Source organism: Pangasianodon hypophthalmus, chromosome 26 (assembly GCF_027358585.1).
Source record: "Pangasianodon hypophthalmus isolate fPanHyp1 chromosome 26, fPanHyp1.pri, whole genome shotgun sequence".
NCBI classification, from domain to species: domain Eukaryota; kingdom Metazoa; phylum Chordata; class Actinopteri; order Siluriformes; family Pangasiidae; genus Pangasianodon; species Pangasianodon hypophthalmus.
This window is the reverse complement of record NC_069735.1, coordinates 8,087,808-8,376,165: the sequence shown is the minus strand read 5'-3', so window position 1 is coordinate 8,376,165 and position 288,358 is coordinate 8,087,808. Positions and strand designations below refer to the sequence as shown.

Sequence of the window (288,358 nt, the reverse complement as noted above, 5' to 3'; positions counted from 1 at the left end):
ACTAAGCTCGTAACTGATTTTGACTCCTAAATAACTAAAACCATTCCGTAGTTGTCATGAATGGGGTGTTTATAATAGGTTTATGTCTTTCATCTTTATTAAGAAATAGTAATACTGACTTGGAATTATTTATTTTATATCCAGAAAATTCTCCGAAGTTTTCAATTAGTCTGATCACATTAGGAATACTGTCTTTTAAACTAGTTAGAAAAAATATAATATCATCCGCAAATAAAGAGATACGATGATCCCTCCCCCCTATTGTAACACCTGATATTCCTGTATGGGCTCTTACTGCCATAGCTAAGGGTTCGACTGCCAACACAAACAACAATGGGGACAGAGGACACCCTTGACGGGTTGATCGTTGAAGATTAAAAGGTTTTGAGATGGTGTTATTAGTTAATATCTCAACAGCTGGGTTTGTATGTAGAAGCTGGATCCACTTGAGAAATGTTTTACCTAATCCAAACCTAGGAAGCAGTTCAAAAAGATAGTCCCATTCTATCCTGTCGAATGCTTGACATGCATCTACAGATAGCATTGCTGTGTCTTTTTCATTGTATCTCTCGTATAGTATATTCAAGACCCTTCTAATATTATGATATCCTTGTCGTTTTTGTATAAAGCCTTGTTGATCGTCAACAATTAATTGGGACAGACTTGTTGGGTTAATAATTTTCTAATCTGATCTATATATCTTCACAGAAGGACAAAGATCACTTTGGGAATACTTCCCAGCAGTGACAGCTGGTTGTGATATTAAAAAAGGGCTAAAATCTAATATCTATCAGTACAATGACAATGACTCTATTAGGGTTGAACACTGCATCATAACAATACATAGCAACAACAAAAATGGTTAAGCAACCATGGACCAAAAGTTACAAAATTCTTAGGCTTATTTTACCACAATATAATTTAAATACTGCATACATTAACTAGTATGTTAATTAGTCATTTGTGAGATCAAGCACACCAAGAAGTACACTGCCTGACATCCATATGACTGGTGTATTTAATTTTAATTAGTTATGACTTCTGAATGAATGTCACAATTTTTGTCCCGTTTTGTTCTTTGTTTTAGTTAGCAAAGCCACACACATACATATACACACACCCAAGGGACCCATAAAGACTTTTTGTGCCATAAAAATGCAATTTAACATCAGATTTTATCACACAGAAGTCTCTGTCTCTTCTGATCTATGAAACACATGATAGAGTACACTTGTAATAGATGCAGAAATTTCATATATAGGCATTAATATACACATAAGCTTATTTTCAAGAAGTCAGCCAAACAAGAAGCCAGCCCACAAAAAGACACACAAGATGGAAGGCAGGCCAAACATGGGTCAGTTCACCACCTAGTGGATAAAATGCTATCTTACACAGCTTGTCCTGGGAACCCTGGTTCAGTAACCACCTGGTGTTCTGGTGGCTAGCAGGGAAATCAGTCGAGCATCTACACTAAGTGTTGTTGGACTTGAAGAATGAGAGCACCATCCAATGGACTTGTAGATCTTGGACACATGTGTTTGCTGCAAAACACAGAAAAGTGATGAGATGAAGTGCAGCAACACTAACCTTAAGTTTTAAATATCCTCTTACACAGAAGTCTGTGAAGTTCATCTGCATGACACAGGTGACGGACGACTCAGTATGGATGTGGATCTTTCAACCTGCTGAAAGAGCAGAGGGAGTGTTTATCACAATTACGCAAATCTTTTAGAAATGAGCAACGTAAGTGAATAAAGTACAATATTGAACTTGGTGTTGGCTTTACCTTGATGCAATCTTGACCAAGGCAAAAGGCTGAGAAGGAACAGATAATGCAGCAAATGAAACGTAAATGACAAGCTGCACTGGATAGAAAGCCAAATCTCTCAAAGATGTGCTTCTGTATTTGGTTCAGAATTCATCACTGAATAACATGGGTAGGATGAAATTTACACTCCCAGGCATAGAACAGCTGCCCAATCCCATTTGGTCACTTAAATTAAAAAAAAGAGGGGGGCACATATAAAAAGTACTGTAGTTTCCACACCGTTCACCCAGTTTAGAATAATGCTTTGGAATAAAGTCTGCACTTTAAGCTCATATTCATTATTTAATTTTAACGCAAATATACTGTGGACTTTGTCTTCTAGTCATATTTATGGACCTGACTGCTTATTCATGCAGTTATTCAATCAGCCAGTCTTGTAACAACAGTGCAACACAAAAAAATCATGCAGATACAGGTTAAAAACTTCTGCTAATGTTCACATCAAACAGCAGAATTAGGGGGAAATGTGATCCCGGTGACTCAGACTGCAAGGTGAGCTGGCTCAAGCACCCCAGAAACCGCTGATCTCCTGAGCCCCCCAAGCATACAGTCTGCCACCAGAGTCCAACCAGAGCAGTGTGAAAAAACTGAAAAAACATCCAGTGAAGCTCCATGGGCAGAAATACCCCATCAATGAGAGAGGGGAAAAGAACACTGCCAGGCTGGCCTGAGCCAACAGGGAGGTCACTGTAACTCAAACAACTACTCTTCAGAACCATGGTGAGCAGAAAAGCATCTCTGAGTGCACAAACCCGTCAGACCCTGAGGTACACGCCACAACAGCAGAGGATCACTAGACTCCACTCTCATCAATCCAGAACATGAATCCAAGGTCCAGTGCAATGTTTGACTTGTAGTCTCGTAAGTTTATGGATGCATGCATTTAGTCCAACTTTTTGTCTAAATTATTCTTAGTTTCAATAATTGCATGGGATATTTCATTTTCATTTACACACTGCCAGACAAATGTTTGTTTGTTTGCTTATTAATTAAACATTTTTGGCCTAATTTTATATTTAAATTTTAAAAAATATAAAAATTTTTGTACCAACTTGTTGGAACAAACCCTTTTCTTTTCACCTTACTTAATTCAGACCTTCATATTTTCTGTAATTTGTCTAAGGTTAGCCGTTTCAGGTGCCATCAAACTGCTAAATAATATTTTTATTGGTGTAGATGCGAGTCAGAATAACTTCCCATTCTGCCTCTGAGGAATTCCTTTTCTCGGCCTCATTTTGTACTTTCAGCTTTCAACCTTAACTTTTATGGAGTTTTGTGGGTGTCACTAAATGCAAATGAGTTGTTGCATGTATGTGCTTTTCACGTTACACCTGATTCATCAGCATACGTTTGTTAGTACGAAATCAATCAGCGTTAACGAAACTTTGGTATATCTGAGAGAAATGATTAGTTCAGTTTGGCCTACGACAACAATTACATGCAACTTGACAAATGAGCCCCAATGCATGCTGTTTAAAGCGCTATATATAAAATATATATGTAAACATAAATTGAATATAAGACAAGAGGGAGGAACTATACCCAACATTAGTTTAAAATACACTGAGAAAAAAAATACTTTCTGCTCTCTATTGTGCCTGAAAAACAGTTTGCATCACAAATTTGGTATAGTTTTGGTAAACCAGCCAAACATTTCTGATGCAGTTTCTGGTTGTTTGCTGGTTTAATAAAAAAGTATGCCTTATGCTGGTCTCAGCTGTTTTAACATGCTAAGGTTGTTTGCTTCTTGGAAGACTCCATGCTGGGAGGACAGACCATTTTTTTCAGCATTTCCTACATGGCAAAATTAGCATGCATACACCCCCAAGATGTATCATAAAGAGCTGAATGTAGGAAATACATCATCATATTTGTCCCTTTTGGTAGTATGGACATTTCAGAGCGTGCTCTCTTTGAGCGCAGACTTATTCTTCTGTCAGTCGAATTGAAATTCTGCCAACAACCGATGACCAACTAAAACAAGGAGTCTAGCCAACCTACCGGGGGTGGAGCTTTTTCCCCAAAATATAGACGACAACGAAAATGCTAACAGACAAAAAGACAAAATGTAAAAAGATACTTGAGTATTTTTAATCATGTTATACACACAAACATGTACTGTAAATACTGTTATCAACATGTATAAAAGATGATAAATAGGTTCAGACAGTGTACATGTGTTCATGAAGCTGAAAAGAGAGCTCCGTTCTTTAAACTGGTCCAACCCATTTTTCATATCTTTTCCCTGCAGTTCTTGGTTCAAATGATTTTCATAGAGGGGTCTGACTTTTCCAGTCAGTTCTCCACTATGAGTGACTCAGTCATCATATCCTCCTCTTCATCCTCTGAACCCATGACCTCTGAAGAAGCCTCCTCTTCCTCGCAAAGGGAATCTGTCGCACTCCTCTTCATCCCTCTCTGCTTGGACAGAGCCATGGCGTAGCGAATAGTGTACATGTTCCAGTCACAGCTGGGGAAAAATGCCATTGGTTTAACAGGTTAATTACTGGAATTCTTTTGTGAAGTAATGTGTTTAATGTTAATAAACTACTACAAACTACTAAAAAAAGTAGTTGCGACTGCATGTACTATCACTTGCATTTACTATACTTTAGGCCTTAATGAAATTAAAGGCTTGGAGCCTGGATTCTCTTTAGTTTTAGAGAGCTAGAGCATAATTTCTGTGTCAGTGGAGTTTCCGGACTCACAGTTTGGAGAGGTCATCATGGTGTTTCTGGCTGCTCTTCATCAGCTGCTGTACAGTCGGGAGTATTGCTGATGACCTGTCAATCAAATATGCTGGTTAAATTTGCAAGTATTTATGCTAATGACACCAACATAAGGCATCATTTCACATTTTTTAATTATTTAAGCAAAACAGCTACATTTAATTTCTTGTGGCATTAATTTATGATCCAGTCAAGCACACTGTAAGTATAATAAGTAGAAGAGCTATTGTACAATGTATGAAGTGTAATATGCTTTTTGCATTCATCACTTATGCAGTCACACTATGGCACTTTAATTTTGCTGTCTGTTAGATTGCACTGTTTTGTAGAGTCCTAGGTTATATGTACATGATTTCATGGATGTGTATACACACTATATTGATAGGAATTTGGGCCACTCTGCATATATACATCAATTCTTTATGCATTCTGTTGCATCTGAATTTTAATTTTAGCATGACAATCTGTCAATTTTAAACATGAAAAAGGCTTGGACAAATTTTACTACTCCACTGTTATTCGAATTTTCATAATACTATTCAAGGGCAAAAAAAAAAAAAAAAAAAAAAACAGTTATGTTTTTTATCTTGTGTTGTACTCACAGGAGCCTAATGCAAGTCTACTGAAACACATTTCTTAAACATTTTGGGTCGCTTGATGTACAAAAAGATGATGGTGATTACTAAATATAGGGCCTAAGTCCTAATAATAAAATTAAAAAGCATAACTCTGTAGAAAAGTTAACAGATTCTGTAGTTATTTTTGTAAGCTATTTTGTGTAAATCTGTAGATATTAACATTTGAACTTAGACAGATAGATATATGAACATTTTTTTGGCTGGTGCACCAAAAGGTTAATTAAATAAAAGAAAGAGCTACGACATATAAGTAGGTCATTTTAGGCATTTATTTATGCACGTAGTGTGCACATATAGTGAAGCCATTTGAGATTCAGCCTAAATAAAAGTCAGATTATGATGTTTTTCCACATCAAAGCGGAATCGTGATGCATTTAAGAGTTAATAATTCATCAATTTCCTGGTAGGTTGGACTCTGGTTACTTGATACGACAACTCAAGTTATTGTATAACCTGTACATTTGGAACAGAAATTTTCCAAATTCTGATTCTGCTAACTAGAAAATAAGTAAATTTTAACAATTAAAATCAACTGTGAACTGCACAGAAATATATACTGTGGGTCCTCCTTACTTGTTCTTGAGTTTCTGCCCGTGTAAGGTGAGGAGGTTCTGCACCCAGGTAAGGTAGAAATGCAGGTGCCGGGACTTCTCCAGAGACGAGGCCACAAAGTCCAGCAGCTTTTCCACGTACACATCTGGCAGGGAGCTGGACACCACTTCAACTTAATGAGCAAAAGAGAAGCCCACAATTAAGAGATGCAATACGTTTTCTGTAATCAATCCAAGAGGAAAAAAAATACAAGGCTAGTGTAAACGTCACTATAAACTGGTAAAGATATGACATTCTTTAATTAATACAATGAATATAATCATTGGTAAATTGCTGTGGCATAGGAAGAATAAAACACCTTGGGATGTGCTGTTATTGGGAGGAAAAGTACACCTTCGGGGTGGTAAACGTAACTCTTCTCCTGTCATTGATTTTTATTGCGTTTATTTTTATGCTGTTTTTTTCTGGCATAAGTAGATGTTTGACATCCAACAGGGAAAGACTAGAGATCCATGCCTATCAGTTTAATGCACCATTCTTCTGTGAAAACTTTCTTACAATCTCACCACTGTTCTACTACAAATGTTCAGACAATATATGAAATATATGAAGATAATCATTTGTACTTACTTTGGCCATAAGGCACAGTTTCCAGCACTTCTCTAATGAGAGGGGTCTCATTCAGGCGGAAAGCGAGCACAATTGCTGATGTCCATTCCTTCTTCCTCAGCTGACGTCGGATGCTGGTTGGTGTGACGTCCATGTCCAGGTCATAGGGGTCAAAAACCAGTGAGGCGTCTAGGGAGTAAATAAGCAGACCTTCCGTGGAGGCTGCCGCCCAGTTTCGTCCTGATTGAAGGACAGACATGGACAATACGATATGATTTTGTGTTCATATAACAAAGATGTGCTCTGATTGGAGAACAGAAAAAGCCAATACAATCATTCTGATGTTGACTAACTTAGTTGTGTCCTGATTGCTGGAGATTGGAAATACAGCCCTACGCTGTTACTGTTTCTTTAAGTCCTGAGGTGATCAGACTAAACAAAATTGCTAATCAGACTAAACAAAATTGATGGTTTTAGGAGGTGAACTCTGACCATGAATTTTTTTTTTTCAACAGCCTTCCATTCCAGGGTAAATTTCATATTCATTTCATATTTCTCCACTCGTGAGAAAATTCTGTAATTAAGGGTTTTACGCATTGAATCAAACAAACCAGCTACAATATAAATCATGGCCTTGTAACAATTATTTCTAAAGGGGGAAAAGTAACAAGACTATATTTATTGTCTTTTACAAGGGAATGTACCACTGATCACTTAAAGCACTGCGAATAAAAATCAGAGTCGTATTTCCTCCAAAGTTAGTGTTTTTGCGTGTATTTTTAGCAATTTCTTAATATGGTGTTTTATATATATTTTTTTCTAGTTTTGTTGGAACTAGATTGACCATTGGCTTCTACCACTGTTTAACAATCTTGTAGCTGATGGTGACTGCGAAGTAACATGCAAACCTGTTAATACTAATAATCAGATTCATTAATGTACAGCATTATAACTTCTGGAACCTGACTCAGTTCTCTTAAGTAGTTATAAACAAATATAAATCTGTTATATAGCTTAAATGTTGAACTGTTTATTTCAAATCTGAAAATAGATGTATATACAAGAATATAACGTTTACTTACCAGTGGGGGAGAATCGGAGAGAGGTGACGCGAATCTCTGGCTTGAAGTGTCGTGAGCTCATGTCGCCTGGAGGGGTTTAACATGTTAGGGTTAATATAGGATGGTTCACTTTACTGATAGAACATAAACTTGTATTACATTACACTACTGGACCTCACTCTTTAGCAAATCACTCAGCAAATAGAAGATAAGGAGACCTATTCCAGATTTACTAACATTACAATTCCAAACAGGGTAATTCGGTTTAACTGTATTTGCAGACTTGAGCAGAATACCATGACTGAGTTGTCTGAGATCACTGTGTGCTTCCATGTTGAGCACTAAGTCCTCTGTCCTGAAGACTCTTCCATGGCAGAACCCTTACTGACCTGTACAAAGCGCTAATACTAATACACTCCTTCCATAAATTTTAAATAATTCCCTCATTTTAGAAAGCTTCACCACATCAACGATTATACATTTTTCTTTGTTAAATTACAAAATGCTTTCATTTGTTTATTATTCTTAAATTATGTGGCACATCCACCACCCAAGTCCTTGTTTATTGGCTGTTACAATAGAAACAATAACGTACTTGAACGAATTCATCAATAGATACCTATGATATGCCTTGAAGACAGCATTTTTGTAAGAGCTGCTGCTATAGAAAAAAAATCAACACTTTCTGACCAATCAGATTTGAAAATTTGAGAACACCACTGTGGTTAAAAAATATATAACACTTACAGTATAAATCAAGATGTAATCTTATTTATGTTGAATAAGCAGATTTGAGCTTACAAACTTGTCTACCTAATATACATTAGTAACTAAACACATCAAAAAATTCATCATCAAGCTGAATGACTCTTTACTGAGTTCAAAATGATGGCAGCAGAAATCCTCTCACCTCTTCTGACCCCAGGCAGGCTGAGTTTAACTCCATCCCCATCCCCTGTGCCTTCATCCACTAGTGCCAAGCTACCAAACTCCGTCATCTTACGCCTGTCCAGGAACTCCTAACAGTGCACAGTGACATGTGAGGGTTAAAATTACAAAATGAGCTGAGATTACTGGCCTTTAAAATAGTCAGAATTACAGGAAGTCTCACACACAAGAGAGCATGTCTAATTTAGGATTCATTATGAGCAGATGAGACTGTACCTCCATGGCATCTAGAGACATATTACAGGAGATTTCAAACTTCTTCATGAGGATCTGTTCCTTGATGTTGTAAATGCAAACAAATTTGGAGTGGCCACCAGCCAACATGGACTCGCCATCAGCAGAGTAACACAGCGAAGTGAAGGCCCTAAAGAAATTAAAGGAGAATATGTTTTTTCATATATGCTCTCATGCTAACAGATCTCGTAAACCTTTAATCATTATATGCACAGATGTGTTGTTCCTTCACAACAGATACTTTATGAATCATTTTTAAAATTAATACAGCCTTTCTGAGGCTCTCTGGGTAAAAACATTGTTAAAAAAACAGATTTCAGCAATAATTAATTTAACCTTACAGGTCGACCTTACAGGTTTCTGATAATCACTACGGCTTTTTTTTTTTTTTCTGGAATGGTGGAATTTGTATTGAACATGTGACAGGGAAATGCCATTAATTCACAAAACATGAGAGCCAATAGTGTTCCAGTATTCTCATGCAAAATAATTTGCTTATATTGCATATATTGGCATGTATCTGTGTCTTTCTGCTCTTATGACTTTTATGTAGAACTGCAACTTTATGCCACTACTGCTATGTGTGAAATATTTGCAAAATGGGAGATAATACATACTTAAATTCTTGTTATTCTTATAACATTTATTAAATGTTTTCTGTATATATTATTGCTTTACTTTTGCTCAACAATAGCCATAGGTGCTTTGAAACTGCTTTGCTTTTATGGATTTTTTTTAAAGCTAATGTTTATTACTGTCACATTATTTATAATGTCACGTTACTTAATGGCCACCCCAGAAGCAAGATCAAACCCCATACCACTGTTGATATATGGACTCAGATATCAGTTCCCTGGGCTGCAAAACAGCATTCAAAACAGCATTCATACTTCACCAAATATACTGAGCTATTGGTTTAAGCGCACTGAATCCAGGAAAAAAGTGCAAGTGTGCCAACTCTTAACAACAAAGTTTATAATATGATATCCATGAATTAGATGAAAAATAAAGATTAAGGCTACATCTATAGACTGTGGTCTACAGCCTGCCATCTAGAGCGACAAATCAATAATAGTCCTGAAGAGTGCAGCACAGTTGGTGAATTTCCCACACAGAGACACCAAAGGACCTGTTTGTGATCAGTGTAATCACTAAAATGTTCTGGTCTCTACTCCACTGAGCTGAAATTATTCACCCCTGAGCTACAGTATGGCTGTTCAGCCCTGCTTCTGCATTTCAGACTTTGGGTCTGGCAGTGATCCATTTAATGAAAGCCTTTAGTGTGTTGAAACTCTGAAAGGTAATAGATGACCAGGAGTTGGGCTCTGCCCTGCAGCTCATTTTAGCCCCAGAAATACTCACTTGCCCTTGGCTGACTGCTTTGCTGTGATCTTGTCGGTTTCTTTGCGGCCCATCTGCAGGTCATGGCGGCCGGCGATGGAGCCAGTCTGAGTGGCTGCCTGAGGATTCCAGAATGTGATCTCACCATCCAGAGAGGCCACGGCCAACTCCCGACCGTCCGGACGATACGTCACTACCAGACCTGGGCAGAAGGGAAAAGTCTGATACATATATCCAAGAAGTGTTCTCTTACAATCTTTACTTAAGATTCTCCCACTCTCTATTTATTATTATGCTCTACTAAACCTTTCACAACTTCTCAGTGTTTTTTTCCTGAAAGCTTTATTAAATAAACTTCAGCAAAATCTTACAAATGGTTAAGTTAAATCTTTGACAATAGAATTACATATTGCATCTTTATAATACAATGAGCTTCTACTTTTAAAGGCTGTGATATATTTTAAGTATTGAAAACAATACAACTAATAATTAAGCATATCTATAACCCCAAATTTGAATCACTGCTTCTGGCTAGTAAGTACACAAAACACTGTTGCATTACATGAAGAACACTGTTGCAGTGGGGCGGGGTCGAGCGTCAGCTGCAGACAGAGAGGAGGCGGGTTGAACCGGCAGGTAATGTGTGATGATTCTCACCTGTGTCTTATTACCGCCAGTCTACTTATTTGTGTCTCTTTGTGCTTTCAGTGACTCCCATAACCGGCGAGAGAGAGAGAGAGAGAGAGAGAGAGAGAGAGAGAGAGTGATATAGCGATATAGCTGGTGGAGCTTGCAAGACCCCCACACACACGCCGAGGAGTGTAAGCTTGAACTTGACGGAGCGAAAGTAGCGTGTTCATGATGGACAATTTTCTGCCGAATTGTCCTTTTTTGTTGAGTTTTTGAAAGTGCCCTGAAAAGTGCGGAGTGAATAAATGCGAGCCCAGACCTCTGCTAAAATTCCACCTGCCTCCTGAGTCTTCCTCCGCACTCTCACACACCGGGTTCGACAGACATGGTTTTAAATAAAGTAACATGCCCCATTACTATCGTTTACCATCAGATGTGAGCCGCAGGATTTCTCTGGTTTGCCAGCTGTCCCTCATGTCCCACAATCGGACCGTTTTGTCCCAGGATACGCTGGCCAACACAGACTGTATGGGACTAAAGCACAGGCTGCTCACTGGCCCCTCATGACCACTCAGCACCTATCACACAGACAACACACACTCATTTCACTCCCCTATACTTAACATGCCCCACTACAATCCCACTTGCATACAAATATATGTTACCATTCTACATTTTACAGTTTTACATTAATATTTCATTAAGTGCTAACTGCCTGCCACAAGCTATTAGCCATTATCAGGCAGTTCATAAACGGGTTCAGGCTGACCTCCAGAAGTCGTCCAGTCTGCATGGACCACAGGAAGATTTCAAACGAGTCCTGAGCTCCAGCACACACAAGTTCCCCACTCACATCGACCGCCAGTGACGAGAACTGCTTCGGCCGTGGAGAAGTTAGTGTTCTGAAGTTACGGTACCTAAAAAGAGACAAAAAGTTGGACTGTCTGACTGGTATACCCTAGTGAAGTTCACACTAGACCTTCACACTAAAATGGTCACAGTAAAAATATTTAAAAAAAAGGTATAGTAATGTGTAATGTAAGACCTTTGACTAATTTGTGCTTTGGGTTGCCTATGCAAAATTCTTAACAGAAAAGTGGCCCTGAATTAACCACTAGTCCCAGGAGGTGGTGTGGTAATATGAATATTCCACATTGCTGACATGGTCTTTGGATCTTGCAATGGGCATGAAAATTAATTTTTTGTATCCTCCATTACCTGTGCAGATCGAAAGCTCGGACAGTGCCATCCAGAGAGGCGCTAACCACCACGAAGCCACTGCTTGTAAAGATGACGTTAGTTACGCTGCTCGTGTGCTCTGTGAATGTGACGAAACACAGGCCGCTCGTGGTGTTCCACACTTTCACCTGAAAATGATTAAAAATTAGACTGAACACACGATTCGCTCATTTTACATCTACAATTTTGGAAAATAAACTTGCCTTGCCATCATCTCCTCCGGTGACCAGATACTGTCCATCAGGAGAGTACGCCAGAGACGCCATGTTATTGAAGTGGCCTTGCTGCTTAAACACATAGGATTCACTCTGCCACTCCCACACCAGCAGCTGTCCAAGACCTTTAAAACCAACAGGCATCTTGGTAAAGATTTCCACACACAGGAAACCATTTCACTCCCACATTCCTAATGTGACAATAACATTATTCTAGCTGGATTAGCTTTACCAGAGGACGTGCAGTAATGTAATTTGGAAGGGACTTGACTGACTACTTCTCTGTAAACCTACTCTGAATGACACATCTCTGCCCAGATATACAATAACACAGCACACTGAAAACTTAAGTTATAACATTAAATGCTGCTACATTAAATGCTATGTCACCTTAAATGCCATTCGGACAGGATAAAATTTCCGGATGCTGCTAGATGGAGGTATGTAGCAATTACTTTCTCTTGATCTCTGCATCAATCACAGAGATAGGAGTGTATTCATGATGTACGGTATGTGTGGTGGTTACAGTAAAAATTCCAAGCATACCACATACATCTCATTTTAATAAAAACTGACTGCTCTAAGCATTTTTCATAGGGTTTGTGGCCAAGCAAGTTTGATCATTATTGCGCCACATGCCCATAACATGCAGGTAGGCTATACTTGAGCTAGGTACCCCAATAACTTGCCTAAAAACCCCAGGAAGGGTCACTTCTCTCAAAGTCCTTTTAAAGGTTGTCTATATTTTATGGGCCTGTGCTTTAAATCTGGCCAACTTTTCACTTCGGTTTCAGCAGGACACAATAGAAAGGACAGCTTACAGTGACTTTAACACCGCTGCACATTCATGCAGCTGTCCAATCATTTGGCAGCAGCACAATGCATAAACTCATGCAGATACAGGTCAAGAGCTTTAGTTTGTCAAGGGGACTTTGACTGTGGCATGGTTCTTGTCAGACGGGCCAGGTTTCAGTATTTCTGAAACTGCTGATCTTCTGGGATATTCACACACACAACAGTTTCTAAAGTTAACATAGAATGGTGCGAAAAACAAAAAACATCCAGTGAGCGACATATCTTTGGGTGGAAACGCCTTACTGTTGAGTCGGGTCAGAGGAGAATGGCCAGAGTGGTATGAGTGTACAGTAACTCAAATAAGCACTCTTTACAACCATGGTGAGCAGAACAGCATCTCAGAATGCAACAAACATCGAACCTTGAGGCGAATGGGCTACAACAGCAGAAGACCACATTGAGTTTCACTCCTGTCAGCCCAGAACAAGAATCTGAGGCTACACTGAGCACAGGCTCATCCAAACTGGACAGATGAAGATCGGAAAAATATCACCACTATGATCATGCTCTATATGTCGAGTCTGTACCTGAACAGCCAAAGCCAATCCAGTCTCCAGTGGGGTTCATGGCTATAGCTGAAATCCTCTGATCTGAAATACTGGTGGTTTACACCAAAAGAAAAGTTAACAACCAGTAAATATACAAATATCCACCATTATTACACTAGCACTGTAATTCCAAGGATATAACGTAAGTTATAAGTCATAAGTCTTGATATGGCAGGGAAAACACACACATGCACACACATACACACACACATTAATATGGGTTGCAGAGGTTAAGAATTCTGGCATCATGGTGTATTTGGTCAAACCTGAGTGAGTGAATGAGGTCAAAGTCAGGCAGCTCATGGAGGTGGAAAGCTCCCGAGGCAAAACCCGTCACCAGAATGTGTGTCTCCTTGTGGAAAGCTGCTGCTGTCAGGTTGTTGTAGTCTCCCTCTTTATTGAAAAAGTGTCTGCGGTTTAAAAAAAAAAAGGATGATTCGTGGTTAAGAAAATACACATTTACCACAAAGACAACTGTCCAGACAAATCCTCAACACTTTAGTTTAACATTTTACAATTCAGTCCAAAATAAACTGTGATTAAATAATATAATGAAGCTCACATTCCCTGAAATATTCTAATAAGCAAAAAAGGGCACAAACTCTAAAATGTAGCACATACTTGCTTTTCTGCTTGTAACGGACGTTTTTGATGCCGTCCACTTCTTTTGGCGCATCCACACTCCCTTTTATCACCTCCCCCCTCGGCTGCCCGTCTTCTCCCATCAGCTCCTCAATCTCATTCTCCTCATCCTCTTTAGATTCGTCCTCCTCCTGTTTCTTTCTTTCCTCCTCCATCTTCTTCCGTTCAGAGTATTTGGGTCCTTTGCGTAAGCCATCGAGCTCAGTGTCGCTCTCCCACACACACAGAGTGCCATCCTGACTCACAGTGTACAACTGCATAACAAGAAATATGTTAGCATTATAATAACAACACTATACAGTAATTTATCATCAAATGATTAAATAACATACAACATCATGACAAAATTACAGTTTCTCTTTTCAGAACAGTCTATTTTTATTTTTTGTCTTTGTTTTTTATGGTCTTTGACCCACATCCACTAAAACATCAATAAATGCAGCTGAAAGTTTGTTCAGTTTGACTACAACACACTATTAGTTCTTAACAATATATATGAAATGAAACAATTGTACTTAGGAAAATATCTCAATATGTTCACCAAAATCATGTCAGCAGACAGGAGACACTAAAAACTTACGTCCAGACTGTCCTTCTCGAAGAAGCATCCCACAATGATATCCTTATGTCCTCCGATAGAGTAATAGATCAGATTCGCCCATCGTTCTGCTCCAAATATCCACGTGGTCATGTCTTTACTCCCCACTGCAAAGCACCTGAGACAACAAACACCAGATAAAAGTGAAATGTGTGCTTGCTTTGAATAGAGTTAATGTGATCAAGTGGTGACAGGAAACGCAGTAAAATTAATAAACAAACAGTGGGGTTTTCACTGTGTCCAGGACCTATGACACCATTTATATTAGCTCGGCTTTTCTCTTTCTCCAGTCACAAAGATAACGGCGTTCGTCTACCACGCTTTCATCAAAACTACACACTCGGGATTTGAAAATATTTTCGTGCCATTGTACAAGATTGTAGTTAACATGACATCTCAAGAACGAGTTGTTGAATGTTTGTAGGATTTATATGGAATTCTCATCGTAACCAGCACAGGAACAGAATTAGATACCAAGGGCAAAAGTGTCTCCAGTTTTTCTTCAATACCTTCCTTCCTGTTTGAGGCATATTATAAGTATAGAGCCAATATATCGTTGCAAATTCCCACCCACCAGCCAGCTCTCTCCTATCATATGACAGCCATCAACTCTGAAGGGTCAGGACTAACGTGTGCTTCCTGGCGGAGACGTGAAGAGAGCCCACCTTATCTTTTTGACCTGGATCACAGGGCAGCGTAACACAAGTGGAGGAATATGCTATATGCCCACTTCCGTGTACAAGCTCACTGATGCCCACGATTGGCTAGTGAGAGGGAGAGAGTACGCCAGACAGAATGCCCTCCCACCCAGACAGCATGGCCTCAGCATGGATGGCTGTAGCATCATCAAGATTCAGACTGCAATCTTCAGATAAACAGCAGACACTTTTCTGTTCCACCCAGGAGCCAGTATGAAGTATATTTTAAGGGCATTTAAGGAATATAAATTAGTTACAAGACCAGCTAGACTTTTTGGTGGAAGAGGCATCCCCATCGACTTGTTAAATCTTTAACATCATGCTCCTTATGGTTTTTAAAGGACAAAACCATATGCTGGTGAAGTTATTATGTTAACTAGATTAACAATTTATGTTTTGTAAACATTTTCTTGTGATTCTCAATACATTTTCATGACCTGAACCATAAACAGAAAAATTCTTCGTTTTTATGAAACGTCAACATGTGATTAAAAATCTATTAAAAAAACAATCTAGCCCTAGCGTAAAGACAATATGTGCTAGCAGGAGGAGTGAGGTGGTTAGTTGCAGTGCTATACTTGGAGTCATCAGTCCAGTCTATGCAGGTCGTCTCGTCGAAGGGTCCATAATAACTCTTATCCAGAACAAACGCATTAAAAGCCCGGTTCTTTCCAGGGGCATGGTACATCAGAGCGACGTTTTCTTTAGTAACCACAAACTTCCTACAGAAAGTAGACACAACACCACATAATTAATGCGTTTTTAGTGAAATAAATAAGCTGTGGACTTAATCCAGTTATACGTGCCTACCAAGTGTGTGTTTGTGTGTGTTTCGAGTGACTTACTTGCCATCGGGAGAGAAGCGGATGCTGTTGACTGGCTTGTGAAAGTGATGATGGTGAAGTACAGCTCGAGTCAACAAGCTGACCAATATGGCTGCTCCATCTACAACACATGATTTAACACTAGTGACCAATTCACCACTTCATTCATCACGGAAAGCAGAAAAAATGACAAATAAGAAAACACACATACCTTCATCAACAAGTATGGCTGTATTTCCATCAGGTGAGAGCCCCACACAGGTAATATTCTTATTGGTGCTCACTGGTAATGTCTCAGACTTATTACTAAAACAATACAGACAGCATTATCGTTAATGGTTTTAATGTTTATGCTAATCAAACATGTAGGACAAACAAGCAACGTGAATGAGTGCATAGGGCGTGTAGGGCGGGGATTTAACCTAAAGTCAAGTTTTTGTGTTTCGCAACACAATTTTCATAAATCGCATGGTATTCTTAGACCATGGTCTAGTTACGCTAGTGTAAGGATATGTTTTAAGGCACTTCTGTAAGACGCTCTGGATAAAAACATCTGCTAAATCCCATGAATGTAAATTAACCAACACACGCAATCATTCATTAAAGTACTGACTGACCATTAAGGAATAAAACTCTTAGGCACTTGCTGTTATAGGATAATAATTAATGATGGGATTGTGTAACATCTCCCAGTGGAAAGTACCAGCACATCCCAAAGTGTTTTATTCTTTTTATTCTACAGCGATTACAATTTTTATTAGCCTTAGATTACTGTGGAATGTTTGCCAAATAAGTCCATATGAATGAACGGTTACTACAGAAACAATATCATAACAGAACAAGCGCATTAATATAAACCTGTGATTCGATTTACAGCCAGAACTACTGTCACAGCTGCTGTTATGTGAGGAATCACACACAGCTAACACAACCTGTTTACGTTCCACAACTTTAACTGTAGCTCAACAACATCAATTGCTCAGTAATAAATTACAAATCGTAATCATTGACAAATTGCTGTGGTATTAAAGTCGGGCTTCGGACTGATGTGAAGTAGATTATTGTCCTATACCAGCCAGTCCCAAGGATTTGCCAAAAAAGTTTTTTTATTTATTAATGAATGACATATGATGCTTTTTATAACCATTTATCTGCATTTGTAAAACATCTATGAGACAAGTTAGTTCCTGTCATCACTTCCATTATAGCAGCTATAAACGGTTATTCTCTCTCATCGTCTCGTTTTCTCTTTTTGAAGTTATCAGAAAAACAGAAAAGGCAAAGTCTCCTGTCCTGAAGACTCTTCCATGAAGGAAAACTAGTCAGTACTTACTGATTGTTACAGAGCACTGACACAGGAGACTCCTTCCATAAATGCTAAATAAACATCACCATATCAATAATTTGACTTTTTTCTTTGTGTAATATAAAAACGCATTATTTAAATTTGTTCATTATCATAGATTATGCGGCGTACAAGTTTCAGCATACAAGTCCCTGTGAATGAGTTACTACTATAGAACTAATGACGTACCAGAATATATCTGATCGAGCATTAATATAAACCTGTGATTTGTCTCGCAGCCGTAACTACTATCAGAGCTGCTGTAATCAAAAACTAATCAACACTTCCTGACCAATCAGATTTGAGAATTCAGTGGCACTGTGGTATAAACTGTATTTCATCCTTCTTTTTCTCCTTTTTGGACACGTTTTGATGGTTGGCTGAGAAAGCCGACTGTGTTGAACTGGAATGTTAAACAGTGTGAACGTTAGAAATGATCAAATGTGTGTCTTACTTCTTCAGGTCGAACACAGAGACACGGTTTCCAACTGGACTGACGACTGAATTGCCATCTTTAGAGAACGTCAGATTCCCGTGGCGATAAACAGATCCCAATAAGTTGGAAAACTGCAAACAAACGGGACATTCTGTGTCAATTTATCCAAATTCCAAAAGTTCATTCATCAAGCTGGACACGAATGGATTTTTTGTAAATTGTTTGTACGAGCTTTTACACAAAAAATATTTAGTATTCATGAAAATCCTGTAAATTCAGAAAAACCTTTGTATCCTACTCACACTCATTGCAACTGAGAATTACCAAGTACTGCTGATTAGATATTGATACTTCACAATATAGCTGGTTTTATGTCGGAGGAGTGTCAGATTTCTTGTACAAATTAAGCTTTCTTCACTTTTTGTTGGCTTTTATTTCAGTGATCCAACATAGCTCTGCTCTCATGCTCTCTTCTGATCAGAGCTGAGATACTTCTCAGAGATAATATCCAAGCTGTCAGTCTTATTCTCTGAAATATGGGGCTTTAATTTTTTTTATCTGCATTTCTGAGGCACTTTTCAGGTGCTCCCTGGAAGGTCAGTACTGTAGATACAGACTTCAGACATGCTGGAGATTGACAGTAGTTGGCTGTATAAAAACTGTCTACAATAGTGATGTTTCTGTAAGTATCTGAAAAGCTTTCAGAATTATTACTATTATTATTATTATTTTTAACATTGCATTTACAGCCTTACCATGAGCTGGACTATGCTAGAAGTAAACTAACTATTTATAAGGGCACAGCTTTGGAAGATCATTAAAACTGAAGACACCAAAAAGTGAAGGTTAATTTGTTCAAAAAAAGATTGTTAACATTATTTTCTATGTAACCCAGGGTCAGATTATTACAATATTTGAAATTTGTACCAAACATTATGTACTAAATGTTTCATCAGGTTCTGAGATCATGATTCAGCCTCCTCAGGGTGAGCTGATATGGAGGATATGACCCACACACATTGCTTATTTCTAAATATCTGTGCCTTTTGTGTTTATTGTAGAGATTATGAAGTTTACCTGTAATTTATCTGCAACTAACCAACTAATGTTAGCTAGCTAGCTTAATTAGCTCTCTCTTCTCTCGGACAGTGACAGGTTCACTGTAACCATGTTCAAAGCGTTATGTGTCTAAACGTACCTTATATGCAAACTTCATCTTCGTCTCAAAAGGCGTTTAAATCTTTACATTATTCAGCTGTAGATTTAAGCAGAAACCCGGTACACACAGGCGCCTGCTTCTCTCACCAGAAGCACGTGTGTATCTGTATGGGGATGTTGACGGCTAGTACTTCCGGGTCAGACTTTACAAAATTTTACAAAATAAAATCACAAAATAATATTTTACAAAATAACAAGACAAAATTATCCAAAATAAGTGTTGGAGATTAAAATTAATGATAAGGAGTGCCAGTGTAAATGTCTCAGCTCAGTAATCTTAGAATAGAATATGTACATAAAATATGTAGAAGTCATAAAATGGCTACTTTATATCCAGGGAGGGGAAATAAGGGTTTTATTTTTGGTATTTAATATATTTAATGTGCATATATAAACTTCAAATTTCCACACATATTATCTTTTTTCTTTCTACTTATAAATACGAACAAAAAAGTATGCATTCGTAAGCATTAACAAAGATATATATATATATATAGGCCAAGTAAACACCTTGAACTCTTCGGCTGTCCTTGGTCTTGTGGGATGATCCCGGTATGCAGTGTTTAGTACCGAAAGTGGTCCAAGGAAGGACAAGGAAGGTAAACCGGCGACAGGGTCATAGGCGTCATAGGCGCCCAAGGCTTATTGATGCACGTGGGGAGTGAAGGCTAGCCCGTCTGGTCTAATCCCACAGAAGAGCTACTGTAGCACAAATTGCTGAAAAAGTTCATGCTGGCTATGAAAGGTGTCAGAACACAGTGCATTGCAGCTTGCTGTGTATGGGGCTATGTAGCCACAGACTGGTCAGAGTGCCCATGCTGACCCTGTCCACCATCAAAAGCACCTACAGTGGGCACCTGAGCATCAGAACTGCACCATGGAGCAATGGAAGGTGGCCTGGTCTGATGAATCGCATTTTCTTTTACATCATGTGGAAGGACGGGTGCGTGTGCGTCACTTACCTGGGGAAGAGATGGCATGAGGAAGCACTATGGGAAGAAGGCAAGCCGGCGGAGGCAGTGTGATGCTCTGGGCAATGTTCTGCTGGGAAACCTTGGGTCCTGGTATCATGTAGATGTTACTTTGACATGTACCACCTACCTGAACATTGTTGCAGACCAAGTACACCCCTTCATGGTAACAGTATTCCCTAATGGCAGTGGCCTCTTTCAGCGGGATAATGTGCCCTGCCAGACTGCAAAAATTGTTCAGGAATGGTTTGAGGTACATGACAAAGAGTTCAAGGTGTTGACGTGGCCTCCAAATTCCCCAGATCTCAATCCGATCGAGAATTTGTGGGATGTGCTGGACAAACAAGTCTGATCCATGGAGGCCACAGCACACCTTCAGAGGTCTTGTGGAGTCCATGACTTGATGGGTCAGAGCAGTTTTGGCAGCACAAGGGGGACCTACACAATATTAGGCAGGTAGTTTTAATGTTACGGCTGATCGGGGTGTGTGTGTGTGTTTGTGTGTGTGTGAATACACAAGTCTGTTATCAACTCTTTCACAAGTCAGTAAGTCAGTGACTCATACCAGTGTCACACACTCACATGGCACTGCCTTGTCAGTATCATTGTTGTGGGCCACTGTGCAAATACGATTTTTTTCTTTAGAGGTCAGTGCAGTAAGCAACACAAAGCAGAGAGAGAGAGAGAGAGAGAGAGAGAGAGAGAGAGAGCATTGTGTGTGTGTGCTTTGAGTGAAAAAATAATTAGTCACTTTTGCACTTCTTCATCTATGTCTGACAAACTCTTGATGAGGTCACCAGTGGTGGTCCTGTGGTGGACATTTTCCACTAATGGATGATGTAGAAAGGTAAAGGAAGACTGACATATTGTGCATAGCAAGAGATGAGTTAGATTCAGCATGGTGGAGCAGGTAGCGATTCCACCACACAGCTCCAGGGTCCCCTGATCCAGGGGGGTAACTCTCTGTGTGTCCGAGTGGGTTTTCCCTGGGAAACCCCACCGGTTTCTTCCCATGAGGTGTTTGGCTATACTAAATTGCCTGTAGGTGTGAATAAGTGTGAATACGTGTGGTGTACGGTGCCCTGTGATAGACAGACTGGCGATGGACAGGCATCCCATCCTCACACTCAGTGAACTCTAGACAGGATCCAGATCCATCGTGACCCTGATCAGGATAAACCAGCTACTGAAGAAGATGATGATGATGACTTTTGCACTTTTCCAGAAACCAATCCTCAGCTGTCATGTCTGACAAACTGATGAGGTCACCAGTGACGGACATTAGGGCTGACTAAGTTCTAAATTGTGCATAGCAACAAATGGGATAGAGTCAATAATTGTACAAGTACAAAGTGACTTATAGTGTATAATAATGGGTGAACATAATGAAAGGACCATTAGGTGTAGATACAGTGTACCTAAGAAAACAGGAACTGAGTGTGTAGAAAGTGATAAGTGAAAAAAAAGTGGGAAATGATTGTTAGTAGTACCCCTAAATGACCACCAGGTGGCATAAAGACACATTTCTCAGCCTGGTTAAAATCAAGACCCCAAACTACAGACAGATATTTTGTAATATCCATGCACAAACTGTGCGTTTGTCATATACACTTGCTTCAGTGTATATATGTTGATAAATAAAGAGATTCGTGCTGTTTAACGCTCATCACATGAAGTCAGTTGATCCTGTTACAAGGCGGGGCTTCGGGGTGACGTCACGCGCTCATTTGCATATCCCTGGGCATATATTGGGCTCTGCGCAGTAGCGCGCCACATTGCTGCAACCCAGAGTTATCCGAGGTCTCAAACGCTAACTGGTCTATATAGGTATGCATTCTGATTTTTTTTTCTACTTGTCGTATTCATGATTGCTGATGGTGCTACAGATTGATAGTTTGTTCAAAGATGTGATTATGCTATTTGATGCATCATGCTATTTGATGCATGTTATGCAAAGGAGTACAAGAATGAATCAGTGAAGAATGATGGATTTTTTAAAAAAAAATGTATTTTGTTATAGCCTGTTTCATTGTGTGTGTAAATGAGGAAATCAGGTCCACTGACACATTTCCTTTGTTGCATGTGCGCCTTTGTGCTGCAGGCTGTTAATGCATGCTGATTAGTCACTCTGGTGCCTCATACCTATAAATGCATGAATAAGATAACGGATATGTGCATGGGACAGCAGGCTTGGGGTGTGACTAAAACGTTAGAGTCCTCTATTTTAGAGATTAAGCCAGGATGGGCGGTGGTTCCTACCAGACTGTGTGCGCACGAGCGTTGAATTCGCAAATCTTTGTGCGCGCACGTGGGGGTGCGCAAAAATGTCTGATCATAAAAAAAAATCATAATGCTAATAATAAGTTATTCCCCAATCGTCATATTTGCATGCATTTCCTTTGGTGCTCTTACAGTGCGAGGATGCATTGATGTGGAAATGTTCTGGGGGTTTTTTTCGGGGTTATTTTTTCAGACGCCATTCAGAAAGGGTGCGGTTTTGTTCTCTCTTGTGTGGTCAGTGCAGTCACTGTGGCTGGACAAAAGCTCACAATGTGAACTACACAAGGTGCTTTAATGAAAAGAACACTGTAGGTGGTTTAAATGATTTTCTCCAAAGAAAAAAAAAGACTAAAATCAATTTTGCACTTTTTTTTTTTGTCTCCTGACAGACACTCAGCAACCATGTCTGACAAACCCAATCTCGATGAGGTCACCAGCTTCGACAAGAGCAAGCTGAAGAAGACTGAGACTCAGGAGAAGAACCCGCTCCCATCTAAAGAAAGTAAGGAAGTCCTTTTTTTTAAAAAAAAAAACGGTCAAAATGGCATTGCAGAAGGCCTTGTATAATAGCTCTGAAAGAGAGGAAGTGATTTCCAGCATTATTGTGCAATAAAACTGAGTTGCGTGTAGCACAGAGAACCTGTTATGAAAAAAATGGGTGTGGGCCAAAGCCATGATGGCATCTAATTGTCCTTTTTCTCCTGCTTGTGCAGCCATCGAACAGGAGAAGCAGGCGACATCGTGAAGACCCCAAGCTGCCATCATGCACTGTGCACACCCCCTTTCCCACACATTGCCTTCTTTTTGTTCACTTCTTTTAGCTGTATAACTCTGTAACCAAAATGTCAAAAAAAAACAAAAGGAAAAAAAATGCTAAAAAGAAAACCCTAAAGCTGCCATCAACGTTGGGTGGACCTGAAATCATCCTCCACCAACAGCCAGAAGACGAAAACCATCCACCCACCCCCCTTTTCCAAACCAGCAATGAAAAAGTGCGCTTCTAACGCTTTGGCGCACGCAGCTTGGATCCATCTGGCTTCCATGGCCTCGGCTATTGGCGTAGAGACAGAAGAGGGGCAAAGGACAAAGGGGGCGTGGCTTCGGAATGTGGACATTCCCAAAAATTTTCATTGACCAATCGGGGTATGGCTTTATGTCAACGTGTGACCAGCTCACCATTTTGTGGCGTTGCATTTCTTTTCTTTCTTTTTTTTTTATTAAGAAATTGAGTTTTACAGTAAAATGCACAATATTTGGTTTTTGTATGTCATCAATGATTAATACCTTCTTGTTAGCGCTGCTTCAAGCAAATGTTTTTTGATTGACACAAAAGAGGAAGAGGAAACAGTGGAAGCCACCTAGATGGGGAAACATTCCTAAGGCACAAGAGGGTTTTTTAAAACTGATTGTACCCTTTTTTTGTACGTGTGGGTTTTTTTGGGGTTGCTTTTTGTGTTGCGCCCAATCTCAATTGTCCTGTTGTATGGAAGCTGTCAATTCTGGAAATGAAAATTTCCATGTGGTCGCTTTCAAGCGTTGATGAAATTGGTTTTTTTTTTTGTTTGTTTTGTTTTTTTCCTTGGGTTTCTGTAATACTCAGCAAACCATGTTATTTTGCCACAAACCCATTCTCAAAAATGGAAAAAGGAACGTGTTGTAATAAAGCCTTTGTTATCAAAATGCGTTTCTGCCCCATTGTTTACTTTCACTTACACTTTATAAGGCTATTTTCTAGGAATTCATAGCATGAGAGGTTTTTAACAATACATCAGAAGTAGGTAGTGTTGAATCTATTCAGAGTCAACATTTTCCTTTAGTGTTAATGTTTGTGCACATAAAGGAGAGCTGCTAATTGAATAGAATATCCAACAATGTCGTTCTTCATGACGTACTAAATAAGTCAAAAGATTCAAATCAGTTTACGTCAATTTGGTGGAAATATATGGAGTGTCTCTCCAGTGTCTGTGAGCATAAATCCGAGTAGCTGGCAGCGAGGCTTCCTGACTCGCAGGTGGTGGTTTGGCATTCAGACCATCCAATTAGTGTGCGACTCTGTGCTGTGCATGCTGCGTTTCAAAGCCTGCTTCCTTTACCTAAGATTAGTGTTTACCTGCAAAGCTTTTTAGCATTACCTGAGTTAGTGTTCTCTAATTATATTCCAAAAAAATGGCCTACATGAAGGTTCATACCATTCCAGTTCTATGAAATCACTGACTTAAGTGAAGCGTCAGCCCTAAAGTCAATATAGCTGATTCATGACTTGTACACATAAGTGAGTTTTAATATTTAGGGTATGACCGCCGGCCTACACTAGTGTGACCGTCTAGCCTGATAACGAATTCTGTTGCTTGACGCTATACCAGTGTTGATGACATCATACAAAAATATTTCTAGATTTTTTTTTTTTCAATTTATGAATTGTTTTGATTAAGTACTAAATGAGAGTGATCCTCCTAACACTTTTCCTAACTAAATGATTTAATGTTTCTACTGCTACTACAGTGTTACGTATGTAATGCCATCTCCTTTAAATGAGACTGCAACAAATTGGATGTATTCCATAACAAGATATGAAAATATCTGTAGCATTTAAATTCACCAATCTCAATCTGCCAATTTCTTCATACTTTCCAAACAGCAGCTTAGCAGTCTCTGTCTGTATATTAGCTCTGTCACTACATGACCTAACAACTAATTACCTCATTTGTAAGTGAACAATAACCTTCCACAAACCACGTTTAGCTAGTTTAGCCAGATCATGATGCTATCAAACCCACGGGCCTACTACCTAGGGCTAGCTAACAAATAAAAAGAAATTATTATACTAAATTATACTAATTATAATAAAAAATTATTTTACTTTGTAACAAGAAATGTTAATAGAAATCCAACATTATACAAAAATATTAACTAACCAGCTAGCTGCTAATGTTTATCCCTAACAAGTTTAGCTACTTAAAGTTAGCAAGTTTCCCAAAATGAAGCTAGCTAATGCTGGGATGATGTGTCATGTTTTGATGTGAGCTAGCCATTGAATTATCTATCTATCTTTGACTGTAAATCAGTATATTTATGATTCAGCTAAGCTATACCTGAGCTTACATATGTACAGTGTAATTTTTTCATGCACTTTACTTGGTTGTCTGTTCTTCTTACTTGACCATGACGTAATAAGCTTTTTCTGCTCTGTAACACAATCTGACACACTTAGCACACAGATAATCTCATATGCCTGTGTAAGTGGATTGGTCTTAAGTCAGTTGGTCTTAATACTGTATTAATCTGTTGCACAAGTGGAGTTGTGCTGGATGGGTGGAGGCTGGAATGTTCTTGAGTGTGTATTTACAGCAACTTCACAAGCAGAAGGCTTGAAAAACACCTTCTGCATTGTTCTGTTTTCTCTCTTGCTTTCTTACACACCTTCTTTCCACACCTCCTCCTTCCAGAAAAGATGTTAATTAAAGATTCCCTGCCTGCGGGGAGCTTCATGCATGTACAAATCAACTATAATAGCACATTACACACCCTTTGCTGATGTGCTGCAGCGATAAAGACAAGAAGTAGTAGAGATGCTTCTACCCCGAAGGTAAACAGATCCAGACATGCCTTAGGAATTTAGGAAAAGCTATAGAGACGATCCTGAGGAAAGCATAGTATCCCCCTGAACTTACATATAACTTTACTACCTCATAAATTCGGTGGTATCCCGATACACAAAAGTGATTTTGTTTAAATTGATTTTAAAAAAGCTACAGTTATTAACCCCGCCCCTCACACTAAACCTAGCTCGTTGTAACTTTTCTTAATTGGATTATCTAAATTCCTACAAATTTGCAATCATTACACCATGTTGAAATAGTGTTATAACGGTCAAATAAGTAAGGAATAAAATACACGACAGGGCATGCTGTTATAGGAAACTAATCAACACTGGGGTAGTGTGAGACGGCCTGATGCAAAATAAATTGTTTTCCTATAACTGCAAATCCCGAAGTGTTTTATTCCTCTTCTACCATAGTGATTTATTAACGAACAACACTTCACACTTTTTAACCATTTATAATTACTGTTATAATTTAATGTTATGTCATCCATGAGACAAAGTAGTTCTAGATTTCATTTACATTATAGCAGCTATAAATAGTCACTCCTTCATCAGACTCTCTTTTTTCTTTCTCTTGAAGATCATAAAAATAATTTTTAAAAAATTATTTTAATGCAGCTTTTCATGTTACAGAGAAACCAGAAAACGCAAACTCCTCTGTCTAGAAAACTTTCCTGTGGTGGAAAATGTAATGTTACACTGGAGCACTGACACTGGAGACTCCTTCCATTAATGTTCAGTGAGTGTCTCCTTACAGAAATCCTCACCACATCAATGATTAGATGTTTTTCTTTGGTAAATAACACATTTTTTTTAAACCACTTATTTATTAGACTTAGCTTATGTGGAGTATGCACCATAAAAGTCCCTGTGAATGAGTAGTAATGATTAACGTATTAGAACGGGTGCATTAGTATTAAACTATTGCTTATATTACAGCTGGAACTATTGTCAGAGCTGCTGTTATAGAAAATAAATCCACACTACACTTTCAGATTTAAGAATCCAACAGTGCTGTGGTAAAATTGTTTTATAATGGCCCAATGAAGAGTATTACAACCGGCAAAAGAAAATAAATTTCTTAGTTATAAATTAAAGGTTTGGTTACCACAGATTGATTGAGCAACAATCAATTCACATTTAGACTGATCATAGAAAATGGCTATAAAATGGATATAAAACAGTGTCTTGTGTAAGTCTTGTATTTATAATGCACATGAACTATGAAAGACCGCAGGTGCTAGCTGACCTCCAGCTCAACCTCAAACACTGGGAGTTTTATTTAAGATCAAAACCTCTACAGATTACCAATCTGTTCATGAGGACTGAGATGGGGATACTAGATAAAATCTAGTTCTACTGTTATTTGTCCACTGATCTTTCTGCCTCATCTCAACCAAAACCAGTGGGGGGCATTTAGCTTTTCACAAGCTGTTGCACATAGGATTGTGGCTCAGTGCCATTTCATGACTAATGTTTTGGTGCAAACTGCCAAGAATATCCATGTCTTTGATATGCTTTCTAGCTTAGGTTCCATGGCGTAGTGATGGCAGTCATTTACTTTTGTCAATGTTACTACAGTGTGATTGTATATACTGCAAACTAATCATTGGAATTATTCCACTTAAGCTCTAGTAATATTATGTATAGACAATATCTTCCACTAAGAGATGAGATGATTCTACATTGTTAATTTGATGAACAATAAAGCATCTTTGAAGCATTCGAAGCAATGCAGTACAAATCTAACAAATATTGGAAAAAAATCAATTCCGATATGGACCCACTCTCATTATCATTCCCATAGCTGCTGACTCGCTGCGACTAAAATATTAATCCCGTCATCCTCTGCTGAACATCATTCCGTCTGTTGATCATGATGGCACACTGAATTAGCCAAAGTAAACAGAGAGCCGAGCTCTTGTTTCCATGGCGACTCGGGGCAGAAAGCATCGTTGTTGAAGTCACTTTCAGCGTGGATCAGAGCAGCCACTCCTGCGTCTGCACATGCCATAGCTCTAGCTATAACAGGAAGCTCTCCTGATGGAAAACCGTGTACCAGAAAGATCTTTGGCTCTGATTACACAGGTGATATTTTTGGTTTCTCAAAGAATAAATTACATGGCTATAGTTCCTCATTGGATTAGGATGCATTTGTTTTGGTATTAGAGTAGTATCATATGCACTCTCATCAACATACTGCTTTTATTCAGATAAAAATAGATGGAGGTAGAGATCCTGACAAGTACATTGTAACTTAACCAACCCAAATCAGCCAAAGTTCTGAAGGTTTTCATGGCTTCCTTCCATAACTTTCCTGATTTACATTCCAGCGGCTGGTTTTTGAGGTTTCATCTTGGGCTTGTTACAAGCTCGTTACATAACAGACACCGCTTGAGCTATTTGCAATGATCACAACCACAGCAACCTTGTTTTGTTCCTCATCGTCATGAACGTTGCTAACATCAAAGTGAGATGACCTTTTACAGCTCAGCAGGAGACCTCATGTAAGATAATAAAGTAAAATAAAACCTTGAAAGAAAATGGTATAAGAACAATAAAAGATTAAATATATGAACAAGAAATGAACATCATTACAGGATAAAATATTTTCCAAAAGGCCATTAATCAAAAAATTTTCCAAGACAGATTTGCTTTATAGTAAATTTTATTGAGATTTTGGGCTATGTTGAAAAAAATACTAAGCCTACACCCTTAAAAATTCAGTAGAATTTGTCAGTGGAATAAACATTTTGGGTTCCTCAAAGAGCCTATTAATGGATAACCATTTTTTGTTGGTTTCACATTGAACAGACGAATCATTTAATACCATTTAAACCATGTAGAAAGTTTTTTTTATGGTGGGAAATGTTTACTCATTTCATCGTGGCACCAACCCCATGCAGTAAAAGGCTCTTTTTGGACAATAAAAGATGTTTTTCTATGGTGTTGCACTAAAGAACGTTTTCTGGGACCTTTATATTTTAAGAATGTTCAATACACTATGTTCAATTTCCATGTGCTGTGATTAATGGGTTGACAGGTTTTTTTGACAAAGGTTTGAATCTTGTTTATAAAAGGCCCCAAGATTAAGATAAGGAATTTGGAAAAACGTAACCGCTGAGGCTTCATTGCGGATCACTGTGTTTATTCTGTCGTCTCTCCAGGCCTCATCATGCTCTTGAGCCTACATTGTCCCTGTCTTGGGGCGTTGGTGGGTCTGTAACTGCATTATAGAAGAGAAAAAGCTGCTGATGGTTCATGGGAAGTACTCTGCATGCCGTTTCTTTCCCATTAGTCCTGACCGAGCTGAACAGTGGCGCGGTTGTGGGATGGACAGATTTCCGCTGAGTTAATGCATCGCTGGCAGGAAATAGCGATCAATATTGTTGATTTGGACTTTCAGATCAAGAGCTGTAATGCTCTGTATTCCTATAGTCAGGATATTGTAGATGAAAAACATTGTTGGTCATGTATGAGTGTGTGTCCACTTTTCCACTGGACAGTTCTCAACACGGTACTGTTACTAATGTGAATCCTGAACTAGTCGTACCCTGGTCAAGCATCTGTAGACCTATTAATTTTTGCAAAACATATCCCTGAAAGTAACTGGAGGTTGTGGGGGTGGTGACACTACTTCCCTTGTTTCCTATAAGCGAAACCAAAGATTGGTATCATCTCTAACGGATTGTTCAACTAAACAATGCTAATAATGACACAAAGTTAAAATGGCCAGGTTGCTAGCTTACGCTAGCAGCTTCCATATAGTATATTATTGAGCCATCTCTAGATAAACTATTTTTTTATTCTTGCAGTCAGCTCTCAGTTTCCTAGAGTCTACAGTTGTTGATTTGTGTGTACGTGTTTCTGAAAACTAGGTTCATGTCAGTCCACATTCACTCATCCACTCCAGTTTCCTCTTCACAGCAACACACATCCTTTGTTTGTGGCTTTCAAAATGAGGGTGTCAAATTGTCTCACTTCCTTTATTGTGTCTTGATCCCTCATTATAGAATTTTTTTGCCTCTAAAAATGTCCTCCCTTTACCTAGACTATACTGTATTAACCCTAGCTGGGATTAAGTGGTAAGTAGGCTAGATGTAAATGGGCTAGAATGCATAATGCCAGCATTAATCATTTTGAAACTTGAAGATGTTAAACATTCTGAAACTAGACACAAAAGAGGCAGAGGCATCTCTGGCGAGTGCCACATCGGAGTTAATCACATCGAAATCCTGTGCCTGAGATAGAGAGAGAAACCGTGGGCTTAATTACCCGCAAGCTGTTTAATAGCAGTGCTAGAATCAGGCCTTAGGCTTTAATTAGAGCAGTGCATAAGGCAGCAAGTGCACTTTGTGTCATCTGATGCATAGCCTTTGATCAGCACTTTCAGGAAGGAGGATGTGTTTTGGAGCGTAGCAACTACAGCCACACCTAGGCCTAATGAATCTGTTTAGTAACAAGATACAGTATTTCATAGCTTTTCATAAATGTAAAAAAAGAAAAAAATAGAGTGCGGATTTATTGCACCCAGGTAAGAAATATCATGGCTACTCAATACGGCTATTTGCAAATAGTACATTTTGTACACTTTTCTGGCCACATGCTTCAGAATGCTAAAGGTTGCGATCCAATCGGCTCTTACTGATGAAAAATAGCACTAATTATGGTGTAGTAGCCATGGTCTCTAGCCATGTAGTAAGGCTAGCTATTATGTTAGGTCATTAAATCATGTAGCCAAATTCATTAGGTAACCTAATGTCTTGTCAATGACTAATACATTTTTATTTTCACATGGCTGCAAATAGCATCTGACTTAAAAACAATTAATCTGCCTATATTTATTCTTTTTCTATTTTTATTTTTTATGATTGTATGATTTTTTGTGATTGTAACTTAAACAAGGTTCTTTAGCTTTTTGGTTCTGTGGTTCAACAAGCCATTGGACTTATAATACTATGCTAACATACAAATAATAGGATACCATGCATTATTATTGGTTATTATAGGTTCAAATCAGGGACACTGAACATGCGTAGCTCAATACACTTTAACACAGTGTCTAAGGTCATTTATTTCACAACTCCAGGACACAAATGTGTTTGTCATAACCCTGGCTGGTTTGGCTAGGACTTAGTAATTTGTTATTTATCACTTGGCATTTCCTCTTCAGTATGTGTGTTCTTAGTTACCGACACCAAATACCCAAAAAGCAATAATAATATGCTTTGCTTTGCTGTGCTTACATCCTGTAGCCTTTTTATGTGAGTAGGATTCTTATGAGTTTCTGATTGTATCCCCAGATCTGCAACACACATTATATCTAATTCCAGGAATAAAGATGCTGTGTAATGGTGCAAGTAAGGCTAAACTGGCTTAGTTATGGTTTCACTTAATATGTAGACAAAAGCTTTTCAATATGATATACAGCCTCTGTGTGAATCAACAGTAAATGATTCAGCTTTGCCGCTAAGCTTGAAGGACTTTGCAGTGCAATTACAAAAGGACTATTTTGTTTGCTTAGTGTATTTAAGCTGAATGTAATATTGCAACTGTTACATAATATGAGTTTACTGTCTCCCTTCTTAGAAAAGGTATTGGGCCTCATAAGGGATCGATCTTTCAATGGCCTGCAGAACAAAGCTGACCTGGAAAGGAAATGAAAAAAAGGTAAAATAAATAAATAAATAAATAAATAAATAAATAAATAAATAAAGGTAAGGTTATATGGTAGGAAACCCCTTATAGGCATGGCTTTTTATTCAGTTATTCATCTTAAAGCAAATTATTCGGTAACACTTTACAATAACAGTACATGAATAATCATGCACTAATATTTGAATTAATACTCACTTAAATATTAACTATTGATGAGTTAATGGATAGATGCACTATCCATTCATTTTCTGTACCTCTTATCCTACACAGGGTTGCGGGGAGCCTGGAGCCTATCCCAGGGGACTCAGGGCACAAGACAGGGTGCCAAACCATTGCAGGGCACAATCACACACACACACACACACACACACACATAATTTAGAGATACCAATCAGCCTACAATGCATGTCTTTGGACTGGGGGAGGAAACCAGAGTACCCAGAGGAAACCCCTGAAGCACAGGTAGAACATGAAAACTCTGTGCACACAGAATGGAGGCAGGAATCAAACCCCCAACCCCGGTGCGAGGTAAATGTGCTAACCACCAAGCCACCGTGTGCCCCAAGGCATGTACCAATTACAAACTAATGAAGCGCTAACCTTAACTACAACATGAGTCTTATGAATTCATTCATGCGTGAATAACAACCACCTTAAATACATGTTAGTACATGTTTGTCAGTTAATGTATTAATTAACTAGGGGTAACTAAATCAAACATGCTCTATAAGCAAGAATATTAATTAAACATGCATTATTTCAAAATGTTTATATAATTTGCCATGAAACATCATTGGATGACGCTGGATTACTTTCATAATTTACATTGATTCTCCCTATTGAACGTAGAAAGAAGCACTAATAATAAACACCAATAATTTCATCTCAACCCACAAAAATTGTGGGTTAAAATGACAGAATTGCCAGAAGGCCACTATTAAGCTTTCAGCCACTGCATTTGGTGGTACTTGCTAGGTTAGTTAGGATGCTATGAATAGAGGCTTGTACCAAATTAACAACTATACATTACAGCAAATTTGCTAAATTGCCAGTATATCAATTTCAGGGAGTTGAAGAAACACAAAACAAAACAAAATAATATGCTATAAGACTTGAATACTTGAGCTAGTCATAAGCTAGCATATGAACTAATAGGATTGACTAGCTGTTGGACACTTGTTTTTTTTGAGCCTGTTACCTCTTTTTGTATGTGCTTCGGTTATGGAGCTTATCTGGCTGGCATCTAGCAGTCAAGGTTAACTGTGCTAGCACTGCCAACACCAACCACATTCCACTGGCACAACCTATATTCGCTAGTCGTAAATTAAACAGTGCTGGAACTAAACACAGCTCCACTAAAAGTGAAAAAGGAACTTTTTGCCTATTATGTGGCCCAGTTTCAATTTGTATCAAAGATTCGAGAAACAGGAACATCTTGAGACACTAAAGAAATAAAGCATTATTGCTATTACCATAATTGCTGAGGAATTAGACGGTCTCAGAGCACCACAGGAAAACGCAAAGGCTATTTTTAACATGTTACTCATTCAGTAGAATCACACTGCTTAACATTAACATATCTTTCAAAAGCTATGAGCTTTTTCTGTTAAGGCAGCAAAATAGACCACCATGCTGCTTTATTCTTTCGCTATTTAGCATTTTTCTTTTTTTGATGGTGGCACAAACACAGGAAGTGGCACTGTTCCAGATCTGGCAGATTGTATTCATTACCTTACCGCATGTGTTACAGGCATTTTTTTGGGTGCAGTGCTGTATATGAAGCTAAAACTAGAAATGCTTCAAAACCAGACTAAATTATGTCAGGAATTTTCTTAAACATTGAAGACCTTATTACAAGAACCAGTAGCCTATGAAGTATTGTAGTATATTTAGAAATGCTTGGTACAGTATACCATAATGTATAATATATTCCTAGAATCTTATAGAATATAGAGATCTATATGGACTGTATATTAGAAAACAAAAGCTAAATCCCACATATTACAACATATTCGAAGGCAAACATGTTCAATATTATAGGCTTCCTTTACACTAGCATTCTTAAGCCAATGCTCAGCTGAATCTCATGTAACACATATAATCCTTTAAATTTGTTAACGCGACAACAAGAACTATTTGTTTTTCTATGTATCGGTGCATGTGCAGACATGCTCACACACTCTCTGCCTTGTATTTGGAAGTGCCAAGGCATGCAAGGAATTGCAAAACAGATTTTATTTTGTCTGAGCTAAGAGTGGATCTTCTTATTGATACCAGGTTGCATCTGACTGAGTGCAAGAAAGTTTTACCTAAACTTGTCTTTGAGTCGTATTACAGCATCGAATTACTTTCTAATACAGTGTTTTGTTTTTTTTTTGCTCAGTATGACCTTCGTGACGTAATTTGAATTGTCAGGAGAACAAACAAAGCTTAAAAAGAGTGTAAAACAACGTCTTTTTTTTAACACAGACAGGGCAGGGCACTAAAACAGTACAACACAAGTACACTACATACAGTATAATCCTATACACACACACACACACACACACTATGTATATATAAAACACACTATAGTGTTAGCCTAAATATACACCATATACTGTATATTGGAAAACAGAAGGCAAATCCCATGTTATAACAGAATTGTGGAAAAAACATGGTTGATAACGTAGGTATTTCATTAGCTCAATGACTCTAATTGTTATGTGTAAACAAAACCTGCATTGAGGTTAAAGTACCATGTATTGTGGCTCTTTTTTTCCCATGCTTGAATAAGGCTCTCTACAATAGGTATATAATACCAAAGCAGAAGTCATGCTTTCATTTCCCCCATTGTCACAGTGTGCAGTATAACTGGAACGTTGTCTTGTATTATACAATCACACAGCACCCCCTCCAGTGACACCAGCTGCTAGTGTGGGTATGTGAGTGCAAAATGGTGGTAAGGATGTCACCCAATCAAAGCACATTCTGTCATATGAGGCCAAAGAGAAACAGGAAGTTTGGGGGTGTAGAGGCAGCATCGTTCTGTGTTGTTTCTCTGTCTCTCTGACTTCCTCAACCGACCAGGGATCAGCAAGTGGCTTGGTCCAGCCTTGGTGCTGTTACCATGACCCTGTTACTTCCACTAGACTGGCAACTGATCTGAAGGACTCGCAAGCTGTGATGTGGCTAAATGTTAACCTCAGTTTCTGATCTCAGGCTGAGTTTTGAAGCCTGCAGCAAAGAGTCTGAAGCATAAATAATTCTAGTCTGGCAAAGAACTACTACCCATAATAGTTGAACACTTGGTAGCTTCTACTATCAAACTACAAATTATCGCTGGTGTAGATGAGAAAATCTCAGCTCATGCATATTAAAGGTATAGTCAATGAAATTGAAATAGAAATTCAAAATTTAAACAAATACAACCCCACCTTTCAGTGTTTCCCCTAAAACCATGACTCCAAACAAAAACCAATATAAAGAATATAGCCTAAAACCCCTGTATTGCAGTGCAAAATTGACAGGCAAGAGGAGACGCCTTCTTGTTCAGCTTGGTTGGATGTTGGTGGTTAACATCCAATTTTTTTCCTCACATTTACAGAGACTATAATTAGAATAGGATTTTGCTGAGCAACTGTACTTGCATCAAAGCAATTTAATGCCTTCAGAGAACAGTGAAAAGTACCTGTGACTCATGAAACTAAGTCACACCTAACGACACACTAAAAGAACTTTGAACCAAATCTTTACTCATGTTTGTCTCAGAGAAAAATCTAGGTTAATTCGACAATACACTACCAGACTAAACTTGATGACATAGCAAATACAATACAGCAATTAATTTAACTGCTCAAACACTGAAGGCCATGAGATTAATAACAGATAAAGTTAACCAAAATTGCACTTAAGGCCAGGCAACTTATTATAGGTGTCCCATTTAATATGTTATGTATTGATCATTAAAATGCTCCACAAACAACAAGAATTCAGACTCTGTCTCTAAACATAATTCAAGCTTATTTTTTTTGGTAAACAGCATAACTACTATACATTACAATTTCATGAAAAACTTTAATAACATATTTCTTGCAAAGTCTATTACTGTTAGTTACTCTTGGGTACAAATGACAGTTTTACATTCTGATCTAGAGAAGAAGTACTGGTTTCATCAGGCTCTTACCCTGTCAGGGTGAAAGTTAATATGTTCTCCCTACTTCCTCTTAACTCTCAGTAAATGTAATACAAGTACAAACATGCTCATACAATCAATGAATGTAGATAACAGGTTTGAGAAGTGGAAAGTTACTGAATGATACACCACTTAAGGGCTTAAACCTTGAAGGTACCAAAAGAACCCCCTCTTAAAAACCCCTTTTTTAAAAAAAGTTGACTTGACTCACTCTGCTGGAAGTGTGTATGGAGGGGACTGATTGCACTTCCTGTTTTGGTGTTGCATTCTTTGGCAGCGGAACAGAGACGAGTGTTCTTCAGCACTCCCCCCTTTATTTCCTCTCTGCAGAGCTGTGTATCAAACACAAAGTGCACATGAAAGAGTAGCTCTGTGTGCTGTAAAACGAATGAAAGGTTTTAATTAAAACATCGCACCTGGATTTTTACTACATACATTAACAGTACAAATTCAAGTAAGATGGGATGTACTGTATATTTCGTGGCTAAAATTGCATCCATATAGTTTGAACTGACATAAAAAGGGGTCTTTAACGGCCATTTTGCAGCTGGGCCTTCAATGGGAGTCAAAACAATGCTAATCCAACGGCCATCAGCAGCTGCTACGCTCATGAAAGCGAGCTGGCCATTTCTCAGTGAGCTTTTGAGGTGGAGGAGAGGCTCACAGCCTTCGCCTTGTGCATGCCTTATGTCCTGCATGCCCACAACCTACGCCTCCTTAGCTGAATGTGTGCCTTCTGTCTTACCTCACACACACACACACACACACACGCACTGCAAAAAACAAAAGTCTGGCTGGCCCTCGGCCCAGTCTGGTTCCCCCTAAACTTTACATCATGAAAGTCTCTGGGGCTGGCAAACTATCCTACTTACTGCAGGGTGCCCCCTATTCTCGCCATTTAAAGCAACATTACCCCAAAATTAGGCACTGCATGTCAATCATACATTTTCAATCACAATTCATTAACAACCATAGACAATACATGTTTCAGGTCAATAAAGGCTTTATCTATAATGACCTATAATGATATGATACATTAATAACATGTTATAATACATTCATAACACATTATGCCTTTTGTTATATATAAAAATGCATTAAACTTTTTATTACACATAAACATAATCCATTATAATCCAATTGGCAAATAGGCAAAGATTAGACAAGACTAAATCTGTAAATATGAAGCAGGCTATGCTCAAAACACTAATAAAGATAGGCAAATAACAAAGACCTAAAATTGTCACAGACAATGTTGGAGCAACACTTTGCAAATTAATACTGAGAGTTCGGGTTATTTAAAGGGAGTAATGTGATTGCAAACAGGTGAGTGTCATTAGTAATCAGGAGTTAAGAGAGATAGGAGATTCTCTTGAGGTCATGTAAGATTGTGGGCTAAATATCATGGGAGTTGTAATCTGCAACTTTGATAAATGCAAACACAGGCGTGGCAGTAACCAACCCCCCCACAAACACACACATACACACAAACACACACACACATACACACAGAGTTCACTCCAGGAATCTTTTTCTGGTTTGACCCTTGGATCATGACCGTAGCACTCCCAGTCAAAGGCATACTGAATTTGCCCTTAGTGATGATGAGAGTCAAGAATAGACACTGGAGAATACTTCTTCAGTGTCTAGCAGTGGAGAAGGGTTTCACTGGACATCATCTAGTGGACTAGAAATGACAGGCTTGAGAAGGTCTATGTGAAAACTTTGAGGGAGTTGTAGCAGGTTAGGTTACTTTGTTGATTATGTTAATTACCCTTAACATGTCCCTGTATTGTTGCATGAGTTTTCTCCCAGCCCTGATTGATCTCAAGCCCTTGGCTGACAGCCATTCCCAATCACCTGGTTTATAGGTAGAGTCGCAGAATGGTGTCCGTCCATGTCATTGAAATGCTTGATTTTTTAAACTAATTGTCAACAACTGGTGCATCTGTGGGTGTGGCATTCCAGGGAAAGAGGAGCGGTTAGTAGTACAGTACTCACTGGAAAGTCATGAGCTGGGTGGCTGAGTGGTGCAGGAAGTTTTGTGAATATTCTGACCAGGGAAGGAAACATAAGCATTTCTCCAGGTGATCATTACAGAAAGTATGAAGGAGGTGATCCAATTTTTTCTCTGTTAGTGCAAAGAGTATAACCAGAGGTCAAAATAACAGATACGCCTAGTTTCTCCATAAATGTCTTCCATACTTGCAAAGTGAATTGTGGTCCCTGGTCTCACACAGTGTGCGCTGGAATAACGATGTATCTGAAAGCATGTTGAAATTGTATTGCTGTATTTAAGGTAAGAAGGAGAATGAGCTCAGTGAACAGTGCACAGTTATCTCTCACCACTAAGATGGTTTTTTTGGCCTTGAGAAGAAGGCAGGACTGGTAAGGGCAGGAGTTTGCAAGCTGGGAGAATGCATGTGCAACCTTGATCTGGGCATGCACAGAGCATGACTTAACAAACCTCTGGATGTCTGTAGCATGGTTTCCCACCAATACGCTGTATGACCCTGGGTTATCAGAGCATCACAAAGATTGGAAGGAACATTGGAATGGTTTTGCGTACCTCTGTGCATATGACAATGAACTCTTAAATCTTGAATCTTGCTTGGAGGGCATTTTGGCAGGGACTGGGTGGTCTTGGATGGCCCTGGTGATTTGATGATCAGTATCCCAGCTTATTGCAATGATGAAGCAAAAATAAGATGGTGTTGTTGGTGGTGGGTTTTGGATCTGCTGGGTACATCTGTGAAAGAGCATCTGATTTGACATGTTTGAAACCTGGACAGTATGAGATTGTCTTGGGGTGAGTCATTTGAGTGTTTAAGGTATTCAAGGTTGATTGGTCATGGGAATCTACAAAGGGGAATTTATCTCCCTCCCCATTCTTGGAAGTGTTTACCGCTACTATGAACAGCAAACTTGGATCATAATGTTGTAGAATTGGAGCCAAAAGCTTATTTTTTGAGGTTAGGCTTGAATTGCTTGATTGTTGCAGAGTAGTTTCTTTAATTCAGCTCTAAGGAGTGATTTGTGAGGGGCTGTAATGATACTGAATGAATCATCTGTAGAAATTTGCAAACTCTAGACATCTTTGTAGGTCCTTTATAGTTTGGGGTGTGGGCCATTATGCTACTGCTTGGAACTTGGCTGCATTTATGACAACACCTTCCAAACTCATTATGTAGTTTGGAAAGGTTAGTTGAGACTTGTGAAATTCACACTTGTTGGATGTGCTGGGATAGTGAGTTAGAGTAGATTAACATATCTCTATAGGCAATCACCGATTTTCTGGGCATGTCTCTGAGGACATTGTTTATGAAGGTCTGGAAGACAGAGGGGGCACTGATCAGTCTATATGGCATCACCAAATATTCAAATATAGTGATCCATGGTCATACTGAAGGCTGTCTTCCATTTGCGACCTTCTCTGATTTAAACTAAGTTGTAGACGTAAGGTTGAGCTTGGTGAAGAGTGTGGCTGTTTTGAGCTTTTCTAGAGTTGATAGTATCCATCTTATCTGCATCATTAAAAGCACTAGCTAAAGTTTTTTCACTAGCAAAAACTGTTTGACTGCATTTAACTGGATCAAACATTCAATAAAGCCTCTAATGGTTTTTGGCAGCACAACCCAAATACTTCACTATTTGTACAGTAGCCTGTTGTATACAGTTGCTGTTAACTCATGATTGAATTTAAACTCAAAAATGAGTTCAGAAAATCCTGTCTGATTTTTTTGAAGTGGTATGTGCCTTACAGGCTGAGACTGTATTTAGTAGTCTGAGACAGCATGATAAGGAGATATATGAATAGTACAAAATAATAGTATTCATAGGACACCCTTGAGGCATCAGCTGAATCACTGCAAGATTTTGACATTTCACAGACAACATGCCCTAACAAGGGAGGACATACTTGCCTTTAGTGCACAGTTTAACCTGAACTCCAGATTTTCTGCACCATAACTTTTGATAACAGGCCTCTATGCAGTATTGAAGGCTTTTTATAGCTGAATCACAGCTAGTCTTTTACAGTTGAAAAATGACTCACTGTGATATTTAAAACAGGGCCAACATTAGAAAATGACAAACAATTTAAAAAACTGTTTTTTGTGTTAAAAAAACCTCATGTGGTTATGATTTAGGCAAGAAGATAGATTTATTTAAACTCAAGAGCAAGAGCAAATTAGTAACATTAGCAAAAAATATGAAACCATCCCTCCTATTTGTTCTTTTCTTTTATCTACTAAGAGAAATAGATGTTTTGGGACAGGCCGTATTGAAAACTGTGAGTGGAATATTACGAAAGTGGCTTCACTCCCACAGGAACTCAAGCAGGAAATACCAACGGATTAAGAAAGAATGAAAGTAAACGGAGCCAGTAGGGGGGGGGGGAGGGGGGGGGGGGGGGGGCGTTTCACAAGAAAAAGTAGATCATCTCCAAAACCATCATTTAAAGGGCCTCTAAGGTCCCTTCATTCCAAGGTCAAATTTAAGGCTACTTTTCACACCGACACTTTCACACTCCCAAAACAAAACTCTGACAGCACAGTGCTACATGGAGTACACAGTGCTTCTGGACACTGATGGATCCACAGCAACGTGATAGCTGTTTTGACGTTGGTCTCTACAGCTCTTTTCCACTCAGAAACCTGCTGGGGCAAAGTATCAAAATATCATTATTTAGGTCAGTGGAGATAAAAACAAAACTTATACTGATTGCTGTATCATAACAGTGACTGAGTGAGTGATTGTGTATTGTAAACCAACCCTACCAGTCAAGCCAGAGGCCCTTAGTAAACACAGTAATAAAATGAAAGTGATTCTAAGATAGTTAACAGAAAGTACCTAAATTTACATTAGCTTAAAATTCCAACACATACAGTTGAGTGCAAAAAATTTGGGGGAAAAAAAAGAAGATGTACCACAAATGGAGTGCAAAATGTAATATTGAGCAAAATGTCAGAATGCAAAGAGGTTGGATAAAGGCAAAGGGTGGACAAGCAAGATATTAAAGAACATTTATATCACATTTAAAAAGGAAAAGGCAACAGTTAGAACTGATATAATTTTGATTCTTCTATTATTAACATCTTAGCATATACTATATGGCCATTTAGGTTATGTAAGAAAAATAAGGATATGCCTCTATCTGTTGTTGGTATGAAATAGATTTCTATTTTCATCATGGAATTTGCCTTAAGAGGACAACAGTCTCCAAACTTTCCTCCCTATTTTGATTTTGATGTTGGCTGTTTTTTAAGTTAAATTTTATGCTCAAGTATAAATTACTCAAATACTGAGGGCGGAGTTTTAAAGGTTACAGTAAAACTCGTGTGTGTGTATTCTAGCTTCAGAAAGTGTACCTATGAGGCCTGATTAACTAAAGGGTGTGGTGACCTTTCAGTTCTGTCTTAAATGACTTATCCAGTGTAATGATTAACCTCTGACTGTTCCTAGGGCTATGTCATTCTCAGCATAGAGCCTACATAACCTTAAACATGACAACAGGCCAAGAAAGAGCTTTTAAGTGAAATCTCAGTATGAATATATCAAACACTGCTGCACAGTCACTATGTCAGTGTCTGATTTGACATTGTTATGTCATTGGAAATGTGGCATGTAGTAAAATGCCTGCAAGGCTCACTTAAACATTCAAGCAGATTATTGGTGAGTGTCAGGCATGATAATGTTCAAGCTATATGTCAAAATACAAGTACAAGTGCTTCATAGTTATACAGAGATTTGGATAAAATAACTAGAACCCTACAATAATTATTTACCTGCACATGAGCTGGATATGATTCTGCAGTAATTGTGCAAGAGTACTACACTCTCAGAGATGTGATTTCAGGTCAGAATTGTGTTGGCAAGGATGAAGGGTATCATCTTGTGCCACGCATGGCCACACCTGTACTCAAAGGCCCAAAAGTAACTCCCTGGCTGTCCTGGCATTTAAACTCACAACTTTCTAGTCACAAACACAGAAATTTAACCACAGAGGTAACATCACACATGATACATAATTGACAGTTTAATCATACTCTTGATGAAACTGCTAAAAATCCACACTTCTGTAAAATGCCTAGAGAGTCTCTCTCTAAGGTAATAAAGTCACAGAATATAGGTCAGTATGAACAGCATTAATAGATATGCAGTGTTTAGTTTTATTGCTCTATTCAAGTCTCTCAACAACGATCAGTTTCCTGTTGTGATAACGAGACGGGGCCTTTTTCTGTCCAGCCCTATCATTTAGAGTACTTCAGTTTCAAAGCAAGGCAGCTGGTTGTGTGCCAGTAGATGTGCTATTATTCCTTTAACTTTGTACTGAATGTATACGCATTTACACAACAGTGTGTAACTGGTCTGGAAAAACAAAACAAAACAAAACTGGGTGGCTACACTGCTGTACAAAACACATCTGAATGTTTGGCACATGACCAAGATACACTTATGGAAGGCCAGCTAATACAGCTTTACAAAACAGTTATTACAGCACTGCCAAAAGACCTTTAATAGCTCTTATGAAAATCATAACAACGTGATACAAATCTGATAAGGGTTATTAGCTGTGATTGGCTGCACGCTAACTCAGATACACCATTCCCTATTCATCAGAATAGATTTAATTTACAATAAGGTGCAAATGAGGTTCTTTAAGGTGGGAAATTCCAAAAGAACCAAACAAACTAACATGCAACAGCGAAACACAACGTATCCATGTATCTGTGGTTGTTCACTGACTTTTTATGTCCAAATGATATATAATAAAATTAGTCTTTACTTGAGGGAATGTTTTATATAACAAATTTAGGGAAATGAAGTATATTAAATCATACTTTCTCCTTCCAGGCATTATAATTAATCTAAAAATCATTTAATGTCATTTTATGAATTCAATGTCATTACAGTTCTGCAATATTAAACTATATTTAAGGATGCAGTGAGTGATTTTTAAGTCTTTATTTTTAATATTTTGTAATATTTTTACCACATTTTTCATGTTTGGTTTAACATATTCAATTATACAGTATTCTCATCATCTTATGTCTGCTGCCAATAAAATATATGTTTAGAGGAAAAACCCAGGCTTGTAAACAAGACAAAACAACAAATGACGTGAACCACCAACGTCCAACCAATACACAGCTGATTCAACACAGCTGATTCAACTTGCCTGTCAAACATGTTGCGTGTCAAATCAGAACTCTTCCTTCTAGCATTTTAGCCTAGATGAATCCTGAAGAAAGCTGCATTTACTGAGAATTTCAAAATACTGAGTTTCAGCAGCTTTCTACCATAAAACCTTACTACACCTTGAAGTCAGTGCAGTCAGTCCACCACTTCCCAATCACACCTCAGTAAAAATAATAGCCTTTCACTAGTTCTTCTAGTTGTTTTGACAGCCCTGTTTGTCTGATTGCATGTGTCTTGGGTATGCATGTGTATGCATGTGTGTTTGTAAGTTTACAGTAACATGTAGAGACAGCTCAGCCTGCAGGGCTCTCATTCCAGTTCAGTAGATTCTGACTGAGGTCGAAGTTATCTGATTATGCAATAGCCAAAAAAGATCAGAGGCTTGCATGGCAAGTGTATGCACACACACACACGCACACACACAGGTTCAGCAGATTCAGCAACTGGTAATTTTCCCGAAACTTGTTTGGAAGGCTCAAGATATACCTCTGGGAAAAGGCCTAAGAAGAACCAGGCTGATTTTTGATTCAATCTAAATCATAAAACTTCTTCTTCTTGCTCTTATTAAAAAAAGTTAATGCAAGTAAACTACAATTTTTTTCCTGGTGCATTACATGGAATACTACAGCATACTTAAGTATACTTACAGTTTACTGTTAACATATTTACATGGAATGCTTTCCATGAATGTTCGCTTAACTGACGTTATTTAACACATTAGTTAACATGAACACTATCCTTAATAATAATTAAAATAAGTGAAGTGAAGCGACGTGTGGCCAAGCATGGTGACCCATACTCGGAATTTGTGCTCTGCATTTAACCCATCCAAGTGCACACACACAGTAGTGAACACAAACACACAGTGAACACACACCCGGAGCAGTGGGCAGCCTTTTTTGCTGCGGCGCCTGGGGAGCAGTTGGGGGTTCGGTACCTTGCTCAAGGGTCTCACCTCAGTCGTGGTATTGAGGTACTGAGGGTGGAAGAGAGCGCTGGTCATTCACTCCCACCACCTACAATCCCTACAATCCCTGCCGGACCTGAGACTCAAAACCGCAACCTTCGGGTTACAAGTCCGACTTGCTAACCATTAGGCCACGACTGCCCCCAGATTATAAGGTAAATAATCAACACCTGCATTAACCAATATTCATACCATCAATGAGTAAAATTACAAAAACACTACTTTTTGTTAATTTATGTGGATTTACTTTTAGTTATGGATTGAATCAAGATTAGTCAATACTGGTATATTTTATTAAACTTTTTAAACAAATGTCAATGAATGCAATGTTCATGGTTTGTTAATGTTAACTAATGTAGTACACATTTAAGAAAATGTTAATGTACAGCCTTATGCATTTAGATACTTATAAAGTATATTCATTTGCCTGAGGTTTTTTTTTTTATCCAAAGCGACTTACATCTGAGACACTATATAATCAAACAGTTGAGGGTTGAGGTCCTTGTTCAAGGAGACAACAGTGGAGCTTGGCGGTACAGGGTTCTCAGAACTTTCTGATCATAGCCCAAAGTCTTAACCACTGAGCCAGCCAAGCATCCAACCAAGCTTCAGCTCTTTTAGACAAGAAGCAGCTGTGCAGCACTATGCTGACCAAACTCAGTAACAAACTACTTGGTCCAATCACCAAACCAGGAATCGATTATCTAATGCCATTCTAATGCAATTCCAGGCGCACATGCGCAGCTGACGATTCATGCAGGTATCTAATCAGCCAATCATGTGGCAGCAGCACAATGCAAAAAATCGTGTGGATACAGGTCAACAGCTTCAGTTAAAATTCACATCAAACATCAGAATGAAATAAAATTGTGATCTCTGTGACTTTGATCATAGCATAGATATTGGTATGACAAGAGCTAGTTTGAGCATTTCATAAACTGCTGATCTCCTGGGAACTCTAGAGACACACAACAGTCTATAGAGTTTACAGAGAAATGTGTGAAAAACAAAAAAACATTGGGTGAGCGACAATTCTGTAGGTGGAAACGCCTTGTTAATGAGAGAGATCAGAGGCGATAGACCAGACTGGTCTGAGCTGACAGGAAGTCTATAGTAGCTCAAATAAGCACTCTTTACAACTGGGGTGAGTAGAAAAGCATCTCAGAATGCACAACACATCAAACATGGGCTACAACAGCAGAAGACCACATCAGGTTCCACTCCTGTCAGCCAAGAACAGAAATCTGAGGCTATTTTACAGGTATTTGACCTGTAAAAATATTCACTTAAAGAACATACAAATTTCAAAGTAAATAAAGTGCATATCATTTTTATAGAAACTAAATATGTTTTTCAATAATGCATGTCTCTTTAGATGAATATACATGATATGCTGAAGAATTTAAAAAATTCCTGTTTAAATATAGCTGTTTAAGCACACTGCCACTGGGGGTTTAACATTACCTGCTGCTAGCCTCTAATTAATTTAGCCACTGCTGTGGAATGCTGTGGTTGTGTTAAAAAAAAAACAACAAAACAGGAATTTGAGAATCTGCATTGTGAGGTAACGTTTGGGCGCTTCTTTAAATACATTTCAGTCAAAGATAAATAAAATGTTCTTTCTTAAATCCAAAAGTCGAGTCAATATGTAGTTTACTTTAAACTGTGCTTCATTATTAACTATATTTAAAATAAAATTTATTAATGATTATTTAGTAATATTTCTTCCTATTTTATGAAGTTCAGCAGTTGTCAATAAATGAGTTAAAACTCTATTCTGGCGGTGCTTTGATGATAAATGAGAGATAAATCAAATGATCGCCCACCAGTATCCAACCAATCAGAGGAAGGAGGCGTTATCTGTCAATCATATTACCTGCCAATTCAGAAATCTTATCCTCTCGCAATAGCATTCAGGCGTTCTAGCCTAAGCATGTGTTTTGGGGATGTGGTCTGGTAGGGAGCTTCTGCCAAAATCAATGACTACACCTTTGAAAAGTGCCAGTACTGGAAAAACACAGCGAGATTGTATTGTGAAATACAGAGTAAGGTTTCTGTGACCGATGCAGGAGATGACATGAGATTCTTATTTATTTGTACATGAAAGCAAGTCTTGGTGAAGCAAGCTGTGAAATATTAACCAAACTTCCTTTGGTTTCTTCAGTAACACACAGAAGTCGTTCTGCATCATGCAAGTCAGTGAACTTAGTTATTTAAGCTTGTGGTTGGTGAAATACCTGATATCATTTGCAGCTGTAGAACCCACCTAAAGACTTATCTATTTGCAGCTGAGTCAATTTGTCCATGTCTCAGAGGCATGTTTATTGCACATTTGTCTGTGTCACATGCCTTAAAGTTCCATATCAGTGAGATCATATGTATGCATTCCTTATCTTCATGTCTGTAGGGGACATTCATGTCTGTAAACTGACAGATTAATGTATAACCTGATCCTGCCCACTGTTCCATCTTTCTAATTGTGTAGAATGTTTGATGGGATGTGTAAAGGTATGACTTTAATGAAGAGGTCCACACATTTTTTTTTTTTTTACATGTTAGCAGAATCTGTAAGCAGTGTGAGGCAGTGGTGGAAAGAATACAAAACACACTGACTTTAATAAAAGTAATGCTACTGTAGTAATAATTCCCTTGAGTAAAAGTAAAAGTAGTGATCAAGAAAATTATTCAGGTAAGAGGAAATAAGTCATTTGGTTAAAAACTACTTGAGTAAATACTTGAGTAATACATTGAGTAAATCATCATTTGGAAATCACTCGTTGTTGCTGAGGATGGTACCGCTTAAAAACCATAAAGATGACTTTGGGCTACAAGTGCTATGATAGCTTTAGGACTGCAATTGCCATGAACTGGTTTGCATTCAAGTCTCCATCAGTGAGCAGTTGATAACTTCAACAAAATAGACTTCTTGTGAAAACTATAATGTATTTCCTGTTTACACAACTGCATTGTTGACCATGTAGCAGACAGTTATAGAAGGAAATGATTTATAATTGCACTATTCATTGTCACCCAGATGAGGATGGGTTCTCTTTTGAGTCTGGTTCCTCTGAAGGTTTCTTCCTCATGTGGTCACAGGGAGTTTTTCCTTACCACTTCCACCTCTAGCTTGTTCATTATGGATACAATTATAAACTTTTACTTTATATCCTGAATTTCTATATTTCTGTAAAGCTGCTTTGTGACAATGCCCATTGTTAAAAGTGCTATACAATAAAATTGAATTGAATTTTCTATTCTGTTCTTACCTTATCCAACCAAGTGAGCTTTTCTGAAGTGAACATCACCTTGATTATCAACAGCATATAAAAGGAAATGTTAGGTGGCTAGCTAACTTTGCCAAATGCTTTTGAGGTTTCAGTAGCTTGCTAGGTTTGTTAGCTAGCTAACGCGTGTTAATTCATATATGTTTCTAGCAACATCATTAGCTATCTAGCAAATACACCCCTTACACATTTTCCTGAGCATTACCAATAGGCTGTAGCAGCACTTAGATATATATAACACAACCGGCAATTGCTAACAAACATCTTAAGTTTAATACAGAGCTTTTATACTGTAAAACACCAAAACATCTGCCTAGCTATTTATTCACTCACCTAGCTAAAGGCTTAGCTGTATATGTTTCTGGAGGTTGGATGATAAGCTGTGAAATGCTGAAATCTCCATGTGTTTTGGCTCACATAATTTGCAGATCATTATCACATTGTTTCCTTTGAAACATTTTAAAATGGAGATAGCTGATAAACTGGGCCAGTGATGCTCACCTGTCTCCAGTGTCTCAGACACTGCTGCTGCTCACTAAGCATTTGATGCCTGAAGTGTCGACTTCTGGGAGACTTTGTCTTGCTCAGGCCTTGAAATTGAATTGTTTAAAATTTGCAAATACTGTCTTTTAAATGTCTTTTAGGCTTAAATACTTTATTGCACTGTAACAATAGTACACATAGTTCATTCGTTTCCACCCCTGGGAGGAAGTGTATCTGATCCAGAGTACATCACCCTGGCTTATTTCTTTTATCACTGAAGTGAATGGTACCTATATAAATGAATCATTGGTATAATGTGCTTAATATATACTTTTATTTAAAAAATGTGCTTTGTTGGGAGCTGTTCTGCCAGGTTAAAATCCATACTTTATTTTCAGACAGCTTAAAAGACACAGAGTATGAAACTCGCTGACAGGGTTGCCAGGTTTCAGCCAAACCTGCTTCTTTTGCTGTCTTTGTATGGAAAACAAGTTAACAATGATGTATAGACATTTCTGAATTATCTATAATTATTTATATCACTCCATATAGCCCAGAATAGCATGTCTGCTGGGTGTTCAAACATAATCATTAAATTAATTTTTAAAACATTAACTTGTATGTTCATTGCACATGCTTTTTTGCCATTCTTAAATGATCGTCCACCATTGTTATTAAAACAAAATATTTCCAGAAAATCATATGGGCATTATGATGAAATACTGCTTAAAGGACCCCAGCAGCAGTAAATTCTGAAAGCATGTCCAGCAAACATTTCTTATCTTTCTGGAATGTAACAAACCCAAAAACTAAAGTCAATCTGATAAAAATATTATTAGATGGCTATTTCTGTGAACTATTCAGTACAATAGTTCCCTGATGTGGGAGAGACAATGGGCCTCATTTATCTTTTAGTAAAGTTGTGTGTAAATATTTGCATAAACTAAACCGAACAAAAATTTTCTGCCAGATTTACAAAAGTTTTGGAAATGCTGATTTTCTTCGTACTTGTGTGTGTTGATCACCAATAAAGTTCAAAGCACATTCCCAACACAGCTCATTTGTATATAGTGACACCCACAAAACTTCATAAAAGTTCAAGTGCACACAGCTGGGAGCATGAAATGAACGATCGAGGTAAAGGTGAAGAAAGGTGTTAGATTGGTGCAAACATGTGGTAAAATGTGCACACATAATTCAAATCTCATATCCATGCCTATATATGAATCAGTTCCACTAAAAAGGAACGGTATAAATATTAGACATGCTTATTAGTTGTCACAAAATCTGGGGAAAAAAGTGTTTAGTGTAGATTTTCTTATCTGGACTACAGGTGAGCACACGCTTGTCATTTGGAAACACCACACCAAGTCCCAACATGCTCACCATTTGAATAATGCACTACTCAAGTACACCCACATACAGTATGTGCAAAAGTGCAAGTGTTCAATAGTTATCTGGAAGAATAGATGATGAATAGGTGATGTGATCACTGATGATCAGATGTTATTGATGGATTATCATTTGCAAATGAATAAACCTTTCCAGAATTATACTGTATATAATTCCTTTAAGAAGTGACTCATATTTTAAGTGAACACAGGAGGTGTTTCATGCTTTAGGATATAAAGTCCTGGAATTCTGGAATATTTGTAGTCAATGTTTTTTTTTTTAATATTACTACCTGGATGTTATATAAAGGCAACAACAAGCAAAAGAAGGTTTTCTCTGTTTTGCCTGCCAGACTCCCAAAACCACTCCTCTATATAGTGTGGGGATAAGTAACATAATACAAGCTCCTTCTCATGTCGTTAGTAAATGGCCAGTTCCTTTTTACATGGCCCTTAAGAAATCCATGACTTGTTTTAAGCAAGTGTTAATGATGTAATGATGAAAGTGTTGATGGGGCAATAAAAAGGTTTACACGTATCCCACTGTGTGGTTCTGAAAATGCATTTATTTTCAGTACCAAACCACAATAGGAAAAATCTGTACAACCCCCTAGAAAACACCGCATTCTTGGAGCAGCGCCATTTTGGCTAAATGTGAACTTTTTGACATGTAATACAGGCACGGTGCTGCGAAAAACCAGACGTCAAAGTGCTGGTTACATAATAAAGGCCTGCAGAAAAACAGGCAGTAAAATCCTAAAATCAGACATGAGGTCGGGGGCTGTAGCGGGCTCTAATTGTAAGCATTCCTCAAATTGGAGCATTCCATTGACATTAGTCTTTTCCTCCCCCTCTCCCTCGCTCTCTCTCCACCTATAGGGTTTTTTACTGGCCTCTGTACAGCAATGTCATCCTGTCCAATCTCTATCTGCTGGCATCACGTGTGGAATCATGACGCAATAATCCCTTATTGCCATAAAAAGTAAGGAAGGCCTAAGGCTTCTCTGAACAGCTGCTTAGCTGATTTTGGGGTTGTTGTATGCTAGTTAGATAAATGGCCAGGATAAGTGTTTGTCTTATTGGGTTGTAAGTTATGATGATCTGTGTTCATATGACTGATTCTTAAAAGAACAAGCTATTTGTAAATGTTAATTAATATTTCTCGCTTTAAGAGATGTGGCAAAAAAAAAATACCACAAGAATAAAAAGAAAGAATAAAAGAAATAGAAAAGAAGGAAGATGAAAGAAGGATAGAAGAATGGAAAACGAATGTAAAAAGAAAGAAAGAAGGGGGAAAGAAAAAAGCAAAGAAAGAAAGAAAGAAAGAGAAAAAGGAAGATGAGAAAGAAAAAAGAAAGCAACGACAGGAAAGAGAAAGAAAAAGAAAGGAAGGAAGGAAGGAAGGAAGGTAGGAAGGAAGTGTTGCAGCATTACTTTTAGAAAAGTGTTAGGAGTGTAATGGCAAGCACTGTAATAAATGAATAGCTTTAATTAGATAGTGTGACATCGCAAATCAATTTAATTGCTGTAAAACTTTTTAAATCATGTATTTGATCATTGTTACAACAGAGCTTTTTGACAGATGTTATTGATAACGTATTGTAATACAGTATAACCCACCCCTCCACCCCTCGCTCTTACTGTTTTCTGCTGCTTCACATTAAAATACCAGTAGCAGGAAATCTGATCCTGTTCCCTGATTGGACGTTACAAAAGCCACAGATTCTGAGCAACCAATAACCTGCCACAACACCAATCCTGCCCTGACTAATCTCTCACTGAGAGCAAGCGAGAGCAATGGAGAGACATAGTGAGAGCAGGAGGGAAGGAAAAGAGCAGATGTCTGTGAATATTGTGGTGAAAAAATTGGTAAGCTCCTTTTCGCTGCCACCCAGGCAGAAACAAAGGAGCAGAGAGTGCAACAGATGGGCCGTACGTTCATACAGCACGCTGAGCATCACACTGCTCTTTCAGCGTTTTCACAACCTTCAACAAAGAGGTGTGTTCGAGGCCACTTACTCGGCTACAGCTTTGCTAGATTGGGGGAGGTGAATGAGAGAAAAGTTACAAATGAGAAGGACTGTACAGTTCAGAAGCACACATTCAGACTCACAATCTCCACCGTAGCTGTTACAAAAAAGTGCCATATTAGGGCACGAAGCAACACATGCTTTCATCCACTGTAGGAATTTTCCCAATTCAGCTCACTCACTCTGCTGATAACATGATCCTACTGCTTATGCTCAAAAAGCAGACCTGAATACCACAAGTGATCTGTATGTGAGTCTTTGTGCATCTAATGGTATGAACATGAGAGGAACCTCTCAATGACACATCAGCCACATCACTCCAACTAGCTCTTGAACGATAAATGACACCTGCCTCAAATAGGTGTCAGCAGGAGTCCTGCTGTATTTTTTCAGCTGTATGAGGCTTTACAGGCCACTGTAGCCAAAGAGGAAGCTTCCTTGACACACAGCACCTCTTAGTAACTGATCAAAACCGTCCATTGTTTTAGACTTCCTTGTCATTGTCCTGAACTATACTCAGGTTTCAGAGTTTGAATTCAAGCAAATTAATTCTAAATAAGCTATAAATAGTCAACATGATGTTCTTTATATGATTGAACTGGTAAATTAATAACACTAACACTATTTGAGTCATAGGACCAGAAGCTTAACCAGACCTTAGGGTACATTGGGGTGGCCAGGTTAGACCCAATGACATTTCATGACATGGTTATGTTAGCCTTATAATGCAAGGATCAAGTAAAGTGTTATTTCCTATAGAGTTTCACAGGCACCTGTTGACACAAACATTGAGCAAGGTCTATATATAGCTTATAGGTCACATATGCATTTTTTATACTTAATGTTTAATAAAACTCAAGTAATGAAGCAAATTTTGACCTAACATTTGAAGTATTTAACTTGGTTTCATCTCCAACAACGAGATCCATGCTAAACTCCAAGAATTAACTGACATGTACACTGTTCATTTTGCATGCTTAAATGCTCAATTTTGAATTACTGCTTAAATCCATTGTTTTTGTCAGGTTGCTTACATTATCCTTTTAATGTGGAGTGTAACTGACACTAGCCTGAACGAGTCACAGTCCTACGCTAACCCACATGCACAAATAATGAATATAGTTTCTTATTTTGTGGTAACTAGTTGGTTTAACTAGCTAGCTAGGCAGCTAGTCTTTATAGGACACCTGTTTGAAAAGGCTTGTACCAGCAGTTGCTCTGCTTTATTAACCATATGTTAGCATGTATTACATGTATTTTTGAATATCTCTGAATGATTTTATACAACTAGCTGCATAATATTTTTACATAGTTGGCCATTACCATAGTAAAGGTAGTCCGAGTTCCTTTCTGTGCTAAGGATCAGTGATCCAGATATACAAACAGCCGTATGAACAACTCTCCACCAACAGAGATGAATTAATGGAAAAGTCATTCAGATCTGAATCTTACATCCGTTTGAACAATTTGAACACTAAGCTATGATAAACGCGTTTGAGGAGGAGAGGGTGTAATACGTAATTGCTGTTTCCGTTAGTTCCTGTGCCCCCACATTGATTCACACATCAGTCAACCACACTAGAGATAGACAAGAAGTTTTGCACTCTGACACCAGTGTCTGATCAGTCGGACCAAGATGTAACTTTCTGACATGCTTAAGATGTCTGAAGCATGTTTAATTGGAAGAATAAATCAGGCTCCAGGACGAAAAATGGATGTGGGCCACTTTTACGTGCAGTGTGAATGTAGCTATAGTGTGAATGTAGGGTTTTTGTGGCCACATGAAGTTCACAAACATAGCAAGTTTCTCAGTTTTGCAAAGAAAGCTTTCTTAATCAGTGCACATGCATGTAAGATTACCATTACAAATTGAATCCAGTGTTTTATGTCTTGAAACACTGGATACAATTTGTGAAAGACAATTACGCTACACTTAAGGAAAGATACAGCTGGTTCATTTCTCCTGAGAGGGGCTCTTGAGTGTCAAACGCAATCAAACTGTTAAACCATGACTTTGGCCACAAAGAATGCAAACTCTGAAACAAATGAGTCTAATAATAGAAGCAGGCCACAAGCATATTTTCGTCATGTCTTTGGATAACTTGCATAAAGAACAACAGCCTTGTTTTCTCTGGCCCAAGGGCACTGCAAAGGCTGTTTGACCTGTGACAGCTTTGGCTCTTACTTGATCTATCAACAAAAAAAGTTTGGTTTTAAACAATGAGACATATATTTATCTGATTTGCAGATTCATGCAGAGACAAGTGACTAGTAGAATCATTCTGAGAACTGTCACTATGAGAGATAATAGGAAAATGGAACTGCAGTTCTCGAAATGACTATTTCAAGCAACAGGTCTTGCTCAAGGTAGGAAGTGAACATCTACATTTAGGTCTGGTTTCCTGTCCACTGACTCTGTTTGGTTCAACCATAAAAACATTTCTAAATATTAATCCAGTGCATCCAGTTACAATGCAGTTTACTCTACAACTAAGTTTGTTTCTGCATTTTCAACCACTGCCAAAGGTATTTTTATGCACACAGACCTCGGCTTGCATACACTGATGGTGGCTGTTAGCTAAGCGAGAGGTCTGATGCAAAAGAAGAACAAGAATATGAAGAACCTGTGTAACCACTGATGTTCTCTCTGGTCACAAGACTCAATGTGAGAGACAGAAAAGAACACTTCTGCATTTGCTGCAGTGAAGGGGAAGTGGGAGGCATGGTTTCCTGTCTCTGCTGAAGCTCATTTTGTGCTGTTAGTAAGTGTTTTGATATGAATCTGAGATCAGTTTGGTATCTTCTGATGGAAGTTAAGGTGAGGTTGAGTAAGAGCAGCTGATTCTAGATCAGCGTACAGGGAATTTGTTCAACAGCACCTACTGTATGTGCTGCACACAGGCTTGATGTAGTACAGCACTAAAATAGTGCACTGTGATTATGCTCCTGTATGTCATTTTTGCACATAGTGTAAGAGGATTGTAATGGGCCCAGTGCATGTATAGTCAATGGTTCTGAACGCGGGCTCTATGATATACGGCCGGGGTCTATTATTTATTTATTTAATGATTAAATAAATGTGATAGACTGTGATAGAGATAACTGTCAATTACTATCTTAGTGTACTAGCTTATTTACCTATTATAGTTGCAGTCCAAATAGACTGGTCACTTGAGCTGAATAGATGTAAAATTATTCAAGACAAAATAATGTGTTTCCTAATCTAATTAGCTAATTTAAATAATGCCATCCTGAATTTACCTGCAATTGTAATAAACCTAGGAAAAGTGCCATTTCGATGATCCAAAATGTTGCAACTTGTACTTTCTGGGTGGGAGGGATGGTGTACGCTCTCTCCCCTGTTAATCACAGCGACGCTAGTCAATCACGGGCGTCTGTGAGCTCACATATGCGGAAGAGGGTAGATAGCGCTATCCTCAAAGTGTGTTGCGCTGCCTGTGAGACAGCATGAGCAGCGATTCACAACGATGCATTTGGTTGGGTTCATGTATCTCAGAGGAAGCCTTCATCCTCCCCTGTTGATAGCTGTTGAATGATAAAGTAGAGTTAGGTTGTGGGTGGGAATTGACAGTTGACGAAATTGGCATAAAAATGGGGAAAAATCAAACGCTTTCCCCACCCACCCCTCCCGAAAAAAAAAAAAAAAAAGTTGAGGCTTTTTTGTGGTTTTGCCGTGTCATTTTGTTGAACCTTCTACCACAATTACAATCTTCAGACCCAGAGTAAGATTCTTCCCTAATATAACTACATAACTTTGCTATTAATTTCACTGTAGTTACTGAATAATAAGCTGCAGCAAAATGACCTTACTTTTAGCAATCAGAATTCTGTAAACTCTGTAAACAATCACTGACTATTGCCAGGTAAGAGACTGCCATATGGAGGCTATACCATACCAGTCCCTGTGAATGAATTGTTGGCAACTATTGTCAGAACTGCTGTTATATAATGTTAATCAACACCTCCTGACCAATGAGAATCGAGAATTCAGCAGCGCTTTGGATTAAGCATTGTTGTCCTCTACATCATCTTTATTATCTGGCTCATATTTCCATTTCTATTAATTCAAAGTTCATCAGACAAGATCTGACCTTTCCTGCTCTTTTAGTTTGCCCTCCTCTCACTATATTCAGCCACACACACACACACACACACACACACAGAGAGACTAGATTGGAGGTCAAGGCTGGTGTTCTCATGTAGCCCACAGCCTCGGCCTGATAAAAACATGCTGTGGAATTTTGGCCACTTACTGCTCATTCCTCCTCCCTCCTCTCCACCACACTGCCAAATATGGGCGCGCTCTCATCACATCAGCTGAAACAAGACGCTTTTTGGTGAGGCCTATCGTAGGACTGTGTGTTTGCATTTGCAAACTCAGCTGACTTTGGGGGGGGTTGCATCAAAACTGATGACATCACATTTTCCCCTCTTTATGTTTCTGACTGTTTTCTTTCTGTGTCTGTCTCTCTTTCTTTCTCTCTGGGTTTGTCTTTGCTAGCCAGGTCAGAGTGATAGTGAATCATTCACCACCCTTGAGGAAGAAAAACCGCCCTGCCCCCTTCCTTCTTTCTACAGCCTGCTGATACGCTCTGCCCTAATCTCTAGTCTACTTTTACAGTTTAACTAAGAACATTTTTTTTAAAGTTAAATGCACTTATATTGTTTTTCAATTCTTATCAACCCAAAACAGCTTTTGTGGGCTGTCATCTGTTGCTGTGTTTCATTACAGGATGAAATTGTGTTCTTGCTCTCAGTGGGATCGCATTCAGCAAACCTGGTTAAAGAACTCTGTATGGGTGTGAGTGTGTGTATGCGACCTTAGGGTCAAATGCATGTTAGCACAGTTAACCGCAGCTATGATGAAGGATGAACCATAACAACAGCACAATTTAATTCAGTAGCTTTGATCTACGCTGCTATTTGCTCTGTTTTTCTTAGCTCAGTCATCCATCTGATCTGAGTTTTGTGTTTTTGTGGCTTCGTAGGACTGGACAGAGATGTTCATTTCACTCCCAATGGGGCTGTCAGAACAAATTTCACAGTTCAAATAATTTTCTACAATAATTACCTACATGAAAGCAAATATGTTTTACTTTTATTAATGTAAAACTATTGAAACCTGAATGTCTTAAACTTTTTGGCCAACTAGTGCTTGTGTTGCTCTAAATAAATGCATATAATTTATGATTTTGTCTGAAACGTGATAAAAACTTAACAGAGGCACTGGAATTACACTTTTCTCTGCTTGAATGTGAAATGGCATTTTACTGGACATATTAGACACTATGTATGTTCTTCAATGCCATTACATTAGACTTCCTGACATCCTCAGGAGGTCTCATCTCAATAGTTAGAAGGATGGATTTTTTCCTCCTCTTTGGAGGACAATAAGGCCTTTATTAGCAATATATAAAGTTACATTTTTGGGAACTGTTAAAGCCACTCCTAACAGAGTGAGAAAGAAAAAGGGAAGGAAAGAACAGAAAGAGAGAGTATGAATGAAGAGAGACAATGAATGATTGAATGAGTGAAAAGAAGAAAATAATTTTATGCATATACGTGCTTATCGACAAAGCAAAAACACAATTTGAGAGCAAAACAGGAGCAAATACATGGAAGCAAGAACAAAAGAGGAAAAAAAGAGAGAAGAACAATACAATAGGGAGGAACTGTCTATACAGTGAAACATACTGAGTAACAAAAATTGCAGAGAGAGATGGAGAGATAAGTTGGATGAATAAGGATGTTATTCTAGAGTCCAGTGGATGTTACAACGGGCATCCTTTCTGACATCTTTAAAACATCCCAAGATTTCTTGCTCTTATTATAGAAACATTTGCAATATGCCAGACCTACACTGGACCAAATACTATGTATGTTGGTGACTGTCCTCTCAATACTGCAACAAAGGACCTGTCTGTACCAGACATGTTTAATAATCAACACCAACAAAATATTACTCCGCGTAATGAAAACACATGAAATGGGCGTGGCCATTTGGTGGCAGAACAAAAATCACATTTCTGGACTCAATTATGAAATTTTGACATAATTAAAATTAGAATGAAAATGTTTCAATGTTGACAACCCTAACCTAACACACACACACTTATTCCCTCCTCACTGTGCAAGCTATCATGTTAACACTCATTGCACGTTCCCAGTTGAGAATGTGATCCCGTGCCTCCAGGAACAAAGGGCCTTCGCTACTTGCTGTGAGTCTTTTGTCAGAGGACAGCTGAAGAAAGAAAATTTCAGAAACCCATCCCCCCCCTTTCTCTCTCTCTCACTCTCTCCTTAAGACTTGCTGCTTCATGCCTTCCTCCTGTTCTCTCTTCTCATCTCATTCATTCCATTTCACCCCCTTGGCACTCACTCGCTCTCTCTCTCTCTTTCTCCCCCAGCCTCTGATAAAGTGCCCGAATGCAGCAGTGTGTGTTCTTGCTTGCCCATCAGGCGTAAGGAGGGGCCAAAGAGACAGAAAGAGAGAGAGTGTGAGAGAGAGAGAGAAACAGAGAGAGAATAGAAAGAGGAGATGAAGAAAAGGAATGTGCAGACTGTTGTGAAATCTGATGGAGGTGGGGGAGGACACTGCAACTTGTACACTCAAGAAGCGTCACCGTGGGACTTGTGCTGCATCCTCGTTCCCTCGGTCAACGGATATTATAAAAAAAATTATGAGCCCCAAATGTTTGATGCTGGCTTTACTTTGCTACATATATTTTTTTTTATTACAAAAATTGAATATACTTCAAATGATTACAATTAAAACCCATTAAAAAATTCCTGATGCATATCCATCCATATTTTTTCACACTATCGTAAGCTCACTATATATCAATTCATCACTTCTTATCTGAGCTTGTGCACCTGTTCATGCTGTCTTGTAATTAAAGACAACCAAAGCCAATTCCAGACAGTTCCTCCTTTGTCCCTCTCTTTGCCCACAGCATATTCATGACTGTCTGCTGCGTGAGATTCCGTGTAGGAGGGGCTGTTATGGTACGAGGTGCACTTACTAGGTCATTTACACAGCGATCGTCTCTTTTATATGATGTCATATACGAATAAAATACCACTCCAGTCATTCTGTGTGAATAAACTATGCTTTGAATATGATCTCATTCAGTGCAACATGAAGTCACGTCATTCTGGCTTATTAATCTAAGTTAAACATGTCCTAATGATGGATTTATAACTATGATGTTATAATAATGGCATTGCTGTTATCTTAAGGGCCTCGACTAGCTATACTCCTGGGCAAAAAAAAAAGGGGCCAAGCCCTAAATGGCAAAATATTAAGCTTTTAATGGTCTTAACAACAAATCATTAGTCAGAAAATGAGCAAGAATTAAACAAATGCACTCCTGAGAGCTCCTGCGCCACCATTTGCTGGTTTACTTTTGCTGCAGTGAACTGTTTGGGGAAAAGCTAGACACAGGGAAATTCACTTGTAAAGTCTTCTTGTATGCAAAGATAAAATCATGATAATGATTAAAACGTTTGATGTAAAATTGAAACTAACACATGTCTGGGTGTACAAAATTTTCCAAAAATATCTTCTGGGATGTTTTTTTCCATACAAGATTAGTCATTATTTGGTTCTCTGCCACACCTGCTAACAAGCTCATGAATGGAACGATGACTGAACCATGAGGGAGAGATCTACAGTATTTGTTTAATTCGTGCTAATTTCCTGACCGATGATTTGTTCTTAAGACCATTAAAAGCTTAATATTTTGCCATTTTCAGCTTGGCTCTTTTTTTTTTTTTTTTTTTTTTTTTGCCCAGGAGTGTATATTGGTATGGACAGGACTGTTAAATGTGTTGTGATAATAATAATAATAATAATAATAATAATAATAGGTGTTTATGACTTTTTATGCCATTTTATGTTTTGTTTTACAATATGCAACATAACAAACAGACGAATTTCTTTTTTTAATAGAGTCATAACAGTGGACAAACACATAAAGGACAGAAACATCAACACGAAAACTCATTTTAAGCATGAGAAATATTCATTCATATAGCATGTGTTAGGAGCTAGCTAGGAGTTAGCTAAGATTGCTAGCATGCTAGCTAATATTAGGTTAATTATTATCTAATTAACTGTGATGTAACAATTATGTAATGCAATTTAGCCAGGTGTTGCTAGCAACTTGGCTACATTAGGCTAACTTTATATTGTGTAAACCAGTAGCCTAATTCGCCAACAAATGTTAGCCCGCACATTCCCTCACATGATGGCTATCATATGAGCAGCTTTTTGACTTTAGTAGCCACTCAGGTTTGCTAACAAGCTAGTTAATGTTAGGCTAAGTGTTAAATCATGTAATTAAAACAAGCACTATCAGCCTATTACACTGTGTAAACAAGTATCCAATAAACAAGTATCCAAGTATCCATGTTAACATGCTAATATTATGTATTTAAGTATTATGTAATGTAATTAATGAAGTCACTAGCAACTTAGCTGCATTAAGCTAACTATTATATTGTGTATATAGTAGCGTACCAGCTAGCTAACAATAGGTGAACTATTGTGTAATTTAACCATTGCGTCATGTAATTTAGCAAAGTGTCACTAGCAACTTAGCTACATTAGGCTAACTATTATATTGTGTAAATATAGTAGCCTACCTGCTAGCTAACATTAGGTGAACTATTGTGTAATTCAACTATTTTGTCAGGTAATTTAGCAAGGTGTCACTAGCAACTTAGCTACATTAGGCTAACGGGTAATTTGTGTAAAACAGTAGCATAGATGGTTCTCAAATTCTCAGTTCAGTGGCTTTCATGTGATACTCGTGGTAATTATCAAGGAATAAATTGGGTGCAAATAGAACGATAAACATGTCTGTTTTTACCTAGGAGCAAATAGCTTCTGCCTGAAAAAAAAAAAAAAACTCAAAAAGATATAAACAGGCATGATTAGAGTTTTAGCACGAATTACAAATCTAAAAACACAAGCAAAGAGAGCAAACCAAACAATGTTATAATCAAAAGCAATAGTATTCTTAAATTTCTAACTGAAATGTTTGGTTTTGGATTTTTTTTTTTTTAACTACTGTTAATCAGGAAAGCTTGATGAATATCAAACAAAATTATGTTTCAGATTAAAAACAACAACAACAACAAAACGCTGCTTCCTCACTTTGCTGCACAATAAAAATTAATGGAAGGTTAAACACTATGATGATATTATTGCCCGGCCCTCGCAGGCTGTAAGGGGCGGCCGCTTCTCTGCCTCTTCTGTGCGTTCCCAGAAAAGAAGAAAGATTCATGGAGAGAAAAAGACCTGTGAGTCACTTGATTATAAACACAGCCGGTTTCTCTCACTCTCAGACTCTCTCTCTCTCTCTCTCTCACTCTCACACACACAAACATACAAAACTGCATGGACCAAGAGAACTCCTTCCCACCCTGCGGTTCGCAATCAACACAGTCAAGAAGGTCAAAGATACATAAACACAAAACTCCAGAGAGAAAGTAGGAAAAGGAATTCCAAAGTGCATGGCGTCTTCATCCAAAACATCACAGACAGACGAACAGCACTGATCCTGCAGCTCAACAGCGCACATGAAAGCACAGCACAGCTTCCAGAAAGGCAATGAAAGCTAATCATACGACAGTTCAGAACAATAACACAACACATAATATTATCAACTGTTTTAAAGTCATAGCACAATTAACAATGTCTTATCGATCCAAAGCCCAAACAAGACTGCCTAGTCAAATCTATTTCAGACACCAACTGGAAACGAGTGTTTACAGTTTTGGATGATGTTTCATATAAACATTACAGAGAATAGCAAAGAGTGCATAAAGAAAAATAAGACTGTAGAGCCAATGGCTAAGGAACTGAGAGCTGTCACGTTCCTTTAAAAGTATTCAAATATTATGCTGGTCTTAAAGTTGTCATAATTATGGAGTGTTTGTATTCAAGTGCACAGCTAACATTATCTTGATAGCTGGCCTGATATTTACCTTGATTGTAAAATTTATTTTTTACAGACCTGAACCTGTGTCCATGGCCTGAGAAGAACAGTGCTTCGAATCTAGAGTCTATTCTGGGAACGAGCTGGGAATACACCATGGATGCCAGTCACACACACACACACGCACACACATTCACATACAATTCACAAGAAAGACCAATTTAGAGTAGCTAATTCGCATACCAGCATGTTTTTTGGGATGTTGGAGATAACCAGAAAACCAAGAGGAAACCCATGTAGAATGGAGAGAACGTGCAAAATTTCAGATAAACAGTAACCTGAGCTCAGGATTGAAGCAGCGACCCTCAAGCCGTAAAGCTGGAATGATGAGGCAGCAATGCTACCCGCTGCACCACCATGATGCCCATTATACAACGTGTCCCAAAAGTCTCCATACATTGGGGGAAATTAACACTTTTTAGCAAAATGTCTTCCAAAATTTTTCATACTTAGTTTATATTAGATTTTTTTTTTCAGAAAGCCTTTAAGAATGCCTTTGACAAAAGAAGAATGTATCGAATTCATGCTCATGGCTGGATCGGGAAGCTGTCGTAAGGTTGTGATGGACGAGTTCATCATATTCTGTGTCATCTCTGTGTGTTTACAAAGAAATGGCATACAGGATTTCCCCTATGTATGGAGACACCCTGTATATTAATATGTATATAAGTATTCAAATGCATTAAATAGTAATTGAATTTGCGCTGTGCCAGAAAATCAGCAGGAACTTTAAAAATATAAATGTACAAATAAAATATACATAAATGCTTTATTCACAGCTTTATCCTACATCACAATCTGTCAAAAAGCTTAGGATAGTTTGTGACATTTCAAAGGACATATGTTAGCCAACTAAATGTAGAATGTGAATGTGAACTTTTTTTTGTTTTGAATGAGTAAATGCTATGAAAATTCACATAGTACTCTTGCAGTGAAATTTGTTCAGAGCAGCTGTAGGTTTAGATTTCTCACTTTCTCTCTCTGAGCACAAGGTCAGCTTCACAAGGTCTGTCTCATGTCGCCTTACCTTATCTTACCCTTTCTTCACACTTTGGTTTGTAGAACAAGTTTGGCCCTGTCTCATTCTCTCTCTCTCTCTCTCTCTCTCTCTCTCTCTCTCTCTCTCTCTCTCTTTCTCTTTTCCTTGCATCAGTTTTGCACATGCAACATGCAACCTCTCCACCTTCCACCACTGAAATAGTACTGTATCTGCATACAATTTAACTCAATACAGTAGCTATAAAAGTTCATGTTGTCCTTTCTCTATGCTCTGTGTTGCCTTGGCTAACCTTCAACTGAACCTGTAATCCTAAAAACAAGATCATAATCATCATCATCAATCATGTTTTATACTTGTCCAACGAGTGGAAACCACTAGGTAATAAGTTAATACTCTACTTGCTTTCAGGTGCTGTCTTAAAAGAAACAACACTCTGTCTCGTCATCGCTTGAGATGATTTATTTGTGCATAGGACCAGCCGACCCTCATGCAGAGTTCTGTTTCCCTGACGTTTCAGCATCCTAGTTTGCCAAACTAAAGTGAAGTGAATGGAGGAAATAGATAAGGGTACTGAAAATTGCTGCGCACTTGAGCTAGACGAGCAAACATGTCAGTTCTTCATCGCCTGCTTGCTTTAAACAGCATCAGTGTGTGATGAAAGAGGCACGCAAGGAAACCACAAGGGAGCAGAAACAATCAAGCATTATGCTAACATGGCTTTTCAAAAAACGCAGCTACAATATTGCTTTCGTCAAAGCTTATACTGTGTGTTTTTGTTGATCTGGGATCAGTGTTGATGTGTCTTGTACAATAGCTTGGTTACAAATCTGAATAGCGGAAGATGGTCAGAGATCTTATGACAATAGGCTTTACATCTTCCTAGGTAATGGGCCTGGAACAAACAGTCGACTAGAAAAGTGGCATGTCAAGATGTCAATCGAGACAAGGAGTGGCAGTGATTAATTATCTAAAGGGCAATGTTTCATTTTCAGAATAACTATTTTTAGATTTGTTTCTTGGTGCAAAATTAATTGCAATGATGTCTTTACATTACTGGCTTCACAGTGACTACATAACTTTGAATTCATAGACATAGTGTAATTTGATTTGAGTTAGAGTGGCAAGGCTGGTTTCAAGGCTGACAGCTAACCTCCAGCACCTCCCTCCCAAATCGCCCCTTCCTCCCACCACCACTACAACCACCACCATAAAATGCATCTGAAGAAAGGTTGCTAGAAAAGTGATAGCAGACTTTGCACTGCTATAACCTATATAGTAGCTGGATGAGAAACTAATCGGCTTATTACCAGGTAGTGAGAAATGATCCCTACCTATATATTGCAGCTAACTACGCTTTATTATCTTTACACAATCAGTTGAATGTTACAGTTGTAACCCAACCCCAGTGCTCACGGTCATTTCTCAGCATTACAGTGAATTACTCACTCACAGTGAATTATGGGAAAACACATGGTCTCCTGAGCACCAAGTCTCTTACTGCATGAACCTCTAATACAACATCTATCAAGAAGTTGTAACTCTACATGTTCTCTTAAAATGGCTGACGTCCTAGTAAAAAAAAAAAAAAACACTAACTAGACACAAAGTATAACATGTAGGACAGAACCCACAAGCACAGTGAAGCAGGAAATGACTCTGCTTCTTGCATCCTCATGGCGCGGAAGAGAAAACCATGAGCTCTGATTGCCCTCTTGTGGAGTGAAGTGAGCTTAAAGTCAGTAAAATTCCACTTGCTTGCAGAAGTCACACCCGGCCGAGCTCAGATTAGACTGCAGACACATTAGTCAGAGCCGTCAGTAGGCCTTGAGCTTTGGGTAGTGATTGTGCCTCTTGCCAAAAGGCTCCAGAGCTGATAAGAGATCAGACACTCGATTTATAAAGCTCTGATTTATGAACAAATTCATAAGGCTCCACCCATATACACTAAGTAGAACAGTAAGAGGTGGGAGCTGAAGATAACTGTATGTGTGTGTGTGTGTGTGTGTGTGTGTGTAACTCAGTGCCTGTCACTGTGTGTGTAATTGTGTGTCAACAAGACTGGGTTTGTGTGTTTTAAAGAGAGTGTGTCTGTGTGTGTGTGTGTGTGTGTGTGCATGCATGTTTGCTTGTGCTTGTGTTTATACCCTTATCTATATGTTTGTGTGTCTGTGTTTGTGTGTTTAGAAGTCTATGTCTCTGTTTATGTGCATTATGAGCCCGTGTTTAGGTATTTATAAGCCTGTATCTGTGTTTATGTGTGTGTATGAGCCTGTGTCTGTTTTTATGTGCATTATGAATCTGTGTTTGTGTTTATGTGTGTTTATAAGCCTGTGTCTGTGGTTGTGTGTTTTATATGCTTGTATTTGTGTGGTTTATACCTTTGTGTTTGTCTGCTTGAGTGTGTTTTAAATAAACATTTTGTGTGTTTATTTGCATGTTTTTAAGCCAGTGTTTGTGTTATACTTCTCAGTCTGTATCTTTTCGTGTGTTTATAAGCTTGTGTCTGTGTGTTTCTAATCTTGTTAGTATGCATTTGTAAGCTTGTGTGTGTGGATGCATGGTTGTTGTTTGTAAGCCTGTCTATGTGTATGTGCATGTCTGTGCTCTTATGTCTGTGCGTGTGTGTATGTGCATTCCTAAGTCTGTGTTTGTAATTGTGCATGTGTGCGTTTGTATGAGATCTCAGGTTTCTTTAATTATAGAGAAAACCACATATTGTCTGTTTCTGTTTGGAATGAAGGTGTGTAAGAAGCTTGCGTTCTCCTTTTTTTCAATGTTCTTGTGTGTGTGTTACCGGATATTACCAACTCCCTGCCTGAATACTGTAAGGGTTCACTTCATATTAGCAGGAAATCCCACTAGACCTCCACACCAGGTCCCTCAGCTCTGGCTGGTGATGAATGTTCAGCTCTCTCACCATTCAGCGTGAGAATGAACCTCAAAACTGCTCTCTGTGTCTCGGGTACAAGTGCCCTTCTATGCCCTGTACACTCATTTCTGTTCAAACGGTTGAAACTGTCATTACTTGTATAACTGTTTTTCCCCCTTCTTTTAGGATCCTTCCTCACTTGCAAGTCATTTTTGATAAAAAAAAGTCTACAGAATAAACAACATAAATATAATATATAACTATATATATAAAATAATATATATATAAAATAATATAATTTAAATATAGGTTAATGCTGTATTGCTTGAAACATACACTGGAACACTATGAACTTATTATTATTATTGCAATAGCTATCATAGTCTGCAATATTTTTGGATTGGATTTTATATCCCATTAGCCTAAATATTATAGTTGAGTATATTCTGAGTATATAATGGTTCTAGGCTTTAAAGTGGGATAAATCTCCTATGATCTATTTAAGATCTGGTGTATTTCCAAAAACATCCCAGTTTGTAGGATTATATTTAATCAGTAGTGTCTTACTGTAATCATGCCTTAACTGTAAGTAGATCTCTATGTCAACATATGTTTAATTTCAGTCTTATTTCTCCTAAGTGTTAGTTATTACGTCAAACCCGCATACGTACTAACGTACTAAGTAGTACACGTAGTACGTCCTTAAACTGTACGTGTATCAGGTTACGTGAACTATGATGAAAAAAGACAGCAATGTTTCTGTTTTGTGAAAAGAAGCTGCATAAAAAGCTTACACTCTTCTTGTCTACTTGTTTTTATATGCACGTAGGTACCAAAGGTACCTAAGTTTGCGTACTAATTTGATATACTATTTAGCACAGTAGTATGCATATTGCTAATGTATCCTTTGCGCCCTCTAGCGGTGACAGTGCGAATTGTTCGCGGGGAACCACAACAAACATGGCGGCTTGGATTTGATATAAATAGGTAAGGATTTTGTAGTTGTAGTAGTAGTAGTTTATGGTATGTCGCAAAAACATAACGAGGAATAATAAAACATTTGTTAAGATTTTTTATATGGTCGGTAATGTTGTTTGGACATAGATAATATGTGGTTGAAACACTAGCAACTTTAGCCCAAACAGCTCGCACAAAAGGCCTAAGCTCTGTGGCTGAATTACAAATAGCTTCACGCGTTCTACTTAAGTGCCCTTTATAAGGAATGGCAGAGTGGCTTGTGCGCCCTATGTAGTGCACTACATGTTCAATAGCGATCCTTTTGGGTTCAGCCTTATTTAGTGCCTCGCCTATTGCAAATGAAATGAACTAAAATGTTGTAACAGATTTTTGTTCTAGTAATGACCATTTAAAAAATAGTGTTTCTCTTTTTATTTAGATGTGACAATGGAGATAAAGGAAATTACACGTATGGTGATACAAATAGAGAAACTACACAAGGACGGAAATTATGAAGACATTTCATATCTACTAACAGACATTTACAACACCAATGTGACATTAGAGCAGCTTCAGACCACTGACATTGCCAAGAGCATTTATCAGCTTGTCAAGTCATGTCCTGTAGCCAGTGTTCGGAAAAGAGGAAAGGATGTGCTCTCAAAATGGAAGCGTTTGTATGGTTCAGTACATGAACCCAAAAATATCAAAGATACAAGTCAGTCGAAAGAATGTGAAGCAGCTGAACAAGATAAAGCAGAAGCAGCCAGACAGGACCTAGATCGAAAAGTGAATGACAGCGAAACAATTCTGTGCTTCAAAGTCGAGGAGAGTTCAACGAGTAATGTGGACCAAGAGTCAAGTGACTCGTCTTCTGTGAGAGATGCTTCATCCAAAGCCAAGACTGTACAAGAAGAAGATTCTTTAAGACTTCCTACAGAAGATTCGAGAACCACCTTAACGGTTCCATCTCTGATTAGCGGCTCCACAAACTCCCCAGTCTTGAGAAACAAGTGTGTGGAACTCCTTATCCAGGCTCTAAACCCAGATCAAACAGATCCTGAGCTGACAAAGCATTTAGCTCACACCATTGAAACACACATAGACTACCTTCATGGCCGCAATCCATGCAAATACAAGTCTTGCATAAGAAGCAAGGTGGCCAACTTGAAGAACCCAAAGAACCCTCACCTGCGCCAGGGTCTTCTGAATGGCACGTTGGCTCCGGAGTTGTTTGCCCGGATGTCTGCTCAGGAGATGGCTGGTGATGAGTTGCGCCAGCTCAGGCAGGGCTACACGTCAGCGGGCATCAGCGAGCACCAGCTGCCACAGGGACCGGTGGGGACGGCCACGACAAAGGTGCGATGCCAGCGCTGTGAGGGGATGGACTGCAGGGTGACGCAGATCTCCCGTGGCACACTTTTCCTGCCCTCCTGGGTGAAGAGAGGCAGTGTCGATGAAGAAGCCATGACCTTCATTACTTGTGCGAACTGTGGGGCGCAGTGGTACCATAACCGATGGGTGTGCCTTTGAATTGATTCTGAAGAGATTGGTAATATATATAGGGTCATTAAGACTATGGAATGGTGGCATGGTGGTGCAGCGGGTAGTGTAGCCACCTCACAGCACCAGGGACCCTAGTTTGATTACTGTCTGTGTAGAGTATTGTGCATGTTTTCCCTGGGTTCTACAGTTTCCTGCCAGCTCCGGTAAGTGGATTGGCTATTCTAAATTGCAACTGAATGTGTGTGTGCATGGTTCCCTGTGATGGACAGGCGTCCAATCCAGGGCGTATTCCTGCCTCAAGCCCAGTGTTCCAAGGACAGGCTCCGGATCTACTGCCACCCTGACTCAGTTATGACCCTGATTAGGTCATATTAATTTATCATATTTATGCTTGTATGAATTTCTACTTGGCCAGTTAATGGGCTATTATTTCATTACTAAATAAGCTGTTGTAGCATAAAGTTAATGTTCTATACTTTTTGTGATATAATATTTATATGAACACGTTAAATATTATATTCTTTTACAAACACTTCTGTTAACCACTAACAATTATGATAAAGCCAAGATTTAAAATATGGCTGGACTTTATGTCTTTCAAGCTGTGAATTTTAAATTGTCAACCAGAATAAAGCTGTTACTGAAGATGAATGAATGAAAGAAAATCACTAATGCAAATTATAGCAGATAGATTTTTTTGCCCTTTACATCTCAAGTGCAATAAAATATTTAGTTTAAACAGGAAGGCCACTCTTTTAATTGCAATGTTAATTATGTATAACATCCATCCATGCATAATAAAATGAGAATGCTTCCTGCATTGCTATAGTTACTACTCCTGAAACACAGATTTCCTGTTGAACAGCTGTGAACAGCTGCTTAGAATGTCACTGTCGGTTTTTAGTGCTTATTATAATCAGTTATTCTGGCCGAGTAAGATCCACTGATGAGGAATATAACTTGGCAATTGCTTACCTTTACATATTGTAACAAAAAAATGTTGAAAATGAATAGGAAGTTTAAATGAAACGGGAGAATCCACACGCTGGGTTTGACAGTATGTTCAACAAAGTTCAATATGCACAGATTGAACATAACTGAAATGTGTGCATATTTCACAAAAACAGAGACATTTACTGTCTGAAAGTAATTCCATGTGATGTGAATATTAACAGATTCTGTGCCTGTGATATGTAGTGCTGTATTCTTCTACAGATCTTTCTCATTAGGAGACACTCAGATCAGCACAAGAGTGGACCAGGGCTCATGGAGGAATGATCAGGCCTAAACTCCATCGCCTTCCTGCAGACATGTGACACGAAGTGTGCCACATGTGCAGCGAGCATGTGACTCGGTAATCTGCAGTCTGGGGGCAGTTTTCCCATGATTCTTTGCTGCAGGGAGCTTCATGCTTCAATGCACAGCCATTGTACACTGCAGGCTTGTAGCTTTCCATTTATCTGATATGATGAGTGTCGTTTGTGAGCACTGTGACCCAAATCATTTGTTGTACTGATTGTGGAGAGATAAAGCATTTTATTAAGAGGGCAAAACTTGTGATTGTAGTGAATATAAAATTATGGTATACTTATAGTAATAAAGTGGCACTATTTGCACTTTATTTAGGCCTGTGTTAAGCTTTAATATTTTGTCCTACAGTTTGGGTGGGATGAAAATATGCTAAATAGTGTGGCATATTTTCTATAACCTCTAATTTTGAGGGGGAAGATTTTTTTTTTTCCATGGTGTTCTCATGGTGTTCGATGACGCTGAGTCGATTCATTACAAATTTCTTGACACCAAAAAATTAAAATAGAGGACAGGAAATGTACTAAATAAGTTTAAAACACAGTCTTACGACTAACAGTATGCAAGAATAGGGATTTTGACACTATTACACATTCATGATGCCATTTTAGGTCAGGTAAATTGGACAGTTAAAGCTAGATAAATTATCTTAGCCTCAGTTAAGATTTTTTGTTTAGTTTAGTGACATTGTTTTATTAGAGGACTTTTGTCGTTGATTTCACATTTTGCATTTTGTTTTCCAAAGTAAAATACTGACAGCTTTGGAGTCAACTCATAATTCCCAATGCTACAGTTTGGAGAATCGACTCATAATTCCCAATGCCACAGTTTAGAGAATCGACTCATAATTCCCAATGCTACAGTTTGGAGAATCGACTCATAATTCCCAATGCCACAGTTTAGAGAATTGACTCATAATTCCCAATGCCACAGTTTAGAGAATCGACTCATAATTCCCAATGCCACAGTTTAGAGAACCGACTCATAATTCCCAATGACACAGTTTAGAGAATCGACTCTTTGGAATCGACTCATAATTCCCAATGCAACAGTTTGGAAAATCGACTCTTTGGAGTCAACTCATAATCCCAGTGCAACAGTTTGGTGAATCGACTCATAATTCCCAATGCCACAGTTTAGAGAATCGACTCATAATTCCCAATGCCACAGTTTAGAGAATCGACTCTTTGGAGTCGACTCTCAGCTCTAACTAAAGTTACTTTGCTCCCCTAAATGTGATTACTTGTATTTAAAAACAATGCGAGGTTAACATTTCATCTTACAGTTGATATTCACCTCACCATTAAGTGAAACAGTGTGGAAATGATGAGGCAAGGCTTTTTCTTTGCGTTAGCAGTGTCGCCATTGCACGTCAATGAGACTTGATTAATGATAAGGCGCTGTATGTTTGCTGACCATCTGAAAAAAAAAACTGATAAAGACTTGTTGCCTCACACACTCGGCACCTGACTGGCTGTTTTAAGCTGTGTAACCGATTTTTACAGTATTTTAACAGATTAAGTAGGTTAGAAGTCCCCCAGTAAAGAAGAAGTGTGCCTTCAGAGGTGCCCTGCTCTGGGTGTCTGTCTGGTCATATGAACATGAGGGAAGAAGCCCGGGGCGCCATGACGCGCAAAAATCCCTACAAGACCGGAGGAATGGCGCCGCATACACAGCTCTTCGATAAACGTCGCTAAACTATAAAGGTAACGAAATCCTTTCTTGAAAAATATCTGTCTAATTTCTTTGTATTATTGTGAATATGTGCTCGCTGTGCAGTTTCGAGAGCATGACAAGTTGTATAAAAGTTGTTCAGACAGTTTGCTTTGTAGCTAGCATGGATGCTAACCAATCCAGGAAGCTTGGTCAAAGCATATTCGGATTTCAAGCTAGCTTGTAGTCAGCTGTTAATTTAGATATAATTTATATTCCTTCTTTACTCCTTAAACATTAGGATAAAGGTGTCATATCGCTATTTTGTTTTAGCTTAGCGTGAATTTTAGTAGCTAGTCAGTAAACATATAGTTAGCTACACTAGCTTTCCTAGATAACGTCTCCTCAGTGTTGTCTGTCATGAAAGTGAATAAAACAAACCTGTTTGTTTGTTTGTTTGTCCAGTTTGTTTTCGGTAAACACAGATATCGTCGAGAAAGAAACCATTTTTTCAATATGGTGTTTGTTTCTTCCTCCTTGTGTTATCAGTTATGACTTTTAACTCCTTTCTGCAATGCTAAATCTTTAAGATGACTGAAATTTGTCTCTGATATGACCATTTTAAAATAAATGCTTTCTCATGCAAGAGAATAATTATTGCTGAGGTTTTCCCTCACATGATCCCAGGCTAACTTTCGAGCTGAATGAACCTCTGTTCATGTCTACAAATTCATTCAGCAGCTGAAATCTCACACATTGTCTCATTCAAGTTCTTCAGTAGATTATATCATTTGTCTCTGTGTATTCTGTCTCCATGTAATATGACTTGAATTGGTTTATATATTCAATGATCACCTTATAATGTGCACCTGCACCTACCGTATAGGTCAGTTTGTAGGTGTACAGATATTGACTGTGGTTCATGTGTCTCTATGCACAGTTTTTCAGCCCTCCTCTACTCCATCCATCAGTGCAATGGGCCAGTCACTGACTGGTTATTGTTTGAGTGGTGGACGACGATTCTCAGCACAACAATGAGACCCACATGGTAGTGTATGTGGAACTGGTACGAGTGTACAGCAGAACAAGTACAGCGGAGTTGTCAGATTTTTAAGCGCTGTGTACACTTATGCGTGATTTTAAGCTTCATCAGAATTGCTTTAAGAGCTTTCCTCCAGAGCAAACTTTAGATACCATTCTGCTGTTTGTTCAAATAAACGGGTGGAGCTTCGACTTGATAAGAACGTTTCGGTTTTCACTTTGGCCTCATGTGAGGAAAAGAATATACAGTGTGTCCCAAAAGTCTCCATGCATAACGGGAAATTAACACTTTTAAGCAAAATGTAACTTTATTTACAAAACATCCTCTACATGATTGCCGTTTCTTTGTAAACACACGCATGGAGTTGTCTCTCGCAACTTTGGCTCCCAGTTTGGCAACAATGTCGTGTGTGATGTGCTTGCCATGTTTCTTGTTAAAGTCCATTGCAACCTTGTGACAGCTTCCCATGAGATCCAGCCATGAGAATGATTTCAATACCTTCTTCTTTTGTCAAAGGCATTCTTAAAGGCTATCTGGAAAAAAAAATACAATATAAACTAAGTATGAAAAATTTTGGAAGACATTTTGCCAAAAAGTGTTAATTTCCCCTAGGTATGGAGACTTTTGGGACACCATGTAGAGTTTAATTGGAAATTATGGGCTACTCTTCAACTGGAATGAGTGAGCCAACTTATATTCTCATGTTACATTTTAAATCAAACTGGCAAAATGCTTCAAAAATATAGTTCCCTATAAGGCTGTCTACAGAAGGTTCTTAAAGATTCCATAAGGACAAGAGAAAACATCTTTGCACACTTCTTCAGTGTCAGTTTCTGACCATTGGGCCACTGTTAGCTGGATATTTATTGATGGTGGACTGTTACTCAACCCAGAAGTGATATTAAGTTATTTAAAAACTCGGCGGTGCTTTATACACTTGGACTAACAGCACACACACTACCGTGTCAATGAAAAATGCTATGCTGAGAATGATCCATGTAAATAATAGCTTGTTATTCATGGCCTCTTGTCATGATGAACAGGTTAGAAGGGGGCAACAGTCAGTAACTGTACACCTACAATGTGACGTATATGGCAAGTTTACCTGATTAAAACTGGTAACACAATTGTTCACAGGTTAAAGCGGTCGCCCTATCATAAGGAGATGCAAGTTTGAATCCTGCTACAGCTATCCGTGGCCAGGAACGAGGAGAGCAAAATTAGGCGTGCTCTCTGGGTGGGAGGGATGGCATACTCTCTCTTGCCTGTCAGTCACAGTGACACTAGCCAATCACAGGTGCCTGTGAGCTTATGTATGCAGAAGAGGGCAGATAGCACTTCCAATGTTACACTGCCCTGTGACACGGCATGAGCACCAATTTGAAAAGATGCAATTTATTGGCTTGGCAGGCTTCATATGTCTCAGAAAAAGCATGTGTTAGGCTTCACGTGTCTCAGAAAAAGCATGTGGTAGCTTTCACCGTTCCCGGCTTGTAGCTGTTGTAGAGAGCTGGCTAGTGGGTGGGAATTGGCAAGTGACCAAAATGTTGGGGGGAAAAAAGATAAATATATATAATAAATAAATAAAATAATAATAATAATTGTTCACAGGCTGCTGTGTTGTATCACTACATCAGCAGGAGCATTCCCAATTTTAACCCAGTTAACTTCTTGCTAACAGTTGGTTCCCTAAATGTCTTTTCTTGTCTCAGGTTTCACATTTATCTCCTCACCATGGCAGCCAAGTCGTCTCTATTAAAGGTGATCCTGCTCGGGGACGGTGGCGTGGGAAAGTCATCCCTCATGAACCGCTACGTGTCGGACAAGTTTGACGCACACCTCTTCCACACCATCGGCGTCGAATTCCTCAACAAAGAGCTGGAGGTGGACGGGCGGCGGGTGACCCTGCAGATTTGGGACACTGCCGGTCAGGAGCGCTTCCGCAGCCTGCGGACGCCATTCTACCGCGGCTCTGACTGCTGCCTTCTCACGTTCGGTGTGGACGACGCACAAAGCTTCCTCAACCTCAGCCACTGGAGGAAGGAGTTTGCCTACTACGCTGATGTAAAAGAGCCCGACAGCTTTCCTTTCATCATTCTTGGCAATAAAGTCGATGTGGCGGAGCGGCAGGTTTCCATCGAAGAGGCGCAGAGGTGGTGTTATGAGAACGGCGGCCACCCGTATTTCGAAACTAGTGCCAAGGACGCAACAAACGTCGCTGAGGCTTTTGAAGAGGCTGCAAGACGTGTGTTGGCACTGGAGGATCGTCAAACACACATCATGCCCTCAGACGTTGTGGATTTACGCAGGAAGCCACGCTCTGGCAGTCGCTGTTGTTTGTAACAGCTGGATGTTATGGCGAAGTCAGTCCATGGACTATTTAAAGCTGCCTAATGGACTTTTTATGGACTTACTGGAGCTGTGCAGAAGCTCTATTAGTCTATCAAGGTTTTTAGTCATCCAGGACATACTGAGTGTCTAGTAGTCATAAGTCAAAGCAACTGGACTTTAGTTATAATCATTAAAAATATCGGACCACATGTTGGTTCTGGTCTGTGAAATGTGAATCATTGAGTTAAATTCTGTTGAAGGCTTTTGCATGAGTGTCGAAACATGTTCAACATTATTACACAAATGGCTTTGACTCACTGTTATTACACATTCAGAATGACCCAGACTGGCAAAAGGCTTCACAGACTATTGAAGCTTCTGCATAGCAGGTGGCGCTAGTGTGCAAGAATCTGTAGCTCCAAACCATTAAGTCCTGCAGTTTTTGCATTAGAGGCTTTTTCAGGCCAGTGAAAAGTTGAGCACTCATGGGGAATAGAGTTTAATGTACACCATATCAGTCAAAGTTTTGAGTACACTGAATTGAAACTAAGTTTTGAAACTATTAAATGTGTCCATAACCACTTACTATCTCATTATGTTATGTGTTTTTATTTAATCGGTTACTTACACATGATTCGCATTTGAAAATTTTAAATGACTTTGCAAATGTCGTAAGTAAATGCATTGAGATGGGTTTTTATGTTTAAGTACATGTTGATTAATAGTCTTGGGAAAACACACTGGCCAAGTGGATGGCCATTTTAGAATGTTTTCAGGTTTGAGAAATATGATATAGACATGTTCATGGGGGAAAAGGTTTCCAGGAAGTGTACTAAAAACATTTTGACTGAACATATAATTTGAGTGCCATATTTTTTCTCCACAGTGCCTTTTCTCTTCTGATGGACAAATATTCAGGTGGGCAGCTTTAAGAGACACTTGAAAGAACACTAGTGGAAAATGAAACACTCCTGTGTGCTGATTTTAGCATTATCCACCTAGCGTGGTTACATTACCCAAATAAACACTCTGACAACTCTAACACATGACAACACAATAATAACTGCCCAACTGCAGTCAAGTGTCAGACCTACACTTAAGAACTTATAATGTGTACGTGCAGGACTTTTCTTCCACTCGGGTTGATCAGGATGTAGCTCTTACATTGTATCGCATAAACCCACGAGAAGCATTTTGATGAACGTGAAAAAATCCTGCTTTAGCACCTTTTGTATGTTTTTTTCCCCCCCCAAACTCTCAGTCCTTTATGCATATATCTGTGCTGTTTTATAATAAAAGGGCAACAATTTCATTTTAACTACATATTAGGAAAGCCTTACCTATTTACATCTAGAATGTTATACTGTTTTTACTATTACGATCTTACTAAGTAAGTATGTTGGTCCTAATGAAACAGTAATCACTTTTAATTTAACAGGTGGATGTTGCCATTTTAGAGCTTAATTTATTACAGATTTGGTGTGATTTGTTTTTCTCTTAGCTGCACAACTGAGACATTTTGTACATTTTTCTGAATTAATATCTGATGTGTTTTCTCTGTAATCTGTTTCTAGTCTTTGTCAGTTTGTTGCTAATAAATAAGGGGCTGGAAAATGTATACTTCCACAAACAAGCTATTCATAAATGCACACTCATCTCCTACAAGTCATTTGTACAGTCATCAGCTTAACCTTCAAAAGCTCATTTCAAGTATTGAAGCCCAAATTTGAACCCTAATGAGTGGTGGTCCTTTAATTGTTGTGCAAATCTAATTAAAATATAAGTAAACTCTCTTGTTGTGAATTTGTGATACCACTTTATTTTTTGCTTTCACCATGTGGATGATCACATATAAATTCCTCTCTCTGTATTACTAATATGTGAAATATGTATATAGAGTAAGTTACAAGCTTATAGCATATAATGATAGAGTAAGTAATAATACACTAAAAAAAAAAAAAAAATGACTTTTTTTTATCAGTTTTTGGTTACATTTAAGTTATGGAACATCAGTGAAACAAGTTAAATCCTGTTATTGCTTATGTTACAGCAGCTATAATTAGCCATTCCTTAATTTTCATTTGAAGTTAATAAGAACTTGATAAAAAGAAACCCCAAGGCACAACGTCTTCCATCCTGAAGGCTTTCCTATGGCGCAGTTTCAGCTATTGCAAAGCACTGACACTGGAGACTCCTTCCAAAAATGTTAAATAATCATCTCCTTACAGAAAGCTTTGTATTGACAATTAGATGTTTTCTTTGTTAAATAATGTGATTTTTAACCTTTTCCTTCAAAACTAGTCCACAAAGAATCAGGTAATGGAAAAAGGACACACATTTTTCTTCTTTTTTCCCCAAATCTTTTCATGGGAAACAAGGAAACTGTGGTGTACACATTTCTGATGAACGGGCATTATCCACTCCATTCTCCTCCTTTTCCTCTCTCAATCAGTTTTGTAGTATTTTTCAGTTTCATATATCTTACTATCAAAATGGTTCTGTACATAATAGACACACTGTCTGCACTTTATTAGATTTAATTCTAATTATTTGCTATAAAAAAAGATATTAGTGGCTTCATAGAATTTTTAAACTTAGTCCATCGTGGCAATCCCATTATCCGTTAAGTTTGCAGCTCTTCCCCCTGAACATGGGGCAGCGTGATTTGTGCCCTTATGGATCTGTTAGTGCTTGCTGCAATGCCCATTTTTGACCACGAGGTGAAATAATAACTCTCTGGAGTAAAATGGGGCTGTGATTGTGCAACATCTAGAAAGCAGAGCGATTCAATGGAAAATTGGCTTACCTATGTCAAAAAGCAACGTTTTTAAAAACTTTGGTTACTCAGAAGAGGTCATTAGTATTTCAACAGAATTTAAAATGCATTAAGATAACAATGGAAACCTTAAGGCAATAAAAAAAAAAATAGTTTCAGAAGAACCAAAAGCAAGAAGATTTGCCATGATGTCCTCAATCTCTAGCCCTTAAATAATGGCAATATATGAAATCTGGCAGAATTATAACAGGGTGTCAGTTACAATGAGCAAAGATTGACCAAGCAATCTGGCAGATTTAGAGCTGAAATGGCAGAAAGAGTGTGTGGGTTGGTCACAGGCCACAGGGGCTCCCCAGGGGCTCCCCAGACCCCACTTTGAACCATGGGAATATTTATCCATTTTTGAAACTTGTCATTATAAACATCTGTGAAGCCTGACATGCTAAATGACCTACTGGAATAATATGCTTTTTTTGTTTTCTTCATTTTTAACAGTAAACTCCTAATTTGACACAATGAACTGTTTTATAATCTATTTTTGTCAGCCAGGGACTCTGGCTTAGTCAGAACAAATGACATTTCCAAAATGGTGTCATATATTAATAATTTCCCCACAAGATGGCATCAAAAGTCCACATGCTTAACATCATCAGTCAGTGGTGTGTGTGCAGCCTGGAGGTTGTAGTATTTACATGATCTCTTTTGTAGTGTTTTTCAGTTTTGTAGAACATGTTTTTGTCTTATTGTTAATTTATATCCAGCCATCTATTACTGATTCATCCCTTTTAGGTGTATGTATTTTAAATTTATGGAAATATGGTTATGAAAGCTGTTTTGGTAAGGCATCATCATACTGAACTTTCTTTATTGTTATACATGTAGTTTGTAGAGGATAAAACACTCCAGGATGTGCAGTTATTGGATCCCTAAAGGTTTTATTCCTCTTATACCACAACAATTTGCCAACGATTACATTTTTTCATTTATTAAAGAACTACACATCATACTTTTCATCTGCTTATAGTTACATTTAATAACATGGAACAAGCTAGTTCCTGTTGTCACTTAAGTTATAGCAACTATAAACAGTTGTTCATTCAATTTGTGTTGATGTTCATAAACAACAACAACAAAAAAAAAAAAACCCACAATCCTTGCTTACCAGGAAACCATAAAACACAATGTCTGCCTTTCCCATTGTGGAAAACCTAAATGAACAAAAAACCTAAAGGAACAAAAACGCTGACACCCAAAACCCCTTCAGAAAATATTAAATAAACGTCTCCACAGAAAGCTTCACCATATCAACAGTTAGATGTTTTTCTTTGTTAACTAAGAACTCACTGTTACTATATAAATGGTATCATATTTAAACGCATTAATATAAACCTGTGATTTGTCCTGAAGCTAACACTATTGTCAGAGCTGCTGTTATAGAAAACTAACCAACACCTTCTGACCAATCAGATTTGAGAAGTCAACAGCGCTGTTGCATAAATGTCTATATTGTGGTAGCTTAAGAGTTGAAGGAATAGTTTGGCCAAAACCAGAATTCATCTAATTTTCCCTGTACTCCAAGCTCAACCGATGAGCTAAGACGTTCGTATTCCTTAAGATCCGACTTCAACTACTCAACTTTGTACTTGGAATGGATTCTTCCAAATCTGTAAGCCATTTTGGATGAAACTGTCAGAGAAAAGAATAAATCTAAGACTCTGTTTACACATGATTGTTTTACACCTCTTGTGTCTAGACTAAGTCCTGACAAGATTTCAAGCTTACGCATTTACACTTGTAGTCAGATGTGTCTTAAGGAGAGCCAGCACAACAGGGGGTACAAGGGGTGCTACTGCACCTGGGGCCATAAAGGGGCCCATTGCTGACAGGAATAAAATAATATTTTTATGTAGGCAATTTTTGAAATACATATGAAAGCTTATGTGATTTAAATTAAAAAAAAAAAAAAAAAAGTAATGTAAATATTTATGTCAGGGGAGGGCTTGCCCTCTATCTTCCAGAAGCAATAACATTTACTTTCAAAATGATCTGACCATTGTAATTGTCTGATTGTGCCCTTGTTTTAGCTGCTATTGTGTAACAAAATATCATGTGCCACCCTGTAGACCTAAACCGATTAGTTCACCAAGGTATGCAAAAATGATGCACAAATATAAATTGTGCCATGAAAAAATGGAAAAAACAGAAACAGAATACTAGGAAATATTATTATTATTATTATTATTACTATTATTATTATTATTATTATTATTATTATTATTATTATTATTATTAATTATTATTATTATTAATAATAACTTGTTTTTGGTAACCTTATGCCTAAGGTTATATCCACCCATGCGGCTCATCATGGTGACAACACTGACCCGTGCGGCTCTATGGATCCTGCCCATACTGACTACAACACTGACCAGGACACCACGACATCTGCTGATGTGCTTCAAGGAATAACAATGACCCAAGACAGGTGGACTTCAGATATATATAATCACAAGATTTGCATGAGAAAAAACAAGTTCAGCTTTATCGTAGACCTATGTTTTTTGTCTTTAAAGAACGAATTGTCTTTACTAAAGAAGATATATGTTAGAGTTTGATTTTGCTTTTAGTTTATGTATGTGCACTGGTGGTGGTATTGGGCAGGGTTGGGGCCCTTATGTGTTCACCTGCACCCATGAACGAATTGCATCAGCACTGGTCTTAACTGCAGTTGAAATCTGATTGCTCTAATCTACTCTAGAATATGCAAATCAGTTCATAACAATTGGCCACCAACTTGAAATGTTCTTTGTTTTTAGTTTTTTTTAATGCAAAATAATTCAGTTTCATGTGGTGTTATTATATTATTGTTCAAAATCATGGACCATGTTAGGTTTGGCAGAATGAAGTTTGTATTGTCAGTAGAGGTGTAAAGTTTGAATGAATTAGATCGAAACATCGATTTGAAAGGCAGCGATCATAAATAAGTTATTATAACTGATTATAAATTGATTATTAATGAAAATGAACAGACAGCTGGTGTGTAAGAATTCCCATGTTTAACCTGCTGTGTAAATAAGCTAGCAAGGTGATTTGCTTAGAACTCTGTTGTATTAATTGTATTAAGTCCTAGCAGACTCAGTGGAATCGCCAAATACCGAATTGTTGCGTTAGGAATCTAAATCGTATTGTATCGTGTAGGAGCCTGATGTTTACACCACTAGTTGTCAGATGGACTGGAGAGACGGACGCTTTTACACATAACATGGAGCTAAAATGGTTCATCATTCAATCTGCTTCAAATGTAAGGGCGAGTCAAATAAAAACTTTAAAAATACAACATCAGAATTGAATCAGGTTTTTTTCTAGAGTAATCTGGACACTTGTTAAGGCACTGGAACACATACATTGGACAAAATGGAGATTTGGTGACACCTATTAGCAATAAACAGACTGCAATTAATGACATCTTCAAGCGAAACTATCTTGATTATAGTTACATTTATCTAGTGTTTCCTATTATATGATGACAATAAACCAAATATAAGATTATTAAACCTATTTCTAGACATATGTTCTAATTTTAAGCTTTAGATTTTCTTATTCTATGGCAATAATTTTGCTATTTTCTAGAAATAAATGCTTAAAATGGGCAGAATTATCTGACAATAGAACATTTCAAGCTTGAAATTAACTAAAATATGTAAGAAATATATATTTTAGTTTTATATTTGGTTTATTGTTTGTTGGTTTATTTCATATAATTAGAAAAGATTCACTTGATAAGATTATTTTCACTTGATAAGATGCAATGCAATGCAAAATAAATTTTAAAAAATTATAGTTTTCATTTGACTCACCCTCATAGCTCATACTTGGAGATGATCCTGATAATCAATAAGCATGAAATGAGGTCTAAGGAGCTAAAAGCTCTCAAAGTGTAATGTAATTCATGCATTTGAGCCTTATGAAGAAAGGATTAAACACCATTTCCAAAGTGGGTTTGCTGAATAAAGACCAAAGGCAGCATGTGTTGATCATAGAAAATATCATTTTTTACTAGAGAAGGTTACAAAAATCACTTTACAGGATTCATAAAACTTTTCAAATCAAATGGACTATGAAACATCTAGGACTACAATCCCATCAACGTACAATGGCTAATTATTTTTAGGGGACGACGGGGAGAAGGGGGAAAACACCGCCTATCATAATTCATCAGAACAGTGGACTACACATCACCTACAGAGTGAAAGCAAAAAAGAGGACTATCATCTTTTCATCATGCAATAACGAGGGAACGATAAAACATCCAGGCACACATTTTTTTATACAAAAAAAAAAGTACTTGTGGGCACATCCCTGCAGTCACGTCCCCTTTAACAGAACAGAACATAGAGCAAGAAACTTTAATATTCAGCACTGTATGAGTGGACAACACTAACATGCTTTCAAAAACGATGTCTGAAAGAAGAGTCGTGTTGTAAGAGAGAAAATTGAAACCAGCGATAAAAAGATTTACACTACTATATATATAAATGCTGTGAAAGCAAGGCTCAATTATAAAATACCATAAAATCATGGAAAATTCTGTACTTGTACATGGCAGTTTTTGGGATGATGTTTATATGCACATAATAAAAGGAATCACTGATTGAATCACAAAACTTGGTAAATATCAAGCCATGAAAATTTCCACAAGAAGAGAGCAAAAAACCACCAAAAGCATATTTATAAAAGTGAAATATTCTCATGGGAAACGGCGGGAGGTCCAGCAAGTGAAATTCTTTTTGTTTTTGTTTTTTTTCACTATCACTATGAGACATTTTACACATGTTGGTCTCACTCTCTACCAGAAATGTCACATGATGTCACATGATTTTAATATTTAATCATTTCTGTGCTGGTCGTTGCAGGGGAATGTGAGCTTCACTCCTGGATGAACATTTACAGCTGTGGAGAATGTGAGGAAAAAGCAACCACCTGGAGTTCTTTTTTATTTTCACATGCAGTGATTTATCTAATCTGTTTGATTACATTAGTATTTTTCATTCTACTTATTTCTAATTAATTAATTTATTTATTTATTTATTATTTTTTATTGATTTTAATAAGAATATTTTCCTCTTATTGATGATTTTCTTGATTTTTTATCTAATTTTTTAAATATTCATATTTCGATTCATACATTTCCTTCATCGTTAATCTTAGGTTAAATTTAGTATTCATAACTCATTATGATTCCAATATTTAAACCCAATTGTCTGTCTGTTATTTTCAGCATCACTGTTGCTGCTTTTGTTTGTTACTGAAAACTGATACTAAGGTTACAATTAATAATAATCTCATTTTCCAGGAATCACACTTTTCCCTTGAAGGAGAGAAATTCTTAAAGAGTGAATAAATATTTGAGTATTTTATTTCAGAATAGTGCAACATATCAAGCATAGATATAAAAATGCTAAATGCTGAGCTAGACATAAAAGCAGTGCTACTATTTTTAAGCTTTTCAGGTTTAGTTCATTGATTTGACTTTAGTTTTGGGCATCACATGATCATTTTTTTTTTTTTTTGATATGTTGATATGTTGTACAATTCAGAGAAAGAGGCTGTTTAAGAGGCAGTCGTTTTGTGTTTTGTGGAAATTAAAAAATAAAATAAAAGACACTGTCATCATTTGCACCAGTAATTAGTTTCCCTACTCTTATCGTATCTAAGAAAATGTGAATTTTTCTATCATATACATATATCAAATACATTAGAGTTGATGTGGACCAAAAAAGACATATATTTAGAGACCAGATCAAGGTTGAAATATTTCTGATTTAAAAATTATTAAAATCCAACCAGACTAACAATCTGACCAGTCTGTGTTCAGTATCAGAAGTTTATGAAAATTGATGTTTTTTGATGAAGAAAATCATATTGTTGTACGTGTTTTTTTTTTCATTATTGTACATGAAATATGTATTTCTAATTTACATTAATTTAAAATATCTTATCACGGGTATTTTCTGTCATCAATTAACTAATACATTACTTGAAATCTTGATTTATAATTATTATTAGGTCATTATTACTGTCCATTTTAATAATTGTGGTTATTTATTTAAATATTTGCTCAAGACAGGCAGGGCTTATTTTTGTTTATGACAACTTCTGTCCAACCTACAACAACCTGTACCACTACAGGTTACACTGCATGCAAGTAGACCTGGACCTTTCAACAACCTTTCCTCTATGTCTAGCAGAAATGGCTAATGCGGCATCTACCATTTTTATATCCATGGTATCAAGTACCAGTATAAAAAAGAAAAAGAACAAAAAAAAATGTTAGTAGTAAAAAAAAGCTGTTTAGGAAACCATTAACCAAGAGCGAGAGAGAAAGAGATCAGAGAAGTTTCATATTAAACCAGGCATACGTTATTAAGTATTAAAAAAACAACAACATTCATACACGTTCACTCAAGTTCCTGCAAAATGTCTGTAGCATGTTAGTGCAGACAGTAAGTGCTGTGAGGTTGTGTGTTACGTCAACAGTGTCAACAGTCGTTACCTGGAATTTTCACTTTCAGTTTTAGCCATTAGTCATTAACAAAAAGCACAGAAATAATTACAATTCTGAATATCATGCATGCATTTCCATACCATCTTACCAACATGGAGTAAAACACGTCTTATGACTGTTATGTAAAACCAATAACTGATGTCATATCATGGTGTAACTGCTCTATAACACACTGTTGCTGTAGCACACTACTAGGCCATGTTAGTTAGCTCTGTGTTGAGTGTGTGTGTGTGTGTGTGTGTGTGTGTGTTTAGTTGCGGAATTAAGTTGACGTCTGCCTCGTTTACGAGTATGAGTTGAGGCCCTCCTTGGAGCGTGACTGCACGTCCTGCAGCTCGCCATCGTCCTTGGTCTTGATGTCTTGGTAGGCGTGAGTCTGCTGGCACGCGCCCTTCAGATACGCCCAGTTTGCTGACAAGATCATCAGGTAGTGCACCTGCAAAAAAGAGGAACGAGGACGAGGAAGAAAGGGAGGAACAAAAAGGGAGGAAGAGAAAGGGAAGGGGGAATAGGGTATTAGCAGTGAGTGGGTTAGTCAGTTAAAGCTAGCTATAAGAGTTACAATTCGGTTAGCGTCTATAGGACAATTTTAATGACAACTTAATAAAATGTATACAACGTTTTAGTAGATGTAAGCGTGCAGTAACATGAAGCATGGCTATGATGTTAATCTAGGATAAGATGTATGTTAGTGAACAGGTCAAGCTAAGCTATGATGCTGCTTAGAGATAAACCAGCTAACAATTTTAGGTTAGCAGAACATTTTCTGAACTGTTCCAAGAACTTTTGGTTCAAAAAACAATGTGCAGAGAACATTTTTATATAAAGTTTGTAAACTGCAACATTTTTTCTTGTAGAGATATTAACACTGACACATCAGTAATGTTAGCTTTTTGTCTAACTGGAAACACTGGGTGAGCAATGTTCTAATAACAATGAGAAGCAAACTAGTATTACAGCAGATGTTTCTAGAACATTGCAAGATTGTTATTTCTGGAATATTACAGTCTAACCTACTTAGAACCTGGCGAATACTTACTGAACTTTGTAACAACGTTCTCTGTTAGCTAGCAGCAGTCACCTACACCTAAAGCTGTTTCACTAAATAAAAAGACAGAGAGTTCTTGTTCTGCATATTAAATGTTTATTTCCAATTAAGACTTAGAAAAGAGCCTCTACTGGTCTTGAAGCAATTCTATATCTGAACTTGACAGTGAATAAAAAGCCCAAACAAGTCAGTAAAATCCACAAGAAATATTATATAGCGCAAAGCCTAAAACTCTCAGGATCTGTAAAAGTACAATTCATGCCCTTCACAGGTACAATTGATGAGATGTGAATGTCAAAGTTGAATTGGGACCAAACACTGTACCAAATGTTTCTATTGACCTTTCATTCACTGCACTAATCCACTAAATAAACTCCCTCAGGCTGTAGTACTTGAACTAGCTTGGCTTTGACTGATGGTGCCTCAGGGCATTTACGGTACAAAGTAATGGACAGAACAAGTCCCTTAATACTGATCCTGGGCCTGAGATTACTTCCTCATTAGATTCTATAGCACAAACGTATTGGAGATGCTTCTAGTGAACATGGGTTAATGTTAATATGACAGGTCTTATGGCCGTCACTGGTTTTAAGACCAACTTGTCATTGACGTGGATGAATTCAGTGAACATTCTCTAGAAACCAAACCAAATCTTTTGATTACAACAAGACACAATTTACTGCACTACATGTTGTGATGATCAATATAATCCTCAGTAAGCTACAGCATGGTCCATGGTGTCAGTAGTACACTTTCTTTGCTCTATCTCCCTTTCTACATCCCTCAACCCACTTCTACCTCTTCTTTTTGCAAAACATTGTCTACACTTCGTGCTTGCCCTGTCAAAAGCGCAAGTTTTAGAACTTAGTGGTGTGGCTGTGGTCGTGGCTCTTAAACTTCAGCACGGCATAGTTATACGTGGTGGCCATCATGTAGATGAGCTAGGAGGAAGAGAGCAGAGGAGAATAGAGCAAGTGGGTGATGTGGACCTCAATCCTCCATAAAAGGGAGTCACATTTGCACAAGCACACTGAGCATTAGACAATGAACCTTTTGCATTGCATCATTAACCCTCATGTTGTGTTTGGCTAAAACTGACTGAGCATGAAATAAAAGTGTTAACTCTGAGTATCTGTAGGAGCGGTGGGAGTGGCGGGAGTATCTGTAGAAGAGGATGGGAGTGGTCAGAGTATATGTAGAAGAGGATGGGAGTGGTCGGAGTATATGTAGGAGTGGTGTGGGAGAGGTCGGAGTATCTGTAGAAGTGGGTGGGAATGGTCAGAGTATCTGTGGGACTGGGTGGGAATGGTCAGGGTATCTGTGGGAGAGGGTGGGAATGGTCAGAGTATCTGTGGGAGTGGGTGGGAATGGTCAGGGTATCTGTGGGAGAGGGTGAGAATGGTCAGAGTATCTGTGGGAGTGGGTGGGAATGGTCAGGGTATCTGTGGGAGTTGGTGGGAATGGTCAGGGTATTTGTAGTAGTGGGTGGGAGTGGTCGAAGTATCTGTGGGAGTGGGTGGGAATGGTCAGGGTATTTGTAGTAGTGGGTGGGAGTGGGTGGGGTGGTCTGAGTATCTGTAGGAGTGGGTGGAGTGGTCAGAGTATCTGTGGGAGTGGGTGGGAGTGGTGGGAGTATCTGTAGAAGAGGATGGGAGTGGTCGGAGTATATGTAGGAGTGGTGTGGGAGAGGTCGGAGTATCTGTAGAAGTGGGTGGGAATGGTCAGAGTATCTGTGGGACTGGGTGGGAATGGTCAGGGTATCTGTGGGAGAGGGTGGGAATGGTCAGAGTATCTGTGGGAGTGGGTGGGAATGGTCAGGGTATCTGTGGGAGAGGGTGAGAATGGTCAGAGTATCTGTGGGAGTGGGTGGGAATGGTCAGGGTATCTGTGGGAGTTGGTGGGAATGGTCAGGGTATTTGTAGTAGTGGGTGGGAGTGGTCGAAGTATCTGTGGGAGTGGGTGGGAATGGTCAGGGTATTTGTAGTAGTGGGTGGGAGTGGGTGGGGTGGTCTGAGTATCTGTAGGAGTGGGTAGGAGTGGTCAGAGTATCTGTGGGAGTGGGTGGGAGTGGTGGGAGTATCTGTGGGAGTGGGTGGGAATGGCCAGAATATTTGTAGTAGTGGGTGGGAGTGGTCTGAGTTTGTGTAGGAGTGGGAGGGAATGGTGAGGGTATCTGTGGGAGTGGGTGGGAATGGTGGGAATATCTGTGGGAGTGGGTGGGAATGGCCAGAGTATTTGTAGTAGTGGGTGGGAGTGGTCAGAGTATCTGTAGGGGTGGGTGGGAGTGGTCTGAGTATCTGTGGAAGTGGGTGGGAGTGGTCAGAGTATCTGTGGGAGTAGGAGAGCACACGCATCTCTGCACGAGGGCCTTCACAAATCCTGTCATTTTAAATGGTAAAGCTCTAAAGATATTACTAGTCTCCATGGGTAAGTGGCAAACAAAACATGAGGGTTTAGATGTCCATAGATACAATGAACAAAATCATGAATCACCATGACAACAGTATTAACTTATTTCTCTGAAGGACCAAGTTCATGCAGGCACAGTAATGTTACGGTAAGATTTAAATGCATGTTGTTTGTTGAACATGTGGAAAAATAATATGATTTGAAATGAATTTTTTTTTTATCTTACCAGTGCAATCACAGTGGCTCCAGCTCCGGCACATGCAACAATGTAGAGATGGTAGGACAAATAGAACTGTAACAGAAGGGAAGGAAAGACACGTCAAAGCCATATCACTCCGAACAATTCACTCACAGAATTTGTTTGTTCACAGAAGAATAATTATGTTTAAAACATTCGTTCAACTTATTTTGATTAATGCTTTAGATATGACATTTTTCAGCAGTAAAATTGTAAAACAACTTTTAACACAGAATTTCTATTAATTACTTAGTAATGGAAGTCCCATTGACCAAGGGAATCTCTTTTGAGAGAATTTATAAAATATTTAAATTTTATATCCATTATTCCCCTCATATTTCCCTCTTCTCACATATGTACAACAAGCTAAACACTTTTACTTTCCCTTAATAATCTCAAGATCTTAACATACTGTTATTTCTGTAATATAAACATGGTCATTAGAGAATATAAGCCAAACACATGAAGGTTCATTTTGGTATAATGCAATTCTGTAAGTCACTTTAGATAATGCTGTAAATGTAACTCTATTGTTCCACTTTCAAAATTTAAAATAGGTGCTTCTCACATGAACATTTGGAATAATGGGTTGAACTTTACCTCGCTGGTGTTGCAAATGTCAGCCAAGGTTTGTCCACATGCTTTCCCAGGATCTGCATTCCAGGGAATGACTCCTGGCGATACAACAGAACAACACATGTTAGGTTAGATGAAATGCAACTTCCAACCCTGTCTTGTTAGAAAATATACTTCAGCATTGCATTTAGATCATCATATATCAAGATATACAGATAAACAGACAAGCAACAACAATAATCTGAAGTGTATATGATAATAGTTTAATGTGTGGTCATTATCACAAACGTTGTCTAACAGATTATCTGTATATGACTACTACCGAAGAATTTAAGCTAATACTTTTAAATTGAATTTTAAATCTAAAACTTTAAGAAGTTGAATCATTTATGAATAAAATTGTGCAACTCCACAACACAGATTACATGGAAGTATCAAGTAGAAGTGAAAAGGGCTTAACATTTCCAAATTGGTTTGAGATATATTGGATTTGAGAGATTGTATCAGGGAAAAGTATTTTTGCAAAAGATAAATGTCATCCTCTATTTGGAGAAATATAATTTTGAGAAAAGAAATCTCAAGCCAAGCTGTCAGAAAAATATGCAAATTGTACTTTTAAAGATTTGGTCACAGGTTAGTACACTGGTACAGCTACAAATCTTGGCTCTTCAGGCATACACTGACTAAAAGCTCACTGAATTTAATTAATTGAAATGCGTACATCGGTTCCATGTGATTGAATTGAGTTACGTTAACACAGTTTGTTTTCGTACATCCATGATTTGATTATGTATTTTAATAACCCTGAAGAAAATCAAACTCCACATGCTCACACAAAACTGAGAATTAAACCCAGGTCACTCATATTCTGCAACAGCAACATTACCACTGCACTATTCTACCATGCATGCTTTATTCACCGTAATTAATACTATAGTTATTTATTCCCGTCAGTGCAACGTCCCTGCAAGATTTCTTAATGTAATTGGTTACTATACGTAATATTTTTTCTTAAATCTGATCGGCCATTTTTTTCAGTGTAGGTACTTTACATTAAAGCATGCGCAATACTATTTATCATCACATTTTGAATTCCTGAGGGCACATTTATGCCCAACTGTCCCTTAGGGAACAGAGATAAACCCGTATTGTACCTGTTTTTTTCTCTCTCTAACAGGCAACAAGCCAAGGTCTTTATAACTGATCAATGCAAATTAGATTGTACAAAGCACTAAGGCTGTATTCTGTTTCACTCCCTTATTACTCACCATACTGCCTCACGTCCACACAGATGTTGTCAATAGAGGTGAGGTTGGCAATGGGAGACTTCATGGCGGCACATGTGGTCCACATGTTGTAGAAGAGGAAGACTGGCACAGCAGAGAAACCGAAGATGCCCAGCCAAGCCAAGCCCAAGATGTAGGTCAGGAACACAAACTGTGGGTAAATGAGAAAAACAGTGCATTTGTAATTCCAATATATACAATAAAACCATATATTAGTGCGAGTATACTATGTGTGTAACACAATGACACTATCTGTATGATTTTCATTTAATAACAGTGAAGAAGGGCAAAAAAATTTCATAATGAATGTACAAGCTAATATTTTTTAAATGAATTAAATTTATATGTGGTATACAGTGTATGGGCCGCTCTGCTACATCCCTAGATCATACCGATAAAGCATCTCTAAACTAGTTTGTTAAATTACCAGGAGTAAACACTGTTTTTTTTTGTTTTTTTTTTTACAGAAAACAAGCCTAAAGTCCATAAATTCTATCTATGTTTGAACATGTGAACTTACAGGGCAAATTCTTGAGAATATATACAGAACCACTTATACACTTTTACTGCTAGAGTCATGATAATTGAGCATCCTATCTTCCTGTCTTAACGCTCATGTTCTGTTCACATCTATTTCCATTTATAGCAATGAAATTGTAAAGGTGATCTTTAAATTGCCTGTACATAATCTCTTTACCTCAAATATTAGTGATGATCAACAGTTATTGAAATAGACATATCCCCCCATATAATTTGTTTGATGTTCACTGGTGTTGAGAAGCTGAGGCAAGTATACAAGCTTCAAAATAATTTTTCGTAGTGCAATCCTTTATTAAAACATGAACTAGGTCATTATGCTCTGACATAACCAGGACATAGGGGTTAATGCTCAATCACACAGTAATATGGTGACCTAGTTAAGCCTTATCCATGGGGATTAGAGCTACTGCACATGCAAACTCACAAACACACACACACACACACACACACACACAAACAAACAAACGCCTTCAAGGCTTTAAATATCGATGTTAGACTATTAGACTATAGGAGAATTAGACTATATGGCACAAATAGTCCTCCATATATGAGTCATTCAGGGTTGGCCCTGGCCTGCATATGCACAGGATGAGTTTGTGTTTGTGTGTATGTGTGTGTGCGTGAGCATTTGTTTGCCCGACTCTCACCATGGCACTGATGCAACGGCCACACACAGTGGTCTTGAACTCGCTGTGCATCTCTTTGACCGCGCTGGTCGTGTAAAAGCCCTCAGCCAGCAGGATTATGCCGTACAGGAAGAAGAAAGAGGCGATGCCATAGATGATGTACTGCAGAATCTGAACACTGTATAGAAAACACATAAAAAGAAATATGCCTTTACCTTAAAAGAAAAAAAGTCGCATTATTGGTAATGCGGAAATAATACAGATTTGTCCTGAATTTTATATACTATTACTAGTATGTAGTACTATACTGTTATCTATGTCCAAATAGTGCATCCACTTAAAACAATTTTTATTTCATTATTTTGCTCTAATTTTACTTTACTTAAATTCATAACTTACTATTCAGCAATGTATTTTTAAAAAACAGTCAAATATATTACTGCAGCTTGTTTAGGAATCCCAGTATGAAATTAAAATACAGTATGAAATTAAAATCTTATTCACACACCATTTGTTCATTTTTTTAAACCACTGAGACGCTATATTATTCATTCAAATATTAACACTAATGTGCTCCTAATATGTTAATTATTGTCTCCTAATGGCTCGTAACTGCAACTGATTCAAACAGTGCTATTTTTTATGTATTACTGTCACTTAAGGATGGGCAATATGGCAATATATATATATATATATATATATATATATATATATATTTAGCACATACAAAAAAAATTATCAAGGAGCAAAATACAATAGGTACAAAAGTAGGTTTTAACATACAATCTGTGAATTGATTAATCTGTGTTATATAGTCAACTCCAGAATTATTGGCACCCTTGGCAAACATGGGTGAAAAAAAAAAAGTTTAATTATCCGATTTATTTATTTATGTTTTAAGTCCACCCCAGTGTTTAGGAACTCTTAAGCAGTCATCCTTGACTTCCTGTTTCACTGTGGTATAAATATGAGGTGACACAGAGGTCTTAGTCATTTATCAACATGGGGAAGATTCGAGAACACACAACAACTGGGTCATGGTTGGACTATGATCCAAAACATACATCGAAATCCACACAAAAATGGTTCAATGATCACAGAATCAAGCTTTTGTCATGGCCATCCCAGTCTGAAACCTAAAGCCCACTGAAAACTAGTGGGGTGAGCTGAAGAGATGAGTCCACAAGAGACAACATAGGATCTATCCTGCAGGATTTGGTTAGATTCTGTACTGGGGAGTAATCTCAGATTTATTGTTCTGTATTCTCCAATCTCATCAAGCATGATAAACGACTTAGTGCTGTTATGTTGGTTATGCAAAGGAAGGCTGCACAAACTATTAAATGCAGGGGTGCCAATAATTGTGACACACACAAAAAAAATCATGATTAGGACTTTAGGATTTAGGATATTTTGTGTCACCACCTGGGTGACAGCCCATCATAAGTTACTCCTTATGAATCTTCATATATCCTCATAATTAAAAAAAAAAAAAAAAACTTCTTATTTGTCATGAATGATAACCTTTGTAATGGACTTAGACTTTTGGAGTCTAGTGCAGTCTGAACCCTATGTCTTTAGCCTGAAGTTCAAAACCAATACTCTATTAATTCTGTTCACAATTGAAAAATCAGCCCTGCACAGATCTAGTGGTTATACAGTGATGTTCACAGGCATTTTGGTCACACATATTCAGACAGTATATACAAGGCTGCAGCAGATGGTGATACATAATGTTACCTAAAATACATTCCTATTTCCTGTGCCTCTCTTCGTCTACATGTGTCTCCTTTCCCCTCCTACTCCCTTTCTTTGTTTGTCATACATATTTATGCAAGCCACAGAACCACCAATCCAAATGCACACAGCTCATAAAATGTGAAATGTAAAACATTGTAAACGTAACTGTAAACAGATCCACAGTTGTCATTTTCTGTCACATTTTTGGTACCATCTGGTGTGTATGTATACATATATTTAAATGCGCATTTATCCCTATCCCCCCACCCCCATACACACTCACACGTCACCGAGGGTGGCATGGTCGGCTGTGATGTGGGAGAAGTGGTTCTCCAGCATTGTCATGGTGCTCGTCAGTGCCACATGCCCGCAGCCGCAGAACAGAGCCACGCCTGAGAAGCACAGGATGGTGGCCACCAGTGAGGCGTACGGCACGCCACCCAGACATTTAATGCAGCAGTCCAAGCAACCTGCAGTCAGACGGAAAGACGAGAAAGTGATTAGACTGCAATATTAGATTAGTGAGACACAACAGCAGTCAGCATGGCTGTACTCACCACACATTAGCCAAGTGATTTTCTGGCTCTGAGGCTAATGTGTGGGGATAAATGACTTTAATTATTATCATTCATAGTATCAACTGCATGCCAAAAGCATCACACACTTCACACAAAGCTCTAATGCAAGTCTGAAGGAGTAAAGCATGGGCATCAAATATGTCTTCTTTGGTTAACTTTGTTAAAGTGGAAAATATGTGCAATTTTGATTTTTTTAATGTGAGTTTCCATTAAAGCTGATATTTTACAGTTAGACATCTTAATTATTGTTTCCTTTAAGAGTCAGAGAAACAAAAATGTGTCTTTGTCCAGTTAGTTATAGTCATCTGGCAGGTGGTCTTATTCAGCTTAACAGCTGAGTATGCAACAATAAAACGTACTTGGAAAATATGAACCCTGAAAGACAAGAGACTAATACTGGTCCCTAAAAGTGCTAGAGTGTTCTAAGTGGTAACTCAAAAGAACAATTTCAACCTAAGAATGCTTTAACAATAGATGCCAGTGCAGAGAAATATACAGAAGCATTATACTAGATAATGTCTGAAGAAACAAGCCTTTATCTCTTTGCATAAGGAATGGAGACATTGATGTTCATTCCAGCACTGTGGAATGCTACAGTTACTGTACAGCTACAGTTACAGTTACACTCTTGGTCTGGTAGCTGTATTGCTTCAAAGGCAAAAGCCCAAGACATGTGGTATTGTGCAACTCATTCAACTAATCCTCATCATGACAAATTCATATTAGTTATTTTCAACCCATCATCTACAAAGAGCATGAGATAACAGAGAACATTATGACAACATTCAGTAATGTGTTCGACAGGCTCGGTACGGTTAGGCTGGAACACTGCAAAACTAACATTCTGGCGATATTCTAAAAATATGATATTATAATGGATTGCTTCACAATGTCCCCAGATATACAGTATAATAGTTGCATGCATTAAGCATTTCTGTTAACTTTCATACAAAAAAAAAACTTTGTAGGAATGCTATGTAAAAACAATCAATAAACATTCTGTTATCCTAAAAATTGTTATCTGGGTCATACCAGTCAATCCATATAAAACAACATCCCTATTGGTGTGAATTAGATTTTTTACACTGACAAAGCAATAATATTGAAATTGGATTAAATTTCTTCCTTTTTAAACTTTGAGCAAGGCTTTGAAATGCATAAGCAAATGTTTCAGTTTTTTAAGACCCTGTGGCTTTGGCCCTTATTCAGAAAGGAAATTATGCAGGAACTGAAGGCACAATGATACAGAAACCAATGAACATCACAAATTCCCCTACTATTTCCAAGACTTTTTCCAATGTCTTTCTAAGAAATAGTACTGAAGGAAAATATACTCCAGAACTTTTAAATACTTGTCATTTTCATACTGTAGCCATGGGAAACGTTAAATATCACGTGAGTGGTAAACTGAGGGCATCAGATTTTTAAAAAATCCCAGGCCCATTTAATCATATGTATGTTTAACACATATTGAAGTATAATACTAGTGGTATTATCCTCTGTAGTGTCCAATTTCAGTCTTATATACTACCTGTTCAGAGGGAAAGCTGGTGGTTCAATGGCTGTGTCCCATACCACATACTAGCATACTCAATAGTATGGTAAAATAGTACACAGTTTATGGTAACAGGTAATCTACAGCAGTGTACAATTTTTTTGCCATACTTTTTGTTGTGCTGGTATGCAGTTTGGGACAGATAGTTATTGATATACCATATATCATCATATATGATATATGGTATATGAATAATGAATATCATATAATGAATATTATATCATATAGCTTCTATACCAGCTCAGCATGCTGCTCTGGTGCTGAAACAGAACGTCAGTGTACATGTTTGTCACATATAGACAGCAGAGATTTGCTCATTCTGACAGACAATAATGCATTTTATGGATGCCATTTATATAAAAGCATTAACCATCAGGATTTTGCATGTAATCTGAAGCCCTCTATGTAGTTTATGAAATTGTATCAAGTTACGAATTTGTTATGAGCACCCCTGAAAAATTTGATGTCTATGATTGTGGGAATATTTTAGGTATACTTGGTATATTCACAGGATGCACAGCACGCTGAATTTGAGTCATTTCTGCAGCAGCAGAAATTGAAGCAACTGTTTAAATTTATTGTTGAGAAAAGCACGAGCCAAAATCCCTTTTTTTGGTGCATACAAAGAACCATCATGTTTCTTGTGTCACAACTCATTAACAATGCGTGAAGACATGCAAAGAAAGTAATTTTCAAAATTGTTTCACAGCACAGAAGAAATCTCACACAAATTCTGGAAACAGCATTTCTTTTTTTTACAGATAAGTGAGACAGAGGTAAATCTTTGGCATGACAAATAAACCAAACAAAGCCAAGAACTATAATCCAGGACAAAACACAGATCTAAAGTTAAGTCCTTGAAAGCTCCGAGTCCTTTGACCCACTCATCAAGTTACTGATGCAAATTTATTTCCAAGCCATATAGTCACCCTGAATATACAAAACCATCTGTTCCACAGCGCTGCCCTTTAATGCATCCTACAGCACTGCTGTAATCAGCAGGAGCCATAAAGTCTGACACATTAACCTGTGATCAATGTAATCGTTGACAGATGATTTATACATGTACATTGTGATGATTTCATAAAAAAAACATAGATTCCATAAAAGGACAAAATGGAGGAAAATAGAGGGAAGCATTATAGGAAAAGTGATGGAAGAGAGAGTTGCTTTGTTGGGTGAGATTCAGGAATGGTGTTATGGACAAGATGGAGAGGGGAGATACCATGTTCTATGATCATTTAAATCATAATAGCTGTTAAAAATAGCTATGCTAAACACACATACACACATGCGTACACACATACACACAGAGGCATACACACACACACAGAGGCATACACACACAGAGCATACACACATATTGAGAATAAAAGAGGGTGTTACAATCACATGCTCTTGCACATTCCACTTTAGTGTTTCCATGGAAACCCTTTTCCATCGGCATCCTGAACACTTTCCAATCACCGTGAAGCGAACGGCATGTGGAAACGCTTCCTCTTTGTCAAAAAAATCTTTACTGTACAGTCATATGAAGAAAAATGCTTAGAAAATTGCAATTAGAAAAGGTCATTGTATTTGATTCAAGTCCTATATTTCACAATATCATCACATCAAGCGCTATATTGCTATATCTTAATTTATCACACAGGAATATCTGTACAGATGTTATGCTCTCTTTATATGCTCTTACACTCTCATATGCAGCCACATATGAATGAAATTTGCAGTCAGTCTGCTCAGTTCTGCACAGTTAATCCCTCATATTTATCCTGATGCTGCTGCTGTTCTGTGTGGTTAATGTGTGTACGCTCTAGTTACCCATAACCTCCTTTATACTTATTGTACTCTGCAGCACATGCTGTTTTACTGAAACTATAATTTTGTACACTGATGCTGTGTTTCAGTTGTATAGCTACTGGCACTTTATGTCATCCGGTGTACAGAGCTCCCTGTTCTGTCTTGTATGTTGCCCTGCAATGTTAAATACACACTACATCTTAAAGGTACAGTCGGTAATTTTGGTGAATACATTTATGTTTGGAAAACCAAAACCAAACAAGTACAGCCTTTCCCTTCAGTGTTCCCTCTCAAACCACACCCACCAAAACATGCATGGCCAATCTGTTGCTAGAATGCCTGAACGTTCCTATTAATTTTGTTGATGAAAACTTAGACAGAAAATGGCTGAGCCTTTTACCATAACAAAAACAATATGAAAATTAAACTAACTAATAACTAATTAAAAATGACTCAAAATCTATGACTAAATACAATGATATTGTCCTCAACGAATAGAAACGAGATAAAAATATCAGAAATGGATTTTATTTGTGTATTCTTTTTGCAATTACAGAATGAGAGTTATTTATTAGCATAAATATTTCAGTGCGGCTTTTAAAACATGGGTGAATGCAGACCACTGGATAAAATATGATGCAAACTACTGGAGTTTTTATCACTTCTATGTTAATCAAATTAGCCTTTTAGTTAGCTAACACTAAGAACAATGGCAATGTGCATTTGCAAAGCATTCTGGTATTCCATTTAAGAGAACATTAAAACATAGAACATGTTTAGTTGAGGAAAATTGCTGTAGCTTTTTAGCAACTAAACCTGAGCTAAGATAAATCACAAAAATAGCACTAAAACTATTATGTATTTATGACAAAAGACTAAGGCTAAATCCAAACTAGCTGTCAGTAATACAGGTCAGTGCAAGAGGACAATATTTCTTTATTGATATGGTTTACAGCAGGAGCCATAAAAGTCTGACACATTAACCTGTGATCAAAGTAATCGTTGACAGATGATTTATATGTGTACATTGTGATAATTTTATAAAATCTTAGATGCCATAAAAGGACAAAATGGAGGAAAATGGAGGGAAGCATTTTAGGAAAGTAATGCCTTGTTGAGTGAGATTCAGGAATGGTGATATGAGCAAGATGGAGATGTAAGATGGACAGGGGAGATACTATGTTCTATGATCATTTGAATCTTATATAATAGCTGGTAAAAATAGGTTAGTGCAGAGGTTATGCTGTCTTTATACATGGCCACGTATGAATGAAATTTGCAATCAGTCTGCTCAGCTCTGCACAGTTAAGCCCTAAAGTTTCCAGTGCCTGTGCCACTACAGAGATATCTGAGCAGATATCTGACAGCTCACGAACTTTGACAAATATTTAAAAAGTGTTCTAACTACAGACCTCACCTTTAAGCTATTAAAATCTTTCTAGATGGATCCCAAAATAGATGCCAGAGTAACTATGCAATTCAAAACCATGAATGTTAAAATATTTAATGGCCGTAAAAATCTCCTGCTTTGATGCTTTAATGCTCTAGAAACAGCACAAAGGACAGTAAGGGATGACGGAGTTGCCATTCACTGCACTGATCAGGCTCTAGTTCTGGAACGAGTCATAATATCTACTGTTTGAAGAAAGAGTTAAGTCTAAGAAGCAGTGGGTGCTAAGTGAGGAGCTGAAGTTCTGATGAGTGATTGCATAAGAGCATGAAGGAACATTACATAATTGATTTATCCAATTAAGTCTCATGGCGTAATGAGGAAAACTGAGATATGGTGGCCACACTAGCTGCCTCAATACAGAGTCAAACTCCAGTACTAGACCTAACTATGGTTTTAGAGGTAAACTCATTTTAACAGAGTTCTGAGAACAGAGTTCTGAGTGTTCTTTCACTGAAACAGCTGACTGTGATTTGGGTAGATGGGACCAGTCCAACATTCAATGTAATTTCCACCATTCAACATCCAATGTAATATACAATAATATCATTTGTATGGACACAAGTAATCAGAGTCTACAGGTCCACTGAACTGTGTCAGACAACACAGTTTTACTATACATGCACAAGAAGTATTGGTATGGTATAGTAATATTGATTATTTATTTTAGTTTTGTTAGTTATTTTATATCAAAAGATGATTCTGAGGCTAAAATTTCGTAAGTCCTGTAGCTATGCTGGAACAACATCAGTTGCATTTAGTCTTCCAATTTCAGATTTAAAGTCCATTAAGTAATTTTTAAGTCTGTAACTTTGTAATTTTTGTTGAAGTCATTAAAATTAATTTAAAATAAATGCTCAGGGAAGAATCTCTGGTCTCTGTGGCACCCCAGGTTCTGTAAGAAACAAAGATTTATGTGGACCATCAACATCCAACCAATCAGGACAAATAGGCTACTTGCCTGTCAATCATGTTGCCTGTCAATTCAGAGAGCTCCCCCTCAGGTGTTCTAGCCTAAGCTTTGGAGTGGTCACTGAAGAAAAGGCTGTATTCGTTTGAATGTAATATTTCAAAAGTCCTAGCCTCCATCCCATTCACGGACTACACCTTTAATGCATAATAATGCCTGTAAATGTGTAATTTTGATACAGCTAGCTTCAACTAACCTCTGTCAGAATTACTGAATAAACTTTTAAATAATAAAAAGAACCTCTAATGTGCCTTCCAATGGACTGTATTGACTGTAAAAGCATAAGTCCTATGACTTTTGCAGTGGTTCAGTGGTCACCTATGGAAATGTTTATGCTCCTTCTCATCTCTCTCATCTGCAAAGAAAGTTAGAAAGTGCATTAGTTGGATAGAGCTGTTTCCAGATGTATAGGAAATCAATGACCTACTCATTACAGCAAATGTTATGGGCCAATGAGTCTCTGAATCATCTCTTTAATAAAAAAGGACATCATTATTTAGTCTACATAACCTCTCTCATATTTACATTCTGCCATGCATTTATCTTCTCACTCAATAAAAAAAATTACAACCTTGTAACTGATTTTTCCTGCCTCCTGCTGCAAACATGTGTGATGTAAATTGGTGGTACCTGAGGGCTCTGTGCTGGGAAACTAACGACATAGTCCATATTAAAACAGCAGGCACACCAGCCTTTAAAACGTTATTGCTTCTTCTGATGTACCTAAGATTAACACCATCAATAAAGCAAACTTACCATAGGAACATTCTCCAAAGGCAAGACAGCAAATAAAACGAACTACGGCCCTGCCTGATTAAGGCCAAAAAGGAAGGAGTCGATTAGAGTAAGAGTCTGAGATGGCACTGTTCCTGGTTAAGAGATCAGTTCAGCTTTCATTTTATTTAGCATTTAGCTTCAGGGTACGTTGGGTGAGTCAGGTCAGATCAGGCTATACCGACTAACATTACCACAAAATGAGCAAGCATGAGGACAACAGATCTCAATATCTAGAGCAGAAATGATTCAGAAGACCGTTATCACTCCATGTTAGCCTCTGTTTTAATCAGACACAGTCTGAGTGCATGCGACCGTGATTGCATGGGATCCCACAAAAAGGTTGCATGAGCAGGTGGTCTTTATTTTCATGTGGGTGGGAGCGGGCGGTCAGATATGAAGCTCATGGGACAAAGAAAGGCCACGTTCATTAAATGGGAATGTGTTGGACGCAGAGAGTTGCTCGCATGACGCTGTACGAAGGATTTACTGTGCTCGGAAATAATAGTTTCAGTAAATACTTTATTCTGCTTATGGTCACTGTGGTTTAAATGACTAATTTGTTTATATCTTGGGAAATAAATCCAGCTAAGTTTGTCAGAAAACAAAAGCACACCAAAATAACTGCAGGAGCGGGTGGGAGTGGGACTAAAAAAACAGTCCTGTGTGAATGTGCATATGAAGGTTGCAATCTGACTGGCACTCTGCGCTGCCATGTATACACACTTCTGTATGTCATTTTTTTTTATGGAAAAACAAAGATATATAAAACAAGATGTAGTCAGTGGTCTGACAAAAGTTCACAAAATCTTCAATAAAGGCTATTAAGAGTTTTGTGTGAAGCACTTAGAGCTGTGTAAACAAGATAATCTTGAAGGGATGTGGGAAAGTCAGTCAAAATGCCTCTTTTTCTTTTGGCCATGTTTATCGACAAAACATACCTATAATGTTACTGCAACATTTTTAGTTATAAAAATATTTCAGTTAATTATGCTAAAGGGGTATTCTGTCCGTTTACATCAGATAACTATATTTATTAGAGATGCCACCTTAAATTTTCTATCAAAAAATGCTGAAACACAGGACTTTTGTTGGCTGGGGCCAAAAATGTATTTCTTTTTTGTTAATTTTGCTACATTACATTGTCTTAGCACCTGTCATATACATTACTGAACATTCTGATAACATTTTCTTGTCCAAACCAAGACCAATTCCAGTTTTGATCAACTACTGGTTTAATGAAACGGTCCTATAATTAAAAAATGATTTGCGTGGAAAAATCACCATGCTGTATCCAAAACGCTTTGAAGAGGCCTGGCAACAATCTGAAAACAATACAAAAGACTTCCTCTCTACACAGCTGAACACTAGGCTCAGTGTGCGTCTACTGCAATTTTTTTGAAGGCTTTCAGCATGGTCTGCTGTTTATCTCTGAAGTTCCCCATAAAGCTGAAAAATTTGTTCCCTTGGAGAGCAGTACAGTAGAGTCAATGCCAGACAGTTCGGACCAAGAATTAGTGAAATGAAAAAGCAAGCATGTGAGGGAAACAAACAAACGAAGAGAGAGACAGAGAGCGAGTGAGAGAGAAGGGAGAGTGAGCAAAAAGCATTTTTCGGCCCAGGGGCCGGTGAAAAGCGGTTGTCATGGAAGCATGTTACCCATGACCCAATTGAGCGCAGTTGACTGTCTCAGCGTTGCCACAGTTTCCACACACTTCCCACACACATGTACCCCCAGGGTGTGTGTGAGAGAACGAGCGTGTCAGTGTGAGAGAGATAGAAACAGCACAAGAGTGAGAAAGAGCAAGGAAAAATGTATATGTTTGAGCTTGACCGTGGATATAGTAATAAACAGCAGAGGGTAACAAGCCATTGGGTGTGTCTAAAGCGTGAATGATGCCTGCGTAGACTATAACCCGAATCAGGAAGCTAGCATACATACGTATATTCTTTTGTTCCTTATCCCATAATCTTGTTCATCATTTCTGTCAACAGAATGTAAACCACCATCAGAGCAGTTTTTGCAGACAAACAATATATCCATGTCATTTTATATCAAACCAAGAACAACAGCACTACCAATGGTATGAAGTACAAAGTTGCGATGAAATTACTACCACCACCAGTGAGGAATGGAAGCCATTAAAAGGTTTAAACCAATTCAGTTGTACAACCTGCCCTAATGGCTGGCATGTATAAGGAATAAAACACGACCAGGCATTGTGATGTGGCCTAATGTGAGGAACATTACCACCCTGAAATTGATTATTTTCCAATAACAGCATGTCCCAACGTTTTTCCCTTATTTTTACACACAGATGGCGTGGATGTGTGGGTAGGGTGGGGGATGGCAAGATGGGGCTCTTTTTGCTTTTCAGCCCATGCTCCCCCAGATATTTTGCGAACAGGTCTGCAAATGTCGTTTGCTGTTTCACCAGAAGCGTGGCACTGTGTCGCTCTGCTAGTGTGAAGGCAGGGTAAGCATTGCCCAATTGTTGTACAATCACATAGCCAGCCATGATCAGGAGTCCAAGAGAGCTTTAATGCTGTCTGGGGAGAAAGTATGGCATTCCTTAGAGTAGCTCTGCAAATTCTAGGCTTGTGTTAGCTCATTTATATAGAAGAGGGCCATTAGTACAGTTGGCACCTCCAGGTGTGTTTAGATACCCTGTTACACTGCAGGAGCAGCAGTTTGAAAAGATGTGGATGGGAAGGGAAGACGTCGCTGGGTTCTCATATCTCTGTTATGCTAGTGGGTGGGAACTATCAATGACCACACAAAAAATGACAATGACTTTATTGAAAAATGTTTAATTAAGCCAAACAAATCAATTTAAATGAGGCCTTTTTGACAAGGACAGAATTTAAAGCTTCATCCAGCTAAGAAAATGCAGCTGAAGCACTGGCTGACTTTAATGCTAATTTAATTGACTTTCCACTGTGTGGTTAACAACGTAGCATAAAAATAAACATCTTTATTCAAGCGGCAGTGAATATTTAAAGGACAAACCTATATCTGCCAAAGGCCATTCCTTTTTAGGAGTCGTGCATATTAATTTGCAGGCCAGTTTTCTTCCTGGGAAAGAATTCTCTCTCAAGCGAGAGAAACACTGAAGTACTGTCAAATACATCTGTTCAAGCTGTTGGAACGTGGCCATGGCTCTTTGTCCTGATGGATCATGGTCTGTGCTTCTGTGTAATTTGCAATCAGCAAAAGAATGTGCCCTATCTAGAACATACTATTAACCACAGATTGAACAGATCACACACATTAGGCCGTACTAGTGGTGAAAGAGTATAACAATAGTGTTGAGCAGTGTACAAGTAGAAATGAGACTGTGGCAGAAATTTTTAAACTGGCTGAAATTGTAATACAATTTTGGCCACAATAGAGCAAAACTGCATAAGAGACTCAGAAAGGCAGTAGTTAGTCTGAAAAAGAGAAAGGCATCAGCAACAAAATGGTGTTTTGTAGCTTGAATCTAACTAGCTGATGCTATAGATGTTACTGAAAGCTAAATTATGTAACTAGCCACCATTTTTATGAATCTGTCTGAAGAAAACAGCAATAACCCCATTTTTTATTCATTTATTTTTTATTTCACTGGTACTTTGACAAAATATGGGATTTTTTTATTTTATATTTTACAATAGAAGAGCGTTTTAGGGACTCAGTTTTCTGTGATCTGTTTCTTAATGTACATCCTAGGAAATGTACACTATAATTTTTACCTACCTGGCTATAAATTCAATCCCAATGCAAATTCCAATATCCTGATGAATCTTTCACCTCACTTGGGTGTTATGTCTCTTGCTAACATGCTGTTAGCGTTCTACATTGCCAAACAATCCTATTTTATACATATTCTCTCTGAGGTATCACTCAGGCCTGCTTATGCTTAAGGTAAGCGTAACCTTAAAACAGTAGGCTAGCACATATTATTTGAGGATTATATGATATTCAGATTTCCTTATCACAACATAACATCATATACCAAAGTCATTCTTACTATAATTTGTGTAATTTTCAGACATTTTAGGAATATAAATCCTCATGCATAATTGTCTTAGGAACGAGCAGACTTGATATTAATCAATATATTGATATTGATATTAATATTGAGCATAATAAATGATTCTGTGAACTGCAAAAAATGCAGCAATCCAGTATCGAATGTTTAAATCTATAAATGTCTAGGGCCAGTTTATAAGAACATAGGTACACTAACAACAGATACTTTCTGCCACTCTTCACAACAGAAAAGTCAAGTGACAAACTTACATGATGGACAGCATAGAGAGGATGGCCATCCTTCCACTCCAGTGAGCATGCCCATAGACGCCAGGCCACTGATGACTGTGGCACCGTATTAAAAGTGTTGACCTAGTTACGCATAAACCCTGACAGCTTCCAAAAGTAATCCCCCATACTATTAAATATTATTAAAAAAATACATACTGTCAATTCAATATGTTTATATTGTCATAATTAGACATTATTAGAACTCGCCTTTTCTTATACTGCATTTTATATTCATATATCAAATTCTGTTGCTTAATTCTTAATTCCTCTATATTAATTCTTTTCCTATGTGTTTTAATCTCCTTTAATCCTCTCTAAAACATGTTCTAAACTTGCTTTTAATGTGCTATATAATGTATGTAATATACAATTATTTAAACTGTATACAGTATATTGTATTTTTGATAGAGGCATAAAAACAAGTTTCTTGCTAAATGAGGCAAGTATCTTGTTTATCAAACAGGAAATCCCATTTCTTGCTTCTGTGCAACTGTCTCTCTGTACATGGGGCTCATGCTCCAACCACACAACACATTAATAAACAATAACCTGATACTATCTCTTCGCACTGAACCCTTTGCTAAGTATACTACGCTAAGTACAGGCTGAACTGTTTTATCTTCACTGTTGTCTGGGTCTCGATGCATCAATTTATAATGATAGAGGTTACAAGCTGATTCCAAACAGGCTTGCTGAAGGACAGACTGCTTTACTAAATGGCTGTAATTAAGTACAAAGTGTTTAAAGTGGTCCCCCTCTCAGCACCATCAAGCCAGACTGATCAATGGCCCATCCTGTGGTTTTAGTCCCAGTACTGTAGGAGTGTGTATATGTGTGTGTGTGTGGCCTCTAGCTCTTCATCTGCCATTCTGTCTACATTCATCAATGCAGCCAGTCTCAAACAGCTGTTCAGGTCACCACACTTTCACCCTGCCTTCACCCCAGCTCCTACACACACACACACACACACACACACACACAGGACTGGGCAGTCATTTGGAAAAAAAAAAAAACCTCTGTAATTAGCATTTAGACAATTTTTCGTTTTGTAATTTCGAAAATGGCAGAACTGACAACATGTAAACCGATACTTGCAGTGCTTGTAGGTTTTAAAGCAAGCACTAGCACTACTATTCTCTGGTAAGACTTCACAATGAATAAGCAATGTAGCTTCAATCCATCATGTTTCAAAATTTATACTATTGTTACTGTCAGTGTTAAAAAGATTTCACTTGATCTGTATTGTCTTTTATTATTCATCATGCTTTTCACTATTTAGCAAGGTGAATGCAAACAGGCAGGACGATATAAACTTGGAGTGATCTTAAGCTCTTGCCAACACAAAGAGAAAAATATAACAGCAGGTTAGCATTTGTGGAACAGTAATATTTTAGAAATCAGACAGTATAACTGATCAACCCTTCTAGTGATACCATCAGTATGGTTTCTGAAGGATGCCCAGCGTTAGCTATAATTTACCAGAACGGTAATATCAGCCGTATCAACTGAAGTGGCAATGCAGATTACATGTCTTGTTTTACGAAAAAGATTTCTGTATTTTTACGAAGTTGCAGTAATTTTAAATCTATTTTACAATGCTTTATTAAATGTATTTTGCCCTTCCTTGCATACATACATTACTTATTAACAACTAGCCCAATCCTTCCATCTTGAACACTGGCAACACAACAGAGAGATTCAGACATAACAACCAAAATGGGTAACTGGGAACAATACAAGTACACAAAGATCCACTCCAACATGGAACCTCATCTCATTACTGCTGGTCTGAGCCATGGCAAATGTTCAACACTTCATCTTATGTAAGATGGTGTTTAAAGCCAGCCACTTTAATTAAGCACTGAAATAACACAGGCTTGGTTTTAATAAATGCTCAACAGCAAAAGTGCATCCAGCTTGATCTATGTTAATGTTCTGAAAAAGATTAAAAGTTAAAGGAGAGGTTATTTAAATCAGAATATTTAGGGTACCTATTAAAATTGTTATGATTTTTCTTATTATTCTGTTTCCTCAGAAAAATGTGATGGGAAACTAATACTGTAAATCATAGAAACTCGAAATTTGGTAGGAAGGTGCAAAATCCTCCCTACTACCCAGTGAAATAAGAAAACCATATATTTTTGGCCCATATCTTGAGAACCGTGAGACTATTTTTCCCTCTTATTCCTTGGATTTGTGTGAACAAAATCACAATTTGGACAATATGCAAAACCAACTTTTGTGAGCTAGTGCTAGGATTTTTTGGCATATCTTCATGAAATTGGTGTCAAATCACAGCAACCAAACCTCAATAATTATCACAAGCATGTTGAAATTTCTAAACAATGGCTGGCCCATGCCAATGAATCCTAGTGGGACAGAGCTTGGTTTACTCAAAAAGCCATAACTCATGACTGTTTGCATGCATTTGCACTGAACTTGAAAGCCATACTAAGAACCAGATTCTGAGAATGTCTGCAAAGGTTGGGGAGTGGCCATCTATAGGGGATGAGGTTACATTTAGATAAGTGTTTCTCATAAACCTTAAGTGCAATCAAGCTGAAATTTGCTATACTGCATCTTTGAAATAATATGTAAATGAATTTCTAATGAGGAATTGATTTCTTCAACAACGTAAGCATCATTGGTCAATCAGCATGGTTTCACAAGGATAGAATTGAGCTACCATCACAAAACTCTGGTTTCTTAATGCAAATTGGTAAAAACTGGAACATTGGGGTGCTTGGACCCCGCAGATCTCTGCCTGCAGCTATATGTTGTTATATTTGGTGTAATTCTCCTCATGTTTTGGTAAATGTCAAATAAAATATCTAAAAACTTGTGTTTTGGTGCATTGTTTGAGTTTTGACAATTATTTGTCTGGGTTTTTTGACATGCGTTTGTTTGAGTTTTGACAATTAAAACAGCAAGTTTCAGCTAAATTCCATCAAAATGGTTGATTAATTGTTAGGTAGATACAGAAAGTAGGCTTGCCTTAGATTGTTTGTACCTATAAACCTTTCAGCACCAAAACCCTTTGAAGTTTTGCTTTTGGATTTTTCTGAACCATCAGTAAACTGTGAAACATTTGGCACACCATAATAACATATGCTATTGTAAGGGTTTCAGAAATCTTTACAATGGTAAAAACTAGTCCTCCTTGCAGACAGCCTTTTTTTGGCTGCTTCACCTTGAAACATCCACAGTCTCCACATAAAATCTCAGAAAGCAAGCTTGAGGCCTGCTGAAGCCTCACACAGAACGCCTGTTCAGCTGCGAGTGGGAGGCATTTGCCATTTTTAGCTCCTTCTTGGCTTAACACACGGTCGGCTGTAGCAGAGCTTCTCCTCCACAGCCATGAGGTGTAATCGCACAGTTGCTGCGAGCCAGAGAAGAACTCGATGCAGTGTCAAACTTTTAGCCTAAAACTTTGTTACTAACAGGGTGATGAGTGAATTTTGTGTTTTATGGATAGTATGTTCATGTTCTCCAACACAGCATTTGTAGGAATTCTTACAGATTTCATACAGAGTCATAGGAAAAACTGTGACCGCTAACCCCGACTTTTGCCCTAGCCTGACCCATTTGTAATTCTTGTGAATTTTCAAACTTGAGGTACTGTTGGTCGCTCAGCTTCTCAGAAAAATGTTAAACAACTGGGCTGGGTGTGTCTTGAAGGAAAGAGGTGCACCCTCTATTTCCCTCCTTGCCTCCTTGCCTCTTAAATGAAGAGATTCTGAAGGGTGGTACAAGAGTGAGGTTGGCAGATTGTGCACCAGTAGGCCCAATGGAGAGAATCCATAAGTACGGAGAAGCCTGGCATAATACAGGAACTGGGCGTGCTGTGCCAACCTGCCTGCTACAGCTATTCATACCAACACACACTATAGTCATGCACGCACACATACAAACCTAGTTAAACACACTCATGAGTTTGCAGTGGCAGATGGAGTCTGTCAGCGTGCCCCTGAGCGAGATGTTCCAAATTAGAGGCACATGAGGCCCTCCTCTATCTCTCTCTCTCTCCCTCTCCCTCTGTGTGTGTGTGTGTGTCTCTCTCTCTCTCTTCTGTGTGAGTGATCTCTCACATGCTCCCAGAATCCCACACACATTCAAAATAGAGAGAAAGATGGGCAAAAAATAGGAACAGGAATAAAAACAGGGTTTCTTTGTAAGATCAATTAATGAAGATGAAGAAATGGACAACAGCCAATGAAAGGCAGAGGGGCCAAGTGACTTTAAACTTTAAATTGCACTAATTCATGACATCATATGAACATGTATTTTCGTCACATGCCTAAGTTGACTAAACTGCGACCTTTAAAATCAGACCGACTAAATTCAAGTAATTTAGTGATTGCTATTCAAAATCATCTTCCAGTGGACTGTAATTAGGAGCAAATCATTGCCAGCCAGTCCCATGTTTTAGTGATTACTGGTCACACAACACGCTGCTTCACTCGGCTCAGTGACGAATTTGGCTAACAAATAAATATATGGCCACTGACTTGTGGAAGAGTTTGTGACAAAAAAAAAAAAACACCGCACATTCGCGTTCTCTTTTTCTCAACACTGATGTAATAGGTGCAACAAATATAATGCTGCCATTCTCCTGTGTTGTGTTGTATGGCCTCACTCTCTCCCTCTACCGTCCTCTCATCACAGCGATGATGTAATCCCCCTCAGCACCTACTCTAGCAAAGGAGTGTATGTGAAAGTGCGAACATGAGTTATGCAAGAGAAGGAAGTGTGCGGTAAAGAAAGCCTGACTTTCTAGTCAGGAACTAGAGACATTCAGATTTTAATAAAGAGAAGACCTCAAAACAAGAATAGCAAGAGATGGAGAGAAAAAAGAGAGAAATATAAAGCAACAAGAGCACATCCTAATGCCAGATGATGTCACATCTTGTCAGATGCTATAGTTGGGCTGACACTGTATTAAGCTATAAATGCAAAGAACTTAAAATGGCACATGGGCTGTTGATTCACTGAGTGTACAGATTTTCTGTAGGCAGTCCAATAAGTCCATCTGAGTTCCAGATCAGCAAGCAATCAGAAAAATATCAGTACTATGTACGGGATTATATACTTCCATAGTGAACCTCTCAGGTCAGCAGTCAGAGAGTGATGTAATTTTCAGATGGGTCAATGTTCAATTTCTCAATTTCTTTGGATAAAAGCCTCTATCAATGAAAAAATGTGCTCTAACCACAATTCTTTTACATCATTTAATCTACAAAATCAGGTTTCCGAGTCCTTGCCATAAATCTCACCAGTACAACAGCATCAGTTATAATCATATCTTGCCTGTTTCAGTGTCTTAGCTTCCCACAACTGTTTTACACAAAGCAGTTAAGGTACCATCTCAAGTAATTACTCATCTAAGTAAACAATAAAGTCCACCTCTGCCACATTTCATCCTGAAGGACAGCACTTTTCTACACACTAAACTATACTTATTGCTACTCAAATAAGCAATATAAACTGCCCAGTTCTTATACATGAGATTAATACTTTAAAAATTCTTAAAATCTAATCAATATGGTGGCTATGGCTGCACAGTGATAAATCCAGATTATTTTGCTCAATAGTGAAATCGCCATAATTATTCTGACAATTTTGGGCCATAACAGTTGCATTTGTGTTGTTTTAAATAGACAGAAAGCTTTAAAATGTGATAAAACAAATTAATGTTACCACAGAAAATAATTAAATAGACAGTTAAAACACATAAATTGCAAGTTTATGATTTAATGCACAAATCAATAACATTTAAAAAAAATTAATATCTAATGTTAGTAAATTACCTAACTTTATCTAAGCTCCCCATTCTAATAATTATGTTAAATTGAAGAGAAATCTTAAATTTTTTTTTTAAGAATACATCATGGTGTTTCTTTGGCGAAATGGTCTGATGATCAGTTCATGTCTATTGACTGATGTTACAGCAATTTGGGAGTGTGTTCATTTTGTATACATTTTATTTATTTATTTATTTATTTATAATAAGGATATCACAAGTGGTGCGCAATGTGACCGATTTTTCTAGAATAGCCAAAACTCCGTACATATAGCTTTTCTACATGAACACAACAGGCAGTGCGACGGTGTACCAAAAGGGTGCGGTTGAGGACGACTCCACTATTTATGTTCATCTGTCCATTAAGCATAGGAAATACTCAAGAGAATACTTGATTGAGAGAGTCTCATATTAATTTCTGTGCACAAAAGGACTCTAGCAACAAAAGAAGGGCTAAAATGTTACATATTGAACCAAAGTGCTCGAGTAAAATCAATCAAGGCTGGAGGTGAAGAAGGGGGGCAGGGATGCTCCAATGCACTTGAGACCTTATGGTCGCTGTACATCAGTTTACATATATATATATATATATATATATATATATATATATATATATAATATATATTTTTAAACACCTCTTCTATATATATATATATATATATATATATATATATATATATATATATATATATATATATATATAAAAGAGGTGTTTAAAAATAATATAGATTATAAATAGATGTATGACTATGGATTAGGAGTTCAGATTGAAATATTTGGCTGATTTCCCAAATGCAAAACCATACACACTCATAACCATACAAACACACACTAATGTGTTGCCCTGCATTCTTCTTCGTCTTTTTTTTTTTTATAGAATAACACTATAGATCAGGTGTGTTCATTGCTTTTAGCCTGATTTATTCCAAATACAAAGAAGAGCTGATCTTTCTATGAACTGAACTAATTATAATATACATAGTCAATGCTTAATGCGTTCACAATTTACACGTACACCAACCCACACCCATACAAACACACACACACCCACACACACACACACCTCTATTGTAAAGCCTCTATAAGCCTATATCATTTCTTTTGTGCAGTAATTCAGGGTAACACTGTGTGATCAGGTGTGTTTCAGTGTGTGATGTGGTTTTGTCTCATTGATTCCTTTCTCAGGAATAAAACTGCCTTTTTCATCCAAACACAACCTGGAAACTTGACGTGGAAGCATTAATGGCGATTAATTCAGTCACTTGCTGACAGTAATATAGCACAGGCTGTGGAAACCTCACGCTCATACTCACTTAATCCTGCCATAACAATGCAATCACTAATGAAATCAAAGGCTGAGGCTGTAAAGGGTAAACAATGTAAATAAGGTAAACAACACCTCGCGTAAAATGCGACACTGCATAAAAATACCACCGAGTAAAGCCACACAAACGCTCCAAATACTTCTTAACACGGATGTGCCTGCACAGTGAACTAAATCAGCATTAACCTGCAGGATATCAAACATGATCCCTTTAAGTGATTGAAGGATTTTATTGCACGACGCTGCACCGTTTTGACAAGTCACCATCACTTGGCGTGTGCACGCGCTCTTCACTGATGCAGAACGAAAACATTACGTCAACATTAAACCAAACCAGCTCTGTGACACCTTTTTTCTTTCCTTTCACCTAATCAACAATTAGAAATAATTGAGTAATTATAAGGAAGGCTATGAAACACTGCATGGATAAAGCAGTGCACTGAATGATGCTGAAGGGCGCGCGGCTTTCTGTCTGCTCGAGCGGCGCGCACGCGACAAACGCTCAGTATGGACGAATTAACAAATGTTTTTTCAAAAAAAAAAACACACACACATAGAGGAGAAGTCCTTTTCTGTACCTTTGCTCTCCTCCCTTTCATCCTGATTCTCCTCGCTCGTCGCCTCCATAGCTGGTTTCGTTCCATCCATTTGGAGAATCCTCACTAACAACACTTTGCTCAGTGGATTCGCGCGCGCCTCTCTCTCTCTCTCTCTCTCTCACACACACACACACACACACACACACACGCACAATCCTTCTCGAAGATGTGATGTGCCGTCAAATCAGATTGAGCCTGTTTGAGAGCAATAGTCTACTACTAATAATCTAGTTTAGTGCATGCATTCTAGTTCATTCTTAATAGTCTTAGATACCAGTAGCCTTAATATCATAGGCATATACACATCATCTAGGACCGCATTATAGCTTTATGACATATAGGAATATGCTAATGGACTACTTTAGTGACATCTAGTCGTATATGCACACTATAATCCAGTACATGCATGTGTACTTACTGTAGCATCATTCAGATATATGCAATAAGCTCAGTTTGTACCACATACCTAGTAATTTTGTGCATATTCTACTTACATGCTATAGAGCCTTATATGCGTACATTCTAGTTTAGTACTACACTATATGGTACAATATAATGCTTGATCTTGGGACCAGTGATGGCTGGTCATGCTATTAGACTGGAGGGCTAAAACCTACTATCTATTAATAGCTCGACAAAGCAACTATTAGGTTTGAGGAATGCATTATATCATGAGGTCTTGGTGGCAAACTAATACACACACACACACACACACACACACACACACACACTTTTAAAGTCAGATAAAGCTGGTAATGTTCTATTAGGTTCATGCTGCATTTTCACCGAATACCAAATATGGTAAACAGGAAAGTTGTAACCTTTCCTTCAAAACAAAAACACTAAACCTACAGTTCTTTTGTGTAATTTGTATTTGTACTTAATAGGACAATGTGTACTCCTATTTTTAGTTTCTCCCCAAAAGCATTTTAAGGAAAAACAGGATGAAAAGAGTAAATAAGTGGCCTCATTTGTGTTCATTACACCCATGACTGTATTTCACATGCATCTTCTCAATCAGTGCTCATGACATGTTTATGGATGTAGCAGAGATCAAATCTAGTGGGTGTTTTCTCTGTGTAATCAACTGATAGTGTAAACACTCTCAGTGATAGGCTGCATGATCTAAAGATTGGGCTAGAAAGAAATTAGCCTCATCCTCACTTCTTCACACCATGTATTTTCTGTGTATTTTTTCTTACAACAATTGGCAGTACTGTTGGGCTTGATTCCGCAAAGGCCCAAAATAATCTGCTTTAAGACATTTGTTTTATATAAATACTGACCTATTGTTTTATATAAATACTGACCTATTGTTTTACATAAATACTGACCTATTGTTTTATATAAATACTTAAAGTCCAGTTTAGAACAATATAGTCTTATATGCAAACATTCTAATTTAGTACTATTTTTCTTAGATATCTAGATATACTAGTAGTCTATTATACTAACATATAGGCATACTTTATAAGGTATGTAAAATATAGATCTATGCAAATTATCTAGTTTGGTACTATATAGTCATAAATGCATACTAATAGTCTAGTATTGTAGCATGTATATTCTATCCATGGTAGTCTAGTGTGTTGCCATTTCGTCTTATACTATATGCATATAATATAATTTAGTACTGCAGTATATAATGTTATCCATCTTATATAGTCGTATCTCTTTCCCTCTCTTTCATAAATGGTTGACATTAGACTAGGTACACAAAATGCACTGAAAAGTAAACCAGGAGAAATAAACCACTCAAGAGACACCCTTGGAAAGGAAAGAAGTTTATAAGAGCTGAAGTACTCTTCATATCCAAACATTTCCAGTGATATGTGCCATTTACGAGAAAGCTGGGACAACGGTTTATGTCCACCATTTTCTATTTTCTAATAATAAACCATGCACACAAACAAAACGATGTCATCTGCCCTGAATCCTCTTAAATAGTATTAAATATCATGCACGTGGCCTTACGCTGCCTCTGATGGATGCATCAGGCCTTACACAGGCGTACGTCCAAGCACAGCTGGCTAGGGGGAAAAAGGAGTCACTGTAATCCCTTAACATCATCATTACCATTTAAGGTGACTTATCAGCTCGAAGAGGACACGAGCCCATATTTTACAAGGAGCAGACGTTGTAGAGAAAAGGCAATGATTTTACAGCTGCACAAAAACACTATTACATTATATCATCAAGTTTATGTTTGAGTCAGATGGGACTGATCACAGATCAGCACTAATGCATCATTATTCTCAGGTCAGACACAAGGTTAGAGGAGAAGTGAAGTGCATTAGCCTTAAGCCTTATATTTAAAGCTCAATAATAAATCTTCATCACCTCGTGCCATAAACCTTTTCATATACACTAAGAGTAGACATAAACACCAACAGCTGCACGTATAACATACGGGGAATGACTATAGCCATAAGAGCCAGTATAAACAGCCTAATGTGTGCGTATAGACTAGAGACCACTCAGACATTTATCTTTTCAGATGTCTAGGCACTATTGTATATGTAATTATCTTAAATTAAATGTAAGATGGGGCTATGTCAGTAATGTAAAGAGGTTATCTTGTTACAGTTGTCAAATTTTAAGACCGGTTTATATACCAAGATATATGCCCGTGTGATAAAGACTGTCCTGATAAATTGCTGTCTGCTGAAAGACAGGTTTAGGAGCTAAAGTGGCTTATGGAGTGTGATTATTTTTGTGCTGTTTTCACCTTTTGTTTGAATCTGGATGAAAAATACCCATCCATCCATCCATTTTCCATACTGATTATCCTACACAGGTCACAGGGAGCCTGGAGCCTATCCCGGGGGACTCAGGGCATAAGGTGGGGGACACCCTGGACGGGGTGCCAACCCATCGCAGGGCACAACTGCACACACACTCACACACCCTTTCACACACTACAGACAATTCAAAGATGCCAATCAGCCTACAAGGCACGTGTTTGGACTGTGAAGGAAACCAGAGTACTCTGAGGAAATCCCTGAAGCCCAGGGAGAACATGCAAACTCCATGCACACAGGGTGGAGGCAGGATTCAAACCCCCAACCCTGGAAGTGTGAGGCAACACTCAGACACACAACAGACACAACCACTAACACCACCCTCCCCTTCCCCCATGAAAAATATATTATGTATAAATCATATACTAATTCTTTTCACTAACATTATTTTTATATGCAGTTTCAGAATGTAACATCAGGGGAAACGTAATGAAATAAGTAGCCAATCAGATATGCTGTAATTGATTTTCATTCTGAGGGGGGCGGGGCTGAGGAACCCTCAGTTAACTGTGCAATGAAACAACAGCATAATCATAATTGCAGATAAACTTATTGTGTTGTATCTGAGGGACAGCAGTGTGTGGCACAGTTTCTGCTCTCTAGTCTCACACACACACACACACACACACACACACAATGATGCCTCAGCTAGGGTTGGATAAATAAATATGTCATAATAAGTGTACAATGTAATATCATGGATTTAGCCCTTTTATATACCTGTGAGTTCTGTGCATATAACCTGTTATAAGCCAACAAATTCTGATGATTAATTAACATATATTTCAGAGCACAATGACACCAAAGGATCAATTAAAGAGAGGGTGGCAGAGAGGTTGTGGAAGCGAGACAAAGCTGAGAATTAATAAGCTCATGAATGGACCAGGGATTGATTTCATGAATCATGTGCAGAGAGTTATGATGTGATTGATGATGAAGGGGCTGTAACATGCCAGGAATGTATGTCTCAGAGCAGCTTTCCTCATATAAGGGTTAACTCATACTTAATCTGATTCTATTGCGCAGTGAACATACATGATTTTTAATTTTTACATACATGAACATCTTAAACATTTTTAACACTCTGTTAGAAGTATTTAAGCATCACTGTTTCAAACTAGTTTAAGCTATCTGAGAAAAAATATTATGGTCATTATGATTGCTATTAATGGTATTTTTAATGATTATGTATGTTTAATATGAATTTTCTGACTTGGTCACATCTACCACAATCTGTCTCTTTTAGCTTCTATGACAGCTTTTTGTTTTTTTTCCCATGGTGATAGATGGCAAAGGGATTTTACATGTAACCTCATGTTTTGCATGTAACCTCAAAGGAATGCATTATTGGAGACTAAAAATGAAGAAAATGAACTTATTTGCATGTATCGTAATTATTTCTTTTATGGGTGCCAATACTTTTGCCATATGTGATTTTGAGTGAAAACTAACGTTAAAAATTTTCAGTGTGAATAATGTTTGAAGTAGTTTTTCCTACTATTTGAGTGGAAAATTGAATTGTTTTGTATGTCATCATTTATGCTGCATAGCATGTTACCAGTCGGCTTATAACCATTTCATATTTGCTTATTATGTTACAATGATGCCAGTATATCATCTTTCCCCATGAACATTATCTATGAACATTAAAGCAGCAAAGATATATCTCCACCAAGGTCAACACCTAACTGTTGGTTCCACTTCAACCAAATTGCTCCTCACTTTATCCATACAAGTGTACTTAAGATCTCCATGAAAAACCACATCCCTTCTAATAGGTGAAAACCTGCTCCATAAATCTGTGCATCTGGAGAAAGCGGTATAATTAGGGGATTTCCACTTCCTGCCAAGCTCTCACTACAAACCCTGAGGCTTTTTAACACATCATCTCTCAGGTCACTAAAAGCTCCTCTCTTCTTTTTTAAGGGTATCTTTGAGCTCATTATCACAATTCCAAATTTATAATTCCCATGGGACATGTTGTATATAAAACTAAGAACAGTCAAGGCTAGACCAAGGTTAGCAGTCATATATATCGCTCACACACATTACAATTTTTAGGAATTTTGCATGACACCGGGTTGTTGTAGCTTTGAGACATGCCAAAACCTCCTACCATGAAGCCTTCCCTCCTAAACATAATCCTTTACAGCTTTGTGACTAAGCATGGACCTATTTTGTACAGTGTATTATAGCTTAACTAAGGTCAAGCTAAGGTCTAGACATAAGCTGCAAGTAATAATTGAGACCAAGGAGCGAGTTGTTAAAAACAGAAGGGGGAGGATCTGAAATTAACGCCACACCACCCACATAATGCTGCACAAAATGGCTGACAATAAAAGACTCTGACCGTCTTCAGTTGAGAAAGGGTATATGGGACTCCAGGGTCCAATAGTCATTAAAAACTACACAATCAGCAGCTAATAGATCAACTGATATTCAGTTATTGAACATTGTAATGGGTTCATGTAGCCTAATTAAAGATACATAATATAGCCCTGTCAAACATCAGCACATTTAAACTGATAAATAAATCATTTCTAATTAAGCTAACCATGATGTTATTTGACAATTTAATTGTATTTTGGAAGTTAAAAAGAAAGATAGAAAGAAAGAAGATACACAGACAACAGCATACAGTTTACTACAAATATAATCACTAAATGTGTACTACCTAGTGACATGTATAAACCAGCATTCTTTCTTAAATTAATCAAATAATTAAAAAATGTCACATCCACAAAATATTTGATGCTGTTTACATGATTTCCTTATCTACGGTCATAACCAAACCTATCACAGAAGCATCATAGAAACAATAGCTAGCTAGCTTGTGTTAGGATGCTACCAAATAAACTAGCTTGTATTTCAAAGAGGGGCTGTCACTGGAGTGCTTTAGCTAAACATAAAAATCTATCTTGCTAATGGTTCCATTAAAAAAGAAAAAACTATTAAACAGAAAGAAAGTTTATCAAAGATACATTTTAGTGTATGATTTAGTGTTTGGGCATATGCTAATAAACATTAGGAACACTGTAGCTGTGCTGCAAACACAAGAATAGTAATTCCTAAATCCTCCCAGTTTCCATAATGAGCTCTTTATGAATGCTTTATGAACCTCTTATGATACCTGTGTAGCTATATTTAAAAATACAAACTCCCTAAGGAGATAGTCCATTATTTTCTGTCACGCACACAGATACGCAGTGTTCACTTATTCTCAATCCATTATTCACCGCTCCCTTGCTAAAGGCTGTTTGAAATTAGATAATAAATACTTTTAATTCTAAAAAGATACACAATGGGGTAAATTATTTTGCGCATCCTGTATTTTTATGCTTGGGGCCATTCCACATGGCAAATAAATTAATGTGATACCATTTATTTATTTATTTATTTAGCTATCTATCTATCTATCTAGCTATTTATTTATTTATTTTCAACATTGAATCTTAATCCATCACAGGCAACAATCTCAAGTTTTGTTGCTGACGGTGATCGCATTTTGCTCTTTAATGAGTAACAGGGTTGAGGTTTTTAACACAGAATTAGCGAATATACAAAACGTAGTTACCTAGCATCAATTCTGATGACATAATGACATTAGGGACATTCTACTGATTGAGGTCAAATGTATTTGATTTAATTAATAAAGAAACTTTCAAACTATAATTTATGTAGCAGGACTGTATCAGTCAATGTCATGATATCATTGGAAATAAAGAAAAAGGAATAAGAAAACTTAGTTTCTTCTACCCATGATCTTCAGGAACTTCGGATGATGTAACGTCCTGTTGAACATGTGACATACAGCATATTCCAAATATTTCATAGGGGTGAAAGTGTTCAGAGTGATCGAATGATGTGGGTTGACTCATGGAACCCTCATGGAAACTAAAATGGTTGACTCATGGAAAAGGATGTTTCAGCTTGTTAAATTTATGTTAGATTCACACATTAAATGCAAAATAATGTGATTGAAGTATTTTAATAATGTGTGTTTATATTTTAAGGTAGAGTGTAATTATAGTGATCTGGGATGCATTTTTGCGATGGATAGTTATGTTTTAAGTTATTTAACTTAAACACGAACATAGGTTGATGTGACACTTTACCTGTGTTTAAAATGTTATTTACCTTTGCCTTACATGCACATTTTAAATGTAATATCAGTGGGACACTAATGATACCCCAATTGTGAAATAATCCATTGTTTGAATAGCTAATATGACTTAACAGGACTACATAGGGTGTTTAAAAGCCAGATGTACTGATGACTATGTCTGGTTAATGTGGAACAAACTGACAGCAGACATGCCTCCTTCAGTAATGAGGCCATTATGCCTCTTTCATGTGGAAAAGATGAGACACAACAAGACCTTCTTTTGAAACCTCCATAAACACCAGCAAAAAAACTTACTAAGTCCACAATCTAACTGGAAGGTGAGATGCGGGCACTGTCTAAAGCGTAAAAACAATGCTGTGCTACAAGTTACAAATACTAAATTATGCTAGGGGAATAAATTTATGATGCATTTGTTTAGGAAACTTGGAGACAGTCATGTGGTGGTCAAGACGGTGTTTGGGCAACTTGTAAAAGGGTAAGTGATGACTAATGTGGATGGCATGCTTCTGGAAACTCATACAGTACATTTCTAAATCAATTGAGTCATCTTCACAAGCATACAATCACAAGCATACACTAGTAACAACTTCTTTTCTAGATGGCTAATAACTGTGTTGCAGTGTAAATTATGATTGTTTGAATATTCCATAAACAAGCGGATCCAGAGAATATTAACACTATAATGAAGACACCTGACCTTCTGCTGTTGAGTTTGTTTAAACCTTCTTGTAATGCTCCTCTTACAGGGTTAAGCAGGGAGTTTTACAAAACCATGGCACCATAAGGATCATTGTAAGGGACATTAAAGCTAAGTACCACACTGTACACTGTTTATAGTTGTTAATGAAGTGATTATAAATCACTTCATTTTCTTGTTTTCCCTAATTTAACATATTATGCATGGTTCAAGTTGTTTATTATAACTTGTGTTAGAGCAGGGAAAATACAAAAACTTTGCAAAGAGGTTGTTCCTCAGGACATCAGTTGAGAACCATTAAGCATATAGACTCACTAAGAAGGTTTTAATGCAGTGAATATGTTTAAAGTGGATAGTGTTTTATAGTAAATCTATAGCAAACTATGGTCAGTTTTATAAAGATTCTCTTATATTCCCATCTGTAAGTCTTGATTCTAGCATTGATGTTATATATAAATTTGCCTGTGCTAACCATGTGTACCAGCACACCACACCACAACTGCCTTTGACCTTGTTTTGATTCTGTGGCCCTGTTGCTATGGAGACGGTCATGGGAGATTCTTTTCAATGGGTGCATCTCAATCAGCTCACTAGTTTAGTAGTCAGGGCACTGATGAGGGAGTCGGCCATTTTAAGGGCTGTCTCATCGCAAAAAACCTTCCAGTGCACTGGAACATTCGCACTGTAAAAAAATCCCACAATGCACTGCAAAAACCAGGGAGCACCAATGCTCACTATGTTCCCTTACTGGAAAGGCGTCATATTTTCTGAAGCCTCTCAGCTCAAAAAAAAAAATGGCGAACGAACTCTTGGCCAACTTTGTCTACAAATCTAAATAGCTTGTTATCATTGCTGTAGCTCTCTCATGATGATTACTTATGTTATCCATTTTTTACTTTATTTGACGTTCTATATACGGTTTGTTTGAGTCTAACGACTTGTTTAATGATTGAAAACAATCCACTAGCTAGCCTATGATCCTGTTTGAAGTACCATGAGAGAAACACCTGTGATTAAGCTAACAGATTTATATAACATATAATATCAGAACAATATCAGTCCTGCCTGTTGTTGATAAATGCCAGTGGTGACATTTTACAATGAGATTACGTAGTCATGTCACCAGAAATTGAGTCATCAGTGTCCCAGTGTGTATTGGTCCTTACCAATGCATGTACTAGTGTACACGATATACTGATTCACGACCTAGGGAGCTAGGGAGCTGAATGAGATGCACCCAGTGACTCTACTGCTGCCCACTGAACTTGGTCTTGATGGAACACTGACATTCGTGATGCAGTGGCGTTCTTATGGTTGTGTGTGTATGCATGAAATCCCAAAAATGCACATATACCCACAAAATTATTGTTAGTCTAATTATTATACTCTCACTTTTGCCTAAGGAATGACTTATTCATGACCGAATCCACTGAAGTGAATCCACTGAACCTTTAGGTGGACATTCTGAATAGGGCATAACAAGACATAATCAAATGCTTATCTGCTGAACAAACAGTATCATGAAGAGACTATAACATTTCATACGTAAATATCCTATTTCAGGCTCTGAGAAGCTTTAGAAGGTTTATCAGAAATAGGGTGACATATCTTTTGATGGGGTGGACTCTTGAGTCCTTCGCACTAACAAATCAGGACAGTAAAGGTAACAGTCTGCCACAGTGACCCATTTAAGGCTCTATATGTCTCTGTCCTTCTATGCCCCACCCCCACCTTAGCTCCACCCCCTTTTCAGCTATCAGTCATTCCGTAGTTGGATTTAAGTAATGTTCGTGTCACATTTTCAGTGCTGAATTTGGGAATCGTTTGGAAAGCAGTGACCAAATGTCATCAACAGAACACAGAATTAATAAAGATTGCACTCAAATCAAATAAAGAAATCACCCTTTTTTCACCTGCAAAATTTTGCTTGTAAAATGCTTAAAAGTGACATCGTTGCTGGATATTCAAAATCAATTACGAGATGTTTAGAGCACCTACAAGGCTGTTTTCCCTTCTGGTTCAATACACTTTCCTTTTCTCTAAATCACACTCCTCACCACACGCACACACACACACACACTCACACTCAGAGAGAGAGAGAGAGAGAGAGAGAGACAGCTGCTCCTGGGTTCCCCAGACGCCTTTGTTTTTGTTTAGTAAGCCGCATCATTGGAGGAGGCCTGGGTCTGGAGGGAACAGGGAGTGACAAACACACAAAGAGACGATGGAGATGGTTGGGGGGAGAAATAGTACATGGGCCACATGCCATGGGGCCAAAGCACCCCCAACCCCATCAACCCCAAAGCCTGCCTCCCACTAACACCATTCTGGGTTATAATGGACCTGTCAATCTGAGAAATACTAAATACAGAGCAACATTTGTCTGTGAACAGTTTATTCATTTTGTTAGTGAATCTAAATTTGAATTACGTTGTTTCCATAAGATGTTTTTATGCAAATAATGGTAGATAAAATTGCTGAGTAAAAGGCAGTTTTTTTATTTGCATGAGGCTGAACTGCATGTAAGTGAGGTAAGGTAGCCACTGCTGATGAACATCTGTCTCCAAGTTATTGGCCAGTGAAATCTGCCTTTATATGAAAATCGAAAAATGAGTTTATTTGCTAAAACAAAAGAAAAAATCTGTATTTCCATCCACGTGTCTGAAATGGCACTTCCTATTCCCCACAAGCTGCAGGATTGCATTATATATCACCCATGCATCCATACATGATTTTAAAATAGCAAAACTCCAATGAGAAAAGTGTTTTTTTTTTAAAAGAAGTCATTTACAATCATAGGCATTTGATTCATTGTTCATTCAAAAACATAAAAATATATATTTTGCATGATTTCTTCCTGATTCTGTCAGTGCTTGCCTAAATATATTTCAGTATTTACATAGAATCCATAATAGCTTTCAGCAGTGGCTCATCACCATAGATTTTAGCAGGGCAGAATAACATTAATCTATATAGCTAGTGATTTTTTTTTTATTATCCCTGTAATAGGCAGTAGACAGTCATTCAGCATACAGTCTAGCAGCTCGTTTTACTATTGTTCATTGATGTACTATTGTTCAACTCTGTTTGATACAGCAAGTGTGCTTCGTAAATATAATTAACTAGGGTTGCCATGTTTCAGGAAAATTTCCAGCCCAATTACATTTCCAAAACCACACAAAAGACCTGAAACTAGATCAAAATTTAGTCAAAAAAAAAAAAAAGAAAAGAAAACAAGACACATTTTTCTTCTTTTTCTCAGCCATTGCACACATGTTTCTGATATACGGACAATATCCACACCATAATCCTCCTGGCCATGGAGTACTTTTAAACTAGCCCAATTTCAGGTAACAAAAATACAACCCTGGCAACCCTGACACTGACCACCCTGTCTACTTCTCCTCCTCCACTGAAAATATTCCTAGAGAGTAAGTATGGGGCAGCGTGATTCCTGCCCCAATGGACCTCTATTAGTGCTTGTTGCAGTTCCTATTTTTGACCACTAGGTGCAAAAATAACTCTATGGAAACTAAATGGGGCACTGAGCATGCTGTCGCACAACTGCACAGCATTGCGACCAAACTAACGGAATATCAGCTTATATGTCAATATTTTTAACATTTGCAGCATTTTTTAAATTATTGTTCTTTCAGACGAGGAAATTAGTATTTCAACAGAACTTAAAATGTATGGCGTGGTGAATAAGGGCTTTATGAAGGTTAACATGTTGAACGGCTGATGTATATGGTATGCCCTGCTCTATGTTCCCCTACAGACAAGCTGCCACTGTCTACAACAATAAAATCTGTTCTGCTTTTTTGCTGTTTGTGCCATGTTATTGTTCTAAATATTGTTTAAACCTTAGTGCTCAAATGTAGCAGAACATTTTGAACACACAGCCACTCATTTCCCTATCTTTGGGAGGACCTTCCAGTGACATAAAGATTACTCTAGTTAATTAATGCTATGCCTAAACTTAAACCTAAACCTAACCCTAACCTTAACCTCAGTAACCAAAAAGGCTTGGCTTTTATTAAATACTTAGAATAAAAGCTGTAAAACATTTTTGTGAGGATCATGTGATTGTGAGGACATTTCGTACTATCCTATCCTTATGAGGACCTCTTTGGACCTCTTAGGCTATATGTGTATATATATACACACACACACACGCCCAGCAGCAGTCATCATTGACCTTATAGCCTCCCAACAAGGTACAATATCTCCCACTTAAAACAGAAGCAGGTCATGACTCTTATGACCCTCTTACTATCTTCCTAAATTATTATAGTTGTTAAGTTTAAATCCCCTGCCTGATCCTGTCCCATAATCCTTATGGACCAGATTTGCAAGGGTGAAGTCACATCATGGCATCAAAGGAATGGGCATGTCTAAACTCCTAATACTAGCTGAAGGGAGAATTTTTTAAAAATCCCTCAGAAATGAATGGTTCTGCACCATTTACCTTCTAGAAATTCTGCCTTGATTGCTTGAAAATACATTTATGCAGCTATGTTAATGACAACCATGTGTTTGCTGCTTAGAAAGAAAGCATGTCAGAAGAAAAAGATAAAATGTTCTGGCATTACAGTCTCCCAACTGCTACTCAGACAGGAAGCCTTGAATAAATAAATGGACCCCATTTCAGAAGTTTTTCCTGTCATCACTTATAAAAAGCAACATCCACATGGAATAATATTCATCAATTATTTGGTCTGAATTATAAGCCTTTCTTAGAAAATGTGTCTCCATATAGCAATAGACTTACTGATGTAGTAGGCTACATGAGCAGTAATTAAAAATTATAAACCACTGTGCAGTAAAGAAAAAACAATTAGCAAATAAAAAAGGCATTATATGCTTCACTGCGCATGGACAGAACCTCACACATCAAAGTTTTCAGCTCAGCCATGTAAACATTAGCCACTCTGAACAGAGAAATACTGACGCAGCAACTCTTTTATGCTAATGAAGATGCTAATGAAGGATAAGCTCTTTACATCAATATCTTTCATTTAAAGGAATATTTCAACTAATCATCAGTTTAGTAAAGTAAGGCAAGTCATTTTTATTTTTGTTTTTCTCAACTTTTTTTTTTGAAGCATGTTAACGATGCTAACAAATAGCAAAAGTGGATGCCCAGCAAGCACAAACTTTTATCTGAACATTCAGTAATGTATTTGACAAGTTCTATGACAGCGCCGCATCAATGTTACTAAAGTAACCTTCTTGCAATGTTCTGAAAACATTCGAAGTAACAAGGCTCTTCTTAATGTTCAATAGTCAAAAGCTATAACATAATACAAACATTTGTGCTAATGTTCTCATAATTGCCCAGAAACCTAGTTCCCAGAAAACCCAACCAAAAAGAACATGAATACTAACATTCAGTAAACATTTTGCTAATCTAAAATTAGTCACCAATTAGCATGATGCAAGTTGAAATTCAAAATTTTTATGTAATTACTTTACAACATGAAGTGAAGTAAAGTAACTGTATTTAATGCGAAAAATCAGCAAAAGTAACATTATAAAGACATAGTATGTTGATGTTTTTTGGAAAGAAACGATTATTCTGGAATTATTATTCTATTCTCTGTTCACAATAATAATTATATTATACAACTATCGAAAAGACAATCTCTTAGGATGAAAGAAACTGCAATGTCCCTGGGAATTGATTGTGACACCATTAGCAATAATATCTCTTTGTATAACTCTCTACAGCTTGGCAATATGTCCTTAGCCTAGCTTTCACAGTCTGGAAAGCAAATGCCTACAGCTTCTGTTTTATAGCATCAGTGCTCCACTGTTCCTGTGGTAACAGCAGGGATACTTTGGCAAGCATCATGCACAAGATAGCGGCCCCAAATATGGAGCAACATTCTTCTGCAGCCATCGTGATTCTGTGTGTGTTTAATGCTAGGCAGCGAGGCGAGATGATGTAGTGTGTGTGAGAGAATAGGTGGGTGAACTGTTGCTAAGAAACTGACGCTGCAAAGGAGCTAAATGGAAAGTCACACGGCTCTCAGTGGCAATAAGAACAGCCCTGGGGCGAAGGCGCAGTCCGTATTTGTGTGCTGGTTCAGAAGCAGCTCTCAATCCTCGAGTCCTAATCCTAACTAGAATGCAAAGCTGATCTCAGCTCAGTGAAGAAAGGGTATTTATGTTACATTTGAATAGAAACTGCATAGTTCTAGTGATTCAAACTGACCAATTATAAGATTTCCAACTGGTAAATATCACATGGAAACTGGAACAGTTTGGTTAAACCCAACAGAAACAAATTTGTCATTATGTATTTCAGATTTCAGTAGCTTTACTCTTGTGTAGTCTTTTATAACTAGATTTAACCCATTGAGTTATATTTGAGCAGATAATGCACCACATTTCCTTTACTTCAAACCTAATTTAGTGGTCAGTGATAACTAAACATATGCACAGAAAAAGACTGAAAAGAGCAAAAGAGAAACATCGACATCGGGACAACCCTTGCTCTTTACATTTGAATAAGAGTAGATGGGATCTCCATGGAGAGTTCAGGACATAATCCAATTTGGGTTGAATCTTAAATCGCTTGGCCCACATGGGTATTATGTAAGATCCCAGACTGGACGTTTCTTAAGATGGTTAATGGGACGTCACCTGCCACCATGGAAATTAAGGTAAACGCTGTACGAACTGCAGATGGAATATCTTCAGTCTCACCCAAAACCAGTCAAGGACCTTTAGCTTTCACAGTTTATTTATACTTTTAGATAAAGCGGGTTTCTTCTTACACACTTTGCACTTTCTTCTCCAGTGAAGTATGACATATTGTCATTAGGACATACTAAACCCTAATGTGAGATCGATCAATCCTCGCTGCAGAAGTGCTGGTGTCAGGTTAGCACAGCCAGCAGCCGTAAAGTCTCACTGTGTATAGAGCGCTGGCTGAGGATGGGTGGTGGGAAAGTTATCATTCCAAAGACACAGTGAGAACAAATGAGGCGAGGAATTCTTTCCCATGAATCTGCTCCATTTAATGTGATTAGGGCCAGCAGCACACTTAAGGGCACACACACACACACCACCATGGTAGTGTCATTAGCCCATGAAGAGAATGTATAATGCATAGGTTTCTAGATGGCTGAGCAAGATATAAAAATTTATAAATTATATATATGAAAGTGTATGCAGAACTATATATATGTAAATTCTATGTAGTCCACATCTTATTAAGGATTTGAATGAAGGAAACATTGGGAAGCTAATGTGCATCACAAGTTAAACATACAAATGCAACAAGCAGTTACAAAATCCATTCACAGTGACCCTTAATCCTAACAAACAATCTTTTTAATTATTTAGTCAAAGCCAAATATTCAGTGGAAGGAATGTAGCCTACAGGAAAAAGTGATTCAGTTATGCAGCCAAGTAGCCAACAAATACATTGCGATTCCACTACGCTTCATAAATAATCCTCGATTATGCAGAGCCACTTAGTTTAAAAGGCTTTATGAAAGGACAGAACTTCAGATTGATGATTTTTAAGTATGAAAGAACTCACCCATCGTATTAAGTTTGCAGGAGTCTGGAAAGCCGGTGCTTTAGTGAAGCGAGTGGAGGTCCTGCACAACAAAATAAAAGTGCTGTTCCAGTTTGTGCCCACTGTCCCAACTCGGGTCACATCAATGACGTTGGTGCTTGGGGCACCCACATGGGGCCTCTTTAGGCACAAAGGAGTGTGGTGGGGAGCTTGGGTATTGCAACAAGTGCTTTTGAGCCTTAAAAGTGCATTCCATCAATGCATGTGATAATTAGATATGTGATGTGATATCTTCTGTTTCTGGCATGCTGCTCTTTTTGTGATGAGATGCAAGTGAATGAAATTGAAGGATTTACATTTATCATGGCAGAAACAGTGTATCTATGAAGTTGGTGAAGAAGATCAAATCCTAATCATATTCAATGCATTGTCTCTGGATTGAGCTCAATGAGACCCACTTTACAGCCTGAAACACTCAGGACAAACTAAAGTCCCCTCTCTTAGTAGCCAAACACCACCCCAAGTAAATTTGGTTAGTGAACACACACGAGATTGTACAGAGTAAGAATGACTGCTCAGGGAGCGCAAGGGAATATAAATTGCCGGATGCTCAGGAAAAAAAGTAGCCATGGAAACCAGAATCCGGGCAGGCTGGGAACTCTATTCAAGTTTGGGCTGTCTGGCATAATGCCGAAGGTTCTCCAAGTGGGCAAACACACTGATGAGCCAAGGCTGCTAAATACTGCAGCCTGAGGAGCAAATCTCCACATTTCTATGTGCCTACACACTTTTTCCTCACTACACAAATAACAATCACTTATCTCCCAGACTTGTAGCTTTGTAAAAGCTTTCATTATGAATTACAACACATTAAAAACCATTAAGTGTTAAAATTAACACCATTAATCATCCAATTGGAACAAAGCATTATACTGAACTTCCTTGTTTTTTTTTTTATTTAAACATGCAGACATACCATTACTAACACACTCAATCCATTTTCAAATCAACAGTCGTATTCATATTTTAATCCAATGCATTTTATTACAAAAATCACCATCCATGGATATTAAAAAGCACTTTATCATACAAGAACATGCTAAATTGACCACCAAAGAGCATCCAAAGCACAGGAAAAGTGGAGAAGAAGCACAGACAGAACGGACTGAAAACGTGGGGGAGCCTCTGACCTAGTTAGTGAGAATCGGCCATGGAAAAAAAAAAAAGAGCTGTGGCTCGATGTATACGATATCTTAATCATTCGTGGACTTGGAAGAGGGAGAAAAAAAACCCACAGAGGATTGATGAACAGCACTGTGTGAAATTAAAAAAGGAGCAGGACAGAACTTTTCCATCAGTGAAAAAGAGGATTAGCAAAGTGTCATGAGAGAGAGCCTTGGAGTCTAGCAGTGCACTACTGAAACACAGGAAATGTTTTTTCATTTGAAAGTGTGAGAGTAACAGCAACAACAAAGACTATTTTTAATGAGACTCAAAATCTAACTACTATAAATACAAATGGATTTGCACAATAAGGCCAAACGTTCTGAGTAGCCCCTCAGTACGACAAAGAAATTTTGATATAAATAGGATGTATGTTGTATTTATGTAAAAGTGGTTTGCATTAGAGTTAAAGAGCATTATGGAGTAGCTTGAGTCGATCCCTCTAGAGGTTTAATGGTATTACAGGCCAGTATTTGGGCTGTTTGCGGTCACAGTTGCGGTCAAAGGTGAGCTGCATGGCCGTTTCCATGCCCTGGATCTTGGCCGCATCTTTTCCGTAGAGCCGCTTCATCTCGGCACTCCTCCTCTCACCTGGGCGTTCGGCCGGGGCTTCGGCACTCCGCCGCCAAGAATGGTGCAGGTCCTGGTCAGCTGGTACATAGGCTTCCTGTCGCTCTGCTTCCATCTGCTGCTGCCTCTCTGCACAACAGCAAGAAAAAAAGTCTGACACTGTAACAAGTGCTGGAGACACAACTTTGTCATATTTTGCCAAATTATATAGGAATGCTTTGGCACAACTCACAATGTTAACTGTACAATAAGAGAATAATATGTATGATATACAGCAGTGTTAAAAGTCATAGCAAAAGATTGGCAAAAGAATCAGATTTACACAATTGGTACAAAAGTCAGCCAAGACATGGTGTTCACAGTGTACGTCTTTTGTTGATGAAGGACAGTTTAGTTTTACATAGGACAAGTAATAGACATTCTGTAAATAAAAGTATGCTGTACGGGCAAAAATACATATACTTCTGGGCAAACATAACGGGCCAAGCCCAAAGTGGCAAATTATTAAGCTTTTAACAACAATCTTAACAACAAATCATTGGTCAGAAAATTAGCAAGAATTAACTAGATAAAGATACTTAGTATGGAAGAGCTTTTCCCTTTATTTCTGTAAATGTTTAAGCCTTGAGGCTCTTGATGGGCTGCATGAGGTGTGGCAGATCACCAAATGATGACTAATCTTTTAAAAAAAAAAAAAAAATCCCAGAAGATATTTTTGGAAAATTTTGTACACCCAGACACGTGTCAGTTTCAATTTTACACCAAACATTTTAATCATTATCATGATTTCACCTTTGCGTACAAGAAGACTGTATAAGTGAATTTCCCTGTTTCTAGCTTTTCCCCCAAACAGTTCAAAAGTAAACCAGCAAATGGTGGTGCGGGAGCTCTCAGGAGTGCATTTGTTTAATTCTTGCTCATTTTCTGACCAATGATTTGTTGTTAAGACCATTAAAAGCTTAATATTTGCCATTTTGGGTTTGGTCCATTTTTTTTTTTTACCCAAGAGTGTACTTGCTTCAAACAACATTGTTAAGGTACATAACGTCTTTTTCTTTTGTTGCCCATTGTTCTCCTCAGTTTGGTCACCTGTCAATTCCCACCCACCAGCCAGATCTCCTCTATCAAACATCAGCTACAAACTGGGGAGGATGAAGGCTAACATGTGACACATGGAGACAGCCAGCTGGATCTTCTCAAATTGTTGCTAATGCTGTGTCACAGGCCAGCATACATGAGCTCACAGACGACCATGACTGGTTAATGGCACTGTGATTGAAAGGGGAAGCAGAGTACGCCATCCCTCCCACCCAGAGAGCACAGCCAAATTTGCTCTCTTTGACTATTGGCCATGGATCACAGCACTGGGATTCAAACTTGTGATCTCTGGACAATAGGGCAGTTGCTTTTCTGATGTATCCTAAACAAGACTAGCCAGCTTATGGGACTGATTAAGTACTTGATGCAGTGTGTAGCATATTTACAGCTTCGTAAATCCCTAGTACCTCCAGTGCAAAACTAAAAAAGTAAATTCGTCTTGCTATTTGATGCACACACATACTCAGTTCCTCTCTGTGGCGCTCCGTCTGAGCGAAGTATTGCCGCAGCTCGGCCGTGATGTCCATTTTGCTGACATCATATTCAAGCTCGCTTTCCTCCGAGCTCTCAGACTCTTCCTCAACCTCTGAGTTGTCTTCTTCTTCCTCCCTCTGTCTCCTTGGTTGTGTAGGGGCTCTGTGCACTGTCTCTTCATCCTGCCAGTCTGCATAGCGACATGAAGGGGTGGGAAACACAGGGTACAGAGCAGGGTCATATGCAGCCTGTATGGCCTTGCTGTACGCCCGCCGGTGCCTCTGGTACCAGCTCATAGCCTGCTGGTAATGCTGCCAGTAACGGGCGTAGACTGGGTGGGTGTACCACATGTCCGTTTCCTCCTGACTGTCCTGTTCAGGAAAAAATGACCAACAAAGATCATATATAAGTACACCCAAAGAAGTGTTTGTAAGAGTAACTATTATTGCTTTAGGAGTAAGCTCAAAACATAAAGCTTATGTAAAATAGGCTGGATTAGACTTAAGGCAGGTCTTATTCCATACTCACACCATTTATTAGATAAATATAAATACAGTTTTTCTCAAACACACAACTAGACTACCCATTGTACACCTATTTTCGCCTATACGCTGGCTGTATCCCAATTGCCTCCCTCTTGACTCTACAGTGCACTACATAACGCGTGGAAGTCGCTATATTACAGCCAGCCTAGTGCACTCACTCTATAGGGAGTGTGGAAGCTTATGAGATCCAGGCCAGGCTACTCTGGTTAACAACACGAGTAAAGTAGTTCTTACCATAACGCCGGTCTGTTTATTTTCTGAGTATAAAAATGGAAGAAGTTGAAAATAAATAAATAAGTGTTTATTTAAGAAACATGGCGTAATATATTTTTTTTTCGCCGAAGGGAAATATACCGCTCTCAGCCTTCTCAGTGCTGTAAACCTGTGTGTTTCCGGTGCGCTGGAATTATGGGAAAATACCCGACATATACAAAGACTAGTCACTGTACTGTATCTCAGTTGTAAGATTTGTTTTTTAGTAATAAAAAATTAAAACATATTTATTGCTAGTGTTTCGTCTTAGTGTGATATAAATGTGTATTATGTGGTCGGTTTCACGCAAACATATTATGAGTTCACGCAAAATCTATTTTCACCACAGGAGTGTGTCGCCCCCTGGCGGCCAGATTAATACATAACACCTACTACATACAATAGAAATAAATCCGAATTTTCGGATTTTTCGGATAAAAATCTCTAAATCTCTAAAGCGCTCAGTTTTGAGAGGTGTGCTAGAATCACGCATTAATTTCTGCAGATTTATTTTAATAATTCATTAATCATTACTAGGGTAAAATTAGACATGAACATAAACATGGTCACAAAATGTGTACAGCAGCCATAAGGCTGGGAACCACTGACATACATATTATGAAGAAATACAGAGATCTATCTTTTATTCTTTACTTATTCAAATAAAAAAAAACGAAAGCGGCTAAAGAACCCAAACATTATATAGTATACGGCATAAAACAAAAATATGCAATACGTACAAACCCACTGCTGCCTATGATAGTCTAGCCAATACAGTGCAGGAGGCGGGCTTTAGATTGGGGAAGGAATTAACTTCCCACCCGTATTCATATGTATCCCGCTAGAAGTTCGTACTCACACGCAGCGCTCTGATTGGTCAGTTCACTGCTGTCTGTGAAACATTATCCAATACAGTGCAGGAGGCGGGCTTTGTCGGAATAAGAGTAGGCAAAGAAAATTCACGCGCGAGGCGTGGAATCTGCTCGAATGCTCACTATTGGGTGACGACAGACGCGTAATTTGATGACGAAGAACACAAGTGACCCGACGACGGGAAGATGGCGGAGTACCTAGCGTCCATTTTTGGTACAGAGAAAGACAAGTGAGTGAAAAAAGAACCCATTTCTTGGTTAATGTTGCCCCGCATGTGGAAAAAGCAAATTCCATGACATATATTTGAATATTATCAATGTGAAGTGAGTATATAGTAAAGCAGTAGGCAGAGAGGGCGGATATTTTAATTGTTCGTGTGTGGATAGCTATGCTAATGTAGCTAGCGAGCGAGCAGGCGGAGAAGCGGGTCAGGGGCTTGAACAGGCGTGAAGCAGGGAAGCGTGCATTTCATTACCCAGGACCTGATTATAGTTTACCGCCCCAATGTGTTCTGCCTTTTATTAAGCGATACTGGGTGATAAACTGAGGAAAATCGACTAGAGCGTTGTTTTTGTTGTAGTTTAATTCAGTCTAGACTTTACACACACACACACCAGATTAGCTATGTTGTGCTATGCTAGCTCACTTTCAGCTCGTGATGCTTTTAATTTGCTTGCAGTCAGAGATGCTAGCGGTCTTATTCTAAAAACGTGTTAACCTACTGTATTTTGTATAACTCTTAATTTAATTTCATCCCAGTTTGTATAATATAGCACAACGCTGACTTTATTGAATGGTCTAAACGAAAACGAGTTAAGCGAGGTTTAGCTGTTGGAAAATAACATTCTGTAACGTTTGTTTGTTTGTTTTTGCATCTCATTTTTCTCCTTCACCCAGGGTCAACTGCTCCTTCTACTTTAAGATTGGAGCATGTCGACATGGAGATCGCTGCTCCAGACTCCATAATAAACCAACTTTCAGCCAGGTATGCTATTGTTTCTCTCAATGTGAAACAAAAACTCTACATTTTCCACTTCATCATCTTTAACCATCACCACCAGATTCCACAGATCCATCAGGCTTCATGCAGGAATGGATAGATCAGCGAATGCACCAGTCACACTTTTTCAAACTTATGCACAGAATTGATCTCAGATCTCTGATTATGGCCAGATTTTGATCCCGAATAGACATCCTCTTAGAGCTCTTTCATACATGTTAATCCAAATAAGAGCAAAACCCAAAATACACAGCATGATTGGTTCACTTCCTGTATTTGGGTCAATACATATTCGATTCACTTTCCCTTTGCAATCAAACTGTGCTAGAGTTTAACTGGAACTGCGCCAAGACCTTCTCATTCAAGCTGTTCTCAGACCAGGTTTGGTTTGTACCTGAGTGTGATTGCTTTATTTTCACCTGCCTGAACAAGACACACAGGTTCGTTTCAAATGGATTAAACACTGCATATGTGAAAACTCCCTTGGGCTATGCTTAAATTACCTGGCTGAAGTGACACAAATCACAAATTTTCTGCCTTATTGTGACACAAATCAGATTTTTCAGGACCGCGTGGACACAAAAATCCAAACTCAAATTCAAAGCAAAATTGAGCCAATTTACGTGGTCCTAGCTTGGATGCATATACAATATGTGGCCATACGTGAGGAGTGAGAACAATCAGATTCATCATTCAAGCAAAATTGGAAGGACGCTATCAGAACCGAGCAGCTTTCAAAACAACTGACCATTGGGGGAGTTTCAGGAAACAAATGTGCTGATGTTAAAAACAGATATTGGTCAGTTGTGGTTACGAATATGAACCTCCAAGATCTGAGCAAAGAAGCTTGTAATGTGAATACTTGCTCAGTAACTGATCAATAAAGCTTGCTTGAAAAATTGTGTCCTGAGTTCACAGGCATGATCTGTGTTGTGTCAGTGAACTTCACAGCTGCTCACGGCATAAAATACATCAGATCAGAAAATTTGTTCAATCTGTATTTCAGGCTGGTCAGTGACCACACTAAACTAGAAATTAATGGCCTGGTGGATCATTCTCAGTACAGAAATGACACTAGCATGGTATTAGCATGCTGTGTATGCCTCTGGTACGAGTATATCAGGTACAGCAGCTTTAATGGCATTTTTAAACATTATGTATTCTTACTGCCCACTTTATTAGACACTCCTGCCTTGCTGCCTTGTGAGTCCACCTTGTGCATGGACAGCAATAGACTATTTTTTGTTATGCACAATTTGTTAATCATGCTCTGGTGCGTCGTCGTGTCGTGAGACCTGCTGTTTGGCTGCCCGTTTTGGATGAGGGACTTTTTGCCGCCTAGCAGTGACATGATAACACTTGCAACACTAAGATGACACAGCCATGTCCGCTGAATGATTCACCACCCAGATAATATTTGGTCAGAGATTTCAAATCTTGGCTATAACTGCTAGGCTTTAAGCAACACGCCAAGCCCTTCGACTGCTCGGACCAACTGTAAGTCACTTTAGCTCAAAGCTAAGTGTCATACACAAAGTGGCTTTTGTAATAGGTGTACCTATTAAACTGACAGCTGTATGTGCATATGTATGATGTGGAAACGCTTCTAGTAGAATCATTCTTTATACACAAAATCAAGCTCTGTACACTAATCATTAATCGTGTTTTTAATAATTTCACAAGAAATTAAAAAGGCCATAACATAAAAATAAGAATCAAGCAGGTGATTCTACAAGCATCAGTAATAATATATATTTATTTATTCATTTAAATCATTAAGAACTAACATGAGAAAAATGATAAGATTAAATAAAAACAAGAAATCATAGATAGTTTGAAAGAAAAAAATAGAACAGAATCAATCATTAGAAGATAGTGTATAAAATGACTTTGTTACTTGTATAAAAATTAAGTACCATTTTAAAACTGTTTCGTCTGAATGCTTTGCATTTTTCTGTTGCAGTGATTGCTTACAGCTTTAGCATAACATTTCTTTTTATTTTATTTCTCTATCCACAGACTATTTTGATCCAGAACATCTACCGTAACCCTCAGAACAGTGCTCAGACAGCTGACGCCTCTCGCTGTAAGTCCCATTATTGCACAATTATTGTTATCCTCAGGTTAATCAGACGAACCCTTGTTCAGTTGCAGCTGTGTGGTTAATAAGAGGCGGCGCCGGTGGCCTGGAGCATTGCACACCACACACTAAACCCTCATCAGTCCATTAAAGATCTCCAGTTCCCTTTTTGTTGTTGCTGATGTACAGTAAAACGTGTAACGCTTGTGGATCTTAGCAATATTTACAGGTTCTCACACAGCTTTTGCTGCACCTCATCATATTATAATACAGCATCAACAGAAGATAATTTTAACACGTAGAAATCAGGAGATGTCTAGTGATTGAAGGGTCTTTTTTTTTTTTTTTTTTTTTTTTCCCTGCCTTGATAACAACCTTTACAATAGAAAATAGTTTAAGTTTATATAAGTGATTCAGTTTTAGGTCTGATGGTGCATGCAGTTTAGCATTAAATATAAAGGTCAGTGTGGGTTTATGGCAGTATGGAGGGATTAAGCTGTGCTGAACAGTCGCTCTCATACAGTTGTGTGACTGGAACCCAGGACTTACTGGTCTCTGATGCAGAACCTCAACCGCTGAGCTTCTGCAGTATTCCTTTACTTTACAGTCATTTAAGATTTGCACAGATTTACTGTTGACTTGGATTCTATACCCTGAGATCAAGTCAAGTGGCCATATACAGCTAGTACAGTACACAGTGAAACGAAACAGACCATGACCAGCTCCATGGTGCTACATAAAACAACAGAACTACATGAGACCACACAGTACTACATAAAGTGCACGTTCAAACGTGTGCAAACAGCACAAGACAGTACAATAACTATACACTACTGTTAAATGTTGTTGTGGTCAGTTAGTTGTCTTGCATTGTTGCTGATGTCTTTCCCACTTTGTCTCTTATGGGTGTATAAAGGCTACAGCTACTGTTTTTGATGGTGTTCACAATAGGAAAGGATAGTAGCCAAAATGTTTACAGTCCAAAATATAATTTACAAATGCCTGTGTTTCCCCTATTTTGCGTACCACACTCTGTTATTTAGCAGATAAATGATTGGAATCCAACTTGAATAGCAAATGAATGGTTGCCTGTCACTTTGCCCATTGTTAGTGTGAACACAGTTGTAGCAGTTACTTTAAATTTTTAAACTCCATTGTAAATGCAAATTTATAAACCGCTTTTGTTCCTAGGTGCCGTGAGCGACGTGGAAATGCAGGAGCATTATGATGAGTTTTTCGAGGTGAGCTTCAAACTTGCACACAACTGCATGTTTTTTTTTTTGTTGTTGTTTTGTTTTGTTTTTTTATGCACATCTTTTTTAATGACATCAAATCTCAATTTTAGGAAGTCTTCACAGAAATGGAGGAGAAGTACGGTGAGGTGGAGGAGATGAATGTGTGTGATAATCTGGGCGATCACCTTGTCGGCAACGTTTATGTGAAGGTAAGAGACAGACCTCAGATCCAGAAAGCCGTGTACTGATGTAGCTATTACAGGAACACGCTGCACATTTCAGTCATATTTTCTTGCTACAACAGTGAAACTTAGTGTATCCAGTATATTTCTGTAACAAGACCTTAAGACGTAGGCTCTCCTTCAGTGTAGTGTGATGTACTGTTTTCTATAAATGTGCAGCTCACACATTGTATTTGTGGAAGTTATGTAAATATGTAACACCCAGTAAATATCCAACCTCCAAAGTTTCTGAATGATCAATTCGAATAAGAATTAAGAAACATTGCTCTTAAAACAGATGTCAGTTTGTAAGACAATGACACAAGCTCCTGGGATGTGTGATGTACAGCAGTAATTTTGTACGGATGTAATCAGTGCCAGGGTGGTGTAATTGGAGGGTGGCACTATGCAGAAGGGTGAAGTGTTTTATTCCTCTTATACCAAACCAGTTTGCCAGTGATGACATTTTTTAAAATTTATTATCAACACATTTAACTGTTTATAGTTGTTTCATGTTGTCCAACATCCATGAGACAAGTTAGTTCCTGTTCTCACTTACATTCCAACAGCTGTAAACAGTCACTCCCTCAACAGCCTCTCTTTTTTCCTTTCGTTTCTTTTTTTTTTTGTTGATTGTTTAAACACTGCTTTCCTTTACTAATTTGAAACTTTAGACTCCTTCAATAAGTTATAAATGTCTCCTTAGAGAAAACTTCACCATATCATATATATCGCCATAATTATATTTTTCTTTGTTAAATAGCTTTTTTATTATTTTTTATTAGATTTAGACTATGTGATCTGTGAAAACCTTGTGTATATTAGAAGGAACACATTAATATAAACTTTTTGAATGAACTGCTGTTATAGAATATTAATCAACACCTGACCAGTCAGATCTGAGAATTTAACAATGCTGTGGTATAACTGTCAATAAGCAGCTTTATCTGATCCTCAATGCTTTAGTCCAGTTTCTCTATTGTCCTAAATTACAGTTTATTATTTTTATTACATCCTCTAAATGGCTTCAGTATTTTCATTTAAAAGCTGCTTTTTCCCCCCGTGTGTTTGAGCAGTTCCGGCGTGAGGAGGATGCCGAGAAAGCTGTGATGGACCTGAATAACCGCTGGTTCAACAGCCAGCCCATCCATGCCGAACTCTCTCCGGTTACTGACTTCAGAGAAGCCTGCTGCAGGCAGTATGAAATGGGGTCAGTATAACAATCTTGAAATAAGTTTTACAATCTCGTAATTTTAAAAAATTGCCTGTACTTTTGAAACTGAAAACGTAAACCTCAGTCACTTCATACAGAATACCTGTAGTACGTTGTTTATTAAGTAATTAGTTAACCTAAGTACACTTCCTAAATAGGATTATATTATGATTGTGTTTGAAAGGGAAAACAGCAAGTGACCTCGGTTCGCGCTCACTGCAAGCTGTATCAGTAAAGTGCAGCTGGTGGGCAGATAGCGTTTCTCACAGCTACGATAATTTCATCCCATCCTCACAAGTAGCAGGTGGACTCCAATCATTTAGTGGATTGTACACTGGATTTCACAATGAGTAGTGTGTTTAGTGGAAACATGGATCTAACATGGATTTCTCACACTTCTTAATAGTTTTGCCCAAGCTAAAAGACAAGTTTTGTAGAATAGACTTTGTTTACACAACCGATTTATTAATTCAATATGATTTTTAGTGTGTTCACATTGCAAAATGCCAAATCTGAACTGGGTGTATTTTGTTGTACATTAAGTACTGTAGAAAATGTGTATGTGATGTTTGGGACTGCTGTCACCTCTGGTACTACATTCGGGTGACTTCCTTCCTGACGGGTTTTATCTGTATTGTTTTCGCAGCACAGGTATAAACCCTGTGTAAGAATCACAGGTATAAACCCTGTATAAACTAGGATTGTCCAGAAGTCTGTGCAACTACATAAAAATGTGGCTTGTATTTGATTACATTTTTTATATTATTTTTTTATTTCTTTATTCTTTTATTTATATTCTTTGAACGTAGTTTCAGAATTGACAACCAAACAATCAGGGCACAGTAGCTTTTTCAGCAATGCGTGCTCCTACTGCATGATGTCTCACTGCAGCATGTTGTCTCTCCACAGGGAGTGCACTCGAGGTGGCTTCTGTAACTTCATGCACCTAAAGCCGATCTCTCGCGAGCTGAGGAGGGAACTGTACGGACGCCGTAGGAAAAGGTACAGAAAAATGGTGGCAACTTTTTGTAAATACAAATGTGGCACAAGCTGGAGTGTTACTATGTTCTTCATACTGAATGCCTTTTTGAATTTTTGTTCAGTTTATGTGTAAGCCTTAACGTGCTGGTTTGTCTAATCCTCTAGGCACCGCTCTCGTTCTCGGTCTCGTGACCGTCGCTCTCGCTCGCGGGACCGCGGCCGTCGCGACCGGGAGAGGAGGAGATCAAGGGATCGTGAACGCTCTGGAAGGTTTTGAGTCATCATGTGAACCCTTTTTGGTTTTTACCCTTCGGTGTAGTGCTCTCCCCACCCCAAATGACCAACATTTGCTTGGAACATTGGACTTTGTTCTGTACCTTACTTTTACCCTTTTTTTTTTTCTCTTTTTGTTTTTTTAAGATCACACGAATATGAAAGCTCAGTTTCTCAATAAAAGTACATTGTTATTAATTCCGTCCTTGTATTTGGTTTTGTCTTTAATTGTGGTTGTGGTTCTGACTTTTAGCACAGCCTTAATAGTAAATAATACTTGTGCAGCTGTCAGTTTGGCCTGCACAGTAATGTAATGTGTGAATGTACAGAAAAGTGTTACAACTTGCATCTTTTGTCTTGTGATCTCTGACCTGGCAATTAAAACTGTTTATCAGACATGACTTTAAATGCATTTTAATATGTTGGGTTTCAGGTTTGTTCATTCACTTGCTTAGTTAGACAAATATAGAAGACTCATCTGCTGTGTTTGTGACTTGGATACAAGAAGAAGAAAGAGACTTCACCAAAAGTCTGTTATTGAACTATTCGGTGTGGATTTGGGTAGAAAATGTCAAAGGACCTGTAATACAAATAATATCTGAGGTATATACTAAACATTATTAGTTTTTTATATGATCTCCCCAAAATTAGCTGATGTGTAATGGCAACCCATTAATGAATGGGATGACAAATTGTGTATAGCAAAATACACTGCGACACTGAATAATTGTGCGCCTACACTATATGGCCAAAAGTTTGTGGACACCTGACCATAACACCCATATGTGTATTTTAAACATCCCATTCCAGATTTAGTTCCTCCTTTACTGTTACCCTTTTAACTGACTTCTCAACCATGCGGTAGAGCTGGCTTTGACAGCAAAAAACGTATGAGAAGAAAAAAATCTGCCCAGCAATATAGCAATTTGTGAAGAGCATCTTTTACCATAAACTGACGGTAGAGGTCTATAATTTCAAAAAAAAAAAAAAAAAGGGTCAAGTTATGAAAAAATCTGTTAGACATTTTGTGGTGCTCTAGTAATAGGTATTTATGGTTAAATTTTTCCATCACCTAATGAGTGACAGTTAAAGGGTTATAATAAGCTCCACTCTTCTGGGAAGGCTTTCCACTAGATTTTGGATTTTGGCTGTGGGAATTTGTGCTCATTCATCCACAAGAGCAATAGTGAGGTCAGACACTGATGTTGGTGAGGAGGTCTGGTGAGAAGTCGGAGTTCCAGTTCATCCCAAAGGTGTTTAGTGGGAGAGAGATCAGGGCTATGTGCAGGACACACGTGTTCTTCCACTCCATCCATGGCAAACCATGTCTTCATGGAGCTTGCTTTGTGCACAGGGGCATTGTCATGCTGGAACAGGTTTGGGTTCTTATTTCCAGTGAAGGGAAATTGTAACACTACAGCATACAGACATTCTATACAATTGCACACTCCCAACTTTGTGACAGTAGTTTGGGGAAGAACCACATATGAGTGTGATGGTCAGGTAGAGTATCTGGTAGGTGTACTTAATAAAGTGGCCAGTGAGTGTAGTTGGAAAATAAACACAGTATATACACGATATATAAGAACATAGAACTAGTATTCAGAAACACTGAATACATCTTTCAAACTCTTCTGCACATTTCCCACGTGTTAGTTAATGCCCTGTGTAGTGAACATGGCTCTATATTGGGGCTCTGGTCTTTTTTTGGCTCCAGACTCTTATTCACATGTGGGCGTGGCCTGATCGTAGCTTACACGCCTTCATTTCAGCCAATCACAGCACGCCTAGAATGTTTGCTGGAAAACAGTTGGGCAAAACGTACAAATTTGTGATGCAGTTTGAACGTTTGAATAGGTGCCAAACATTTTCAATTAACAAACACTTTTAGGGTGAGGTTTATAAAATAGGCAAAACATTTTTTGTGGAACTTTGCTTCCGGTTTGAGTGTGACGTAATCGCCGGGCCCCTTATCCTTTAAATGTGAAGACTCGCGCTTACTTTCTCATTCTGGTCAGATCTGAGCGACTGGGGACATTCTTACCACTTTAACTCACAATCTCTGAACTGCATCTGTAAAGGTAAACCAGCTTTTAATTCACTGATGGATTGAGGAAATTAAATATGCAATACATTAATGAAAATGAGATTTTTATTTAAAATTGAGTAAAAGAAAGTGTTCTTAAGGCTAATATCCAACTGCATGTAATACTAAGAACGTTTTATTCCCCAATGCGTTTTGTTGCTATTCGGTAATTATTTCTGCCATAGGCTATATAAAATATTACTGACATTTTATATAGAATTATGATCTGTTATGATAGCCTAGTGGAAAATTACACACAGAATTGAAGCCTGTTGGAGTTACATCAGATTTGCGCTCAGCTCATGATGATGATCATGATGATCATGATGATGATGTTAAATGGCAATTTACTGCACGTGCTGCTGTACCTGAGCTGCTCTCGGACATATTCCGGAAAGTCCTTCTGTTTTTTTTATACACCTGTAGTTTTATTTTGTTAGTTTACATTAGTTAAATAGCTTTATGGAAACGAGGTTGTAAAAGGATTTACGGATTTGAAGGATTTCGTTGTTTCCTCGGACCCACATGGCGCTTTTTCTTTTTATTCCCGGGTCCTAAAGCCCGCCCTGTTCAGGATCTGGGAATGTGCGCAGGTTGTGTGACTCCTGTGTCTGGGCCGTTGGCTGTATTACTCAGTTTTGGACTGTTTTAATGAAAGGAAAGTAAATAAGCAGTGGATGTGATGTCATGTGATGTGATTGGTTCCGTGGATGGCTCCGAGTGATTGTTACCATACTTTTTTAACACAGAGTATTTTGACCGTCTACTCTGAAGGAGCTAAGGGGAGAACTGAGAGGCACTGACTGGGGACGCGTGTGTGCGCGCGCGCGTCCGTGTGTGTCTGTGCGCGCGCGCGCGCGCGCGGCTCAGACCACTGAGGAGAGGCAGCCGAGCAGAGCTCGTGCGTTTACACCTCCTTTAACTCCTCTCACAACAAAATGGACGAAGTGCTGCTCCTTAACAAAACACATAAGGACGCTCCAAAGGCTTGTGTTTCACTGAAACTAGGCGTAGTTTGTTCTGGTAAACATTTACATCCTGCCTCAAGTCTGTATGAGCTAAAACCTGAACAACCAAATTAACAGCATGGAGCAGAATCACCTACATGCTCCTTTTATTATTATGGAGCAAACCTCAGACATGGACTATCTAAATACAGACAGCATATTAAGTGTCCCACCAGGAGTGAAAACACTCTGAAGCACTGCTGTACTATTCTAAGAGATGCATACTGCTCTAGCTATCCCCCATGCACCTTCTAACATGCTTCCCACTTATAACCAGAAACTACAATCTGCTAAGCTGATAGATCTCAACATGAAGAAATGGACTAGTGAGGCAAAGCTGGAGCTACAGCACTGCTTTGACCACACTGACTGGAATTCATACACCATATCATTGTACATTAATTTTTGTGAGAACATGTGTGTCCATTAGGTCCTGCAAGAAATTCAACAATGACAAATAATGGTTCAAAACAAAGCTGAATGAGACAGAAGCGGAGATCGTGTAAAGTTGGATTAGGAACACACTGCCTAAGGAAATCAAAGTGGTTAAAAGAAACAAATTCAAAAAACAAGTTATCATCCAAAGGCTATTTTGAGGTAATTTTGAAAGTCCTTCAACACCTAAGGAGACTTCCTTCTAACTCATTTGCAAATCAACAACTGGCTGATGACCTGAATGAGTTCTACTGCAGGTTTAAAAAAAAAAGCTCCCCCTCACTTGTTCAATAGAACAAACATCCTAATATCATAGGATGCAGAGAGCAGGGGTGCTGAAGGTGCTGTTATAGAAATTTAATCACCACCTTATGGTCTGATCTGATATATTACTGTAATCAACACGCATTCTCTGTAAAAAGAAAAACGATTTGACTGATTTGGGTGTCACACCAAACACCCCATACATGCTGCTTAAAATTCCAGCACCCTTAATAGAAAACATCTTCCTGCGTCTCTGCATACCAATACCACAAAAAAACCCCAACAACCAAGGACATCACAGGCCCGCATTAGTTCGCAGACAGGACAAATGGGTCAGTGGACAATACAATCAACATGGGACTGCATTTCATACCGCAACACCTTGACTACCCAAGAGCCTATGCTAGGGACTTGTTTGTTGACTTTAGTTCAGTGTTCAAAACTGTCATCTCAGACATCCTCCACTGTAAACTCGCCAAGGTCAGAGTGCCAGTTTCCACCTGCCAGTGGATCACCAACTTCCTGACAGCCAGGAAGCAGCAGGTGAGGCTGGAAAAATTCATGTCCAGCATCTGCACGCTCAGCGCTGGTGCTCCACAGGGGTGCATGCTCTCACCGCTGCTTTTCCATTTACACTAATGACTGCTGCTAATTATTCAAATATCTAATCTTGTACAAATGATCTTACTGAGCCTCCTGAGGTAAAACTAACCGTAGCTTGAAAATTGTGCTTTATTTATAGGCATAACCCTTAGTTTTTACATAAGAATCTTAGTTAAATAAATCCTTTATAGCTGCTACACATTTTTTTTTCTGTTCAGATGTTTATCTTCCTCCAGCTGTAAGGAAAATTCCAGCCCAAAATACCTATTGGTTTATGATCCATCTCATTATTTTTCACACCTGGATAGACATCTGTGCAATTTCACAGATCTTGCCTGTTGCATTGGAATTTTTCAAAAATATTTCCGGTTGTCTGCAATAACTGATGCTTTGGAAATTGAGCTGTTACGGGGTGTCATTAAGGAGAATGTGATCCTGTAAGCTGATTAAATTCTATAGGATAAAACTTATTTTCTCATGTAATCGAGCGGATCCCTCGTGGTGATCCTGAAAGTACCGATAAGGACATTATAGCAAATGGGTTAATTCCCTTCAGTTCTACTTCATTCAGGCTAACTATTCATGTCGTACAGTTTCAGAATGTTGTGATCAGTTTTCTTGGCCTGCACTTCTTATTACAGCTTGTGCTGTCCTATGGGCTGTGTATTTACGTTGGGTCTTGGTCAAGGCCAGCAGTGACTCATCTGTAAATCTACAATTTGGACCTTTAAAGACCTCTATTTAGTAAGACTACAGCTTATGTAAGGGGTTTATGCCATGACCCATGAACATGCATGATGTAGCTAGATGAAGATTGTGCCACTTTTGCACTTGCATTTCATTCCCTTTCTAATGTCTGTTGCTGTACAGTATTGAGTTGCAGATACCAAGAATTTGGTTACTTGAGGATCACTCCATGATGGCAAGCAAAAATAGCTCTAGATGTGGGATTCGAACCCCCAACCCCAGAGGTGCAAGGCAAATGTTCTCCAAACAAAAATGCACTTAAGGGTTAGAGCTACATTCCTACTAGCCCACTGACTCGAAATGGGTAATGGTGTGTGTTATTTCTAAGGAGACGGAGGCATGCTGAGCAAAGTGAGATGTGTTTTCTCAAAGCTGTCCAAACAGCTACTGTGTGCTGTTCACGGCATATTACTTATGGTTCACTTCCATGTGGTCACACCATGGAAATGATGCAGAAATGATGAAGATACATCTTCATAATCACATAGATCATTATCATTGATGCTTAAATATTTTCTCAATTTCCCTATGTTTCATTTGTAAAGTAATAGTTTACGTAGCCAGAGACACAGATGGGCTGACCTTGTTCTCTGGTCAGTTCATGTCAAGGCACTCAAGTCAGACATGTTTTTTCAAAGCTGGCGCCAGGAGTTCAGTTTGCACAGCTGTAACAGTGTGTTAAATACAGATCATTTCCATTCAGTCAGTTTCCATCCAGTATATTTATCCCAGCTGAAGCAAGGATTAAAATGTTTCACCTGTCACTGATTAATTCTCCTCCTGTGGGTTTGTGCTAGGTTGGTTATAAAAATAAAAAAAATAAAAAAGTCAAAACTCTCCTTGTTGGATGTAATTGATTATCTGGTCTGGCAATATTATACATAAAAAAAGATTTAATTGATGGAAGAAAAGGATGTGTTTTTTTTTTTTTAATTTGAAGGAAAAGAGGAAAATAAAACAAATGTAAACAAAATGTTAAATATTATGTTTAGATGTAATCTTTTTTTTTTTGTCAGAGGCTTGCTCTCTAAAAATGATCAGTTTTTTCACTGTAAACCTGGACACATGAATTAGCATACTGTGTCTTAAAACCGGGGAAGAGGTGTGATGTAATTTTCCTAGTGAAACTCTTATACAGTATGGGAAGGATACGATAACTTCTCCCTTGTTTGTAATGAGAGGCTGGCTCCAAACCCACTTTTTAAAAAAAAAAAAAAAAAATCAAGTTCGGTTTTCTGTAACATCTTTCAGTTTATAGATTGAGAGGAACTGACCTCACCCTCTCATCTTCTGCAGTGAATCATGCCTTCAGTGCCTTCCACTAAAGAGAATGATCTCTCCAAACCTGTCTGCCCCTTTGCTGGCAAAAAGAACAACACCACCACCAGCATTACTGGTGGACTGTTCCAGAGTGAAAGCACTGAGACTGACCTCGAGAAATGGATCCGTCCTGACCTTCCCAGCAAGTGCACATGGAGCCTGGGAGCACCACTTACTGATTCCCCACACTTACATGCACTCAGGTGAGCAACATTCAGATTCCTACCTCAGTTCATCAACTGAGAGTTTTGTAAGGAACTGAGAGGGTTGTAAGGAAGTATGTAAGAAGCAGACTGAAGAGCTTCGATGGGGGAAGGGGTGGGAGGGGATTGATGAATCTTGCTAAAATGTTCGAAGTCCAGGAATTGTAGTTTAACATTATGAACATAACATTATAGACTATTCATAGCGTTACATTATATTAAAATTAAAAAAAAAGTGTTTAAAAAAACAAAATTGATAGGGGGAAAAAAGTAGATACTTTGTGTATTTGTATGTGTACACATGTCTTTTAGAGTGGTGTCACTTTAAAAGACATTGCCATTGGTTGGGAAGATTTCATGCATCAAGTAGCAATCACTCTAAAGGTCCTAAAGCTTTCAGGGACAACGTTACCAACAGTCGAGTGGAAAAAGTGACAGAGCCATATCAAACACCTTAAACATCCTTGTCAGTACACTTGGTTCGATAATATGCAGGTGGAAAGTTCATGGAACCACAACTAATCGTTTCCGGACATGGGAGCCATTCAAGATTTCACAATGCGCTCTCAGACTAATGATCAGGAAGGTAAGAGAGAAGCCTGCAGTGAGAACCTGAAAGCAGCAGGAACAGCAGTTCCACAGAGAACAACAAGCAATGAACTTCAACTCAATCCTCTCCTTTCCTATACCCCACCAAAACTAGCACAGAGATGTGTATCTAAAACATTTGGACAAATCATAACACTTTGGAACAATACACTGGTCAGATGAAACAAAAATAGTACTCTTTGGAAATAATTCATCTTGTCATGTTCAAAGAAGGGTTGTGAGGATGAGCTGAAGAACACCATACCCACAGTGAAGTACAGAGGTTCGAGCATCATGATATGAAACATGAATGGAGCAATGCATGGGGACGTATCAGAGGAGAATTTAATCTCATGGTCAAAGAAACAGAATCTGAAGAGAAAGGCGTTTCAACAAGATAACGACCTCAAACATACAGACAAAAGTATGTGACCATCACACCCATACATTATGTGGGCTTTCCCCAAACTGTTGCCACAAAGTTGGTTGCACATAATTGTATCAGATGTCTTTATATGCTGAAGCATTACAATTTCACTTCACAACGTGTGCCAGCATGACAATGCTTCTGTGCACAAATTGAGGTCCATGAAGACACGGTTTGTCAAAGTTGGTGTGGAAGAACTCGAGTGTCCTGCACAGAGCCCTGATCTCAACCCCACTGAACACTTTTGGGATGAACTGGAATACTGACTACACCTCAGGCCTCCTCTCCTGACATCAGTTCCAGGCCTCACTCATGCTATTGTAGCTGTTTAGAAATTCCAACAGCAGCACTCAAAAATCTAGTGGAAAGCCTTCCCAGAAGAGTGATGACTGTTATTGCAACAAAGAGGGACCAACTTTGGAATGGGATTTTCAGTAAGCACATATGGGCGAGATGGTCAGGCGTCCACATACCTTTGGTCATGTAGTGTAACCCAAGAAGGCCTTGCATGCCTAGCCAATCTCTGACTTGAATCCCAGTGAAAATTAAGGGAGGATTTAGAAATTGTGTCCATGGCCATCAGTGGGATCCTCGTAACCATGGGTAATTGAAGATGATTTGCCAAGAGGAAGGGGCCAAAACTGAAACACGATGCTGCAAAAAGCAAATTACTTGGCACAGATTGCAAAGCTGTAGTTGCCAACAGCAGCTTTGCACCAAAGTGCTAGTTTGTTTGTGGTGTCAAAGTACTTTTTCCCCTATTGATATTATTTTTCAAATGTATCGTTGTTTATGCTTATGAATACTCACTTTTTTTGTTTATATAACTAAGTAATATAAGTCAGACATTGTATGTAATTTTGAAGTGGATATGTGCACTTGGAAGTATATTAAATAGCAAAAACAAAAATGTCTGAATACTTAATTCCCCTCACTGTAATTGTAATTGTGCAATAGTGATTATTAATTAAGTAGTTTATTTTATCATTTCTCAGGACTCTTGCACAACATATTGAAAGGCTGCAGGGCGACTACCATTTTAAAGGTGTAGTCTGTAGTTTTTAGCTTCCTGCTGCCTGGGAGGAAAGTCTGCAAGGCTTTCCTTTAACTCCCAACTCAGCTCACACCTTCTGTTCAAAGTATTTTTCTTTGGCCAGTATATTCTTGGCCAGAAAAATATAAATGGAAACCTGAAATGAGAGAACCCTGTGCATCCTCTGGAATGCCAATATTGCAAACCAGTTTTTCGTCAAGTATCTTACATTATGTGATTTTATTACATGTCTAAAACCAGTTTTAGAAATTACAGTTCACACCTATAATATTCTATTATTGTTTTCCTGTTATTTGAACCATATATGTGTTTCCGTTCATTTATGATGGTGACTTCCATTTATTTAAGCCTGTTGAACCAGATGGAACAAGCTCCAACTTGGTTTTGACTACCATTTTCCCGTAAAGTAACTTGAGCTTCTGCATGTTTCAACTGGCCAGTCACCTGGTTTGAAAACTAATTTTCTCAGCCTGCAGTAGGTTATACAGTATGTCATTGTTTTTGTTTGACCCTATAGTGTACCAGTAAGGTCCTTATTTGTTTTGCCATAATACTGTATGCTTTCACTGAACACTGTATTTTTATTATTATTAATTTTTTTTTAACCATTTAAAGGACAAATGATCCAAGCATCTTGCCCAACATCCTCAGAAAAATTGGGGACACGCCAATGGTACGCATCAACAAGATCAACAAGACTTACGGACTCAAGTGTGAGCTGTGTGAGTAGGACGTCAAGAGTACCTGCTTTAAAATAACATATTTCATTGTTTAATTAGTTCAGCATTTTAGATTTTGTGTGTGTATGTGTGTGTAGTGGCAAAGTGTGAGTTCTTCAATGCCGGTGGCAGTGTTAAAGATAGGATCAGTCTGCGCATGGTTGAGGATGCAGAGAGAGCAGGCATCCTTAAACCTGGAGATACCATCATAGAGCCTACTTCTGGAAACACTGGTAATCACTGTGTGTGTGTGTGTGTGTGTGTGTGTGTGTGCGTGTTAGGCTTATCAGAATGAATTGCACTGTTTGAATATGACCTTTTTTTATCTTTTAAGTAATTATGTGTGTGTGTGTGAGAGAGAGAGAGAGCACATGTGTATGTCTGATAACTGTTGAAATGTAATCATGCAGCCCAGTTTCATTATTCTGGTAGTTTAACTTGTGCGTCCTGTTTCTGTGTCAGGTATTGGCCTAGCTCTGGCTGCTGCTGTGAAGGGCTACCGCTGCATCATCGTCATGCCTGAAAAAATGAGTATGGAAAAGGTACAACCATCTACAGATATGTAACAGTTGATATGAAGTGTATTAACAGACATTCTATAAGAAAATAAACATTTGTGTGTATAGGTGGACGTGTTGAGAGCTCTGGGTGCGGAGATAGTCCGCACACCCACCAGCGCCCGTTTTGATTCCCCGGAGTCCCATGTGGGCGTGGCTTGGCGCCTGAAGAATGAAATCCCCAATTCTCACATCTTGGACCAGTACCGCAACCCCAGCAACCCCCTGGCTCACTATGACACCACAGCTGAGGAAATCCTAGAGCAGTGCGATGGTTAGCATCACTTTCCTTACATCAAGAAATTTCCCGTTTATGTTTGCAGTTTATTTACCCATACACTAACAGCTTTATTAACTTATATGCTGAATACCTTGTGCTAGATGCATTTCTAAGGTCTCTGTCTCTTTGCATAGGAAAAGTGGACATGCTGGTAGCAGGAGCTGGCACTGGGGGCACCATCACTGGTGTAGCCCGCAAACTGAAGGAGAAATGCCCCAACATTAAGGTGAATGCTAGCGAGTTGTATGTGTACTTTGTGTCAGAGGACACCAGATTTTAGGAGTGTTGTAAAACACTTAACTTGTTACTTGTTAATAGGTTAAGTTTTGTATATTTGCATTTATATAATGCATACAGTCATGTTTATTATTTAGTTCAAATTTATACATTGTACTAGGAAGATGATACTTATTATTTACAACCAGGATATAGCTGTTAACATTTCTGTTCAAACTGTGTTAGTTTTCCTTCTACCACAGCAGTGTTGAATTCTGATTGTTCAAGCATGACTCTGCTATAATTCAAATCACAGGTTTATATTCATGCACTCATTCTAATTGCACTCATTCATGCACTCATTCTCATTGTTTCTATAGTAACAACTAATTCACACGGACTTTTATGGCAGACGCTCCACATAATCTATATCTAATAATAAATGTTTTTAAAATGTGCTGTTATTTAACAAAGTAAAATTGTGCCAAGTCATTGATTATGGCATAGTTGCCTGTTAAGGGTTTCTGAGTAAGCTATGTTAGATTGAAAAAAAAAAAAGATAGGCAGGTGTGGTGAGGAAACGACAGTTTATAGCACTTATGTAAGTGATAACGTGAAATAACATGCTTTGTGGATAATCTACTACTGTAAATTTTAAAACCTGCGTCAGGCTGCGTCAACCACCCTGTCATTAATTATTTACAGTACACTTTGAAGTATTTTGTTCTTTACACATCTGGCAAATTATCAACAGTACCGACTTTATCTGTGTATTTATATTACATAAATGCTGATTGTATTTATCTATTACATGTTAATTATAGTTAAAAAGCATATTGCTGTGAATGCTACAGTATACAGCTTCTAAAATCATGACTTAATCTTAATAGGAAAATTACTAAATGATTTAAATATACAAAGACTAAGAAAAAAATTCCAATGGCTCTCTTATCAGATTGTTGCTGTGGACCCAGAGGGATCCATTCTGGCTGAACCAGAGGAGCTAAACCAGACTGATAAGACTCAGTACGAGGTGGAGGGCATTGGATATGACTTCATTCCCACTGTGCTTGACAGATCCGTAAGTGAATGCTTACGTAAAAACACACACACTCATATGCAAACACACACCCACATTCGTAAATATCTCTCCTAGATAACAATATTGGATAAGATCCCAAAAGGTAAGGTGACTTTACAAACAACATAGTGCTGACTCATGATTGGTAGGAAGTGAAATGTTACAATTTCACAAGAGAGGGAGAGAGAAAGAGACGAAGAGCAGATTGGAGCAGTCAGAGTAAGGATGACTCTGTGCAAAAACTCATTAAAAAGAAATACTAACTGCTCTCCAAGTACCTGTCTGTGTTTTAAAAGTTTTTACTAGATAATTTTAGCCTCCGTTTTTTCCCCCAAAGCTTAGGTGACACTTTGTTGTCATCAAGCCCTTCATTAGATAAAGCCTATATTGAACTAGTATATATTTCATTCCAGTTGTGCTTGGCATTTTAGCTATTTACCCTATTAGTTCATTTCCTATGTTACTTGTGCTTTGTTTAACTTTCAGTATTTTTGCTATTTAATCTCTTACCCAGACTGTGGATTCAAACCTGTGGAGGCGGTTTCCTCATAGATTTTCTTCAAATGTCTGTGTCCCTATGGTTGAAAAATATCATCCCTGCTATCTTATTAATTCCTCTGTCAATTAAACACCAGCTCCATCAAACATGTCACGGTTTCTCCCCCTTTATGTCACAGAATACCATGTGCTTGTGTTTGTTTTGGTTTCTGTCCTGTCATTGGTTTGTTACCCTATTGAGATCACCTATTTTGTGTTAGTTCTTGATTAGTTTGTCTTTTTATGCGCACTGTGTTAATTACTTTAAATCTGAGTCTAGTGTTTCATTGAACTCCTCCGGTTTGAAGGTTAAACAAGGATAGTCCATAATCAGCTCACAGTACATCACTAAACATTTTACTGTAAATTTGTTCTCTAGTTTGTTTCACTGCAGTTTAACTGACTTGTTAGACAAATGGGAAAAAAAAAATAAAAATTATATATATATATATATATATATATATATATATATATATATATATATAATTTGTAAGCACCTTCAGTAACTTCAGTAGCAGCTAACCTTAAACCAAAAGTCCTTCAGTAGGTATTTGTAGATTACTTGTAATATAAATTGTAATATTACAATTTATTATTTAGTAAAATATTATAATGTATATTTGTGGATATATCAACCACTATAATGATGTGTATTACTGGGTAGCTTAATTTTATATGATTGCACCCAAGATTACTAGGTATCGATTCCTAACCCTGTGTTTGTATATGTTTCTTTGTAAGGTGGTAGACAGCTGGTACAAGTCCAATGATGAGGAGTCATTCGCTATGGCTCGTATGCTTATAAGAGACGAGGGCCTGCTTTGTGGTACGGTACACTAAATTGTTTCCCTGAAAAAACAGACTCTTGGTGCTTTAGCATTTTTACACATCAGTAAGACACAATCAATTCAACCTCAACCTTGTGCTTTATTCATAATTTCACACCTGATGTCTTTAGGTGGCAGTTCAGGCACAGCCATGGCAGCAGCCGTGAAGATGGCTAAAGAGCTGAAGGAAGGGCAGCGCTGTGTGGTCATTCTTCCTGATTCCATCCGCAACTACATGTGAGTAGAGAAATTCTACGTTGCCGTAGAGAAAACAAGGGATGATGGAGGATTATTTAAGGGAGATTAAAGATAAAAGGGCAAAAGTGTGTCAAGGCAAAAGCTACAGTTTTGCTTCATTGCTGGGGGGAAAAAGAACAATTTTTCCCCCCATTTCTCTTTGATTTGGTCATCTGCCAATTCCAATACACCAGCCAGCTCTCCCTACTGCATCACAGGGCAGCATAACACACACTGAGGAAATCGCTATCAGCCCTCTTCCACATACATGAGCTCACAGATGCCTAGTTTGATGGCTAGGATCCCCGATGAGACCCTAAGGATTGGTTCAAAAGTTTATACATTCTATTAGTACCAATATAATATATAATATATGAAAAGCCTTTGGTTTTGGTGGTATATAATGATAGTTTAAAGGAATGTGGTGTTCCTAATGGATACTGAAGGCTTATCAAGTTATATTCTGACGGTAGTCATGGACCCATGAAAGAAGGCCCTCTGATGGAAACCATTAAACCAACATCCAATAAAGTTCTATTATGTAATGGAAACCATCAGAGATTGTCCTAACGGAATGGTTTATTTTTTTAAACATGTACAACTATATTTGCATAGCTAATTCTGGGTTGACATGTAGCTAACCTGTGTCCTAGGAGTAGTATATTCTAGACAAGGAATTTGGTTTTGAATTTGCAGGTAGTTTGTAAATATAACAAGTTCTCATAAGGAAGCGTTGCCATAGTTACTCATGCCAACAATTTATATAGTGCTTTAAATAGTGTTTTCCAGTTATTTCTGTTCAGTATATGTGCCCCTAGTTGTGCTCAAAAGATAATAATTCATCTTTTTTTATTTAGGTCCAAGTTCCTAAGTGACAACTGGATGTTCCAAAAGGGTTTCCTCACTGCAGAAGACTTCATGGTTAGCAAGCCCTGGTAAGGACTGCGTGTTTTATAATGTTACACATAAGTGATGTCCGTTATGGTATGGATTTTTTTATGTTTTGCTTTAGCTTTAGAAAATGCCAGATGATGCTATTAAACAAAAAGCACTTTCAACAAAGTTTCAACTCTTTCTCTTCTTTCTTTTAGGTGGTGGAATCTCAGGCTACAGAGTTTGAACCTTTCGGCACCTCTCACTGTTTTGCCCACAGTCAGCTGTCAAAAAACCATCAAGATTCTGAAAGAAAAGGCGTTTGACCAAGCGCCAGTTGTAGATGAGGCTGGGTGGGTGTCTTACTCGCTCATATACACACACATTCACACCTGGGGTACAAAACATTCTTTTCAATACTGCATTTGAATGGTAATTACTTAAAAGAAAAAAAAATGTCATTCATACAGTGCAATTCATTCTGGTAAGCCTAATACACACACACACACACACACACACATTACCACAAGATTCTTAATCTTCTACTGTAGCATTGCCTTTGGTCAGTGAGAAAAGGTTCTTACTGGTTTGTCTTTTGCATGCTACAACATTTGTTTGAATCATTTAATAAAAAGAGAAAGGTGGTGTTAGCACAAACTTGGTGCTTACAAAGTGTACAAGTGGCACCTGTTGGCTCACCAAGTGTTTTTCCTCTGTGTATTAGGGTCATTCTTGGTATGGTCACCCTGGGGAACATGTTAGCCTCTCTGCTAGCTGGAAAGATCAAACCATCTGATCCCGTCAGCAAAGTGCTCTACAAACAGTTCAAACAGGTTCATCACACAGCCATCTTTATTGAGCTAGTAGCTAGTGCTATGTTATGGAAAAAAAACTGAATTACTAACATGAAACCACCTTTTCTCAGATTCGTTTAACTGATAACCTCGGAAAACTTTCTCGGATCCTGGAGACAGATCACTTCGCCCTGGTGGTGCATGAGCAGATTCAGTGTAAGTGCTCAGTTTTTTTAAATGTCATGACTTCCCATTTGTGCCCCATCATCAGTGTAATAGGGCAAAGTTTTCCCCAGATAAAGAAATTCAAGGGTATGAGTTCACTGTTTGTGACTTGCACAACAAGCTAGTTGAAAAATAATTATGCCATGTTGCTGCTAGCCATCGTGACACGAATTTCACACAGTGTGGCACTATGTTCTTGTTTCACTGCCAGTTTTTTTGGCCATGGATGTAGTTAATGTGTCAGTTCTGGACATACCATCCAAAACTCTGTGCCCTGGCTCCCGAACTTGTACTAATTATGGGAAGACAACTGCTATTGAGACTTCTATATCCAGTTTGATGCTGAGTAATCTATTTAGCACTCATAACCCTACATGTAACATGTTTTGATACTACTGAATGATCACAGAATATGCATTTCAAAAATATTGTTTTGTTTTGCAAAAAAATTATCCCTATTGTTGGGCCATCTAAAACAAGAATGAACATAGAATTGTGTTTTGCAGTTGAATCCCCAACCAGAACATCTACCTATAGATTGTACATTCCCAATCTCCAGTCTGTTGTTGGCTGTGGTACTCGCAGCCAAAAACTCCTAAATTGGATTAAATTCACCTCTGAAGGTGATTGAGTGATAGACTCATTTCATCAAGGAGGACCATGCCCTGATGAAGACTAACTAGATGGAAACAGTGGCATTTGTTTTTACCTATTGCAAATTAAAACACCATATTAATTCCTTAGTGGAACGAGTTCTCTCCATCCCTTTCAGACATAGATTTTGATCAGCAGCAGCTCGTGACAGCTCTTGGTAGGGCAGGATGACATGCATAATGCCATAGACTCCAGATTTAATTTTGTAACTTATGCTATAGGCTACTATCGACTGAAATTAACTCCGTAACAGGGAGTTGAAAGTCTGCAACATCATGGACAAAGTCATCCAGCATACAGTAAAGTGACTCATTCTGAGGGGTTTTAGATGTACCTTTGTTCAACTGTGTTCGATACAACAGGTTTGTTTCAGCAAAATTTCCAGCCCAACTACATTTCAAAAACCACACAAAAGACCTGAAACTAGCCCAAAAATTTCGGCCACTGGAAAAGGGAAGACACATTTTTCTTGATGTAGGGACATTATCCATCCCATAGTCGCCCTTTCCCTCTCCCAATATTTGCAGTATATCTTACAATAAATAATGTTCTGTACATCATAGACACACTGTATGCACTTACGCCTTGCCTTTTTTAAAAAAATTTCTTAGATTTAGTTCTGATTATTTGCTATAAAACAAGATTTAGTGGCCATGGAATATCAGCTTATTTGTCAAATAGCAACATTTAAAAAAAAAAAAAATGTTGGTTACTCAAAAGATGTTAGTATTTCAGCAGAATTTAAAATGGACAGAGCTGTGAATGAGGACTTTATAAAGATTAACATTTGCTCAGTAGCTGAGATATATGGTGGAGCTCTGATAATATTGCTAAATGGCTATGTTTTGGGAAATGTTTATTTAAATATCCAAAGTCCATGTCTCCTTATCTGTAATAAATAAAAAAGGTGGCCTAACCTTGTCCTTTCCTTTCAGATTTGACAGACGGGTCCACCGTAATGAAGCACATGGTGTTTGGAGTAGTGACGGCCATTGACCTGCTGAACTTCGTTACAGCTCGCGAGAAACGTGAGCGATCCATATCTGAATGCACAGATGAGCTGTGAAAAATGAGTATCGGCCATAGCTCATCTCTAAGAGTTTTGGGGCATTAGTGGAAAATATTTTATGAACTGAGGCTGTTCAAACATTCTGCAATGGCGGTTTTGCTTCTTGTGTAATTTGACAGTTTTGATCTACTAAAAGATTTAAAAGAACTAAAACTGAGGGAGTCAAGGTAAATTCCAATTTTGGTTTGAAGTTAAAATTTAATTATTGCTCACATGTACAATTAAAACACATTTGAACATTTTTAGATAAACTAAATTGAGTTCATTGTTCTAAATCTTTTTTTTTTTTTTTTAAGAAAGATTGTCTTTTACTTCTTTGTGTGTTGTATTGCATTGTGTGTTGTATCATGAACGCTATTAAATATTACTGTTTACAATAAGTGTACAATGTTGTGTAAGAGAATATAAGAGTTCTTAAGCTAAAAGTTTTTTGCTCTGGATAGGTGCTTTCATGCAGAATCTTATTGTCCCATCAATAAAATTTCTTAATTTTCCAGATAATTTTTTTCCTTTGTAAGAAGTTTCTCTAAACTGATTACCACCAGAGGGTGATGTGCTTCATTTATTTTTTCAAATGCTTGGTTGACAGCAGCACATTTCAATGGAGGTAACTGTAAGAACATTAATGTGCTAATAAAAGAGCAAATATAAAGAATTGGAAGTCATCACTATTGCATGCACTATGCTGTACTGGTGCTAATAGTAGCAGGTTTGGGAAGTTCATTCAGTCATTTTCAGTAACTGCCTCTTCCTAGAGCCTAACACAGCAACCCTGTGTGTGAGGTGGCAATACACCCTGGATGGCATGTCAGTCCATTAGAGAGCACCATGCACACGCTATTCACACACTCATTCATGACTAAGGGGTAATTTAGCATAGTCAGGGCTACTGGCATGTTTTTGGGTGGTGGGAGGAAACCCATGGGAAAATCCCACAGGCAGTAAACTGATTTAACAATTTGTTTTTATTTATTACAGAGGGCCTGATTATAACTGAAGTCAGTAACATCATCTAGATTGTGTAATATTTTCTAAAGTGGATTCACTTTATTATTTCAAAAGTACTTCTGATTTCATATGTTACATCCATTAAATTAAATCTTTACAGCAGATCGAGTTTCATGTTGGCATGCAGAATTTCTATTAGATTTAGCTAATACTGGTGTTCATTTCAGAATTCTGCATTTTAAGCCCTGAAGCTTTTAGAAAAACACGAACGTGCATGACTTAGTATTACGCCTTTTGAATGATCAAGCATTGGGTCTATGGATGCAGACTGTCCTTATTTGCCCCAGGTTAGAGTGGCATTCTTATAACTGTTGTGGTTTGTCCTCTCACTGTTCAACCCATTGAGAAAAAGCCATGAGCAATCAAAAGCTGCTGAGCAAGATGAAAATGTGTCCAGGGATTAAAGGCCAGTAATATCCGGTCCCTGACTGCCCTTGATGGAAAACACCCAAGCAGTCAAGCTGGCTTGTGTTTGTTGCAACCATAGTGCTTTGTTAGCTGGAAATAGACCTCACTGGTGCATTTTGGTTAAGCCTTCTCATGGTGAGGTGAATGCCACAAGGATTACCTAAATGCCACCATCAGATCTGGGATCAGGGCAAAAGTTTAGGATGGTCCTGACCTGACTGTAGCCACACAGACATATAGAATGTGTGTTTGTTGAGGCAAGTCACAGCCAGTTATTTAAATAAATTTATTTAATATAGTTTGGTCCTTAGTTCACTGATAATGACACCCTGCTCCCTTTGCTTGGTGTAGGAATTATCATTGGATTGTGTTTAATGGAATAGAGACCTATATGGCCTTATTTGCCTTAGTTCTTTTTTCTAAATGCAACTAAAAGATACATAGCATGATGAATTATGGATAAAGCATTGTTTGTAATTGAGTCAATGGCCAAGGTACTGAGACAGATTTTTACTTTAGTAGTTCTCATTGATTCATGCATTCATCTTCAGTAACCTATTTATCCTGGTCAGGTGTCCTGGTGGATCCAGAGACTATTCTAGCAACAGTGGGCGTAATGAAGGAATACACTCTGGATGAGATACCAGGCCACCACACGACACCTCACACACTTACCCTTACTTAGGGTGAATTTACTGTAGTCAGTCTATCTACTGCCATGTTTTTTCGAGGTGGGAGGAAACTGGAGAACCCAGGAGGAAACCCACACAGACAAAGAGAGCAAATGCAACTGAGCATATACAGCTGTAGTCAACCCAGGAAGCATTTGCATTCAAACTGCTATAGGAAGTGGCCCAAGATGTTTAATTTGCCAAACCGTGACCTATTCCAAATTTCCCTAGCTATTCAAATTCCAATCCTCTGCTTTAGTTTGTTTTGGCAGCTAGGGCCAGATTGTCATCAGTGCCATTCTGCTGACACTACCATTCCCACCATGAGCTCATGCTATTCCAGATGGATCTAATTGTAAGCCCCTTTTCCTGGCTCTTTCTGTATATAAAGGCAGGTTGTGGCCACAGTCAAGGGTAGTACACACCCTTTGACAATTCCTGTCTTCTCTTGGATCCTTGCACAGCCTCCTCTCAGCTCCCTCCACTGCACTTATTCTCTTCAAGCACACTCTTTTAAAGGGTGTCCAAAGCAAAGGCTTAGAATTGGACCAAGATTGACCCAGCAACAGCAAGCTGAGAAGTTATGGATATTGCCATCCAGTACCCGTGGTTCAGACGTGCCCTGAGCTACCCTTCTCGCCTCTTTGACCAGTTCTTTGGAGATGGTCTGTTTGATCATGACCTCTTCCCCTTCACTTCCACCACCATCAGCCCTTACTACCGCCACGCCCTCTTCCGCAGTTTCCTGGACTCCTCCAACTCTGGCATCTCTGAGGTAAGGGGCTAGTTGGCTGTAGACTGAGAGTGCAGGTCTCAGAGATGTCTCAGGGATCCATAACTCCAGTCCTGGAGGCGTTTACTGGTCCCAACATGCCTGATCCAACTTATGAAGGGCTTGATAATTAGCTCATGAGCTGTATCGGGTGTGTTTGGAGCAGGAAAAAGTTGAAACTATGCAAAGCATTGGGCCTTCATGTAGAGGTTTGGTCACGTGATGAAGTATCTATCAGGAGGTTTGAATTAGTGCAACTTTTTGTGTTGTTTTTTTCTACAAGTTGTTATGTAGAAGACAAATGTGCCTAATGTTACAGAAAATGCACTAGGACATGAACAGGTGATAACAACTAGCCAAAAGGAAGCGTGATTAGCATAATCCTATCATCCTATCAGGATATAGCACTGGCCTATCATCTAAAATTTAAAGATGGTAGAAGTTGAATTGGTGGTGTGAGACTTATTTCGATGTAATCTTAAGTGTTACTTTTCACTCAGGCTACAGACTACATGGTCTGCTAGAGATCTCCATGAGACCTACATTCGATTATTTAAATCCATAGCATCTTTCTTTCTTCCCCAGGTGAGGTCTGACAGGGACAGGTTCATGGTTTACCTGGATGTGAAACACTTCTCCCCTGAGGAGCTCAGCATAAAGGTGTCAGATGACTATGTGGAGATTCATGGCAAGCATGGGGAGAGACAGGTGAGCTGACTTGAGTACTCATGCTAATATACAGTATGTTCTCCTTTTATTTGCAGAACAAATAATTGTTTGTAGAACAACAAATTGTTTGTCCTAATTATTACCCAGTTGTCTTGCATCGGTTATCTGGCTTTTTGAGCAGGGTTCTTTCAGTGGTATGTCCAGGTTTTGGACATGGGCTGGTAAAAGGAAGCAAAAGAACACTAAGGGGTGGCACCACTTAATTTTTAAATATATAGGGCCAAGAATCTAATTGGTTCCTTGGTGTAATATGATCTGGCAGTGTACTGGCTTCATAGTGGCTTCATAATTCTTAATGCTCAAGGGATTTGGTCGAATGACCAACAACAGTACAATCATCATTAGTTAGATATGATTCATTAAGTCTGCATGAATTGCATAGTAATGGACCTCTCATGGAAGTGATTTAAAGGCATGGCTGGATTGGAAATTGGGGTGACAAGGTTTAGGGTGCTACACACATGGCCCAGCATTTGGTCTCTGTTATTTCTGCACAGTGAATTTTATGATGAGTTGTTTGGGAATAAATAGAAAGGCAACTGGGGCTGAGTTATTTAAATGCATCTCTAAGCAGGATGTATCAAGTGATTAGTGTGAAAAATGGTATTGCGATGACCGTGTGCCATTCCTGTGGCCTAAAAACCACTCTTAACTCTGATCACACTGATTTGGTGGGGTGAAATATGATGTAGTTGGTATAGTATGGATGCCACTGTTTTAGTAGATGTGTGTTAATTAAAACTAAGCAAATTAACACAATGAATAGCATGCAGTTGTAGTCATGAGATAATCATTCCTGAATAAAGGCTTTGCAATAACTCAGTTGCATGGTGGGTGCAGGATTTGTGCTGTGCAAATTTCTAGAATTTGAAAACATTAAAATGAATTAAAATATGGCTTAAATATTCTACAGCGTGTGAAAGGCAGAGGTCTTTTAGGCTACAGAATGCATCTTCCCATGTCTTCTCTTCCTGCTCCATGATCAGTTTTCTTTTCTACATCATTCCTTTTCTAATTTTTCTCACCAATCCAACTCATCGTATCCCCAATTTATGTATGCTTTAAGGAGTGAACGGATTAGGGGAAACAGCTTGTAATGTTTTCACCAGATTGACGTAGTTTCTGCGTCATGGGTGAAGGTCCCTGTGGGAGTTAGTGAAGCCTTGTGGGTAATGTTTTACAGGTTAAACCACCCTTTACCATGTTCAGTGTGTGAATGTGCATTTTTGTGGATGTGCTGTTTGTCTGGCAGTTGTGATAATTGCCTAAATCTTATTAGTCAACATTCATTGCAAGGGACTTTGTTTCATTTATTAAATTGTCCTCAGCTAGGATTATGGTACGGTAAAACAATATTGTAGAGATATAATGTACATAAATGACAAAACCTACAAACTCTAGAAGACCTGATTAATATGTTTGAGTCACTGCCTTACATGCCAACACACTATGCCAGCAATGTTCTATTGTATAAACCAATGACCTTTCCTCTTAGATATTCGTGAGTCTTTTACAAAAAGTCCTATCTTTCCTAATCTTAAACCTCACAAGCAAATATGAGGTCCTGAGTTCATGTTTCTCACCATCATTTTAATCTTTTATTGCTTCCTCCAACCATCCCATGAATGTTATTATTTTCCAACGCTGTCCCTGAAATCCATTCATCCTCCGCCAATAAATCCTCCTCATGCTCATCTGCCTCTCCTCTCCTTTGTTCTCCACCTTCTCCCACAGGACGACCATGGCTACGTCTCACGGGAGTTCCACCGCCGCTACCGTCTACCCTCCAATGTTGATCAGTCAGCCATCACCTGTACACTTTCAGGTGATGGCCTGCTCACCATCTGCGGCCCAAAAACAGGTGGCTCAGAATACGGGCGTGGAGATCGCAGCATTCCTGTCACCCACGATGACAAACCCAATCCTGCCCCTTCCTCTTAGACAAGTGGATGAGGGTGCATGAGCATGGCTCAGCAGGGGCTCTAATTGTTGAGATTATTATAATCTAGTATATTGGGGAGAAACAGATTAAGAGGAATGGATGGACACTGTTTGGAAAGTTCTTTCAAATCCAGCCACTCCAGAATAAAATCAAATTTAGGAAGCTGATTTACTTTTCTTTGAAGAAGTAACAAACAAGAAAAATAAGTTTGGTTACAAAATTAGTTTCTGTTAAGTAGGGCTGTGATTTGCAAGAGTTTCTATATACAATCATCCAGCCTCCTAACCGTTCTTCCTATGTCTGATCTTTTCTCTTTTTTGCTTGTTTGTCACCTGACTTTTTCTTTGCCTTCTCTCCTCTAACCTTGTTTTACTGAAACGCCCCTCACCTGAGGCATGTACTAAAGATATTATCTCAATAAAGATGTATTATTAACCAAATCAAAAAATAAAGTCACCTGGTCTTTTTCCAATTTTCAGCTGAGGGGATTGAACTCCAGTGTGGTCTTCTGCTGTTGTAGCCCATCTGCCTCAAAGGTCCGACATTCTCAAATGCTTTTCTGCTCACCAAGGTTGTTTTTGAGTTACCGTAGCCTTCGCGACAGCTGTAACCAGTCTGGCCATTCTCCTCTGACCTTAGCATTTTCTGAAATTCTCAAACCAGCTCATCTGGCACAAACAACCATGCCAAGGTCAAGATCACTGACATTGCATTTTTTATCTGAAACTCTTGACCTGTATCTTCATGATTTTATGCATTGCGCTTCTCCCACATGATTGGCTGATTGGATAATTGCATGAATTGGGTGTACAGGTGTTCCTAATAAAGTGGTCTGTGAGTGTATATTCATATTTAGAATTCATTTGAGGATTAAGAAGGAAATTTGCCAAAAACTAGAAAATGCACATTATTCATCCTTTTATATTTACAATGAATGAATAAATTGTTCTTTTGTTTGGCATAAAAATATCAATAATGGCATGCACAGGGTGAATAAATACAGATTATGCACAATACAAAACACACACGAGGTAATCACTGATGACTCTGATTAATGCTCTATTATCATCATTCCACTCCAATCGTAGTCAGATTGTATTGTACATATCAAGCAAAACAAGGAGCATATAAAGAATAATTATTGCTTATTTCAATACATGAGAAAAGACACTCAGTAAGGACCTTGGATAAGGTAACACTCAGTAAGGACCTTGGATAAGGTGCTTGGGAATAAAAATAGGACATTTTTGCTCCTCTGTTATTATTTTTGCACACTTAACAGCATTTTATACAGTAGCCCAGAAATATGTGTATCCTCTGGTTAGACCTTATTAATCACATACAGTATAGTGCATAGTCTATTGCTCCCATTATTTCAGGAGAGTAAAAATGACTTGATAGTAAGTGAATTTTACATTTACATGTAGTCATTTTGCATACGCTCTTATCCAGAGTGACTTTGTGTTCTGTCCAGGTCAAAATGATAGATTTGTCATTTCTACTGTAACTGGAATAGCTCTAGAAAATTTGTTACAATACTATAAAATCAAAAGAGATGACCAGGTCCAATGGACCCTCCATAACTACTAATGAACATCAGCGTGAGCTTGGTTTTATCTGCAGATGTGCCTCCAGGAGCAGTGTGGTGGAATCCACCATGTTTGAGGAAGAACAGCTAGAAGTGGAGCACATGTAGGTTGCTGGCAAGCAGGAATAGTGAGATGGTGGATCTTGTCGAGGACACAGCAGACTCTGCGGAGTGTGAAGGAGGGATGAAGGGTTGTGGTGAAATTTGCGGTAACCCGAAGTGGATAAAGAAGTTAAGTGGTGTGCTGGACAGCTGGCGTGATTCTGGATAGCCACAGTAGGAGGAGGATGAGGAGAAGTCTTTTGTGGCAGATGGGAATGATGACAACGAATATTAGATGTCCTGCAAAAAGACAAGAGAAGAAAACTTGCACTCAGAGCATTAAAAACTCTAATTATGTAAAACCATAATTAGCAGCCTTAACATAGTATTTTCATATCTGTGCATATCAAACCAAAATGAAAAGAAAACATCTGATTTTTTTTTTACATAAAATTTGATTCACTGACATAAATGTAAACATAAAATTCGTATTTTCATGAATTAATGACAGCATGGAGCACCAATGCACTAATGTATTGTAAATGCATTTAAGTCCATAAATACAGTATGTCAAAATAGGTTGTATAAAGTTGAAAGATAGAAGTTTTTGTGTATGGAAGTGATCAAACTCAACTACAAGTTTTAATTTGTAAATAAAATTCTATATATATATCTTTTTTTTTTTTTTTTTTTTTTTACACTTTTTTATTCCATCGCATGTTAGCCGACAAAATGAATCATCTAGACTCTTACCATTGACGGTGCTGAAGGCCTTCAGTCTGGCCATGGAGATGCTCCCATGATTGTGTTGGAGGTTTATTAGCGTGTTCTGGGTTGGTTATTTGGGGACATTTGTACTGCATAGGAACTTTGTTCAAACCAAACTGGCCTGTTGTGTGAACATTCTTGCTCAAATGCTCTTGAAAAGCCCATAGACCTGTAAGAGTGTTAATGCAGAACACTGAATTTTTAACAAGACAGAAATGAGCTTTCTTTAAAAGACTCAAATCCATCCATCTTATCCTGCACAGGGTTGCAGGGAGCCTGAAGTCTATCCCAGGAGACTCAGGGCACACCCTAGACGGGGTGCCAACCCATCACAGGGCACAATCGCACACACTCACACACTATGGACAATTTAGAGATGTAGGCCAATCAGCCTGTAATCTTTGGACTGGGGGAGGAAACAGGAGTACCAGGAGAAAACCCCCAAAGGAGAACATGCACACTCCACGCACACTCCACGCACACAGGGTGGAGGCAGGAATCAACCCCTTGACCCTGGAGGTGTGAGGCAAATGCGCAAACCACTAATCCACTGTGCCCCTATAAAAGAACTAAAATAATAGCTATAATTTCAAACTAACCTTATAGAAAATAATGTCTAGAGTTAGAGTTAGGGTTAGTTGCACTTCCATTTTGTTGGCATGCCATTACAAGGAAAGCTACAAACTCCTCCAGCCTGAACCTTAATTTTTCATAACACTGTATATGAATTGGACTTGGCAAATTACTGTTGTAGATGTCCACAATTAACATGATAAGCTGTGGTTTTTTTTTTGTCTTATTAATTTCAAGGAGGAAATAAAGAGAGACTGATGATGCAATGATCCACAACATTAAATTATAAACTGATAAAAAGTATGATGTTTCATTAGAAGTATAATGTGTCATTCTTTAATTAAGAAAAAATGTAACTGCTGTTTATAAAAACATGATACACATCATATCACCCCGTCATTGATTATTTTCCTATGACATTATGCCCTGTCATGTTTTATTCCATAAATACAGCCTAAATATTAGTTTTATGATTAATTTTAGACTATATTCTTTGCATTGATCTGGACATAAGAGTTTTTTGCTACTAAAGGAAGAACAGTATGATAAATTTACAGTCTTAACTGTATACCCTGTTTTTACTACAGTGGATACTAAGTGGATAGTTTTTTTTTTCTAAGGTTTTTCTCTTTTCCCTAAAATGTTTCTACTTGGTTTTCATTTAAAATTTGATTTGTTACAAATTTTACAATTCACAAACATACACAAAATACAGTTACAAATCATTTTTCCATCACAAACACATGCAATTTTCCACATGCAGGAGTATGTATTTATATTCACTGTATATCAGGGTATGCATATAGAATTTTTAACATTATTCATAACATTAAATGACATGTAATATGGGCACTCCTGCTGCACTATTATCTGGTGAGGGAAAACAGAATTTGCTTAAATAGACTTGTTAACAGAATTTGGTAGTGAACAACATTAATGGTATAACTATTTCAGATTCCTTTGTCGTGAGTATTATCTCCAGCTTCTTCTAACTCCACACTCTTGTACTTGTACTCTTGTACCCACTCTGATCTTACCTTGGGGCAGTGAAGTGTCTGAGGCTCTTCTGCCCTCCTGGAAATTGGGAACTTGCAGACTTGTTTGGAACCTCAGGGCGGATGAATGAGTGAGAGAGCTTCTTTCTGGTTTAAGTGAAAATGGATACTGTCCCTGAACTTGTTTCATAGAGACTTGTGGGTCTAAAAGAGCCCCAGGGGAAGTGAAAGAGGTGCTGGAGACAGTGAAGGAAGAGGCAGGAGAGCTGTCTGCAGTGGCACTATCCACTTGATCCACCACAATACCTGCAGATATTGACAGACAGAAATGTATATTTTAAAAAGTCACATGAAGATACTGCATATTTATAAAATTTTTTAAATAAAATACTGTTCCAAGGAATGTAATAAATTGTTTTTCAGTAGCCAAAGACACTTATTACACAAGATACAAATCAAATGTCTTACAAAATATTTTTGCTATATATAAAGAGAAAATAAATGTGTCTTTTATTGTGTATTGATGTTGACAGAAAATACTTATTATTACTTTTAATATTATTGTGTATTTTCCTCTGTGGTGTTAACGTACGTAACATCTGTTGCACACTATTATATATAATTAAACAAACCAACATTCATTCATGGCTGATCAGTGTATATAACACCAGATATTGGCTCAGCTCAGCCACTAGTGCTCTCAGTCAATAAGAACACATTCATTTGCCTTATATTAGTGAAGATGTCCACTCAGAACAATCTGGCAAAATTCTGTTAACTTTTCATTACTACTGAATTAAAACCACTGAGATATACAGGTGTCCCATTCAAGGATATGACCCTGTCCCCCTCCCAATAATCCCAGGATAGGCTCAGGATATGCACAGAATAGGGACCAGGATAGTGAATGAATGAATGATTAAAAACTACTTTTAATAGCTGAAATTTGATCTATGCATCATGAAATAGAGCTCATCCCCAATTAATAACCAGCTCATGACTCCTTATTTTGGAATGTTCTTGTAACAGTATCACACAATTCCAGTGTACTTACTTGGTTGGTGACACAAGCTTTTAAAAGACGGCACCTCAGAGTCAGTGTATCTGTGTATTGTGCTCCTGTTTTCAGCTGTACAGTCAAGAGGTAACTGCTTCTCCTCTTCATCCCCATTTTTAACTTGTACTGCTCTGCTTAATCGAGCATCCAGTAAGTTGCTGGGAGAGGGAGAGTTTCTGTAATGTAACATAGGTGGACCTGAATCTAATGAACTTCCCAACACTGGTACTGAGTAACACGGCTTTTTAGACCAATCTGGAGTTTTTTTTATTTGCTCTGGTCTGGTCATCAGTCTCTCCAGCAAGAGCCAGTAAATGGCAGAAAAGTGGTTGTAGCTGTCATTCTGTAAAGACTAGAGAAATAAATACAGATGTTAAGTATTTTAGTGGGCATCCCAACTTTTTGACATTGAATTTTTAAGTAAGCAAATTCTGAATAAACATAATATTTTTTAAAATATTTTTTTTTACGCAGTTAGAATGCTTTTGATCATTTGCGGTAACAATAAATTTATTCTATTTTAAGATGACCAAACTGTAAATATTTTCGTTACAATTTTGTTACAATTGTTACACTGACATGTTAGATACTGCAAGCACATACAGAATGACCCAAGCTCAGCTTACTTCAATGGTCCTCCGCTTGTCAATGCCCAGCGTCTGCATGAGACCGAGCACTTGCTCATTGTAACTCTTTGCCTGGCAGTGCCTCTCAGGCTCAGGAGGGTTAAATAAAGACTGGCACACTGCTATCGGCACAGCTTTCATCCAGCAGTGCTGCTTGATTTGTGCCAGACTGATACGTTTGGCTGGATCCACCACCAGCATCCTCCGTATCAGGTTCTCACACTCTGGATAAGAGCAGAGCAAGAGGAAGAATGCTGAAGTCTGACTAGCTCAACATGACATACATATCAATTATCCATGGTTTGAGAGTGTGTAGAATTTGTACCCTGAGACATGAAGTAAGGAATCCTAAAGTGTCCCTCTATGACACGCTGTTTCAGAGCTGGAAGTGAGGCAGCATCGAAGGGCAGATATCCACACACTAGCACATAGAGAACCACACCTAGACTCTGAAAATCAAAGAAGATTTAGCGTCTCATAATATTCACATCAAACATCGGAATGGGGGGAAAATATGATGTCAGTGACTTTGAACGTGGCAGTTATAATGGTGCAAAAAGACCTGGTTTGAGTATTTAAGAAACTGCTGATCTCCTGGGATTTTCACTAACAACAGTCTCAGAATGGTGTAAAAAACAAAAAACACCCAGTGAGCTTTTATGGGCCCCAACTAAAAAGGCACATTTTTCACTCCAACTGTCTAGTTATGGACAATGGGACTATTCATCTAAGAAATTTACCCAGATGTCTAGCTGTGGTCCTTCATATTCCCTTCCCTTGAAGATCTCTGGTGCTGCATAAGGTGGACTTCCACACCAGGTATTCAGAGGCTTTCCAGGTACAAAGAAATTTCCAAAACCAAAGTCTGAGGAACACAGTGAGAAAAAGATGACAGTATATGCAAATGTATTGTGATGTAACACTTAAAAGTATATACCACATATTTGTCTAGAAGATCAGAGAACACATAGAACATTATTTTAACATATTTTTAAGAGGGTTTATGCTAGATTGAGTTAATGGTACTAACTAAACCAGTGGGGTTTGCTCTATGTGTATTTTTCATTTTGTCATTGGAAGCCATGTTGGTTCTGACCATTACTTACTACGAGCCTCAGTGCCATTACCACGAATTTGTTTGTACTGAGGTTCAGACTAATTCAGGATTCAGGCTAACATTCCTGAATAATTATTTAGTTTTTTAATATGCTATTTCACTTTTATTAAGAAATCAGCTCACATGAACAGTCGTTTACCTGCCAGTTTGATGTTCATGTTGCTGTCCAGCAGTAAATTTTCAGCTTTAAGGTCTCTATGTACAATGTGGCATCTGTGGCAATATTCTACAGCAGAGAGGATTTGCCAAAATGTCTTGCGAGCTTCTTCTTCACTCATATGACCGTTGCATGCAAGATACTCTTTAGAAAGACAAAAAAATTCAGATGTGCTAGCAAACAGTTTGAAGCAGAAGAATTTTTCTCTCAGATACAAACTGACAGATTTGATGAAAGAGCTCATGATCAGACTTACCGAACATTTCCCCATTACTGGCATACTCTGTTACAATGTACAACATATTCTTGGTTTCCATAACCTGCAAATTAGGGACAGGAATATCTTATATTCACACAGTCAAACAGTCTGAGGGCCCAAATAGAAAAATTGCTCTAAGACTGACTGCATGTCCTGTTTGTCTTTCCATTATATGATATAGTATTAATAGGTTGTGTATAGGAGAATGAACAGACTGGATCCAAAAGTCGTTTTATTTGTTTCCTTTCTTGTAAACCCCACAGAGACTCATAGAAATGATGTTAAGCAACAGTTGTGGGAAAAGTAGCACTTCATTTAAGATGGCTTCAAAAGGACTAGTAAAACATTTACCCTATTCACATGGCTGCGAGACCAATAAAGCAACACTAACTGCAGGAGTGTGTGACCTCATGTACAGTATATGGAGGTGGTCAAATGCATTCATCTGCCCTGTGTTATTTCATGAGTGACAGCTGGAAAAGATACCCAAAGCTCATGAGCTTAACTCTACCTGTGTACAAGTTGTTTTTTTTTAATTTCTAAATTTCAAATCAAAATCATTTTTGATTTAATTATCATATGAAACTACAATAATAAATTATGATTAACAATATTGGAATTGTAGTGACTTCTGATTGCTTTGTTAACTGCCCTCTTACACCTGGGGCACACTGCTAATAAGGCTGTCACTCCTTTAACAGCTTTATGCACGGACTGTATTTTGCCTCACTAATAAGTCATTTTGGTTCAAAGTGTTCTGTAATGTGTGTCGATGAGCGTAAATATAAACCCACAGACCTGGTAGAGTCTGATGATGTGTGGATGGTTCAGAAGCTTCATGATTTTAACTTCCCTGTTGAGTTTTTCCAAGTCTGATGCATCCAAACGGGTTTTGTCAATGATTTTAATGGCGACCTGTGAGTTGATTAGAACAATCTGAGCAAATTTCAGACATTAAAGTCCTATACTGGCAAATCATACTTAACAAGCTATAATTTAATAACATATTAATTAAGAACAAACAGTTGCTGGTCATGACAGTAATGTAGGGAACCTGTGTTTTAGTGACTTTGTGTCTTGCCAGCTTCACCACAGCAAAGTTTCCTTTCCCCAGTGTACGGATGATCTCATAGAAGCCAACCTGGACAGGTTTACCAACCCGGTTCATTGCGTCTGGCCCATTCTCCGACAGCACCACCATGGTTAGTGTCGTTAACTGCTACATGATTAATCATGAAACAGTTGAAGCAACATAATCAGGTGGTTGTTTTAGCAGCAAACTTCAGTCTCAGAAAAATAGGACTAAACTGTACCTTTCCTTGTCACTGGGGTGGTACCAAGGTACAAATTACATATTCATGTCATAACATCTTGTAAAATTATATTTTTTATAACATAAAAAGACTATTCTACTGGCTGTGCATCATTCATTACTAGTTCACTACTGGCTGTGCATCATTCTTTACTAGGATGTTTTGTGCACAATTCAAAATTAAAAACAATAAGTCCACAAATGCAGTATTATTGTTATTATTCTGTAAAAGGTAAAATCATATGATGTTGCAAACCAGTACACGGTAGTACATGTGGGCTCCTATTTATTTAATGACTGGCTATTTGTAAGTCTAGTAAATCATTGCTGTTAAGTGAAGGACCGAAATGGTGTTACAGCACCATCCATAGGCCAATAATGTCCATCAAAACATTTTTTACTTACACCACCAAAGTGCACACTATTTCTGTGTGTTTTCATAAGACAAAGACAAAGAAGAATGAGTTAGGTTATAAGATTTTGTGCAGAACTCACATCTCTGATATTTAATCTCTCCTATTTAAGATCTCCTGAATTTTTTTTTTTTTTTTTTTTTTTTTGAGGTAGCAGTTGGGTGAAATACACCAGATTCCTAGGAAAGCAAGTTTTATCATCCAAAATAAGTCAAACATCCAGGACCGAAAATAACAAAACAAAACAAACAAACAAACAAAACATAATTAAATAAAAATATGTGATATTTTATGTGATATAGGTCAAGATGCTTTTTGCCAAAAAAAAAAAAAGTGTTGCAAAGTTAGGAACCATGTTCATACACCTTACACAGCTTCTTAACAGCTTGTCTATCATCTGTAAGAGACCATTAAAACCGAGTGGAACAACACTAATGATAATCCAATAAAAATATTTGGGAAAAAAAAATAAAAAAGGAAAGGCTATTCTTATATTTAGGCTATAACTTATATTTCATGTTGCTTCAGTCTTGCATTGTTTATTAATGTTTATTTCAGTGCTAAATCAGAATTACTAAATTTCATGCACTTTTTTTTTTTGCAAAAAAAAAAAAAGGCAGAAAGAAGCTCTTTTTTGTCCCAGAGTGTATTGTAAGGTCCACAAATAAGCATATATTAATATATACATTAATGCTTTCATAATGATGACTTAATACATGCACTAATCATTAATGCATCAGGAAATAATGAAGCATATACAACAACCTCTGAGTCATATATAGGTAACCATCATATAATAATAATAATAATAATAATAATAATAATAATAATATCAAACCATAGGTTTATTATCCATTAGTTTGCTCAACTTTGCTTCTCGGAAACACTGAATAGTTTAAGGAACAATAATAATAAGTCTTTTTTTAATCATATGTGATAAGAACTCACCGTGTGGACTGTAAAATGTTAAAGGTCTCCATCTGTAACTTGCAGCTGCTTTGCCCTGAGCTGAAATTCCTGCACTCAGTCGCCTCATTCACGCCTTTGGATCTTGTTTAAGAAGTTGAAATGTGTGGGTTTTTTTTTTTTAATCACTCCTCTTGATTTCTGCTCACTCTGGATACTGCTGCATACAATCCTCTCTGTAGACTCGGGTCAATCCTAATTCACCATAAGAGGTCCGGCTCACTCCCTCCCTCATTCACTCACTTTATTAACGTCACTCTGGCGTCAAAGCACCGAGCAGGGCGCGCGCAGGAGCCCATGTTGCCAAGCAACGCAAGCCACATCCCAAACCGCTTGTAACGCAATAAACAGAATAACATCGGAATTGTGCTAAGACTTTAACGCAAATATGTAACCAAAATGACACATAATACCAGTAGATCATTACAGGGCTCTATAGCGAGATAGTGAGGTATTTATCTTGGTATTGGCCATATATTAAATCTGCTATTTAACCAGTCTGGTGCAAATAAAGTTCCTAAAATGGTGCTACTAGTTAATCTGCTAATCTGAATCACAAATCCTTAATCACAGTAAACAAAATCTCATGAAAGGAATTAACATTTTAAAAAAATAATAAATAAATAAAATGCCAAACATCGCGATGGTGTTCTTTAAATTTCGGTATAATCCAGCTGTAACATGATTCAGGATGTAGCTCCTGTAACTGTTGGTGAAGTTCAGTTACATTTTGTGAGATGTTCTCAGGAAGGGCCTATTTCTAGCAACCCAACTAAACGGCTTGTTATAAAACATGCAATTCTAAAATGCTAAAACATCTACACCCTTCTTTTTTGCACCCATATACCCTCTTCCTGGCAAATTGTCAACTGTTCCAGACTTCCATCCATCCATCCATTTTCTGTACTGCTTGTCCTACACAGGGTCGCAGGGAGCCTGGAGCCTTGGGGCACAAGGCAGGGGACACTCTGGATGGGGTGCCAACCCATCGCAGTGCACAATCGCACACACACTCACACACTATGCACAATTTAGAGATGCCAATCTCTACTAGTACTGTGGAGGAGTAGACCAAAGAGGAAACCAAAGTACCCAGAGGAAATCCCTGAAGCACAGGGAGAACATACAAACTCCTCACATTCAAACCCCCAACCCTGGAAGTGTGAGGCAAACGTGTTAACCACTAAGCCACTGTGTCCCCGTTCCGGAGTTTTAAAATATTTTTATTATGGTCCTAATTTTACTTGATGGCATTACTAGACACCTAATCTTTATGTCTATCACTTGACTTGTGCAGCTCAGCAACTATCTGTCTCTTGTGTTAAAGGTTCTTTGGTTTTCCCCATTTTCATGAAGACATTTTTCATGTGTGCAACCTCATATTTATAACCCGAAGTAACAGGACATGGTCAAAGGCAACAACAGGGTTTTTGTACACCGAGAGTGTGTTTGCAATGATGGATTACCACAGTCTTGTAATATAAATTAAAAAAAAAACTTTAATATTTTTCAAGCCATTAAAAAATACTAGTAACGCATAGAACAGCAAAATACAGAACATGTAACCAACTTTGGCTTAATCACAACAGCTAGAAACAGTCCTACATGTATTACACGCATATATAAATGTAAAAAAATCCCTATCCTTAACCAGTACAACTCTTAACAGAGAGAAACATTAGCCATTTTCACCATTATCATTACTTCCTAGACTACCCAGGAGGTCAGATCAGCAGGGAGCCATATTTCAATGGGCCCTGTGACCTCTGACCTTTTTAAGTGATTACATTGGCTACAGATAAAGGAGAATGAGAGCTGAAATTGGCCCACACAGAGAACAGAACGTCAGTGTGTATGGACTGGGACTAGTACAAGGTCTGTAGGTGTCCACGTCATCACTGTTCTTTCTCTGAGGTTCTGTGACAAGTTTTGGTGACGCACTTGATGTCCTCCAACATCTCTTGGGCCGTCTGTCTGAGGGCTGAGTGGCGGCTTGAAGCCAACTGATGGATTCTCTCCACTGGAAGGGAAAGCTGGAGGTCTGGATTGATTTGGGCCAGTAATTCACCCTCCACTAGCAGCGACTGGAGCAGCCGTAGGGCCTGCAGACATACCTCTGAGTCCCGGTCTGATGATGATAAAAAAAAAATAATAATAACAATGATTATATAGCACCTTACTAAAGCCCAAGGATGAGCCATAACAATAATCACAAAAAGTAATTCTAGCAACCTAAGACAAATGTAATACAAGATACCAATAGACAGAAAAGACGGAGATGAAGGGAGGGAGAAAGAGAAGGAAGAAGTGACAGAGATATTCAATAAATGTCCAAGTGTTGCCTGAAGATACCTCAATACATGTGACTTCATTCTCTCACACATTCTCTCATAAACGCCTCATTTTGTAAATAAATAAATAAATAAATCATGGAAAATGATGAAATGATGGCAATCACAATCATCTTATCAGGTGAATCCTGTTGTCAGGACCTCAACTTCATGATAAACTGGGATATGCAAAGAAAAGAATTTCACTGTGCTGTTATGTGACAAACAAAGGCTTCTTCTTCCTCCTCTTTTTCTTCTTCTTCTTCTCTTAAAAAAGCTGGCTGGTCAACAGACACCAGGAACGATGCCAACAGAACAATCTGTAACAGCTTCATTCTTAAGAGCATTAGATTTAGGCTGAATCCCAAACAGCTGCCCAATGCTTCAGTGTTACAAATGATTCCTTATCTACCCTACATATTGCACTATATGCTCATAAGCAAATCTTTCTGAATTGAAGCCAGAATGCACAAACAACCAACACAAAATGATAGAAAAGATCACCACAGATCACCACTTTGCAGCATATTGTTTGACAGCTCAAAATACATATAGTTTAACTGTTCCAGAAATTTGTCAACAAAGTCCATGCAAGGTAAATGACCTTGGCTACCAGTTTGGTGAGGATAATAATGATTGGTAACAATGGAGAAGCCGTAATATTGAACAGGGTGTGGTTTGCACAAAAGGGCGATGCTTGCTTAGAGCTCCAAATGTGCCAGAGGTGACGCTGATATAGTAATAAATAATATAATAAGAAAAAATATATAATATGAAAAAAGGGAAAGAGAGACAGTTTGTGTGTGTTGTTGGTGGGATGACTATAAATGGTAGTCATACCCTCCCGAGAAAGAGAAAGAGAGAGAGAGAGAGAGAGAGAGAGCTGTTCTTAATCCTCCCTGCCACATTTCAGTTGGCATGACGTCAAAGCTGAGATCAGATAAGGTCTGAAGCCTCAGGAGGCCTTTCTCAGCTGCACTCACTCAAGTCACACTCACACACAGTCACAGATGCAAATCCACACACATACACACACCTTCAAGCAGGGTGCATATAAGTGGCAGGAGTGCAGGACTCTCGCTGATGTACGTCAGTCCATTTACGCTGAGGCTGACGTTGTATAAAGCCATCAGCATCAGCCTGCACACACACATACACACACACACATACACACACACACAAACTCACTATAACATCTGGTAGTCAGTAGATTACTGAGTATATTTATATTTAGTCCATGAAGGCATTGTTTAACATAGAAGTTGTATTAGCAATCTTAATAAGGTACACAATTCCTATGCTGCTATGCAGAACTGAGTGTGTGTGTGTGTGTGTATACACTCACTAACCATTTTATTAGGAACACCTATACGTCTGAATATTCATGCAATATCCAATCAGCCAATCATGTTGCAGCAGTGCAATGCATTACATCATGCAAGAGCTTCAGTTAATGCTCAGATCAAACAGAATGGGGAAAAATTGGGATCACTGTGACTCTGACTTGACATGTTTGTTGGTACCAGGTGGGATGTACTGAGTATTTGTGAAAAGGCTGAACTCCTGGGATTTTCACACACAGCAATCTCTAGAGATTAAACACAGCATGGTGCAAAAAGCAAAAAAATCCAGTGAGCAGCAGTTCTGCAGGTGAAAACACCTTGCTGATAAGAGAGGTCAGAGGAGAACGGACTGGTTCAAGCTCAAATAACCAGTCTTTACAACCGTGATGAGCAGAAAAGCATCTCAGACTGTCCAGCACGTCGAACCTTGAGGCAGACGGGCTACATCAGCAAAAAAACCACATCAGGTTCCACTCTTGTCAGCCAAGAACTGGAATCTGCGACTACAGTGGGCACGGGCTCCCAGTTTTAGACTGGAAAATACCATGCAATATTTTTTTCATGAATGAATGAGAAGGTGTACAGGTTTCCCTAATAAGGTGGTCAGTGAGTGTATATGTCCATGTGAGCACATGCACACTCGTGTGTGTGTGTGTGTGTGTGTGTGTTAACCCACACTTTAAGCTTTGGAAAGACCCCAGACTTCATTAACCCAAGCAGCTGCATCAGAGTGTCCAACAAGACATGCGCAGAGCTGGAAATGAAGTCCCTCCCACAAGCCACCGCCGCCAAATCTGCAAATAAGTCAATATTCTGAATCTGCTTTATATACTGCAAATAAACGTAAAAGAAACGAATGACTCTTAACCCTTACTGGTGATGACACCAGCCAGTGCTAGCACAAACTGGTGCTCGTGGGAATTGTAGTTCTGCTGCTGGGTTTTTTCCTCCTCGTCCAGAGATTTCACAAAACTCTCCAGGGTTTGACCTGCTACACTTAGGAATGGTTCCAGCTTTCCCTTCACAGAGAAGCACATATAAAAGAGGTGAATATAATAATGATTGACTATCACTTCTCATACTTTGTGTTCAATGTGGCATCCATGTGCTAATCTGAACAGTGTTCACCAACAGAAAAGTCACAAATACCAACCACTCAATGCTGTTCTGTTTCACACAGCAGATTCATGTATGAATGTACTGACATTTCATTTCATCAATGTTCATTTATCATCTTCAGTAAACGCTTTTTCCTGGTCAGGGAGGCAAAGGATCTGGAACGTATCCTGGGAACATTGGGCAGGAATGGGATATTGATAGGATATGGATGTGTCCCTGGATAGGACACACTGACTCACACCTAGGAGCAATTTAGAGTAGCCAGTCTACCTACCAGCATGTTTTTGCGAGGTGGAAGGAAACTGGAGAAACTGAAGGAAACCCCTGCAAACCTGTGGAGAACACAGGAAACTCCGCACAGATAGTAACTTGAGCCCAGGATTGAACCAAGGATCCTGAAGCTGTGAGGCAGCAATGCTACCTGCTGCATCACCATATCACCCGTTTCATCATTGTTATTTGTGAAAATTCAATATTGTTGATCATTTCACTTGCATCTGCATTGCTAATGTTCACCTCTCTTTGATCACAGACCCAATGTCTCTTTCTCTCAGAGTAAGCAATTAGTTGAGTACAGCAATCAGTAAAAAAGGACCTCCTGGTATGTAAGCTAATACATCAACCCAAAGTGAAGATTTGAAGATTTACTGATAACTGCCTTCTGCTAATTCATTCATCTGCACACTGCTTTATAAAAAATATATTTAAATAAACATGTAAGCACTCATAAGAGGAGATTACTTTTATATAAAAACCAACTAAGATATAAAAACAAATTTGTAACTTAATTGTCATTATCAATATAGCATACTAACTTGAACCATTGCATGGTTTATAGGTTATTATTTATTTTTCTGTATTACGTATGGTAGAATACAGCAAATGGAAATACCTACCAATTATCTGATCAGGTTTACTGTAATACAGATTTAGCATTTTGGAAATTATGAACTGAAAAACACTGTTTAATGCCTTGTCCATACATTGCCTTAACAATGGACTAAAGTTTTAGAGCATTTCAGTCTTAGTCATGACAGACGCCTTTATTAAGGTGACTCACATCAGCCAGTATGTCCCTTACAGCCTCTTCTCTACGGGATGCGCTCCAGAGCACAGTGCAGGTTGCGGCACCCAGGCCTGTACAGAACTCTGCCTGCTGCTGCAGCTGCTCGCGGCTCTCCCATAACCGCTCCCTTAGAACCAGTTTCTCCTGAGAGCAAACGCACACCTTAGAGTTTACAGCTACAATTTCTTACGAAAAAGTCTGTGCATATGAAACCTGAATGAAAATTCAAAAATAAACTCAAGCAATGAGCCAGGCCATATTCCAAGTCATGTTTTTTCTAAGGTATCTTTGTAACTGTATGATTATTACAGGTCCAAAACACTCATAAACTGCACCTTTAATGTTGTACGTAGATATTCCAAGCATCTGTCATACAGATATTTTTCTGTTCTGTTCCACCCTTTCTTTACACAATCAGATCTCTCTTGTTCTCTCTCCATTTCCCTCACCTCTCTCTCTCTCTGGCACTCGGACTGTGCTGCATCGAGGCGGGAGTAGAGGTGCAAACACTCCTGCTTCAGCTGCTGCTGCTGCTCCTGGCTCTGTTCCCTAACTGTAAAACAAGCAGCACAGGAATGGATTTCCTACAAAGCATTATAGCATTACTGAAATGTTCAACTGGGCTGGGATCTGGCGACTGTTAAGGGCATTTGCATCACTTTCACATTCAACAAACCATTCAGTGGATATTGCCATCCTGGAAGAGACCACCCTGTTAGGAGAGTCATGTTTCATCAGAAGTCAGAAGAACTTTACTGATTTGCAGTGAGCTTTTGCTTTAAGGGGACTAGTGAACCCATTTGGGAAGGTGGGAGGAAACTCATGTGGACATGCGAAAACTGCACAGACAGTAACCCAAGCCCAGGATCGAATTAGGGACCCTGAAGATGTGAGGCAACAACGTTACCTGCTGCACCACTGTGCTGCCCAGCAACTAAACAGAAGAAACAAATTTATACATAGTGGAAATATTTTTTCTCTGATCACAACTAACATTTACAAGAAATTGCCCCTTTCCCTTTGTTTTCATTCAGGCAGTACAATGAGAATCAAAGCTGTTGGCAAAAATTTTCAGACTATTCTACTGGGATTAAATCCAGTGTCACTTGCAATTTGTCAAATGATAACTATTTATTATTTTGGTATGTGGAGCAATACAGAGCAATACAGATATACTGTAATATCAGCTAATGTTGAGTAGATTTCTTGCACTATTTCACAATGGAACAATACTAAACATAATTATCCTCAATATTAATTCATCTTACATGTGTCTAGAGAGCGGGCTTTGTGCAGAGCATCCAGAAAGTCACCGTTAATGACTTTAGGCAGAAATTCCCGTAGCTGCATGACCTCAGTGCACAGCCTCTCCAAGTCTCTCTTTTGGACTCTGACAAAACAATCCCCTCCTGGATCCTATAAGGATTGGTCAAAAAAATACCATGAAGTGTATTTTATTTCTTGACACTCCCACTGCTGGGATGAAACATGCTTGCAGGCAAATTTGCAAAGCTAAATTGCTTCTAGGTGTGGATGAGTGTGTGAAGGTGTGTGTGAACTGGAATCCTATCCAGGGTGTATTCCCACATCACGCCCAGCGTTCCCAGGATAAGCGCTGGAACCACTTTGACACTAACCAGAATAAAGCAGTTACTGAAGATGAATCACTTTGATTCCTTCCTTTCCCTCTTCCAGTTTGATACTCTTTCTTTTTTTAATTCACCCCAACTCCATATTTCTGTTTCCTTAAACACTTTACACTGCAATGCCTGAACATATTTATATGATTACATGTGTGGTGCAGCTGCATATCTCTTATATTCACTGTCTTTGATTTACTTGTTTGCTTTCATTTCAAATATGAATCCTAAATAAATTCACTTAAGTGAAATGAACGCACATAAATACACATAAATAATAAAAATAGTTGTTTGACCCTTATACAGTACTTCCATTGCCATGGACAACTTAAAATGAAAGTGGCGCCATCTTGTGGATACTGCGTGTATCGACTGCAAAAAGGCAAACGTGATCGATACTGACGCTTAAATATTCCTTAATTCCATTTAAAATGGCATGTTAAGCTAAATACTACACTATCGCACTGAATTTGTCCCTAATGTGCCATTTTGTACTAGTAAACAATTCATTTTTAGATTCTTTCCATGCTAGCCAGAACCTGAAATGAAATGAGATGGGTTAGCTAGCTAAGCTCAGTCTGTGCTAACAAATGTCACTTCCTTGTCAACATTCAGATGCTGTTTTTTTCTTTCTTTCTTTCTTTTTAAAACTTATATTTTTCTGTGGTGACCGAACTGGAAATCGTTTGCGCTTTAATTTATTTTGTAAATCTCGATTTAACTGATGCTAGCTAGCTATGTTTACCCAAATCACTTGACATTACTTTTTTGTGGTGGCTGATAACTAAAGCACACATAAGAGTGATGTGTAATGTTACCTCTCTTGCACTTAATGGAGGTACTTTAGTGAAGTCTGGCGCTTGCATCGTGACAAAACGCTTCTTGTCTAAATAACTGTTCACTCGTATAACTTTAGAGGTAATTTTGTGCCTCTGAGGCAGACAGGCTGTCTAAATGGCTCCCTCTGCTGGTTCTTCTGGGTACTGGATGAGCAGTCTTTGTGGCTGAGAAGGGTCTTGTCTGCATCCTGCAAGACTACAAACCACGCCCATTACAAAGGAACGCCTACTAGCAAATCACACTACACAACATTCCCACGCCCACCCCCCCAAGCCTAACCCTAAGCCTAACCCTAACCCCAATCCTAACCCTAAGCCTAACTCCAATCCTAACCCTAAGCCTAACCCCAACCCTAAGCCTAAGCCTAAGCCTAACTCTAACCCTAACCCTAACCCTAGGAAGGCTGGGTAGGTGAGCAGAAATATGCCCATACAGGCATAAGGGGTTGACCTGCTCAGTCTAGTGACTCGCCTCCACTCTGCTTTCCTTTCCATGGCATCCTAAACTAATCAATGTTAAAAACAACACATAAAATTCAGCCAAAGCCCAACAGTGGCAACTGCCAAGCCTTGGTATCTACCAGAGCTATAGCAGTGCTTAACAGGCACCGGCCCTTTCCTTGGGTCATGCACTTTCCTTGGGTCCCTATACAACCACGCAGTTTTCAGACTGTGATGGAGGGGGTCGTTGTATATTTAAAAACCTAACCCTAAGCCTAACCCTGGTTTGTAATCCTGACTGATCTTTTACATATTTGTAACTTGTAATAGTGGGCGTAGCTTGTAAGGGGCGTGGTTTGTAATCCTGCAGGACTCAGACAGATACACTTTGAATTTCCTGTCATCCGTGCCCTAATAATGAACTCTCATTTTTCCTCGTCATCTCACCAAAACTGAGGTAAACTGGGACTGCTCAGCAATTGTATGCATGCCGCAGACCATGGTGGGATGTGAATAGCTTGATTTTATCATGCGGTAAACACGTCTGAAAGCATCTGCCCTTCCTCATTATGTTTCTCCAAACATTTACTCAGGTTTTTTCTTCTTTCTCACCCATCTGTATATATACACAAGAAATAAAACACTTCAGGATGTGCTGTTATAGGAAAATAATCCATAACAAGATGTTGTGTTGTGGTCTGTTGCAAAGTGGAGTTACTGTTAACACCTCAAAGCTGAATATTTTCCTGCAACAACACATCCCAAAATGTTGTTTTTTTCTTGTATACCACAGCAATTTCCCAGAGATTACAATTTTATTCATATTTATACATGTTTTCATGTTTTCCTACATTTCATTCACTTCAACATCATACACACTACCACATTGCATTAATTTCCTTTACACTGAATTACTTTTGCAATTTCAGGCTACTCAGTGATGTGATTTACATGAGACTTAGTGTTTCAGAGTCTGTGGGTATTTTTTCTCTATATCCAATGTCCTTATCACAAATTTCAGCCGTTGCAGTGAGATTACATTTTAATTACTGTCATATATCTGTTTTTACCATATTTTAGAATCACCGATTGAATACATAATTAATGCATTTCTAAACAGGGTCTCATTAAAAGGCTGTACATGAATCACTTTAATTTCCTCCTTCTCCAAGTACTCCACATGTTCTAGCACTGATAGTAATCCCTTTCACATCCTAAACATGTTCAGTAATGTTGCTGAGAGAGAACAGAAAAGGCTTCTGGTGGATTTTATAGCATTCATTTTGAAGCAAGCAAAATAAGCAATGTGGAAGATGTGTGGCCTAACAAATGGCTCATTTTACACATGTCAGGCTTCAGCATTTTGGCCATCTATATCTGAAGAAAGGAATCTTTTCTTTATTAAAATTAATTAATAATGATTTTAATCTGGTTATTTCTGTTTATCCAAGCGAAAGCTCCCTCAGATACAGGGACCCACTATCCAGGAAAGCTGATCAGCAACATATTATCACACCATGTCTGTCAACTTCAATATATTTACTGGGCAAACATTTGTCCAGATCTTTACAAGTGAGGAAGGATACAGTCAGGCACAAGGCTGATACAGTAAATGAGCTGACAGTGACACAATGCTGCAAGAGTATTTAACTGACCAGAGAGAAGTGAAAGATAAAAAAAAGAGAGAGACACAATGGGGAAAAAAAGCCTTGGAATAAAGCTACACTCTTAGAGAATACGAGCCCTTCAAGCAACGTAGCTTTCTAAAATGTTTCTACTAGAAAGCCTTTCTGATAGGGAAATACTGTACAGTTTTACATAGAACTAGTGATGTTGAAAAGGTAGGATTGAAGCTCTGTATCAATGCTTATGTTGTTTTCCTGTAATGATGTCAATGATGATGACTTGAAGCTTCATTTAGAGACTGCTTCAAAACATGGGTTTTGGCAGGTTGTTTCAGATCTATAGTCTGACCATGTACCAGCATATTCAATCTCAAAACCGTATTCACTGTACACACTGTCAAGAAACACTGTCACTGTTCAGATGAAGCACACTATCCTTTTGATTTTAATCAAAGATCATAAATGACCTATAAAACAAAACACAATTTATAGATTTATAAGCTCTACCAACATACAGAAAGATATTGCTATATACTTAAAATTCATGAAAAACACAATACACTTTCAAGAAGTCCTTTATCTGACATGGATTACAGCATCCATTTCTTTTTGGCCCTTGCTGGTCCAAATTTTACACATTATTTAATTTCATGTAAAACAATTTCATAATGTACACAGGTCTATATTTTCTTCACTACTACAGGGCACTATTGAACATTTGAAGCCTTGAGAAACAAGCCATTTTTCCACAGTGGCTGGAAAGCTGCCGCCCTTCATAAAGCTTTATCTCAGCATTACTAGAACTTTCAAGGCTTCTCCCAGAGTGACAACTGAAGAACTCTAAAAGTCCCCATGAAACAAAAAGCTGTGATTTGATTTGATATGTATTTCCTCCTGAAACAGGAAGTCAGAATGAGGTTGATTTTTAAACGCTTGAAGGACTTGGACAACAGCCAGTAGCGTTTGAGACACACCACACAGACCAGCAAATCTAAACAAACCTGACAGTAGCTTAGTGAGCAAGCTAAATATGGAGAACTGGGAAGAGATGAACGAGAGCCTTTTACTTACTCTCACTGATAGAGAAGCCCTGACTGTGTATCATGTTCTCAGCTAGTCTCAGGAAGAGACATATTTCAGCATTGTAAAACACCTCTGAGAAATGCTTCACATAACCATGACCTACCATTTCAATATGAATAATCTACAACCATTTTTTCTCCACCAAGCGATGGTTAGAGAAGTGAATAGTGTGCAGAAAGACGCACAGCAAATACATCTTGATGAACCATATTACTGTAGCTAACATGCTGCTACTGAAGAGCAAGACCCCGCCTCCAGAGGCAGGACATATATGGCTCTAGATAGCATTTAATGGGCTACGTCATAGCCCATAATGCAACTAGCCCAATGGAGATCACAAAGTTGTACCTAAATATGAATCATTAAAATGTTTAATTGTTTTCCAGGAATTGATGAAATATAAAATTAAAACAAGAATATCTTCAAAACTATTTTTTCCCCCATACAGTGTCATATTGGTGTCCATAAAACTAAGGGGCAGCTCTGAAAAATCCATTTTGATTTCAGAGGCATTTTAAGAATTTATTTTTTTTCCTAAGAAGGGGTTTTTTTGTATGAGCTATTGCCACAAAATATGATTCAGCACATTTGTGAGTAAATGAGTTGAGTGAAAAATTTGAGAAATATGTTAACAGCTGTACACTCCTGGGCAAAAAAAAAAAAGGCCCAAAATGGCAAAAATATTAATCTTTTAATGGTCTTAACAACAAATCATTGAATTAAACAAATGCACTCCTGAGAGCTCCTGTGCTTTTTAATTTACTGGTTTACTTTTGCTGCAGTGAACTGTTTGGAGAAAAGCTAGAAACAGGGAAAGTCACGTATACAGTCTTGTATGCAAAATTAAAATCATGATAATGATTTTTATTGATGGATGATGGGTGTTCAAAATTTTCCAAAAATATCTTCTGGGATGTTTTTTTTTTTTTAAAGATTAGTCATTATTTGGTTCTCTGCCACACCTCATGCAGCCCATCAAGAACCTCAAGGCTTAAAATTTACAGAAATCAAAGGGAAAAGCTATCCTATACTAAACTTCTTTATCTATTCGTTTAATTCTTGCTAATTTCCTGATCAGTGATTTGTTGGTAAGAGCATAAAAAGCTTAACAGTTTGCCATTTTGGGCTTGGCTCGGTTTTTTTTTTTTTTGCCCTGGAGTGTGTTCTCGTCTGTAGCTCAGCGGGTAAATCCGATTCCGAAGATTATAATCCTTGTCTGCTTTTCGCCCCTCCCGCAATACGCAGAGTAAAAACTCCAGTCCTGGACTTCCGCATAACCCGCTTAAGTTTCAGAGTGTGCGCGGTTGTCTTTTGTTGTCTGAGCAGGAGCCTCTCCGACCTGTACGGCGTGCTCGGGGAAAATACAAAGAAATCATTTTATTTCCCCTCCTCCGCCACTAGAAGAGCATTATTAGGTGCGGAAGCATGTCGGTGGGCATCGAGTTGGGCTTTTCTAACGACGAGGTGCTGAGCGCGCGCTTCCCGCTGCACCGCGCCTGCAGGGACGGAGACGTGCGCGCGCTCTGCTCCCTGCTGCAGCGCCCCGGCGACCGAGCACAGCTCCAGGCGGAGGACTCCTTCTACGGCTGGACTCCCATTCACTGGGCGGCCCACTTCGGAAAGGTAGTTACCTCGTGTACCTGTCCGGCCGACTAGGTGACGAATAAAGGGCTAGAAAAAAATTGTTTAGAGAAGTATAGAGTTTAGAGTTAGTGACATTTTAGGTCAGATTAGTAGTGGCCGCTCGCGCGCTGATTGCCGGGTGACAGTAGTGTGTTTCAACAACACAAACCGTGTCGTGTCTCACGTCGTGTTTCATGTATTCGCTAATTAGCGGCTAAATTGTGCACGCACGCGCACCCACATATCCCAGAAATTAGCTCGTATTGAAGACAGCTGCAGAGGAAAACTAGCATCGTCAGTCAGCCAGGGGCGGGGGAGCGCGTGCGCGGGGGAGCGCGCGGAGAAAAGTGCGTCATTGATTGGTTGATCGAGAGCCAATAAAACGCGGCCCGCCAAAACCGCTGTGCAGAAGATAAGCTTTCTGTGACGCTGTCAGACAATACCTCTTCCGTGAACCTAGGTGTTTGGGATTCTCTCATTCATTAAAAAACAAAAAAACATTGTTTAATATGTGTACTAGTGTGAAATATATAAGTATGTACGAAAATATAAGTATTAGTGTCTACTAAATACATAAAGACAAGTTAATGTTTTATGGCTGTACCACTGTCTGATAATGCGGCGCTCCCCGTGATTTAAAAATAAACGGCCGTGTAGCTGGTAGCTATTTTTAGCCTCATTCCTAACGGAAGTTTCCACAGGAACCCCTTGAACTGAGGCCAGTGAAAATAGTGGTGTAAAATGTCACTTGATTTAAGATTAATTCTGACATAACAGCAGTAAATCCTAAATCTCACCCTAGTATACACAGATAATTTTGTGTTTTCTGGACTTGCTTATTTTGCTAATAGCTCATAAGTTCAGTTAGTTAAAAAGAGAGAGGTTTCTTGATCCCAGTGAGAATGTAAGCCAGCTTCTTACATCAACATGGCTGCTGTGCTGTTTTGGAGGATCCTTTCATGGCAGAACAGAAGAGTTTAGAATTGTTTGTGTGTTTTTCCTGAAGGAAAGTGTCTCAGATGTTGGAAAGTTTGTGTTTGTGTGTGAGAGCCAAGCCTGAAAGTCAGAATCTGAGCAGTGAGTCACCATGACTCGCTGTGCTAAAATGGCTAAACAGCTGCTGAAAACAACGAGGGCCAAGAAACAAACCTAAATATTAAGGACTTTTTTATTGCTTTATCTGACAGTAGATTTATGGCAAGTCTCTGTTTCCGGACAGTCTGCACCGGGTCCAGAATAGTGCGAGTAAGTGTGTTACCCTTCTAGGGTGTATCATTTGGTTATTGCCATGTGATTTGGCAGAAAAAGGAAAAGTCCCTAAGCAGTTGACTATATACTGAAAAGAATGCAGTTTCGGACAACCAGTGGATCCTTTTTGCAGAATGAAACTTTAGCTGTGCATCTCATTTTATCGTGGTCCTGCCACTGTTCTCTGTAGGTCCATTAATACAGACACAGATGATATGTCTGTGTGTTGTGACATCTTCAGGCTGCGCATTATTTTGTTCAGTTCTCTCAGTGTGTTACATACTTGCATGTTCCTGTCATCCATACACGCTAATTAATCCAACTGGTAAGAGCTGGTGTGTGTAGTGCAACAGGCGGTGGGATTCAGAACGAGTAGTGCACGCTGTAATTACAGCATTGAGGTATGTCACATCAGTGTGAAGTACATTTTGTTTAAAAATGCATACCAAATAAAAACATATATAAAAATCAGTAGAGAGTAAAGTTTTCTCTTTCTGGTTGTTCAAAAAGAGAATTAAAAATGCTGATGACTGCTAACCTACTGAGCCTACTCGTCTAATGGGTAACTATAAATATTCATAAACAACAACAAATAGTCACACGATCTTCTTGTCGTAGGCTAATGATATATACACTCCTGTATACTTTATTGTTTGTGGCACTATGTTCCTACAGGCTGTGTTATTTTGTCCCACTGCGTGTGTATATATGCATGACTTGACATAGACTGGATTTGAAAACATGGTGGAGCCTGTCTGAGGGTTTTAGTTGTCATCTTTACTGGAAAACAGTGTCACTAATTGTCTGTCTCTTATCGCCCCGCTACAGCTGGAGTGTGTGTTGAGGTTGGTACAGGTGGGATGTGAGGTGAACGCTGTGACAACTCGCTTTTCGCAAACTCCGGCACACATCGCTGCATTCGGAGGACACCCAGAGTGCCTTGTATGGCTCCTGCAGGCTGGTGCTGATATCAACAGACAGGTGAGTGCTTTATCATGAAAGTGGTGTAATGATTGTGGTCAGTATTGACCATTAAAATAGTTGTAGGTGCATTTTTTACTTGTACTATGGCTTTTTTGTCATCGAATAAACTAAATTTACAGTAAAAGCTCTTGTTCATCACATGACGTGCGATATTGCTTAAATATGTCATGGTCATTCATATATGATGGAGATCCATCATTCTCTACAAATTTCCCCCCCTTTTTTTTTTTTGCTGAGATGTACTTGTTTTTACATATTTTATGTACTCAGTTCAATAGTACCTAATAGTTGTAATGTGAAGTCTTTTTAAATTTTTGTTTCTGATCTCGATTAACCTCCAGTTGCAGTAAAACTGAAATGATTCTAAAACAAGGTATTTCAGAAAATCTTTTTACTTGGAATCCCATTACAAAAATACATTGCCTGCAACTTTGAGAAAATATAGCTTTTAAAAATTTTAAATGAGTATTTTGTCACTTTGCTATGACTTAATATTAAAAGTCTGACCAGGATAATTTTAAGGAAGGCAATATCACACGTAAATAATTTGCGATGACAATTAAACTGTACGTACGTTAAACGATACAGTTTGGCAGGTTTAACTGCTACACGGTCTTCAACAGTCAGTTATTCTTTGCATTCCTCAGAGATGATCTGCCTGCCATGCCTCTTGTAGGACATTCCAGAGGTTTAACATTGGACATCTCCCTCAAAATGTTTGATCCAGCTCCTCCCAGAGCAGCTTGATTAGTTTAAGCTTTGCTGACTGGGCAGTTCGTTCCATTACAGATTTGCAGGGCCTTCTTCTATCTCTTGCAAGGCTATGACATGGTTTTGGAGTTGTTGAAAGTCAGACATAACCGTCAAGGAAAATGTGAACATGGTGTCAACAGTCTCTTAAAGAATAACAATGCAGTAGCTGTCATCTCATATGACACAGAAATATATTGCTAGAACTCCAAATGACAAGCAAGAAAAGATCATATTCAGACTAAAAAAAATGAAGAAGGCACATCCTAGGATAGTGATGAGTTTGCTCAGGGCTGGATGGAGGAGAGAGTGAGTATCCCTGTACAGTCTGCTGTATTTGTGAGGTTTGACCTACATTCTGCTGTTTCTATAGAGCAACTAGTTTGATGTGTTTTCCCTGCCTCTAGAGGAAGATCACTGCATCTTTCTCTCTGGCCAGTCTCTTGAAAGCACAGATTTGCTCCAGTTTCACCATGTTGGCACTTGTCATGTCACTCTACAGTACCCCAGTGGCCCTCTGCCTGGTTTCTTGTGAAATGAAAGCTTGCAATGCCTTACAGCTTTTTTATTTCGCAAGCTGTGGGGTAAAGCTGTTGGTTTGTGTACATTTACATTAAATGCTTCATATGTGTCGTTTCAGGATTATATGGGTGAAGCCCCCATCCATAAAGCTGCAAGGGCAGGTAGCATGGATTGTATCAATGCCCTGTTGTTCTCAGGTGCAAAACCAGAGTAAGTTATCCTGTGCTTCCTCTTTCATTGTTACACTTCTGCTGTTAACCATGAAACACTGTCTTTAAGGGGTATCCACCAAAAAAAATTTACTATCAGTCATACTACTGGAATTCTCCATATAAAGAAGCCAGATGGTGCAGAATGCCTCGAGTCACTGGCACAATAATTTGCCCAGACACTTTTGCCAAATGTGGATGGTTTTGGGTGCACAAGGGCCTCATCAAGTCCATTTTGCATTGCATGTAGCTCTAAGTAGCTTATGTGCAGTTTGTTTCCAAAGACAAACCATTTTTATTAGCTGTATTAATCCAATACTCTGACATGAAAATAAAGTGTATTGTTTTTAGATTGATTCTGACTTTTACTGTTATATGGAAGATTGAACAGCAGAGTGAATGAATTTCCCTGCTGTGTACCATTCAGAGGCCATTGGTATTAAACAGACTGAGCTTTTTTTGGTGGATTTCCCTTTTTCAGACATTTGTTGTAACCTTTTGCTTTGACCTTAAGTAACTGAGTTACTTTCATGAGCCTGTAATGAACAGCCATATTTCTGTTAGGCCAAAAACAAATGCACAGTTCTTAATTTATGCCGTATACAAATGTCCAAAGCCACAAATACGACTCACACCCCTAAATTGTGTCATCAAATGGCTATTCGTAGATATGCCACAACTAAATTTATTATTGTCTTTGTGCTTGTAGAGGTGTACTTTCTATAATCTGTAAAAGTTAGACGTAGCAAGCCTGTAAAGTTTCTAGTGAGAGCACGTATTGTAATGCAAAAATATCAGACTCTGCCATGAGTAGATCATTAAGGCTGACGTACTCTTACTTGGCTCTTATTGAAATGAAGCCTTGTCATAAGTAATCAAGTGAATTATAGCATTAACAAACTTCAGGTTCTGTTCCATGTCACACTTGCTATGTGATTTCATGCTGCCTTTAATCTAAAATTAGAATATTCCTTCGTCTGGTAGTCCTACCACATCTTGTAATTCCCAGTTGGTTAATGATTAAAGCAGATCCTAAGATCACAGACTAAATGGATTGTAGTAATGTGAATTCTAATATTACATTCACCAAAAAGATTCTTCGAAATGTCTGAAGACATTAGGCATTAAAAGGATTGTGCATTTGTTCAGTAAGTGTAATGTAATTGTATAATGGGTTAAGGTAATAGATAAGCGTGTGTCGTGTGTTTGTTGCTAAACTCTGTACTTGAAGAGAGGAAAGCTCATTGTGGGGTTTTTGGTGGGTGGCCTTGGGTTCATTTTTTAAGAGATTTAAGGGATTGTACTTAGTGGAACTATTTTGCTAGACTATTCAACCTCAGAAATTCTAAAAAATTGTGGTGACAGCACAAAAAATATGTAATAAATTTGAACCTCATGAGCAGACATTTCCATCCATTGTGCTTATCAAAACAGATTTCCTAGAATATACACAGAGGACTTTCTGTAGCCGTTGATTGTCATTCTTTTCCTATTCTTTCTTCAGCGTGTTTGGAAGAATGCTACAGAATTTTTTTCCCTCACAAAATATAAAATTAGTTTGGAGATTGTTTGAGATTTTTGAAGTAGTAAAAGTTCGCTTGTATTTCACACAATTACTTTTTTTTTTTACCTAACATATCAAAAAATAAAAGTAAACATGTTTAAACTACCAGCTTATTTTCACAATTTGATTAATTAGCTATAGCTTTAATCCAAAGGTAATGTTGTGCAGGAATTTTGGTGGAATAATAATAATAATAATTATATATATGTATATATTATATATACTTGTCTAAGCTTAAAAAGATTTTTTTTTAAAAAAAATGGCAGTATTATTAGTTTACTGCAAGTCTGTAAAGAAAATGATCATCTCTAAGGACTCCTTTAGGGTTCTGCGAGCTGGCTGATAGACTTATTACTTCTGAATTGTAAATGTCAACCCTTATGAAATGTATACAAACTGATTATGATAAAGGATTATACCTTACACTGTCATGTAATATTAAGAAATATTTCAATCTGCTTGATTTTATCAGTGGCCTGTTTTTAAAGAAGGACTTCAGGCATAAAGGAATGTGTCCATATTTTAAATTTTGCCGGTAAATTGATACAGTTGACCTCAATCTTTGAGGGATCCGGTGATTTTTCCAATTTGGATAAACTAATATTAATATTGCAGGATGTTCTACTGTAATAGTATTTTTTTTTTCTTAAAGCATTACATTTAAAAATCATTGTAGGTCTTTGGCACAATGTAAATTGGAATGTTTGCTACTTTTTAAATAATTGAAAAGTTGCACATGAATGTAGTTAAGGGTGGCTAAATGAACTTCTGCTGCAAGTATTAAAGATTGCATTTGAATTTTAACTATATAGGAGATACAGTATTTGAATGCACTTAAATATTAATGAGCTGATAATTTAGCAGTATTGCTACACTATGCATTTCTATTAAATATATATCCTACCATTAAATATAAAGCACATGGTTCCCCAACATTTGTATTACACTTTACCCAGTAGATTGTCGTATTTCTGAGATTCAGCCACAGAAGAAGTGACCTGAGAAATGGAACCTCGCATAGTTAAAAAGAGAGAGTTAAATATTTGCTGTTAAATATAAGCCTACTCTTAACACCTTCTATGTCAAGAAATAACAAAGGTCACTTGGATTAAAAAAAAAAAATAAAAAAAAAAATAGGAAGCTTCAATTCGCTTGATTTAATTTGCCCAACGTATGGCTAAAAGTAGAACATAGGAACTTAAACATAGAGTTTTTGCATTTGAATGGGTAAATACATGAATAATATTTTGTTTTGGCAGTCATCATTTGCGTACAAGTCTTTTAAGTTCAAAAAGTTTGGGTCTGTTTTTAAAGATTGTTCTGTAGTTCTATTGTCAGTGAATTTTTTTTTTACAGACGATTGCCTTGAAGATTTAATCTGTGATCTATAACTCAATATTTAATTCAGTTTATCTGAGTTAGGTTTTTTGTGCCAGGTTAATGAAAATAAAATGAAAGATCCAGACATGAAAGCTCCAGTAATTTTTTGATTATCGTGTAATTTATTGTTGAATCTCCTCCAGAAAGGAAATAGTGAATGATGAAAAATGATAAATGAAGATAAAGGAAACAATAAATGATGAAAATATGAAACTCCTGCTGAATGTTCAAAAGCTCAGTATCAAACCAGAGCAGAGTTAGGAAACGATCTTAGCAGCAGTACTTCATTTTGCTTGAAACAATTCGAAGTGGTCACCACTACATGAGGCCTACGGCGTTAATCATTCAAAACTCTCTTTTTAATGAGCTTTCAGCCCTCAAGCTTTCTGAAATATTGTAATTATATGCAGTCTGACCTACACAAAATGATTGTCATCTAGTTAGCAAGATGAGCCTGGTTCAGCAAGTGTAGGTTCTGTAAAGGCAAATGTGCAAGTGTTTTTGTGCTTCCTAGAAATAAATGTATGTTTCTCTGTTGAACCTTTTTGAGTTTGACATATATGAAGTTATGTTGCTTTATTTTCTGAAAGTAGCATGTTCAAAAAAAAAAAAAAAAGAAAAACAACTTATTGAAGCTACATTGTGAAACATTACAGAGAAGGAAAACCCCTACACATCTCAATGTTTTGCAGCCATTGAAATTGAACATGACTTGATTTTCTCAAGTAAAGCCCAGAAAAGGGGGGAAGCATTCCAAAAACTGCTGAATCTGCCACACGTGCTTCAGCGAACACCCTTACAGTTGTGGCAATGAGTGTTCTCACTATCGCTTCCTTCAGTATCTACACACTGGCAAACTGTCGAGGTATTTCTTGCGGTGATTGGTTTTGATATTAGGAACTCAGTAATGATAGTATTGTTTAGATATGCATGCTTTGCTTAGACAGCATCAGCTTTGTTAATTTTTTTTAATCATTTATTATTTTTTTCTTTTTCAATTTGCAGGAAAGACTCGTGTAGTAGCTAGTCTGAAATGATATTAAAACATCTTACATGTGGTTAGTAAATATGTAGATATGTAGATATGAATGTACTACTAGTAGTATGCTTAGACTCACAAAGCAAAGCATTACAGGAATGATGAAAACAAATGCTTCCTTGAGCAAATTCATTACAAATTTGTAAGCCTAATATTGACTGTAATCTTTAGATGTATAAATATCTTATAAAACATAGCTATTCAATGCCAGACAATGACTGACTGAAGTCATGGGAAGTGGTGTCAGGCCTGTTGTTATGCCCTGAGAATTGTATCACATTAACACACATGATTAAGTAACAGTGGTATTTTGTCGTAATGGGCATAGTAGAAAAAATAGCCAATATTAAGTAGCACCAATTATGTCAACTAAATGCCAACTACCTTTATCTAACGAACATGAGGAAAATAGTACAAAACATTGAAGTACCACATCCACCACAAATGACCAAATCATGGACTGATGTGTATTTTTCCACTTAATGTAACAATATGGAGAGATCCATACATTACGGTGAGCTTAGAAACCCCATAGCACTGAGCAAAAAGAAGCTACTTACAAAGTGAATTACAAGGTTTCAGCATTAAACTTTATGTAATGACTCCTTTGTAAGAATGTCCTTACAGATGTATGCCTGAATGAAGGAGTTTAGCTAAAATACAGTGCTGAGTTAAGGCAACACCAACAGGACAAAACCCCAACCATACTTACAGGAGGTTCTGTAGTGCTGATTTAATGGTACCTGGTACTTGTACAACGATGCAGACAGTAAGCAGAGAGGCATTAGGTGGGACGTCTTCTATATGAGTAAATTATTATCCAGAAAATATAACGTATACTTAACACAATATTTCAAATGCCTCATCATCAAACACGGCATTACTCTCACTGCTCATCTCTACAAGGTCTATTATATTACAAAAGCCTGGCAGAAAGCTAGGCACACAATGCGCTAGAGTTGTTTTTTTAATTAAAAGAATTAAACCTCTTGTAATTGACCTTTAAATTATTGTGAGATGATAATCCTGATAAGATTATTGTTGTGTTAAATTTCCATTTCACCAAGAAAGAAAAATATTGGCATATGCCTACTATTACTACTTTCTTGGTGAAATGGAAATTTAACACAACACTAATCTGATCACAGTTATCATCTCACAATGAAATGTACATTTGTAATTGTTTGAATTATTAATGATTAAATAAATGTACTACACAGATAAATGTACAGCACAAACTTTAATACAGTATAGGTGTATTATTTTTATACAGATGATGTGTATTATTTGGATCTGTATAGCTCTAATGGGTTCAAACACAGATGCAGGTTGGTGCTGTTTATATTCAGTATTAACACCTACACAGCATTTGTAACGTGATAGTATTTTTATTCTGAATACTATAAATAGGTTATCTCCATACTGTAGCCAGTGGTGGCTACTCTGTAATTCGTTCCATTTGCTTTTCCTTTACACCATCTCGGACCATTGTCTGGCATTGTTTAGAAATACTTTTAATCTGTTCATTTCTGTGTCTCAGCAGATTCAAATGAAACTGATGCACTTGGAAGCATTTACATTTTCTATTTAAGCTTGGGGATTGTAGGTAGGAATTTGTAAAGGCAAGCCAGTCATGTTGTCTTTTTTTTTGTGTGTGTCAAAACTGTTTAACTTTGTCTTCTTTTTGTGCTCAGGACTTGTCCCAAATGAATTGTTTATGTACATGGATGAAGTAGTGGTTGAGGGACAGTCTAGGAGAAATGATAAGTTCATGGATGAACCCACCAACATTTCATCTGGTCTTGTGAAGCTCCATTATTCCTTATTATGTTACCTTTCTAGTCATAAAGATGTTTCGTTTAATAATTGAATGTAGTCTGCTAGTGCAATTATGGCATAATTATAAATTGTTTTTGCAAACCAAAGTAAGTGATTTTAGATAATCAAATTGAATTTTGAGAAATAATCTACCAGAATTGCCAGCATGTCTAATGGGTAGTAAAAATTACATCACCAATTAACTTCAGATTTTTTTCCCCCTAGGTCCTTTAACTGTTAACTGCTCTGTAGTCATTTATAATTGGACTAATCTCATTGTTATAAAGAAACATTTTGATATTGTTTTTTTTTTTAATTATTAGAAAAAGACTTGCTTTTTATCCTTTATACGGCAAAAATGGTTTAATGGTATTTTTATTTATTCATTTTAAACAAATCCTTGGCATTCAGTACACTTTAATAATAAACTTTATTAGCCTAAATATTTATCTTACTAGATTGCTAGCTATATATATTTTCTGTATCTTACGATTTCAAAGATTTTGTTTAAAAAATGACCTTTTTAAATGGGTTGGTTCATCCAGGAGTTCTTTATTTTTGTAAGCTACACACTGCAGATGGACTTGTGTATATGGACATACAATATGTACTGTTTGAACTGTGTTGCTTCTAGAGTGTTTGCATTATTAGAATTAATGGCATGTCTAAAAACATAGTAACAATATCTGAAATTGGTTGAACTTCAAGTCTGTGTCTGATTATAGTTTGTATTGATCACGCCCAATGTGCTGGTTATAGTGTGCCCAAAATGAGCATATTGAAAATGAATCATGTTAGAAAGTTAAATTTTAAGAAAATGCAAATGATCAGTACCATATACTTTCCTTTTGCAGTGTGTACTCATTGAAAATCTCCAAATTAAAAAAAAAATTAAATAAATAAATCATAGTAAGGGACAATATAGGCATTTGTTTGCTTATGATCATGATTGAAATGATTTTTCCCTGTTGATTAGACATTGCTGTTCATCGCTGTAGACCATTGTAGTGATCATCTTTCTTCGCTGTGCAGATTAAGGAACACAAACGGATTGACTGCGGCCGACCTGGCCCGTGCACAGGGCTTCCAGGACTGTGCTCAGCTCCTCTCCAATGCAGAGAATCAACTCAAGCACATAAATGGGTTTGGCCGTAATGGAACTGACCTCACCCACATCCAAGGGCGGAGTCTTCTTAATGGGATAACCAATAGGAAGAGGCTTCATGATTGCTCAGAGCCAAATCATGTCAAGAAAGCAAGAGTTGACTGTAAGTGTTAATAAGAGTGACAATCTTCTGACGGTTATAGAAACAGTGGGAAGTGAATGTGTATTTACCTAATTTGTGAATGCTCCTTCTATAGGCATGGATTTTCCTCTGAAGACTGTCAGTGTGATGGAGGCGGATATTGAAAGTATGCATGTAGAATCTGCCCCAGACAACCAATCAGGTGCGACTGGACCTTTTCCACCTTTGCCTACTGACAGTGAGCATCATGTGGACAGTTTTGCAATGGACAGTCGTTCTCCCTCCTCACACATAGTGGAGCCTGCTCCTTGGCGTTGTACAAACTCTTATGCCTACCTGTAATCTGTTATGAAAAAATCCGCTGTAGGCTAGTATAGACTTTCCCAGGACATATATTGATCAGATTTATTACCTACATTTATGGTGCTCATATTTTACCATACTTAACATTTAAAACATTTAATGATTTCAGTATTATAAGGTGCTATCTGATGCTCTATTAAAACAGATCTTCTCCCAAAGTTTACACAGATAAACTAGCAGAACTCTGGATTTTTCAAATTGGATTTCTGAACACTGGTCAAACAGACTTTTTTCCACCCTCTGTTTAGTTGTAGAACCATGGTTTCATATGTAACCTTCTGATAATTCATTTTTAAAATGAAACCTTCATTTTAATAGAAAGCATTCACATTAAATGTTAGATTGTCTGCTTTGAACTTCTGCTAGATGACCATCAGTCCCGGTTCAATTTATTAAGCATACTGCATGTAGCTAGCTAATGCCAGTGTTATCTGATGGTGGCTGAAATATTAGCTTTCTTCTGTGCTGAAAACTTTATCATGCTGTAATACTAGTGAAAACAGTTCACCAAGACGGGTCCTGTTGCATACGCTTCTTGATCATACAGCTACAACTTCTCCTCAGGTCTGACACTTCGTATCTTGATTGGCCATTCATATGAATTCATATTTATAAACTGATCTAAAAAAAAATAGGCGAGCAAGATGATTTGCCTGAAACTAAGAGACTTAAGAGTCCTTCTCTATGTCATCATTAACAAAGTTGGTCACGTATTAGTCAAAGAACTACTAAATCGATTCAGTGGTATTGTCAAATATTCAGTCGCTGACTTAAGAATCAAAGTCGTTATGTATTGTATTTACATTATGTTTATATATTTATACCCCTAGTAAAAAAAATTATCCTGGATGATGATTGACTAGCGCATAGAACCTTCTAAAACCAGGTCTATCTGTGAGATTGGAACATTTTTCAAAAATTTGGTTTTAAATTTACACCGGAATAAAAATGCAGTCGATGTAAATTTGACTAAAATACCAGATAAAACCTTATTATACTGAGGTCAATTTTAAGTATATGCATTTATTTAAAATGTTTAGGATTGTGAAAGCTTCCAGTCACGTTTGTGTTAAACATGCAGTATCAGATTTCAATCATACCTTTTAAAATCACTCTTGCTGGACCAAAATAAGTACATAGTTAAACTTTCGGAATTAGGAATAATTTTCATTTGTTGGTCAATCCAGAGTGCCTGTTTTTCCATTGCCACTTTAGATTACATTGTTGGATTTTCCATCTTTGTAATAATTTTGTGACTTCTGGTCAATTGAGACTGATTTTACTGTTTGGATGGATGAATCCTGTATTTGTGAAACAAAAACATATTGATTGAATGGTAGGAAGTGTAAACCCTCCTCCTTACACACTAGACACTCATTTATTATTTGAGCTGATAGTCCACAAGACTCCCCTGCTGTGCTGCTTCATCTTCACTTATTCCCCCGTCTGGCTCTATCTGACCCCATGTTTTGTTTTGAATGACAGATGGCACCATAGAAATAGCCACAGGCTTAAGCAATGGCCACGCACAACAGAAGAGTTTTGACACAAACGGCCATTGCCACCCACACCAGCCAGACGCGCCCGAGCTGGGCAGCAGCATGTGCGGCTCACTGCACCTCGGCGGCAGCCCCAGCAGCTACATGTCTCACAGGCCCTTGTGGGCCACGTTCTCATCAGACTTCAGTGATCATCTGCACTACGGCCACTACCACGGTTTTGGAGACACGGCTGAAGACCTGGAGGAGGCTGGAAGCCGCCACGAGCACATTACAACTGTGAAGCTTGAGCAACACTACAACCAAGAGGTGTTAAATGCCATGCAACTGTTTCATGGATCATGAAGGGTTAGAGCCCATTTGTTTGTATAAAAGTGGGCGTAAAGAGCCACCCACCCGCCTTAAACCTTAACCAGTTTACCCTGACTTTGCCCTTGCACCTTAAAAAAGGCCACAGTAAAAGAGTATTATTTTTTTTGTGGGGAAAAGCCTTTGTACCAAAGGGGTATTCGTGGTTTTTTCATCTGACTTTTTGTGATCTCTTTATTTTATGGTATGTTTCAATAACGGATAAATTGATAATGATTAAGTAGAGCAACAGTGGATGATTTGTTGTTAACTGTGGTGCATTCAGCGTTCCTATTTTTTCCCCCCACTTTCTCACCACAGGAGTTTAAGGACTTATTTGAATAGCCTTGTAGGATTTCATGATTTTTCCGTTTGTATGTTTGTAGGGGTTTGTGCCAATATTTTTCCCCTTAAGTAGTTTGGCACTAGCATTATAAAATGTATTGTTTCCTGTTTCTAGTTTTGCTGAGAAGTTGAGTTGAATGGATTATGTAAAATCCAATGAATTTCACTGTAAAAGTATTTGTTTTGAGAAAATGGACATTTTACATTCCTTCTATCTTTTGTGTTGTGATATATAAAAGTATTTGAGACAGAATGTGTTCCTCTCATTTTTTCCTTCTTGACTTTTCAATGCAATTTAATGTTTCAGTGGGTTATATTTAATCTGCATTTTAATTTTCATGTGCATTAGGTACGATTTGTGAAAATTACATCTCGATCAGTTAATAGGTGGAGTTGAATAAATGAAAATTTGAAATAATTTTTTGAAAACTCCTTGAGCCTGTCCCCAATCCCACCTATGTACACATGTAACTTCTGCCATGAAAACCAATAATGGTTCAGCAAGAGTTTGCATTAGCAAGGACTGTCATAACATTACTTCTGAGTGCACTCATTCATTCAGCTGCTTGAAAGCCAAGTAACAACTCTATAAACATGCAGAATTCTCCTCATAATGATTCATGGGGATGTGTAAGGGGGCGTGTCTATAGAATGACTGACAAGAGGACAATCTAAATACAAACAAATATTCCGGACCGGAAGGCAGGTTTCCAAAATGTGTATGTGTTTTTTTTTTTTCAGCCACGTAAAACATCTGTGCTGAGATTGGCTTAAAGTATTCCTTTTTTAAATCATTTACACATATTTTCCACATTACTTGTACTAGTAAGAAATGAAAAATATTGACTATTGCACCTTTAAGAAAGAAGAGTAAATTTGACATCCTGTACAGTGTTTACTGGTGTAAGCTCATCCTGAAACTCGGTTAATGCTGCACACTTTTCAGCCCATGATGATTCTGAAGGAGGAATGATGCTGTGTTGTGTTGTGCATGTTTTCGAGTCCAGGCAAGGAGATTATTTCATTATAGCAAAAGCTGAAAGAAGGCTGATCACATTTAATTAATGGAAAATTAAATAATTTAGCTTGTCAGTCACATCCTTTATCGTTTTAATACGCAGAAAGCGTGGGGGTCGCAGAAAGCTGTACACAGGTTTCCCAGCCTGCGAGTAAACAAAAGCTGAAATTTGATTAGAATGCTATTTCTGAGTTGGAGCTCATGTGTCCGGACACACACGTCGACCTTTACTGCGTCATTCAGACTCCGCCCACATGTCCGGACCGACCATTGTACGTGTACAGGGGGGTCATATAACTACGCGAGGACCTTATATAACAGTGTGAAAGAAATATTTTCTATCCACGCGAACGTTAAGTAAATAGTGCACAAAATCCTCATGCGATTTAAGAAATTAATATTCGCTCACTTTAGGTGTGAATTAAGGACGCTGTGAATAAACACTTCCCCCTGCTACAGACATGGTACGGTCTGTAATTCCGCGTTGAAATCCTCATAGCAGATTTCTAAACATTAGCTGCCTTCCCGAGGCCGACGTGTGCGAGTCGACGGAGGGCTGGGATTTGATATTAAGCTGAAATTAAGCTGCAATATTGACATATTTTGTCATAACAATTCTCACCGAGCTGTCGTCTACCTGTAAGGATGTCCACTCCAGCCCGAAGAAGGCTCATGAGGGATTTTAAAAGGTGAATCTGCCAAGAATGCTCAAGGAAGCTGGCGGTGTTTACGGCAGTCGCTTGGAGGCTAGCTACCTTGTTTGGATTCGATTATAAATATTCATTTTATGGATACTTATGATTACGTAATCGTAATGTAGAATAATCTAACACACGGAGCAGAATCATATCCTATTTGGGACACAGATCGACAGAATTTGAGATTATTATTATAATTTTTTGCTTCACATCCGACGCAAGTTTGACGTCTAAAGTTAAACGTCATTCCAGCTTTTTAAGCTCGAGCAGAAATCAGTATGACGTCACAGCCTCATCACGGCGTAGTGATACAGGTATTTAAGCCCAAATCATCACTAATAGCAGTTTGTTTTGTTGTTAAATCAGACTTCAGGAGGATCCCCCTGCCGGTGTCAGCGGTGCCCCATCAGAGAATAATATCATGGTGTGGAACGCGGTTATATTTGGGTAAGCAAATAAGCACTTAGCAGCCAGGCCACTTAGAAAAGCTCATCGAGGGAATCAGGCCTGGTTTTGCCTTTCTGTTTTCTCTAACACCTCATGTTAGATAGTCACGTAGATCATGTTGATCACGCCATGTTGATCAAGCCCTAGACTAAAGGTCTTATCTGGTTTTGTCAGGTGCATCTGTCAGCTTGCAGCCAATCCTCCTTCTGTCTAAATGTCCTTTCACTAAACTGTAATAAGAGATTGCTTATTTACTTTTTTTTTTTTTTTTGCAGACCAGAGGGCACGCCCTTTGAAGATGGTAAGTATCCCTCCTCTATTATTATTATTATTATTATTATTATTATTAGAATAACATGCAGTAGTCATGTGCTGATAATCCGATATATTCAACACAACCCTCAAAATATCAGATTAGCCAAGTTAATGTAAAATTACACACAAGTGCAGACCTTAAACACAGCCTCGACTAACAGCATTTGTAATACTGCACATCCTGCATCGCTTTACATCATCTTCTTACAGGTACATTCAAGCTGACTGTCGAGTTCACTGAGGAATACCCCAATAAACCACCCACAGTCCGATTCACCTCCAAGATGTTTCATCCTAATGGTAAAGTCCTATTTTTCTAATTTAGATATTAAGCTTTGTTTTTATCACCAATTTTAATAAATTTGCTTCTCGTTTTTTAGAAGGGAAGTCATGGGTTATTTAAATAAAAAATGTAAGCTTTCCTAAAAAAAAAAAAAAAAAAAAAGATGCTAATTATGCTCTCATTTCAGTTTACGCAGATGGAAGCATATGTCTCGATATTCTGCAAAATCGCTGGAGTCCGACTTATGACGTTTCATCAATTCTCACCTCAATCCAGGTAAATCGTTGAAATCTTTCAGCTGTTTTTTTTTTTTATTCATGTTTTATTTAACATAAAAATTATTAGGATTGTCTAGTACTCTCTTAGAAAACAGTTCTTTGCATATATATATAAAATGCAAGTCATAACCTTAAGTCCATCTGCTAGACATTCAAAATGATGTGGATGACTGCAGACTATGACTATTATTTTTCATGATCTCTGGTTGCTTCTCTTTACAGTCTTTGCTTGATGAACCCAATCCCAACAGTCCAGCAAACAGCCAAGCAGCCCAGCTCTACCAGGAGAACAAGCGCGAGTACGAGAAGCGTGTATCAGCCATCGTTGAGCAGAGCTGGAGGGACAGTTGACCTGTGAACTCTGTGTGGTTATAGTTTAACCGAGTGAATTGTGAAGCATCTCGTTCCACCCACCTGTCCTGTCCTCTTTCTTTTTCTTTCTCTCACTCGCTCCATCCAATATAGAGCTCAAATGCACTTTAATCTGCTTCCTCACCCACTCTACCCATATTCTCCTCCTTTGGAGGACTCGCGCTGTCCTATTGACCATCTGGCCTCACTGTCCAATACGTAACCAAATACACTGGCCTTTTGCCATGGGAACCTGGAGTAAACAATGTTCTATTCAAGGGGCCTTTTTTTAAGAAGTGGAGTCAAATTCCATGGACTGACATGGTACTGGCCTGACGTTGTTGCATTTGACCGTGCCTGGTTTGGAACTGACCTATCACACAATTATGCTGTATCGTGTGCTGTTACATGCCCGGATGTGTGATTTTATATTCCATGATGTGTTGTAAACCTGCCTCTCATGTACCATATTGTAAGAATACACTTTGACGTTCATGTGCTCTGTCTGTGCAGGCTGATTAGTACGGGTGTGTGTGGCTGAACTTTTTTTTTTTTTTTTTTTTTTTTTTTTTAAATAGCCCAAGGGTTCATTTCTTTTACCCTACAGAAAGAAGAGTGTCCAGTAGCAACTAAAAGTGACTGGACCTGTGATAGAACCTTGAGGTTTCCCCACTCATCCTTTAATGAATGGTGAAAGATCTTAAAACAAGTCCAGTCATTTTGTTTTTCAATTCGTATCTGGTTATTACAGTACTAAATAGAAAGTAAAAAAAAATCTAACAGATTTTTATACATGTTTTATTACCAATTAGGACATTTCTACTTAAACACTTAACACATAATAACCACATGCTGTGAGCACCTTCATAAAATACTTCTGTCACTCATACTGTTCAAGTAACAACAAAAGAAATGAAGGTCAAATACTTCTTTGAGAACATCACTGCCACATTTAGAAAACTTAAACTCAGGAGGTTCGAGTTTAAGCTCTTTTAGTGCTGTTTGGTAGTAAATAATTTCTAAAATGTAGATTGAGGTGACAAATTGACAAAGAAATTATTCCTAGCATTAAACAAATATATAAAATAAATAGAAATGTTGACAGTTCAACACATGGTTCATGGTTGATAGTTCAACAGGTATGTGGCTACCTGTTATATGCCCTCTCCTTTTTGGATTTCTCCAAGGCTTTGTCCATGGTTTTTTCTGTGTCACCCCTGCACTTTGGGCAATACCACTTCCCCTTGGGCTTATGGTTGAGGCCAACGCAGGAGAAATGGAACCACTCAATAGGACACTCATCATTGTCGCAGCCGATCATCTCCCCATAGGAAACCTGCTCGCAGAGACAGTACGTGGGCTCATTGGGATCGATGGGCAGGTCTGCTGGTGAAGCCTCCCTCTCCTGCTTTGCTTTGGATCTCTTCTTCTTCTTCGACGTCTTGGCCCGTTTCTCTCTGGTCACTTCATCACGGTCATTATGAATCATCTCCCGGTTCTCATTGCTGTTGTTCTTCTGCCGCCTCGAGCGCTTGCTGGCACTTGCCATCCTTTCGACCGAACCCGGGGTCTCTTCTCTGCGTTTTTCCTCCTCACGCCTCTTGCCAGGGATGACGGCTGTCACAGAGGTCACGTCATGGGGCTCGTGCTGGGCTTCCAGAAGCTCGGTGAAAGCATCCACCTGCCGGCTGCGGTTCTCCACCAACTCCACCATCTGTCCAGCAAGCTGGATCTTCTCATCTCCCAATTCCTGGCTGCGGATCAGTGCGCGCTGGATGCAGTGCAAAAGGCGGCGCCGCTGGACAGGGTCCTCCTCCTGCCTGTGCTTCTGGTATGCTTCATCTAGCTCTTTGAGGATCTCTGCAACAAACATGCATGACACATTCACCATCTGAAGTTAGATTTCATTCTTTGAATTGAGAGTTTCAAATATTTATTTTTATTAGCAAAGCAAGATACCACAAAGACAGTGATTAGCAGTTGTACACATTGGCACAGCTATTGCAACAAGTAAAATGTTTAATAAGAATAAATCCTTTTTAAATGTAGGACAGATCACTAAATACAAGCTCAAACCGACATGACATTGAACTTTAAGTAAAGTACTTGGCCACAAAAACTCGGCATAAACACAAATACACCCCGCCTCTCTGCATATTAACACACAGCCAATCACAGGAGAGCATCTAAACCCGAGTCCCACCTTCTAGAACGTTAAGAAACCAATCACTGATCTGGAACTCGACCTGCTGCATCCGGAATGGGCGGGGCTTCAAAGTTACTGACGATCCTCCAACCAATTGCTGCTGTTTTACGCAAGACGAACCTGCACAGACTGAGCTGTGTTGGCCAATCAGAAACGGAGGTGGGTGGAGTTTGTAGTCTGTGCAAATAAAATCTGTAGCGTACGTTTCGTGCCCATTTCTACACAACAGTGTCGAATGAGCTGACGCACGTCGTTTAAAAACGTTAGCGAAAACGCTGGGAATATTGGTTAATTCATTTAATAGTGGAAACTCCTTGGCTAAAAAGTTTTTTCGTACCCAAGCAGGAGTCGAGGAACATGTTGTTTGAATTTCTCATTCGGTCGGTACAAGAATAGTACACAAAAAGATTAAAACAGAGAGAGAGAGACAGAGAGAGAGAGATACAGCCGGTACAGTCCGAGGATAGTTTTAAAAGCAGCGGGTGAATTAGCTATAAAATTGTATTCTTCATTTCTCCGACTGTTGCAAAGTGCTCGTTTCATTCAAGTACCAACACAATGACAGCGTAGATTACAGCTGATAAACTGACAGCATAAATATACATATCTATTTAGATATAAATCCCTCACAATGTCTCAAATATTCCCACCAAATCCGACTATTGTGTCCAACCAAAACGAGCGAGAAAACAAAGTGAACACAGCAGACCTAGTAAATCGCCATTTCCCCCCAAATCATATGCTACACATATATACACACACACACACACACACACACATCACTGAGGATAGATTGAAACCTAGAGCAGTCGTGCTGGTCATATTTATATCCCCTCGACAGCACCGAGGAAAATGTACAGGAAAATCAACACGAGTCGATAGAGATTTATAGTAGACGTTTGTAATGGAGCAGAGAAACTGTATGAACCCCATTGTGTTCACTCAGCACTTCAATCCAAACGCACAACGTGATTTCTCCTCCTCACATCACAACCACAACCTGGTCCCAGCTCCACAAGCGGATTATGGAGTAAAAAAGAGCCATTACCTTGATATTTCGAGTCGATCTCTCTCATCAGAGACACGTTTCTTTGTAGGTCGAACGGCAGCGATTCGACCAAGTCCAGATATTCAGCTACATAGTTAGTCACCTGCAGTGGATCCCAGCTGGCTGTATTTAACATTTTATCTCCGACTGTTTACTTCAGATTCTCGGAATAAGTCCATTAACTGGCTACACAAAACGCATTTATACCTTGCGAGAAGATTATCCTCAGGACAACGCACCGCAAAACCGCCCTACAAGCATCCAGCAGAAACTTCAAACCAAAAAATGTAGCTCGAAAAGGATAAAAAAAACAATCAGCGCAACAAACAAGAAATCCGATATGAAATATTCAGATGGCAGTCCGTTTAGGAGTGAAAATGTCCGTGTCGCATTACTTGATCCCAGCGTGGAGATCCTCCGGGTAGTTTCAAACACTTGGGGGAACAGTCTGGTTGTTAATGCGCATGCGCTAACGCAGCAAAAAAGGGACGAGCAGTGTTGCGTCCAGATGATCAACAGCCTAAAACGCATTTTGAAGGCGTTGAAATTTGTCCGATTTCTAGTCTTCGGGATGCAAAAATCGCTACCGAAACCGGAAACGCGTCACTTAGGACTGTACTGTGCTTAGGTTTATTTTGGGACCGAAAATGGTTTTAGTTTCCAGTTTGACTGCAGAGAGCCACCGGAAAGAGGCTAGTCTGCAGAAAGCGCGTGGCACTGCAGCGGTGAGTTTCACTGAAAAGTGAGTTGTGTGATCTGTTTGTGTGTGTGTGTGTGTGTGTGTGTGTGTGTGTTACACCCCGACAGCCTGCTGGGTTACAACTGTAGCCGCGTATGAATGTAACAGCAGCTTTGTAGCCATTTCGTATTAGCTGAAGTTAGCCAATGACGTTGTGGTGGGCGGGGCGTTTCCACATCACACACACACACACACACACACACAGCGCCCACCACATCTAAACCAGCCGGGGTTGCCAGATCTTTCAGCCGCCCATGCAACTGGGCTGATTTTGATCTGTTGCGTTTTGTACATTAGTATCTAAAACGTGTGTACGTTATATGGCCAAAAGTGTGTGGACACCTGAGCATCACACCTATATGTAGGCCTTCTCCAAACTGTTGCCAAAAAATTTTGAAGCACACACGAATAGTATAGAATGTCTTTCAACAATTTCAATCCATTTTCTGTACCACTTATAGGACACAGGGTCATGGGGGAGCCTGGAGCTTATCCCAGGGAACTTGGGGCGCAATCAATCGGAAATTTCCAATTTGGAAATGCCAAATTCCGCACACACGCAGAGCAGAGGCGGGAATTGAACCCCCAGCCCTGGAGGTGAGGAGCAAACCACTAAGCCACGGTTCCCCCAATACTACAGTTTACCTTCACTGGAACTAAGAGGACCAAACCTGTTCCAGCATGACAATGCCCCTGTGCACAAAGCAAGCTTTATAAAGTCATGGTTTGCCAAGGTTTGAAGGTTGTGCAAGAACTCAAGTGTCCTGCACAGAGCCCTGACCTCAACCCAACTGAACACCTTTGGGATGAACTGGAACACTGACTGCACCCCAGACCTCCTCACCCAACATCAGTGCCTGATCTCACTAATGCTGTTGTGACTGAATGGGTGAAGCGTGGGCTGAAGAGTGAAGGTTATTATAGCAACAAAAGGGGGAATAAATCTGGTATGGGATATTCAGTAAGCACATATGGGTGTGATGGACAGGTGTCCACAAACATTTGGCGATGTACTGTATATAGATCTAATATAATACAGATTACTAATGTTGGGTTGGCTGGGATAAGAAAACAATTAATGAAATTGATTATTTTCCAATAATAACATGTGTTTTAAAAACACAAGTGTTTTATTTCACTTATCTCACAGCAGATTGCCCATGATTACAATTTTAATCTATTAATGTAGAACACATCATACTTTAATCATTTATAGTTATATTTAATGTTAGGGAATGTCAGCGACTTCATTACTTACATTACAGCAGCTATAAACAGTCATTTCTCCACTATCCTGTTTTTTCCTCTCTCTTGAACTTAATAAGCCCAAAAAAACACAGATTTTTGTGTTGGAAAGCACAGAGTCCTTCGCCCTGAAGACTTTCCTAGATCTGATACCTGTCTTCTTCTATAAATGTTAAATAAACATATCTTGCAGAAAACTTTACCATATCAGTGTTTTTCTTTGTTAAATAACAACACATTTTTACTCTGTTGTTACTATAATATAAAATATATGTAATAACAGACCATCTTAAGGTCTTGGTGAAAACTATTTTGATAAACAGTATACACAATAGGGTGGCACGGTGGCTCTCCAGGGTCCCCGGTTCAGTCCTAAGCTTGGGTTAATGTCTGTGTGGGGTTTTTGTGCATGTTCTTCCCACGTCCACATGGGTTTCCTCCAGGTTCTCTGGTTTCCTCCCACCTCCCAAACATGTGGCAGGTGGCTTGGCTAAGATAAATTTCTCCTAGGTATGAATGTGTGTGTGCATACCATCCCATCTAAGGTGTATTCTTGTCTCACGTCATGTATTCTTGTCACGTATTCTTGTCTGCACAATAAAAATATGTAAAAAAAATATATATATGCACAATGTACACAATACATGCATAATAAACCATAAGAAAATTATTATTGTTGTTGTTGTTGTTGTTAATAATAATAATAATAATAATAAGAAGAAGAAGAAGAACAGTAATATTAATATTTTAACAGTATTTTAATAGTATAAGAGTTTATAAGAGTTTAATAAAATACTACTACTATTACTACTACTACTTTTCCAACAAATCTGGCAACCCGCAGAGAGCCGCTGAAGTGGGTTTTGTATGTAATTAAAAGGAAAACTGGGCCGAGTAAAGCATGTCAACGTTTCTATCGCGTTTGATAAAACATTTCTATTTACTTGTACTTTGCAGGAACCTTTATTGGCCATTGAGTGGATGCATCGCAAATTAAACGATCCAGTGCACTATTTAGGGCATAGAAGCCGTTACTGCACATCATATTTAGTGCACTTATATAGGGAGTGTTGTGCTGTTTGAGACACAGCCGTGGTATGTGTTGCCCCGGCAAAGCTTCACTGTAAGCCGCCATCTTGAATTCGCTGTCAACAAGCTGAGCACGAGTGAAGCAGTCTAATCACTTAGCTACGGTTGTCATTGTCAGTTCTTTTTCTTTACCTGTTATATGTTCACATATCACCTAAAAAGAGGACGGAGCTCATAAATGTACGTTAATAAACTAGAAAATGAACATAAGGTGCACTTCCGGTCGCCTCGCGACGTGTTATGGACAAGAGGTGCAAATTGAAAGCTACAAATAAGTCACATTGCAAATGTTTCATTTAATTACAAGGGCGTGAGAATGAGGCCTTGTGTGAGTCTGATCAGAAGTGCAGTCTGGAACTGCAGACTCAAGGTTAGCCATGGAGCATTTCAGACAAATCCAACAGTCCCAAAGCGGACGCTGTGCATGGAAATCAGGAACAAATGGACCAGACCAGCTGGCTATGATACTGGCATAAAGACTTTCAACAGTCTCACCAAACAGAAGGAGCCTCTGGTTTTGGCTCAAGAGGGAAGAGCAACCTGGTAAGGCAGCTTCAGAAAGTTTTAGGTAAAAGTACAACCATACTGTACATTTATAGTTTGATCCATATGCTTTGCTGTTATGTGTAGGTACAGTTGTGGACCCACAGTTTATGATCATGCACATCTTGGTCATGCATGGTAAGTCAATGCACATAACTGTTAGGAGAAAAAAAAAGAAAGTGACGTGTAGTTGTCATTTGCAATTATTTGGTATGACTGTCTTAATAACATTAATATACAGTACACTGTAAATACACTTTATGGCCAAAAGTATGTGGTCATCTTACCATCAGACTCATATGTGGGTTTTCCCCAAAATGTTGCCACAAAGTTTGAAGCAGACAGTTGTTTAGGATGTCTTCGCACAAAGCAAGGTCCATGAAGGTTTGCCAAGGTTGGTGTGGAAGAACTCGAGTGGCCTGCACAGATCCCTGACCTCAACCCCACTGAACACTGGAACGTTGACTGCACCCCAGGCCTGCTCGCATGACATCTTTGACTGACCACAGTCATGCTCTTTTGGCTGAATGATCACGAATCCCCACAGCCATGCTCCAAAATCTAGTGGAATGCCTTCCTAGAAGAGTGGAGGTTATTATAAAAGCAAAGATGGGATTAAATCTGGATTGGGATGTTGAAAAAGCGCATGGGTGTTATGGTCAGGTGTCCACAAACTTTTGGCCATATAGTGTATATTGTAAATATTTGACGACTGATGGTATTCGCCTGATTGGTGTTTTTGCTTTCCACATCGAAAGCTCCTATGTCAGATTTGACATCCTGCAGAGAATTTTAACCAGGATATTTGGAATAAACGTAACTCATGTCATGGTCATCACTGACATTGATGATAAGATCATACAGAGAAGCCTTGAGGCAAGTATGCTTTGACTGACAGTGTATTGCAAAATTGCACCGTACTTAAACTATAGTAAAGAAAAATAAATTGACCAGGAGATTCTGGGCATGTTGTCGTCTTTGTTTGAACTGATTATTGTTCCTCCTGGTAGGAGAACATCTCACCGCTTGTGCTTGCCAGAATGTATGAAGAGGAGTTTAAAAGAGACATGCTTGCCCTGAAGGTCTCACATTTCAATCTAATATTACATATACACTATACATATTGTGTGTATATATAGATAAGTGACAAATTAAAAGAAAACCTTGTGGCTCAGTTATGCTGTGGAGGGCATTTTTCTACCATAGTTTGTGTCCTTTAAAAGGAAGGGTCACTGCAAATCAGAGTTCTTCAGGCTGATCACCTTTTATAATATGATGAAACGTTTCTATTTTGATGGGAGTGGTCCCTTCCAGGATGACCCCGCCCCCCCATACATAGGGCACAGGGGCTCACTATTAGATTGATGAGTGAGAAAATGATGTATAGACTTCAGTCACCAGATCTCAACCCAGCTGAACATCTGTGGGGCATTCTGGAGTGACGTGTTAGACAGCGTGCTCCACCCCCAACATCAAAACACAAATTGAGGGAATATATTTTAGAAGATTGGTGTTCATCCCTCCAGTACAGTTTGAGAGCCTTGTACAATCTATGCAAGGCTGTTCTGGTGGCTCATGTTGGCCCAACACTTTATATTGGTTTTCCCATGAATCTTTCACCCATCTGTACATATCTGTGCACATATAATATATTTTATTATGACTAGATAACTTTAAAGCATCCTGTGGTGGCATAAATATTATATTTTTTGTGCACTTTAGGTCCTCCCACCAGCCGTGTATATGAGAGTCACGGAGAACATACCTCAGATTGTAGCTTTCGTTGAAGGCATCATCAGTAATGGCCATGCTTACACCACAAGCGAAGGTCAGTTCTTCTGTGTTGAATCTCTAGCAGGCATGTGATGGTCTACCAGCATACACATTTACATGTACGCTGTTTGGCATAATATTATTACACTGGCACTGTTATTAAGGCAAGGAGAAGCGTAATCAAGTATTAGGAAAGAGATTACATGTTGTGCTGATCTGAAAATAAGAAAATAAATACAATGTCCCTTATTCATCAAATTTGTGTAGAAACAGGCTCAGATTTGGGCTCACAAAATGACTTCCGAACAACTCTGAATTGGATGCACTTGATGAATAGTGTGCCCCAGTTTCCCCTTATATATAGTCAGGTCCATAAATATTGGGACAGTGACACAGTTTTGGTAATTTTGCCTCTGTACACCACCACAGTGGATTTGAAATGAAGCAGTCAAGATGTGACTGAAGCGTAGACTTTCAGCTTTAATTCAAGGGTTTTAACAAAAATATTGCATTAACCGTTTAGGAATTACAGCCATTTTTTACAGAGTTCCTCCATTTTCACAGGCTCAAAAGTAATGGGACAATTGACTGATAAGCAGTTTCATGGCCAGCTGTGGCCTGTTTCCTCCTTATATCATGATAAATTAACGAGATAAAAGGTCTGGAGCTGATTCCAAGTGTTGAATTTGCATTTGGTAGCTGTTCATGGGAACTCTCAATATGCCGTCCAAAGAGGTGTTGATGCAAGTGAAGGAGGCCATCATTAGGCTGAAAAACCAAAACAGACCTATCAGAGAGATAGCAGAAACTTTAGGAGGGCCAAATCAACAATTTGGTACATTCTTAAAAAGAAGGAATGCACTGGCGAGCTCAGCAACACCAAAAGGCCTGGGAGACCACAGAAAACAACTAAAGTGGATGATTGCAGAATTCTTTTCTTATTGAAGAACAACTCCTTCACAACATCTAGCCAAGTCAGGAACTCTCTGGAGGAGGTAGGCCTATCATTGTCAAAGTCTACAATCAAGAGCCACCTTCATGAATGTAAATACAGACGGTTTACCTCAAGATGCAAACCGCTGGTAACACTCAAGAACACAAAGGCCAGATTAGACTTTGCTAAAAAACCTCTAAAAAAAGCCTGACCAGTTCTGATGCAAGATTAACTTGTACCAGAATGATGGGAAGAGAAAAGTATGGAGAAGGAAAGGAAGGGCTCATGATCCAAAGCATACCACATCATCCGTCAAACATGTGGAGGCAGTGTTATGGCATGGGCATGTTTGGCTGCCAATGGAACTGGTCACTGGGGTTTATTGATAATGTGACTGTTGATAGAAGTAGCAGGATGAATTCTGAAGTGTACAGAGCTGTACTTTCTGCTCAGATTCAGTCAAATGCTGCAGAACTGATAGGACAGCGCTTCACAGTACAGATGGATAACAACCCAAAACATATTGTGAAAGCAGCCCAAGAGCTTGGAAATTAAATGTTCTTAAATGGCCGAGTCAGTCACCTGACCTCAACCCAACTGAGCTGCTTTTCACTTACTGAAGACAAATCTGAAGGCAGAATGACCCACAAACAAGCAGCAACTGAAGATGGCTGCAGTAAAGACCTGGCAAATCATCTCAAGGGAGGAAACTCAGCATTTGGTGATGTCCGTGGGGTCAAGACTTCAGGTAGTCATTGACTGCAAAGGATTTACCTCCAAGTAATAAAAATAATCCTAATATTTATGATTATATTAGTTTGTCCCATTACTTTTGAGCCTGTGAAAATGGAGGAACTCTGTAAAAAATGGCTGTAATTCCTAAACGGTTAATGCAATATTTTTGTTAAAACCCTTGAATTAAAGCTGAAAGTCTACGCTTCAGTCACATCTTGACTGCTTCATTTCAAATCCACTGTGGTGGTGTACAGAGGCAAAATTACCAAAACTGTGTCACTGTCCCAATATTTATGGACCTGACTGTACATCTATTTTCCATGAAACAACACAGTTTATGCAGGTGTTGTAATAGTGAGCCAATACAAGGAAATTTTTCAGCAGGCTATAGTTATATACCAAGGACAGAAGTAAATGGAGAGGGGAAATGCACCAAATTTGAAATTGGTGAATAAGGAAACTGTTGTTTTAACACAGGGGATGTCTACTTTGATACTCAATCCATTGGCAGTCGTTATGGCAAGCTTGTGAACGTGGGAAATGCTGCTGTGGAATCGGGTAGGCATAGATTATACACATTTCAATAAAACATCATTTCTCATATTTACAGACAGTGATGATAGTAAGCTGACATTGCATTTCTTCTTAATTGACCAAAATGCAGAAGTAATTTTTCACTATTTATTACTAAATTACATTACAGTTACTCCATGGATTTTCTTATCATTTAAGGCTCTGTAAGTTCTATGTTTTGCATGTTGCACTTAAGTAGACGTTTTTTTTTTTTTGTAGAGATGGTATAATTTTGTCTGACTTGCTGATTCAGAATGATTTGTTTCGCAGGAAGCAAGGATAAAAGGGACCCCCGAGACTTTGCCCTGTGGAAAGCCTGGAAGCCGCTTGAACCTTTCTGGGAGTCTCCATGGGGAAGAGGAAGACCTGGCTGGCACATCGAGTGCTCCACTATTGCCAGGTAAGCACCTCTTTTGTTTCCTGCTGATCTTTTTGAAGCCTGTCTACTTAAATGCTTTAATATTCATGCTTCAGCATTTGTCTGTGCTTTACATAAGCAGTTTGAATGCAGCTCACTTTTCTTTAACCTCATGCCACCGTTCCACACTCACAGTTTAGATATCGTCGTACATCCTGAGTTAGAACCTAGCCCTGATACAATAACTGTGGCTTCATCAGAACGAAAACAAAGTGGGTAATCCGTAAAATAGATGTGTTGCTGCCACCAAGTTGATTATTTTCTGATAAAAGCATGTGTCAAAGTGTTTTATTCGTCTTATATTACAGCAATTTGCCAATCATTACAATTTTTAATTATTAATGAACGACACATTGTACTCATATTCAGTGTCCACAAAACAAGTTAGTTCCTGTTCTTAGTTCTGTCAAAACAGCTATAAAAGTCGTTCTCTGACCAACCTGTCTTGTTCTTTCTCTTTCTTGACATTAATAAGACAAAACAAACAAACAAACAAACCCCTCAGCTTGTCATGTTGCAGAGAAACCTGAAGGCTGTGGGAATGTCCCAAAGAGTTTTCCATGGTGGAAAAGTTACTGACAGTTACAAAGTACAAAATGTCAAATATTTATTAGTGTTTATTATTAATCTTAGACTTACAATATAAGTCCTTTTACATGTGCTCTTTCAATAGAAATGATATTATATTAGAAAGAGAACATTAATATATAATATAATGACAAATCAGATTTGTGAATTCAACACTCCTGCCATATAACATCATTTAAAATGTGCTAAAACATCTTAGCTACTTGTTACATTTCTGACTGGACTTGCAGGCTGAAATGTAATGTTATGGTAAGGTTATGGTAAGGTTGACACTATATGTCCATAATAGCATGTGTATGAATTTAGTTTGGATTACATGTAACATGCACGCAAAGGGAGACTTTTAGCAGAGAACTGTTTCTATGTACTAAATGATTTTGGGTTGCATATTGGTTATTGTACTTTGAATTCTTCATGCTGTTTAGTCTGGACCTCATGTGATTTAACTTGGAATGCCCCTGCTTTGCTCTGTTTGTCAGCTCTGTGTTTGGGAGCCAGTTGGATATCCACTCAGGAGGCATCGACCTTGCCTTTCCTCACCACGAGAATGAAATTGCTCAGTGTGAGGCTTACCACAAGTGTGACCAGTGGGGGAACTACTTCCTGCACTCAGGTAAAGCCCATAAGCTGTGCATAGTTTACCTGCTCTTGGCTACACTAAATACATGTAAAAACATGTAAATATATTTTTCTGCATTTTGCAGCACTAAAATCTTATCTCTTTGAAAACACTCTGCAGTACCATTTGAAAATGCTGAGCAGTTTAGTGTGGATGGGGGAAACCAGAGATATGATAACTCTAAAATCCTGGTTCTTGATTTAACAAAGGTTCAAAACAGAGAACGAGTTTGTCTAACTCCTATTGTAGATGCGGTTTTGGTTGCTCTGATGATCTTTGGAAAACTCTATAAACTCTATAAACTCTGTATTCCACAGTGCAAGATGAAGTATGCAAGTTACGTTACATATGTAACTAATATAAACCGTATTACACTGTATGGTTGTAACACATGAATACCACCTTGTGTGTGTGCTCATGCATGTGAAGATGACATCTGCCACCCAGTGGGTTAAACTCTGCTTTGTCAAAGGAGCTCCCTGTGTTGTACCCACTTAGCAAATAACAGCTGTTAATATCATAAGAAAAGCTCAATCACTAATAGGGATGCAGCTGAAATGAGTAACCTACTTAGTATTAAGCAATAAAAGTATTAGCAGTGAACTCCTCATGCTAAGATTTATGTTTAAAATGGTCATGAAAAATGAGCAAAGGGACCTTGAATTGATGGGGAATGAAGTGTGTGTGCTCTCAGATTTGTCAGTTTTCTCTGCACACTTGTTTTACTGCTCCACACTCCTTAATACTTTTATGTACACACAGCTCACGGCACTTTGTGCTCATTTTTAATGCCCACGCTTGCTGATACTGCTCTGCGTGCTCAGGTCAGCAGTCCTTGTGTTCTCTATTAAATAACTGTTCTTTCAGGTTACTTGTATTGTAGAACGATGCTCTAGTTCCTTCTCTTTTTTCACAGTCACATATGTGACTGAAAAATCTGGGCACGCACGCACACACACGCAATATTTTGGTGTTATACAATGTCCTTGATGGTTAGGAGGGTGAAATAGAATTATGTATTAAGTATCATACAGTATCTGTGTGCTCAATGATTTTAGCAACCATACAAAGATTTGTTTTGTCACTTAACATAACTGTTAAGCTTATTCATTTTAGGGCACCTTCATTTGAAAGGCAGTGCAGAAAAGATGTCCAAGTCCTTGAAGAATTATATTACAATAAAGGTAGGTTTTATTAAATACATTTATCACACTGTATTAATAAACATATTGTACCCAGCTTAATCCTAATGTAGTGCAGTGTAGCTGTGAATACATAGTGTGAGTTTTAATCATCTTGCATGCAGTACCGTATGTAGGAAGATTCCAGAAGACAATGTTTTCTTCTGCCAGAGTTTTTACTTAAGGCTAGTTGTGGAGCAGTTTTGATCTCTGTCCAGTGGTTATAGTCCTCATGCTTATTATACATCATGCTTTATTCTACACTATTAGCTGTTTAATTAAATGAGCACTTTTTACTTAAATGTGCAGGTTTAATTCTTTTTTAAGTGTTTCAGCTTCTATAAAATAGTAATAGAATTTCAAAGAAAAACTGATATATCCATTAATCTAATGGAAGCTCACTAGCTTATAGTTTCACACTTCTGTCTAAATTTTTTTCTGGCACAGAAATGAGGCTTGCTGCTAGCAAGAGCCCACGAGGGATATGTAGTTTCAACACAGAGAGTGGGCTTGGATGGGGGAAAAGCTTTAGGCTTAAGCAGGGGTGGGCGACAAGATAAAAATATCAATTTTATTGAAGACATTTCTATGATACATGATATAGATCATTATATATAGGCTTGCTCATAAACTGCCAGCAATACAGTAGTGTTGCATTTCAAAAATGTTTGACGATACTTTTTTAATGTCTAAAAAATTTCATTAAATACATTTTTTATATTTAAAGAATAACATTTTTATTTGTAAAAAAAAAAAAAAATTAACATTGAAAAGGAGAAACACTTATAAAAATCTATCAAACATTTTAAATGTTAACATTTTAAGTTCAAAAGTTTAACATCAAATCAGGTCCTTCCAGTAATTAAATTTAGTAAATATTTTTTATAAAATGTAAAACGAAATTATAAAAAGATATTACAATATCCACTATATCTCAGAAAAGTGTATTGTGACATAATTTACCTTGATATCAATATTATATTGTCATATCGCTCAGCCGTAAACTCATGCTCAGTGTTTTCATTGCAAGAGCAGTTTGTACCACAGGCAACAGAGGCCTCTAGAAATTAGAAACTGCTCGTATAAGGCTTCTCCTGAACTGCTGTTCTCTCTGTCTCTCCCTCCCCCCTTTGTGTAGGAATTCTTAGACTCTTATACTGCCAATGAGTTTAGGCTGTTTTGCCTGTTGACCAAGTACAGATCAGGTAAGCTTTATTACCATATCTATATCAACCATAGATACAAACCATTAACCATTAATGGCAGATAAATTCTGACACAGAAGCTTATGTGTGAACATTTGACTTTGAAAATGTAAAAGTTTTACAAAAACAATTACTTCAATACAGCTAAGAGGGAATACTGAACGAAGTCAGATTTCAAGGTCATACTCTCTTTTCTTCACCCAGCGATTGATTACAGTGATGCCAGTATGAATGAAGCTCGCTCTACACTGTCCTCCATCAATGGCTTCATCTATAATGCCCAGGCCTACATGCAGGGTCACCTACAGTGCCAGGACATACATGAGAGCTTTTTATGGGAGAGGTAGGAGATTCCATACTGCTGCTATGCTGAAATTGAAGAATTGGATGAGCAAAACTTCCTAGGCTTTAAGTGAAAATAACTTGTATACTAGGCAACTAAAATGTTTTGCCACTTTGTTTTTCTGTAATAAACATGGAAGAATCATTTGCTTGTTTATATTACAAAAATTAAGTTTGGGTTATTTTGATCTGAGCTTAATGAGCGGAAATAAAAATTCCAAAAATTACTGACCTTATATAAAATTAAAGAAAAAGATAGTTTTAATTTCTGTTATGTAACTTTCATCTATTACACTCTCAGTTGTCATGAAGAGGATCCTCGGGAATATGAAGGTTTAATTGTCTGATTCAAGTATTATTTAAATTGATGATAACTGAGGTAACGATAAGATTTATAGGATATTTTGGGGACAGTTGTAGCAGTTTTATTGTCAAAAAGAGATCCAATGCTAAATAGTAGATTGATTATGAATTAAAAGCACATTTTTGTTTTCTGTTTTACATCTTGATGTGCCTTGTTTAGGTTATCAGTCACACAGGCCACCGTGCGAACTGCACTTGCAGATGACTTTGACACGCCAAAGGCAATAGACGCCATCATGAACCTCATTCACCACGGAAACTGTCAGCTTCAGCCTGTTACCAAGGTGAGTAAGGTCTCAGGAGTGCATTAGTTTAATTCATGCTAATTTTCTGACCAATGATTTGTTGTTATGTTTAATAAATTACTAAATAAATTAATAAATAAATTTGTTGTTAAGCTTAATATTTAGCCATTTTGGGCTTGGCCCATTTTTTTTTGCCTGTGAATGTACAGCGTCAGTCTGGAAAAATATTGGATGTTGTTACTCTGACTTTGTCAAATTACACTGACTTTCTGTTTTGGAATAAAAATACATATATTTTTAAAATCTTTTACCAGTATTCTTTACTTCAATAATCTGCAGATACAGACTAAGAGCTTCAGTTAATGTTTGTCTCAAACATCAGATTTGATAAAAATGTGATCCCAGTGACAGTCATGGTTGTTGCTGCTGATCTCCTGATATTTTCACACACAACTGTCTCTAGAGTTTACACAGAATAGTGCAGAAAACATCCAGTGAGTGGAAAGGCCTTGTTGATGAGAGAGTTCAGAGGAGAATGACCACATTGTATTGAGTTGACAGGAAAGCTATGGTAACTCCAATAACCACTATTTACAACTGTGGTGAGCATCTCAGACTGCTTAACATCGGGTTCCACTCCTGTCAGCCAGGAACATGAATCTGAGGCTACAGTGGGCACAGGCTCACTCAAACTGGACAGTTGAACATTGGAAAAAGACCAAGCGGTGTTTTTCCAGTCTTCATTTTTATGTGTTAGCTTTAATAAACTCATTTACTGAAATTTGAACTCTCAGTAGTGCAGAGTTTTGCTTACCTCTTTCTGCCTCTTTACAGGTTGATGGGAGCTCTAGGTGTCCAGCAGTGTTTGGAGCAATGCTGTCTTACATCAGGGATATCATGGATGTCCTTGGAGTTGATCTGCTGGATAAAAAGGTCAGAGGTCTTTGGTGTTATACCTTAGAACTGTCTAACGTGATCTAAAAAACATCTGCTATAACAGGTGAGTGTGCAGTGCGTACCTTGAGCTCAATAAGCTGATGTTCTTATGCAGGAAAAACAAGTGTCCTTATGCTCAATACCAGTGCTTAGTACCAACCAGTCAGGTTTTTACTTACTGAATCAGTTCAATATTCTACTTACACAAAAACATACATTCCCACTGATGACTTTTAGCCACCTCAAACATTTGATTTCTGGGACAGCAATATAAGACACACTTCCACTGTAATTTTTCACAAATGTTATCAATTGTAGGCAAAATTAAGAGAGAATTGTGTATTTCCATGTCATATTATGCATATATGCTGAAGAGAAGCAATAAGTCAGGAATAAAACAGGAAAATACAGGAAAATAATCAATGTGGGGCAGCCCAACATGAAGTAGAGTAACCTTACCATCCTATAGTTGATTATTTTCCTGTAACAGCATGCCCTGAAGTGTTCTGTTCCTCTTACACAAAGAAATTCACAAACCAGATCTCAGTATACATAAATACACCTGTTCCTGGAAAGGCCCCAGAGTTTGCTCTATTTTGCCCTCTAGTGGAATAACAGGTCTTATTTTCATCTACTGATTTAAATACCATCCATAAGACATTTTTATTTAAGAGCATGGACTCTAAATTCATTTGGTGGGCCAGATTAAAACATTAACTGGCCCAGTCCCAGTCTGTGGGCTGTATGTTTGACACCCTTGGTTCACGTGGAGCATCCGCCTTACAAAGCCTTGTGTATGTTATTACTATAGAAATGATAACACATTTGAATGAGTGCTGTTGGAGCTACTGTCTGAGTGTTCTTATAGGAAATTAATCAATACCTTCTGACCAGTTAAAAGAGATCATTCCACATCGCTGTGGTATGAGATAATGTAATCAAAAGAGCACCAGCCAAACAGTGTCATAGGGAACCTCAAATACACAAACCACAAAAATTGATTTGCAGATGTTTTTCAAAATTCCTTTCAGATTTTCAGATTCAAAATGTGCATAAAAACAGGTGGATAAAATGCCACTATTAAGAATTTCACACAGAACTGCATTTCTTTCAGGAGTCATCCAGTGCTGAATCATCCGGTATTTTACACAATGTAGTGGAGCAGCTGGTGCGGTTCCGTAGTGAAGTTCGAAACTTTGCTCTCTCTGTGGAGGATGAAGCGACTCAGGACCTTCACACCAGCAAAGTGCCTCAGAGCAAGAGACCACAGCCAGACAGATTGCCCTTACTGAAGGCCTGTGATGCCCTTCGCAATGATCTAATGCCCTTGGGAGTTCAAATTAAGGTAAGACCCAATTATTTTACCCCAAAAAATATTACATTGGATTTTTCATTTCTTTAATTTATTTGTGAGGGTAATGGAAATGCAAAATGTTTTGACGTTCAGGAACACCTTTCTAGCTTTAACTTCTTTTTTTAAATACATTTTCCAAAAAGAAACATAGGCAACATAAAAGATGTGGTTTATGCTTAGCATATGATTTAGTATATCTTTTCTTAATCATACTAAATCAATCTGTAATGTTAACATGATTGTAGATGCTAAATGACAGACATATTATGTGTGTTTTGGTTTCAGGACAGAGGTACCAACTCCACGTGGGAAATCAAACAACAACAGAAGGAGAAGAGAGGAAAAGAAAGCTAGACTCCACCTCAGTCTAGTGTAGAGAACTGGATCAGCTTTTTTGTTAACTGGTCTGAATGTTACTTTTATTTTTAAAACTTTTTTTGAGAAAACACTTAAGAAGTTGATTGTGGTTTGCTTCCTTTGAGCCAGCCACTGACTCTTGAATTATTATCTGTGATGATCATGTACTTTACCAACAGTCAATGCAACACAGTTATTTGAATCACAAATTATTTGGTGTCTCATCTGTAGTATAAAAGCTGTTATGCACTATATTCAGCAGCCATCTTGAGAGTAAATTGCTTTTGAGATTTGCTTTTGTCTGTTTTAAATCCATATATTTTTCAGACTTTGTTACTCATAGTTAGAATATGATTTGCCATCACAAAGTCACTGGAGAATCCTGCCAGAAAAACATGACTTAGCAGCTCATGATGAAGTTATTCTTTGCATCTGAATCGCCATGGTTTATTGAGTATGTAAGTGTCAGAAGGCTTGCTTACAAATTTGTCAACAATTAATATTTAAAGGAGCAGTTTGTAATTTTAGAGCCGTCTGGTACCTGTGAGGCAAACTGACATTTTTGAATGAACAGTGACGATCCTTTCCATTCCCTTCTTTTCAAACTCGAGACTGTTCAAATTCCATATGCCTGATGAGTTAAGAAAAAGGGGCAGAGCTGAACAGATCTATTTAATGTGCTAACAACTACAGCAATATCACTTTTGAAATTATATGATTATTTTAGATCTGGAAATACTGTTATAATGTAAATGATTTCTTGGCCTGATTTTGCTGTCACTGACAAAATAATCACAACTCGTAAAAGTTGTTATTTGGTTGTTAGTTGAGATTGGTGGATGCATAATGTGGCATGCTCACTAGCATCCAATTCGGTGTGATTGCAACCAAAAGTTCTGGCAGTGCCATACAAATACAGTATCAGCAATGGCAAAATGTAAACAAAACATTCTAATGGACAGAAAATGTATCCTAATGACCTCAAGCTCATTTTAAAGAATGTTTCTGTTTTACATTTTCTGCACGAGCCCACATCTGAACGCTGATTGACAACGTAAGCAGAGCGTAGCAGTTTTCTTTACTCACAGGTCTGTCATTAGAGTATAATCGTATAATCTGACATGGAAGTTCAAGCTCAGGTGGAGTTTATTGTCATTTCAGCCATATACAAGTACATAGAAACTTGAAACAAACGATGAAAAACATGAAACGAAACAATGTTTCTCCATGGCCAAGGTGCTACATAAGACGACACAGAACAACACAGAACTACAAGGGACTACATAATTTATACATAAAGTGACACAGAACAACACAGAACTACAAGGGACTACATAATTCATACATAAAGTGCACAAGTGCAAACATTTGCAAACAGCACAAGACAGTACAAGACAGTACAATGACTACTGGGACAGACAATGAGTATAGTAAATCCCAGTGTAGCGCCGACCAGTACACAGTTCTGTTTAAAAGTGAACCCAGTGACAATAGTGCAAATAGTACAAGAGTACAAAACAAGTAGCTGAACTAGTGTAAACATAAGTGTAAACATAAGAGTAGCAGTCTATGTACAGTATAATATAATGAGTATTAGTAGCAGCATAAACATGTGCAAAAACTTGCAAAAAAATTGCATAGAGGATGGAGGATGCTCAGTTGTGTGTGTGTTCCTTCAGTCCAGTTTCTGAGTGTTTAGGAGTCTGATGGCATGGGGGAAGAAACTATTGCACAGTCTGGTCGTGAGGGCCCAAATGCTTCGGTACCATTTACCAGACGGCAGGAGGGTAAAGAGAGTGTGAGAGGGGTGTGTACAGTCTGTTATAGAATTAGGCAAAACAAACAAACAAACAAAAAAAGGTTTTCAAAAAAAAGTGTTAAAGAAGCAGTACGTGAGTAAGGAGAGAGGACTTTGCATTAGCATTTGCTGAATAAATAACCATTCCTGCCACTAAATAGTATTTTTTAAAGACTCTAGAATACTTTACTTCCAGTAGATTTTAAATACTTAATATTTTGCTTGTGTAAGTAAGGGATAATCCGCTTCGTGTCATGTAATACACACCTAGCCGTGGATTATCCCGTTTATACCATGGTCACTTGCCAATTTAAAGCTGTCAGTGATGTTTGCAGTGCAAAATTTGACTGAATAATGGTTATTATTATTTTTGTTAGTTATTTTATATACAGGTTGTTAGATCAAGAATTCTGCCTGCTCTAAATCATACAAAGAGATAAGGGAGTGCAATAACATTACATTTCTTTGAGTGTAATCTTATCTTGAATGTAATCATGCACAGAGAAGAAGTAGCATGATAAGATTATAATTATTTGAATGAATTATAATAAATAGTTATGAGAGAGATAGATAGAGAGAGAGAGATTGTGCATGTGTGAATTACTGTGCTGTCTCTACTAATAATGAAGCTGTGAGTTTAACTACTCTATGTAACTGTAACTGTATGTTACTATGGTTACATGTAACTGTATATTACTATTAGCTACACGTAACTGTATGTTACTATGGTTACATGTAACTGTAACTGTATGTTACTATGGCTACATGTAACTAACTGTATGTTACTATATATCTACATGTAACTGTAACCGTATGTTACTATGGCTACATGTAACTAACCGTACGTTACTATAGCTACATATAACTGTAACCGTATGTTACTATAGCTACATGTAACTGTACCTGTATGTTACTATGGCTACATGTAACTGTAACCGTATGTTACTATAGCTACATGAAACTGTAACCGTATGTTACTATGGCTACATGTACCTGTAACCGTATGTTACTATGGCTACATGTAACTAACTGTATGTTACTATGGCTACATGTAACTGTAACTGTATGCTACTATGGTTACAGTTGTTTATAGACAAAGCATTAATTTAGAACGGTGATTAAACTGACTGGAACTACTTGTGCATTCACTGGTTTGAACGCACACTTTCCAGCCAATCAGAATCGAGTATTCAGACAGCTCATAGTAGAATACTTTAATTTCAATAGATTTTAAATACTTAATATTTTGCTTGTGTAATTTAGATTAATACATTTCACACATAGTAATTAACACCAACATTAACAAGTACTTGCACCAGCTGACATTTTAAATTAGGCCAAATATCAGCGTGTAGAATTTTGCGTGCAGTGTGTTTTGGTGTCATGTGCGAGTCCTCTGCTCTTCGTGACCACAGACGCGTGTACGATTACGCAATATTTCAAGCGCGTGAATTTTCCCCGTTAGTTTCCGGTGACGTGATTACTTCCGGAGGGAGGGTGGTGAGAGAGTGAAACGGCTGTGATATTTTATGGCCACTCACGCAGCCTGAAGTCTAAAGAGGCGCTTGTGACACTCTGCGGATTATTTTACAAACACACACACACACACACACACGCCAAACCCGGAGACCACCATGACCAAAGTCTGAGGTGACGTCATTTAAAGTAACGAGATATTTTTTAAAAAGATATATATAAGAAAAAGAAAAAACAACCCAAACTCTTCTAAAATTGTTACATTTCTTAAAAAACTGTTAAACTGCAATGCCCGCGGCGAGGAAAACGAGGAAGCCTGATATTAAGATGGTCATTCTGGGAGACATGAACGTTGGGAAAACGTCTCTTCTCCACAGATACACGGAGAGGAGTTTTAAAGACACGCTGAGCACAGTCGGAGGAGCTTTCTTCCTCAAGCAGTGGGGACCCTACAACATCTCCATTTGGGACACTGCAGGTGAGTTTGATAGTCTGTGACATTTTGGTACATTTTCAGGATGTAACTGTCAATATAACAGACAATATTTTGTCTGGAGTTTGATGAAAAACAGTTCAGGCACAGCTTTTCCCCAAAGCCATGAAAAGATGTGTATATATATATATATATATATATATATATATATATATATATATATATATATATATATATATATATATATATATATATATATATATATATATATATATAAAATATATATGATCTTTGTCATTTTTCCAGAAAGTTCTTCGAGTCCTGCTGTGCGCGTGACTCACTTGCATTAATATCACAGGATTAGCCACTGCTTAACTTGTGGGAAAAGGCAAAAAGTCACATTTCCCTTTCACTAAAATGATGAGAAATATTTCAGTCCTTTTAAAATGTTAGAGCTTAATGATAGAAAATTAAATCTCAGTTATACCTGAATTTAGCTCCTCGTCAAACAAACATTTGACCTGGAATTTACAGTGAGTACTAAAATAACCAACAGGTTGTTTAAAGCTTTTTTTTTTTTTTTAAACAAATTAAACAAAGTTGGTCAAAGTGCTTCTAGACAAGTTAATAGTGAAAGAGAGAATCTCTATGTTATTATTTTTTTTTTCATTAATATTGAGGGTGTTTTTTGAAAAATGATAAACTGCGAAATTAGGCTAATCAACCATTTGTATGCCATTGCCATGACCAAATAACTAATAAATAAAAATATAAGAGAGGCTTTTAATAGTAGTGGTGAAATATGTCTCTAAAACATTTATTTAATCAAGTAAGGAGGGACACAAATGGTTCTTATTTACAGTAGTGGACTCAAAATCTGACTACAATTGGTTATACAGTATATTCCCTGCTGAAAAAACAATATAAACCCTTGTAGAATTTGTAATGGTTTTAATGGTTATAATGGGAATAGTATTGGTTTTAATGGAAACTCTAATGGTCCCTGTGTCTAGTGGGTTATGTCATTAAGGTCCACTAATTGTTATGGTTTTAATGGTTAGCTGATGGTTTGTAATGGTATTTGTAGTGGAAACCATTAGACTTTTTATGATGGTTTCTGTTGTGTTTTTCTGCAGGGTTGTAATGCTGTTATTGTGGACTCTATAAAATGGGAGGAGGTTCCCTAAACAGTCAGCATTTTCAGACCATGTTTGTACTACTTAAAACACGTTTTTCAATTATAATATCCTAAACTGTGGCTCTGTACTGGAGTCTGTTAAAATAATCAGACACCACCTCTTTTTTGGTCAATGTAACTTGATGAGGGTAATGAATGAGGGTTTTCCTGCCTGTACTTTTCTTCTTTACACACTACAAAACAAGAACAGAGGAAATTTTGCCTTTCACAATAAGCATTTCTGTCATCATACCATGACTGGGCAAATTATGCAATGATGGAATTCTCAGAGGATCAAGAAATTTTGCTTTCACACGTTCATATGGGGAATTCACAATGAAATAAAATGGAGCCACTCACATCAATTTTTTTCCACAAAGGAGTTTTAATACCTAATTAAATATATAGTCTGAGGGCATGAACTGCAACCGTAAAGATCAATAATGACATATCTGTAATGTTTGTGATATGGTTTGTGATATAGGATATTTCGTAATTGTAATCAACAGTTATCTAAAAGTAATCTGAGTTAGACTGACTGTACAAATGCCCAACTTCAATTCTGATTTCTTATTTTAATCCATAACTTCAGGCTGGAAGTAAACTATAAGATAATAACATAAGACGTGAAAAACAAATATGAACCTTACAGATATGAGTTCTGTGAGCGTTTCTGTGAGAGCTTAACTGATCTTACATTCCTAATTTGGTATCTGATCAATGCATCCAGCAGTCTCAGGACACTGTTTTGTTTGTCTAGTCATCAGTACTTTAATTTCCACAGCTTTAGGGTTTGAATCTCTGTATTCTGTGCTGGCTTATATTTATTGTTTAGCTACTGTATTGATTAGGACTTCTTTGTTTAACAAGTGGTGATAAGAGGCTCAAAAGAACCACTTTATTTTCCTTTTAATGTAATTAAATCACTAATCTACTGCAGCACACTAGATGTGGATTTAGTTGTTTGCCATGTTTTCTGTTAGAAGCTTCTGGAAATATTGAATTGAACAGGTAGAACCTGGTTGTGTTTATCTGTGGAGAGAACTGGATGGCCTCAGCATTCAAACAGGCTTGAAGGATATAAAATTCAGGTTGAGTGTGCTCAAATCCTACATTACATGTACAGTGAATGTCCTCCACAGGACATGTTCGTTATTCCAACAAGTCCATATTTGTTCCTCTTGTCTAATTCGATAAATCAGAGGTTTGTTGGGTTATCAAGGCATCGGAAATGTGATTAAAATTTAGTTTGAGTCTTTATTAACAGACTTTGATCCCACAAAACTTTCAGGTCGTGAGCAGTTCCATGGTCTGGGCTCCATGTACTGCCGTGGTGCGGCAGCCATCATCCTGACATATGATGTGACCAGCTGGCAAAGCCTGTTGCAGCTTGAGGAACGGTTCCTGTCGCTCACCGACTCGGCCAACAGCGACTGTGTTTTCGCCGTTGTAGGCAACAAGGCTGACCTGACAGACCCATGCGCCCAGGTCACGACCACTGAGGACACTCCAGCATGCCCTACGCCCCCGCACACGCCTACTGTCCACAAGCAGGTGGCACAGGAGGATGCTGTGGCGCTCTACAACCGCATCATTCGCTACAAGGCCCTTGACACACACACCCTCCCACGTGCTGAGGATATGTGCTTCGAGACAAGTGCAAAGACAGGCTACAACGTTGATGCACTGTTTGAGACACTGTTCGAGCTGCTGCTGCCGTCCATCATCAGAAAGCAGGCACAAACACAGACTGGGTCAGCTACTGTATGTTTGGAGGACTCTCAGGAAGAAAAGAAGAAGAAAATTGAATGTTGTGTGTGAAGAACAGGAATACTATTAGACGGTCAAAGATTTCTTAGGTTTTCAGTCATCCAGGTTTCTATTAATGCAGAGTAAATCACAGTGATGACTTACTAACTAAATCTTAGACATATTGCTGCTGAAGAGTGACAAAAAGTCTTTAAGATTATAACCAAACCCTAGCTGCCTTGACCTCATGATGCTCTGGCTTGGTCAAAATCGCAATCTTTACACGAAAACCATGCCAACTGACTTCAATCCTGCACCTGGTGTCAGTGATAGTGGTTTACGTTTTTATCATGTGGATCACTTTTTCTGACACCTTTGCTTGAGATGTTTGAGTATTTGGAGAAGTGAAAGCCTTAAAGAGTGATTGTGTGTGAGGAAGAGATGGTAGGAGCCACTGTAGATACTAGTTCTAGCTTTACCTCTTTATGCTGATCAACAGTGTTGCCATCCCAGGGCTTAAATAAGACTTAAGACTGCTGACCTCAAATCAGCCTGAAAGGGGCACAATCTTTCTCGTTACTGTGGTTTATGTCAAGACAATTATGTGTTAACAATATGTACTGATAAGTTTGTTGTTTCTGCAGCAGGTTCTACAATGGCACTTACAGGCTTGGACGTGTGCAAAACACACTTATGGTGTACACAAATCTGTTTTGGCACAAAATTGTTTTTCTCAATATTCATGTGCCAACCCTGGCATTTCTCTGTTTTATGGCATTTTATTTCATTTACTGTGACTGTACTGTGAAAACAATTTATGGGATTTTACATATTTGCAAACTGATTGTATTATAAATTAAAATAAAGGCTGATTAAATTATTTTTACTTAATTTGGACTTTGCTTGTCTATTGTATTCAAATACTTATTGCTTTTGTTTAAACCATTTTTGTTTTTCCTCCATTTAATTTGAGACTTGAATATTTTCACACATACACTTCAGTTGTCCTTTCTCCACTAGAAGTCATTAAAGGTTATGAAAAGAGTTTAGTTTAGAATTATAAAACATGGCATACTACCATATCCAGTATTATTTTTAACATCTAATACCTCAGTAGGTACTAGTACCTTCCCAGCAATTCTTTCATCATCAATGTTCAAGCAACCACCTACTTATTTCTGGCTAAATATAGGCTATACACATGTATGTGAGGTTGTAATGCCATTCCAAAAGCTTATTTTTAAAAGGTCGTGAACCTGTGTACATGCGTATTATCAAATAGTGGTTGCATCTGACCCCGTGTCGGAGACCCAGAAGGTTGTTTAAAAGGATTCATGCACAAAGTGTATTGAAGACCAGTGTACTACAGTGTACAGTGCACATCAGCAACTACTGACTGGTATCACTTCTCTTTTCTTTCTAAAATCCTTTAACACAATAAATTGTGTTACTGTCGCACCCAGAATAACCTCCAAGATCCTCAAAGATACAAAACGGCACACTCCACAAAAACTTGATCCAGACCCATTACACAAGCATCAGGCATGGACAGTGTTCTGAAAATGAATTATACCATTGGTGTACTAACCACTGGTATAACAACCAGACATCGAAAAGATCTGCCAAGGAAAACAACAGCAGTTGATGACAGAAACATTGTGAGAGCTGTGAAGAAAAACCCAAAAACAAGAGTCAGTGACATCACCAACAACCTCCACAGGGCAGGGGTGTAGGTATCATAATCTGCTTTTCGAAGAAGACTTTCAGAGCAGAAATATAGAGGCCATACCACAACGTGTAAACCATTCCTCAGCAGTAAGAATGGCTGATTGGAATTCGAAAAAGCAATACAGAAATGAGCCACAAAAGCTTCAGCAGGCAGCAAGACAATGACCCAAAACACACTGCCAACACAAAAAAGGACTTCACGAGGGGGGAAAGTAGAAAGTTTTAGACTGGCCAGGTGAATTACCAGACCTTAACCCAACTGAGCATCCATTTTACCTCCTGAAAAGGAGACTGAAGGGAGAAACTCGGCTTGATGCAATTAGTGCAAGCAAGGCATATGTAACCAAATATTAAGACTATCTGTCCTATTCTTCTGCTCACCTAACAGTTGGTGGTCTGACAGTGAAGGTGCCATGTCCTTCTGGTTGAAGTTCTCATTGGTTGAGTTCGCTCGCTGCTGCTGGGGGTGGCCCCACATCATTGGGATTGAAGATCATTGGGATTGCTGGGGATGATGCTGCTTGGGGACCATGGAGATGGCTTTGGACTGCAGTTGATATGGGCAGTTGTACTGTGGTGGCTTTGGGGCTGCAGTTGCCGCGAGCAGTTTTGTACTCAGGTCACCATCAGTGGACAGTGGATAGGTTCAGCAAACCGGACTTCATGTGAAAACTGTGCTGAATTTACTGGTTGCACAATTGCACTATTTGTCCACGTAGTACACAGTTACAGAAGGGATTTATTAAATAATTGCAATATTTATAATTGTTATCACCCAGATGAGCATTGGTTTCCTTTTGAGTCTGGTTCCTGTCAAGGTTTCTTCCTCATATCATCTCAGGGAGTTTTTCCTTGCCACCATTGCCTCTGGCTTTCTCATTACAGATAAATGAAACATATTTACAATTTATTTTGGTTTATTTTAATTTGAATGTATTTATTTCTGTAAAGCTGTTTTGTGAAAATGTCTATTGTTAAAAGCACTATACAAATAAAATTGAATTGAATGTTCTAAGTTGTTTAACACGTCTAGATGTAAATATCAGGAAATGAAAGCTGAAATTCTGATCTATCATCTCATATTCATCTTTTGATCTCAAACCCTAATGTTTTCAGTGTATAGCAAAAACAAAAGAACTGGCCTTGCTGTTCCAGTACTCTTGGAGGGGACTGTATATACCCTTGGTGTACCAGGCTCAGACTGGTGACGAATCTAAGGACAAACCAACATAAAGTGTCGGTCTGCCATGAATAGCCAAACCAGCTTCAGTGTGCTGATCTTATACACTACATTTGTGGCATTTGGCAGACACCCTTATCCAAAGTGACTTACAGTTATTTCATTTTTATACAACTGAGCAAGGGCTCAGGGGCCCAGCAGTAGTAGCTTGGCAGTGCTGGGATTTGAACACTCAACCTTCCAAGCAGCAGTCCAACATCTTAACCACTGAATACACACCAAATACACTGATTCCTTTTAAGCCTCTATTCTAACACAAAGCAGAAGTGTACAGAACTCACCCTGAACTCCAGCCCAAGTTGCAAAATACTATGAACCAAATAAAATTTGAAGCTCCATCATCCTCTTAGTTAACATCCTTAAATTTGTCTCGCTTTCACTCCTCATGACAAACTTTTCCCACTCACCAACTCCCTGTATCTTTCGTAATATTCAACAGCACCTACCCAAGATGAAGATGTGGTCTGCACTTGCAAAATCACTACAAAAATCCCATTATTCACACATGTGGAACTGCTTCCTTCAACTTGATACATTCCACAGCACCAGAAAATGTCTCTTAAAGACAATGTATAGTTTAATGATAATATTTTTAAGAGACGTTTGAGTTATGTTTGTTAAAAATCAGACAAAATTCAAATTTATAAATGTTCTCAATATGTGTATGAACAAATAAATTAAATACGATCAAATTGTATACCCTCTTCAGAGGGTTATAATTAATGTTTTGAAAAATGTATGCTTTTCAAATAAGGTTATTTGAATTTGAGTCATGTCCTCCAAGGTGCAAATGTATAACTTTCTGTCATAATTATCCCCCATACAAATTTATCCAAGTTACCAAAGGCTCTTTGAAAAACTAATGAATGGTGAAAACTATGACTTTGCGATGAATAACATGAATGGTTTGCTAATTTGGTTATATTGTGATTGTTTTTTTTTTTTAAGTTGTCATACAACTCAGAAGGGGTTTAGTTATTAGAATGTGTGCCTCACTAGTACTAACCCATGGTGGATTAGTGGTTAGGCTGTTTGCCTAACACCTCTGGGGTTGGGGGTTCAAATTGCACCTCTGCCCTGTGCGTATGGAGTTTGTATGTTCTCCCTGTGCTTTGGGGGTTTCCTCCAGGTATCCAGTACAAAGACATGTGTTGTAGGCTTATTGGTGGTTGTGTGTGTGATTGTGCCCTGTGATCTGTTGGCATGCCATCCAGGGTGTCCTCTTCCTTGTGTGTGATAAGTGGTATGGAAAATGGATGGAACTCTCCAGTCATATATTTAAAAAAAAAAAAAGAATACTTACATACAGTAGGTACACATTAAACGTCTGAAATGTGATAAACATTATACTCAACATTCCAATGAGTACTGAATACGAACACAGCAGAGGTGGAAATGTACAAAAAAATTAACAGTATATTAAGTTACAAAAAGATTATCATGGTATTCAGTATATATCTGCATACAACCTTACATTTTCAAAGAGAATGACAATCTATTATGTATAAAACTACAATGGTAATGTAAGTGTTAAACTATTTGTTTAGAGAAAATAATAAAATACTATTAGTAGTTTATCAAAATAAAATGTTTCTCTGATTTTTACTTTGTGTTTGCATTGGGCCGCATGTTTTAAACAACATACCAGTAAATATTTCTGTGACATAATATGGGTATGGCCTAATGTTTAGTGTGTACCTATTTAAAATTTCTTTTTGATGATATAATGTCAGACCCCTAATCTTTACATGCATAATCATATGTATAGAGAAATGTTATTTCATACAATATCTGAGATGCTTCCACAAATGACCACTGGGTTGTACTGTTGGCCTCTATTTCTCCTTTGGCCAACACGTTCTCTCTTTTTTACTGATGGACTTTGGCAGCAGTAAATAGTGGCATTGTCTTCACTCTCCTCCAGATTTGTGGGATGCTGGATTAAGCAATGACAGAAAATACACTTTCACTTGAAGTCACAGTGAATAGGAAGTGGCATGAAATTTCAACCCAAATTATCCTAATAATTTCAGCTACATAAACACAATATAAACAGTTACTTTGTAAATGTACAGTTTTTACTGGATGCAGAATTGCCAGGTAGTTACTGTAATCAATATTTACAGCATTCCTACTGTAAAGTTTGTTTACAGTAATGCCACATTGCATTTTTAAAAAGAAAGCAAACCTGTATTTATTTATTTTACAAAACTACATAATTATTAAATTACTGTAAAAACCAATGGTTTCATAGGTATACTTTTTTTTTATATTGTATTGCCAAATACACATCTTTTTGAAAGAGTAAAAAACTTTAACAAAAGAATCTGATAAAAAGTGAACAATCAATATACACAGTAAGAGCTAAAACAAAAGATTATGCAATAACTTAAACAATGTGTAAGTAAGGTATACAGGTTATCTATTTAATATATCAATGATTTCTAATTTAACTGTGTTTAATCAAACTATCTAGTCTAATATTACCTAGCTTTACATCGAGTTTAAACTTGTTGCACTTACCCTGCCTTCCTAAATTATTTGAAGCTGTTTTTTAAAAAATCAAAATTTAGGATTACAAAATAATGGAAGAAATAAAAAATGGAAAAACCTGGATAATGTTCCTTTGCTGCTTCATATTCAGGGCTTTTGTGTATTTAACTGTATTGTTACAATATAGACAGCAGTGTCTACTATAGACCTATAGACCAGTGTCTCCTATAGGTGTGGGCTAGTATATAGACCTGTGGACCCTTAAACACAATATTTTATTAATGCTGCCCAAAATCCTATCTATAGGATGCTTTGTCATGAGTTTATCAGGCACAGCAGTGTTACTGGTGAAGTAAAGCACAGTGTACATGGAGTGGTCACACACCTACTCTGTTGGTCCACAAATGTAGAGTTAAACATTATGATTTTTGTGTTAAGTGTCCTTTACCCCTTCATCAGTGTGCATTTCTAAACTCACACTGATGAAGGACCACTGTTGATTGGATATTTGGCAGACAGACCCAACAGTGACACAGAGGAGTTTAAAAAAAACAGCAATGTGTCCGCACCTGATACAGTCATATCACCACAACACACACTACTACGCAACTATTGTGCCAATGTCACGGCTGCTCTGAGAATAATCCACCATCCAAATAATATCTGGTCATTTGTGGTTCTGTGGTGGACCCTTTCTGCAGATGGATGTAATAGAGAGGAGCTGACAAACTGCATACTGCATACATGCAGCCAGTATACATAGCAGCAGATGGACCACTAATGTAGGAAAGCAAAAACTATAGAAATTAACTCCTTAGAGCATAGATTATTTTAAAACCTATCCAGATTCTTTACATGTTCTTATTACTTAAAATTGCATGCCAAATTATTTAAACATTTTTAAAAAAGATATATTTTATTTTAAAAAGTAAACGGATTGTCCATGTCTAGGAATACCACAAGTAACAAAGGATAAAACATTATAAAAACACTAAAACAAGCGTTTCAATGTTTCAGAACAAAAATAGTCAAAACTAATATATTCAATGTTGATCAAAAACTGTAGAAGAATTTTTGAACAAAATATAGCAATATTCTTGATGTACAAAATGTATGCATGTTTAGGACTGTTGCATGATGCAGCTAATTTCAGAGATACAAAAATCTTCAGTAAAAACAACTCATTTCAGAAAAGCTAAGGCTTTCAGTGGAGTCATTTATTATTATTTTTTATTTAATTAGTGATTTGGAGGTGATTTATTTACATTTTATGTTTTCTTAAAATGGCTTTAAATTGATGGTCCATAAGTGTGGACTCTGTGTGAAAGAGTTCATCAGAGTCAAATTTGTGAGGAATCTTTGGATATCAATCAGCCAATAGGAGTTAAGGAGTCACAATGACATATTTGATTGACAGTGCTGACAGCAACAAATAAAGAAATCAGTAAATAGGAAAATATTTATATATTTTATTTATATTATTTTTATATAAATCAGGAAATAATTAATTAAACACAGGGAATAATAATAATTGCAAAATTATCTCTTTAAAAAGTAGTAGCAGTAGTAGAAGGATGATGAGGGGAAATGAATAAACATATAAGGGAAATAAGACTAGGGCATGTGCAAATATAACTACAGAATTTGTTTGTTTGTTTGTGCATTTTATGCCCGTTGGTGTGTTTAGTGAGTGATCATTTAGAGGGTTAGTCAGTGTATTATTTATGAAGCAACCCAACCCTGAGCAGCGTCCAGTATCTGTCGCGTGAAGTGAGTGAAAACAGTGATGACGTAACAGCGCTTCCGTTTGTAACGGTTTTAACGGAAGCTGGTGTTTTTACTAGGATGGATATGAATAGTGGAGCAGTTACAGCATAGTTACTGCACACAGTTCGCCTGGTCCGGTGACCACAGCATGCGCATCCAACATTACTGCGGTTTTCCTGCTCACAGTTTAATCAGCTCATCAGCTTGCAGCCTGCCAATTGTTTAAAGTGTTGTGGTGAAGCAGACAGAATAATAATAAATAAATAAACACTAGGATTACTGGGGCAAAACTGGGAAACACCGTGTAGGGCGGTGGGATTTCTCATAATCATATGAGACAAAATGTGCGACATTGCATCCCCTGCATTGAGCTCCGTGCATCTCATGTGGCCATGCGGTGGCGTCATTTCCGTGCTGTTATTAGCCTATATTTTTAATATGGTGCAATAGTACTGCTTTAAAAAAAAAGAACAGCACATTCCGGTGTTGCAGGAACAAGCACAGAAAGTCACACTAAAATGCGCATAATTTCTTTTGCGTTGATTATCTGCACCATGAGGCTTTAGCTTTCACAGCTACTTTAATGCCACATGAAATGTATAAAATGCTTCACAGTGCGCAGAAAGCAGAGCTTCTGTACGCTTCGAACAGATTTATTTGAATTACTTTGAATTGCATGCTTCATGAGTGCTCCAGTGCTGACATGTAAATAAACAAGCGCAGCACAGGAAGCGGACACCCGCGCGCGCGTAAAAATAGGCGTCATGAGCGCTTGTTTACTAGTTAGACAGCCGCTGTGAGCAAGCTGGGAAAAAAAAAACGCGCGCGCTGTCCAGACATCCAGATAAACGCAGCCTTGTTTTAATGAATAGTTCATGACGTGAAACGTGTTATTTTGTGAAAACTCACTCCTGTCTAATGGTTTATTCAGACGACTGGGTATTACAAACTGCATTTTGGGCAATGTGAACTTTTCAAATGTAGGTAGTTTGTTAGAAATGCCAAAAATGTGCTAAAATATTACCAAAAATGTGATTTGAAAAAAAAAAAAGAAAGAAAGAAGCAAGGCTATTTATGGTATTTTCGATATTTTTAACTGTGCACATGCAGTCTGACGAAGAAATGCATCACAGTATGTACAGTAAAACGTGTGTCATCTTCGCAGTGTATTCAAATCAGGGCCGGAGGAGGGAGCGGTGTGCGTGCGGGGGATTCGCCGGAGCCTCTTTGCGGTGATTGGCTCATCCAAACGTGAATCTTTTTCAGTCGACCAATGAGTCCAATGAGCAGTCGTGCTCTTTAGATTGGCAGGCACGCCCCTCGACGGTTGCGCCGCCTTATATGACTGTGTATTTTCCTCACTGACCAAAGCTAGGATGTGTGTAAACGTCACGCGTTGTTTTTCTCTCTTATAGTTCAGTCATTCTGAGAGCGGTGTTATTTTGTGGCGAACCGCCGCCGGGCGCTCGTTTAAGCAGCGCAACTCTTGTTCGGCGTTAGTTTAGTTGGATTTTGGGATTGGTTGGGAAACAAGTTGCAGAAAGTGAGTCGGAATATTTTGAAGCGCCAGGATGGCGAGTCCGCCGCTAACGGGAGGGACGTCGTTATCAAACGTCAACAAGTATTCAAACAACGTCAAGAAAAGTGGATACCTTAAAAAACAGAAGCACGGACACCGGAGATTTTTTGTTTTGAAAGAGCAAAGCGACTGCCTGCCAGCCCGGCTGGAATATTATGAGAGCGAGAAGAAATGGAAAAACAAATCAGCTGCGAAAAGAGTCATCTCTCTTGACTCCTGTTTGAGCATAAACAAACGCGCAGACGCCAAACACAGGTACCTGATAGCTCTCTATACCAAGGACGAATATTTTGCCGTAGCTGCTGAAAACGAAAACGAGCAGGAAAGCTGGTACAGAGACCTCACCGATTTAATGAGTGAGGGAAAAGTGTATGACAGCGCAGTAACCAACTCGGCGTCCTCTTTAGTGGGCTTTGACGAGGGTAATTACGGTATGATTACTCCAGTGAACGCCGCTTACAAAGAGGTATGGCAAGTGAATGTGAAATCTAAAGGACTTGGACAGACTAGAAACATCACGGGAGTTTACAGGCTGTGTTTATCAAGTCGGTCCATTAGCTTTGTGAAACTTAACACTGAAGTTCCATCTGTCAGCCTGCAGCTAATGAACATAAGGCGATGTGGTCATTCTGACAGCTTTTTCTTCATTGAGGTGGGCAGATCTGCCTCTACAGGACCCGGGGAGCTTTGGATGCAGGCAGATGACTCTGTAGTGGCACAAAACATACATGAAACAATTTTAGAGGCTATGAAAGCAATGAAAGAGTCGTCAGAGTTCAGACCACGCAGCAAAAGTCAGTCTTCAGGCTCCAACCCCATATCTGTACCTACCCGGCGGAACTTGAACAATTTGCCTCCCAGTCAGACAGGGTTGGTAAGGAGGTCAAGGACAGACAGTGTGGCAGCCACATCGCCTATCAACAAGTTTACTTCCTGTCGGATACGCACAGCCAGTGAGGGTGAAGGCACCATGGCAAGGCCAGTATCCATGTCGGTATCAGAAAACGGAAGCCCCACTGTCCGGAAGCACATGAGCAGGTCCAACACTGTTTCTGTGGGATGCCGTACATTCGAAGCATCGCTTCTACATCACAACCGATCCATGTCTATGTCTGTGCCTGTATCTCATTCACCTCCATCTCCCATAAGCCCACTGAGCCTCTCTTCTACTAGCATGAATGGCTCTACCTCCACCTCAGCAGTACACAAACCTTCGAGTTGTAGTGGCTCTGTCTCAGGGTCACCTAGTGACACTGGCTTCTTGTCTTGTGATGATTACGGGTCCAGCCCAGGAGATGCAAAATACAGTGCATCCAACCGGAGCAATACACCTTCATCCTTCTCTGGGACGCCCCCTTCCCGCGAAAGCACAGATCTCCATGGTTACGTGATGATGGACAGTCCATCAAGCCACTCCTTGAATAAGATCCAGGCATCCAGCAGAGAGAAGTTGGACTTAGAGAAGTTATACAGGAAGAGAACTTACTCTCTTACAGCACCACAACAACCTAGGACCCCATCTCAGCAGTCATCAGCCTCACTTGATGAATATATGTTGATGTGGGCAGTGTATGCTAATGGCAACTCTGGGCAGAGCACACACTCTGTTTCTCCAAAGATTTCATACCCTGAGGATTATGGGGACCTTGAAATTGGCTCCAGCAGGAGTTCTATCAGTAACCAAGGTGATGATGGCTACATGCCCATGACACCAGGTGCGGCACTACAAGGCAGCAAAAATGACCACTATGTGCCCATGAGCCCCATGTGTGTCTCAGCCCCCAAGCAGATCATCAATCCCAGGTCCCACCCTCAGGCCACAGGCAGGCAAGGCACAACCAATTCTCCCAGCACTGGTTCACTAGAGGACAGTGGTTACATGAGGATGTGGTCTGGCTCCAAATCCTCATTGGAGAGCACTGATGTCAGAGTCACAAATGGGGAATATATGAACATGTCACCTGTTGATCCATACGTCTCAGCAACTCCACCAGATTATGTCCTTGGAGGGTGTGTGCCAGCACAGCGACCCTCTTTCTTGCTAAATTCTAACAAACATGAAGGTCCTAAAAGAGGAGAGGACCAGTATGTTTTAATGTGCCCTCAGGGGCATAAACGAGGAGAGGAGACAAACTGCAATGCCATGTCTATGGCAAACCCTGGGCTGTCGTTGCCCAGTCCCTCCACCCTTAATCCACTCAGGCATAGTCGGAACGATGGACTGTTGCACAGAGCACGAGTCAGCAGACAGAACAGATTATCTCTGGATACTCTAAGGATGCTCCCAAGAATGAATGAACATCCCCTCCCCAGTGAGCCAAAAAGTCCAGGGGAGTATATCAACATAGACTTTAGTGACATTTCACAGTACTCCTTGCCCTCTGGATCAGTGGAGAGCCAGGCTTCATCACCCAGCCTTGGCAGCCTAAGAAGAAGATCCCCACTTTGTGACTACATGAACCTTGACCTGAACTCACATTCCCCAAAATCAGAAGAAACCCTTGCTAGTTCCCTACATGAAATCCCAGAGCTCACCAATTGTCCATGCTCATCTGATGAGGGAACGTACGTCTCTGACGAGCAGAACCCCTCCTGTTCACCTGGCACCAGGAAAGATGATTATGCTGAGATGAAATTTGATGATGCACGCATGTCTCCCTCAATCATCACGGAGAATGGTGAAACCGATATGGCTGGTCCCACTAACAGGGTACAGCGGCTCACTCTGACTGACAAAAGCATGCCAGGAATAGGTGCATTCCTCTTACCCAACTCCACAGTCGACCCTGATGGAGAGGCAAAGGTGATCCGAGCTGACCCACGCGGTCGAAGACGGCACAGCTCAGAGACCTTCTCGTCCACCACCACTGTAATGCCGGTGTTTCCCTCTTTCGCCCACCAGTCCAAGCGGCATAGTTCTGCCTCTGTTGAGAATGTCTCGGTCCGAAGCAGTGAGGGTTCTGATGAGGAATACGGCAGCCCCATGTGCAAAGAGACTTCCGCTGGGTTCCAGCATGGTCTGAATTATATCGCCTTAAACCTCATGGAAAATAGAGAGTTTGGGAACTGTGAAAATATGATGGGATTCAAGACTATCAGTTGCTGCAAAGGAGGAATAAATGGTCTACACGACAGCCCGTATGTTTCTCTGGGATTCAAGGAGACAGTGACCACTGTAAAAGGTGAGTTCTTCTGACATGTTATTTTGTTATGGGTCATGCTGGCAGTTAAGACATGATGAAGCATGTAGGATAGGGGTCCAATGGCGACAGTAGTCCTTACCACAAGGTTGATCACCACAAGGTGTTGTTCATAATAATTCTTTTTAATTTGACACTTATGCATGAAATATGTATGTTTATACTCTAGCTTAGTCATCTTATTGTCATTCTAGTTTTAGCTCCTCAGGTTTATCCTGTATTTAAAACATTCAATTGCACATTAAGTTATTTGTCATACTTGGTTTAAGTATATAATTAGCTTTAATTAAAAGTACATAATTATGTACTTGTGAAGACGCATAATAAGGTCTGTGACAGGAATTTCACATTTATGAATTTTTATTCGCTCTATTTTAAAATTGTTTTCATAATATTTTCGATTTAGGGGAATGAGAGAAAGTGAAGAAAATCACTGGGGAATATGAGTTAAAAATAACCCAATACACTGCACGTCTGAGAGCATTAATCCGCAGTGTATTCGGTGTTATTATGCAATGCATGGCGCATTCAGTGGAACATCTGTGTTCTAACAGTTCACTTCGGCTTTGCACGATGAGACCTTGTTATTGACTGAGAGAATGTGTTTTTCACTCAGAGGAATTCCCTGGAATTTCAGACGTGCTGAACGTGACGAAGCGCAGTGGCTGTGTGCGGTGGTAAACAAACTGCGCAGCACTGCGCGTTAGGGGGAAGGCGCTCACGTTTTGCTCTTGCTCTCAATGAAGGATTAAAGAATCGTGCAATAATCACACAGAAGTGCGTTTTAGTGCTTACATGAGAAGTCGTTGGTGCTGAATTATTTAAAAAGCGCTATTCTTAGGTGGTGGAGAGAACGTGAGATTGTTGTTCTGAAGCTCGAGCTTACGTGAGATTGTTGTTCTGAAGCTCGAGCTTACGTGAGATTGTTGTTCTGAGGCTCGAGCTAAAGTGTGATTGTTGTTCTGAGGCTCGAGCTAAAGTGTGATTGTTGTTTTGAGGCTCGAGCTTACGTTTGATTGTTGTTTTGAGGCTCGAGCTTACGTGTCCAGGACTACTTTCGTTCTCATTATGGTCCAAGTTTTCCAAGAAAATGCTTTCTGTTTTACTTTATCATGAAGCTCTCGGAATGTCTCATGTATTAAAAGCCATCCACGACTTGCAGCAGGGAAACTAGCTCTGATAATTTGCCTAATTATGTGTGGGTGTGTGTGTGTGCCATGCAGTGCTCTCACATGTTGGAGCAATATGCTGCGATGACTAATGTAAGAGCCTGGGGCCTTTAACCAAGCATGCTGTTTTTGCATGTGGCTCAACACACAGCCTCGCGTGTTGTGCACCATGGCACGTACTTCAAATTGTTTCCATCCTTCTCAGTGTTCATATTATAACACGTCCAATTGCAGCTGAGCAGTAACCCGTGAAGGTAAGGGTCTGTTAATGTCGAACGAATGAACTTTTTTCACCCTGCTTGTTAGGAATGCACATAACACTGCCAATGTGAAATAGAAATAGGAGGAAAACTTGTTTACGTTTTATCCCCTTAGTGGACAAATCAAACCTGCTGAACATTAGAAGGTCCATGCAAGTGGCATTGATGATTTAAAAAAAAAAAAAGAAAAGAAAAGCAAGCTTGATGATGTTATCAGGTACTGATGAGGTTTTATGTTTGGAAAACCAGACCTGGTAAAAGTTGCTGCGAGATGTGAATATGTGCTAGGTTTTGAGCCATGTTTAACAATTCCTCTTATTTTTCATCTGTCATACTTTATTTATTTCACTGGTTTAAAAAAAGGAAAACAAGAGCCTCTTGGAACTAGGGAGGGAGGAGAAGTGGAAGAACTTTCTGTTACGCTATTGGCTGCACAGGTCTGAACTAAGAAACAAGCTGGTTGTGACCCATTTTTTTTTTTTTTCCTGAAGATCAAAGTGTCCACTGTTTGACTTTCAGTCAGTGCTGTTGTTTTTAAGGGTTTTCAGATAAGGTGCAGACAAAGGGACAAAGTGCTCTATAAATAGAAGGGAATCGATTTCGAATGATTTTTTAAATCTCAAAAAGACACCAGAACAGGCTTAAGGAAAAGTTACACCAGTTTTTCGCTTTGCAGATTTCTTGGCTGGGGTGAATCAAAATCAATTATAGACAGTCCTGATGTGACATCTTTTGGAGGTAAAATAGTGGTTCAGTGAACAGCTTGCTTGTTTGTGAGCGACATGAGACATTATCATTTTTATAAAGGAAAAAAAGCTTCAAATCTACATGTAGATGAACGCTGTGTGAAGTGAAATCTGATGCAAAACTTTGCATACTGCATGCTCTTCATTGAGGGGTTTTTGCCGCATGGATTTTATTCATGTCATCCAGTGTGATCACTGTTGAAAGCATGTAATCATCTTGATATAGCGTGTGAATATATGACTACTAGCTTAAGGAATTCCAAGCGATGTTACAGTGATTAAACTGCTGCTTTAGGCAGGGGAAGTAAACAAACATTAGACAGTCCTTACAGAAGAATTGCACACTAACACTGGAGCTTGGCACTGAGAGATCAGTTTTCTAATCATTCTGTTTCTTGCATTATTTAAATTTCAAATCAAGGTGCTGATGTTATTTACTGACTGTTGTCCACTTTCTAAACTCTTCATTCCTTCTTTAGTTCAAACATCACTTAAAACAATGTGAATGACCTTTCACCCTTGATTTGGCTCCATGTAATATGCATGTTATTGCCACTGACATTGCACGTGATGTAAACTACATTGTCAGCCTTTCAATGTAGAAGTGAAACTGAGTAAAAAAGAGAGGTCCCTAGAGTAGAAATCCTAGAGGAGTGAATAGGCAGTTAATTCAGGCCTCCTTGAGTTTGTGTGTGTGTGTGTGTGTGCGTGTGTGTGTGTGTGGCAGATGGCCAGGCAGGGAGAAGTGTGTGTGTCTAAGTGCACCTGCTACTCCAGTCACTTCGGCCTGTTATCAGCCATGGCAGCAGCACAGACAATACATTAATGACAGCACACCATCTGCTTCGGCCCCAGGACAGGGGCTAGTAGTGCTTGTCCCTTAGAGAGTCAGAGAGACAGGAGTTGAGAGAGAGGAAATAATAATAATAATAATAATAATAATAATAAGCAGAAATCTCTCTGAAGGTGATTGAGATGAATAAAGAGAGAGAGTGAGAGAGACAGTGTAACAAGGAAAAAGGAAATGTGATAAGGACATTCTGAAGAGAAACACATAATATAGAGTGTGCTTTGTATTGCATACATGCAAGCACACAGATACGTGGCCACTGGATCTGTTTTGCTCAAGCTGGTCGGGTTTCAGCATGGCACTCACTCACCCCTGGCCTGAGAGGCGAGGAGCCAGCTAGAGCTGTGAGCATGCTCAGTATAGCAGCACCATCCCTTCTCTTACATTCTCCTTCTTTCTCTCTCTCTCTGAAACCTACCTCCCTCAATCCATGGCCCTAAACCCATTCTGACCTGTTGTTTTTCTCTCTCATTTTCTTTCTCATTCCCTCCTACACACATTCTCCTCTCTCTCTCTCTCTCTCTCTCTCTCTCTCTCTCTCTTTCTCACTCTTTCAATCATGCACTTCCCCCTTCTCCCTCCCTCTCCTTGTTTTCTTCTTCATGCCATTCATTTCCATTAGTGCTGTTTGGCTGTGAGACTGACTGACAGTTCAGAACAGAGGGCATGATGGATGGCTAATTTAGCTATTTTGAGAGTTTTCTGTCAGATTAGGCATGCAGACCTCTGAATGGAATTTTGGGTGAGCGTTTCTGTTCTGTCCTTGTTCTCTTGAACCTAACCTGAGACCTAAAAACACCACCTTAAACCCAGTCAGACACCTGGTTATCTAATATGCATTCACCCATTCAGTATTTCAGACTCTCCCCACCCTGCAAAGCCTCAGTGGCTAAACTAGGCCGGGATGTTCCCAACTAAGATAACCGCAGCAACACCGTCAACATTACCCACATTTAGCTTGGGACATGAGAAGGAGATTACGCTTGAGGGAGAGAGGGGATTAGACATTGTTCAGCGGCTTGTGGTGAAGGGAATAAGAGGCGTTTACACACACGGACACGCTCAAGCTCCTGCAGGTCCAAAACAAACCTGTCCTCAAATACACCTCACACCCAGTACAGCAGTGAGGTCGATTTTTACACTTTTTTCATTTTTTTTTTTTAAATTTTGGGTTCTTGCTGATGGTTTAAAAGCAGTTTTTGGCCTTCATCCTGTCATTCTTCATAAATCTTTTTATGGCCATCATTAAGGCTATTACACAGTATGATTTCTGGAGGAGTCAGATGGCTTCTTGCTCCTCAGCTGGAGATCTTTTGACATCTTCACCCAAGAAGGCTTAAATTAGCAGATATGCCATTTCAAGCCATACATGTGCTCTTTACATGGCTGTCCTTCACCCAAATGCTCTGCTTACATTTTAAAAGACTCTTTGGTTTGGTTTGGAGAGATTTTGATGGGTCAGCTAAAACAATGCTTTTTAAGTATTCAGTTTTATTTTCACTCATTCGTTCATTTTCAGTTAGAGCTCACAGTGTCACAGTGGGTGTACTTCCTAACATAAATATTTGGCTAATTTTAAATATCTTGCACTTAAAAGAACCAGAATAAACTAATATTCTAGCATGGCAGCAGGTTTTCTCAGCAGTGGTCCTGGTTGTCCTCTGGTTCCCAGTGGCTTTGATGCCCACTGAAATGTTTTTTTTGGCACGTATTAAGATGTGGTTGTTGTCTGGAAGAAGTTTCCATTTTAGAGGACTACTCAGTATTCCCCCGTCCGCACACTGCTTAACTGTGGGCAAGGTAAAAGTGTGAGTGCTTAACATTCAGTTCAAGGTATCACAGTAAATATTGACCACTGGAATGCCTGGAATGTTGAGCATATAATTATTCCTATGCAGATTGATCACTGTAGTCTTGTAGCAAGTGTTTTTTTTTGTTCAGTTATAACAAGTGGGCTTGCAGTGTATCATGGTCAGTGTTTGAACACTGTACATTATGTACTCAGGGTAATTACAGCTAGAGAGAAGTGAATAGTTGAGGACAAACATGTAGCTGTGTATGTTGGGTAGAAGAAGAGAAATGCAAGCTTAAGGATAACCTAGTCATTATAGAGGAATTGTTATACAACATTTTCTTCCAATTGTCCATAATGGTGCCTTTATGGTATATAATTGGCTTTGAACAGCATTGCTCTGGGAAACTGCAGGTTATAGTTAAAGTAAAGGATACCAGACCTTTCTTATTTGTCTCCTATGTATTCCCCATACAATTGACTGATTTTCCCATTTCAGTGAGAATGAGCCTGAGAAATAGGGTCATGGGGTAGGGGTTGACTAGAGATTTTCACATCATTCTTGTCCTGTTTCTTGGCCATTCTGAACCATCAGCAGTTTTGCAAAGGAGAATGCTTCCTAAGGGGCTTAAACCAGCTTTATGTGCCAGCTTTAGGGCCATCGAGCCACTTCATAGTGAACAGCATTACAATAGCTTGCACTCTGTGGATTAATGTCTGGGCTGCTGTGTGAGGACACATAAACTAAAATGGCCTCCAAAACATGCTGCATCAGCCTGTTATGATGGGCAAAGTCTCGACTGGAAGCAGAAAAGACTGGGTAATGAAAAATAGGTATAAACAGCCCTGTTCGAAAGGGACATGAGTAAGTAAATAAGCAATAGTAAAAATAGAAAAGAAAGGTCAAAGCTCAGAGAGCAAAGCTGATGATTAATTGGGTAAGTAAGGATGATGGTCATAATCTGGGCAGCGCTTTCACACATTTCCTATAAGACCTGGATGTATTCGTTCACCTTCTAGCCCATTCTCCCCAGTAAAATAGGTGCGTTTTGTGCTCATGCGATGTACACACTGTAACCATAATAACGCTCTTACCAGTCCTAGCTAGTATTGGCTAACTAACTAGCCTTTGATGTCACACTTGTTTTTTTGTTTTTGTTTTTTTGCAACTGAAGTGATCCTCAGAGACAAAAAAACAATTCTGTTTTTTTAAAGTGGCCACATTCCACTCGCCCTGTGTCTGTGTCTGAAAGCACGTTAACCGTTCGCTTGCTGGACTGTACAGTTATTTTGCTCTCCATTGATCAGATTATGTAATTACTGCCCTCTAGGACCATCACTCAAAGTGCTGAGCCAGAGCTGGAGATTTTCCTCCATTCCTTTAGTCAGTGACTGTAATTCCAGTGGGATTATAATGGAATTGTATTGGGATTAGTCTATCTATGGTACACAGTAGCTGACAAGGTTGATGTGCGTGCACTCACTGCTCTCCCACCCTCATCCCCCATTTATCTGAGTGGGATTTAAACGTGACTGTGCATGAAGAGTTAGTCCCTGTCATACACCATCTGTCCATAAGAGAAGTCAAACGAATGTTTACATAAGAGATTTGGGGGCCTTGTGTTTTATAAGGAGGGGCAAGCATAGTCAGATCTATTACACCTCTCACTCATTAGTGCTGACACTGCAGCTAACTCTAACTCACTGCATTGTCCATTACGTTTCGTCTTATTTCTAATAGTATTACCCTTAAACCTTATAAGATGTGAGGAGAGCGTACATCTTTTAACCACCATGCCTTTATTTTTTTCTCTCTCCCTCAGATTGATCGTCGCACGGATCATGGTGGTAGTGCATGTCCGTGACCAGAGGCGGCGGCCGCTGCGGCTGAACATTGCTGCTGTAGATGAACTTTGACCTTCGACCCTCACTCTGCGTTCCTGACAGACTAAATGTTGTTCCTATCCGGGCTGGACACTTTAAATGTGGCCACCTCTGCAAGCATCTGCTCTGTCCTTCAGGAACTGCAAACTGCTGCTCTGTAGGTGACAATGGTCACAAACTTGTGTTGTGTATGTTGTATAGTTTATTTTTATTGTTGTTAACACTTTAATCATATTTGGTTGGCCCTGGTGGAATGAATAGAATATAGCCACACCTCACCACTCATACCCTGCAAAAACCACACCCAGAATGTCTAATATTTACTTACCATTCATACAAACCTCTACAAAGGTACATATTTAATGATTTATTTATTTCTAGTACAATGACTAATGTTCATGATATTTATTGATTAGCAACAATGACCCAGGAGACCGCTACATGTCCTACCTCAGGAAGAGAGTCTATTGTGGGTGTACAAAATTCAGACATAATGCCGATTTATGTTTTTATTTTTTCTTTGCATTACCAATCCAAAGCCTTACTGTTTCACTGATATAGAATTTGCTGGAATATACTAATTAGGACCTATGTAATAAGACAGATCTAAAAATGTAAATTATATATAACATATTTTTTGTAGATGCTTATTTAATCTCACCTTGACTAATGAGTTTCTATATGTAAAAGGCCACTTATAATGTAATCTGGAAATATGTCTGAAATATGCAAGTCGAACCACTAAATCACGTGGTTGTTGCACATGATGATTGCCTACCTTTGCAAAGATTAACACAGAAATGAGTATTATTTTTATGACCAATTACACACACACATCCACATACATATATATGCGTATATATCGTTATATATAATGTATAGCTTGGTAAAGCGATGCATATGTGCCCTATTGTAATGTCTCCCTTTTTGGACACTGCACCACAACTGCCACACGGTATACCTCCACTTTGTTTCTCCTGTCACTAGTGATATTATTGGTGGTGAACATGGTTATGTTTAATTTACTGACAAGACTAAGCGGGGAAGTACATGGTGTGTTTAGTAACTGGTAGAAACGCAGGCACTTCACAGTGGGTTGCCAGTTGTTGACAGCCGACACTGTGACTGCAAGCAGCTACAGATTGTAATACATGACACTTTTGAATGTAGTGCATGTAACTCATTTAAGGTGTGTGAGGGGGAGAAGTAAACCAAAATAACCTTAGTTTTCCTTGTTTCTTTACCCCTGTACAATTGTGCAAACTGTAAACAAAGCTATTATTAGACAAGCAGTTTTGCTGAGGGAAACCTACGAGATCTCTTCTCTCTGAAAAGGATTAAGAACTAATCTCAAAAATAAACTAAATAACTAAACATAGATAACTAAATAACTAAACATAGAAAACATTAAATGTCTAACAATTTGCACAGATGAAGTGCTTATTCTTTCAGCTAATATATACCATACTATACTTTTTTTTTCCTATAGGACTTCACAAAGAGACAAAAGGCACTTTATTAAGTAATTCTGTAAAAGAAAAAAAAACAGCTACTTGATTCTAGGGCAAATCTTGTTTTTCGGTACCATCTGTTCACCCTCTTTATATGCAATATTTACACACGAAAAAGCAAAATTAGTTTACAAAGAGGAACCAAATGTGTAAAGACTCTTAATGTATTTGTTGAAAGATTTTACACAGAGATTGACTATATGCTGTTTGTACATTTCTTTCTGCCAACTTTATTGAACTTAAAATTCAACAGTATTCCTGGAGTATAATATAGTAAACTATTGATTGAACTTGCTGTGTCTTCCATTGTCCAAATGTCATATCCTATTCGTCGTGTTGTTCTAATGCTATTAAATGATCATTTAAAGTATCTTAGTAGAATATCTATTTTATTTGTGTTGAGAGAAGATAGGCACATGCAATAATTAAATAAATATTATCATTTAAGTCAAATGTAGTTGTGTCCTGTTTTTATTACTGTATTCACCTTCAAAAATTAAAACTGGCTTGTTTATTTTATTTTATTTTATTTTTTTCACCCAAAGTCAGCTGAAAACGAATAAAAGTGACATTAATTACACAAAGTAGGACTGCTGGTCAAAACAACACAACGTCAAAGCTTATTAAAAGGACATAAAATGCTGACGTACAGCACCGGATATTGCCATGACTACACGCTCCGGGGCGAATAAAGGAAGGAACGCGATGTCCATTCGTAAACAAAGCGAGATGATTACTTCCGGTCGGGCGAGCAGATAAAAAAAGGAGAAGAGGGGTGGGAGGGGAGCCGGAACAGAGCGATTTCCGGGCACAGCGATAAAGAGCGGGATACTGCTTCAGAAGTCGGGCATCCTGCCTGAAACAAGTCTGAGCTCGAACTGGCCTTCGGCGACACACGTCTCTCTTCTTTAGAAACGGACACAGGAAACTACTCAGCTGAGAATGACCCCCTTCGTGGAATTCCGTTGGATGTGGCGCCATGACGGAGCGAGAGCCAGGAGAAGCGAGGAATAGAGCTGCATAGAGCTAAACTGTGTGTGCGCTCTGTGCTACTGCACTCATTAGAACGATAAAAATAGGCTACCTAAAGCTACTTATTTTATATTAGGCTATAATATTTTACCATATAATATTTACCTAAGGCTATAATATTTTACCATAATATTTTTAAAAAAATATTTCACCTTAATCTTTACAGTTATGGAGGTTTGGATGTAGCCCCATCCAGTATAATATGTGGGAACTGATTGTAGGGTTCAGCTGACAGGTGACCCACTGGATTTATCCTGGAGCAGGAACCAAAAATCTAGCTAGTTAGCTTAGTAATGTAATAATGTCTAATAAAATGTTGCACGATTCCTAATATTCATTCATTGGGTGAATAGGATCCAGAGCCTATCCAAGGAACACTGGGTGTGAGCTGGGAATACACCCTGGATGGGATGGCAGTCCATCGCAGGGCACCATGCACACGGACATTCACACCTAGGGGCAATTTCCAAAGCCAGTCTGCCAAAAACCAGCATGCTTTTGGACAGTAGGATGAAACCCACAAAGACATAGGGAGAACATGTGAAACTCCACACAGATCTGAGCTCAGGATCAAACCGGGGACCCTGGAGCTGTGAGGTGGCCTCACTCTATGCTTGTGTCACTGTGCCACCCATTAACTGATGTGTAGAGTTCAAATGACAGAGGACCCCCTGGACTAGCAATTCAATTCAATTTTATTTGTATAGCACTTTTAACAAGGGATATTGTCCCAAAGCATCTTTACAGAAATAAATACATTCAATTTATTTCAATTAAATCAAAATAAATTGTAAATATGTGAATTTATCCCTAATGAGAAAGCCAGAGGTGACAGTGGCAAGGAAAAACTCCCTGAGACGATATAGGGAAGAAACCTTGAGAGGAACCAGACTCAAAAGGGAACCCATTCACATCTGGGTGATAACAGATAGTGTGATTATAAATAAATCCCTTCTTTATCTGTGTACTACATGGACAAATAGTGCAATTGTGTAAGCAGTAAATTCATCACAATTTTCACATGAAGTCTGGTTTGTTGAACCTATCCACTGTCCACTGATAGTGACCTGAGTACAAAACTGCTCACGGCAACCACAGCCCCAAAAGCCACCACAGCAGGCTAGCAGGCAGGAGAAAAACAATATTAGCTTAATGTAAAAGCATAATAAAATGTTAATAACAATTCAGATTTGATGTCTTGTACTTAACTCTATATGTGGAGGATAAATACATGCTGAGAATAATATTATCAGTAGACAATTGAAAGAAAATGGCTACAGCTTGAATCAAAGAGTTTTTCACAATATCATAATTTTTGACATTAAGAAATATAATGGCATTAAGCCAGAAAGAAATGTTGAAGGAGGATGCTAGTTTTACAGGAAGGATGATTTTTGTGCCATTGTATTAAACGGGGGATGGCATTCCCTTACAAACCAAACCCAGATTATGTATGACACAAATACATATGAGTAGATTTCCAAGTAAGAATCTTAAAAAAAATGATTTTGAATACTTTCCCTTTCTGTCTCCATAAACAGTCATAAACATACAGAGCAGGATCATTCCATGAATTTCTAGGCCCTGCACAAATTTAGTCCCTGTGGGCCCTCTCTTGAAAATTCAACCTTCTCAGTCCAGGCTAGTTGTGGGGCCACTCCTCCTAGGGGTCCTGTGAAGTCACCTTCCCTCACTGTGATGCTTGTTTATAAGATTGCCCAAAAGAGAAGCAATAATATGCCGTAGTAAATTCACAACATGTAGGGAAGGAACACACAGTCCCAAACTCAATACTGTTTGTACTGCCAGTCTCACGGGGGAGTGCCTCTAGAACATTGAGGCCTACCCTGGAAAGGAAATTTCCTAAACAGAGACGAAAAAAAAAAAAAAATTGCCAATACTTAGGCTGCTGAAGCATGGGGAGAACTATATACACATAATTTCTTAGATACTTTTTAAAGCATGGTCGTGGAGTAAAAATGGTCAGAGTTCAGCATCATAAATGAAGTGAAATGCTGAATTTAACTGTGTAGTACTTAATATGTTTGGCCACATGTCCTGTTAGTGGTTGTCATGGGCTAGTACTATTGGGAACTCTCAGAAACAGGCTTAAAACAACCATGTTTTACTGCTACTCACAAAGATAGCCATCAGATTTGCAGACCTCTGTGATCTTTTTCCTGCTGGTTTTAATCCTCTGTGCATCTCCCCCCCCACCCACTGCCTTAGTAATCAATAACAACATAGAGAGCTCTATGGTACAACTTCTGCCTCAGGCATAATTTCTCAGCTGAGACCAAAACTAGGAACTTTGACTTTGATTTTCAAGTTTCTCCTGGTTTCTTTTACGATAAAAATTTGGACCCGAGCTTAACAAAGTAGATGTTCTGCAGATGTTCTGGAGTCATATTCCCCAACAAGCAGATCTCAGACCATCCACAAAATTCAGCATCAATGAGTACATGCTCTGAAGTATTGTAGGAGGTCTTTAAGTAGTTACACAAAGGTAGGTGTAGTGTCTCTGAAGACTGTGGTGATATAATTTAGTTATGGGACTTTGCCTTAGTAGGTTTCCCTCTGTGGACCAGAGGTGGCTATTGGCACTGATCCATGAATGACATCAACAGTGCTTGATAATGTATAACTGCTGTAACTGGTTAAAGAAAAGGACAAAATGAACATTTCTGGCAAACATGCTGGCAAATAGCTGGTTATTATTATTATTATCTGGTCTGATAATACATGAACATCAAATCAAAGAGCTCTTATGTTAAATCCAGCAGTCTGTGTTTGAATAGAACTGCTTTGTCTCAAAAAGTCTTGATAAAGAAAAAAAATATAAAGGCTTTACCTCAGGCGACCTTAAAGGAAATCCCTGGAAAAAGATAATGATGAATCATAAAAGCCTTACCTCAAAGCACCCCAAATCACTCAAATTCCCAAATCACACAAATATAATGGCTTTATTTGAGGTGGTAATATTCACACAATCATTTCTCTTCATACATTAAACTTTTATTTGTGATTTGGTCTTAGGAATTATGTGTAGTTGTAATGGCTTACAGTAATGTAAAGCTCTCATCCCAACCCATTTCTTATCTACTTTATCAAGCACAAATGCCAGATGTTATTATTAAAAACCCCAAACCAATATATTTGTATAGCGGCTTTTAACAATGGACATTGTCACAAAGCAGCTTTACAGAAATCCGGATATAAAAGAGGAAGAAGAGGAAGAAACCTTGAGAGGAACCAGACTCAAAAAGGAACTTAAGGCTATCTAAGAAAGAACATCCACAGCCATGTTTAGGGTGTGTGTGTGTGATACCATCCACAGTAAACCCAGGGTGATCTGTAGGCTATCCATGTGAGGCCATCTTTAGCAGCAGTGAGTGATTTTCTGGTGAGCGAGGATCCAAGTAGAAGTGGGTCCATCAGGATGGATTAGGCAGGTCCGTATGGCAGAAGGAGTGCACCTTTCTGATAGAAGATCTTTGCATGAGCTTTCTCTTAGTCTCTGAAGGGTAATAAGGATTTTGGGGGTTTTCCATCCTGCTATAAACTGGCAAGCTATCACCTTTCAGAATGAGCCAGTGAGCCTATCCTGTGTCTCATAAAGCTGTACACTAGTAGCTAGTTAAGCAGATTTGTGACTTTGCAGATACAGAACAAATTGAGGTTTTATGATTCCCCCAAACTGGAAGGAATTCCACATTTCAGAAAATAGCTTGGGATTTGCATTAAGTAGATGGTAAGCGGAAAGAGATGAAAGCTGTAATAACTCAGCAGATAAGGTTCTACGATGGAAGGTTGTGTTCGAATCCCATGACTACCACAGAGCCAATGTTAGCCCTCAATCCTGGATTGTATTCTGCCTCAGTTGTAAGTCACATTGGATAAAAGCATCTGCCTAATGATTTTCTGAAAAAGAGAAAGGAAAAGAGAAGACCAGACCACATACATTTGCGTCTGCAGTGATATGCTATTTGGACATATGATCTACAGGAAAAGAGTGTGCATTTAAGCAAACGTGACTGATGCTCAAAGCAACAATTATTGCTAAGTCACATGCACATGGACACAAGACTATAGGCTAGCCCACTCTAACCACAATACTCTGTCCTTGGTGATCAGCGCTTCTCCACAGTGTGCAATAACTCTATTATTGATAAGCTTGTATTGATTTTGCAGTACACATTACTAAGCAGTTACTGTAAGCTCTCGCTGGAGACCACTTTGTTTTTTCTGGTAGATTGTCAAATGGCAAAAGCAGTGGATGACTTATGAAGTACAGCAGTCAGCATCAGCAGAAAATCATGGTGTGTGTGTGGTTTAGATGCAAGCACCACTGATGGGAAGTGACTAAGGGAGAAGCGTACTGTAATATATTTGAAGTGTACCAAGGAAAACTGATTGGAAATCATCAATAACATGCTAAAATAAAGCATCAAAGTACATTAAAAGAATTCTCCAAGCTTTACAAAGCACATCTGTATTATGTGGTGATTCCCGTGGACAAGAATTTTGATATTGAAAAAAAAAAAAAAAAAATATATATATATATATATATATATATATATATATATATATATATATACATATATATATATATATAATTAGTTTACTTAAAACCTGCTTATAATGAAAGTCGAAGGGCCTTTGTTGAGCAAGTTAATAATAATTTACTAGAATTATGAATTCTTAAAGGCTATGTGTAAATTAAGGTCTAGCCCTGTGCTCAGACCGACAGTGAAGCAGTGTGAACAGCCAGAAATCATTCATTTTTATTGAGAGCTTATGATTTCCAGCAATATGAGGACACCTGTCCACCGGTGATGAAAAGTATGTGAGGTGAGCAACAATGAGCAGCCAAGTGGAATGTTTTTTTAATTGTAAAACATTATCTGTGTTATTTAGTAATAGCTAAAACTTCTAAACCAGCCAGTTACGCTTTGGTTACATCAGACAAGTGAAAACATGATTTTGGTTCATTCTGACACAAGCAGACAGTCATGCCCATCTTGGGAACAATTTATACACAAGCAAATTTCCTCTAGAATTCTATGTGCAGCAGATTTGTAGTCAAATGGGTGGCTTGTGTATGTCCTGTAGCTAGATATGCAGTCTGACAAACAATATGAACATCCATTATGAACTGAGCAATCATAAGACAATCGATTAAAAAAAGAAGGAAGTATCTGTAGTTCCAAAGTAGTTGTTCAAAGTTAACACAAATGTGCCTTAATTTTCACTGGATATGCTGGCATTCCATAAATATTCTGCGAATGTGTAATTAACCTGAATTATTGCTAGGACTTCTACTTTTATTATTAGCGTGTTATGAATTTGTGTTATATAGTCATGTATTTTAAACATGTATTGATGGAATTCAGCAACTGCCCTAGAGAGGCAGATTATTTTGGTATTTTGTAGAACTAAATGCAATTGCATCGCAAAAGTAGAAAAATACACAGAATGTTATGAAGGATTGAGGTTGGGGCTGATTTCTTTCTAGCCCAGCAGGCTGTATATTCCCTTAGATTTGCCCTCCATTTGGTTCAATAGTTTTCAACCTGCTTCGATGACACATCTGTCACAAGTTATCAGCAGTGATTGAGAAGGTACATACAGTGAAATACAGTCACGGGTGTAATGAATGTGAACAAGGTGGATTATTTACTTCAGTCAAAGTCCAGTCAAAGTACACATTACACAAAAGGACAAATGACGAGACTGTAAGTTTAGGTTTTTATTTATTTATTTTTTTACAAGTTTTCTATTACCCATGTTTGGCATTTGGAGGAAAGGTTGCGTAAACTCAGTAGAGCATTAAAGACTTGATACAGAGACTGTGTGGTATAGTGATAATAGATTCACTGTCGAGCTACTCATAGATATTCAAGTTTTGTCCTCCCATCTAATAGCAGAACCAGCCCTTACTGATCTGTGGTGAACACACATACACTACAGATGTAACTGATAGAGATTAGGCTGAAAAATCCTGGAGTACTCCTTCAAGGAGATGATACACTGTCATGTGGATGTATACATGTACACGCACAAACACCCACACACAGGAAGGAGGAGTCTTTTTCCCTCTAGACAGAACATTGCACCATCTCTGAGGATTCCATTAGTAGCCATGGTAGCGTACACACATGCATTATGCAAACATGTGTGCAAACACACATCGGTACACTTCCGAATAAGACTGTTGTCTCAAAATCTCTGAGGGAACTGCAATGCTCAGCATAAACACATGATGTAAGTTCAAGGCTTCCTGAGTGTACAAAGCATACTAGAGTTCTAGAGTGAGCCTGTATGCAAGAAAAACAGAAATACACTAAGCATTCAAATGTGCGAACAATTCAAAGTCAGTTCAATGGTTGGAAACAATACTGAAAAGTGAGGCTGGAGAGAGACCAGTGAAAACAGTGAAAAACTCTGAAAAGACTCAGGAAAAGAACATAATGACTTTCAGAACAGCTTTAGAAACAGGCTTCATTCCCACTATCATCAAAAGTTCGCTTTTCATCACCAATTTTAACAGTTTTTGTCCAGCTGTTGACATTTACTTGAATAGCAGGTATCATTAGATAGGAAAATGATTCCAAGTCTGCACCGCAAGTGACTGAATAATGAGGTTATGGAAAATGGAAAATCATGCATCAAGAGCACAGGAACACTGCGAGAACCCCCCCAAAAAAGCCTACAAACAAAACAACAATTATAGGCTGAAAGAATGAGAAAACTGTTAACCAATTTACATAGCATTTCATATTACAGACTATTCTACACTAAATAAACCACTCATTTCTCATTTGATAAGTTATGTGGATATACACATGGCCATAACTAGCTATGAGGACACTGAGGTCTGGACCTCTGTAGATTCAGAATGTTTTTTTTTTAAATACCTCTCACATAATATCTCTAGTTGTCAAATAGAGACAAGACTACCTGATAAGCAGTGATGAGCCAAAGTGGACACTCACATATTCAGCTCTCGATAGATGCTACACTTCCATTTTTCACTGTTTTGTTCAAGGACATATGACATAGATATGATAGAAATGTTTGAGTTTATGTGAGAACATATTCTATACACTCACTGGCCACTTTACTAGGAACACCTGTACACCTGATCATTCATGTAATTATTAGCCAATCATGTGGCAGCAGTGCAGTGCATAAAATCATTCAGATACAGGTCAAAAGCTTCAGTTCACATCAAACATCAGAATGGGGAAAATGTGATCACAGCAACTCTGACTGTTGAATGGCTGGTGGGAGACGCATAGCCATCTCTAGACTTTACACAGAATGGTGCAAAAAAAAAAAAAAACATCTAGTGAGGGAGGAGTTCAGTGGGCGGAAACAGAGAGAGAGGTCAGAGGAGAATGGCCAGACTGTTCGGAGCTGACAGGAAGGCTATGGTAACTCAAATAACCACTCTTTGCAACCATGGTGTGCAGAAAAGCATTTCAAAATGCACAACAGGCTGAACATTGTAGGGGATAGGCTACAACAGCAGAAGACCACATCAGGTTTCAGTCCTGTCAATTAAGAATAGCAATCTGAGGCTACAGTGGGCACAGGCTCAATAAAAACCGGACAGTCGAAGATTGGAAAAACGTCTCCTGCTCTTTTCCCCAATCAATCTTCAACTGTACAGTTTTATTGAGTGTGTGCCCACTGTAGACTCAGATTCCTGTTCTTGGCTGATAGGAGTGGAGCACAATGCGGCCTTCTGCTGTTGTAGCCCAACCCATCCGACCTGTATCTGCATGATTTTATGCATTTCGCTGCTGCCACATGATTGGCTGATTGGATAATTTCATGAACAGATGTACAGGTGTTACTAATATAGTGGTCGGTGAGTGTAAATGTGTTTATGAGAGCAGTTGTCAATTTGTCAAATGCAAACTACTTATACCTTTGCCAGCCAAATGAGCTTGCTAGTTAGCTGAGACACTGTGCTAGTACACTGCGTTAACTGCAGTGTACACAGTATTTTAAAAAGATGCTTTTCCAGTAATTAGTGAGGAGAAACAAGAGAGAAACGAAGGATGAGTACATGTGGACCTCACAAAAATTCTGGTCCTGCTTATGGCCCTATATACAATATAAATTGTATAGTATGCTACAGATGCATATAATCAGCAGTTTCATGTTACACTGTGAAAGCCTTAAATAACAGCCAAACACTGAAATACCAACTGATGTACACTTCTGAATTAACACCTACAGTGTTTATAAAAGTCCATCTGGACTGTAAAAATTCAACTAACACTGCAGCTGTTAATTCAGCATTTGGGATTTTGCTGTGCACTACAGATTAGATAAATGTCAGGATGATGTTTTGATGTGTGCACAAATCATTTTCTTCCACTCGCAGAAGACACCAGCCATTCTTGTACTGCTGTATTTTAACCTGCGTGATGCATTGGCTCAGGGCCTCTCTGAGCGCTTATGAAAGATTACTGCAGGAAGCCATAATCCCCAGAGGCCTGCGGAAATGGGTGCCTCAGTTCACAGTGTGCTAATCTAATAGCCGATGATGTTGCTGAGTTGGAGGACATTAAAGCTCTTAAATAAGGCAGCAGAGATGGATGCAAGCAGGTGATGGGCTTGGATCATGGACGCATCAGTTTCCAGTGGGGTCCGAGTCCATCAGAGCAGGTAATAATTCAGGACACGCCATCTGTAGTGACAGAAATGACATGTGTATTATGTACTAATATGGACTTTGTGTTTTTGTGCTAATTATTTTTGCTCACAAATTACTATCTATTTACAGCAACATACAGAATATGCATAGTGTTTTAATAAAATATCCTTTTTAAATTTCCATGTTGTTAACAAAAGGTTTTGCTAGATATGTTACTGTTCTCACCACAGATACTTACACTTTGAAAGTGAGTGCATCACAAGTTTTGTAAAGTTTACACAGGGTCCCACTCATGACATTTGCAGCCAAACTATTTTATTCTTTTTTTTCAGGGGATTCATTGCATTTCCTCCAGATGGTTTGACTGGAATGAAGAGCACATCTTGGTTGGACCGTGCAGATTAAAAAAAATCTAATCTAATCTTTAATGCAACAAGGCCTATTTATGGTTGAGTGCAAAAGTTAACATCCCCATGTTGTTTTTAATGAAGAGTGTACCAATGATTTACAGTTTCTTTACACCTGAGAAGGTCTTGTTGTTACACTAGACTGTATATGAGACTACAGTTAACAGATGCATAAACTAACAAATTTACTGCTTGGTTCATAAGTAGGTCATGTTCATGTTCTGACAAGCTGAAAAATGAAAAATGTTTATTTGTTTGTATATATGTATAGCCTATATTTATTCATTGCTCGTATGTAATTAAGCGCGCGACCCTGCACGTAGATCACGTGCAGCTCTGCAGCTCACGTGCGAAGGATAAACAGCAGCTCACGTGCATGAAAGCTGTCAGCGCGCTCCTGTGTGCAGATGTGGTGTGTTTGGAGCACAGCTGCTCCCAGAAAGCGCAGTTTGCTCGTCTCAATATGCATACCTACAGAGGCTTTGTGCTGCCACGCATGAAATCAAAGAAAATCCAACCGATATCACGTTTTTACATGAAAATATCGCGTTGTTATATAGGAAGAATACCACGTTATTACGAGAAAAACCATCGCGTTATTTCGCCAAATATCGCGTTACTCGGACGAAACGTCGCGTACGAGACAGATGTTATAAAGGCAACTTAACTGATCTTGTTTTTACAGTATAGTCTCATTACCAGTTCAAAATTATGGCAGAATGAGTGAAATTTTACTTAATGCGCAAAATGCTGTCCAGCTTCTATTAAAAACCTTGGTTTTCCTCCTAGCAATTAACGCGATACTTGGCGAAATAACTGATGTTCTCGTAATAACGTGATATTTTTCTCGTTATAACGCGATATTGATGAGATTAAAAAAAAAATAAATTCATGCGTGTCAGTACAGAGCTTCTGGACATACACACTGGGCAGGAAAACACCAAAAATCCCTGCAGTCCAACCAAACAGCAGCACCGGATCTCGTGTAATGCGCGCGCGCGCGGGGTGAGCGCGGGCAGGGGGGGCGGGGCTGAGCGGGAGCGCGCAGTGCGCTTTTAGAGAAGAAACCGGAGCTCGCGCAGGGAAGTAAACAAGTCCACGTGCTCGGAGCCCCGCCCCACACCCTTTTAACTTCAGATCGCCATTAATCTCTGTGAGAAAGTAAACAAATCTGACAGGTCTTTTTCTTCAAAAGCTCATGCCAAACACTGAAATAGCCAATTATGTAGCTTCATTCATTTGACTACAGTCGAATGCAGAAATTTACACACCCTTATGACAAAATGAAGCCTATGTTAAGATATTAATAGTGAAAAAAAAGGTTAAAAGCTTGTGTCATATTTTCTGAACATATTCTGATATAAATATTCTTTATTAATTTGTATTCCCACCCTTCAGTGAAGCAGGTCATGATATTAGATGGAAGGGCTAAAATCAAACATCTCTACAATGAAGCTTTGATTGGACTATGTGTGCTTAGTGTTAATCCACTTTTATTGTTTTTTTTTTTTTTAAAAAAGGATGATAGAGTAAATAATGCACCTTGTTCATCTTGTCTTGTACACCCACGACCGTATTTCACATATGACTTTTCAGTTACTGCTGTTGATATATTGTGAATATCAGCCCAAATGGAGATCAGATCTAGGAGGGGTTTTGGTTTGTGTAATAACCTGACACGACTGTCACTGATAGGCTGCATGAATCTACAGTCTGGGTTAGAAAGAAATCAGGCCCAGTCTCACGTCTTCATAACATATATATTTTTCTTATCACCATTTGTGCTGCTGTTGTGACATTTATTACCAGAAAATAATCTGATGCGGTGGCCATAAATAAAACATTATAGTGATGATCTTTTCATTTTGTACCAGCCACCAGCGAACATGTTCACTTTTTCCTTAGTCTTGGATAATATAAGGTCTCTGATGACCTCTGTCAAAGTAGTCTTGGGCAAAACCACAACAAAGTATTGACATTGACCAAAAAGTTCAACCTGACCTCAAAGCGTGAGTCTTTCTAGGAACCCAGTTACAGAGAACCCATACAACATGCTACTGACATCTTCCGTTGTCACTGGTCTTTTTTACTTGTCAGTTCATCCACTTAAACTCTAGGCTTATTTATTCATGAGAGTGTATTATTTAGTAACTACAGTGAATTATTAATTAACTACAGTAAAAGTAATAGTAAATGTATATCATGACAAGAGTCAGGAATGTAAGTAAGGACTTTTAATTTCAGAAAATAACCTCAATACCTGAAACACCAGAAAACACACACACACACACACACACACACACACACACACACACACATATATATATATATATATATATATATATATATATATATACAGTACTGTGCAAAAGTCTTAGGCACCCTATATTTTTTAGTACAAACTTTGTTATAGATTTTTATTTTATGACTTCTACATTATTGATTCAGGACAAAAACATTTTAGATGCCCAAACATTAGTTTTCCAGCACAAAATTAAATGTTACAGAGCAATGTTTGTACGGCAGTAAAGAAAGCAGCAGATTACATAAGAGACACTTTTCAGACAAAAAACATAATGAAGGCTGCTGGGTTTTGCTGCAAAAATAAGAAGCAAGTGCAACAGTCAAAGTCTCCAGAAGAACTGCGGCTGTTTCTGCAAGATGCTCAGTAACACTTACAGCTCATTTCCTTATAAAACTGCACAAATTGTACCTGAGACTACTATTTTTTTTTAAAGCAACAGGCTGTCACACCATATGTTGACTTTGTTTCATTTATTACTGTTTACTGCTCTGTATAGTATTTTTTTTTAATGTAGATATCTTTAATTTCATTATTTTTGAAGGCATCATTGCTCTACAGCATTTCTTTGCACATGCCTAAGACTTTTGCACTTTTGCACAGTACTATATATATATATATACATCCAACTTACTTCCAACAGGTTTTATAAAAAGAAGGTGAATATCTTTGTGGGTTGAAAAAAATACCCGTTCTCTGTTATATATTCTTTTAGCATGTCTCTAACACAGTCATAAACACCCATAGTATTTGCATAGTAGCTAAACTATTACTACATTCCTGTAACATACTCTACATTCTCCATTTGAACGAGATAGTACAAGTACATGCGACAACATGTGCTGTTATGCAGTGACCATCTCCAGTCTAGGCAGTGAAGTGAAATACTGCAGGTGGGTTTCTTTGCTCCACATGGCAACATATCCAGATTGACAGTGTTCCCAGAACATTGCAGACATTCAATCAACAGTGAACTTAATGTCCACTCTGTGTGTGTATGTGTGCGTGTGTGTGTGTGTGTGTTTATGTGTGTAAGTCTACTGTACAAGTTGTGCATTTCTACAAGTCAAGCTATCTCAAAAGGAATTGACATTTATTCCAACATTTGTGATCATACAGTTATCACAAACGTTCATTTCTCATCATCCTATCACACTGCACTTAATAAAGTCAAAATTTCCATTTCTTAACACTTCAAGTATAAAGAATACAATTTGACTAATGCTAGCCTACCTTTACAAATTAGCATATGAGATTTTACAGGATAGAAATGTTATATGCCCAGGCAGGTTGCTTTTCATGGAGGTAGAAGTAAGAAGCGTGAGTGCATGCCCTCCAAAGGAATGCACTTACTACAACTCTCAAGCCTCCTCAAAGCCAGGGTGTATACTGTGCTCTGAGTTTAGTCCTAACAGCAGGACACATCCAATGCGGTGTATTTTCCATTAATGTATGCTCAACTGCGCAACATATAGGTCCAAACAACTGGCTAAGTGGATCCATGGAAACAGATACAGCATGATGCAATGCCCAAATTACTACCCAGAAATCTTTACAGCTGAGAATCTCTCATGAAGCTGCTGCTATACTTCTGCTAGAAGACACAATTTCATGTGTTTAGGTTTTGTGGAACCTTGAGAAGCAACTCATCAGTCCTGCTCTCAATGTAGACAACAGGGAATAGAGGGGAAGCAGTTTCCATGGAAACACACTCATTTCAGATCTTTGTAATGACAATAAAATATTTTCTATTTATAAGAGAAAATACATGGTTAGACTGAACTATATTTGTGCTTATACAGAATGTGGGTGCATGTAGCTATTGAGCTTTCTTTTATTACATGAGTGTATTTTTGTAATTTATTTAGGAACATGTGTAGGTTTATACTGTCATGATATTTGTGTTACTGTAATATTTGCTGTGACAATATTAAGAGCCATCCAGGAATTTGTGTTCAGGGCATGTAGCAAGAAGGTTGCCTTCTGTTGCCTTCTGTTGTTAAAGTTTTGTTGTCAAGAAAAGTGCACTTATGCTCACGTTGCTCAAAGGTGTTTGTGTATGCATAAGTCAATGTGATTGTTGGTGTGTGCATAAACGTGTGGACTGATAAGAAGCTGGATGTGGAATTTAGCACCAGCAACAAAACAGAACTCTATAGTCTCTCCTAGTCCACTGCACGCAACTGAAAGTATTTCATGTATTTAATTCCAGGCTATATGAACAACATGATTGGCTCTGTATATAATGCACAACATATTATTGTGATATTAAGTAAAACATAGGAAGGAATAAAACATGACAGGGCATGCTGTTATATATAACAACATGCCCTGAAGTATTTTATTCCTCTTATGACATAGCAATTTTCAAACTATTACGATTTTATTTTATTAATGAACGACATAACCATTTATAGCTACATGTTATGGAACATCCTTGCAACTATTTTTTGTTCACTTATATTCTAGAAGTGTTAAACAGTCGTGTCCTCACCAGCCTCTCTTTTTCTCTGTCTTGAAGATAATAAGACACACACACACACACACACACACACACACACAAAAAAAACAAAAAAAAAAACTCTGCTTGTTATGTGACTGAGAAACCGGAATGCACAAACTCCTGTCCTGAAGACTTTCCCATAGAGGAAAACTTACTGACACTGGAGACTCTATTAAAACAATGTCTTCTTAGAGAAAGCTTCACCATATCAAAAAATGATATGATTTTCTTTGTTAAATAACAGCACATTTTTAACCATCTGTTTATTACTATTAGGCAAAGTTCTTGTGAATAATAAGCTGTGGTATAATGTATACTGTGTATGTATAATGAAAAGAATATTATATTATATCCAGTCTGTACTGTCATTTTGTTTAATTGCTTTTACATTCACGATGTTTTTTTAAAATTATTATTTTTTTGATACGTGAGCAATGGACATCTATTATTGTATTCTCAGACCAGGACCAAAACAATATGTTGCAATATACCATACAGAAAATATCTGTAATATTTATTAGAACCTTTTTTCTAACATTTTCAAATAACAATATCCACCAGACTGAAATCTGCTAACATTGTGAGGACATATATGGTTAGTTGAGATGAAAAACTACCACATAAATGGTCTTCTAATTAATTTAAAAATGATCTAGGTTCTTTCTTTAACTATATAGTTATATGGGCTGAAAACTGTTTGTGACAATTATCTTTGTTTTCTTACCTTGACTAAACATTCTGGTACTGAAGGTCAGATTATTTCCTCCTGATTAAGTCTCTGGAGGTCACGTGTTGTTTTTACTTAAATGGTACGTAGGGCATGAACATTTAGCTTGTAAACACTTCCAGTATTAACCTAAGAAGCATAGAACATTTCCACATAACTATCATATAATAACTACTAATGAATGCCTGTTTTCAGTGTATGTGTCATGGTATGAGTAGTGACCATAAGTACGATTAAATTACAACAATACATTTTCATATATACATAAAGTGTATTATGTTTTACATATTATATATTATATGGTCTATATATTTTCCCTGTAAACCATAAAAGTTGTGAAATATATGAAACTGGTTACTATGAGCCATATATTCTCTCATGCATGTGCAGTAACCTGTATGCTGTAAAATATGTTTGCACTATAAATATGTAAGACGCATTAGAACCTGGATATTAGATCCTAAAGACATTAGAACCTACAAAATGAAATATATTCTTAAATTAGTTTTCATTTTATATTTTGCTATGTTAAGTGCTGCTGATGTGCTTTTCAGTATCAACTGATACACAATAGTACCACTAAATATTACGCTTACTTTTAAGAAACATATGTTTGATAGTCAGTTTGCAGGCAATTCCAATATTTCACAGGCTGGGATGAGATACTACCATGTTTTTATGACCTTTGCAACAACAACAAGCCAATTATCTCCCACACCCCCACCGCTGCTAGAAACAACATGTCTGTGAGTGTTTATGAGTTTCGGTGCAGTAAGTCAGGTAAACAATAGTGGCATAGATTGTGTTGCCTAAGGTGAATTATGTAATGTTACATGAGAATGTCATATCATTGCTTCATCCATAATTTTCCTTCCCTGCAAGGGAGTGGCTTAGTGTGTGTATATCTGTGTGTGTGTGTGTGTGTGTGTGTGTATATGTGTTTCCTCGTGGTACGTATCTACAGCTCCTGCCTTGCTTATCCTGGCCTTTGTCACTACATGCTATGAAGGTAAACTGATCTGCAGCTCGAACACTGAGATGTAGAACCGCACCCATGTAGTAAACAAGTCATTAATTTTTCTCACACCTTGTCTTCAGCAACACCTGCTAAATGATGCATGGACAAATGACCACATTAAATAAAAATGAAATTAACAAACATCTCAGTACCATGCACTCCATAATCCCATATTTGGTTGCTGCAAATCATTTGTGAAAACTTGCACAAGCCAAATTTTATGTTATAAATGGTTAAGGTTAGAGAAGCCTGCTTAGTTCTTATGAGTTTTCTTAATGTTTTTTTTGGGAAGCCATTATTTAATTGCTCTTGCTTGCTACAAAAAGTATTAATTTGGTGATGATTATGACTCAGGTTTATTATTCAGCATTTACGGTGGAAACATAAAGCTGAGCAGTTAAATGCGAATGGCCTTGCTTAAAGTCCAGCCAGCAGCCTCAGTTGTAATATGTTGGTGTTTTGAAGAATAATAGAGTTTTGAAAAGACTTTTGTGCTCAAAGCCGCAGTTTTCTTCAGTGTCAGAAAAATGTCAAATACATACATACATACATACACATCCATATATATCCATATGCACCCATATACATATGCAATGCATTTTCTTTTCTTTTAGTTGATTGTCCTCAAATATAGATATACAGATTAAACTGATATCACCTATACTCATATAGATATAATGTTTTCTATAATATATTTATATTATAATGGATTGTCATTATGAGCTTTATATTCTTCCATTCAGTACTGTGTCTTAGAACTCTGTAAAGAAATTCCATAAAGCAAAACATAATAATGACATGGAATGATAATCTTCTAAGTATTAAAATTATTATTAAAGAATTAAATTAATTTATCATTTGCCTTTACAAATCATACATAGCCTTAAAGATTTTTTTTAAATCAGAAATGTGATATCTTACTTAATATGGTCCATTGCCTAAAATAATTTATTTAACCTACACAAACATTAAAATTTATCTGTAACATTGAATTGAAAAAAAATGTTTCTGAATCTATTTTTTTAACTGACTAATGCAGTAGGCATAAAATAGACATATAAGACAAAATGTGTATAAAATGTGTCTAAAACCTTTGCACAGAACTGCATGATACAATATTTTGACATAATGTAAGTAAATTTTGAAATATTTCACCGTTCACAATATTTCCTGTTTCCATTACACACAGTCTGGATTGCTATCTATTTGAGTGGGATGATATCGGCATTACAATCAACAAATTTTACTTTTACCCACTTTATGTGTCATGTTGAACTTTGACCTCCTGGCAGTAGCAGAGTCACCCGACACGAGCTGCAATCCCATTACTGACGCATGGGCTTCCTGTTCACCAAACACATGAGAGTGAGAAAGCGAGAGCGTCTGCACTGTTTGCTTGGCTGTTGCTCTTTACACAGTAAAGTTAGGTATTAATGTGAATCTCTGAACAGACAGACATGGACACATCATCAGGGCTGCAGAGCAGAGCAGCACTGAGGCCTGAATGAGAGAAAAGAGATCACAAATGACTAATAGGCTGACAAGAGTACCAATCAACTTTATGCATGCCACTTTTAGAATATTTGCAGCAATGCTCAGTCTACACCTTTAAAAATAAAGGCACCAGGAAATGTAATTTAGAGTGATGGCCAAGAAGAAACATTTTTGGTTCCCTAAGGAACATTTTTCCATGAAACTTTATTCCATTTATTGTGGCAACAGCAACAAAAAAATGTTAATCTAATGATGTCACTCTAAAGATCCTTTTCTAGCACTGTTGTTGTAAAATCTATAGCTATGTATTAGCAGCTTAATCAAACAGTCATTAATAATTCGTCTATAAATTGATGGAAATTACTGTAAGACCAGACAAACACTCCAAATCTACAAATAAACCAGGTTAACCTGGATTTAAAAACACCTATAGGACACATTCTCTCGAATGCTTTTCCAAAGTTCAGGGGCAATGTAAGAAAAACATTCTACAAGCAGATTTATTAGTAGTCGCTTTATTTTTTGGTTTTCAGCTACAGCTGCTTAAAATAGCGAGGAAAACTCAGTTTGGTGATCAAATCCATTAAATTGTTGATCTGATCAGATTTAACCACCAGGAATTGGTAGACTGGCATGTCTTTATAGGTTCTGAGGCGTATACTCTTGCTAAGCATGGTGGTTATGCATTTGTGCAAGGAACCAAACCACAAGTTCCTGTTCATATTTTCCATCTTGAATTAGCAGGAACCTCTGCCACCTCCACCCTCCAAAACAAAAATGTGGTCATCAGTAGAAACTGAGGTTAAAAACGATGCGGTCTGTTGAAGCGGCTGAGTAGATGTACCATCCTTGCTGGTAAATAATTATGATTAACCTCTTATCTCCAGGATGTGTTCTAGCAGGTGTACAATCTCAGTTCCTTATTTATCATGCTCCGTCTTTATACAGAAAAGCAAAGGCAGATTCAGGAAATGTACTTTGAAATTTTGACATGTTTTCATGACGTATGATGCTTTTTAAAATACAGGGCACAACTATATGGCGTAGATTTCTAATAAATTAGGTTGTGTGTGTGGCCCAGCTTAACTGTATTTGAAGAATTTTTCAGTGAGGGTGGAGGGATGTGCAGAAGTGCCTCAGCATCATCTCTCTGCTCTGTACTGACTGAACCATTTCATCCATAATTTACATTTCTCTCTCCCCTCTCAGCCACCCCCCCCCCCCCCCCCCACCCCACCCCACCCCCGCCTCTCTCTGTCAGTCTATTCTGAGCCTAAAGAGGACAGGAACAAGGCTGGGGAACACAGTGTACCATGGATCTGCGCAACATAATCAGCCTCTCTCTCTTTCACACATCTTTCTCTCTTTCACCACACACGTTTGCATTTTAGGCTCATACGCACACACCATCTCATACCCCCAGTGACACAACTATTACTTAATAACTATGCGTGCATATTTATAATGCACATGTATCACGTAAATCAGTGACACATCGTCTCACTTATGTGTACACATAACCTCCAATCCCAGTGCTATATATTTATTATTGGGTATACCAGTTATATCACTGCTGTCATTTATTCCCAGCATCATAAATAGGGACATCTGAATGTGAGATATATTAAGTCAAATAATCAGAATTTTTACCTTAAGCATCCGACAGGCCATTTTAATGTTCTGAATGAGTGAATGATTTCTATAATCGGAAGACCCAATCCATCCTTTCATACCAATGACTCAGGGTATAAACAATCAGTGAATCATTTTATTCTTACATGCTCATACACCACCGAAAAAAAAAAAAAAAAAAGAAGATCTCCTCCAGCTACAACCAGTTGCATAATGCTAACCGGTGGCCATTCACATGTCAGCATGTTTCACCGAGCCAGTCCTTTTAGCTTGGGTATCATGAGAGAAACCTCAAACAACATTATATGTGTAGTGTGTTATAGCACACTAATCTCCATATATAATCTATATCTAGGGGTAATTAGTTATTTATATAAATATTTAGAGATTATAATTAAAGAAACATCCCAATGGCTCAGTAATGCTATGGGGGATATTTATTTCTTTTCCTGGCATGGTTTTGGTCAGCTTGTCTGCTTAAAGGGAAGGCTCACTAAAAATCAATACATAGCACCAACTGAAGGAATATCTTTTGGAAAAATGGTGTTTGCGTCTCCAGTACAGTACAGAATCTATGCTAAGGTGGATTGAAACTGCTCTGATGGTCCTCTAATCTTTCCTTTAATTTGTCACCCAGCTAATTTATGGAAAGACAACCATTTATGGATGACACAGCCGTGAGAGAAAAATGAGAATAAAAACTTGAGGTATACTATCAGTAATTATTTTTATTTCATCACTTAATTCCACAGATATGGTGCAAATTAAGAGTTGGTAAAGTGTGAAATTTGTATTATTTTAGATTTGTGTTAAATCATAACCACAACTGGTAAATTCATTCAAGGTACACTAAAATATTTTGATGTATTTACATATTTATGTAATATCAGACAACTCCCTGAACTTTGTAAATAATGAAACAAGGCAGCATACCAGCACCAAATTCTTGTTAGTTGATTTCCAAACAAACATCTGTTTTTTTTGGATATGGTTAGCTAATAGATCATTTCATAATAATCTTCACATTATGTAACCAATAATCAACCAATTTCTTCTTGTAAAATGTCAAATGTTATTAAATGTATAGTACATTCATACAGTGTACTTCCATCTTGTTTTCTCCGTGAATTTCAAAAATCAGTGATGAATTTTAAATCTGTATTGTATCATATTAAGTGGTTTCTAATCCTCTGCCTATATTCACACAGTAATTCTGCCCTGCTCTTGGGCATATTGGCTTTTCTTTATGCGGCATGAGAGGTTTGAGTTCCTGAAGAAAGAGCTCATAATATGCCTCTCACTTAGTTCATACCAACTTGACTTAGCCATGTGATTCTGAATGCACTTGTACATTTATTTTTAGGAACATATTACAGGACTTGCATAGTGTAGTTGGTATTCCACAATAACGCAAGTGCTGGATATGGTAGTCAGGCAAACTCACACCCTTAAACCTTCTTGTAGGTGATGATGGAGTTCCTTCCTTTTCACAATTCAACTTCACTGTGGACTCAGTGTGCTGTGTTTTCTTGCTTTCTTTTACACTGGAATAAATCCTTAGCCTCAGTTGCTCTTTTTTGGATGTAAAAGGCAGGAAGTTGTGTTCTAAAAGCAGAAGCAGTCAGCCCGCATAATTGTGCCAACTAAGCAAAGGCATTTCTTGGTTTCAAAATGACTAATATGCCGCCAAAGACAACCACCCACATTTGTGGTTATTTTTGCCGAACAGGTCTTGTTTTGCATGGCGTTTGTGTTTGCATGTGCGTGACTGGATAGACTGCGTGAGAGGTAAGAGCAGAAGTAAAGGGAAAGTATTTGAATTAAGTTCTCACCACTTCTCATTCCTGGTCCTCAGGTAATTAACTACAAAGCTTGGAACAGAGTGTTTAAAGAATTTCTATTGGCAGTAAACATAATCAATATATGTACACAACAATCCGGTTATCTAAAAAATTTATGTGAAATGACAAAAGAGACAAATGTAGGACTAATTATGATTTTAAAAAAATGTAATAAAAGATGTCACCTTGTCTTCCCAGAAATAACAATCCATCACTTTTCATATTGTGCCCCAAGCCCTCAATTAAGCTATTCATAAACTTTAGTACTATATACCATAAACTATTCATAAACAGTTCACCTGAACTGAACTGTTTAATTTAATGCATTTAGATGGAAAGATGATACTGGAAGGTCTCTGACAACTTAATAAGACATGACACAGACCTAAAGATCCATTAAAAACCCACCATGACCATCATCGTCTATCATTCTTTGTTAGCAACTAGTTACAAATAGCTGAACTCCAACACTTCACTCCATGGGAATGATTTGTGAATGATTCAGTCTCAAGTTATTCTTCTGGCATCTCATCATACCATTCTCATCCCATCCTTTAATAACAGTGTTGCACAATATGGCATAATCCTGCTGTGTATTAACATTCCCATGGTCATTAGAACCTTACATAATGAATTGTTTTTCAAGCCACTGTTCTATCTAGCAGGACTTTATGTGCTGGAGATACTGTGCTGGAGATACATGAATTGCTGTGTATTTAGATAAAAGGAGGACAGAGGTGCAAACAGAGCTGACAGTGCTGTTGGCTTTAACAATAACACAATTCCTACTCAAAGACTGAATGTTTTGTGTAGTGCACTGGAGTGATTTTGTGTACTGACCTGGTTTCAGGAACATTGAAAGAGACTGAGCCAGAGAGAGAAAGAGAGGCCATGTGATTTATGACCCTATGCGCCATAGTTGCTCTGTTTTTATCATTACTCCTTGACCATGCGCAGTACCTGGTAGCTGCAGGGCACAGCAGCAGAGAAGATTCAGATTCCTTTAATGAAGCACTGCAAGCATGAGAACATTTTCAACCTCCTCCACAGTGCTCATGGAGTGGAAGAGTACTTCCGAGTTGTCTATTCTGGGACAGGGCCAGTGAGCATAATGCTGGGAACTAAATGTTTTTGACCGAGATTTATTCATTCATATATCTTATCGCTAAGAAATAGGAATACACCCCGGATTAGACATCAGTCCATTGCAGGGCACCATGCATACAAACATTCACACACTCTTTCATACCTAGGGTAATTTACTGTAGCCAGTCCATCTACTGGCATGTTTTTGGGAGGTGGGACTAACCTGGAGTACCTGGAGGAAACACAGAGAGAACATGTGAAACTCTGCACAGACAGCTTGGGATTGAACCAAGGACTGGGAAATTATGAGGCAGCATTTCTACTCACTGTGCCACCATGCCCCCGTTTGACCAGGTTATCTTGTTCAAGTAGGTCATGTCAACAGATCCCCTGGGACTCCACCTGGCTCATGCCTGGGGCAACTTCCTCAGTTGTCCCTCCATGATGATAAGGCTACCCTGTGACACTACATTGTGTATTTGGAATGGGGAAAAGTTCAGACTGTCCTGACCTAACCTGAAATGGGCTTCAGTGAGAAGATACTGAAGCTGATTATCTATTACATGGCAATGTTGGTGGAATTCTCAGTTAAAGTCCAATAGTAAGTGGAATTCTCTGTGAACCCAAGACCAGTTCTTAACTTTATCTTTGAGTGATAAAGATCAAGATTAGAGCCTGGGGGATAAGATTGGGAAACAGGTGTGCTATAGGTCAATCCTGAGCTCGGGTCACTGTCTGTGTGGAGTTTCACATGTTCTGAACATCTATATGTGGGTTGCTTCTGGGTTCTCCAGTTTCTTCACAACTCCCAAAAACATTCCAATAAGTGAACTGGTAACTTTTAATTACCCTGCTTGTATGCATAGTGCCCTGCAACGGACTGGCATCCCATCCAGGATGTATTCCCACTTTGCACCCAGTGTTCCCAGGATAGATCCAGGATAGATCCAGATCCACCACGACCCTGATCAGGATAAAGCGCTTACTCAAGATAAATGAAACAGAGTGTTTTCTCTTGGAGACCAGGCAACCCTACTCTCTGGCCAAGAAATGGTATTCGGGACACATTTTTTTAAAACAGGAATTCTCTAGTGCAAAGTGCTGGTATGACCATCCCGCATGCTGGCTGTGTTTAGTGTTTGGAGCTTTCATAGAAGGATTATCTCTGATGTAATACCAATAATATCAAAATGCTTGCAGAGCTGGGTCAGGAAAGGGCCATGACCTCATTCGGTGACGCAAGTGCTCGAGTTGTTTTTATGACTAGAAATGTCTGATGTCTCCATATTCAACCTAAATGGTGCCTACGATCAGATATACCAGATGACTGAGCTATCATATTAGTGATATTAGTGCATCAAGGCCAACTGCAGCTCTCTTTTTCTCTCTGCCTCGATCAATTTTTACTTTGATAACCAGCAGGAATGCAGTTGTTCTTTCAAATTGTGCATATAACAATCTATAAAGATTTGACTTGTTGAGGTATTGCTTGATGTCCCAATAATATGGGAATTGTCATGTTTTCACCATGGGAAACATCAGGCAATGCACACACATGCACAAATCATAGAGGTGTTCCAGACCTGCAGCAGTTCTGCCGTTTCTCTGTGTTGTTTATCAGGCCCAGTGGCGCAGCAAGTGAGAAGACACGTTAAATTTAGAAGGGAAGGTTACTGTATACATGCATGTGTTTAAGGTCAAACATGCGTTACGTGAGCACAGATTGGTTGCATAGTGTTACAGTGTTTACTTGATTGAAGTACTTAGTACCCCAGAGTGTACCTTAAATATGACAGCTGGCTGTAATGGTACAAATGATAGGCAGATGATAAATGCTTTAATTTTTTTCTTTATTCTAGGTCTGTCTATTGTCAAACAAGTGTTCCAGTATGGGTTGTTTCCTGCAACTAATGCATATGAAGACTGACATTGAAATGAAAAACTGTTAACTTTACTAACAATCTTGTCTAATAATTCTATCATAGACCACCACTTGTTGAAACCTTACCTTTGTGATCACCCATGATCTTATATGAAGATATTACGTCTTGTTTTTAACTGTTTATAATGTTGTGTAATGTTTGTGAGACAAGTTAGTCCCTGTAATGAATTACCACCTCCCTCCTCTGTCCAGAAGTCTCTGCTGTAGCTAACAAGTTACTGACAGTTACAAAGCACTTACGCTGGAGACTCCTTCCATAAATGCTAAATAAATGTCTCTATATGGAAATCTTCACCATATCAATGATTAAACATTTTTCTTTGTTAAATAACAACACTTTTTTAAAAACAATCTGTTTGTTATTAGCCTTAGTTTACGTAGAGAGTTCGCCATACAAGTCCTGAATGACCTGTTGCTATAGAAAGAACAACATATTAGAATGAGCAAATTGACAAAAACGTTGAACTATAAGCCAGAACTACAGTCAGAACTGCTGTCTTAAAGAATGAATCAAACCCTCCTGACCAGTCAGATTCAAGAATTCAATGTGGTATGATGCAAAAATAACCAAATCAAAAGAACGAACAAACAAACAAACAAAAAAGGTTTCACAATGTTCAGTGATACCCAGTTAACCACAAACAAACATAATGGAAATGTTAGTGTAACTGTTTGTATGACTAAAAGTCTTGCAGCAATGTGGAAACATTAAATGTACCAAGAACACCCAGAAAACCTGGCAGATTCTCAGAACCATAATGTTCAGAAAGCATTCTGCAAATATCCTAGAAATAATATAACGTACAAATATCAGCTGGAAAGGAAAATATGGCAGGAAAAGTGGGCCCCAAAATTAGATTCAAATTTAAATACTACATTAAAGAGGTTTATCCAGAATTGGATCATAGGCACCAGATGTTCTTCTAATCTGAAAGAAGACTAATTTCTTCATGATTTATGTACATAATGTTAGGCTTAGGGTCAGTAAAAGTAATCAGAGATTACAAATAATAATTCCTGATAGCATGAATCAGCACCAGCTACCAGCACTGGTGAGTAAACATACTGTATCTCATACTTGTTTTCATCCAACCACTGAGGTCAGGTTTGTTTTTGCCTTTATTGGCAGGTTGATGACTCCATCAGTCACGTCACTACTGGACAGTTCCCAGTGTGTTTGTTCAGTGTGATCTCACAGTGTACAAGCAAATAGCACATGGATGCTGGGAACTGCTGGAGCCTTTCTGGTCAATAATAATGATATCACAAGAATCATAAAACAGTGAGTAATTGAGTGAGTGAGAGAAGATTATGACAGCAATAACTTTGCTAAAGTGTAGCTCACATGTGTGAATATGTGTGTTAGGGTATTACAGTGACATCAGGCCTCACTGACCATGTGTATCACACAACAATCCCTGCTTTAAATCCCCACATTTCTCTCCACATACACGTGCTTTGGTTCCGGTTGGAAGCGGACTTCACATTGCTGACGTCACTTGTTTACCATCTTCCAGGTCAGAGCTCATTCTTTTTCTCAGCTTTGAACACCTCCACTGTGTCATACACATAAACCCACACTACATGGAGGTTATACAACCCTTTTTGCTCTAATAATGGAGGGATGGGCTTGGGGCTGCAGAGGGGGAGTGCACATCCAGAGGTTCCTCTTCTGCTGCTGCAGATCTGGTGTAAACAAGTCAGGCTTGTATGTGATGGATCCTACTGTGCTGTTCTCTCTCTCTCTCTCTCTCTCTCTCTCTCTGCATGGTTTTCCATGCATTGGAGCTCACCCTAGTGGTAAAAACCCCCACAAACTTCTTTTAATGGAATCCAAAAATTCTTTCCAAAACCCCACTGTGGTTAGTAATGAACAGGGGTGGGAGTAACTGTACTTCATTACTATATTTAAGTATTATTTTAGTGTATTTATACTTTATTTGAGTATTATCATAATTGAATACTTGTAAGTTTAACAAACTTTACCGAACTCCCAAACTGGCGCCGCAGCAAAAAAGGCTGCCCACTGCTCCGGGTGTGTGTTCACTACTGTGTGTGTGTGTTCACTACTGTGTGTGTGTGTTCACTACTGTGTGTGTGCACTTGGATGGGTTAAATGCAGAGCACAAATTCCTAGTCACCATACTTGGCCACAAGTCACTTCACTTTACTTCACTTAAGAATTTCCAAGAAAAAACTTGCTGTTTACTCCTTACATTTTTATTTAGAACTTCAAAGTACTTATTACAAATCATGCAGGACTCTTCTTCTCTCATTCAGCCAATGACTGTATACGATATGTCAGTAGAATGATATGTGGGCTCAGTTTAGGATCCAATCATTTCAGTCCATTTCAGGTTTGTCAATGTAGAAAAAAATATGGATAAGTATATGGATAATGAATATGGATAAGTCACCAGACTGCAGTGTGGAACTTGAGGATGAGCATTCCTGGCCTTACCTCAGTAAAATGTTTCAATATGCTGGAGTAAACAAATATTCATATAAAATGAGGTGTCTCCTTTGCCTGCATGTTGAGCATGTTGAGGTAAGATGGGCTATTTTGCAAACATTAACTGGCTATAATTATCTAAGGTAGTCTGTTTTCTTTACTAATGACAGGTTAGACTAGTGTCAATTCTAGTAGAACCAAAAAAATGTTAACAGTGTAAAAAGTACACATCATCTAAATGTATCATTTAATACTATCATTACTATTTAAGGGTTACTCACACCTTTAATAGGCCCAACCAGAAGTAGCACACCCACGAGTAAATGCAGTCACCTTAGCCGTCATAAAGACTGAACTAGCAGAGCCCAAGATGACTAATTAACTAATTAACTAAGTGGTGTGTGTGTGCACACCATACACCTGATTGAGGAACAAAAAGCTTTACTGAAATACTTTCAAAACCTTTCGTAACACAATAGCCTTAGGTCTTAAAGTTGACACAAAACAAGAAATACTGCAAACAACCCATCCATAATGCTCAAAATGAAATTAGTTCTGTGAACACATATGCAAATCAAGTTAAAAAAAAAAAAAAAACACGCCCCACTTTAGTATGAGATCGGTTCAAATAAACATTACTTCTGTTTTTCTAGTTTTGTGAGCACTTGCAAAATAATGGTAAATTTAATCCAGTAAAGTACGTAAAATATACACTTTGGGCTTTGGGTGCATATTTACCTGAATTCATTTAGTTCAGAACTTAAGTAATTTAAGGAACACTTAAATAATTCTAACAATTTGATGATACTGTATTTTGATATCACTGACAAACAAGGAAAAATGAAAATTTCAGTGATTTCTTTTAATCACATTTCCATTAGAACTCCAAATTGTTACACTTTGTTGGCACTTTGTTGAAAAAGAGGACTCCCAAACGTAACATGAGTTTGTCTCTTTTCTGCTTACTGTTCCTGATGATTTAATGGAATCTCAGTCTTGCAGCTTTTTTAACACTATCATCTCATTTCATTAAAAACAACTGTCTAATGAACAAATGTAAATGTAAATGTAAGGTCATGACATACCTCTACTTAATCTTTCTTTCTTTACCCATCTTAGCATTTTGAGGTGGAGGATACCCTAGTTTAAGGACATTAATTTGATTAATATGATGACTTTTTACATGCGATCATAGTTTTTTTTTCTCCCACATGTGATTATATGTGTAATGTGATCACGTGAAAACAAAATATGTGAAGGTGCATTTCACTGTGTTATTCCCTGAGACTACATGTGAACTCAAGTAAATGCCTGTGACATCATGTGAACAATGTGAACACAAATGAAAAAGAATTATTTCTGAAAAACAAAAAGACATGCATTACATGTGAAAATGTAACATGTGAAAATAATTGTGAGAGAAATCACATGTACAAAATAAAACCACATGCCCTACATGATAAATAAGATAAATTATTCATTCAAAAATTAAATGTGAAAATAAATGAATTGTGAATTAGCCAGATGTGAAAATAACCAGATCATGTGTAAAAAAAAATCACATGTGAAAACAAATGAATCATGTGTAAAAGTCCGCTATATGTAAAGAAATGTGTGAAACATAACAAGTGTCTAAAAGCCACATGCGTAAATTTCACAAGTGAAGCATGAAAGCCACGCATAACACTCAGAGTGTATTTGCATAATGACATGCACACCCCAAAGTTATGGTGAGGAATGCCTAACCCATGAGCACGAAAGCTCTGATAAATTCCTGTGCTGTCAAAAAAGCTTTGTAGTGTTTACACGTACATCAACAGGCACATAAAAACATGTCTGAATCTGTGACATGGAGTGAGGTATTTAGAACCACTCCAAAGAGTCACTCAGGTGTCAGGCTTGTTTTTGCAAACACACACACAAACACACAGTGAATTAATCATGTACCAGGACGAAACATGCCACACACGATCCGTACATTCTTTTCTATAAAATTGCAGCACACAGCAGATTGACATGATTAAACTCCCAAACACACCTGATTAATGAAATGTTTACGTGCTGCCTTTGAACGCAATGTTCCCAACATTGTGACAGTTGAAAGCATCCTGGCCCCAATTTGTTTAAACTTTTATTTTTTTTTAAATGCAGCTTCAAATTCAAAACATGAATGAAGTAAGTAGCATTACCACTGGTTGCCATTACATTGGTTAATGACAACCTCTTAAATAGATGTGTGTATGTATATATATATATATATATATATATATATATATATATATATATATATATATATATATGAAGACATCTGTCAAGGCTTTTTGAAACGGAGACAAGAGCAGCGTCTGTCTATCTATCTGACTTTCATGGAGGCCTTATACAGTAGCTTGCATAAGTATTCACCCCCTTGAACTTTTCCCACATTTTGTAGTTGTTACAACCTGGAACTGAAATGGACTCAACTGATATTATATGTCATGAATCTACCAGAAATTGCCCATAATATTGATGTGGGGGAAATAAATGTAACTTGCTAAGTTATTTACTAATAAAATACAAAATTTCTGATTGCTAAATTTCTAAATTTTGACCCACGTTGCTGTAAAACAGCTGAATTAGTTCAGGTTCAAGGGTCACTGTCTGTATAGAGCTCCTGTGCATGTTCTCTCCATGTCCATGTGGGTTTCCTCTTGTTTCTCGCACCTCCTAAAACATGTCAGTGGGTGAATGTTTGTGTGTGTGTGTATGGTGCCCCGTGATGGACTTATCTAGCGTGTATTCCTTCCTCGTGCCCGGTATGGCACTGAAGGCACTTCAAGCTTTGGAAGCATCTGTCTGAGCAGAGTGTGCAGCTGAGCAGGTCAGAGGTCAGAGAGCTACAGGACTAAAGCGCTGCTGCATCACTCTCCTTAGCTAGAAATGAAGCAGATGCTAAACCCCACTCACACCACTATTAGCACCACTATTAGCAGGCAGTCCAACAGCTTTGTAGGTAATCTATGATGTAAGAAGCCATTAACTAAAGTGAAAATAGACCAACCGGTCAAAGTTTCAACTAAAAAAGTCAATTCAGAGTGTCCTTACAAAATAAATCTGGGACGAAATTTAATATCACGTTAATTATGAAGATTAATATGCGAGTAATTCAGGGTGGATTTGTCCTTTAAGTTCATATATTAAATCATCATTTAGGTTTCATCCAGCTGAGACGCAGGCACTCAAATCAGTAAAAGGGATTTGGCGCCCCCTGCTGGACATCATCATCATCATCATCATCATCATCATCATCGTCGTCGTCTGCTTACAATATGCGCAGAAACAGAAAATACAGCTAAGACAAAAAAAAAAAAAAAAAAAAAAAAAACCAGTTATTTAGTGGGGTTACTTCCAAGGCTACTGATAAAAGTGTAAAATAAATAAATAAATAAATAAATAAATGTAATGGAATGTCTTGTTTAATCCAAAACACTATTCTTCTATTTACACTGTAATTTACAAATTTAAAAAGCAACCTCGGACTAAGAACAGACTCTTGTACAATCTAGAAAAAATATCTGTGCAGGTCATGAAATAAACATATTATACATCAGCAATCAGCCAATGTGCGCAGGCACGTGAATCCTGTGGCACGCGAACACACCACAGTTCGTCACGTCCTTGTGTTACATCATAAAGCAACGTTAGGAAACAGAAATAGACGTTATTTTAGTGGCCAGTTTATATTTTATCTTTCAAAATAAACATTCAGTAACTATCCAAAATCACAAAAATATATTAGATTGTATTTATTTTTTAAAATCATCAAGTCAAATGTGCGCTAATTCTTTATAAACTACAGCGTCCGGAGAACTGTTTACTGTCGGCTTCCATAGCAACCCGGAAAAGCTGTTCATAAACAAGGAAATGTAGGGCAAGTTCAGACATCAGCCCTGTAACATCTGGCCAGTTCTTCTTCGTGCAAACGCAGGTTTGCAGTTTTCTTTCTTGCTTTTTCTTTCTTTTTTTTTTTTTTAAAGCGAAAAACGTTTAACTTTTGCTACGTATGTCCATGTGAGCTCGAGAAAGCTGGCTACTAGTCTGGCTTCTCTCTCTCTATGTATCTGTCTATTCATTACAATAACAGCAACAGCAACGACAACAACAATATAATAATCTGCACTGACTTACCTCAGTGAAAATGTTTGCTTTCAAATACTGAATTTAGGCAGTTAGTTAACTGTGGTCTGATTATTTCCTTATGTTTCTTCACAGTTCGATTATTTACTAAAGTTCCAATATATTAGTTTGAGCAGTTGTGTGTGTGTGTGTTGTAGTAGTAGTAATAGTAGTGGTGGTGTCTCATCAGCAATTACATAACATTGTGTTTATGTTTTTTGTTTTTTTTTTCAAAGACATCATCAACATCATCAATGGACGGCTCATCCAAAGGCAAGACAGCAGAGGAAACATCCAAAAGTGACGCTGCATCTAAAACATCTGTGGCTGCGCAAGTGCCATTTCTTGACCTGTGCACTGTTCTCGAGAATATCCAGAAAGCCAAACATCGGCCAGACAAGTCCAAATGCTTAAAGGATTTCATAGATTCATGGAGAAGGTTTCATGCAGCTCTTCACAAAGATAATCCCGACACTACAGATTCATTTTACCCAGCCATGCGTCTTATCGTGCCTCCTTTTGAAAGGGAGAGAATGGCCTATGGTATCAAAGAAAACATGTTAGCCAAACTCTACATTGAGGTCTTAGGTCTTCCAAAATCAGGGCCAGAGGCTAATAAACTTCTCAATTACAGAGCCCCTACTACATCCAAAGGAGACTCTGGAGACTTTGCTCTTACAGCTTATTTTGTCCTCAAAAAGAGATGCACAAGCCGGGGTAATCTGAGTATCAAAGAGGTCAATGACTTCTTGGACTCAGTAGCTATGAATAACGCCAGCAAACAGAAGGACCTTGTGAAGAAAAGCCTTTTACATTTGATTACTCAAAGCTCAGCTTTGGAACAGAAGTGGCTTATTCGTATGATCCTGAAAGACATGAAACTTGGGATTAGCAAGGAGACCGTTCTCCAGGTTTTTCATTCAGATGCTCCAGAGCTCTACAATGTCACTACAGCCTTGGACAGGGTCTGCAGACAGCTACATGACCCCTCTATTTCCTTGAATGAGGTATCCATCGGCCTGTTTTCTGCCTTCAAACCCATGCTGGCGGCTATCGCCAACATCCGCCAAGTGGAGAAACAGATGGGGAATCAGCCCTTCTATATTGAGACCAAGCTGGATGGTGAGCGCATTCAACTTCATAAGGATGGGGAGGTATACAAATACTACAGCCGTAACTCATTTGAATACACACAACAGTTCGGGGCCTCACCACTAGAGGGTTCTCTCACACCATTCATCCACAATGTCTTTAAATCTCATGTTGTCAATTGTATCTTGGATGGAGAGATGATGGCTTATAACCCCACCACAGAGACTTTCATGCAAAAAGGCAGCAAATTTGATATCAAGCGGTTGGTGGAGGACTCTGATTTACAGACATGCTTTTGTGTGTTTGATGTCCTGCTTGTCAATGACCAGAAGTTTGGAAATGAGCCTCTCAAGAAGCGTTACGACACTCTCCAGACAGTCTTCACACCCGTCAAAGGCCGGATCCAGCTGGTACAGTACACTGAAGCCAAAACCAGGCAGGAAGTGATAAATGCCCTTAATGAAGCTATTGACAACCGTGAAGAAGGCATCATGGTCAAAGACCCCTTGTCCATCTACAAGCCAGATAAACGTGGTGAAGGCTGGCTGAAGATCAAACCTGAATATGTTGATGGCCTGATGGATGAATTGGATTTGCTAATAGTGGGAGGCTATTGGGGGAAAGGCAGACGGAGTGGAATGTTGTCCCACTTTCTCTGTGCTGTTGCTGAAACTCCAAGTCCTGGAGAGAAGCCAACAGTGTTCCATACACTCTGTCGAATTGGATCAGGCTACACCATGAAGGAGCTCTATGAGCTTGGCCTGAAACTGGCCGAACACTGGAAAGTTTATCGCAAGAGTAGCCCTCCGGCAGGCATTTTGTGTGGAACAGAGAAGCCGGAGGTTTACATTGAGCCAAGAAACTCAGTGATCATTCAAGTCAAAGCGGCAGAGATTGTTACCAGTGACATGTACAAAACTAATTGCACTCTGCGATTCCCCAGGATTGAGAGGATCCGAGAGGACAAAGAATGGTATGAGTGCATGACCTTGGATGAGATAAGTCAGTTCCGTGATAAAGCATCGGGTAAACTGGCATCCAGGCACCTTCACCTCCAGGAAGACGAGCCGGAGAAGAAGAAACGCAAGCTCGCATCCAAGCCCAAAAAGACCATTGGCATTGTTGACCACTTCAAATCTCAAGACCTGTCCACTGTCACCAAAGAGACAGACATGTTTGAAGATGTGGAATTCTGTGTGATGAGTGGAAGTAATACGCATTCAAAGGCCGAGCTTGAAAAGGCTGTGGCCCGTGGCGGAGGCATTGTAGTCCAGAACCCTGGAAAGGACACGTACTGTGTGATTGCAGGTGTTGAGAACGTGCGGGTAAAGAACCTCATTGGTTCAAACCAACATGACGTAGTATGGGCTTCCTGGCTCCTGGAATGTCTGGACAGGAAACAGGTGCTACCATGGCAACCACGACACATGATCCACATGTCCCCTTCCACAAGGGAACACTTTGCTGAAGAGTATGATTGCTATGGAGACAGTTACTACGTCGACACAGATGAGCAGCAGCTGAGGGATGTCTTCAGCAGAATGGAGCCTGTTGAAGTGGATGCAGTATCCATAGCTTCAATCGAGCAGAAGTACGGCTTTGATGACTTGCCCACTAGCATGTTCAGACCTTACCGTGCCTACTTTGACCGATGTGCTGATTTGGGCAATCCAGAAAGTCTTATTAAGGGTACATGTCTGAACTTTCGGGCTCTTGAGTTTCGCTTTCATGGGGGCACAGTAGCAGAAAGACTAGAAGAAGGCATCACACATGTAGTCATGGCAGGGGAAGAGAGATTATTGGACATAAGGACACATAGACGCCTCTTTACTAAGAAGTTTAAGATCGTTCGAGAAACATGGGTGACTGATTCTATTAAAGCAGGACACGTACTTAATGACAATGATTACCTTGTGTAATTTGGAGACAGCTACGCAATGTCACATATCACTTAAAGACTGCATTGTCTCCGAATAATCTTTGTCCTAGCCATTATTAATGCTAAAATGATGTCTGGATCTGGTTGTGTTTCTGCTTTGACTGTGAACATTTTTAATGAATAGAAAAATCATTGTGTAGCTTTGTATTTTAACTATAGGCTTATTATTTAACAATTGCAGGTTTTAGATAATGCTGTTTTTTTAGACAAATATGTTCTCGTGTAGTCAAGTCTCTGTTTGCTTGCTTACAGAGAACAACACTAGGATGACAAAGACATTTTATTTGCTTCCTACAGATTGTATGAAAGAATAACAAGGAATAAACCTGTTTTTAATCTATAACTATAAAATTGTAATTATTGTTTGAATAAAGATATAAAGAATAAAGAGAGGTGACTTAAGAAAAGAATTGTCTTGTTGTTAATGTAGTGCTTTCATAGCATGTTTAATATTGTAGAATGGTAATTGTGTTTAAAAAGCATGAAAATTTTTATTTATATTCATCAATCATACACAGTTTCAAGCACTGTGACTTCCTGTTTCTTGTCATCGCAGTAACGGTTGCTCCAGGGTCCTGTTTTGTTCTTCCAGGTTCTCTGGTTTCACCCCAAAAACATGCCAGTAGGTGGATTGGCTACATTACCCCTGGGTATGAAAGAGTGTGTGAATGTGTTGAGCAGGTGCCCTGCAATCTTCCATCTAGGGTACTCCTGCCTCACGCCCATTCTTCCCCGGATAGGCTCCGGATCCACCACGAACCTGACCAGGGCAAGGTGGTTAATAAAGATGAATAAATGAATGCAAAGGAAGGAAATTGAATCATTAGATTATAAAGTTCTAAGTAGCACAGTTTATATATGTGTATTGTTATTTATTATTTCCTTAATAGTAAGGCTGAATTTTGTCTCGATCCGCAATAAGTTATACTGAACTTTCCTGCTTTGTTCTTTCTGCCTACATTGAAAAACATTTAATGACATTTGTCGTCTAAAAGCAACATTTCGGTGACTCTCTCTCTCTCTCTCTCTCTCTCTCTCTGACACATACAGCCCTGAGGGGGATGAGAGGAGCTTAAGAGCCCTTTATAAAGGTAATCCAGGGGGAATGAGGAAATCCTGCGGCCAGAGGGTTTGGACAGAAAAGTGAGGACACTGCTGCCAGGTAGGAGGACAGCAGGGGTCTGAGCTGAAATGGCTCCCTGAGTGCTTGCTGGAAGGGAGCACAAAAATCTGAAAGGTTCCTGTATAGAAAAGGTCAGTGAAGTATCATGGGATTGCACCATTCTTCACTGCCATTTTTACTGTGCTGCGACATGTGGCCTTTGGCTGTTCTGTGACCTGTATTATGGTTTGTCTTATTAGAAATAAGATTAGGGTATGGAAAATAAATACAGATCCTAGATCAGTGCAAAACACATCATCTTTTACAGTTTTGGACAACAAATTAGTGATTGAGATTAGAATCATGATCTGTAGAGGGAGCACTTTGTTGGTTCTTTCATAGTGAGAATAGATTTTTTTTTTTTTTGCTTAAAAGAAGCTTTTAAGGAAAACAATTACTAGAAGTGTCATCACCAAAATGCTAAATAAATACACATTTCGATCAAAAGCTAACCCTTTCTCATAAGAGTTGGAGTTTAGTACGGAAAAACAATTTCAAGCTTGTCACTAATTTCTGTCAATCATGGAAATCTTAATCAGTTAGCAGTGATAATTGGACATATCTCCTAAGCAGACAGAAGAGAGATGTTCTATCGCTCCAGGCCTTGCCAGGAATTAATTGCTGGGAAATGGCAGCATGCCTCTGACAGCAATGAGGCACCCCACGTGGATACACTTACTAATAATGACGGTATTTGCCTTGCAAATGAACATTTATTTACTTGAGATGAGTCCACCTACTGCTTTTGTGCAATTAACCCTCCATTCCTATACTTTAAGGTTCATTCATGAACAAAATCTTCAAGTAAAAAGCACTCAATTATGAAGATGTTCTGTTACATTTGGTCTTGGTTTATTCTCTGGTTTGAGATTCTCTGAGAAAACTAGCTCCTAAACATTTTCAAAACAGTCCATTAAGGAAAATGAATAGAAATGACAATACCTACATGCACACATACTGTATACGTATGTGAGTTGCCGTCTAGTTGTAAAAGATAATTCAAGCTACAGCACTTGCATGGCATCAATTAGTCGTTATGTCCCATTTCACTTCCTTTCGGGATTACTGCAGAATAAAGTGGTGTACATTGCTGCAGATTGGCATGCAGATCTACATCACAGCTCTGGTCCAACTGGCTCCTCTCAGCTCTGCCTCCTGCCAAATGCAGCTTTTATTGCTATTATTGCATCAGGCCATTGGACTTCCATTCAGTGACAGCTTTGTAATGGCTCTGTTATTGTATATGGATGTGGTGGATCCCTGGTGGCAGACACCTGGTCTGCTTAATACAAAAGTATGAGTGTAATAGGATGCTAGTTTAAATTGAGATCAGTTCTTATTACTTCTTGCTGAACTATTGGAATGGGGTCAAAGCTAGGAAAGGCACTAAGCAGGTACAAGAGAGTTGTTGTACATTACAAGAGCTGAAATAGAAACATTATGCCATCTACTACTAAGATCTTCACAAATATTAGGGTAATTCTATTGGAGTGCTACATTAGTCATTTATTTAGTCATTTTTTTTATCTTAGCTAGTGACAACTTCACATCATTTGGAGTTAGTCTCATTTTTTCCCAATATATATCCATCCATCCATCCATCCATCCTCTATACTGCTTATCCTACACAGGGTCGCAGGGGAGCCTGGAGCCTATGTCAGGGAACATGGGGGACATGGGGGACATGGGGGACACCTATTGCAGGGGAAAATTACACACACACACACACACACACACACACACACACACACACACACGCTAACACACTATGGACAATTTGGAAATGCTAGTCACAGCCTACACCGCATGTCTTTGGACTGGGGGAGGAAACTGGAGTACACCCCCGAAGCAAGGGGAGAAAATGCAAGCACTGCACACACAGGGTGCAACCCCTGACCCCATTTGGCCGACTCCAGAGGTGTGTGCTAACCATTAGGCCACCATACCCCATATGTGTTTGTTTGTTTGTTTGTAGATCTTAGTACTAGATGCCTTGATGTTTCTCTCTCGCTCTGCCAATGAACAATGACTCTCTTTTCCTTGCTTAGAGTTTTATGACCCCATTCCTAATATGAAGATACCCCCATGGCCTGAATGATTAAGCCTCAACTCTGACCTTCTTCCAAACCTCTTCTGTTCCCATGGAAGTAACAGTGCAAATAATAATAATAATAATAATAATAATAATAATGATCTCTGGAGTGGGGTTCATAATAACTGGGCAAGGACATACATCTACTTTATTAGTAATACCTATACACCTGCACATTCATGCAATTTTACAGTCAGCCAATCATATGGCACCAGCACAATGCATAAAATCATACAGATACAGGTCAAGAGCTTTAGTTAATATTCACATCAAATGACATGGGGAATGGGGAAAAAGGTAATCTCAGTGATGTTTACTGTGGCATGTTGTTGGTGTCACTGGATCTTTTTTCAGTCTTCAGCTGTCCAATTTCTGTGAGCTTGTGCCCACTGTGGCCTTAGATTCCTGTTCTTGGCTGACAGGAGTAAAACCCAACGCAATCATCTGCTGTTGTAGCCCGTCTGCCTCGAGCTTCGTAGTGTTGTGTGTTGTACAGAGTGGTTATTTGAGTTACCGTAGCCTTCCTGTCAGCTTGCACCAGTCTGGCCATTCTCCTCTGACCTCTCTCATCAACAAGGCATTTCTGCCTGCAGTGCTGCCGCTCACTGGACTTTTTTTTTTTTCTTTTCATACCTTCCCAGTTCCCCAACCCACCCCAAATTTGATGTTTGATGTGAACACCGACCCAAGCTCTTGACCTGTATCTAAATGATTTTATGCATTATGCTGCTACCAGGACTGGCTGATTGTTCCTAATAAAGTGGACAGTGATTGAATTTTGACTGTTTGGGTGACACTAACTTCACTAAAATGAATAAATGAGTAATAGAAATATTACATTTGTATAGGATGATTTGTGGGAAAGACTGTGAATCTAATATCTTTTTTTATTTTTTGGTAAATTGCTCCGGCTCCTGGAGGTCTGTGTCAAAGATTTCTTGAACTCATTTTTTTTTCCTTGACTCTCCGTGTTTAGGCACCGTTTCTAATCAATGTAAGAAAAATCTAACTCAGATTTATGGTTAGACATTACAGTGTATTGATCTACATTAAGCTTCTACATCTGTCCATTTGTTATGACTCTTTATGTGTGGGTGTACTGCTGCATGCGCTGTAACCACATATGCTTATCAATAAGCACATACTTACTATTTATCACAAAATAGGATTTGGTGAACTGTCACAGTTTTAGAATATCCAATTAATATGGAATAAACCAAATGTTCATTGTTGTTTCAAATACACTGTTTAAATACTGTTTTAAATGTATTGGAATATTTCAGTAAATATTTTTTACAAGAACATAATATACTATATATTTACACGGTATGTAAATTAATATCCAGCTACATTGTGCTGACCAGTCCTATGTTTTGGTTACTCATACACTGTATGTAGAGCCTAAATGTATCCCTAGTTCTTATCTTCTTTAAAAAAAAAAAAAAAAAAAAAAAAAAAAGCTTCTAATGTAGCACATTGTGTTTGTGCCCTCGATAAAAAGTCATCTATTTGTTGCCCAGAATTTCGGCTATGTTCTCACATTATTTTCTCTCCATATGTGCTAGCAGAAGAGTTATTTGACAGCTTTTCATTGCATTTTTTGCTCGGTTTCATCAGTCGTCGAACATACATGTGTGTTCCTGATTCTGAACAAAATAATCTGTCATCTACAACTACATTTCAAAAACCACACAAACGATCTGAAACTGGCCCAAAAAATATGAGCAAAAGTGAGACACATGTTTCTTCTTTTTATCTTAGCCTTTGTCTGGAGAAAGATGCACATGCACATGCACAATACATGATGCACATGCATTTCTAATGTATGGACATTAACATTAATTCCATCATAGGCACGCTGCATGCACTTATACTTTGCCTTTGTCTGCAGTGATTTATTAGATTTAACTCTGATTATTTACTATAAAACAAGATCTTGGTGGCAGCAGAGTACTTTTAAACTAGCCCAGTTTGTTGGGCGAATAGCAATCCTGGCTACCCTGTGATTAACTGTCCTGTCCACTGCTCCTCCTCTACTTAAAATGTTCATAAAGCGAGTATGGGGCAGCGCGATTCCTGCCCCAGTAGGCCTCTTATTAGCGCTTGTTGCAGTTGCCATTTTTACAGCTAGGTGCAAGAATAACTCTATAGAGCTAAAGTGAGTACGCTGTAAGGTGAGCAAATCACTGCAGCATCAGCTTGTATCTGTGAAAAAGCAACATTTTTAAAGTCATTGGTCACTCAAAAAGGGCAAATAGTATTTCAATGGAATTTATGTATGTATGGAGTTGTGGATGTGGACCTTAATAAGGTTAACATTTGTTGAATAGCTGATACATATGGTGCCCCAAGGGCGAGCCACCACTGTAGCGCAGACACATAATTTGATTATTCCGGGCATGCGAGCTAGTGTTTTGTTCACCCCCGCTCTGTCGGCATATTCTGGATGATGGAAGTGCTATGGCCTATAATGGAAGTGGTGTGGCCTTTGGAACAAGATCATCATGAACAGATGACCCACTTTCATCTTCACATTTGCTATCAGGCCTGTTTTTATTCTCCATCTTCCCACAGTCTGCCACTGTAGTTGTTTAAACGTGTTTCCTTAAAATGGGCATGCAATTTAGCAGCCTGAATGATATTCTCTATGGTTATATGCTGGATAATGCTAACCCTGTGTGCTGTGTCATCAGGCTGCATCTGTTGGCTGTTTCAGTACAGGAAGTCAGACAGGAAAATAAAAACATAAATTTATCAAATTTGAATGTCCATTTAAACTTAATAACAATATTTTATATATATATATATATATATGTGTGTTTGTGTGTGTGTGTGTGTACATATATATGTAACTGCAAAGTATACATGTCAATGTTAACCTCAAAAGATAACAGCATACCAAAAGAGTGCATTCATTGATAGACATATCAGGCTGGTAATCAGCCGTTATTCATCTGTGAGGCCATTAAAAAATTTTAATCTATGTATGAATGTTGTGTATGAATTACACACCAGAGAACATAAAGCATATATAGTACACGTTTATCATCTTCATGTCCTTAGGTAACGTACGGGTTCCATACATCCATACCATTTAACTTAACAGTATAAGCCAAGCTACCCTATATGATACTCTCACCATCCACTTTATTAGGATCATCTATACACCTGCACCTTCATGCAATTTTCTAATCAGCCAATCTTGTGGCAGTAGCACAACGCAAACAATCATGCAGATAAAGGTCAAGAGCTTCGGGTAATGTTCACATCAAACATCAGAATGAAGAAAAAGTGTGATCTTTGTGACTTTGATCGTGGCATGGTTGTTGGTACCAGATGGGCTGGTTTGAGTATTTCAGAAACTGCTGATCTCCTGGTATTTTCACACACAACAGTCTCAAGTGTTTACACAGAATTGTGCTAAAAACAAAAAAACATTGAATGAAAGACAGTTCTGTGGGTGAAAATGCCTTATTGATAAGAGAGGTCAGAGGAAAATGGACAGATTGGTTTGAGCTGCCAGGAAGGATATAGTAACTCATATAATCACTCTTTGCAGCCATGGTGAGAAGAAAAGCATCTTAGCATGCACAAAACATAGAACCTTGGGGTGGATGGTCTACAACAGCAGAAGACCACATCAGGTTCCACTCCTATCAGCCAAGAACGAGAATCTGAGGCTATCATGGGCAGAGACTCACTCAAACTGGACGGTTGAAGATTAGAAAAAAATCACCTGGTCTTTTTCCAATCTTCAACTGTAGACTAAAGTCTGAAGACTGAACAAGTCCCTTACTATAGACTTCCTGTCAGCTCAGACCAGTCTGATCATTCTTCTCTGATCTCTCATCAACAAGGTGTTTCAGCCTGCCTCCACTCAAAGGATGTCCGCTCAAAGAATGTTTTTTTTTTTTCTTTTCCTCCTCGCACCATTCTGTGTTAGCTATTGAGAATGTTGTGGGTGAAAATACCAGGAGATCAGCAGTTTCTGAAATACTCAAACCAGCCCAGCTGACTACAGCCCATCTGACTACAACTATGCCACAGTTAAAGTCACAGAGATCACACTTTTTCTTCATTCTGATGTTTGATGTGAACATTAACTGAAGCTCTTGACCTGTATCTGCATGAAATCATGCATTGCGCTGCTGCTACATGATTGGCTGATTAGATAACTGCATGAATGTGCAGGTGTACAGATGTTCCTAATAAAGTGGATGGTGAGTGTATACTGGAAAAATGTACTAAACTATTTGTTTTTCATCTGAAAATGTAGTCCTTCATGTATGCTTCTGGCATAAGATTTCTCATATAAACTAATAATATTAAATGTGTACAGACAAATAAGTAATAATTACATGGGCAATAAACAACAAATTTGGCCTACATACACAATGCTGAAGCAGGATAGATAATTAATGGAAAATCTATTTCATAACAGTTGAGTAGTGAATATGTATGACATGTACAGGATACTTTCTTTTCAAAAATGGCAACATTGATTAGTACAGTCTAAATGTAATAGTTGACATTTTGTGACCTTAGCATTTATAATATACAGTGTAAAGTTCTATCTCCCATTCATTCTTAACCCAGATAAAACCTTATAATGTGATATTTTGCATTATAATGTAAGCAGTGCAATCCACGGTGTATTCCTGGTTGCATTTTAACTGTCCTGCTGAAGTGAACATCGAAAATATGTATGCAGTAGGATATCCAATAATCCTGTTTGGTATGCTTGACCAAAAAGTTCAGGTCACCTTTATGACATAAATTTTTCAGTTACCCTCAGGTTGTAATATTTCCTACTCTTTATCATTTCACACCTGAATAAGGAAGGTCTCCATGATGTCCCCACACACATACCCAAGATGTCCCCACACATCCCCACATTCCTGAACAAGAAGGTCTACCATTTTGGGACAAAAGGCTTGAGAAAGGTATTGTCACCTTTATAGTCAGTCTGTATTGCCAAGGGTTTTTTCTGTTATAAATATCATAATATCTGATAAGGTCAATAAACCTACCAATTAAACATCTTTACAGTTAAACTACAACAGTTAATGGATATGGACTTTAAAAGACATAGATCACCTGATGTTCTCACTTCAAAAATGTTATTGAAAATGTGCAATCACTCAACATGAGGACATGATGAAAGAGTCATGCAATATCAAGAATGCAATGTCCCTGTGTCTTTCTTTTGTTCAACTCTTTTCAGTCTTGAATAAAGTTGGGCAGTTGCATACACACACACACACACACACACACACTAGTTTCACAGATCTAGGCCAAAATCTACATGCCAATTTCAAAGGCACTTCATCATTCAGCAGAAAACAGTGAGGTTTTATTTCTCTCTCTCTC

At 38.3% G+C, this 288,358-nt stretch overlaps 17 protein-coding genes and 1 long non-coding RNA gene across 30 annotated transcripts; 11 read left to right on the top strand and 7 right to left on the bottom strand.

Annotated features, from left to right (window-relative positions):
• Positions 1–3,900: 3,900 nt before the first annotated feature.
• pwp2h (PWP2 small subunit processome component) lies at positions 3,901–19,313 on the bottom strand. Its single transcript, XM_026932193.3, has 21 exons — positions 19,172–19,313; positions 17,992–18,104; positions 16,404–16,498; positions 16,214–16,313; positions 15,947–16,090; positions 14,653–14,788; positions 14,052–14,326; positions 13,697–13,840; positions 13,410–13,480; positions 12,016–12,152; positions 11,792–11,940; positions 11,343–11,490; positions 11,001–11,151; positions 9,965–10,145; positions 8,585–8,732; positions 8,331–8,439; positions 7,442–7,507; positions 6,381–6,599; positions 5,772–5,922; positions 4,540–4,614; positions 3,901–4,301 (listed from the first exon to the last, which is right to left on the bottom strand). Exons 1-21 carry the CDS (start codon positions 19,187–19,189, stop codon positions 4,127–4,129), a joined length of 2,805 nt encoding a protein of 934 aa, XP_026787994.3. The 5' UTR covers positions 19,190–19,313; the 3' UTR covers positions 3,901–4,126.
• A 2,524-nt stretch (positions 19,314–21,837) lies between these two features.
• Positions 21,838–24,122, top strand: LOC113537489 (thymosin beta-11). The gene is made up of 3 exons (XM_026931976.3): positions 21,838–21,989; positions 22,832–22,944; positions 23,156–24,122. Exons 2-3 carry the CDS (start codon positions 22,845–22,847, stop codon positions 23,185–23,187), a joined length of 132 nt encoding a protein of 43 aa, XP_026787777.1. The 5' UTR covers positions 21,838–21,989; positions 22,832–22,844; the 3' UTR covers positions 23,188–24,122.
• A 41,893-nt stretch (positions 24,123–66,015) lies between these two features.
• On the top strand, positions 66,016–75,716 carry rab9a (RAB9A, member RAS oncogene family). 2 transcript variants are annotated; one of them, XR_008301060.1, is made up of 3 exons: positions 66,016–66,114; positions 66,524–70,604; positions 71,492–73,299. XR_008301060.1 is itself a non-coding variant. In XM_026931962.3 (2 exons), the coding sequence occupies exon 2, from the start codon at positions 73,328–73,330 to the stop codon at positions 73,934–73,936; it is 609 nt and encodes a 202-aa protein (XP_026787763.1). In that variant the 5' UTR covers positions 70,088–70,604; positions 73,306–73,327; the 3' UTR covers positions 73,937–75,716. The 2 variants fall into 2 exon arrangements, 1 of the variants encoding a protein (XP_026787763.1); XM_026931962.3 differs by lacking the exons at positions 66,016–66,114; positions 71,492–73,299 and adding an exon at positions 73,306–75,716 and having other exon boundaries at positions 70,088–70,604.
• A 5,014-nt stretch (positions 75,717–80,730) lies between these two features.
• gpm6ba (glycoprotein M6Ba) lies at positions 80,731–126,199 on the bottom strand. Of its 3 annotated transcripts, none has more exons than XM_026932005.3 (7): positions 126,058–126,199; positions 92,012–92,198; positions 90,010–90,166; positions 88,805–88,973; positions 87,561–87,634; positions 86,949–87,014; positions 80,731–83,701 (listed from the first exon to the last, which is right to left on the bottom strand). In XM_026932005.3, the coding sequence occupies exons 1-7, from the start codon at positions 126,059–126,061 to the stop codon at positions 83,549–83,551; spliced, it is 810 nt and encodes a 269-aa protein (XP_026787806.3). In that variant the 5' UTR covers positions 126,062–126,199; the 3' UTR covers positions 80,731–83,548. The 3 variants fall into 3 exon arrangements, with proteins under 3 accessions (XP_026787806.3, XP_026787805.3, XP_026787807.3); XM_026932004.3 differs by lacking the exon at positions 126,058–126,199 and adding an exon at positions 110,861–111,012; XM_026932006.3 differs by lacking the exons at positions 80,731–83,701; positions 126,058–126,199 and adding exons at positions 84,112–85,254; positions 110,861–111,011.
• An 835-nt stretch (positions 126,200–127,034) lies between these two features.
• Positions 127,035–131,049, bottom strand: gemin8 (gem (nuclear organelle) associated protein 8). Of its 3 annotated transcripts, none has more exons than XM_026932223.3 (3): positions 130,940–131,049; positions 129,392–129,773; positions 127,035–127,959 (listed from the first exon to the last, which is right to left on the bottom strand). In XM_026932223.3, exons 2-3 carry the CDS (start codon positions 129,750–129,752, stop codon positions 127,703–127,705), a joined length of 618 nt encoding a protein of 205 aa, XP_026788024.2. In that variant the 5' UTR covers positions 129,753–129,773; positions 130,940–131,049; the 3' UTR covers positions 127,035–127,702. The 3 variants fall into 3 exon arrangements, with proteins under 3 accessions (XP_026788024.2, XP_026788027.2, XP_034156209.1); XM_026932226.3 differs by lacking the exon at positions 130,940–131,049 and adding an exon at positions 130,182–130,516; XM_034300318.2 differs by lacking the exon at positions 130,940–131,049 and adding an exon at positions 129,933–130,098.
• A 103-nt stretch (positions 131,050–131,152) lies between these two features.
• u2af1 (U2 small nuclear RNA auxiliary factor 1) lies at positions 131,153–138,476 on the top strand. 2 transcript variants are annotated; one of them, XM_026932222.3, is made up of 8 exons: positions 131,153–131,301; positions 131,970–132,057; positions 134,092–134,158; positions 135,344–135,393; positions 135,498–135,596; positions 136,685–136,818; positions 137,731–137,823; positions 137,968–138,476. In XM_026932222.3, the coding sequence occupies exons 1-8, from the start codon at positions 131,258–131,260 to the stop codon at positions 138,077–138,079; spliced, it is 687 nt and encodes a 228-aa protein (XP_026788023.1). In that variant the 5' UTR covers positions 131,153–131,257; the 3' UTR covers positions 138,080–138,476. The 2 variants fall into 2 exon arrangements, with proteins under 2 accessions (XP_026788023.1, XP_053085622.1); XM_053229647.1 differs by lacking the exon at positions 131,153–131,301 and adding an exon at positions 131,377–131,395.
• Positions 138,477–139,997: 1,521 nt separating this feature from the next.
• Positions 139,998–155,379, top strand: cbsa (cystathionine beta-synthase a). The gene is made up of 15 exons (XM_026932402.3): positions 139,998–140,156; positions 144,514–144,740; positions 147,425–147,531; positions 147,627–147,761; positions 147,991–148,070; positions 148,155–148,359; positions 148,500–148,591; positions 149,537–149,662; positions 150,941–151,025; positions 151,158–151,263; positions 152,121–152,198; positions 152,355–152,489; positions 152,861–152,969; positions 153,062–153,146; positions 154,745–155,379. The coding sequence occupies exons 2-15, from the start codon at positions 144,520–144,522 to the stop codon at positions 154,873–154,875; spliced, it is 1,695 nt and encodes a 564-aa protein (XP_026788203.1). The 5' UTR covers positions 139,998–140,156; positions 144,514–144,519; the 3' UTR covers positions 154,876–155,379.
• Positions 155,380–155,520: 141 nt separating this feature from the next.
• Positions 155,521–160,877, top strand: cryaa (crystallin, alpha A). Its single transcript, XM_026932151.3, has 3 exons — positions 155,521–157,740; positions 158,323–158,445; positions 160,201–160,877. The coding sequence occupies exons 1-3, from the start codon at positions 157,549–157,551 to the stop codon at positions 160,405–160,407; spliced, it is 522 nt and encodes a 173-aa protein (XP_026787952.1). The 5' UTR covers positions 155,521–157,548; the 3' UTR covers positions 160,408–160,877.
• Positions 160,878–161,309: 432 nt separating this feature from the next.
• On the bottom strand, positions 161,310–170,494 carry LOC113537302 (serine/threonine-protein kinase SIK1). 2 transcript variants are annotated; one of them, XM_026931721.3, is made up of 12 exons: positions 170,264–170,494; positions 168,645–168,809; positions 168,389–168,505; positions 167,588–167,651; positions 167,314–167,475; positions 166,798–166,922; positions 166,383–166,506; positions 166,058–166,281; positions 165,429–165,783; positions 164,417–164,680; positions 162,792–162,975; positions 161,310–162,338 (listed from the first exon to the last, which is right to left on the bottom strand). In XM_026931721.3, the coding sequence occupies exons 2-12, from the start codon at positions 168,789–168,791 to the stop codon at positions 162,005–162,007; spliced, it is 2,100 nt and encodes a 699-aa protein (XP_026787522.3). In that variant the 5' UTR covers positions 168,792–168,809; positions 170,264–170,494; the 3' UTR covers positions 161,310–162,004. The 2 variants fall into 2 exon arrangements, with proteins under 2 accessions (XP_026787522.3, XP_026787523.3); XM_026931722.3 differs by having other exon boundaries at positions 168,645–168,806.
• A 1,266-nt stretch (positions 170,495–171,760) lies between these two features.
• Positions 171,761–183,703, bottom strand: hsf2bp (heat shock transcription factor 2 binding protein). 3 transcript variants are annotated; one of them, XM_034300023.2, is made up of 9 exons: positions 183,399–183,703; positions 177,408–177,555; positions 177,047–177,073; positions 176,589–176,692; positions 176,134–176,283; positions 174,829–174,973; positions 174,631–174,748; positions 173,648–173,751; positions 171,761–172,409 (listed from the first exon to the last, which is right to left on the bottom strand). In XM_034300023.2, the coding sequence occupies exons 2-9, from the start codon at positions 177,487–177,489 to the stop codon at positions 172,177–172,179; spliced, it is 963 nt and encodes a 320-aa protein (XP_034155914.1). In that variant the 5' UTR covers positions 177,490–177,555; positions 183,399–183,703; the 3' UTR covers positions 171,761–172,176. The 3 variants fall into 3 exon arrangements, with proteins under 3 accessions (XP_034155914.1, XP_034155913.1, XP_026787982.1); XM_034300022.2 differs by lacking the exon at positions 183,399–183,703 and adding an exon at positions 178,598–178,786; XM_026932181.3 differs by lacking the exons at positions 177,047–177,073; positions 183,399–183,703 and adding an exon at positions 178,598–178,786.
• On the top strand, positions 183,051–196,959 carry ankrd10a (ankyrin repeat domain 10a). The gene is made up of 6 exons (XM_026931724.3): positions 183,051–183,390; positions 185,467–185,619; positions 187,013–187,104; positions 193,937–194,172; positions 194,267–194,353; positions 196,000–196,959. Exons 1-6 carry the CDS (start codon positions 183,193–183,195, stop codon positions 196,356–196,358), a joined length of 1,125 nt encoding a protein of 374 aa, XP_026787525.1. The 5' UTR covers positions 183,051–183,192; the 3' UTR covers positions 196,359–196,959.
• Positions 196,960–198,222: 1,263 nt separating this feature from the next.
• On the top strand, positions 198,223–200,595 carry LOC113537306 (ubiquitin-conjugating enzyme E2 A-like). The gene is made up of 6 exons (XM_026931725.3): positions 198,223–198,413; positions 198,789–198,869; positions 199,145–199,170; positions 199,395–199,484; positions 199,655–199,743; positions 199,968–200,595. Exons 1-6 carry the CDS (start codon positions 198,370–198,372, stop codon positions 200,094–200,096), a joined length of 459 nt encoding a protein of 152 aa, XP_026787526.1. The 5' UTR covers positions 198,223–198,369; the 3' UTR covers positions 200,097–200,595.
• Positions 200,596–200,878: 283 nt separating this feature from the next.
• LOC113537278 (inhibitor of growth protein 1) lies at positions 200,879–203,798 on the bottom strand. The gene is made up of 2 exons (XM_026931692.3): positions 203,351–203,798; positions 200,879–201,956 (listed from the first exon to the last, which is right to left on the bottom strand). Exons 1-2 carry the CDS (start codon positions 203,484–203,486, stop codon positions 201,244–201,246), a joined length of 849 nt encoding a protein of 282 aa, XP_026787493.2. The 5' UTR covers positions 203,487–203,798; the 3' UTR covers positions 200,879–201,243.
• Positions 203,799–203,961: 163 nt separating this feature from the next.
• On the top strand, positions 203,962–218,879 carry cars2 (cysteinyl-tRNA synthetase 2, mitochondrial). 2 transcript variants are annotated; one of them, XM_026931658.3, is made up of 16 exons: positions 203,962–204,075; positions 206,731–206,966; positions 207,054–207,104; positions 207,725–207,842; positions 207,977–208,048; positions 208,689–208,794; positions 210,886–210,966; positions 211,252–211,381; positions 212,467–212,600; positions 213,723–213,790; positions 214,926–214,992; positions 215,197–215,335; positions 215,858–215,981; positions 216,777–216,875; positions 217,993–218,223; positions 218,518–218,879. In XM_026931658.3, exons 1-16 carry the CDS (start codon positions 203,998–204,000, stop codon positions 218,584–218,586), a joined length of 1,803 nt encoding a protein of 600 aa, XP_026787459.3. In that variant the 5' UTR covers positions 203,962–203,997; the 3' UTR covers positions 218,587–218,879. The 2 variants fall into 2 exon arrangements, with proteins under 2 accessions (XP_026787459.3, XP_053085758.1); XM_053229783.1 differs by lacking the exons at positions 206,731–206,966; positions 207,054–207,104; positions 207,725–207,842; positions 207,977–208,048 and having other exon boundaries at positions 203,963–204,075.
• Positions 218,880–221,838: 2,959 nt separating this feature from the next.
• Positions 221,839–226,113, top strand: LOC113537312 (ras-related protein Rab-20). Its single transcript, XM_026931731.3, has 2 exons — positions 221,839–222,341; positions 224,765–226,113. The coding sequence occupies exons 1-2, from the start codon at positions 222,152–222,154 to the stop codon at positions 225,292–225,294; spliced, it is 720 nt and encodes a 239-aa protein (XP_026787532.1). The 5' UTR covers positions 221,839–222,151; the 3' UTR covers positions 225,295–226,113.
• A 7,690-nt stretch (positions 226,114–233,803) lies between these two features.
• On the top strand, positions 233,804–245,894 carry irs2a (insulin receptor substrate 2a). Of its 2 annotated transcripts, none has more exons than XR_008301039.1 (2): positions 233,804–238,652; positions 243,870–245,894. XR_008301039.1 is itself a non-coding variant. In XM_026931738.3 (2 exons), the coding sequence occupies exons 1-2, from the start codon at positions 234,022–234,024 to the stop codon at positions 243,872–243,874; spliced, it is 3,195 nt and encodes a 1,064-aa protein (XP_026787539.3). In that variant the 5' UTR covers positions 233,805–234,021; the 3' UTR covers positions 243,875–245,894. The 2 variants fall into 2 exon arrangements, 1 of the variants encoding a protein (XP_026787539.3); XM_026931738.3 differs by having other exon boundaries at positions 233,805–237,211.
• A 6,308-nt stretch (positions 245,895–252,202) lies between these two features.
• LOC113537608 (uncharacterized) lies at positions 252,203–256,762 on the bottom strand. The gene is made up of 3 exons (XR_003403778.3): positions 255,924–256,762; positions 255,383–255,508; positions 252,203–255,177 (listed from the first exon to the last, which is right to left on the bottom strand). It is a non-coding gene; the product is annotated as an uncharacterized LOC113537608 (long non-coding RNA).
• A 14,631-nt stretch (positions 256,763–271,393) lies between these two features.
• On the top strand, positions 271,394–280,155 carry lig4 (ligase IV, DNA, ATP-dependent). 2 transcript variants are annotated; one of them, XM_053230179.1, is made up of 2 exons: positions 271,394–271,613; positions 276,940–280,155. In XM_053230179.1, exon 2 carries the CDS (start codon positions 276,958–276,960, stop codon positions 279,712–279,714), a length of 2,757 nt encoding a protein of 918 aa, XP_053086154.1. In that variant the 5' UTR covers positions 271,394–271,613; positions 276,940–276,957; the 3' UTR covers positions 279,715–280,155. The 2 variants fall into 2 exon arrangements, with proteins under 2 accessions (XP_053086154.1, XP_026788197.2); XM_026932396.3 differs by lacking the exon at positions 271,394–271,613 and adding an exon at positions 276,255–276,515.
• Positions 280,156–288,358: the final 8,203 nt, after the last annotated feature.

What these genes read in the sequence shown, in the direction of transcription:
- LOC113537278 (XM_026931692.3), bottom strand. Translation starts at nt 203,486, where the DNA reads ATGTTAAATACAGCCAGCTGGGATCCACTGCAGGTGACTAACTATGTA. An exon ending in GATCGACTCGAAATATCAAG is followed by an intron (nt 201,957 to 203,350) that starts GTAATGGCTCTT and finishes TGTTTGTTGCAG; the next exon opens with AGATCCTCAAAGAGCTAGAT.
- LOC113537489 (XM_026931976.3), top strand. Translation starts at nt 22,845, where the DNA reads ATGTCTGACAAACCCAATCTCGATGAGGTCACCAGCTTCGACAAGAGC. An exon ending in CCCGCTCCCATCTAAAGAAA is followed by an intron (nt 22,945 to 23,155) that starts GTAAGGAAGTCC and finishes CTGCTTGTGCAG; the next exon opens with CCATCGAACAGGAGAAGCAG.
- hsf2bp (XM_034300022.2), bottom strand. Translation starts at nt 178,645, where the DNA reads ATGCAAGCGCCAGACTTCACTAAAGTACCTCCATTAAGTGCAAGAGAG. An exon ending in GCAGCACAGTGGTGCAGCAG is followed by an intron (nt 176,693 to 177,046) that starts GTAACGTTGTTG and finishes CTTGTTTTACAG; the next exon opens with TTAGGGAACAGAGCCAGGAG. An exon ending in GTCTTTCCAAAGCTTAAAGT is followed by an intron (nt 173,752 to 174,630) that starts GTGGGTTAACAC and finishes GTGTGTGTGCAG; the next exon opens with GCTGATGCTGATGGCTTTAT.
- pwp2h (XM_026932193.3), bottom strand. An exon ending in CCTGCGGCTCACATCTGATG is followed by an intron (nt 10,146 to 11,000) that starts GTAAACGATAGT and finishes CCTTCTGCCCAG; the next exon opens with GTCTGGTAGTGACGTATCGT. An exon ending in CCTGCCTGGGGTCAGAAGAG is followed by an intron (nt 7,508 to 8,330) that starts GTGAGAGGATTT and finishes AAACCCCTCCAG; the next exon opens with GCGACATGAGCTCACGACAC.
- rab9a (XM_026931962.3), top strand. Translation starts at nt 73,328, where the DNA reads ATGGCAGCCAAGTCGTCTCTATTAAAGGTGATCCTGCTCGGGGACGGT.
- irs2a (XM_026931738.3), top strand. Translation starts at nt 234,022, where the DNA reads ATGGCGAGTCCGCCGCTAACGGGAGGGACGTCGTTATCAAACGTCAAC.
- lig4 (XM_053230179.1), top strand. Translation starts at nt 276,958, where the DNA reads ATGGACGGCTCATCCAAAGGCAAGACAGCAGAGGAAACATCCAAAAGT.
- u2af1 (XM_026932222.3), top strand. Translation starts at nt 131,258, where the DNA reads ATGGCGGAGTACCTAGCGTCCATTTTTGGTACAGAGAAAGACAA. An exon ending in TTTGGTACAGAGAAAGACAA is followed by an intron (nt 131,302 to 131,969) that starts GTGAGTGAAAAA and finishes TCCTTCACCCAG; the next exon opens with GGTCAACTGCTCCTTCTACT. An exon ending in TGCAGGCAGTATGAAATGGG is followed by an intron (nt 136,819 to 137,730) that starts GTCAGTATAACA and finishes GTCTCTCCACAG; the next exon opens with GGAGTGCACTCGAGGTGGCT.
- ankrd10a (XM_026931724.3), top strand. Translation starts at nt 183,193, where the DNA reads ATGTCGGTGGGCATCGAGTTGGGCTTTTCTAACGACGAGGTGCTGAGC. An exon ending in TTCTCAGGTGCAAAACCAGA is followed by an intron (nt 187,105 to 193,936) that starts GTAAGTTATCCT and finishes TTCGCTGTGCAG; the next exon opens with ATTAAGGAACACAAACGGAT. An exon ending in TGCCCCAGACAACCAATCAG is followed by an intron (nt 194,354 to 195,999) that starts GTGCGACTGGAC and finishes TTTGAATGACAG; the next exon opens with ATGGCACCATAGAAATAGCC.
- cbsa (XM_026932402.3), top strand. Translation starts at nt 144,520, where the DNA reads ATGCCTTCAGTGCCTTCCACTAAAGAGAATGATCTCTCCAAACCTGTC. An exon ending in CGGACTCAAGTGTGAGCTGT is followed by an intron (nt 147,532 to 147,626) that starts GTGAGTAGGACG and finishes ATGTGTGTGTAG; the next exon opens with TGGCAAAGTGTGAGTTCTTC. An exon ending in AGAAATGCCCCAACATTAAG is followed by an intron (nt 148,592 to 149,536) that starts GTGAATGCTAGC and finishes CTCTCTTATCAG; the next exon opens with ATTGTTGCTGTGGACCCAGA.
- gpm6ba (XM_026932004.3), bottom strand. Translation starts at nt 110,930, where the DNA reads ATGGATGGAACGAAACCAGCTATGGAGGCGACGAGCGAGGAGAATCAG. An exon ending in TGAAAGGGAGGAGAGCAAAG is followed by an intron (nt 92,199 to 110,860) that starts GTACAGAAAAGG and finishes GTCTGACTGCAG; the next exon opens with GTTGCTTGGACTGCTGCATT. An exon ending in ACATTTGCAACACCAGCGAG is followed by an intron (nt 87,015 to 87,560) that starts GTAAAGTTCAAC and finishes CTTCTGTTACAG; the next exon opens with TTCTATTTGTCCTACCATCT.
- cryaa (XM_026932151.3), top strand. Translation starts at nt 157,549, where the DNA reads ATGGATATTGCCATCCAGTACCCGTGGTTCAGACGTGCCCTGAGCTAC. An exon ending in CCAACTCTGGCATCTCTGAG is followed by an intron (nt 157,741 to 158,322) that starts GTAAGGGGCTAG and finishes TTTCTTCCCCAG; the next exon opens with GTGAGGTCTGACAGGGACAG. An exon ending in GCAAGCATGGGGAGAGACAG is followed by an intron (nt 158,446 to 160,200) that starts GTGAGCTGACTT and finishes CTTCTCCCACAG; the next exon opens with GACGACCATGGCTACGTCTC.
- LOC113537302 (XM_026931721.3), bottom strand. Translation starts at nt 168,791, where the DNA reads ATGGTGGTGCTGTCGGAGAATGGGCCAGACGCAATGAACCGGGTTGGT. An exon ending in AAGCTTGTGTCACCAACCAA is followed by an intron (nt 164,681 to 165,428) that starts GTAAGTACACTG and finishes CAATATCTGCAG; the next exon opens with GTATTGTGGTGGATCAAGTG. An exon ending in GGCCTTCAGCACCGTCAATG is followed by an intron (nt 162,339 to 162,791) that starts GTAAGAGTCTAG and finishes GTCTTTTTGCAG; the next exon opens with GACATCTAATATTCGTTGTC.
- LOC113537312 (XM_026931731.3), top strand. Translation starts at nt 222,152, where the DNA reads ATGCCCGCGGCGAGGAAAACGAGGAAGCCTGATATTAAGATGGTCATT. An exon ending in CTCCATTTGGGACACTGCAG is followed by an intron (nt 222,342 to 224,764) that starts GTGAGTTTGATA and finishes CAAAACTTTCAG; the next exon opens with GTCGTGAGCAGTTCCATGGT.
- LOC113537306 (XM_026931725.3), top strand. Translation starts at nt 198,370, where the DNA reads ATGTCCACTCCAGCCCGAAGAAGGCTCATGAGGGATTTTAAAAG. An exon ending in TGGAACGCGGTTATATTTGG is followed by an intron (nt 198,870 to 199,144) that starts GTAAGCAAATAA and finishes TTTTTTTTGCAG; the next exon opens with ACCAGAGGGCACGCCCTTTG. An exon ending in CAATTCTCACCTCAATCCAG is followed by an intron (nt 199,744 to 199,967) that starts GTAAATCGTTGA and finishes TTCTCTTTACAG; the next exon opens with TCTTTGCTTGATGAACCCAA.
- gemin8 (XM_026932226.3), bottom strand. An exon ending in GCGCCACAGAGAGGAACTGA is followed by an intron (nt 127,960 to 129,391) that starts GTATGTGTGTGC and finishes GCTGTTGTGCAG; the next exon opens with AGAGGCAGCAGCAGATGGAA.
- cars2 (XM_026931658.3), top strand. Translation starts at nt 203,998, where the DNA reads ATGGTTTTAGTTTCCAGTTTGACTGCAGAGAGCCACCGGAAAGAGGCT. An exon ending in GCACATCTTGGTCATGCATG is followed by an intron (nt 207,105 to 207,724) that starts GTAAGTCAATGC and finishes CCACATCGAAAG; the next exon opens with CTCCTATGTCAGATTTGACA. An exon ending in GAGTGCTCCACTATTGCCAG is followed by an intron (nt 211,382 to 212,466) that starts GTAAGCACCTCT and finishes TCTGTTTGTCAG; the next exon opens with CTCTGTGTTTGGGAGCCAGT.